General features: G+C 37.6%; 2 protein-coding genes and 1 long non-coding RNA gene across 7 annotated transcripts; 1 reads left to right on the top strand and 2 right to left on the bottom strand.

Annotated features, from left to right (window-relative positions):
* Window positions 1–1,125: 1,125 nt before the first annotated feature.
* On the bottom strand, window positions 1,126–6,443 carry LOC149916779 (uncharacterized). The gene is made up of 5 exons (XR_016468936.1): window positions 6,263–6,443; window positions 4,957–5,062; window positions 3,211–3,250; window positions 2,524–2,632; window positions 1,126–1,356 (listed from the first exon to the last, which is right to left on the bottom strand). It is a non-coding gene; the product is annotated as an uncharacterized LOC149916779 (long non-coding RNA).
* A 1,788-nt stretch (window positions 6,444–8,231) lies between these two features.
* On the bottom strand, window positions 8,232–10,508 carry LOC149916778 (uncharacterized). Of its 2 annotated transcripts, XR_016469062.1 has the most exons (4): window positions 10,380–10,508; window positions 9,510–10,093; window positions 9,024–9,327; window positions 8,232–8,258 (listed from the first exon to the last, which is right to left on the bottom strand). XR_016469062.1 is itself a non-coding variant. In XM_090145912.1 (3 exons), the coding sequence occupies exons 1-3, from the start codon at window positions 10,494–10,496 to the stop codon at window positions 9,180–9,182; spliced, it is 849 nt and encodes a 282-aa protein (XP_090002038.1). In that variant the 5' UTR covers window positions 10,497–10,508; the 3' UTR covers window positions 8,746–9,179. The 2 variants fall into 2 exon arrangements, 1 of the variants encoding a protein (XP_090002038.1); XM_090145912.1 differs by lacking the exon at window positions 8,232–8,258 and having other exon boundaries at window positions 8,746–9,327.
* Window positions 10,401–212,026, top strand: BRINP3 (BMP/retinoic acid inducible neural specific 3). 4 transcript variants are annotated; one of them, XM_090145908.1, is made up of 8 exons: window positions 10,401–10,534; window positions 26,683–26,968; window positions 125,220–125,410; window positions 134,547–134,737; window positions 153,105–153,210; window positions 157,490–157,726; window positions 174,926–175,148; window positions 210,710–212,026. In XM_090145908.1, the coding sequence occupies exons 2-8, from the start codon at window positions 26,733–26,735 to the stop codon at window positions 211,824–211,826; spliced, it is 2,301 nt and encodes a 766-aa protein (XP_090002034.1). In that variant the 5' UTR covers window positions 10,401–10,534; window positions 26,683–26,732; the 3' UTR covers window positions 211,827–212,026. The 4 variants fall into 4 exon arrangements, with proteins under 4 accessions (XP_090002034.1, XP_090002037.1, XP_090002035.1 ...); XM_090145911.1 differs by lacking the exon at window positions 10,401–10,534 and adding an exon at window positions 12,131–12,236; XM_090145909.1 differs by lacking the exon at window positions 10,401–10,534 and adding an exon at window positions 13,110–13,719.
* Window positions 212,027–243,793: the final 31,767 nt, after the last annotated feature.

Here is a 243,793-nt window from a genome sequence, read left to right as displayed (position 1 = left end):
AGATACGGAACAAAATTCGGAACTAGTAAGCTTACTTCAAAAATCTCTAAGACAGGATCCACCAACAAATCTGTGTCTTATGCGATTCGGAAAAAGTAGAACCTGAGTACCACTTACAACTAAAGCAATCTTCTGTCTGACCTACTAGCCACTTCTGCCATGCTAATTGCATTATTTAAAACCTTCAGTGTTTTGGGTTACTTCTAGTCTGAAAGGAATTTGGGAATGATTTAATAATTTTATTGTGTTGAGGACATGAAAAATGTATATTTCCATACTATCTCTTCCCCCCCCATTTGTGAGTACAAAATACAGTAAATAATTTCCAAGTTAGAAACAGTTAACATTGTAAGTACAATTATTGCTCTGTGGGAGCATTCCACAGATCAGCAGAATCCCCTCTCCTTCAGTTACGCCGTCATAATACTATGAGGTGGTATTAAAGCCCTACAGGGAACGTGTGCGCAAACACAAAATAAGCCAGAATTCTTTAACCAAAAAAATGTCCAGCCTCACTAGGATCAAAGCGTGACAAGTATAAGAGATAATAGCAGGCGACGGGAATGAAGGATTAAGGCAGCGATAAGATCCTTCAGTTATATTTATCAGCAGTGTACATAAGTGGATGATGGAGCCACAGACTATTTAAAACCAAAGCAGATTGGACACTGCTCAATCGCATCACATCACACAGAGCACACTGTGGGGTCCCGCTGGCTCTCACTAACAGGTGTTATAATCTTTTAGGTTTCCAAATAAATCCTCACCTGCATTCTATATAAGTCTTTAGCTCCACTTATGACAAATGCCAATAAATATTATTATCCACCTCCATTAGGGGTTCTACCTAACACCCGCAGGGTTCACTGATCCCATACATACCTTGAGGCATAATCGTAGAGCTAAATGAGGCCATCAGAACCTCTATGCTTTTTTGTGAAGAACTCGTTTTTGTGTGTGTTCACTCATGAGAAGCAGAAAAAGCAGAAACCAACCACGGAAAAATTACTCACAAAGCATGACGCTGATGGAAGGCTACCTAGAGAATGAAGCATGACACCAAAGGCAGCTTAACACTATTCATACTATTAGTATGAGAATGCACTCTCACTTTTTAAGCTTACATCTTTATTTGCTAATTTATTTTAGTACCTTCTTACATTTCCGAGGATCACAGGTAACACATATTTAACAGAATCTGAGATCAGTGAAATGGGAAAATTGGGAGGACCGTTCTCTGTTTCAAAAGTCCAACAATTGCTGAGGCATTGCATCTTACTTCTTCAGCCCCAGAAGTGGCTTTGGAGGGTGGCCCCAGCAGGCAGCTAGGACCGAGCCAGTCACTCACTCTGTCCCCTACAGTGGGATGGAGAAGAGGATCAGACCAAAAGTGAGAAAAATCATGGGTTGGTATAAAGACAATTTAATAAGTGAAACACAACAAAACAAATGGAAAACAAGTCGTGCAATCAGGTAATCAATTACTCACCACCTCCCAAGAGCAAACGTGTTCAACCAACCTATGAGCAATGGTTGAAAAACTTGCCTCCCCTGCCTTCATGGCTGAGCATGATGTGAAATGATATAGAATATCTTATCTCTCTGATCAGTTTTGGTCATCTATGTCCCTTCCGAACCTCCTGCCCACCAGCAAGGCCTCTAGCTTTCTTGCTGCAAGGGACAGCATGAGAAACAGAGGTCTTAAAGTTGCTCAAGCATTGCTCAGCAATAGATGTGTTATCAGCAATGTTTTAGTTGTTTAGCAATGTTTAGACAAATCTAAAACAGCACTGTATGAGTTGCTATAAAGAAAATTAACTCCATTCCAACCAGAACCAGTAAATAAGTTTACAGGAGACTGACTATTCTTAAGCAACAGGTATGAACATTCTATGAGAGTAAACTACATGTCAGGGTATTTTCCAATCACAACATCCATTATCAGGCCACTTTTTTAGAGAGTGGCTTGTTTTGAAGGTGTCGTAGTAGAGCTTTTTTTTTTTATCTTTCACAGCATTTTTTTTCCTATATGGAAAAAAAATCATGATTGAGAAATCTTTCTGATTTGGGAAACAAAACAAATTAAATACATTTGTCCTTTTTTTTTTTTTTAATTATACAGAGAAAATGATTTCTTCATGTACTCATAACTGGTGTTTTTTTTTTGCTATTTATGCAATTCTTTACATTAGAAAGTCAATAACGCTAACGACTCAGTTTGAAAAAAAAAATCATGCTACAGCTGTTTCTTAAGAGTAGACAATGATTAGACTATAACTGTAAGTGCATCTCTAAGGAGCAGATTGGTTAACTCCACATTGACCATATTCGTATTAACACCAGCTGTCAGCTACAGAATTTATTCAGTCTCTAACAGTGTTATTGTCTCAAAAAAAAAAAAAAGAAAAAGTAACTGACAAATACTTCCTACGACAACACCACATTGTCCAATAAATTCCAGTAGGTGGTAGAGAAGATCTACTGCTCCTAGATAGCCCAAACAATACTTAATGAGAACTTTACCTTAGAGTTGTTTTCATGTTTTGTTGTTTTATCTAGCCATGCAAGTGCACAACTGGGACACTGAGATTATCCTATGTGCATGTGCATGTTTTCTCAGTGCTGCCTTCACCTGAAACCACAAGGAAACAGATTCTCATCTCCTGGAGTTCATAATAGGAACATGACTTAATATTCTGTCGTGTAAGAGATTTCTGATATAAGGCAAAGTTATTTTAAAGGTTGAACAAAACCAAGACGGCCAACTCAAAACTGGATACGTAGCATTTTCTGAATGGGGTCCTAAGATTTGATTTGCTTTCTCTACAATCACATTTGAAGAAATGCAACTGCAATTATGCTACTATGGTAAAGGTGTTTGTACCACCTTACATATATGGATTGCTGCTGCCCTGTGATTTGGCAAAACTGAAGAACTAAAACATAATCTCATTCTTCTTTGCTGAAAGTTTTAAGCTCATGCTTCAAACCAAGCAGATTCCAGAGTGCTTCACAAAATACATTTGGGCTTTGTGCTCCGCTGCTTTGACAAATGGAGAACATAATCAAACAAATGAAGTAAGAGACATCTTTTTTACTGCTGTCTTTCCTTTGTGACTGAGAAAAGAACCTGAATTCTTTCCAGTATTTATCCTCTACAAGTGTGGAAGAATTCTACAAGGGTAATGTCTGCAGCTGACAAAAACATACCTATGGTGCTCTGCAACGCCCAAACTCTGCAAGTCAGGAACTGTTAAAAAAGAAAAAAGAAGTAAATTGAATTCATCCATCCAAATTCCTCATGCTTTTTCTGAATCATTAGCTTAATGGCCCAAACAAATGATAAATGCTTGTAATACTGCTATATTTTAAGTGTATGTTAAAAACTGAAAACACACTGTTTGAGAAACTGCATTGTTCTTGTTCACTGTCATTAGTGGCCCATGTATTTTGATTCTTATGAGGTAATGACATAATAACAAAGGTTATTTTCAAGTCTTACTACAGATCTTTTGCTCAGCTTATTTCTATGGGAGATAACTACATCTGCTGAGATAATGCACCAGATGTTATTCAGGGAATGACTATAAATTTGAAGTAATATCTGTAAAATAATCTATTTTCCAAATGCAAATTGCTTTCTCTGAATGCCCTTTTCTTCCCAGCATAACTACCCTGTAAAATTCCACTTTTCTAGTATGTAATTCCTTCACACTGCAAAGCACAAACAGAGAATTTCAGTGGTATCTGTCTGTTGTCCCCTTTTCAGTCCATGAAAAATTTCTTTAATACACCTTGGCAAATATATATTCCACTTCTGCAAACATTCATAAAGAAGAAGAACCCAGATTTTAATCAGTATCTCTTGCTGGTTGAAGACAGAATTGTTTTTGCTGTAGCTCATAGCGACCATCTTTCGTACAAGGGTTCAGATGTAACAGAACTTTCAATGACTCCATCACCCTTCCAAAACCTCATCTTGTCTGGAAGTGGTCTTTTATATGCACCACAGAAAATGCATGTAATGAAGAATGCAGAAAATGAAGAGTCTTATATTCATGTTAACACTTCTGTCTTCCTTTATTAATACCAGCCTATCTGTGATAGTGATTATTTTGTGTGTTAATACCTTGCCTAGTCCAAAAGGGACTCGATTCCAACCATGCAGAAGTAACATAACAACACCAACAAGATTTTATTTATGTCTGTGTGACCATACTAGGTTCAGGCAGGGAGAGGAGCTGAAGAGAAGATGCATAACTTCTACATTTAGATATAAAAAAGTTTAAAGTACACTCTGTTTCTTTGCAAATCTATTGAAGTGTTAGCCTAGTGATTCTCACAGTGCTTTTAAAGTCAGTGCTTGTGGTATGCTGTCCTCTATTTCATTTCTTTCCAACATATCAACTACTGGAAGTACATCTCATACAGTAGGACATTACTTCTGGTACTGAAGTGGGGACTAACAGTCACTGAGAAGAAATTTTCCACAAGAGAACAAGGCATTTGATGTATAAGACTCTTCACCACAGTGCTTCAATGGGATTTAAAACACAGCTCCACCTTTACTCTTTTCTCTATAGTACTTTTCATTTTCTTGAAAGTAACGCAGTTTTCAGTGGTTTCTTAAAGTCTACTATCAATAAAGAGTGACTACATTAATATATCAGGTTACTCAGAAATACCAACCTCATAAGGTTGCCTACAAAATCTTGGAAACAGACAAAACACACCTTAATTAAAATTTTCTATACAAAGAGAAAATTTGGTGGCATTCTATACAGCACAGATAATAGCAACTGTGAAGATGTGACAGAATAGACTTAAATTTTCCAAGAACAGGAGGTAGCTAGGCTGCTAATCCCTAGAAAAGCTCATGTTCCCACATCTGAAGTGCTGTTTACCCCTTCCAGATATGTATGCCTAGCTATGTCTAGTGAGTTCACATGAACTTACAGATAACTTGCAGATATTTTCTGAAAAGAGTGGAGAAACATCAGTGGTCTTTTCATCATTGGTCTTTCCCATCTCAGAAAACTGGTGTCTGAATGATACTTGTAACCTGAAAAAAAGACCAACAATTTTTGTCCTTTACTGCCAAATGACAGGGTAAATGTAAGACATAAGAAGTCTGTGGGCCCCAATGGGATTCATCCCAACGTACTGAAAGAACTGGCTCACGTCATCACAAAACCTCTCTCAATTGTTTTTCAGTGGTATTGGGAAACTGGAGAGATCCCCATTGACTGGAAGCTGTCAAACATCCCAGTTTTCAAGGAGGGCAAGAAAGAAGACCTTAGAAGTAACAGGCACTCTTCAGTGGCTGATAAAATGATGGAGAAGACTATTCTAGGGGGTACTAAAAAACACTTGAAGGCAATGTAGTCCCTGGTCATAGCCAACATGGGTTGATGAGGGGAAAGTACTGATTAACTAAATTTTTCCTTCTGTGACAATGTTATCCTTGTACTGGACAAAGGGAAGTCAGTTGTTGCAGACTTTTTGTATTTTAGCAAAACTTTGAACACTTTTGGGCCAAATGTCCAGCATACACCTAGATACACACATAAGCTAATGCATGAGCAATCAGTCAGGCTCAAGGGGTTACAGTAAGCGGGGTTACACCAGGTAGTAGCCACTACTAGGGCTCCATAGGACTGCATTTTAAGGCTAGTCCTCTTTGATATTTTAATACGTGATGTGAATGCAGGACTAGAACGCATACTAAATACATTTTTTGACAGTACTAAACTGAGAGGACCTGCAAACTCCCTTGAGGGTAGAGAGGACTTCCAGAGGGATCTTGATCAATTAGACTGCTGGACTGTCACCAACCATATGATATTTAACAAGAACATGTTGTGGATGCTGCACCTGGAATGAGGCAACCCTATGGAAACCAGGAGACAAGAAGCTGGAGAGCAGCCCTGCAGAAAGGGATCTGGGAGTTCAGATTGATTGTAAGTTGAATACGAATCAACAGTGCTTGCTGGCAGCCCAAAGGGCCAAGCACACCCTGGGGTGCACCAGGACCACTCTGCTCTGCCTGGTGTGGCCTCACCTGGAGCACCAGGTTGGGTACCAGATACAAAAAGAACATAAAGCTATTAGTGTCCGAAGGAGGGCTATGGAGATGGGGAAGGGTCTGAGGGCAAGGCGTGTGAGGAGGGGCTAAGGGGAGGCATCATGGAGGCTGCAGCTCCCACAGGGAATGGACAGGGACAACTCTACCAGACATATGGTTTAATTTTTAGATACTTACGTGTGAAGCCAGCAGTTGGACTCAGTGATCCTCGCAGATCCCTTCTACCTTAAGATATTCCATGATTCTAAGTGAGTACGCAGTCATTTCTCTGTATTTCTCTGATTTATTTTTCCCTCCAGAAATAAATTATAAAAGTTCCAGTTCATTCCCTTACAAGTGAAATGCTGGTAAATTCCAAAAATAACTCCTCTGCAAGAAAAGAAAAAGTCTCTGGCTGTAATTCCATTCAAGTGAATCATAACTCCATTTAAGTAAAAGCATATAGGTCAAAATATGTTTATGAAGCAAAATTCTAAACACAGCACATTTGTTTCTATACTGAGCAAACACACAACTTATTTAGATAAGTAGTTCAATTTGTGGATGCACTCAAATAGCAACAAAAAATAAAACCCAGGAATATGTCACACGTTGTTTTCAAAGCAAAATACAAACACTTGGACATAGGCAATTAAGCATTTGCTATGTTTTCTAGATGAATATGCAAATTTGACATTCAAATCAATGTCTAAAAATAATCTCACCCATTCAAAAAACACCAAGATCATAAGGAGTGCAAAGTGTGAGCCTTTTTGCTTTAATTACTTTGCCATAATATCAGCTAAGGGCAGGGCACTTCAGTGGATTATCATTTTGCTCCTCCCAACTGTTTCAAAGGTCAAGTAGAGTTTCCCTTGACAAAACATGTATAAAATGGAATTTTTAGATGGAGAATTTACAGGAGACCAGCATGCAGAGAATCCATTACAGCTAAGAGGAAGAAGCTACTGTAAGAGGGTGACAGCACTGTTTTCATAATAGTTTTTTCCTGTTGCAAATTAACAGTAACTGCTGAACTGGTTTAATAAACTGCATGCATTGTCAGTAGCTAAAAAGAAACACAGAGCCAGTTCTGGAAAAAAAAGAGAGTGAAAAATATGGGTAGATGAAGTAAGAAAGTGTTATGGGATATGCTATTAAGATGTGTATTTACCAATACACAGACACACCACTGCTTAATGTAGATTTACAAGAAAGAGGAATCTGATGACCTCTAATTCACTGCCACTTGGCAGAGGTAATGCACCTCCTCTATCTCACACGATGATGTGCAGCTCCTCAGGTGAAACTAGTTTGGATTTTGCACTGCCAGTTCATGGTTCTTGCCCCATTCAAGTACAGTTAGTGCCATGGTTCTACTGTTTGCAATTTCAACATTCTGACCTATGGTGAGATTTTGTAATATTTGATTACTATCACTGAACAAAAAGCAACAAAGTCCTCTACAAGAGGACTTCAAGTCTGCTTCAGCACCATTTCAAGGTCTAGAACAGAACTGTGGTGGCAATTAGATCTTGGAATGGACATCAGTGGAAGATTTATATTGTTCCTCCAAGATAGTATTCTTTTAGCTTTTAGGTATTTAACAAATATACACAAGTGAATAATATCAGAATATCCTTATTAGATTTAAAGCAGGAAAAGGGCCAGAAGAAGTGATATGAGTTAAGGAAACACAACTGTACAGCTCTAGATTAACGGGAAGGGAAATAATGCACATTGAAATATAGATCAGATTGTGTCCACTGTGCATCTAGGTGCTATGAAATGAAAGTTAAACTTAACTATGAATGGTCCGTGCCAAAGTCCAGCAAAGTCAATCTTCTCTTTTTTAGAGGGGACAGAGTTGGTAAGACTCAAAATCAAATTCTCCTTCTTTGATTTAAACTGCCTTTGGTGTGAAATGACTGCAGAACTAATTCAGTCTAGGACATCATTACAGCTAGAGTGAAAACTAGAGAGAGGAGCAGAAAAACACCAGCACATCAGCAAATCTCTTTATATATGTGTGTGTGTGTTTATGTATACATGCATGTAAATATATGAGGATCCACCAGATCTTACTAGCATTTGCAGTAACAAACACTGTCATGATGATACTGCTGCCTCCACACACCCCAGCATGTTGATCTATCCCTGTCTGTCTTCTGTTTTCTCTGTGATTTTATCAGTTCTAGAAAATGAACAGGACTATTACTGAGTACCTTGAATCCCAAGTCTACCTAATAGTCATTGCAGGCTTTGATGTACAGCAGACTGTGAAGAAACACTTATCTTTACATAAACAGGCTGACCTTTCTAACTGGCATTTTGTCAGTACTGGCTGAAGGTGGAAGGGGGAGAGAAGAGGAGGAGAGCAGTCTGTACTACTTGTTGCTGCAAGAGAAAGTGTATTCCAAGGCAACGAGGCAAGATGGTATGCTTTTCATTTTTATAACTGCCTAGTGAATCATGCACATGCCTACATATTTAACAGCTTCTACATTTGAAATGGGCACTTCTTTTTTCTACACTATCAATAACATCTTTTTCCTCTACTCCTATTTTCCCCTCCTCCCTGAAGAAAATAAGAAAGCAAAGCAGGGTAAGTCATTACTAAGAGAAAATGACTCTACAGTTCTTTAGTTTAAAAATGTCTTAAAGGTGCTGGTGGGGGGAGGCAAAACTATGTGATGCAATTGGGCTTCTGCCACATCTCACAAAAAGATTTTGGAAGCATAAAACTGCCAGGCTGACACATGCACACGAACATTTCACCCTAGTGCACAGCGAGATGAGTGAGAGAAGACAAAAGCCCTCTTCATCAAGAAGGTCAACAGAAATTACAGTCTTGTGAAGAGTGTATGTCACACTATGGGCAAGAGCTGCTGTCATACTGTCTGCCACCCCATCTTACCCAACGTATACATCACATGGTCTACGTGATCACTTTGCTTACTGATCTTGGGAGGCACAGTGCAAACGTGACCAGGTTACCCTGCTCTTGTGTTGGGATGCCAAAGCCCCTTGTTGATCTGCAGCCTGTTCCCTGTCAGGTTTCGATTTATTAATACCAAGCACTCAGGCTAATCGTACCTCTGGAAAGACGTGTTTATTAGCCATAAACACATCTGCTTACAGCACATATATGCAGGAGAGTGACAGAGCCAGAGAGGTTGCAAGGAGGATCATGCTCCACGAACGCTGACGCTGCCTCCCCTCCCATACATACCCCTTGAAATTCAGCACACATTCTGGAGCCACTATGTGAGGAAAAGGGAGATTTTTTCCACCAAGCCAGATCGTGATTTCCATACAGAGAGCCGAGAAGCGCCAAGAAAGGGGGGAGCGAATAGGGATGCTTCCCTTAGGCAGGGCAGGAGGAGTGGGGGGGGGGGGGGGAGGGGGAGCGCGAATGCTCAGCGGGAACGCTGCCCAGCCCTACCCTCCGCCACCGGACAACAGCTTTCTGCCGCGATGTCCGCCGCTCCGAGGCGCTCCGAGACGCCGCTCCGCCTCTCCCGGCTCCGCCAAAGGGCTGCGGGCTGCGGGCAGCAGAAGGGAGCCGGCGGGGAGAGGCGGCTGCGGGGGGACTGTTGCGTGAAGGAGGGAAAAAAAGCACAAACCCAACAAGCCAACACCGAAACCAAAGGGATCTGAGACAAAGGCTTCGCCCAGGACAGGGGAGAGGCGGAAGGCAGGGCTCCTCTTACCGCTCGGTACCGCCGCCGCGGCTCGCTGGATGGCGGCTGCGGGAGGAGGAGGAGGAGGAGCGGCCGCCGCGCCGCCCAGAAGCCGCCCCGGGGCTGCCCTCCGTCCGGCCCCGTCCCTACCGGCTGCCCGCATCCCACAGCGAGGGGCTCCGTGCGGCTGCCCGCCGCCTTTCCGCCCTCCCGGAGGGGATCGGTGACGCCGGCAGCCCCTCCGCCAGAGCCCCTTCCGCAGCCTCCCGTTGCCGGCTCGGTCTGGGCTCGGCGCAGCCCCTCCGTTCCAACCCGCTGTGCGCATCCCGTGGTTTGTTATTCTTTCCTTGAGGAGCACCGCCATCACCGCACACACACACATAAACACACACAAAAGGAAAAAAAAAAAAAAAAAAAAAAAAAAGAAAATAAAAAGAAAACCGACCCAACCAAATCCCCGCAAACAAACAGGGAACAAAATAAATCTTAACCCCTCCCTGCAACTCCTCATGCTATTCGGATTTCCTACCCTCTCTCCTCCTCCGCCCCTCCACTCCACCCCCCCACCAGTTTCTCTGGGCCCCGTGCCTCCCCCCGCACACACACACGCACGGTGTGGATGGGTGTTGTACTTGCTGCTGTGCCACACGGAACTGCTGATGGTTTCCAAAGTCCCACCACCACCATGCCCATCCCTCCTTTAGCCTGAAGCCGGAGATATGGACTGTACGTTTGGATTCGGGATGCATTTTGCTCACAGCCGCTTCGCTTCCTGAAATGTCACCCGGTGAGTAGGTTTTATTTCACATTTAGATTGCTTGTCTTCAGCAAACGGACACTTAAAAGAGAAAAAAAAAAAAAAAAAAAAAAAAAGGAAAGGAAAAAAAAAAAAAAAAGGAAAGAAAGAAAAGCAGCCTCTCCGTTGCCTCGCCTTGTCTCTCAGCCTCCCAACAGCGCGGCTCGCTCCGCTTCCCGAACTCGAAGGAATTGGAAGCACCAGCCCTGCCTGCACAGATCCGTTCCGTGCGTTAGTCTCAGCTCCCGGCTCTACATCGCACCGCTCCGCAGCCTCACACGCGCAGCCTTTATGCCATTCCGCCGCTTATTCATCACATTGTATTAATGTTTCCATCAGACGCTCTACCTGCTACATTCCCTAAGTTTAACTCCTGCAGGCACAGCTGATCGCGGGGGGCTGGGGGGGGGGAAGAGGGGGGGCGGGAGGAAGGGCTCGGAGGAAAAGTTCATTGCCCTCACTGAGCCCCGAAGGAGCTCGGATTGGACTGGGGGTGGGGAAGCGTGCTTCAGAAGGGATCGGAAGGGCACACGAGGAATCCCCAAACCCCACTCGCTCTGTCCTGTCGCTTGCGCTGGAGGGTGCCAGCGGCCGGGCTGCGCGCCGGGGGCGGCCGGGGGGGCTGCGGCTGCCCAGCACCGCCGGGTTCGGCACCGCCAGGTTGGGGGATGCTGTGAACCGCAGCACCGCCGGGTTCGGTACCCCCGGGCTAAGGATGCTGTGTTACAGCTTGCCTGGGGGTAGAGAACAGGCTCCGTCTGCACCAAACGTACATATATGTATATATACACGCGTCTACCTGCCGCTTTCCGAAGCGAAGGCTGTCCTTTGGATCAAGTAGGGACTTCTTTACTTCGAAATAAAAATTCAGAATAGGACCAAGGGGAATAAATAGTTGTTGTTAAAAAAAGGATGAGTGCCGTTATAGTGCTATTTGCGGCTGATGCTTCCAACGTTTCTGTGTCTCTAATTAAAGGCAGAGATCCACCCACGTTCAATAACAGAAGGTAGGGAGGGAACATGTTAGTTCTCACGAGGAGGTATTGACCGAGCTCCATTTAACTCTGTCATTTAGCGTGCGCGATGAGTGTGTGTGCGTGTGTGTGTGTGTGTGTGCGCGCAGTCATGTCTCCACAGCAGTACGTGCACAGATCGCAAGGACGGTGCTCAGGGCTTGCAAGCAGGTGGAGGTGCCAGTGAGAAAGACACGAGATCTGAATTTATTGCCTGGTGGCAAGCAGAGAACCGAAAAGATCAATGCCCTCTTCAATACCGTGCTCCCGAGACTTGCTTCCCTCCCCTCCTCCCCCCGCCTCCAAATTGCTGGCTGATGTCGGGAAGGGGGAAAAGGGAGTAGAAGAAAGCCTTCAGGCGTGGGATCCAAAATCCATCCTTCTTCCAGTTCCTCTCTTCTCCCGGCTGCTGGACAGCCCCCTCCCTCCCTCCCCCCTCCCCCCCCCAAACCGGCTCCATCCCTCCCCACAGTCTGTTCCCCCTCCGAGTCTCCCGTTGCCGTCAGTGCCTCCCTTGCCCCCCCCGCCCCGGTCCCTCGCACCAGGCTGGGGTCATTGAGCAAACCCCGGGCGCTTCTCCTGAATCTGCTGCTGCGGGGATCCTCCCGCACCATGCTCCTCAAGGAAAGTTTCTGTGCATTCAGACCTCCTTCCTTTCCTAGGTATAGAGGATTACCTAGGTAAGTGCATTTCCAAAGCTCTACCCAATTTGTCACCCTTCTTTTGGTTCTTTATTTTTCTCTCCGTATTAAGAACTAGCAGGAAGCCCTGGGGGTTAACTCTCTGTGGGAATAACCCGCCTGGTGAGCAGCACCTCGGCACTCCTGTTAAATGGTAACGCGCTGCAGAAGAGATTGATGTGCCCATCAGCAGAACGCTGCCCGCGGTTCGGAGCACTCCGCACTCCCCCTGTGCCGGCAGCGGTGGGAGATGGCAGGGCAGGGAATGCGGGCAGCGGAGTAGTTCAGATCGCGGTCACGGAGATGGATGGCAGCGGTGCCTGGGCAGTTCACGGACAGGGTGGTGGTTCGGCAGACGGGGAGGGGGGCAACAAACCCTTTGCGTATAAACATCGAATAAATCAATGCAATTAATGTAGTCTTAATGGGCGATAGTATGCGGCGAGCGTGAGGCATACTTAACAGGGAAGATTCCCATTAGCATCGGTGGTTCATTTCCAGCGTTCCGCGCTCCCAGACCAGAGGATCCCCGCTGCTCACACAGGGCTGGATGACTCGGAGAAAATGGGAATGCCAGGGAGCAGCCCGGCATTTTTGGCTTCGGTTCGGTTCATTCTTTTGCTTTTTGTACAAAGGAGGGGCAGCGGGTAAAAACCTCCCGAGCCTCACACCCCACTCCTGGAGGAATGGTCAGCAATAGCCTTCTTCCCTTCTTTCTCTCTGCTTGTTTGTGACTGGCCTCGCTGTCAGGGATTGCTGTCACCTCCTCTGTCACCTTCAGACTCTCTGAAGCTGTGAGGCTTCGGGACTCCTTCTCGGTCAGGAGCTAATTTTCCAATTCCAAATATTGGCAGTGGCAGGCTGACACCTGGGAGGGGGCTCGGAGGGAGGAAACTCCTTTAAAGACGCATGTCGGCAGCCAGCCTGCCCGGTCCTCTGCCTGGACGTAACCCCGCTCCGTCCCTCCGAATTGCTCTTACCCTTCTCGGGGGAGGAGGCAGCGGGGAAGGGGGGGTGGCACGCCAAATCCCGCAGCTGCAGGAGGAGCTCCGGACAGGGCGAGCTCCTGCAGCCGAGTGTCGGACCCAGGCTGCCGGGACCCCCCCTCGCCGTATCCTCCGCGGGAGAAGGAAGTTCCCTGCGCCCACCGCCCGCCCCTTCGGAAAGGAAGAGGAAAGCGAACCCCCCCGAGAACGGGGTTTGTGCCCCTCCCGGCTGGGAGGACTTGACAAGGGAGCCGGAGAGCTCAGGCGGAAAGAGTTAATCGGGGCTGCAGGGTGCTTCAGGCGTGAGTCCTGAGAGCACCTCATAGGCGCACCAGCCAATCCCAGGCACCAGGAGCATGAACCGTATGTAGCACAGTGTAAAAAGCGAGGTAAAGAAAATAGGGTGTAAACTGTCACCATATATCGGAAGGCAGGAGACCTGATTTTTGGGGGCTACGATTCCTGTGCTGCTTAGAGATCGGCATGCATGTACGAAGGTAAGGGCTTTGTTACCAGCAATCTGTATTGTGGCTCACTCCTGGATTCAAGTGCATTTTTCTGCATACATTTCATTAAGTGTTAAATCGTACAGTGCAGAGTGGGAAGAAGTGGAATATGCTGTGGTTTACTGTTTGAGATTATTAATATTATTATTATTATTATTATTATTTGAAAGACTACATTTGTTTCAAGTGGTAATAATTTCTTTTAGAGGTTAAGGAAGTGTATGTATGTGAAGCAGAGTAGATCCGTGACTGGCAAAAAATGTAATGCATGTGATAAGTGAAGAATGTTCTGTGATGGCTGCATCAAAAACAGTCATGGACCCATATCATATAAAGGCCAACGTGAGATAGACCTGATTTGGAAAAAAAAAAAAGAAATAAATAAAGGGGTAATTCGGAGACATGTATGTGACAAACAAGTCAGAGAGCAGAAACTAAAATAACTTATTTGCTGACATCTAACAATATTTAAATATGGCATCACAAAAGAATGCTATAAAAAGTGAAATCAAAACCTTACAGTGTGTATTTCCAGAGACAGGTGGCTCTGACACATTAAGTATAAGGAGATAAAGCTGGAGTGGCCCTACTTGCATTTACAAGGTGAAAGGAATAACTTCAGAGGAGCAACCCATTTAGCTCTCAGTTTACAGACTGCTGTCAGTGCCCAACAAGAGCAGAGCTTGCGGTTACTCATTTTACGTGTGCTCTATCAGCTTTACCTTAAAACCTGGCTTTGAGAACAGAAATGTTCCATGTGTACGTCCTCTCTGCATCTAAGCGTGGCAAAGAGCTGTAGCCTGAGACACTGTTGCTGTGCCAGTTATCAGAGTTATGTAAAGAAACTACCTTCAATGTCTTGCCTTCAACCATTTTTTCTCCATAAGTCACGTACATAATTTAAGCGAAGCAAAAAGAAAACCAAAGAAAAAGATGTGTTACATTTTCAATAAGCTGATCCACCTCTAGTGAGAGCTCACCTCCCCAGCAGATGCTGAGTTCACTGGAGTTGCTGTGTTTGGGGTGTTTGTTCACGAAATAATGAAGCACTGTGAGGGAAAACGTTAACTAGGAAATGTGAAAACAAGCAGCTGAACGTTTTACAGATCTTACTGCAGAAGGCAGCATTTGTTCAACAAGCCAACAAAACAACTTGAGGATCTTCAAGTGATGTAATCACCCTGCCTCATCTTTTCCCATTTTTTTTCTACTACTGTCTGAACACTGTTGTGAAGAATTAATTACAGGAACCTACTCATTGTTTACATCGATGTGTGCCTGAAAAGTTAGTTCTCTACTCACACAGATTGGTGTGATTTTGCTCCTCTCAGTCTCAGGCGGAGACAGTGATTTATGGGACTAAAATAGTTTTATTTCATTTGGATTAATTTGGAATTGAGTTATCACATCTGACTATGAGCAGTCTCGAAAACCTCCTCCTCGAGGTTTGAACAAAAAATGCAACACCTACTTAAAACTAAAGAACACTCTTTTTAGCAGCAAGCTTGACTCATGAGTGGTTTGTGAAAGTCTAAATAGCAAACTGGGAAAACAATTAATTTACATAAGATTTTGCTTAGGAGAAAAAGGGAGTGGTGCAAGACATTAGATGTACTTTCTGGAAACATTAAGTCTTTTCTAGATGTCACATGCAGCTCCTTATTCCTCTGAAGGGTTCATCCCTCACAAAATCAGAAGTAAAGATTGATTTTTGTTTTGTTTTGTTTTCTCTCCTGAAATATTAGCAATCTCATTTGGGAGTGAAATGACTAGAAATATTCTTTGACACAGGGAGCCAAAATACACTCTCAGATAGGCTGCATTAAAAACAAACTTGTCCTGATAGACTGCTGCAGGCAGTAACTTACAATAGTCACTTTATGAGAATTGGCTTACTCTTCCTCTTAATCTCATCCTATGTCCTCATAAGAGCAAGCAAGCATTTATTTATTTAATTCATTTTTAAATTGCAACCACATTCTTGTTGTGGTATTGCTTTCCTATTGTTCAATATGTCTGCTGTTCAGTGAGGGCCTGATCCTGCTCTCCTAAAGGAGATCAGAGCATTGCTATTAACTTCACTGAAAGCGAGATCAATTTCCAAGATAATAATTTGGAACCAAAATGAACTTCAGTTTTAGGAAAAAAAAAACCATCAAGTTTCATGATGCTACTTGCTGCATACAGAGTTGTACAAGGCATTGCATATCTTGACTCAGATATTATTGAAATAGTAAAGAACTGAAGATTTTTTAATGTGACCTCATGTTTCTTTACATCTTAGTATTCTGCCATCACTGATAAATCAACATTTTTCTGTATAAAGTTGAAGAACACAAAGAGTTCCATTTTCTGAAGGGTTCCACTGAGCTGCAGACATTCAGTACATCACGACTTAAGTCGTCCTGCTGCTGAAACTGTAATGGGGTTGTTTTGGCTTCCTAGCTCTGACATTAATAGCTTACATGTAGTATAGTAAGTGTGAATATATAGATAGTCTTTATGTACATGTACACAAGAGTACATAAATACGTATAACATGCACCAAACCTATCCATCCATTCATTTCTCCACACATATGATATGTGTAAGTGCTCTTTTGCCCTGGGTCGTACGTGTGATCAATTATTAGCACAGTCGTTTTCCCATCTCCCATTGAAAGTCTCCATTTGCTCTGTGTGCCACAAAATAACGAGCTGGCAAGAGGAAACAAGGACACCCTCTGTCATGTCAAAGCTTTACATATTTAATGAGCCTTTCACAAAAGCCACAGATTTTGTTCAGTCTTCAAAAGAAGATTGACCAGGCAATATGTACTGTTAGCTAAATTAATGCTATTAAGCTGTAGTGGTTTCTCTAATAACGAGGTGAGATCTCAAGGCTCATCAGTCAGGTACCTCTGCTGTAGCACTCACATTAATGGCGATTAAAAAATTCTACTCATTTGCAGTAACACTTTCACTTCCACATTTTCCAGCACATGATTAATGAGAAACGTGGCTTTTAGGATATTTATCATACACTGCAAGTAAAGGACTTAAATCTGGGGAATCAGAGCACTAGTCTATATCTTTAATCCCATATCATTCATGACTACTGAGAACTCTGCAGAGCTAATTTAGCTCTTTCAGTACTTACTAAGCCATTGGAAATAACAAAAATATCTGATTAACTGGGTGACTCTAAAGTTAAATGGGGTTATTAAAATCCATTATGCATTCCCTTCCCTTCCCTTCCCTTCCCTTCCCTTCCCTTCCCTTCCCTTCCCTTCCCTTCCCTTCCCTTCCCTTCCCTTCCCTTCCCTTCCCTTCCCTTCCCTTCCCTTCCCTTCCCTTCCCTTCCCTTCCCTTCCCTTCCCTTCCCTTCCCTTCCCTTCCCTTCCCTTCCCTTCCCTTCCCTTCCCTTCCCTTCCCTTCCCTTCCCTTCCCTTCCCTTCCCTTCCCCTTATTTTTTTCCTGTTTGAAACTCCATTCTATGTCTTACCTCCATCTTGAAATGTGGACAGGTATACATGGCAGAGATGACACCCATCTCTGTTCTTTAGGAATGTGTGGCTGCTCAGCGTTTACTGGATTAATTATTTTATTCCTCAGTTTTGTAACAACATTTCTAATGAAGATGCTTCTTAATGTAAAGCATGTTTATGCATGTTGAAACTCATCCTGCTGTCAGCCTCTGGAAATGAATTCATTTCACAGAGAGCCATTAGCTGGTGATGGCCATTAGTTGATGATGTTCTCTTTGTTTAATTACTGCTCCAGTGGGAGATTAATCTGACTTATTAGCTTAAAAAGTAAAAGCTTTAGTAACCTACTAAGTACATTTAAGCTATATGTTAACATATGTTTATCATGTTTATTTGCATTAGTTGGAGAAACAGCAGAGGCTCTTTTTTAAAGATATTCATAAACTATTTCCATGCAGGTCTATCTTGGCTAGGTAAAGTCTAGAACATTTTTTCAATCTTTCTGGAGGAGAAAAAAAAAAAAAAAAGGTGAGGATGTAATAAAGATATCTTATGTTCCTCGTATCTAGAGAGACTGCACTGATCTGTATTCTCTAATAAGAAATGTAGACAATGTGTCCCCTGCTCTGCACTGGAAAGATACTAGAGGAAAGTTTAAAGCTTTTCAACATTTGCTTAACATCCGTCTATTAAATCAGAATGTGCTTTTCTATCAACTGCAACAAGAAATAGTGATAATTTTGCAGCACCATGGTTTCAGACTATCACTTAGCTAAATTAAAACAGTTGGGAGATTGTAATTGGTGACGAGACTATAGCCCAGACTTTTTCTTCTTGTAACATGATGTTCACAAGAAGGGTATCTTTGAACAGATTTTTCCTTTTTTTTTTCTTTCTAATTTTATAATTTCTTCTAAATTTGTCCAAAAAGTGACATACAACTTTTATTTTCCCTAAACTAATGTCTCATAATCATGTTTAGGAAGAAGATTTATGAGGAAGCTTCACTGCTGTATTTATATGAGATTGCAGGCTGCCCAGTACACATGACATAATTATTACTTTTACAACCAAGCCTTGTATATTATCCATCCTGAGATGCAATTAGGTCCAGACTGACTTGCTGAAGCTCGAATCTTTGTTCAGTCAGCCATAAAGTCCCTCTCTCACTATAAAAAATTAATAGCTTTAACATGAACATTTAAGAGGATCTGGCTATTGCCCATATACTAGTTATAGGCTTAGAATGTTCAAGCAAAGGATCTTACACAAAGTCATGCAACAGTTTACAGAAGGATCAGACACAGAGCTCTGGGCTCCTGAATCCTCTGAGTTCTGTGTAGGCAGCATGCACAACAGGTTATGCATTTTTTTCCAGTAAGGCTTTGGTGGTATAAATCTTTTTTTTTTTTTTTTTTTTTTTTTTTTTGCTAGCGTAAATGAGCTGAAGCCTGGGAATCTGAAAGGTATTTTAACCGTCCATTTACAACAGCTGAAAATCAGCTCCACCATCTGTGAAATCAGCTGTAAAATACATTACGAGCTCTGGAGCACCTTTGTCTGAAGGACCTAATGGAAAAACAAAACAAAAACATTACCATTTTATTAGACATCAACAATAAGAAACAAAATACATAAAATCAACCTTTCTTATTGCAATGAATCCAGAGATGTTGTGAAAGACAAATGACGTTCTATTAGATTTTTATGGAGATTATTTCTAACTACTGATCTAAACTAATTTTCACATGGAAAATAAAATCAAGAAGAGTGCAAATTCTCCATCAGATGTTACTTAGCTAACGCTACAGAGCAATATCCCATACTTGAACTAAGGCACCTAAACTGACAAATTGGTTTCTAGAAACCCCAAACCCATGACTTTAGCTGTCAGAATTTGAAACAAGAATGGGATTATGAATTTGGTTAGATATCTGAGGGACTGGAAGAACACGAAATTTGGCTGTCAGCTGGATTTTGTCTGTATGTCCTTACTTCATTCAATTGCTTCTTTGTTCCTCTTTGCCCCATCTTAAGACCAGAGGATACCTGCACCTCATTATTTTGCCTCTTCATCATTTTACAAACAATATCAGAACGTCAGTAACTTTAAGGAAATTTCTATTTTGTCCAAGGCTGCCATTTCCTTTCCTGAGCATTTGTTACAGAATCTTCACAACCACATATTTTAAGTAGCTACAAAAGCAGTTGGCTACTCCATTAGTAGAATGAATGTTTTCTTTTTTACCTTATACCATTTTTGTCATCAAATTATTTGAAAGCACTCTATAGATACTGATTTTCAGATTTCACAACTCCCTTGGTTCCTGATCTTATCAGGAAAAGAGACACCAGTATGGAAACTGGATATTAACTGAATGTTAAGGGACTTGTCAATGTTTCTATGCTAAAATCAGAATTATAATGCAATACAACTTTGCTCCAAGAAGTGTTCCCTCTCTGAAATGCATTTTCTTTAGGTCAACAAATTGTTGGTGAGCAAAATTTCCATCTCCTTTTAGCTTTGTATGAGTCCTTTTACAGTCACCAGTGATTACTTATATTGAACCTGGTCCTTAGATTTGAAAATCTTAAACTAAAGCCTTAGTGTGCAGCATGTCTATAGATGCTTCCTCCCATTTTAGAAGGCATCTATAGACATACTTAAGCACCAGTAATGATATACATCCAAAAGGATTACTGTACAGGAGGATATTGAATATTTTAGGTTAAGCATTAAGTTTTTAAAATTCCGGTTAGCTGGAATACAAGTTTCTAAATATCTATTTCCCATTAGGATTTTTCTGTGAACAGAAATTCCTTTAGAATAAATTCTATTATTTTTTTTTTCCTAAGAGACCTTGTACTATTTCCATTCTTATTCTTTTCATTCTATCAGATGTATTCATTAAAAATTTTTGGATGTTTAGAAGAATACTTAGAGTAACGTGTGATGGAGCAGCAAGACTGAAATGTCATATACTGTACTACATGCAAATATTTTTGTACACAGGATAGCCCATATACACTTATGGAAACATAAAGACCTAAGAACTTTTATACAGTTGTTCAGCCTGGAGCAGCTTTGCAACTCTGAAAGCATCAGATTTTATTGTGGCTTCGTGGCATCCTTGGTGCCGATACCCAGGGGTCAGGCAGAGTCCTGCTCACATGTTCCAGAATTTAACATTGTTTTAGCTCCTTGTGTGGCTGTTGGATTTTATTTCCAAAGGACATAGAGAGGAATCTCAGATGAGAAGCTGACATGCCCTGAAGAGTGGGTGAATTTCTTTCTCTCTTTTTCATGTACCAACACAATTCATATGTTCAAGGCGCTCTCACGTTCTTCCATAAATCACTCACTACCTTTATGTGGTAGAGAAGAACTGCCACACTTGGTTTATGAGAACTGAGAGAGTGCTAAAAAGCCAGAGTATGCAGCCAGGGGCCAAGCTACGTCCAGGTGGGCACGGGCCTCAGTGGTCCCAGAAGCCAATGAGGGTGAACTGTGTGGGGTTGGTAGCCATGCAGGGGCCTGCCTGAGGCCTGGTCAGCCAGGCCTGAGGTCCAGCCGGTGAATCCAAGAGATGACACAGTGGCTGGGGATGGGACAGGCAAACCTGTCGGGCGGGGATGGAAGACTCAGAAGCCCCGAGCCCTGGCTTGGTGGAGGGAAGCCAGAGCCACTGAGGCCCACCCGTGGCCCCAGCAGTTCACTTCTTCCCCTCAGAATGCTCCCCAGAGGAGCAGCCTAACTCTTTAAGGTAGAAAACCTGAAATTGTAATCTGGGGATGCTGCCCTGTTTTGTCAGCTGAAACAGGAGGTTTGCAAAGGAGGATGAACTTGGGTTAACAGATTGAAGGTGTACCTAAGGGCAGCAAAAAAAAAAAAAAAAAAAAAAAAGGTCTTTTAGAAGTACCAGGCATGAAAACAATTACCTCAGCATACCTGACAGCTGTGGTGTACTTCAAGGACTAAGGAAACTGGCACTATCTGTTCAGGGATACAATAAAAATCATATGGGTACATCCAGTTACATGCTCACAGACACTGCAGGGGTGAATTGCTGCTCATACAGAGCAAACACCAATGCACTTTCCTTTGGCAGCCATGCAAACCATGACAATCAAAACTCACATTCCAAACAGAGCTAAAATCAGACATCCCATTAGTTCTTTGCTTTGGCTTTTGGGTATGTAATTACTGTAGTCTTATCCTTGTCTCACATAGAGAGTAGAGAAGAAAGCTGAAATTCAGCAGTGGGTGAAGCTGTGAACAAAGAAAATATGTTTCTAATAGGGTGCATGTAGTCAAAGCAAACATCAAGACCTGATATGAAGATCCTATGTATTTTTAAGTCTAGAATTCATTTAAGGATGTTAAGTGTAGAATTATTTTCTCCTTTCAGATTTGCCAACATACCTGCTTTTGAGCCTTCATTTGATGACAGTTCCTAGGCCTCACCTGAACAACAGAAAACAAGCTGATGCAAACTCCCCCCCCACAGAAAATCATCTGCTGACCATACATTCTACCTAGGTGCTTTCTACTTTTGAGTCCTGGCAGCAGCTGTATCTTGAACCTCATGTGTATCAGATCTGGTGGCACACAGAGCTATCCATCCTTTAATTCCCCAAACTCTATTCTGTTTTTTTGTTCTGCCAGATGTACATCCTGCCTTTCTTGTCACTGCACTGTCCTTTTGGTAGTTGAAAGCTAATGTGTGAAAGTTAACCATTGTCAAATGGCTGCTTAGGAGAGCAAGACAGAACTTTATTTCATGTGTCCTTTTGCTATCCTTTAGCAAGTTTAGCTTGGCAGAGTTTATTCTATGGATTTGGATGTATCTGTTTGAAGAACATGATACATGTAATGGGTGAGAGCAGAGCATAGCACATTCCCTGCTTTTTCTTCTCCTGTGTAGCCCACACCCATTCCAGCACTTTCTGCTCTTTTATTCCATGGCACATCATCAGCTTCTTGGCTCTTCTGTTTACACTGGACTGCGTGAGAATTTCAAGGACAAGCTCATCCCCAGATCTCATTCATTTAACACTGTTATTATGCCAAAAGTTGAGGACGAGATCATCTTCACAATTCTGATGAAGGAGTGAAAACGCAGGGTCATCAGCTGATAAGCCCATGATTTTACACCAATAAGAGTAATCTCTCACACTCAGAGTTGTTGTTGTTGCCCTTGTTCTTAAAGGGAAATGTATTTATCAATTATGACCTTGCTTAATTTAAAGAAAACTAGATTTATGATTTGCATTTGAAAACACAATCTGGGAGACATTAAATTTTCACTTGTGGAGAACATCTTTTTCATGATAAGCCCATTAGTTTACTTTAAAAGGACATATCTGAGAATTACAACCTAAACATTTTACCACAAAGTAAGTTTTTATCCAACAGAATCCTTCAAGCATAGAAGGACATCATGCTGCCATGGGAGAACTGGGTTGTTTCACTGTTTCCACAAAATTTAAGTTCTAATTCTAAACCAAAGGGCTTTGGCCTTTTACACCGTCAGGGGGAGATTACTGTAAGAAGCAAAAAGGGAGAATGATGGAGACAGTGCTGCATTCATTTCTCTGATGCTGACAGAGATTGTGCAAGCATTGTTCCATGTGTAACGCTGGAAAGGATATCTGAGGCTATGTCCATAGCACTGACTGTGTGTAGTTTAGTATACATGATTTATCAGTTCATGGTCTTTATGCAAGAGAGCTCAATGGAGAAATAAAGCAAACACTTAAAGTTTGAACTTTCAGGTGCAGCAGTTTAGTGGCCTTATAACCCACTCCTATGCAATCATATATCATTTCTAATGTTAGAAGAATTTTCCTGAAAAAAAAAAAAAAAGAAGATAAATTTGCTGTATTGTACCATAAAATAGAGAACAGAAAGGTTACAGATTTCCTGTAGTCTTGCTGCCAGGTGAAGCTTGGTGACATTTGGCTCAGTAGTCACAGTGTTTGTTTTGTGCTTGCCAGTACTACATTCTCAGCTGGAATTAATGCATGGGGTTTACCAATCTTCAGCACCCTTTACATGTTCATGAAACATAAAGCATAGCTTTCCCAGAAGTACTCCCAGAAGTTACTCAGTCAGGACCATTTTGCATTAATGAATGTGAGGACCGCAGATTTCTAACAGATTTCTAAAAAAATATGCTTCTTGAGCTTAATATAACCTCAAAATTTAGAAGGGGAAAGGATGAAGACTTATCAGCATTTGCAAGTAGTAGTTGGGTGAAACGCTGGGGATAGCAGAAAGTAATTCGGCTGTGCATCTATGCTTGGTAATTGTCCTCTAAGCTAGCACTTTAAAGAGGCAGCATGTTGATATGCCAGTTTCATTTGAAGCATCTTCTTTACAGAGTGTCTCTTCTGCTCTAAAATCCACCACCTCAGTTACTTGCCAGGCACTCGTTTATTTTCCAGTTCTCACAGCCCACCCTGAAGACAGCAGGTGCTCTCCTGCAAATTTAATTCACATCGTTCCTCCCTGGAGTTCTGTGGTGGCTGTTCTAAATGCGACCTCTGTATGTTCCACATACCTATATTTGAAAATTGTTTGCCAGGCTTTTGAATTTGTTAGTGAATTTGAGTATTAAAAAATCTTGAGAGATCTTTCACAATGTAACCTTAGGAAAATTCCTTAGGCTGAGATTTTCAAATCTGTCTTTTAACACAGAATACATATTTAAATCCCTCTGGCAGCTTGCAAAATCTTAACCTTGGTCTTTTCATGCTTCAGTTTCCTGTTTGTTAAACTGAGGTAAAAATTTCTCTCTCAAGGGTGTTCTGAGAATTCATGATATGCAGGCTGTTTCTGCAATGACTGGGCAATATGCACAAGTGGATAAGTATCAGTTAGAAGCACATGTGTTGTTTTGCATTCCCCAGTGACCAGCTGTATATTTAAACTCTTTTGGAAAAAGTCATTTATTTTTTATACAAGGAGATAATTTTCTTCTGTCACTACACAGGTTCTCTAAAGGTGCTTTGGTGGTGGTAAATTTATGACATAGCATGAAGTGTAGTGTCAAGGCTAATACAGAGGATAGCTTTTCACTGTTCCTTTGGATGTAGGAAGATGCTACCTATACATAACAATTCATTTTCCAGTCTCACTATTATCATTTTAAATTCAAAAGGAGCTCAATTAGTCATCATGACAGTATAATGCCCTAAAACACTTCATTGTTAATAAGGACCCAAAAGAGTAAACTCTTATCTCTTGTACATTAAACCATTATATGATTTTTTTTTTTTTTCAGTTGAAAAGTTAATTTAGAAAACATGGAACACTGTCTTAGCTCTCAATCTGATAACAACATTAGGTGTAAAAAATTACAATTCTCATTATGCCCTTTAGAACTGTAGATAATGTAAAGAAATCATGCCCAGAGTCTTTCTAGCCTGTTGAGAAGTTGAAAGAGGGAGATGGATTTGTTGTGTAATATATTTTTTCCTGATTATAGGCATGTAATGGTAGGAGGGAGAGGGTGCATGGCTTCTTCAGTCATTGTGAGCTAATTCTTATCAGGAAATGGCCATCAAATAACCACAGTGGCTTTTGTGGCCCAGGAGAGTCAGCTATTGCTTTTCTGTTTTGCTTCAGATCTGTGCACCCTTGTTCATGGGATGCCATGAAGTTTGCACAGTAGTGTAACCTCACACAAATAAAAACCAATCTGTGAAAGAAAGAAACACCAGTCTGGAGAGAAGACATGGGAGCTTCACCAGCATTCACAAATCTGCAGGGTTTTTTGCATGTAAATAATTGCTCGAGAGTACAAATAACAGTTAAGAGAGTTCTTTGCTGCAGAATCTCATTTCGAAAGGATTTACAAAATTAATGCAGTCTGTGTTTCATGATCATAAACTACCACGATTACAACTCAGTGCTCTGACATATGTTCAGTGTGAAATATATGAATAGCCTTTTCTCAGTGAGATTCATTATGCATTTAATGTTTGCAGGATCAGGTCAAAATCACATTTTACAAACATTTACATTTGTGCTAAGAAAACAACAAACTTTCTCTGGTTGAGATAACAGATAATTATTACTTTCTTAGGCTGTAAATTCCTGTTGGTCCAAATGAACTTCTCTTTTGGAGGCAGTTTGCATCCTGCAGCAGATATGTTTATAATCTATACCAAAGACTCTTTAGAATATTAATGGTGAGAAATTATGGAAAGAGCATGTTTATTCAGCTACAACATTTTCAGTATAATGGATGGGTGTTAAAGAGTGTGTATTTGCAGTACAGTTCTTTGGAAGCAACCTTTATTTGGGATATACTTGAAAATTAAATTACTGATGCAGACAAAAAAAGTTCCTGCCAAGAAAAAAAAATCATAATGGGGGCACAGTAAAAATGTCATAATGAATGCTGTTTTATTTGACCGTGAATTAAAAAATGTTTTTCATGAGCACATATTCACATCATTTCATCAACTAGAAAAATGAAAGCCCTCATATTAGCATATTCTGCTTAATTCTGTGTTGTTTTATCTTACACTGACAATCAAAATGGATTGTTTCTATATATTTCAGTATTTCTGGGAGTTCATGCTCTTGAATAGATATTTTCACAAAATATAAAGCAAGCAAGATAAAGAATCATTGTTCCATTTCACAATTATGAGACTGAAGTATAGGAAGAAACTGTGGCTTGTCTTCACTGAATAATTCTTAAACGGAGCTATGACTGATTATTGATTTTTAATTGGACACCCAAACCATTCTCTAGGCTCAACATCAATAGTATTTCCAGATCATGCCATTCAGTTGGAGTGAATTGGACTGCAGGTCAAGTGCTGCTGTTAGGGATACTTAAAATTGCAGCATCTGAAGCCTGTGTAGCTCATTGAACTCATCCCTCTGGGTAGCTCCAGTACAGCTGAACAACATCCTTACTCTTTGTCCAGCTATGCTATTTGGAACAGGACAACTTGATCCTATTAACTAAATATGTAGTGAAGGCAAGCCATTAAGTGACTTTTCTAAGGACAAAAAAAGGAAAGCAGGCTGGCTCTTCTGAATCTCGCCTGTTTTCTGTCTAGTAGGTGAACTGAAATCTTAATGCATAGACATTGCTGAACGCTTCTGAACTGATGCTAAAAGGCAATAATTCTTCTGTTGTATATTTTTCATTAACGATCGGTGTTATGGGGGAGGGAAAAATAAAGAAAAAAAGAAAAAAAAAACAACAATCCCTCCCATGACAATTTGTGAAGGTTTCCCTTCAACAGTAAATATTATCGCTGATGATGTTAATGAAGACATTAGTTTCACAGCGTTTGAAGTACTGAAACACTCCAATGTTAACTAGCCTAGTGGGGTTTATGCTAATGTAATATGTAATAAAGTAGAGGCCACTATCTCTTTAAGCTGAAAGAAAGGAAACTTGTTTCTGCTTCCAAGGGATGCCTAGTGTGTGCTTATCTAATTGACTGTGTATTTTGTCTAGGTGTTGAGGGAAAGCTAAGAGAATGAAGGCTCTAAGTCCCCAGTGGAAGCATGATATGGCGATGCAGTGCTGGTGCTGAATTGTTCTCTCTGATGGCTCTATGGGAGTGGATAGCACTGAGTCTTCATTGCTGGGTTTTAGCAGTTGCTGCTGTTTCGGATCAGCATGCCACAAGCCCCTTCGACTGGCTCCTCTCTGATAAGGGACCCTTCCATCGTTCACAGGAATACACAGATTTTGTGGACAGAAGTCGACAGGGATTTAGCACAAGATACAAGATTTACAGGTATGAAGCAAAGGGAAAGCAATTGCAGAGATACCATCCTTAGAAGTTGTAAATTACCAACAAGGGTTTCCTTAAGGGAAAGTTTCTCATGTGGGAATAAATCCGCAGACACAATTCATGGCTGAAATATATGCAAGGCCATATATGCACTGTGTACTATGGAAATGCCTTCTTGTGTTGTTTCTGTTTTGTATAAAGAAATGTTGGTAACTGACTGTGTTGCTTTGGAGAACGTTGGTGTTTATACCTGCCTCTAGTCTGCCCTAGTGACATACTGAAAAATGTCCTAAGGCATCCTGAGGCATTCAAACACTTTCTCTGGGGTTACTGTGGGACACTCTTGTTTGTGCAGAAAGATCCAGTTCAATTGCTTTTCAGTGCTGCGCATCAAGACGTAAGCTGAGACTTTAAGAATGAAATTGTTGCTTCACACTGGCAAAGCATTGGCTTCATTGTATAAAAAAGGGCATTTCAAATGTTACTCAAATGTTTTTTTTTTTTATACCAGTTTGTACCAGTGTTTTAGAAGTAGCTTTCTTATCCATGAAGGACTGAGCTTTAAGAGCCCTCCTCTTTTACTGGCAGCTGAAAGTATTTGTTCCATCAGGAACCTCAGCATTAGCATGGCCCAAGTCATATTGAATGAGGAAAGAAGGAAAAATGGGAAGACTTCTTCAAAAGTATAGGCCTACTTGAGAATTTATGCCTGGCTATAGAATTGCTTTCATGATACATTTGGAAGCTGTTGGTTTCTGGTCTTTGAGACAGCACTGATGAAATGTCTTCTTAATCATTTGCAAGAGGCATAACTTGGGAAAACCTCGGGTTTACCAAGGACATCAGAATGAAAAAGGGAATTCAGTTTAATGGTAGTGAGTGAATGGCAAATAGATAGGAGGAGAAAATAAGGTCTGAGAGATCAACTCTATTTTTTTTCACCTCTTATTGTCATAGATCCTTTCTGGAAGCAAAGAGAAAAAGGCCGTAGCGATGCAACGCAGGACAGATTGTTACCATCTTTAATAACTCTCCAGCCTATAAACACAGACCGTTTTTGGTGGAACAACACATGCTGATTTCATTTGAAACAATGAAACAGCCTGTGCAGTTTTTACACCTACTTTAAACTATTATTCCATAGAGGTATGCAGTTCTTTAAAGAAGGGAAGAGTGCTGTACACGTTCAGGTACATGCTGTTTTTTAGTTCAATGGCCAGTGCCCTGTGACAAATCTGCAGGATTCAATACATTAAGCTTTTATTGTTAAGGAACTTGCTTTGTGCTTCTTTGCTGAATGCATGCAGTAGAGGGCAGTCTGTTGCAGGTCAATTTTGCAATGGGCTCCTTTGCCACATGCAGAGAAATTAAACATATTTTGAAAAGAAAGTGTGATTTGGAAATATGCTTGATGAAGTGGCTTGTCTTAACAGAAAAGCATTGCCCAATATTTACTGCATTTTAAAAGCCAGCTGTCAGGACCGATAATGTAAAGCCAATAATGCAGAGACTGAGATAGCGCATTTTATTCCTATAATTCTGTATTAGTCAACAGCAAACCAAAATTATCTTGCTAAAAACAAGAAAGATGGAATAGTATTTCATTTCACTTCTTTCAATCACGTCTTTGAGGTTTTTTTTTTTCTCTTCTGAGTCATCATTACAGAAACACTGTTAGGTTTTATAGATCTGCAGTCATATCTCTGCTATTCATTTGGGTTTGTGCATAGGTTTTAATTGACTGTAATTTACATGAATCCACAAAAGAGTGTTGCTTGTGTTTATTTGCATCCTCTGCCTAGTCCCTTCAAGAAATGAGCTGGAAAGAGGCCATAAGCTACCTGAATCAAGGGAAAAACTACATTTTTGTTTTATTTTGTCCTCCAAATATGAACCTTACTGCAAAGTTTCCCTATAAAATACAGTTCCCTTAGCAAGTAATGCAGAACATGGTGACCTTGTTATGAATCACACAATGTAAATTTAATCCCTGTTGCTTGTCTGTGAGCTTTCATAGGCTGAAGAATCTGGAGTCTAATTGGTTTGTTCATTTCCTCACCTATCTTTTACCTTATGAAAATGATTCCTCAGGGACACAATCCTTATTAAAATGGAGAGGTAAGGAAGGAGAAGAAAGAGGGGGAACACAAGCCTGCATTGACTCAGCTGAATTATATGGCCAAGAAAAATGCTGTCCCTCCAATCAGTGCTGACAGAAAGGCCTCCTTTACCTTTGTTCTTCTCTCCATCCCTGAAAGCCTGTTTCTATCATACCAGTACTGTCATTTCCATGGCAGGAGGCAGACTACGCATGTATGGTTCTTACTTTCCAAAATGTTCAGCAGCCTTAATTATTTTCACTTCCTACATTGCAGAATAAGCTTGCATTTTAAACAGATAAACTCCAACTTCAAGACTAAAAAAACTGAATGCATATCGTTATATGTACTCCATGCTAGCATTGTTTTCATCTTGTTCATATGCCAATGAGTCCAAAAACTATTTATTTGTAGCCACGCTATAAACAACTGCTCATCTGAACATGATCCTGTTATAAAGGATGTCAAAGGTTGGTACTGAGAGAATGTACATATTAATTGAGCACGATTTCTTATGGAAGGCCTTAATTTAAGTATATGCAGTTCTGTCAAGATAAAATTAGACTTCACCTTCTCTTCCTATTAGGCTTTCTGACCATAAAACAATCATTTGAGAAAAACAACTGATGTATAAGTTATGGGAGAGTAGCAGTAAAAAAATCAACTCTCGGTGCATTAAAAGTCAGTTATGTCCATGGGCAAACAAGCTGGTCTTGTAAAGTTCTCCTCAAGGAGAGGAACTTTCAGTACTACAGGATACAGGTGAAAGAGACAAAAATATATGTAATAACATTTCAACCACATTTTGCAGTACTCTAAATAATTGCAGCCGATATCTCCAACATTGGTACAAGCTGGGAGAGGTAAGTTGATTATGCTGATTCTATGGCAGAGTAATATTCCTATAATTTTTCATAGGAAATGTCCTACTGCAGGAAACTTAATAATTATCACAGTTTATGGTGACATTCATTGCCAATATTATATGAAATGTCAGAGAAACACCTGGATAGCTGTTCAAAACATCTAAATTAGTGGAAGTGCTGTGTCTGTGGAAGGTGTTTATTTGATAGAAGCTGGTTTGTATAGTTAATAACAGCAAATAAGAGGGATGTTCCAAAGTAATGTCTTCTATTTTAGGATGCTGGCCCATGCCATCAGAGGCAGATGTTGGTGGTATGGCAGTAGAGGTTGAACCTTCCCACCAATGTCCCATTACATTTTCTTGCCTTATGACAGAAAGCAAACAGAATAGTGTCTGATGTGACAGTGTGTATAAGGCAAAGGTATGGTATGGAATTGAATTCCTTCTTCCAAAAAACGGCACCCATTGACATTCAGTGATGCTTGCTGCATGTTGGTGGAGACCAAATGGTGGATATGAGCACAGTGAGGTGATGGATGGTGCACTTCAGCAGTGATGACAGTGGCTCACTTCTGCTGGTGCAGATTTCGATGGGTGCAGCATGCAGGCTCTTGTTCATTGCTGACAAAAATGCATAACTAATGGTGGTGGCTGTGTTGAAAACTTAGGTTTTGTAGCTGAGAATTCACTCTACTGAATAGTGTTATTCCATTCTTTGTCCCATGGTAAGAAACGGGAGGCATTATTTTCAGATCAACCTATGTATTTTGGCAAGGAAACCTGATTTTGTAATTTGCTATTTAATACACAATAGGAATACTGTGCTACTTATGTAAATCAGCTATGCGGACAAAGGAGTTTAAATCCAAACAGAACAAGACAAGAGGTTACCAGGATGGAAAGACTGATTGTGAAATTATGCAAAGAATCTGCATTGTGTCAGAAGAAGTAATTTCTACAGATATACGGGAGTATTTATGCTATCAGATAGGGTCCTGAGGAAATTTTCTCAGGAAAATTGTGTGGTTTTGTTAAAGAAAAATGATTTAAAATCTGAAATAGATGTGAAAAGTCAGGAAAAAGAAGTGCCTCGGTTTTTGAGCTGAAAAAAATTTGCATATATGGGGGCTGGGAAAGGGAAGAGAGAGAGTGAGAGAGGGGAAGAGATGAAAGAGATTGCAGTTCCTATTAGTGTACATATCATAGAATGGTAAGAACTATTTCAACCAAAAGCTGTTAGAAAACCAGATTGATATAAACTTGCTACAGATAAATGTAGGCTGACAACTTAGCATAGGTTTCTAATCATCACAATAAAACAGTTTTGGGAAAAACTGCATTACAAAGACTGGTGGAAAAGGGGAAACGACACAGGGCTTCTGATGGTGGACTAGGTTTTAGTAACCATTGAAATCCATTTCAAGGAGCTATTCCTAAAACGTGTAGATTATCAGTCTTCAGAGGGAGAAAAAATGTGTCTTAAAGAACGGAGTAGCTCAATATATATATATATAAATACATAAAGAATTGTGGAGCACAGTGTATGTGGCTTCAGAAGAGTCTATTCTGAGGCTGTTTTAAAAGGGATTGTGTTTGTTCGTGAGCAACTCAAAATAAAGGACTAGAAAGTAATGCTATCTAATTAAACTTTATTTTTTTATAAAGACATATTGGTTTCCTCTCATATACTCTGAGTAATACTTCAATAATTGAACCTTCACAGTAAAGTGAGCAAGGCTGAAGCCTAACTGAATACTCATTAAAGTATTTTAACACTTGCATAAGAGGTTAAGTAGGATCAACATTAAAATCAGTTTTATTTTACTTCCCAATCAACATATTTTAGCCCACAGTTACCACTGGATTCCTTCACATCCAACTTCCTGACAGAAAGTGCTAATAAAGAGTTGCTGAGTTCAGTTGTGTGTGTGCACAGTGCATGGCCTGATTTGTACTTCTTTCCCTCGCCAGCAGTCTGGAATTAAATTTCCTTATATTCTTCCCGAGATTGCCTTCAGCTGTAAATTTAGGGACTGAGAGAATTAGCATTCGTCCTCAGTAATTTCTCTTGAGACAAATGTTCAGTAAAATGGCGGACTGAAAAGAGTTGGTTGCTGTCATCCATGTAAAAAGAAAGCAGTGGTATGGCACTTCTTGGTGCTGTTACTTCCTGTACACTTGATCATACTCTGGAAACCATTATCACTGACAATTTTTTGAAAGGGCCCATTTGGTCCTGGCAGTGTCAGAGGTGTTATCTTCTTCAGATAAGCCAGTTCCTTTGGAAACCTGATGAGGGCTCAGCCATGAGTCTCAGTTTCCTTAACACAGAACATACAAAACAGACAAAAGATGAGGGGGGTAGTAGCAGAAGAATAGCACAGGATATATCAAGAAAAGAAATGGGGCAAATGTGTGCAGCAGAAATTGAGGAAAGAACTGGCTGTAGTCAGCGACCTGTGACTCTAGCAAATGATAGTGCAAGGTAGCTTAGCAAACTGGGCAGCCATTGCCTTCAACTCTTCAGAGCCTTTGCTTCCCAGGGCATAGAAATGTATGCACAGTGTCGCTGCTGGGCCACTGAGAGCCAGGATTATAAATGTACCAAAGAGAAAACAAGTTTATCTTTCACAATTGCCATATCGGTTGGAAATAAATAGAAGGAAGAGTTCTTTTTGCCTTTTCCTGAAGTTCACTGTATCAGTAAATTGCTTCTGGCCTTCATCGTAATTGGTCAGCTTGCTTTGGGGGATTTTCCATTCAACCTGGTGGATGAAAGCTACAGTAATGAGATGTATCATCATTCTCAGAAGGTTTCAAAGCCCTAGTCTATGGAATGTACAAAGTCCTCTTTTTATATACAGGGGTTCATAGACTGGAAATAGAGAAGAGCAGCTCAAAGAGAATTTCTGTGATTGTGAGGATTTCTGCTGTAATAATAGTGCTTGTAGTCCAATACTGAGGCCTCATTATTGAAGCACTGTAGCCTGAACAAAAAGACATAAATTCCATTTCTGAGGAATCAAACATTTGTAGACTCTCACAGTGAAAAAAATAATTATGAAAAATGAAATAAAATTATAACTGTAGGATATTTCTTAAGAATGTCTGTATCTGAAAAATATCAGTTTCATTTCTGATTGCAGTGGTCCCGAATAGCCTCTATTAGTCTAGGTAGCTGGGGACAATAAAGACATGACAGGGACAATAAAGACGTGACATGGACAATAAAGGCATGACAAAATTGACTTTGCTGAAACTACTTTCACAAGTACATACTTGAGCAAAATAAAAGTTCGTAATGACTGTACTTCCAGGTCTAGAGATACCTAAACAATGTTCTGCAAAAGAATTTACCTTACAGGGCTTTGTTTCAAATGCAACTTTCCTTTTCATAGGAAAGCATTTGTGTTTTACCTCTAGATCCTAAACACCTACTAGCTAGTGTTGCTTTACAGCTAGCAATTGCTGTTATCAAAATTATGTACCTTTTATCCAAAGGATTCTCTGGAAGGTACACACTTGTAATGAGGTGAGAGAAACAAACAAACAGAAATCCAACAGATAATTTAAACTGGGAAGCTACACGTACCCGACAGGAAACTCTTAAAAATCTTCCAGATTAATTAAATCTTAAGGCCAATTGAGTTCACCAGTAATTTCAAGGGGTTGCTGATTACATCAACTAGACACTCTCAAACTCAGTCCTTCACTGATGTTCCTATAGCTACAACATATGGACTACCTCCAATAGCTCTGTGAGCCTAAGGAAACCGTCAGAGCGAGGTGCAGGAGATAAAGAAAGGACACATGTAAGTATGGCCCCAGTTATGAACGAGGCCTTCTTCAGTCAGGGATAACTCCAAAAGCAATAGTAAATGAATCTGAGTTCTTGTGGATGCTTGTGAGGGTGAGGGAGATGAGGATAAGGGAGCTGGAGGCAGGGAGGAAGAACAAATAGGAGGTAGTGAGATCTGATTTCTGGAATGTTCCTACCTTTCCAGTTTTTTTGTTTATGTGAGGCAATAATAGAGAGAACAGTAGAGAAGTCTTCTGTGCTAGGTAAAGAGCAAGCTGTTACTCACGAACACAGGAGGCATCAATCAGGCTCACATCTGACACCAATTCCTAACATTTGCCCTAAGTCAATCTTTGAAGGTCTATAGAAAAGCATGGCCAAATCCTGCTGAAAAAAACCTATATATTTAAGAGATACTGTTTTTCTCTGGAATCTTACAGAAATCTCAGAAAATAACAAGGCATGTTACAGTGAGCCTAATCACACAGCATTCAAATGCCTTTCCATTGTTCTGCCAATGACCAGAGCCAGGGTTTCTCCCTAAACCCTCACTCCATTTCCTTAGCTAAATACTGAAAAACTGAGTTTCAAAACAAGGGTAGAGTTTCTCTCGGTGAGTTAAACAAGTGCCAGCACTGGATAGGATGCTGGGGAATAGTGCTGGCTGAGCCAGCAGGATTAGGAAGGTTCTCAGGAGTCAGTTTGTTTGACAAGAATACAAGAGTGTTTTAGCTTGGCAACAAAAGAGAATATTGATGCCAAGATTGCCTCCTGTATTTTTTTTTTAATAATACACTGCAGGAGTCTGTGTTTTGACAATCTCTGTGCATTTCTTCTTATTTGTTTGGTGCATTTAGTCAAAGATCCTAAGGAAACTCAAATGGCAAGGAAGGGAGTGAATCTCAATTTTTGTGAACATTATCATAATCAATTTCCAGAATATACCTACTTTCAAAATCTAATATTTTAAAAATGATTACTGTATTAAGCCCCCTACTGACATTTTTCCCTAGAACAATGAACTTTTATTTAGACAACGTGGTTTATCATTATTTCATTCAGTAAGTTCATAAATCATTTAAGTCACTCTGAAAAAAACCTAAGATAATAGAGGCTGTAACTTAATGCTTTCAGGCAATCATTGAGGTAGTATAAAAGCTGTTTAACAGTGATAATAGATTAATTCTCCAGTCAGCAGGATGATCTGCCAAGATCTTGGTCGTGAAATCAGGTCATTATCATTAATTCTTTCAAGATTTTTAGTTAGTTGAGGCTTTTTTCTTTCATTTGCCTTTCATTTTCATTTTTGTTTGAATATCCTTGCTAGTCCTTTCACCAGTATTCAAGGTACAGAGGACGACTTTCATAAAAAAGAAAAAACAATTACTAATATTTATTTTGTTTAATTAAATAAAAGGCTTACATGAATCAATTTCTCTGTCCTTTTAAACTCTTTACTGGTATTTTTCATTATTGCTGCTAGGTCAGCAATCCTTTCCAAATAGAATAACTGAAGCTTTCAGGGATATTTGTTTGCTTGTTCGTTATTAGCATTTATCCACATTCTAAATGTGTGTGGGTGTCTTGTGTCTCACACAGAGAAAAGAACAGAATAACACAGAAACCTTTTCTGTATCGACAGCAGTATAGATTGGAAAGTATGGCTCTTTGTTTAGGAGAGATGTTTTCCACACCGACCAAGAACAAATGGCAACAAATATACTCACTTTGGAATTTTTTGTCATTTTCTTCTTATATCATTGACTTAAGGTCACAGTCAGTATCTCAGAATTTAAATCTTAGTTGTCTCCTTGCTCTGATTGATCCTATGTGTTTTACTTGTCATTCTGCTGGTTGTGAAATTTTACTGTGGAACTCCAGATTCATTCCAGTAGAGACACTTGCAAAGTAAAGCCATACTTCAACATAATGTCTTCTTGTTTGATTCTCACTGGAATCCCAATATGATATGGAAAAAACAGTGTTAAGGTCGATAATGGCTCCATATCCCAATTTATCTTCTGACACACTCACTTTCTACTTTAATTATACAGTTTGAAAAAATAAAGTGTTTTTACTGACCAGACAATTTAATGTACACAGAGAGAGTTCTGCAAACTACACATACAAAGCCCACTAGCAATTTATAAGTTGTGTATGCAGGTCTCACGTGCACTGAAGAGATACCATCTGGCTTTAAGCAATGAATATTAATTTCTCAAGGGAAAAACACATTTGCTGTTTTTGACTTATATGAGCAGCATAATTCAAAATCAAAAGCATATGCAATATTTTACCAAATATTCTGAAAGATCAGCAGAATCTGAAATATTACTGATCATTTAAATAAATATTGGTATTTGAAATAATTCTGAACTGTATCTTATAGTTCTTGAAGTTTAGCAAATAGGGCTTTTTAACCTATACCTTGAGTGATAGCAATAGAATTGGCTATTCTGTTAGAAACTCAAATGCCATGTCATCTTTGTCTACTGATATATATGATATATTTAAGTTTGAAATGGATATAATTAAGTTTGAAACAATTTTCTAAATTTTATTTAAATCACATCTTTAGCTATATATGTAAAACACTGGCTAAAGGTTATAAAAGTAAGAGTAAACTGTAAACATCACATGGCATAACCAATCTGATAAATTGCATTAACAAACAACATTAAGTCCTTTCTTTACATTTCACATATTTAATAATGCAAAATAAATGAAACGAAAACCATATTAATTTTAAAATGAATAAAATTGAAGAACCTCATGTAGTGAGGTCTCTTGTTATAAATAATTTTTTGTTCCCATTTGTCTTTTATGAAATATCGGTGATGTCTTTGATAGCACACTATGAAACTCAGATTATAGTAAGTAGAAAGCAGGAGGTCTGTGGTGCTTTTTTATTTAATAATTTCTAGAACCCCAATATTTTATGATGAGTAAATTGGTATGAGAGTGACTGCATGTATATATACATATATATACAATATATATATGCAAATATATATGTGCATGTCTATACAAATACTGAAAATGCATGAGTTTATTTCCTTATTTTTTTTTTCCAGTCAAATAGTGAGAAGAATACTGTTTATTATAAAGAAAAATATATGTCTCCTGCAGTCGAGTGTCTGAATAAGAGCTTTTGAATGTACATTATTTTACCATGGACATTTTCTGATGAATCAGAAGTTTAGAAATTCTCCCTAACACTGGCCTTTCCTCATTAGACTCTTGAATGAAAATGCCTTTATCAGAAGCATTCTTTCAGATCTTACTACATTTTCCCAGTGGTCAAGTCTAGATTATGACATACAATAAACTTAAGCTATGGCTACAGTAAAAGACATGTGAGAATCTCTAATAGAAATAGATTAACTCGAACCTTGCATTTAGTACAGAAGCTATTACGACTACTCTTTTTTTTCTTTTCTTTTCAGTATAATTCTGAGTATGGTTAATGAAATTAGACTTGAGAGGGTATAGCTTCTTTTTGTGCAACAAAAAAAAAAAAGTATATATGTATGTGGTGATAAAGACTTCTAATTTAAAACCTGTTTTCCATAGATTCCTTCTGTAATGCTATTTATGTGAAATGCCACAGAGTTTTCACCTGTGTCTTCACTTGTAGCTCCAAATGTGTGTTGAGAGTGAATTCTCCAATATCATCTATCAGTATTTCAATGCTTGAAAAGCATTTCAAGTTATGTATAATTGTTAATTTTAAAGGAATCTGAAAGAACTTTGGACTGAGCTCAGTGCCTAAGATATCTCCCCAAGTTTTGACAAATAGGATGTGAGTAACAAGCGAAAGCTGGATCATTTCTTTCATACGTCCCCTAAAAGGTTCAGTAATCTCTTTTTCATTGCTGATGTCATCAAGAACTTCTTTTCCTCTTAGACAGACTAAATAGTGACTGAAAGATATTTATATCTGTTTATGAAATTATATACCATTATATTATTCTACTATGTTGTATTATCCTGAAATTTGCTTTTCCACTCAGTAAATACATTTCTCATATGGTTGACTGCAATGATCCATCTGTTTATTTAGAATTTTCCCTGAAGAAGCAATGCTTACGTCTATTTTTACTATCATCTCCTTAGCCTGGATGAGTACAAGCAAATGTGTACTTGTTTCCTGGAGCTGGCACAGAGGTTCTGTGTGATGTGAGTATGAGTGACCCTGGTACCAAAACTATCAAGGTTTGTAGCAGTGTGATTTATTAAGTCCCTTGATATTTATCCTTGCTTTCCCCCGGCCTTCTCCCCTTTTCCACAACAATGAGATCAATAATTGAAAAAAGGAATTGTAACTGCAGGGATTTATTGGGATTTAAAGGCAATGTTAACAATTAAGCCTAACTTATTTGTTAACTGGGAAATTAGAATGAAACACAGTTATGCTTCTGCTTTTAAAACATGTTCATGTATGCTGTATTTACTGGGAGATGAAATTCTATGTAAGACAATCACATAGATTTCACTCCATTTCCCTTCTCAGTTAAAACATGAGATTTCAAAACCAAGTGTGACATTGCAAGTCTATATATCATTGTTGACAGCAGTAAAGCAGTTTAAATTTGGGGTTTCTGCTAAGATGAAGTGAGATTTTACAAGCTGCTATATGGAAAAAGGGTGAGGTCACTACACAGGAAAAATTGAATCACAGAGTCAAAGAATCACAGAATCATAGAATCACCAAGGTTGGAAAAGACCTCCAAGATTATCCAGTCCATCCATCCACCTACAATCATTATTTCCCCACTAAACCATGCCCCTTAGTACAATATCTACATGTTTCTGGTACACTTCCAGTGATGGTGATTCTACCACCTCCCTGGGCAGCCTGTTCCAGTGCCTGATCACTCCTTCAGTAAAGAAATTTTTCCTAATATCCAACCTTGAGGTCACATGATTTCTGTTTCTAGTTCTATTTGAATCTTTGGGAAGTCCCATATGCAATACTAACATTTCTTTGCAAGTACTGGTTCTGTCATGATGATTGGAATAAAAAGCTAATTAGCTATATCTATGAATTTAATTAGAGACCAGAACTTTTCAGAGAGCACAGGGAAAGAGGGAGAGGTGGGAGGTGGAATAGAGCAGTCAGTTTACACATCATCAAATGAATTTATCAGCAATAGTTGTGTCTGAAGGCAGTGTGTACTGGACCCACGGTGGTTTTATCCTTGAGAGATCTGTATTTCTGATCTGTGGTGAAAAAAAGGTTTGTGCTTTTGTTCTCTGCTTTGATGTGACATCATCCTGAAATGGGCTTACAAAACTGTAATTTCAGAAGTTACTAATTTGGTGAGTAACATCCCTTACAGACTGAAAACAAAGGAAAATGATGTTAACGACACGAGGTGTGGAAGGGCCACTTGAGTGACTGCCTCCTAATACTACTGACGAGCGCTGAGCAAGACGAATGCAGTCTGCTTTGAGCTTTACACCTACAGAGTAATTGGAGGGAATCAGCTCTTTTCTGAGTGCCGTACTGAGTATAGGTTGTTTTTCTTTGGCTTTTTATCTTCTCATAGCTGGCTGGTTCTCACTGGATCTTGTATTGCTGTCAGGGCATTTATAAGAGCGTCGCTCCTTTGTAGTCACTTTCAGCTCTATGGGGTTATCTGCAGGGGCACCTTTGTGGTCACAATATTTTATGTACTTCTGTTCATAAAATGTGAAAATAATCTTAAAGAGATTTGTAGTTGAACATTGCTCGAAATCAGTGAAATTTCAATAAGTTGGATTTGGATGAGATACAGTTGTGTGTGCAAATGACTTTAAGATCAACCTACATCTACTATCACTGTGCACTGCAGTTCTTAAGATACCAGGCTGAATCAAATGTAGAATCAGACTAAATGAAAAAGGCTGCATTCTCATGCTTCTGACTTGAAAATACTCCAGATTATGCAGCTGGGTTTTGACCTAGTAGTACAGGAACTTAGGCTTCAACTTGGAGGTGATACAGGGTGGCTCTCCATAGCTAGATTCATAACAGTAAACTCAGGACCATATTTCATCTCCATAGTCCCATTGCACTCTCTTTTCTTATGAAGAGAAACTGAACAACTGGAGGTAAGCAGGGCAGGGCACATTTCAAAGTGTTTTTAATCCACAGGTTATATGTGGATTTGTTTTGGAGTAAGGAAGGATGATGTCCATGGCTGCTACTTAAATGTTCCATCTTCCATGAGCTGGGACATTCATATTCCTGGCAAGTAAAGTCTTAGCAATATAGTGAACTGAAATTATTTGAATATACAGCTCTCACTTTTCTTTTTCTCCCCTCCCCCCATTTATATTTGTTTCTAATTAGAGTAATGGTACATGGATTTAATGCTTACTCATGATTTTTGCTCAGAGGACTACCTAATGATCTATGGTACACTGAGATTTCTAACAGCATTACAAGCACTTTGAAAAATTAGACCACATAATACATAGGACTTTGGTAACTGAGACAGTGACTGACTGAAAGTGGAGTTATGTACTTTTTTTTTGTTTTTTTTTGTTTTATTTTTTTAAGTCTTTTTTGGGATTATTGGACATTACATCTAAACTCTGTATTATATTTCAGTAATTTCTTATGGAAGGTTGTCACTAGAAGATGTTGCTACTGGGATGTATTACATTAATTGAATGTAATCAGTCAGTGTAAGAATGAATGTAATTTTCGCCATCCAAGCAATCAGGCAACACAAATAATTTTCCTTCTGTACCAACACTATTAATTATAGAATCGTAGAATCATGTTATAATTTGGGTTGGAAGGAACCTTTAAGATCACCTAGTTCCAACCCCCTGCTATGGGCAGGGCTAGACCAGGTTGCTCACAGCCCCATCCAGCTTGGCTTTAAATGTTTCCAGATAGGGGGCATAAACATACCCCCTCATAATGACATACCTCTTGTCAGTTTATAATTTCATGTGAAATATCACTGAGCATCTCACTGACTTGAATCCAATTCCTAGCAAAGTGTTCAGTGGAAGGTGGCTCAGAATTAAACCCAGGGGCTAGCATTTTTTTTTATTATTATTATTTTGCTGAAAAATAAATAAGTAAATAAATAAATTATTTTGCTGTGACTACAGTAGATAATACCTTTTAATCAATACTGACATACAATACTGGAGCAACATAAAAGATTCCACGTTCCTGATGCCCTAGGCAAATCCCCTCTAGTTATTTACCCTTTGGAAGTAACTCGGTCCTGAAAATCAGGGACCACATTAGCTCTGTTATGCAAAAATTGCAGTGAGCTGCCTGTCAGATAACCTTCTGGGACAAGAATCTCTCTATCTCAGATGAAGAAAATCGATTTGTAGTTAAAGGATCTGAACTGACTGGCTGCAGGAATTTCTGGGCTTAGACTGCCATGAAATGCTGTGCTGATCCTAATTGTAAGTAGACAGCTATACACAGAAGAAAATATGTAAAAGTATAAGCATGTCCACTGTGGACTTAATGCTGAGACTAATCCAGCAAAGGGATTAGGATTTTAGGTTTCTTTAACTCCTTTTTCACATAAAGAAATGTGCTTTTATCGCTGGTAACAAATGCTGGAATTTGTAACAGAGGTATTCAAATTTAATTCTCGTGCTCTGAAATGAGCACTGGTCACAGTCCTCACAGGCAGAAGCAAAAAGTGGTCTTCACAGCTAATGTGTTCAAGGATTACATGTTACTTTTCATGTACTAATGAATGCGGTGCATAAATTTGAGAACTATCCCTCTAGTTTCAGAGTGGTTGATACTTTTCCACCAAAATACTGTCTTAAAGACAAGCAATGTCCAATTAAATGAAAAATTAATATTTTGAAGGAGTTTCTGAAAGCTTAAATGCGGACTTTACAATAAGAATTTGTTTGTACAGCCAGGAAAACAGAGACTCTCAAGAACTGCTTCCTCACTTCTCACTTCTCCACAGATGCCTCTGATATCTAGTTTTGTTACACCATTTTTTTTTTTTCTTTTCCAAAGATAAACAAGATTCCTAATAATTATTATAAATAATAATAATAATAATAATAATAATAATTAATTTAAAATTAATAATAATTATTATTATATAATAATAATAATAATAAACAAGATTCCTAATGCCACTCCCAAAGTAAATCTGAATATACAAAGGCCCAATGATTTTTGATTTTGGTTACTGGATCTTCTGATTCTGCTGGTCAGTGTATTAGCCACAGAGCAGCGTGTTGCAGAATAGGAAGCTAAAATACTGGAAGGTGATTTGGTTATCAGAGGAGAAGTTTAGTCTCAATTACATTGGGCCAAAAATAGCATGAAATGCTAATGTCCTGACATAGTAAAACTATTCAATAATGGGGTTTTTTAATACATGACACTGGGCAGCTATTTTTTTTTAAATTATTTTGTTCTATTTCTCTAAAGGCTCTCTGAGTTACTTGAACAACTTTGTCATACCAAATAATATTCCAAATAATCAGTTTTGTTGAAGTCAATGATATAATTAACACTTTAATCAAAAGAAATAAAAATGTAGAGGATATGTGTGTGTGAGTGCAGATTTTGGAAGCCATTTTGATGCAAGCATTGTTAGACACATACACTTCCTAATAGTGTTTCTTCCTAAATAGTTTGTAGTAATTTCTGTTTCCAACCAGTTTTGTTAGGCTGATAAGCTAAAATTTCCATTGTTGAGAAAGAACATTGCTGCCTATCATAAACCTTCCTGATTTCCTGGTCTCCTGTAATGTGCTTCTGTCAATTCTGCTGTGCAAATCTTGTCAAGTAGCTGATATTTGCTAAAGGATTATATTAATTCTGTATGTCTCTCCGCTCTATAGCCAGAGCTTTTTGGTGATACAAAATTATTTTTTTGTCATTGAAAATCTGACCAAGGATAGAATAACACAGTTATTGCTATCCAACTCTACCCTGAAAATCAAATGGAGCTCACCTTTGCCATTTTACTTCCACTTTCTTCTGATTTTATTTTATTTTATTATTTTGTTTTATTATTTCACTTTTTTTTCCAGAGCTGTAGACATCATACAGAAGCACTGTGCACTGAGCTGCAGAATTAATGTCCTGGTTTTATCAGCTTTCCATGTCATGACATCATGCAGTTCATGATATGGAATAGTGATAAAACCAGGACAATTGGGTTCCCTCCACCAGCTCTGCTGCTATTGCTTTTTCTAAAAAATAAAGATATGTAGTCTGAAGGCCATGATGCTGTTGGAGCTGCAATGTTTTTTGGTTGGCAAGAGATCTCATGCTCATGCATTGATTCAACTGAGAAAAGTGATCCACTATTGTTTAAATGTAAATATCTTTTTCTGGTTTTACCAAACAGAAAAAGTTGATCAAATATGTAAAATGTATAGAGATAAAATTATAAGCATGCATTCTAGTTTTCCAGTTGTACATTTAACTGATTTTGTAGAGTAGCTGCTACTGAATTATGAAAACTTCTTTTATCTCACTTAAAGGATAAGGTATTTCACATTTTCACATCTTTTGCTCTGGTTTGTTTTCATGATAAAATATCTGTGAAGGTAGGAGAAAAAGGCTGACTCTGAATTTCATATTACCACTGATAAGTAGTGGTCATTTTTCTAAATACTAAATGATCTCTTGCTGTCAATACTGATCAGCAGCTGTAAAGCTCTTTAATTGCATACTTTTGTAACACATATGTCTAAGTAAGCATCTTCAAAATATAAAAAGCACAATTAAAATATATAATTCAACTATCTGGGCTCATTGATAAAAATATAGCCACATTTTAAATGAGTTTTAACAGCTCTGTGCTTCAAAGAAAAGTAGATTAACACATAGCCTGCAGGGAAAGATAAAGGTTCAGATCTCAGGAATCTGAAAAACTTTGCATTTCTATGGAATCTAATTCCAGGCTGCACAAATAAAGTTAAGAGGATGAGTAAACTTGCTGCATAGAATATTTTGTTATCTTAACCATTGTTGCACACTGAATTAAATTTGGTCATTCTGCTGAAGTTCCAATTTTATTTCATTCCTCATGGTATAGTTATGTTGTCTTTGATGTTCTCTAAATATCATCGAAGCTAATGCCATATCAATTAAATATGCTGTTAAAGTGCCATTTTTTTTTTTTTCTCACCAGTCTATCTTTGTTGAGATTTTGTATAAAGCTTAACATTAACATTCAGAACTGGTTTCTCAACAGCCTCATATTTTCTAAAGGCTTTAGTCTATAGTGCATTGTTTGTTTTAGGTACCTAGCAAGGGTAAGAGCTGTACTGAAGAAGATGGCCCATCAGTTTTTGAATTAATTGCTAGGATGTTTCCACTGCCATTAGTGATCTAATGGTCGTATTAAACTGCTGTTAGCAATTGATATGTTCAACAAGATTATGCCTGGTAGTTAGTAGTGTGTTCAGGTCCTTGTTGCAAACGTTTGGGATATAGAGTGATGGAGAAATAAAATAAACTTCCTATCTACTCTGATCTTCCCACTCTACTTTGCTGTTTTGAGACCTCACCTGCAGTACTGTGTTCAGTTCAGTGTAAGAAAGATGTGGAGTTGTAGGACTGGGTCCAGAGGATGGCCATGAAAATGCTCAGAGGGCTAAAGCATCTCTCCTATGAAGACAGGATGAGGGAGCTGGGCTTGTTCAGCCTGCAGAAGTCTCTGGGAAGACCTTAGAGCAGCTTTCCAGTACACAAAGGGGATCTACAGGATTGATGAGAAGGGACAGTTTATCAGGGAGTATCGTAATAGAACAACGGGGAACAGGTTTAAAGTAAAAAAGGGTTAATTTAGGTTAGATGTTAAAAAGAAATTTTTTACTCTGAGAGTGATGAGGTTCTGGCAAAGGTGCCCAGATAAGTTGTGGATGCCCCATCCCTGAAGGTGCTCAAGGCTGTGGATGGGACTTTGAGTAACCTGGTCTGGTGAGAGGTGTCTTTGCCCACAGAAAGGATTGGAACTAGATGATCTTTCAGGTCTCTTCCACCTGGAACTCATAGTTTGTGATGGTCTACATAAGTAATTACAACAAAAACAAACAAACAAACAAATAAAGATAACAACTGGGAAGAGAAACCAAAACAACTGAAAATTGCATTTACCAAGTCAGTGTTATGTGACTGTGTGAATTTTATGTTCATTGCCTGTTTGCTTTTCTCTTGCCCTCTTGCAAAGAAGTTAATACCATTGCAAGGCCTCGGGTGAGATGGATTCTGTCAAAGGGCATAGAGTGATCTGTTGAATATTTACCTCAGGAGCTGAGTGGTTGCCAGCACTTCACTCATCTTATAGATTGCCTCATACAGGGGCATAAGTATATATATAAAGATATAACAAAACTTGCACTCCCCTACACAGTCTATATCTCTTAAGTACAAGGTAGGTAATAAAAAAAGTTCTCTGCCAGTTTGCCAAGTCTTATTAACACACAAATCATTGGAGAAACCTTGGTTCATTGGGAGTGAGCGACATCCTAACCCTCTCTTTTTCTGCTCTATTCATGAACACAACACTGGGTATCCTGAACTGGTGTAAAACAGGAGAGTAGGCTGTGCCAAGAGATAAGTGGGTGTGGAAGAAGTAAAACCACAAAAAATATGCTACTTACTCATCAGTGTGGAATTTCTTTTTGTTTCCAGATTTGCTGTCTTATAGGTATGAGGTGGGTGCTGTGTCAGGCAGTAATCAAATCAAATAAAAACGCTGGTTGGTTCCATCAAACTTCACAAATTTAATTTACTTTTTTTGAGATAACACTACTTCATTGAGCATTGATAGCTTTCTGATTTTCCCTGCAAGAAGAATATGCACAGTGTACCACTCAGAATAGCTCATTTATGTGTTGAAATTCATTTGCTGTTTGAGTTTGAGTGTATACGTGTATGTACCTACATCATGCAATTTTTCATTGTTCTGCTATGCTAGGATGCTTTATGAGGGCTCTAAGGGCATCCTGACACTATATTAACAGTGTTGTTATGTAGCTGTTCTGGACTTCTCTGAAATTAGCTGTAAGCATGTAAGCACGTCCTGACATCACGTATTTGTGTGTGCAGATGAGTATGCAGGATACCTTGCATGAACTTAGACTAATAGGTTGATGGAAGTCATTAGGATCACATGAAAAATTCTTAGGCACTGTGAAGATAAACAGCAGAAGTGTGAACTTCCTGAGGGAAGTTACTGCTTTGGAAGTATTGCAGAAAATAGTGTTGACTCACACATTTTTTTTTTAAACAGACTTTAGAAGAATATGTCAGTAGTGTAAGACAGGAGTTCAGATGTCTGCCTTATTTAAAGAGTAAACTCTCAAACTGCAGGTTTTCTTGTTCTGGGCTAGTGTCAAACTCCAAAGCTATTTTGCAAGGCAGTCAGTCACTGGCCAGGCTAAGGAGCTCTTAAATTTTAATTGATAAATATCTTCAGCTACCACAAAACATTTCCTCCAACAACTGAAGACATTTATTCTGTGCCCATGTTGCAGCTTTGTTTGGCTGCTTTAGGTACTGTCAAGACTGGCATTTGCTTTGAAAATCTGAAGAGTGTAATCAGCTGACTGCCATCTCTGTCTTTATGGAAAAGACTCTGATGTTGGAAATCATCTAATTCAGAATGTCGAATGCTCAACGCTGATAATTCCAGCAGTTAAAGATCTTTCCTCCAGCATCCTTGTCTGATTTAGAAATAAAGTTTTATTGACGAAAATCTTACATAAATAGATTAACATTTCTTTTTAGTTAATAAGGATAACTTCAAGTAAGATATCGAGACAGATAATATGCAAACAGAAATAATTACAGAAGACCCCAAAGAAACCAAGATTATGCAAAATTGATTTATACCAAACTCTTCAAGATGATATATGCCAAATGCTGCATTACGCAATATTTTTACTTCTTCCCCAAAGGAAAGAGAATATCTACTAGATATCTCCAAATTTGGAAGGACTGCAGCCCTTTATCCTCCTCCACATCCCTAGATATGGATCCTTTCTGTAACCGTCTGCATGGAGCTTCCTGAAGTTTTCATAAAACATACTTTCACATAACAGTTGAATATAAGTATAGCATCTCCATGTCAGACTTGTGGGATAAGTGTCATTTCATGATGGCCCTTAGCATATGGTGCTTGGCACTGGGAGGAGGAAAACTGAAGTTGAAGCCAAGTTGTCAGGAAGACACCAGCATATCTGTAACATAAACTGTGCAGGATTTTTCCAGTACTTTGCGGCTCCTTTCTCACCTACTATTATTCTGGTATTTATATCTATATTTGACATTTTTGGAGCGGTCATGGGGTATCCTTGGAGAAAAAAACAATCCTTCAAAAACTCTAGTGTGCTGGCACATGTAATTTAAAAGCTGTTCAGAATGTGACTCCATTTAGTGAGTGCTTTCAGACTGCAAAGCTTGGATAAAAATAGAGTATATTGAGCAGAGGGACCCTTTCGAACAGAGCTGGTAGTTCTCCTTGCACAGCTGGCCTTTCCCAGTCACAGCTGCTGCAGATCTCACAAACCTTTTAGCAGCAACAGGCGAAAGGTCAGGTTAGACTCCAGACAGCCTTTGTTTTTTCATCTATCTCCTCTGCTAAAACAATCTCGTTTTCTGACTGCTTCTTTATCACTCTGGTTTCCTTACAAAAACCTTTAGCAGACAAAGCTAACGCAATGGTCTTTCTCAGAGCTGTAGCTACTCTAGCGAGGAGCTCACCAGGAATTACTGTGCTAAATCATTATATTTATCAGCATTTGTTAAGCAGCAGCATTTTGATGCAGCCTCTCACTATTCGTGTGGAAAGCTGCATTAATGAATGAAATTTCAGTTTCTTCTACATGTGGTGTAATGAAACACGCGACTTCCTCACGCTACAAGGTGCCCTATCCGCAGCTGCATAGTCATTACCCGTCTTTTTATTCCATTATTTTCACCTCTCCTGAAGATTAGGTTAGTACATGTGTGATGAACAGCCTGTAGAAATGCTGAGTTTTGAATATACCTCAGAAGAGATTGCAGCTGTGGCAATGTGAAATTTGCTAGTCTCATGCTATGACACAAAGCAACAGCTCTGATTCAGCAGTAACTGTGCACGAAGATGACATACTGCAGATTTTAGGCACTCTTGTTAATGATTCAGATTAGAAAGGTAAATAACAGTTCATCCACTGCAATGCAGAAGCTCAGTTCACATTCATGAGTTTTAATACTGAAGGCTCTTCATTCTTATATTCTTTTTTGGTATTCAGAATCATAGAATTGATCAGGTTGGAAAAGACCTTCAAGATCATCACATCAATCCATGACCTAATCATACTACCCTCACTCTAACAACCCACCACTAAATCATGTCCCTGAGCACCACATCCAAATGGATTTTAAACACATTCAGGGATGGTGACTCAACCACCTCCCTGGGCCTGTTCCAGTGCTTAACAACCTTTCTGTGAAGAAGTTTTTCCTTATATCCAACCTAAACTTACCCTGGTGCAGCTTGAGGCCATCCCCCCTCATCCTTTTAAATCAGTAGGTTATAGAGGACTAAATATTTTGCATGACTTAAAGATAAAACTCTCCTAAATACTCTTCTTTAACTTTTCTTTTCAGTTTTAAGAATTATCTATTTCATCAGGAAAACTTCTAAATATAAGGGTTGCTCCGAAAGTAATGCCTCCCATGTTATTTTGTTGATCCGCAATGTCAGAGGTCGAGGTGGTGGTGCAGCAGAAAAGGTTGAACCTTTCTGCCAATGTCCCATTACATATTGTTGCCATGTGGCAGATGGCAGCAGAGGGGCAGTCTGACAGAATGGCATCTAACATGGAAGTGTGGCTGAAGCAAAGTGTGTCATCAAATTCCTCTGTGGGAAAAATGACACACAGTGACGTGCATCAATACTTGCTGAATGTATATGGAGACCCAACAGCGGGTGTGAGCACATTGAGGGGTGGGTGGTTTATTTCTGCAGTGTGACAGTGACAATTGGTCACCTCTGCTGGTGTGGATTTTGATGAGGGGGGCATGCAGGCTGTTCTTTGTCGGTGCTGAAATTGCATGGTGGTGGCTGTATTGAAAGAGTGCTTTGAAGCAGAGAATTTGCTCTATCGAATAGTGTTATTGTGCTCTTTGTATGTGTTGTAGTCTCCTTGGCAATAAATAGGAGGTATCACTGTCGGTGATACCAATATACATGAGGTTAATATGGTGTAAAGACTTCCAGAAGTGAATAGGTGTATAAAGAATGTTTTATGACTGTAGAAATTGAGACTGAGGAATGTAGCCACAATTATGATCAAAAAGTAATTACAATCATAATGCTCCAGAGAGAACAATCATCACCCTGTTTGTTTTAGTGCAGATTTTCATTTTGTAAAACTCCTACAGCTTGATTTATGTTAGAACTAATTATCACACGCCACTCAAATTTTAATATCTAGACAGAAAAGGGGAAAATAACATCAAACCCCCTCCCTTTTCTTTCTAAAGTTTCATGTCAACACAATCTGAAAGAGATCTTGAATCTTAAATGCCGAAAGTTTTCTTTATTTTAAGACAGCATTTTGCAATTTATTCTTTGTAATGTTAAAATCTTAATATATTTTCACTGGCTGTCATTGCATGAGTCAATATTAACACTATTCAATGCTCTAATCTTGCCTGCTGTTTCTGGAAATGAGCTAATTATAATGATATATGGGAAGAAACAGAAAAAAAAAACCAAATACTGAGAAAACGATGGTTTTATATGAGCTGCACACTCATTTTCCTGTTATTTTGTATTCACCGTAACACTAATATGATATGTTGGAGTTAGTGTTTTGTGACTGCCTGTCAAATGGGCGTCTGATCAAATCTTTGGTTTAAGCCAGTTTTTGAGGTAGAGGCATTTTCTGCAAAATAATTATTAGTGCAAATTCTCAGCTCTTGGGAAAAAACAAAAACAAAAACAGAAGACTGTAACAGTGCTGAGCATCCCATTCTTATATTGGTATAGTTGTGCTGAAGTGAAGTAAATCATTATATGTATTTGGCAAATAGTTTCAGACAATAAAATCGGAAGATTTTCTGCGGCCCACCTCTTTCAAAGTGAAAAATATGTATTTCAGTGTCGTTATGATGTTTATAGGTACGTCAAGATAATCTCTCTTCTTTTTTCTTTGTACAAAAAGAAAAAGTCTGAGAAATGATAATATATCATAGAACGATGCCAAGCTTTTTATACGTTGAACAGATCCATGATGTCACTTTTTAAAGCTGCTGTTTCATAGTGCCTTTCTCCTCTCGTGTGCTCTTTCTTTTCCAGTGTGGGCATAGAGAAAGTGAGAAGGTGGATGGGTGAAGGAAAGGAGATAGCAGTTAATAGCAGAACAGAACACTTTAATATTAAAAATAAAACAAGTAAAAAACAGAAAATGAAGCAGTGGTATATGTATTTCAAACCAAAAGAAAAGCTCTTTTGGATTGCAAACCACAGTTCATTGCAAGGGAGTTGGACTAGATGACCTTCAGAGGTCCCTTCCAACTCTAAGGATTCTTCAGTTCTATGATTCTATGAAATCTTTTTTCATAGATTTCTATGAAATTTCTATCTATAGATAGAAATCTAATGAATAGAATAAGATAGAAATCTAATGAAATTTCTATGTATAGATAGATTTCTATCTCCTCAAGAATGGAAAATAGGAAAGTTTATTGCCTTTCAATAAATTCACAAATGAATAGAATTTGTGTCCAGAAGTCATGTCTGGGAAATGATTCTTAACTAGAGCAGTTCCTTAAGGTCATATAAAGATTTCTTCAACGTTGGTAAACAATGTCTAATTGTCCACATTTTTGAGCATGTTCTTAGACCAGCAGTCTTACAAGTTCTGCTTCTTTATCCTGTGCAATAGCTCCTAAGATATACACTCTATTATAACACTAAATTTCAGATATTCTTGGAGACAACTGTGTCTTAAAGAAATTTAAAGAAATGTGGTCTTGCCTAAAATAAGCTTCCATGCTATCACTTTGGCTAACATATGCAATCAAAGGCTTGGCAAACACACATATATTTCTGATTATTTTGTCTCCTGCTGGAAACTGAGAAGTATGCTGAACAATCTGGAAAAGAGGAATATTAATCTCAGTGTTAAAAAGGTCTTTGGCATTTTTTGCTCATTAGAAGAAACCAAGCATGTGGAGATGCTGCATAGGTTCCAAATTGTTGCTAAGGAATACCTCGAACCAAAACATCTTTGCTTATATTCTCATCAATTAACAAAGTGTGCAAATAGTGTCTGTCTGTATGGCTTCCCCTATTGCTACAGCTACTTGTTTTGTGCTACTTTTCCATAATATGCTGCTGTAACTTCCATAATTTATTTGTCCTTAGCCCTTAGTTTATAGCATTTCAGGATGCCTTTTCAATTTTCCTAGTATCTATTTTCCTGGGGGTTGTTGATCTGACTTGCTCTCTAGGGAGTTTTGCTGCTTGCCAGGATCTCAAATCTGGATTTTGTGGAGAGATGCTACTGCATCTGTGGCCCTCAGACTTACTGCTCATCCATATGGACATCAGTGTTACTGCCAGAGGACATTTTAGGTGTATCTAGGTGCTCTCTGCAGTTGAGCCTCTAGAGTTCTTCAGATAATAGACAATTGCCCCACTGAAAGGGAAGGGCTGAGGAATTAATTGAGGGACCCTACAGGTCAACACCTGATCAACAGCAGGTGTTTGTTGATGGCTGTGGGACATCCCAGTTGAGAAAATAAGGAAGAGACCTCCATTGCCAACAGACTGGTCACAGCACTGAGGGCAGCTTGAAATTATGAATAGTGGAGGACACGTATAATGAAAGTCAAATGTGGAGGTGGAGCATCTGGTTGGTACAAGCAGGGTGTGGTGTGATGGGCACAAGAGACAGCAGCAGTAACAGCAACAACAACAAAAAAGGCAAACACCTGAAGTATGTATACACAAAAGTATAGCTTGGAAAAAAAAACCCAACCAAATATGGAGTGAACTGGAGCTCAAAGACCAGTCACAGAGCTACAGCACTGTTGGAGTAACAGAGGCAGGGTGGGGAGCTCATACAGCTGCAGTGTTGCAATGATGGAGAAAAGCTGTTGTATATTAACCTTGACCAGGACCCATGCACCCACCCATCTGCTCTATCAATCTCCCTCCTCTACATGACAAGGGGAGACAACAGAATGATAAATGTTTGTGAGTCAAAATGAAGACAGGGAGATCACTTACCAATTACTATCACAGGCCAAACAGACTTGACTTGGGGAAAATTAATTCAATTTTTTACCTCTCTGTGAAGAAGCAGTTTGGATACAGGGAGCTCTGCTATGGGATGCAAAACAGGAGTGAGAGCTGGTAGGTTAGAATGATGGGCAAGGCCAGAGAGGCTAAAATTATAGTGGGAGTATTACAGGCCTCCTGGTCACAGCAGGGCAGTGGGTGAATCTCTCCTTAAGCAACACGAGGGTATCTCTAGGTCACAGACCCTGGTTCTTATGAGGAACTTATTTAACCCTGACAGTGTGGGCCGCATCATTCACAATGTTTCCAGATGCAAGATTCATCCTTCCTGGGAGCTGTGCCTGTTAGTACACTAGTAAGTGTGAATGGGAGGTTTGATGCTGATGCTTGTCACTGTCTCCCAGCTTATAGATCCTCCATCAGATAACCCTGCTGGCACTGAAACAAAATGAAGGAAGAGCAAGAAAAATAGTGACAATAAAACTCCCAGTCCTCAATTTTTGAAGACAGCCTTTCGTGAGAAAAGGAAAGAGGTGAAAAAGACAGGTTCTGTCCTTCTAACTGATCATAAGTATTTTCCCATTGAAAAGTGTTTAAATGCAGAAAAAAAAAAAAACAACCCCAAACCTTGGCAAGCTTCATTGTTCATTTCTTGCAGATAAAGGATGTTCAGTTGTATTTTCCTTCCTGACGGCTCAAAGCAATCTGCTTTATGAGCTGAGAAAAATGGACAATGATATGTGCATGTATCCTGGCAGATTTAGCCCTGTGGGTTTAATAGTATGCTCTGGGCATACTTCTTAAGTTCTAGAAGAGTTCTGATATATATATCTCATTAAGGGAATCAGGACTGACTGCTACCTGAGAAAATATGGATGACTAATATTACATCCTTCATGAGCGAAATAGAAAAGGGTTCAGGGTGGAAAACTTATTCCCATATCCCTTTTTCCTTAAAGGTTCTCAGCGTGACCATGCCAAATCTTTTAGTTTGCTCTTGCAACGGATAAGAGCATTTTCCTGCCTCACAGGAATCTGTCAGGATGGATTTATGTAAATGTGTCTAGGTACGATGGCAAGGGTAGGGGATGCAGGGATTAAGTGAGGGCTGCCTTTGCTGAATCTGAACCAGCTTGACCTTTGTCACTGAGACCATGTGTCTTTCTCAGCTGAGCTCTTTGAGTAGTAATACATCATCAAACCCCAAATCATTTTCTTGCTATTAATTATCTGTGAAATGATAATGTTTTCTAAAATTGTGACCTCATGATCATTAGCTAATTCTTTTCTTTAATCCTTCTAGGTATATGGGGATTGTTTCCTATGTGTATCTATGTACATCTGCTCAGCTGAGTCCTCTAGAAATGAAAAACTTGGTAGGAAGCAACGATAGTGATTATAAGTTCAATTTATTATTCATAGGCTTTGCTTCTGTTAGCAGAAAGGGAGGAACTATGACTTTTTAAATCATAACAAATTGCATTATTTCATATTTTAAGATCAATTTCTAATTCAGGTATAGAAGGAAAAAAAAAAAGATATGAGTGGAAGATATCAGGGCAAATTTTGCACTCCTTTCAGCCATGCTGAAGTAGGTTCTGATTTCTGTTTCATGGTGTTGTGAAGCAGTGCTGGTGAGAGGCGAGCAGTTGATTGGTAGCTCAGACTTAACACAGCTGCAGATGGTAAAGCATACGGTCACAGAAGAAATGCAAATATTGGAAATCTGATCACAGAGTTTTCCCTGGTCTAATCTGGTGAAATAGGAACATTTATTTTAGAAGATGGAATCTGAAAGAAACCAGCAATTACTGCAGATTATTCAATAAGCATTAGTTTCTAGAGTAACCTGGTAAAATAATACCTTTATAGATTTGCAAGCATTTAAAGGACTCTGTCACTGTCTTCCATAGATGCTAGAACTACGAGTAAAAATTAGATCCAAAGGGCTTAATTCATGAGTGGATGTGCTTCAGAGAGAGACGGCTGTTCAGCCACAGTTCCTGGGGCAGTATCATTCAGTTATGGGGGAAGGAGGAATCATTCTCTCTGACGGACAAATTACGAGGCAGAATTCACTGCCCTGCACTGCAGTAAGTCAGATCAGATAAACTCAGCATTCCCGTCTGGCCTTAAAGCACAGGAATATATGTCTCCGAGACAAGGCTGCATCTTGCCCACAGCTCCCTGCCATGCAGTGGTCTGCATAATAAGAACATCTGCTAGACCGTCCATGCTTTGTTTTACAGCACTTTGCATTCACATTCCCTGTACTACTTGCATGCATTGCTAGAAGAAATAGAGTACCATACAGGGATTATCCAATGTCTATTTTTTTTTGCTCTGCATCATTACCAAAATTTGTCTCTTTGGTGTACCTGTAAAACTAAGGTCAGTATTTTGCAGCACAGGAGACAGGCAGTGTAAGGGGAAAAAAATCCTTCATGCATCCTTTTCCTTGCGTTTACTAAGATTGAGTTACATGTAATATATATTGCAGCAGATGTAAATGTAAAAGAAAAACTAAAAAAAATGTTGCAAGACCAAAGAGTTTCTGTGTTTTTGACTTAGAATGTGGGTGACATGTAAGATGGCATAGTAGCATTTCCAGAGTGCGAAGAACTGGCAAGTGAGTTTTGTAAATGTCATCCAAGTTCAATTATTTATTCAGCAAAAGTAGAAGACGTGCAGAAATAGAAGTATGCAGGAATATATTCTCCTATATTAAAATAGAAATAGTTTTTAAATACTGGTCTGGAAAGTTAAAATATTAAAAAAAAAAAAAATGTGAACAAACAATCCAAGAAAGAATTATTATCAGTTCTGGTGAAGATGTTGATTCCACTTTAAAAATGTTAAATTTTGACTTTTTCACTTGATTACTCACCCCATTTTCCAGATGGTTTAGGAATGTTCTGAGCCACAGAAATCCATTTGGGATGAAATGATAATCTTCTCTCCTGTGCAAACTAGTAGTTTTTTTTTTCTGCCTTTATTTCCTGTCTTTTTGCAAGTTGTTAATCCACTCGAGGACTTTCTCTCTTGCCCAATTGTGTCACGGTTTCTTTATGAGAGGTTGGCTAGGAAAATTGTCTAAAGGCTTTTGGAAAGCTGAATGCTGTAAGATTAAAGTGAAGCTGCTTCCCTTTCGACAGGGGAAAGAACACTTTCGCTCCGGTAATCCCCTATAGAAGAGCCGTAATGGGACCATGCACAGATAGTGTAAAATCATCAAAGCCTGACTGTTTTTCTTTTCACACAGTAGTGGTACCCTGGGACTAATCCTGCCATAGGCATAACAAATACTTACGCCTCACCAGAGACATTATACCTTGTATCCACAGAATGCTCCCTCTTGCTGTTGATCAGATCCTCTGCCTGTTTCCCAGTAGCTTTCACAGCAGCTCACAAGCAGTATTTAACCTCGTTCGTTAGTCACCACCACCAGCACGACTGCAATTCCTGGTTTTATATCCTGAATCAAACGTTAAACATGCACCTTTATGACCTCCTATGATCACAGCCTTCTCATGCTGCTGGTATCTGTATAAGTTTAAAGTTGCAAATAAAGAGAAAAGTTTTGCTTAGTAGGTAATCCAGAGTGCTTGTAGGCTTACTAGCATATGTACAGTAAAATAAGTCTCTTAGTGCCATTTTGGTCTCATTTACTGGGCATAGAAATCCAACTGACCCTTGAAATACAGCAAGACAACTGTGATATCAACAGTAAAAAAGAAGAAATAGCAACAACAGAAAAACTTACTTGGAAGGTATATGGTCCTTTGGTATATTTCCAGTCCTGTATAATGTGATGAAACTAAACTTAACCACTAGATTAAGGCATATTTGAAACTCGAGTGTATTTTCATGGGTCTTTTGTTCTGGTTAAAAGGTGGTATATTTGGTGTGCATGACACTGGGAAAAAGAACACTGTGATGGTATGTACAGACAGTTCATAAAGACTGAATTATCCCTATATTTATATGCAGGAGTTTTTGAAAGCCTCCTTTAAAAATGAATCAACTAAAGCAGAGGTTTTGTGCCACATTAATCTTCTGGAAATCATGCTTTTTCTCCAAAGCAAAGGGCTTGCTGAAATTGTTATCAAAACGTGAGTCAGTATATTTTTCATGTTGTTATTAATTGTGTACAATGATCTCAATGCATATCAACAGTTTTAATCTCCACGGTTTGTAAACAAAAGATACAGATTTGCACAAAATATGCACTTTGCTGTCTCCAAGGAGATACTTCATAGCATCACACATGTAAGATCTTATAGCATCAGAGTAAAGACAAGGGAGAGGTAAAGCAAATGAGACTGGGGAATTTCTCTGTAACCCATCTGTGAACTGTCCACTCTACTAGAAATGAAGGCAAGGAAAAGAAAGCAATGGAACAATAGTCTGCTAATCCACTTCTATTTCTTGTATGCACTGAAACGTGTGACAGAAGAGCACATGAGGAGGAAAGTGTAAGTGATGTGGTAGGAGAATTATAAAGTCACCACAGAGATAGCCTCAAAATCCAACTGTGCTGAAATCCTATTTATCCAAGAGAAGCATATAGACAGGAATATATATCTGATTTTAAAACCTTTATTTTTTTTCTCTTTTTTTTTTCCTCTCCTACTATTAAGCTAATATATTTACTATTTTTATTTATTGTTATTATTATTATTATTATTATTATTATTATTTTTACTTTTTAAAGCTATTCCTGTTTATTTGGAGTTATTTGGAGCTCTTGAAAGGAACAGACTTTATTTAGAAAATCTCACAATTTATAAAATGCAAGCTCAGGAACACACTCAGGAGACTTTCTCTTATGAGTCTTGTTGCTGTGCTTCAGTGGTACTGATGAGGGAAGCGTTTGGGGGAACAGGAGAGAATACAAGAGCAGCAAGTGATTTGTGATTCAGAAAAGGCTTTTTGTGCTTGTAAGAAGCCAGAGGTAATTAAGGACTCTTGCTGAAGAATTGGAATTTGGAGGAGGGGCAAATGAAGAAGCAGAAAGCAGAAATGAATTTCTTCCTCAGTGCACCTTCATTTAAAATAGCACTCTGTGTGAGGTGAAGGTCACATTACAGTTGCAGCCCCACCAAAAGAGAAGCAAATAAAGTGCCTATCAGTCCCTAACTTTCAAGAGACCATTTGACAGATAAAGTATTTTCAGACTGAACATCAAGTGCCAACCTTATAAAAGTACCAAATTTCACTCATGCTGCTTTATGATGCAGTCACATCGTGTGTTGAAAGAGTCATTTGATCTTGAAGAAATTAATATTTGAGTACATTGTATGACTTTTTCACTATTGGTCATATTTTCTGGAGTTACTAGCTTCTCCAATTTATTCACTGTGTCAGTCTCTCTTTTCATTCTCTTTTCCTCTGATGCTTCAGAATTTGATGTCTGTCGTATTCTATTGGGAGGGAAAAAGAAAATATACAGTCTTTAAATGAGGAGAAGTGCTGTTTACAGACTTTAGATTTCCTTTGGTTTCCATGTTGTGCTGCATAAACTAACGAAGCTTACTGGAAATACAAAACACCATTTGCCTTGGACATCTCACCTCCATTTAAAATTGTTCTTCTACCTGGCAAAAAAAGCCATGATTAATATATATTCAAATTGGCTTTTACAGAATTCTGTCACAGCTAAGTAATAATTCTTTTCAGTCAAGCAAAGAAATTCATGTTTCTTTTTTTTTCAGTAGAAATTGAGTAATGGTACAGTAGGTTATTTTATTTAGTCTCTTTAAGGTTTGTAGCTCTTCACTGCTCTAAATAATTTGTTTTTCCATTATTTCTTCGTGCCATTTTTTGCACCCTGTGAGAATTATGCAATAAATTTGCACACCTGAGATTTTGTTGAATGCTTATAAGATATCAAATAGAGTTGCTGGTCTACCTTTCTATCTGGGAGGTCTGAAAGAGGAATTTTGGAAAACAGGTGTAGGAAAGCACTCTTTTATTTCACAGGATATGGTACAGAGAGCAAAAAGAGGACAGCTTCTGAACATTCTGATAAGATTTTCTGAGCGTGTCTATAACCAAACAGTCACACTGGTTTGGTGTGCTTAAGAGTACCATTGGGCTAGAGCACAGATTGCTCATCTTGCAGAAATGACCCCACAATGTGAAAGGAAATAAAGGGATGTAACATCTCCTTCCAAAAAAACGGGTCCCATAAGCAAAGGCAAGCATCTCATCAAATCTTTTTGAATGGCCGGACAGCCTTTGGACAACTATCAGTATTCTCCCATTTAAAAATGGAGAAATATGAACTGATAAATAAGGCTATATGTAGTAGAGGAATTTGAACATGTTTTCTATTTCTTATCTTAGCGTTGTAATTCTTTGATTTCCCAACACATTTTCTTTTGACTAGACTCCAGTAAACAAAATTATAACCCTGCAAAATATTCTTCCTTTCATCTTTTATGGGAGCGCATCCGTTGTTTGCAGCTCCACACATTTTCAAGTTAGTAAAAACAACACTTACTCTAATGTAATAATCTTAGAAATTGCATTTATTTAAGCAGTTAATGACTCTTGCTACAGTAAGTTTTTTATTAGCTTGTTTTTTTCGCTTCTCTCTATTTTTGAGTCTCCTCTATTGTGCAAGGAATAATGAAGTTCAGAGTCATTACAGAAGTTTTTTGCCTCATTTGCAAGCAGCATCAGTTCCCTAAGCCTCCAATTCTGTGATGACTTTTCACCATGCCTACTTTTTCATGATACTGTCCTAGACACATCCAACACACATACACACACACATGAAGTATAAGTTCATGCAAAAGCACCCAATTTGCAGTTCTCTGAGAAATGATTACAGCCTACACCGTTCAACAACTTTGCACAACCTTTGCCCCATACTTTTATCCCCATATTATTACACTGCAAATCCCTTCCCTTCCCTTCCCTTCCCTTCCCTTCCCTTCCCTTCCCTTCCCTTCCCTTCCCTTCCCTTCCCTTCCCTTCCCTTCCCTTCCCTTCCCTTCCCTTCCCTTCCCTTCCCTTCCCTTCCCTTCCCTTCCCTTCCCTTCCCTTCCCTTCCCTTCCCTTCCCTTCCCTTCCCTTCCCTTCCCTTCCCTTCCCTTCCCTTCCCTTCCCTTCCCTTCCCTTCCCTTCCCTTCCCTTCCCTTCCCTTCCCTTCCCTTCCCTTCCCTTCCCTCTATTTTAATACAGATCAATCTCCTAGTTCCCATCCCCTGGAAATGGAATGCAAACAGCTTTTCTCTACATGGTTAATAAAAGTCTCAGCAATAACATGACATAACTTTATACCTTCTGGGCAGGTATAGCTTTAATTGCACCTTTTCTGTATAAAATCTCACATACTTTAAAACATTCTGACAGTCCAGAATGGGTATTCTTCATGAAATCCTCCAAGCCATTTGGATTATCTGTCTTTCATGAATGTTTCTTCATTCCTCTGTGTCTTTGTGAGTCTAGGAAAAGCTGGGGTGGACTGCACAAGATAAACATGAAAATTTAGGTTTTTAGGGGGGTTTCTTTAGTTTCTGGATACAAGAGTGGGCATTCCTTTTTGAAATAGGTAAGGAACAGTAGGCATAATAAGAAATCAAAGTGATTTTTTGGTGACTATAGCTAGGAACTTTATAAATATATCTATTGTTGAAAAATATAATGTGGGATGCAGTGCAAGGTCACCCCCTTTAAACTATGCTGTATTTTCTTCTTATACAAAGAACAGGAAGGTTGTGAATCAGAAACAAAGCATTTCCTGAATTGACCTCACCGCTGGTGCCAGTAATAGAACTGTCTTTATTAAACCTCTAGTGTCATGACTCTTAACATACTCATCTGGGCCATGTCTTTCTAGGCACTTATGCCATTTGCATTGCAGAGGCTGGACATAAAAAAAAAAATCCTTTGACAATGCAGCCACCATTTCTTTAAAACTCTGCTACCCAAGTCCGCCTAAGAAGTTAAACAAAGTGTGTTTTAACAACCTCCCCCTGTGTTCAGATCAAACACTATAAGCTGATACGCTGGACTCAAATGCAAATGGTCCCTGAGTACCTGCTGTGATAGAAGCATCTGAAATGGAAGAGGAAAAGGAAGCATCTGACTGCCTGAGAAAAAGGCAGCTTTTACTGCTCCAAGGAATGGTGTACCAGCTGCACAGCCTGCTCCTTCCAAGTGCTGACAAGAAGGACCATCTCCTTGAAATACAGAGGAAATTGTTTCACTTGATGAGAGAAATACGTCTTTTTGGTGGATTATATACCCTGAGGAGAGCTGGTATTTGGGATATGAGGGGTTCACAACAAAGCAGTACAATCCAGTGCCTCAATCAGTGTGGACTGGTGAATAAAGCTATTGATAAGCCAAATTTCAACGGCTTGTTCGATACAAAGCATTAGTATTTAATTATTTATGTAGTAGTTGTGAACATTTCCATTATTCCTTCTTGGAGACACAGAGCAAATGTGTTTATACAGTCATGCAGTTAAAAAACAAAAACACAAATCCATCTACAGCTAATCAGAACTAACTGGGAGAGATATTGTCCATCCTGGTGCCATTAAAGTGTTGCTGTTAACCAAAATAATAACACATGAGAGAAATACATGTTTAAATTTCCCCTGGCATAGAAGAAGAAATTAGAATCTCCTGATATTTCAAATTTACAAAGCAGAATTTTTTTTTTTTTTTTAATTATTTTAAAGGCACTATACTGAAGGCTTTCTCTCACTTCCTCTTCTGCTCTAATTCCTTTTAATTCTCCCTCTCCCCATCTCTTTTAATGTCCATGTATGAGAAAATGTTCTTGTACTGCACAGTTTGAGCAATGTCACAAGACAGCCTGAGCAGGCAGGAGCAGGCAGGGCACCATTTCCTCCATTCCTGGTAGCAGCTAAAGCTTAATCAACCTAGCACACTGTGAAGCTTCACTTTGCTTTAGTGTGGGTTTCCATATATTCCTGCAATGACAACAAATACAGTGCTTAAATTTCTGTTTCTGGATGAACATTTGGGCTGGCTTCCTAGGTAATACAATCACGGAAGCTCATTCAGTAATTTATGAACAGAATCTATAGCTACTTCAGATACTTTCAGTGTCACCACATAATGGTATGTGTTTGACCAACTATGAAGATGAGTTTCAGTGCCTGGGATTAGGGAATTCACAAGGATGTTTTCAAATACCTGATTTTCAGTCAGCTACCTAACGAAATGCTCAGGAGTATTTTGTGTGATCCTACAATCTTTCAGATAACTTGAACTTTATTTATGGGAGAACAAGGTAATCTTGTCTTATTGGATATACTTTCAAACAGCTTGTTATTTTTCTAAATGAAAATTCAACTCGGTGCTTCTGAAATTCTTTTCTAGTACATTCTGTGTTGATATTGAGACAGCAGAGTTTCTATTGCTTGTTGACATTGATAGGTTTGTTTGTCCCTGAATCATCTTTCTTTAACACTCACTGCAACTATAGGCAGAATTTTTTCAGTATTTAGTCAAAATAAAACAACAGTGAAAGACTGAACTTAAAAAAAAAAACAAAAAACAAACAAAAAAAAACACATAAGATTTTATTAAAATAAAGGACAACCATAAGATCATACAATCATGGAATAACCAAGGTTGAAAAAGACCTCCAAGATCATCCAGTCCAACCGTCCACCTACAACCACTATTTCCCCACTAAACATGTGGTTCCTTAGTACCACATCTGAATGTTTCTTAAATACCTCCATGGATTGTGACTCAACCACCTCCATGGGCAGCCCATTTCAATGCCTGACCACACTATCAGAGAAGCAATTTTTCCTAATACCCAACCTGAACCTCCCTTGGTGCAACTTGGTTGCTCAGTTATTGGTCAATATTCGATCTGGTGGGGGGCAGCCAGCCCATGGCAGGAGGGGGGTGGTCTTCAAGGTCCCTTCCAGCCAAGCCATTCTGTGATTTTGAAACACTGTGTTCTGTTTTGGGACAAGTTACAACTGACAACACCATGCCCTTGCAAAGAGAACTCTTCACAAGAGTAGATTTCCATTTATTTATTTAGATAAAAGGAGTTAAAGGGGAAGATATTATGTACGGTTACAATACGTTATACAAAATGTATTCCTGGTACTATAGAGAAAGGAGTAGGCATTAGGGAACAATGGATAATAGGAAGGTAAGATACAAAAACACCGTTTCTTTTTCAATTAATGGCATTATATCTTTAATTTCTTCATCGTCTGTTAGATTTCAGTCATTTTTATGGTTTAATCTCTCTCCCTATAGTAAATAATAGATGATAGTATAGCATTAGGATATCTGAAAAAAAAAGCAGAAAACTCTTAGGCTTATTATTTAGAATGTGCTGATAAGAGAAAAACAACTTGTTTTTTGACAACACAAGTTGAAAGGCTTCGGCTTTTGGTATGTATGAGTATATAGATATTCTCACAGGGAAAGAGAATTAGCAGTTAAAAAACTGTTCAAACAAACCATCATGAGCTTATCATTAAATGCACTCTCCTCAGCAAGGTCATTTTTATTTTCAGAAAATAAATCATGTCCTTTGAAGAATACTCGTTAATATCCAATATTGGTAAAAGTGTTAAGCAAGTTTTGATGTGTTTGGAGCTACATGTTTGGATACAACACATGTCTTTCTACAGTTTGTATGACCTTAATATACTGATAAAGTTTAAAGAAATTCCAGAATCACTGTGGATGACTTTCATACATCATGTAGTTCATCCTGTAATTATCAGAGGATGAAAGATCACTCTTTGTTTTAGTATTGAGCACCTTTGTAAATTACACCTTTGAAACTGAAGAACCTGTGCTGGCCTTTTTGGCCTTTTCAGACTAATTATGGTGTTTTTCTTCCCCCCTTAGGATTTGAGGTATGACAGCATATGGTAAAAATGGAGATAGATTTGGAAATGCATTGGGGCTTCAAGGCAGATAACGGCTGGAAGAGCTGACACATCAAATCCTCTGATCACAGAAGTCTGAATCCTAGCATGTCCTTACTGATAAATAGGAATCTTGTTTGGTGTTCTGTCATAGAAGACTGTGAAAAAACCCACGGTGGTTCTCTATAGCAGCAAACCTCTCTTGTCACATGTAGCGTTGTAGCACTATGCATTAAAGTGGTATTAGACGAGCTCATTAGGACTGCATTCAACCACCAGAACCTGCAATACAGAAGCAGCTGAGTGTGCCAGTGTATGAGCATTGTGGTTGAGTGAATTACGCATGATTTTGCTGGGAATAAAATAAAGTCAGAAATGCTTCCATCAGTAAAACCTTCATCAACAAAAATTATCTCCTTCTGAAATACTGTACTTAGGCTAGGGAGACCCGATTCATTAATTTTGAAGGGTTTTCTTTCTTCTTGCCCATGGGCTGCTGTCTGAACTCAGAAACATGGTAACCAGCAAGCAGCACTCAGATATCTTTCTGCATATGCTCATCACTGTAGGTTCAAATTTTGCTCACTCGTGACAACATTAGGTTTAGTAGTGTTCTCATTAATACCAAAGTCTTTCTTCCCACCTTAGATATTCCATGAGCCAGAGATAGCTCATTTTTCATCCCATCTAAATTGATAAGACCTTATTTCTATTATTCATGGACGGACCTAATCAGCACCAATGTTTCTGGATTAATATATTTATATTGGGAAACAGAGGACTTTTCCATATATGTTTCAGCTTTAAAAGTCGATTACACATTCGCTTGCACTGCTTTTAGATTCCCAATGATATATTAAACATATTTTGGGTGTTTCATTGTGTAGATTAATTCTAAAGGTTTTTATTTTTGAGATCAATTTCAGTGTTTGCTTTTACTAGAGTCCACTAAGTTTTATTTTTAAGATCCGGAGTCCTTAAGGTTGCGTTGGTCATTCTCACCAAGAAAGTACATCTGTTGCTACTTCTAGAAAGAATATTGTTAGGTAAACTCACCAGTTCCTATTAGGATTTCATCTTAATATATGTGAACACTGTGTTGCATCTTAATTAGAATGACTTTTAGTCTCTTGATAAAAAACAACATAAGACCAAGCTCTGCTTAATAGATCATGATAATGGGGAATTATTCTCTTTTATTTTCATTCATTTTTTAAATAATTTGTAGTATGTTTTTTATAAAGGGAAAATATAAATTGACCCATTAGGGGTCAGAGACAAGAATGTTAGACAGAAGGAGCTTTTAGAAGGAGCAAACTAGAGAGTTACAATGGGAAACCAGAAGCATGAAAGAGGTAGTTGGGCTGTAGAAATGAAGGAAAACACTTGAAGGCCCTGGGAAATTCCTGAAGGGATGGGAGTGACTGCTTCAGTGTAGAAGTGATAGAATTTGGGACAAGAGTGGACAGATAGAAAGCAATGCAGGTACTCATTTTGAACATATATCTCACATTTTCCATTTTTGTTGACTTTTGCTTATTTTAAACAGAGGGCTTTTAAATTAATTTTAAAATATTTCTTCATGTATTTACTTATTCATTTATTAAATCTTTATCTGGCAAGTAGTAGGAAGACTTCTGGTCTTTTTGGATAGTTCATGTGAAAGAGAGATAAAAGCAGATACACTGTAAAGTCCTGTTCAGCTTGGGGTCTCATCACATTCAGCTAATGCCTTCTGAAGGGCTGCCTTTTCTCCATCTAGCCTGGGTACATGGCAACTCCTTTGTGGTATCTTTAAGTTTCAGAATGAATTTTAACATCGCAAGAATTCAGTTTTATTGTAAAGTGTGTCTATCATCACTTTCTGAATTTAAACAAAATCTTAGTATATATTGTGATATCTGGATTGATATGGCCTTCTTAATGCTGAAATAATAAATAGTGCAAATTCCTTTCATAGGAAAAGTAATTAAAAGATATATAAACACAGTTAAACTACCTCCAAGATTTTTGTCTTTAAAGTAGCACCAAGCTATTTTTCATAACACAACAAAAAGGGGAATTTTCAAGGACCTGACAGTAGTCTTGTTATTTAAATTCATCACATTTTATGCATATATGTCTCCTGGGCTCCAGAAAACAAACCAGATTTTCACCAAAAATATTGTTGGCAGCAAGATTTTATTTTGGTTTTACATTCTATACTAGCTCCTCATCACTTTCGAAGCTCAGTTTGTCTAATCAGTTGATAAATATTGGCTCTTAGGTAGCTAATTTTCATCCATTTGAGGAAGGTATTGAAAATAACTGCAGCTCAGAAAGCACGTACTAGAACAGTTTCCCCTTTTCTACACTCGTGTTACTTTCCAGTGCTTACTATGGAAAGCTTTATTGCTGGCCAGCAAGCTCTGTGAACACTTATTGCATTAAATAATTTTTAGAGAGCATCCCTATCCTTTTGCTCTCTGCCTGCATGAACTGTAAATATCCTTAGCAGAGCTGAAGCTCTCTGCATCCCCTGTTTTACCTAAGCGTTTATATTTTTACAGCAACTTGTCTGCTTTTACAACATACTTTTCATTTTTATAACTTCAGCTTCAAGCTATCTGGTTTCACAGACAATTCCCAGGGTTTTGCTGACCAGTCTTCATTGCAAATAATCATTCTTTTTCATGAACTCATTTGGAAAGAATTTCTTGCTGTCTACACATTTTTCCTTGGACATAATTTCAATTAATAAAGTAATGTCTCTGAATTTTTTGTAGACAGCCAGATTTGATACTCTGAAACACAGCGAATAGGACTTTGCTTCAGGTGCAGCCCACTGGGTTCTTTTGATTTATCCCATAACATTACATTCCTAAGGAACCTGCTTTAGCAGGCGGTTGGACTGGATGATCTCCAGAGGTCTCTTCCATCCCCTGTTTCTGTGATTACAGTCTGTCTGGAAAAAGGTTTGGGTTATTTTGTTTGCTTTGTGGGTTTGTTTTTTTTTTTTTTAATGTGTTTTTTTTTTTTTCTCCCTGTTATTTTTATGTTTGTTTCCTTTTCTTTTTTTTTCATAGCTGCATAATAATTCAAAGGAGAAAAGAAGATAAACCTGTTATCGTACCATGTGTAGGAAATGATGTAAAAGTTCTGCCCTGGAGGTTTGCTTATTTAATATCAAAAGTGTCTAAAGAGCCTGGGTTGAGAATTCCTACAAAGTCTTACAAAGTCTCTTCCCTTCTACTTTTCAAGAGATAAGGGAAATCAAACTGAACAAATGTCTGGTTAATATAGAATCAGATTGACCAGACAGTCTGTTCCATCTCCATCTTGGGTGGGTTTTACATCTTACCTAAAACACAGTGTCTTTGCATTAGTGATAAAGTAATAAAGAAAAAAAAAAAAAGAAAACAACAAAAACGAAACACTTCAGAGGCAGCATTTCTGTGTACCAGACTTTCATTTGTTTAGAAGCTTTGTCATCAGCAGATGCTTTGAAGTGCCTCTGTTTCTTGGTAGGCAATCTCTAAAGCTCAGATAAATCGATCAGGATTTCTTCCTTCGTAGTTAGTCCACTTAGGTGACAATGTGGTACAAGTATAAATTAGCTTTTGCTTTAGAAAATTAAGAAGCTTTGTACCACGGTTATTGAAGATTTTTTTCTTTTTTTAAAATAATGGAACTGCTTTTTAAAATACACTCGCTGTGTTTTGTGCTGTCCTTTCACATCTGCATTTCTGAGCATGCAGTCTCAAGGCTCTCTTGATTCTGAGTTCATGAATGGGTATTTAGGACCAGAGCACCTGTCAGCCATGTGGTGTTGTGGAGCCCTGCTGTTAGAACTGCTTTTGCCTCCTGCTTTGAAGTGTGTATCTTTTAGCATCACTGAGCACATACACTGTTTATCTTCACGACACTTGAAAGAAATTTACCATCTGAGAAACATACCTCCATTTCAAATTGTGAGACTCCTATTTCAGGATTATCATCAGAAGGAGACATAACTGGAAATAAAATAAAATAAAATAAAATAAAATAAAATAAAATAAAATAAAATAAAATAAAACAAGAAGCTTTTTCTAAATGCCTTCTACCATCTTAGATGCTCCAAGCATGGCCAATGTGCAATTTACAGTCATAAAGCAAGTTGTTCCAGAAGATAATTTGCTTCCCAGCGCCTGGCCACACTTACCATAGCTCTGTGTTTGAACATGCCTATTTTTCACAACTGGAATACAGAGCAAATTTGCAACTTAAAAAAAAAAATCTATCTAAAGAAAATGGAAAATGAGTTAAAATTCGAAAGGGCCTGAAATTGGAAAAAGTGACATGTTGTGTCCAACATCTTGGGATGTGACTGAGATTATGCTTATGGTCTCAAGCTTTTTCTGGTTGTTTTTTGTTATTGTGGCAAGGTTTCAGCAAGCAAGGCTTACAGTACAGTCAAACTTACACGGTGAGAAGGTACATTATGAGTATGTTTTCATAGATAACATATTATTTAAAGCATTTTGATTAAGTGCAATAGCATAAAAATTACAAATAACCACTCAGCATTGGTTACGTTGTATATGACCTGAAAAGATAGCATGGTATAGAGGCTGGTTGTACACACTTCAAGCATGCCTTGTCATTTCACATCTAAAGGGACATCTATACTGTCCAAAACTTTGTTCAAAATTAGGCAAGATTCAAAAGTCTAAAGCCATTTTCTTTTTTAAAATCACTGGTGTACTGTTTTAATGCACAACAAATTTCATTAAGGCATTCAAGTCTGATACAATGTTGGCATTTGAATGGATCTAGAGTTTAATAAGAATAAGGAATAACTAAGAGTAACTAAATCATTTTAAAAAATACAAATGTTTTTATTTTTAAGCCCTAATGAGTTGGCCATAACTAGTTTACAAAAAAATGCAAATTTTATAACATCATGGGTAAGATGTCATCTTATGAAATAGAATAATAACAGATAATAAAGGACAAATTAAAGACAGGCACATCCAAAGTAATGCTTGAGTGGGGTTTGAATCACAGCCTTCAGTGTAGCTGTCTGAAGAAACTCATCTCCCCATCAGAGACCAAACAGCAGTCAGTCCAATTTCACAAAAAAGCTGATGGTGCTGTTAACGAGAAATTCTATTTTCCCTGTTTACCACATGTCAAAAATAAAAACAGCACTATCGATTAACAGTCCTTCAGACTCAAATGCCCACACAAGTGTTGCTACTATCTTTTCACCTTTGATGATGAGCTGGGAAATCAATCTTGTCAGTGCTCCTTTGGTGGTATTGGTCACAGGAGTTACTATGATTTAAGGAATCAAGGCGAGCTACGCTTGCAAGAGCAACCTTTTCAAAACGTAAAACTACGGTATGTATAGTATAGATAAGTTTCTGTTAGATAATAAAGTGGACTAGGTTTTCATATAACAAAAATTACCAAATAAAGCTAACAAATATAAGTTATCAGTGCTGAAGCAGCAACCACGGAGAGGCTGGCTTGCAACTGCATAACCCAGGAGATTAGCATTGCAGGTTTTAGCTGATCTATGCATCTTATTCTGCTGCAAGTTGCCACAACAGATGCTTTCACCATCAGCCCTGATACATTAGGTAAGTAGTGTGAACTTCAGAACTTAAAAGGAAACTTTGTACCCGTATTTTACCAAAGCAGCAATGGCATATGCAGAATTTATTTCCTTCAATCTTACATACTTTCTGGTAGCCGAATATCTAATTTTAATGAGTTTGAGAATCTGTTATTATAAACATAGCAAATGGACAGAAAGAAATGAATTACCAGGACATAAATCTATAACATTCACACATGGTTAGTAATAACAGAAGAGTGGCAAGACTGATTTATTACTTGCTAGGGTATCTATTCCTGTACATGAGGGTTTTTTCTTTTTAAATTATAGTACATAGAAAAATTTAATTCAATTTATGAAAACGAGAAAACTATTTTCTGTTTTCTATTCTGCTAATACAAAAGTTTTTCATTTTCTCATAAATTTAGGAATGAGCATAACATTCATCAAAGTCCAAAGAACAATGTCAGACATATAGCTTATTTTAAATCTCATATTTCACCAACAGAAAGTATATTACGTGTTAGAGATGGCAAGAAGTCTGAGCTTTATTTAAAGAAATAATCTTATGTAAATATCCAAAATCTTCATGCTGACAAAATGTATTAAATCCACTTAGACGTTAAAATGATAGATATAATACTGCATAATGGGTTTCAGTTTTTCAGAGAAGTCTCCTTGAGGTAAATTGCTGAACTTTTATGTCAGTTGTCTTCTAAACTCTTCCAAAAAGCAAGAAAAACATCAGTGATGTTGCAATGCCATATTTAAGTAAACATATCTAAGAGGGAAGAGGAAACTTTTAAAAATGTAAGATTTTTATTCTAGTTGTTGTGCTATTGCATTGTTTTCTAGCTATGGCAACACATTGCTTGCCAGCTAAGAGCTAGAAAGTATAAGTATCATGAAAAAAAATTGCTAAGATTTGAGATTGTCCTTATTGAATAGCTGGAAATGGAACGGGCTGCCTAGAGAAGTGGTTGCATCACCTGGAGGTGTTCAAGAAACGTTTTGATGCGGTATTAAGGGATGTGGTTTAGTGGAGAAATACTGGTGGTAAGTGAATGGTTGGACTGGAGAATCTTGGAAGTCTTTTCCAAGCTTAACGATTCTATGATTCTGTGAAATCACTGTTGGGGCATCACCTCTGTTTTCCTGGGTAGAGTTGGGTCTTGATTCACTGTTCTGCTACAGGCTTTTGCAGGGTGTATGTACGTGTGCATAGCTACAGTATGTATAGCACGCTTTCAAATGGAAGTGGAGAAGCCGCAAACTGCGAAAACACAGATCTCTGAAGTTACCTGATAGTAATGCTTCAGCAGGGTTTGAGTCACTCTGGTATATGACCACACTTACTGTAGTGGTAGAGAACACGGGGCCAGAACGGACACAGTGAAATGTTGTGGTGCAAATGTTCAAAAGTTGCAGCATGTGGAAAAACAAATTAAAAAAATAATATGGCACTCCAGCATCTTCTTACCATCAATCAATCAATCAATCAAACATAAATCTTCCAACATGCAGAGTATTATTAACATTCTTTCTTTCAGTCTCAAGCCTTATTCTGATGTGGAGAAGGAAAAGACTTGCAAGGAAATATTTCTAATCCTACTGCAATCACTTTTCTATCAGACTACCCAAAAATATTTCAGAAGAAGGTTTCAGAAATGGATTTCTCCTTTCATAATGGGTTTTCATTCACTGACACTTTATTGATTTCAGGCCTTCCAGTAATTTGAATGATTTTTGCAATGGACCAATATGAAACCTCACTCCAAACAGCAATTTTATTTTACTCAGGAAAGAGAAGTCTAATTGGCAGTTAGATCAGCTTTCAAAGTCTAAAGTAAAGTAAGACCCGTTAAGGTTTAGGTTCTCAGAGAGCGCTCAGCTGTGATTTATTGTTCCATGCTAAACCACAACCCAGAGTTAGGTAATTTTGCTACTTCCAGAATTTGCAGCTTTACTTAGGTGTCAATGCTCTTGTTCTCACAGAAGGGATCTTTCTGCTGAGCCAAGGGCATAAATCAGACTTTAAATTCAGAGCATTCTCAGGGCTACCTGCGCTCCTAAAAAGATTTATTAGCTCTTAGCACCACTAGATAGTTAGCCAAACTGCTTTGGCAGAGTTACTTGAGGAAATGGAGCTCTGACGGACAGCTTGCATGGAAGAAAAATAATGGAACGTTTGATAAGTCTAGGTAGGCTAATTACATTTAACAGATGAAGCAACACCTTTACAAATGATGAGAAGGGTGTGTTAGCTCATATCTAGAGGGAATGCAATTTAGAAATTTCTGGGAAATGAGAGTTTCTGCAGTATCTATCCTATTGTGGCCAATAGGAGATAAGGCTGATTTCCTGAAAGAGCAGAAGATGGGAATTAGAATCCAGCCGGTAGTTTCCCTTGAATCCATTTATATATATGTGCTTATTTACTGTTACCTGTTCCCTTTAATTTAATCTCTTAAAATGTCATTTATCCTACACCAAAAAGTGCTAGTGAGTAAGGCTCTTAAGGGATCTTTTAATCTCAGGGAAAAAGACATTCTTCAGAGAGAGGTTGGAAAAAGGTTTGCATAGAGAGAAATGATGAACAATGGAAGAAAACCACGTGGGCTGCTAACTATGGAATCGATGTGGAAACAAGGAGAACAGTTTAATTGATCTATAGCATTTATTACTTGAACTGGTTAAGTTTTTGACCAAAGTACAGAGAGTACAACTCTGAGACCTGCATAAAAAAAAAATCCGTGTTTTGAGAAGGAGCATTTATCCTTAATCTGTATGAATATGAATGTGATATCTATGTACTAAAAATGATATTTTAGCCTGAGACAAATGGGTTAGCTAGCATGTTAGTCTAGTTTTCAGTGCAAGCAAACATCTCATAGATTTTCTACCAATCAAGCCCATTGGCATTTCTAGATTTTGATATCCTTTCGTTAAGGAAAAGCTCCTGTCTCTCAGTGAGAAGCTAGACCATTTATTTGCAAACAGAATCACAGAATCACAGAATTGCCAGGGTTGGAAGGGACCTCAAGGATCATGAATCTCCAACCCCCTGCCACATGCAGGGCCACCAACCTTCCCACCTAATGCTAGACCAGGCTGCCCAGGGCCCCATCCAATCTGGCCTTGAACACCTCCAGGGATGGACGGGGCATCCACAACCTCCCTGGGCAGCTGTTCCAGCACCTCACCACTCTCTCTGTAAAGAATTTCCCCCTGACGTCCAACCTAAATCTCCCCTCCTTCAACTTAAAACCATTTCCCCTTGTCCTGCTGTCACTCATCTTTTATCTTGAAGCAAGACGTCAAAAATAAAAGTGGATTCATATCCAGATTTCTATAGCTGTGCTGCTTTAGTCATGCTGCATCTTGTGCAGGACATTGCTGTCAGCATTTGCATCACTATAGAACCCATGCTTCCTACAGCAGAACAAACGCAGTCTTCAGCGTGCATAGTAGCTGAAAATGGCAATGGGGAAAGGGAGCTGGAAAAAGACTTATTTATTACTCCTGTTTATTAGATAGTTGCAGTGGAGCACAGAGGTATTTATCAAAGGTCATATAAAACGCCCCCATGTGGGCTAAAAAGCTTAGGTTGTGTAGGCCACGTGCCTCCTTTTCTTCAGTCCAACAAAGAAAATGAAAGCCTGTAAACTCATGGCAGAAACAGCTGGACAGAGGATCATCTCTAACCATCATGCATATTTTCATTGTAAATCGTTCATTACGGCTTGCATGCAATCCTCTGTGTTAAACCTGTTCATTTGAGGAGTGTGTAAGCAGCATATTTCTGTTTCTTAAACACTCCATAATTTTGCAAGCCATAAAAGCAGTTTCATTCCAAGGACAGGTTTGCATCATTGCTTACTAGGAATGTTTCTTATCTGAATATTTGGGTATTGTTTTGTCTCACTGGGTGTTTGAGAAAAAAGGGGTAGGGCAAGAGTAAATGGAAATAAATTTTTATGTGTAGGAATGCTGGCTAAGCCTGAATTCAATGAGAACTGCTGAATAAAAGTCAGATACTACAAACTCCATGCAACCGGTTCATTACCAACACAGAGATTAAACAATATCTTTTCATCACAATACGAGTTCAAAAGCAAACAGAAATCTGAGCTAAAGTAGCACTAAAATAAGCAGTTCAAGCCTTCAGGTAAGCAGCAGGAAAGAGGCATAACTTGATCAGCAAATAAAGTCAAGATAAAAGAGGGAAATCATTATTTTTCTGTCATTTCTGCTTCATCAAAAATGACAGTTCCCAAGGATAATGAGGGATAGACATGCTTTCCTAATAGTCCTGGATGATGCACCTGAAAAGGCCAGCAGAAAATGAGTCATGGTGCTTTGTCACATAGTTGGAGCTTACAGCATGAATCGACAAGGTCACAAAATAATTTGGGAAAACTGTTTATAAACAACATTTTGGGACACAATTTATCTTGAAAACACAAACATTGATGCAACTGATTTCCAAAACACTAATGACAACCTCAAAACTGACATGGAAAGGTGTTAATTTTCATAGAAAGCTTCTGAGAAGTAATAGATATCATTATTTCCATTTCAGCACCAATTTTAGACTAAGATTGGACCATTAAAGAACTGCAAGATATAAAACAGTTTAAAAAAAGCCTGTGTCTGTTTTAGCTTTCTGTTAGAGCTGGAGATCTGGGACAAAATCATTCAGGGATAAATCATGATGCTAGGCTAGGATGGCTTTAAAGTTACCTGTGCCATAGTATAAATATATATTTATGTGCTATAAGTAAATATTTGTAGATCCATAACTATAGATGGGTTTTCTTGTGCTAATGTATTTTATGACTAATCCTGATAATACAACACGCACAAAACCTGTTGTTGTGGGTTTTGTTTTCTTTCTTTGTTTATTTTTCTGTGTGCAATCCAATAAATGTTTGCTTTTTAGAGTTAGATTTTGGTATCTTAAAATAACAAATAATTACCTGGGCATTTCTCTGGTGCTATCTATAAATGTAGGTGGTATTTAAATCAAGACACTACAGAAACACTCCCACTCCTTGCTCAATCCTGTCCACCTCAGATGAAAAGATGGTCCAAAGCATCATCATTTGTAATGGTCTCTGAGAGCAGTAAGTGCACAGCTTCTTCTGGCCCTAGGAGAACAGTGCCACATGAATGGGACTGCCAAGAATACAGCTTCTGTCATTGAACAGGAGAAAAATGAAGTCTACATCAAAATGAGCCGGGACTTGAAATGGAAGTCAATTTGCCTTACTGTGGCTTGGAACAGAAGCAGAAGCAAATCAACAGAATTGATTCTTTTTAGAACTTTTTATGAACTGTAGACAAAAAGATTTTTCATTTGTACCAAAGTTCTCTGCCAGTTCTTCCATTTGTTCACAGCCTGTCCACGTGACAAAGAAATCTGTATTACTCATGGCAAAACTCTCTTTTTCTTTCTTTCCCCTTTTTTTTTTTTTTTGCTAAATTTAAAATAATACTGCTATCAAAAAATTTCTACAAAAGTAATAAAACAATAATGAAAACAATAAAAAATAGCAAATAATAACATTGGTTAAAGTGATGTTTCTCATAATCTGAAACATGCCATATTTTTTCATGGAGTGGAAAAAAAAACCTTACAGTGGTCAGTTAGCAGTGAAAAACTTGCCCCTTCCTGAAATGCATCTCATCTCCTTAACTGGATGCTTTATGAACCTAATTTAGACTCAGCTGTGAAATATATGTACTAGCATTTGTTTCTGCAGTAGACATGGATGCGTGTTGAATGGGATCACGATTGCATAAGACTTCATCAGAAGTGAGGAAGATCAGTGCATGTCTTTGTGATGGAAAATGATCCTGGTTTACACTGCAAACAAACTGAAATTATTGATATCATATAAAAAGCAAATAGATCACTAGTTGGAAACCTCTGCTTTTTTTTTTTTTTTTTTTTTTCCCCAATAACATATTTACTAATATCTGGAATGATTTAAAACCTGCTATTATAACACTTAAATGGAATTCTTTCCATGTGGAAGTAATTCATTGGCTTTAGAACATATCCCTTGGTATTTTAGGATTGGCTTTAATGTACTGGGCCCTTGAGGTTGCCAGCTGCTGCTGTGATGTTATACTACTGTGGATAGTGGAGTCAGCTGCAGAAGAAATATTTTCAGTGTTTATTTCCATTGTTATTCTCTTGACTGGGAAGGAAACAGTAACAAAATACTCCACTGAAATACTTGGAATTTGCTTGGTTCTCAGACGTGATTAACACTGAGCTGCTTATAATCTGTTCACAAATTCTGCATTTGGGAGGAAAGCAGCTGAGAGTGACTGCTCCAACTGAGGATGCTTGTGAATGGACTTACAGATATGTTTCTCCCACTCTCCATCTTTGCTTTCTAAACATGCACATGACTACACCATAATTATGCTCTCGTTATGTTCTAAGGCTGAGTAGTAAAACTTGGTTATGTTATATGTTTTTAGTACAGTCAAGCATGTTCTTTGCTTCAGACTAATGGATATTGCTGATAAATTGGAAGCACTTAGTCCTGCTTTGGGAAATCAATGCTGTGTCAACTGGAATCTGATTACTGACTGACCAAAGTGTTCCTTAGACAATGAGAAGTCTATGGACAAAATTTGATATATCTTCACAACTCTTGAGAATATCCTAAGTTTGGAGACCATCAGCATATTGAAAATACCAGTTAGACATGTTTTATGCCAGGTGGACCTTTCAGATTTGAGAAATAGCCAAAAGATAATGAATTGGAGGCAGAAGATTATCACTTCATTTACTCAAGGGACAAAGAATTGCTGATATGATGGAAGAGGATTATGTTTTATACAACAATTCTGTCTTGCCTTATCTGCTAGAGGAGACTTTCTGAAAGCTTGGGAAACAGATTAAGTGAAAGCTAAAGGAGTTTATTTTATTATACTTGCATTATTTTGTAGATTTGGAAACATTGATCTGATGTACCTTTATCTGATGACAATCCAGTAAAAATTCACTGTGCTGCAATTTCAGTGCTCAATTATTGTAATCAGTTTATGCTTGTTTATTGGTGAGGCCAATCCAGGTGCAACCAGCTTTGTTCATTGCATCACTCACTGGCTCAGCTACAGCCACTAGTGAGCTCTTTTCTGAGCCATCTGTAACTGGCTCTTATCTAACATGGGGCAACTTCTGACATCCTCATAGAGGCCACATATGTGGACTCCCTGCTACAAAAGCCTTGCCTAAAATGAAGTGTGTCTATTTCATCTTTCAGGTGAGAATTTAACCACAAATTCATTCAAAAAGCAATTAAAAAAAAATCCTTGAAAACCAAAAGTGTTTTCAAGAGTAGCAAATCTTTCTCCATTAAGCCATGTCAACTTTTATCTAAAATGTATTTCTGATTTTGTCACTTTCCATTTTTGTCCTAGTGTTACTGAATTAACCTTCTATACACATTATGATCTCAAAATCAAACAGCTCTTAAGACCTTGAAGGTGAAACTGAAAAATGGCATATGTCTTTAGAGAATGAGGTAATTGAATGAAGTGATTGCTTTTTTAAAGTTGGGCATAGCTGGCAACCGTGTCATTTTTACTGTGGAAACATCTATAGTGGAAAATAAATTGTTCCTTCATTGGTAAGTTCTCATGTTTAGGACATTCACCAATACTTAGAATTAACCTAGCAGCTGCTAATACTGTTTTTTTTTGTGTGTGTGTTTGTTTCGGTTTTTTTTTTTTTTTCTTTTTTTTTTTTTTGTGTCTTGTGCTTAAATTTTTGACTGAGTATAAAAATGGAAAATTAGTCCCTGATGTTTTGCCATATCTTCCAACATTCCCTCTGCAGCTACCATTTGCTACAACTGCCTCAAGGAATGACCATCTAAATCTCTTACAGATTTAAAAGCAAATGTTCTGTTTGTGATAGAAATTCAAAATGTGCCCATTACTGTTCTATCCCTGAGTCTTTAATGAAGTCATCTTCGTGTTACTTTGTCAATTAAGGTACTATTTGGAAGGCCTTATAAAGGAGCTGGCAATAGTTGACTGCCTGTACCTCACCCGATATAAATGAATATTGCTACAAACAAACAAAAAAAGAACTTCAGCCCTCAGCTAAAGACAGTTTGGGAAGATCAGTTGCTTTGTTTCATTTTTCTTTGTATCTGAAGTTTGGATAGCCATGAACTGCTGGAATTGGACCTGTATCAGTTTGATTTCTGTCATTTTTTTTTCATTCCCCTTTCTCTTCCACTCTGTAATTGGAGCTTGAAGCTCAACTTCAAGCAAACTTTTATTGGGGAATTTAGCTTATAACCATGAGAACAAAAGCATGTAACTTGGTGTCATAAGAAGTAAAATTTATCTGCTAGGTGGAAAAGCAAATGGACAGTGAATTCTGTTCTCAAATTTTGATTTTTTTACATGCATATATTTTACACTCATGCCTTCTATGGATTAGCTCCTCCAGTCCATCCAGATGGTCATTTTGGACCCAAGGGGATAGTCCAGGTACTCCAAACACCAAATACTGGGTGGTGGCTGGTTTGGCTTCTGGCTGCTGTGATGCCACCTTGGGCTGCACCTTCAACACAGTGTTGGATCTTCCTGTAAGGAGTTCCCCACAGGTAGACTATTGTTTCACTATTTACTGCTTTCTAAATTAGACTGTCATCATAAGTTGTTGATGGTCACGCTAAGTACCTGGGCCAGTCTCTGTTTTTCACAGTATTTAAAGCCAGAAAGTGACCTGCATAGTTCACTATCAGAACACAACGGTTTTTAGCAGAAAGAAAAAAGCCAGCAACAACAAAACCAGAAGCACTTAAGATAACATAAGCTAAGGATTACTAAACTGAAGCATTCTTTATAACATTTACCATGCATTTTGCCATCACAGTATGCTATAAATATCAAAGTTGCTGCTTGTGACTGTAATTTTTCAAGAACTTGGCATAGGCTATTAATCTTGTTCTATTAATGCTTTTAATGCTATTAAACTTAGTCTTATGCAGTATTTTATTGTCATGATGCACATACTTATGGAATCAAGTAGCTATTTCACTGTACAGTTACGTGTACTTTGATGTTATGTTAGTATTTGGGAGCACTTGCTATCAATCTGTATGAATAGGTAATACCTATTCATGCCTACAATACCTACAACAGGCCTCTCTGAGATCAGTCCACACTGGTTTAGCAGCTCATTAACAGAACTTTCATTCTTTTCTCCCTCAAGGATTTTGATATCATGGATGGAGGTAAGAGATCCCATGCTTTTATCAGTCAGTACAATTTCTAGTGCCCCTTGTGTTTGTAACCATTTGTTCAAGTGTGGAGCCCCCAGTACAAGAAAGACAGGGAGCTGTTGGAGAGGGTCCAGTGGAGGGCCACAAAGATGATCAGGGGACTGGAGCACCTCCCCTATGAGGACAGGCTGAGGGAGCTGGGCTTGTTCAGCCTGGAGAAAAGAAGGCTGCGGGGTGACCTCATTGCAGCCTTTCAGTACCTAAAGGGAGCCTACAAACAGGAGGGAAATCAACTCTTTGAAAGAGTGAGTGACAGCAGGACAAGGGGAAATGGTTTTAAGTTGAGGGAAGGGAGATTTAGGTTGGATGTCAGGGGGAAATTCTTTACAGAGAGAGTGGTGAGGTACTGGAACAGCTGCCCAGAGAGGTTGTGGATGCCCCATCCCTGGAGGTCTTCAAGGCCAGGTTGGATGGGGCCCTGGGCAGCCTGGTCTAGCATTAGGTGGGAAGGTTGGTGGCCCTGCATGTGGCAGGGGGGTTTGAGATTCATGATCCTTGAGGTCCCTTCCAACCCTGGCAATTCTGTGATTCTGTGATTCTTCCAGAATACAGATATTGTGTTTTATATGTCACGAATCATGCAAAATACCTATAGTCATTCAAAATATGCAATAACCTTTCTATGAGCTATTTAGTACAAGACTAAATTTTTAGTTATTTAAAAAACAGAAATGAAGTAAATTCTAATCATTTTTGCTCTTGTTATTTCAAGCTACTTGTGATTGTCATTTTGGGGCGCAAAATCCAGAAAAGCAAGCTGAGCATATATTATTCTAAAGTTACACTGGAAATATCATTTTTAATTTATATCTGCATTTAGTTATATGCTATTGAGTGCTTACTCAGAGGACAGGAAAAGCCAGACAGAAAGGCAGGATCATGGAAGGAGACAAGATTCACAGTTGCAACCATTTGCATTGGTGATGACCAAATAACAATCTAGTAACTGCCTGGCATAGGCTGCATAGGTTAATAATTTTAATGAGTACAGTTTAATAAGTTAAAAATTCTTCTAATGCCTCCTCTTTATTTCCATGCAAATTACAACAGATGCAAAGAGCACAATAACACTATTTGATAGAGCAACATAACCACTGCTATACATTTTCACCAACAATGAAAGAGAGCTTGCATGCAGTATCTGCACCAGTGGAGGTGACCCACTGTCACCTTGCCACTGCTGAAATGCACCAGCCACCACCACACTGTGCTCACATGCACTGTTTGGTCTCCATAAACATTCATCAAATGTTGATGTATGTCAGTGTGCCGTTTTTTCCACATGGAGGAATTCAGTGACACGTTTGCTTCATACACACTTCCATGTCAGATGCTGTTTTGTCATCATGACTGCTCCTCTGCTGCCATCTGTCACGTGGCAACAAAATTTAGTGGGATACTGGCAGGAATAACATACAGAATATGGCAGAATACTGCAATACCACCATCACTTGTCCCTAATGGTGTGGGCCAACATCATAAAATTGGAAGCATTACTTTTGGAGCAACCATTGTACTTCTTTCATAGCTTTCTTAAACAGCACAGATTGGAAAGCTTGTGCATAGCCAGTGTAATAAAGAACAGGTTATGAAGTGCATTTCTGTAAGTTGCCAGCTAAATTAAAATTTCTGCCTTCATGTGTGAACATGAAATTAATGAGTTAAGTATTATCAGAAGACATAGCAAGGTATATACAATACTATTAATTCTATTCAAACTAGATGGGTAGGCTCAGATTTCTCTAGGTATTCTGTGGTCAACCTAAGATTTGTGTCTTTATTTTTCTCCTCAGGGGAGACAACTAGCAGCTAATTCATGAGACAGGTAAATGGATGGACTCATCAAGCCTAGTAAATAAGACTAGCTGTTCTCTATAGCAGCTGAGGAGCCTTTTCTTAAAGGTAGCACAGAAACAGTGCCGTCTTTAAAAGGGTATTTAAATGCACAGTCTTGCTGTTGATGTTACACTATGATTTAATATTTTTAGCATGGCATTAAAAGAGATCTCAGGAGTACTATTCTGTCTTCTGGTAAATACAGGTCTTTGAAATGTGGGCTTTTTCAAAGATCTGTGGAACAAATTGGTTACAATATTAACCGTTATGTCTAAGATGAATGTTGGTAGGACTTTGAATCAGAAAGCAGGGGTTATGGGTTTTCATGCCCTGTGATGACAAGAGGTGGCACACACAGCAACAACGTCCTTTCTATCCCTGAATTCCTGCAGTGAGTCATTAGTGCTTACCACATCTTTTTCTCCATTCCAGCATTTGGTCAGTCTCCAAATACACGAAACTCATCTCATGAAGCAGAAGGTTACTTTTGTAAAAAATCAAAATCAATTTGTATCATTGAGATTCTAGACTTTATGGTAAAGATTGGGGGCAGGAGGAGGAAGAATCCAGTTTTAATACTCACATGGGCTGAAGAGTAGCCACACTCCTGAGCAGCTGTATCACGGTGTATTGGCTTGGACTGCAAATAAAAATCTGCAACACTGCAATAGGAAATTTCAGTACTCACCTTTGTGCACAGCAGCTCAACCTGAAGTATGGGTTTGGACCAGGGCCAGGGCACAGTATCTTCTATAGCTCCTTTGCCCATAGTTTCAGGAGCTGAAGTTGTGGGAGGGTCTTTGTGGAGGGGCTTCTTGCTGGATTGTGCTGTCTAAGGAAACACTATTTGCAGCTTTCTTCTGCTTCCTGCTGAAAGGGTGCAAAGGGTCCAAAATGTTGTGTTTTATTTAATTTTCTGATTAATTGAAAGAGGCAAACAACTTTATTCTGAACCCTCCCACCATCCATTTCCATTAATATGAAACATCCACCACCACCCCATCAACATCCAAATTCTCTTTCTAATTATTTGTAAATTGAATTGAAAGCTGATTGTACTTATCAGTGTATTTGTTAGAGTTTATGTAATTCAGAAGAAAAGCTGCTTTCACTTGCACAGGAACTGAACTAGCCTGTAATTTTTACAGAAAAATCTATTATATAGAAACACTACCATTGTAAATAATTGTGAAAGCCACAAATAAAAACTGCACAGTTCCAAAAGATTACAGTTTCAAAGTAAAAGTCACAAATCTATTTGGTCACATTTGGCTTAGGACTAAAGAAGACAGTGAAAAGAAATACAGCAGTGAAGCATTAATATCTTAGAATTTAAAAGTGAAAGCATGTTTTTACTAATGCTATCAAATATTTCTTTCCCTGCACAATGCAGCATTATTGGGCATGCATGTTCAAAATCCAAATGTCGTGAACGCAGGCCGGGTTGATGCTTTTGACAGGATAAAAGTGCTTCAGCCTATTTAAAATTGGTTACAGTGAGTATATGAGTGAGGAGACACAAATGTGTAGTTTGGAATACAAGCAGAAAGTGTTCCTCTAAAGGCGTAATCAGAGACTTATCCAGCTGGCTTAGCCAAGAATATCTTTCATCTCCTGATCACTGTGTACCATGTTTTATTCAGGTCACACTTGCACAGAACTTTCACGGTGTTCCCCTATTTTCTGAGATAATTTACTTTCATCTTGATCTCGAGTAACTGCCCAGAGCTGGTTTCGTTCATCTGTAAAACAGAAGATATTACATCAGTGCTAAAAGTGCTTATGCAATACGAACACAGTGGAAATACCATCAAAAAGCATACATGCATGGGAGTATTAATACATTAATTTCGAGCTGCTGAAGCAACCTATCTGAGCTTTGAGGTTTTTATAGCAAGGGTAAGTTCTGCTTACTTGCTAGAAAATTCTCATATGCATACAAATAAGACAGGGCTAAGCTATACTGCAGAAGATATATCATTATTTTACAGTTGCATTAAATTAAAGTGATAAGAGATGAGTGGTAAGACATATTTTTACGATGTCAAGTTTCTGCTACAGATTTTTTTCTGTTTTGCCTCTACTGGACTTGTTCATTCCTCTTTCCATCACCTTTCTTCCTCACTGCCCACATTCAAGCTTATTTTATTTCTCAGAAGAAAAAGTTGCTACTTCTCCTGTCTTTCTAATTTACATCTATTTTAGGCCTTATTAGTGGAGTCTTTACTTTCAGTGATTCTTCATAGATTGTGACTTTCTTTGGACTTAGATTTTCCCTTTATTTCTAAGAATGGAAGAGTTGGGGTTATAATCACAAATGTGGTCCTTGGGGGAGCTACCAAGGCTCCTGGCATTCATTAGGAGGAGAAAATGGAATCTCAGGTTTTTCACACACACAGTTTGCTACAGTTCTACATAACTCCTGAAATTCAAATGGGAAAAAGACCACCTGCAACTAATGTAAGAGAGTTTCATATTTAAAAGGACTTTCAGTGATATAATTTTAATAAGTTTTGTCATGTAAAAAAGGAGCTCTTGCTCATTTCCCCATAATTTTAGAATTTTTAGCAAGTTTTCACTTCATCACAAAAGTCTTGGAACAACATTATTCATAAGCAATATTTCCTTGGACGTATTTAAAAAGTATTCAGTTATAAGATAGCTAATTCCTCTTTAATGTAGAATAGTGAATTCATTTCCAGGAGTGCAAATAAATGCGCATTCAAACAAGCCCTGTATGACGCCATTGTAGCACATTAGGAACAAGTATTTCCCTAAGAACCCTTTCAGAAAAAAAGATCTTCTCACACATTGTTTTGTCTCAAGGGCAGTAAGAGATAACAACTTGGAAGTGAAAACAGAATCTTATAATAGCTGAAGAGATTCTGAGCAACAGATGGGCTGCTGTTCTACTGAATTACATATGCAAAATAAGCCTCAAATGAAAGAAAGTAATAACTATCACAGTAAGCTATTGAGTATTATTTTTTTAGTATCCCATGGAAAACTGTTGAGGGGGAAAGGCATGGGCAAGAGATGAGATATATATGTATATATCAATAATACATCCATATATATGTAGATTTGCAACTAATAAATGTAACATTTGTCTTTGAGTTAGCTGCATTCCCTGTCCTATTCCCGTGGATTAAACTGAAGTTTGAGGACATTGTTCTGATAATGGCACTGCTGAGTTTAGTAGCACTATTCTAATAGCAAACTTTGATTCACATATAAGTAAAGGAGCAGCAGCTGTATCCAATCCATTCTTTGTACCTTAGGAAAGTAATGACTGCAGGCTTGCAAGGAGAGAACTCGACTGCACTTTTCAATCACTCTGGAGTTTTCTTCTGATGATTTCAGAACAAAAACCTTCCACCTTTGTACACTAATTACACAAACCTCAGCCTCAGTCCAGCCTTACTTAGTGTTAGAAATTTTAATGGTTGAATTTGTGGCCTTCTACTGAGTTCATTACTACAGTTATATTCTAGAAGACATCACTCAAAGGAAACAGTGTCAGCCAGAATCTAATTCCCAAATATTTTTTAATATGTCTGAATTCAGTGTGTACCTTATTCATGTTATGCCTTACATTTTGATGTGGATTTGTCAAACCAGCATGCAGGCAGGCAAATTTATACACGTACTCTAATCAGACTTCCTACCCCTTCAGGAGCTTTGAAAAGATGTAGCCTTTTTATCCCATTTTTATTCATTGATCCATTCATCCTTGAAGCAAAAGACATATTATATTTCATATCTCCAGCCACAAGGACCTCCAGCCTCACTGAGGAATTTTCTAAACCACTGACTCTAATTTCCATATTCTGGGGAGAACAGTAGAATGCATTAGATTAATATCTGAACTTAGTAAAGCATTTGATACCATAGCTCACAAGAATTATTCATGGAAATAATCTATCTTGGCTTGGCTATGACCCTTTGGAGGAGTTTATACTTAAGCATGCTTAAATGTAAATGTCTATGAGGAAGCAGTTGATCGAGGGAGCAATCATGTCAACCCAGACCTCGAAAATAAAGTTAATGTCACTTATCCAACTCAAGGGATCAAGTACATAAGTTTAGAGGCAATATAGTGTTTGAAAAGTGCTTTGTTATAAATGCCTAGAAGATTCTGGCTGACATTCTGATTTTTAATAGTCACAGTTTTAGGCTTACTTGCATATAAATACAAGCTTGCTTAATTTCCCCCGGAGGACAGTAGGTGCATTTAATCAATTAAAAGAATAATTTATAAACCATTAAGAATGCTCTGCCAACAATTGGCAGCACTCAGTCAATTCCCAGAATGAAATTAATGCTGCCACGGTGCCACTAGCAAAAAGAAAATGCCATCCACACCTTTTTATAAAACTTTTCTCCTCCATTATAATTCCAGAGAAAGAAAAACCAGCAGACACTACAGCGATAGGTACAGTTGAAGTGCATAGATGAAGTACAAATGCCGTGGAATTGTAAAGGGGAGGAAGATTTGTGAGGAGTGACAATTTTTATGCAAACATGAGAACTTCATGTTACTAAGGATGAGCAGTTTACCATGTCTTGGCAGAAAATGGGACTCAATTCAAACTCAAATTCATTTAGACCTCAAGGTGACAGGTGGACGACTGGACTGGATGATCTTTAGGTCTTTTCCAACACTGGTTATTCTATGATTCTATGATTCTATGATTCTATGCTGGAAACAGCATATGGCATCACTTCAATTGAGAGAGAATCACCACGACTGTATCACTTTGACTACAGGTGAAAATACTCTCCCTTACACTCTAATGAGTCCTTGCAGAGGTCATTTGTGGCTACTATTTCTTACTGTTTCTTACTGTTTTTACTTCTGTGTTCCAAGCCAGTTCAGGGATAGACGCTCCTATCGTCTCCTGATGCGATATGAAAGAGTGGCAAGTTGTTTCATTCAGGGAGTTCATCTGGGAAATATTGTATGCCACACTGGAATAGCAGTCTTGGAGGCTGCCCGGTTGTCCAGTTGTTGTGCTTGGATATTTGGGTCATGGTTGGACACAGAAACACTTTCAGAACTCACCTACTGAGCAGAGGTATTACTGAGAATGAGGAAAACAGAAATGACAGAAATTAGTGGGTGTTGCTGTTATTGTTGTAGAGAGAGGCAAGGGTAAACTTCATTCCAACTCTCAATTAAAAAGATGAAATGATAAGCACTCGGGATGGATGCATTTATCTAATTTATATCTACTTGCTTATATTTAATTTACTTGTAGAAACAGGGATGGATAAACAGGCATTAATACCCATTAGTTTGGACGCTTTGAGGGGTTTCACGTTTCCAAAAATCTACACTAAATATCTCCTGTAATGCAGCAACTGACAACATAAGCTGGGAATCTTGAGGTTTCTTTAAGTGAAGTCAAAGCATAAATTTGCCTGGCAATGACAAAGTTTGATGCTTTCTAACATATATGTTTGAGCGTTTGACACAAATTTTGTTCCTTGAAAATGACTGCAGCTATCAATTTAATGGGAAGTTAAATTTTCTGTAGCCAAAGTGCTTTCCTCATTTTTTTTTTTAGTGTCTTGATCAAGTACAGTATCAGGGTCACTAAACTATATCTTTATAGTTTAATTACACATCCCCATATGCAGTTGACTAAAGCATTAATAATTTTGACCTCATAGGAAAAAAATAGCTTTAAAGAAATGATATATATCAGAGTTTGTTAGGTGCCTTATTCCCCTTGAAGAAAAACTTAGTGTGACCCTGACAGAGAAGACACAAGGTTAATGGAGATGCTGACATTTAATGTTAGTAGTAAAGATTTCAGCATATGGAAAGCCAACTATTTACAGCTTAAGCAATGAGAAATTGGGAAGCTTGGCTTTATACCTAGTGGCTTCTTGGATGATATTTTTATGGGTGACATACACACAATAAGCATTACTTACTGGTTACTGCAAACTCTATAGATATTATTGTGCTGAACCTTTGAAAGGCTAATATCTCACAGAACACAATAAAAAGTAGTTATTTTAAAAAACACTCAGAGCTATAATGCGTATATATTTTGTTTCCTTACTACACTTTTAAAATAACTTTCAGCTAAAAATACGGCTTTTATTTTCGAAGAGATCCTTATGTTTACCTGTAGGTATTTTCCTTTTTACCGACCTCCCCATAAAACCAGCCTACAAATTCATACATGAAAGATTGCTATTGCAAGTAGCAGCTCGGTGGAACAGAGGACCCCCTTGCACTTATCCAAAGGAGTGTTGTAGCATAATGCAAGCTTCTTAATCTTTTAAATAGAAAGTCTTTTTAGAAGCTTCAGTAGTTCTTTCTGCAAACAGCGTGTGATAGTATTTTGTGAGGCCTGCTGTGTTACACCATTTCACAACTGGGAAATCACATTCTTCCGTATTACAGGTTATTACTTCAGTAATACATTCTTCAATTTTGAATTTAAGTATCTTTTTTCTATACCATATGTCAGGAATTCAAGACATGGTTATTGCCAAACATGAATAAACTAAATGCATGGAGTGTTCTCTTAGTAATTATGAGAAACCCACCAGATGTATCGGGAGTCAAAATTATATTTTTGCTACTGCTAGAATTAAAGGAAGCATATAATCTTCCACTGTGCTTCCATCTACCCATGGTCATAGACTTATGATGTCGTAGAATCATAGAATCATAAAATCCTTAGACTTGGAAGGGACCTTTAAAGGTCACCTGCTCCAACTCCCCTGCAGTGCACAGGGACATGCCCAGCTCCATCAGATGCTCAGAGCTTGGTCCAGCCAAGTCTTCAAAGTATCCAGGGATGTGGCACCCACTGCATCTCTGGACAGTGTGACTTTCTTGTGCCTTTTTTGCTTGGATTTGAGGAATTTTTCATTTGGCACTGCATTTGTGAGAAGACACATCTAATATGAATTTTTGCACAGCGAGACATGCTGGAAGAAAAAGAGGGGCTGAAAACAAAATGTTTGTCAGGTTGAAGATAAAAAAAATTACCTATCCTATCTTCAAATCCTTTTATTCTCTGTTGAAGATTTTGGCAGCAAAAGCATCATTTGTCATGTTAGTGTGGAACCCTTGCTTTGATGCTGAGCTTTCTCCACTCTGTATTACACTGATATAAGCTGCCAAACTCAGAAATTTGTGAGCTTGCCTTTTCCCCCTCCACTACTATAGCTGTCTATACAATAGAGAGGACACAAAGGTTAAATGACAACAGAAAGTGCCAATAAAAAAAAATTGGATGAATGATGTAGCATGCTAGCAATATCTGAGAACTAGGCAACTCAGTAAAGGTCACTGAAATGCACTGCAAGAAATCATGAATTAAGAGTACTACCAACTAAATAGGAATGGAACGGCTGTGAGAGCAGAAACTGTTAGGCCAGGAAATTTGTGGTGATCTTAGACATGATGTTAAATTCTCACTATAGAATTTTGGGGACTTTTTGCGTTGACCTCAGCCAGCTGCCAGCTGCCCACCCGTCTCTTCTCTCACTCTCCCTCATCAGCAGGACAGGCAGGAAAAATAAGAGGAAGTAAAGCTCAGAGGCTGAGATAAGGATGGGGAATTCACACCTCAAAATGTGCAAAACAGACTCAACTTGTGGAAAATCCATTTCGTTTATCAGGAATTAATAATAGAGTAGGATGGTGAGAGAGAAATGCAAAACCTGAAACACTTTCCCCCCCCCCGACTCACCAAGCTCAGCACCACTCTTTCACTCCTGGCTTTTCTACCTCCTGTTCTGCCCTGAGCAGTGAAAGGATGGGGAACAGGGGCTGTGTTCAGCTCATAACAGCTCCTCTCTGCTGTTCCCTCCTCCTCACACTTTCCCCTGCTCCAGTGTCAATCTCTTTATGGGCTGCCCAGGAACCTCTGCGCTGGCACTGGGAGCATCTCCTCCTCGTCCTTCTTCCCTAACCCTGATGCAGAGTTGCTTCTCACATCTGTTTTCCCTCACTCCACGCTTATGTTCAATAGCATTTTTTGCTTTCTAAACTGTATTTCCACAGAGGTGCCACCAGCACTGCTGATGGGCTCAGATGTGGCTGTGGTAGTCCTGTTGTGGAGCCTGCAGGAGCAGGAACTTGCTGGCATTGGGATGTCCCTGGTCTCCTCTCATAGGTGACCCACTGATGCCAACACCTTGCCACATAAATCACCTGTGTGCATTGTGTGTCATGATCTTTCAAAGGAGACAGGACAAAATGTTTTTGTGAGACAAGCATCTGAGAACATTTCATTGTTTTGTTCAAAAATTTTAATCCATTCTTCTGTGCAGTTTGTTCCACTCCCTCTTTTTCTCCTATTTCTCACTATCCCTAAAATGTCCAAGAAGTTTCCTTCCAGCCCTCAAAAATTCTTGAGCTAGCAGCACTGGGGTGTAGCTGACATTTTTCTTTGGGGAAAATGGGAAATGGGTGATCACAGATAGCATTCCTCAGCTCCAGGCAAGACAAATCTGGGAATCTAGAGGAAAGCTGTGCTGCCCATTGCAGAACATACTCAGGTCCAGACTTCTCACAACTTCTCAACTGCTAACATCAGCCTTCAGGGAGAGTTTGGATGTATGAGGCAGACAATTAAGATGATGATATAATATAGACAAGATTGAGGCTTGATCCCACATAAAGATACTCTGAAAAAATTTGGTCCAGGTGCCTGAACCAATCTTGCAATTGGTTCTCTTACTCCTCAGAGAGTCACATTCTTCTTACTTTTTATTTGAAAAGACCTCCAAGACTGTCTACTCCAACTGTCCACCTGCCACCAATATTTCCCCACTAAGCCAATTCCCATAATACAAAATCTAAACATTGTTTTAATACCTCCAAGGATGGTGACTCAACCACCTCCCCAGGCAGCCTGTTTCAGCGCCTGACCATTCATTCAGAGAAGAATTTTTTTCTAATATCCAACTTTTTCATGTGATGTTATACATTTCTGATCTTCTTTCTTGTTTCTGGGATATGTTTTCTTTCTCTCAGTTTTTATTCATACAAGCTCCCATTGGATCCAGCTAAAAGATTCAGTTCTTCTTTTCCTCAAAAATTGTAGCTAAAGCCATTTCCATAGTCATATAGTTATGCATCTCCTTCATACTCCTGTCTTTTTTTTTGTGCTTATTCCTCTTCCTGATGTAACCTTGGTAACAGGAATTGTGAGACTTGAACCTAACAGCTTCTTTAATCAACAGTCTTAATACAGACCACAAAGTCTTAATTCGCATCCAGACTTTAGTCATAATTCACACTATTTGCAGACTGAGCTATATGTAAAATATGCCTTCCCAGGACTGTCTTCTGTTTGGGCTGTTCTATTTGTAGTGTGTCTGTAGCTAAGTATCTGAAGGAAAGCAAACATTCCATCCTATGTTTTGTACATCATGTGGCCGTAGTTAATTTTTCAGGTGGCTGTTGAAAATGCTAAGAAATTGAGAAAAATACTGGCACTGCCTCTGAGGTATGCCACATGCATCCTATGAAAGTCATCTTAAAAAAAAAATAAAAAAATCCAATCTGACCTACAGATTGCCTTTAATTTTCTTGTTGTCACGGGCACTTCATCCTAGAATCTTCTGTTCAGTTGGCTGAAAAAACAGAAGTACGCTTTCAGATAAATGAAGCTGCAATATCACACTTCATCCCTTCCTCTTCTCCTTGTTTTCTTTCAGGAAGAAGCTGATGTCTGATCTGTCAAGGTCACACACTGGAAAGTATATAGTGCAGATGCTGGAAGTTGTCTAGCAGCCTGAAAACATTTGTTTTTATCTCAAATAAATGGTTCAGTTAGTCCTCAGTCTGTTTAGATCTCTGGGTCCTGACATTTTCAAATGACAATAGGAAGAAAAAAGAAAGTGAAGTAGAGCTGTGGCTGTTTTATGTACTGCATGAGCAAAATTAATGAATCTGTTTCCTAGGGTATAAGGTTATGAAGAGAAAAAAAGGAGGGGAGGAATAGAAAAACAGCAACATGAAAATCATGCACTAAAATACAGTGAGAACAGGAACAGGGCTGCCCAGAGAGTTTGTGGAGTCTTCTATGGAGATATTCAAGACCCATCTGGATGCCTATCTTTGTGACCTATTGTAGGGAACTGCTTTAGCAGGGGGGTTGGACTCGATGATCTCTTGAGGTCCCTTCTGACTCCTGCAGTTCTGTGATTCTGTGATCTGTCCAGTTTAGAGATAAGAATGTGATGTGAGTCCCCATCAAAGGCCTTACACAAGTCCAGGTAGATGACATCAGTTGCCCTCCCTTTCTTTCTACCAATGCCATCATAGAAGGCCACCAGATTGGTCAGGCACAGTCTACTCTTGGTGAAGCTGTTCTGGCTGTCTTGGATCACCTCCTCATCTTGCATGTGCCTTAACATAAATTTCCAGAAGGATTTGTTCCATGGTCTTCCCAGGCTCACATGTAAAATAATATATTTGCAGTAAAATTTGTTAGGTTTTTTCAGTAAACATGCAGATTAGTCAGAGCTTGCATAGCCTCACCTTTTTATGTATAGAAGAAAAAGAAATGCCCCTACTGCTCAAATGACAGAAATGCTCAAAAAAGCTTTTTTCTAGCTATTTCTGATTGATGTTTCCCTTTAATCTCCCTAGATATTTATTTTTGTCTGTAAAACTTACAGCACTTTTCACTCAAGTGAATGAATAATTATTTGTACAGCTAAGCTCCTTTGAAGCCTTTAAAAAGAGTGAAGAATAACTATTTGCACACTCAGGGAAACAGAGTAGTAATCAGAGAAAAATTAACCTTATATTCCATCTGTTCAGGTCATAAGGGGATTTCAGGATTTTATTTAAAAATCAGAGAGAGCTTAATGATCTTTTCTAAATATGCTAAGGCATATGTTTTAGAGTTAGTTTCGGTAGGATGAATCACCACAAAAATATCAGAAGGCACCACTTTCCTGATGTTATTAATGTAAATGGCGCAAGAGGTTTCTGAAGGAGATTTTTGAAACTTTTTCGATGAAGTCACAGCCTGTGGAAATTCTGTTGAAGTTCTGCTTAGCCAAACCCATTGGGCTTCAGGATGCAGAGGTCTCCCTCTTCCTTCCCTGGCACAGCAGTTATGATTTGGGTTCACTCCTGGACCTGGGGAATAGCTCTCACTCCTCTCAGCCCCAGGCATGGGGGATGAGTGATGACTGCACATCCTCGTATCCACTTCCACCTGGCAGCAAGGCCAAACATGTGCTCCAGGGAGGAAGATCCAATTCATGCTGTGTTGTTTTTTTTTTTTTTTGTTAGATGCAGCATTATTTCATGTAATGACTGTTCATTTCCCAAGACTTGTTCAGTTACCCAAAACTCAGGACAGGGCTTGACGTTTGTATAACTTAGCATTACTCGTCCGATTCTCCAGACTGTTTTAATATCTCAATTTAAAAGACCCATAAAGATAGAAGAAAAATGGAGAATTAAAATGGTTATTAAATTTAAATCTATTTTCCCTTTATCACGTACTTCTGTACTTATCAGAAAATATTTTGACAAGTCTAATTTTTTTTTTTAAATCTTTGTTACAATATGGTTAAATCTTCCTGACTGTATGCCAGAAGTTTTAATGCCACTTTTTCCACTTTTTCCCTGTGTTTACCAACAAGAAGATGCTATTATCAGTGAATTTACCAGTACAACATACTGAAAGCAAAGGACTGCTTTTATTCAGACTCTAAATGTAATTCTTTTTATTTTCCTGTTCAAAAGTGTTTTCAAAGTCTATCTTCTTTACATGTTCTTTATCTTTTTTTTTTTTTTTTCTGTAACCCACTGTGAAGTACCTCTGGCTGTCTACAACAGTTTCTGTGATCCATTTCCCTGTATCTTGCATTCAACTTTCTCAGCTTTGCACTATGCCAAACTTCTATACAGACTGTTGTCAGAAGGGCAACAACTATGTGTCTCCCAAAGATATAAACCAAAAATTACTTTCTGTTGCTGAAGTATATCCATGAAACCATTGTATTATTGTTTACGATATGTCTAATTTCCATCAATAGCCGTATAACAGAAATGTATGACAAATTGACTTAAAACTGGAAGACAAGGACATGTGACCTATACACTAAATTACCTGACATTAATACTAAATACACGATTAGACAGTGAAGTCAAACATGTTACAATAAAGTCAAACATGCTACTGAAGTGATTCTACATCAAGAAGTCTTTGGTCACAACAGAAAAACTGGATAGACTACATCCCTAAACCTTGTTCTGTCATATCAATGCAGAAGATTTAGTGACCTCCAAGCACCCACATCTCTGATCTAAATGGCTCACACTTACAATTAGTAAAATCAGAGAATGTATGAAATACACTGACCATCAAGATCATCCCAGCTAGAGCACAGGCTTTGGGATTCTGAATACTGAATTTCCACAAGCACATCCTTGAATTAGAGAGTTTTTGGGGCTCGTGATTTGCTACCTTTCAGTTGCAGTTGTTGAAGCATTCACTTTCTAAAAGGTCTCCTATTATCTCAGCGATCTATAGATGATGTTCTTTTGGCATTATAGAAATGGGCATACTTATCATCTGATCAAGAATAGGTGCGAAGACAGGAACTTCATGCAGTCCTGTGCTGTCGCTCCAATCCAGCATATGGACAGCCTGAGTTGGAGACCTTCCAGAGGCCTTTACCTTGATGATGGTGCAGACAGCCAGGCGTACAGATTTACAGTGATATTTGTATTTACCTGACACGCTACGGATACCAGGTCCAGGAAGTTTTGTAGTGAGCTGAAGCTTATAAATAGTAACTTTGCAAATGCTTAGTGCTTGTATATGTGAACATTAGTGACGTTCAACTACCAGAGTTAAAGCAGCTTTTGCATTGAATTTTGCCCAGCAACCTAATGAAATTGGAAAAGTGGTGTCTTGGCAGTGTGCCTCCTTAGGCTATTGGATCAACAAGCGTGAACTTGTGTGGAACTGAACTGGCAAGTCCTTAGCTTTGGCTAAAATATGAAAGCAATGCTGATCCCTTTGTGGTGCCCAGTAACTTGGTGCAGAAATAGTGAGCCAAAACCTCACAAAGGCTGGTTTTGGCATTATTTCAGAAAGCAAAAGGTGTTGAACTAGAGACCATATAAAAGAGCTCCGGACCTTTGAAAAGCTCCCAGTGTGACTTTTGTTCACGTGTCTTGTGCTGGCTTCTACAATCAGCAAAAATGAAATGCTGAGCCCCAAACCAGAGAGACATGTATTTAACACATGAAAACTATCCAGATGGTTACTGTCTTTCTACCTGTGCTTTGGCCAATTTGTATCTTTGTGTACAGCTTTGACAGCTATTAAATCCTCTTATTTTTAACAACGTTTTTGGAATTAATTTCATTTTCATACTAAGAGAACCAAATTGCTGATGTGGGACGGAATCCAAAACTCACTGAACTCAGCAGAAAAAAAAAACATCACAGCCTGACTATATCTTGGAACAACTAATTGGTGCCTGAAGCTATTCTATAGCTGACATCATACTGTTTCACAAATGGAATTTAGTGCTGAGAGGAAAGGCACGTATAGAACTGCACAAAACTTAACAAGAGCAAGTCATGGATTCTGCACCTGGGATGAGGCGGCCCTGGCTATACAGACTGGGAGGTGAGACACTGGAGAGCATCTCTGCATAAAGGGATCTTGGGCATTCTGGTTGATGGCAGGTTTAATCTGAGCCAGCAGCGTGTCCTGGAGCCAAAGGCCTGGCCATACCGTGGGTGCAGCAGACCCTGCACTGCCAGGTGGGCGAGAGGAGGGCTTGTCCCACTCTGCTCTGCTCACCTCCACCACTGGGTGCAAGTTTGGGTGTCACAACATAAGAAAGACATAAAAGATTTAGAGAGCATCCTTCGAAGATGGGGAAGGGTCTAGAGGACAAGAAATATGAAGAGTGGCTGAGATCCCTTGGTTTGTTTGGCCCAGAGAAGAGGAGGCTGAGGGGACGCTTTATGGCAGCCTCACAGGGAGTGCAAGTGGCACAACACTCTTGGACGCAGGTTTTGGATTTTGGAAGTTCCTGCGTGGAGCCATGAATTGGACCTGATGATTCTCATGGATCCCCTTCTACAAGGGTATTCTTTGATTCTATGATACTGTGATTCTAACTTTATTTCTGCACTCAAGCTTTTTTCTCCATTGGCTTGACTTACTGGGAAGAAACATGGTTGAACATGGGGTGGAAGGCATTCTAGAATAGCCTGTTCCAGTCATATAATTACACCATGCAGTCTGATATCTTCGTATAGGGTAAATAAGTACCTTTGTAAATTGAATGCAATCACATGTAGTATTTTAGTTACTCCAGAGCCCCAGTTGGCATGTAGTCAAGAAATACACTGACTTACTCAACAGGGAGAAATTCATGCTGTGTAGCTATGCTGCTTCTCATACCTAAGTTAATGTTTTTTTTTAAAGGTGCCCACTACTGCAATATCTTAGTTTTCAGAGATCCAAGAGCTGACAGAAGCTGCTAACAGTCATTTATGGCTTTTTCTTTACCTATTAAAGTATTTTATTTTAATGTTCTTGTATAACATTTGTCTGTTCAAAGTATTTCCAAATCATGTTGAAGGCTAACAAGCAGGGCTCCCATGCTGTCTTGGCCAAATGGTGTGAAACATTTCTCCACATCACAGGGTTAGGTGTAACATGGAGAATTCTGGGTATCTGACAGACCAGGCTTAGTTTAGTTTTCTTTGTGAAATCCATTTCAATCAAAGGCCCTGCTGGCAATAACATCATTATTCAAGCTGGGAAGAACCATTCAGTGTTGATAGGATTTGATTTCTTTGAGACTGTATCCCCACAATGTAGCAATTTTGGAAAAAAAGAAAAAAAAAAAAGAAAAAAAAAAAGAAAAAAAAAAAAAGGTGATTTAATCCATTGTGGATATAGCAATTACAAATAGTGTTCACAAAACTGAACAGAATTCATAATTGGGCAGACATATTCTCCAGAGTGTCACACTGTCATTCAGTCACAGCACAGCTGGGAAAAAGGGAACTAAAGAAGCTAAGTAAAATAACTGATTTGGATGATTAAAATGAAAATGGTTTATTATTGCCACACAGAAGAGATTGCCAGCTTTCTCTCCCTTGGTTTTTACTGTGAAATGAAAACACAAAACTTCAAAATATTTAATTCTGACTACAGAGGCTTACCAGCTCAAAGTTGAGAAAATCTGTAAGTTGATATTGCTGCTGGTGCACCCTCTACAGCATGGAAGTCTGAATATGACAGGGAAGCTTGTGCAAAAGCTCGAAGGAATAGAGATGAAAAACTGATGGATTTGGCCCCTTGACTAAATCTTAGAGATGTCTGTGGCCATATTTGCTCAGAATTAATTTCACTGCTGATATTAAATCTTTTGGAGGATCTCTTCACAATCATTGCTACCCTTGCTAGTCAACTTAAGCGTGCACATGAAATATCCTCCCCATTTTTTAAGCAAAACAGAATCAAAATATGGTTTGAAGTAAAAAGTGAGAGTTCATTTTATTGTGTCTTATCTAGCTGATGCTTGTGACAGCAAAGAGGGACTTCATCCAGCTTATGGACTCTGCTATGCTAGCCGGCTTAGATTACAAGAGGCTTCCATCATAGTCTTCATTCAGTTACTATCTTTGTGTCTCATTTAAACCTCTTTCCTTTGTTTCTGAAAAGTATTCATGATCCTTGAGGTCCCTTCCAACCCTGGCTATTCTGTGATTCTGTGATTCTGTATTAATTATATTCTGCTTGTACCAGTATCATGAAAAGTAGTAAAATAATTCAGAAGATGTTGAAGAAGAAAAAATTTACCAGTCCATCACTGAGCAACTGAATATGAGATTATTTTTGTTTCTCACATTACCTTAGCTGGAAATGCAAACAGCCAGTAGAGAAAGTGGAAGGGCCAATCAGATGGGGAAGAATATTCATTATAGTCTAAGCGCTGAGTTTCTGTCACCCTTTAGTCTTCATTAATAAATTTTTCCTTCTCTTCTCCCTCTCACCATTTCAGAGTTTAAGCTTTATCAAAATAGCAGAGTCTATTTCAGCTCTGACTGATTAACAATAAACATAAGAATAGGTCATAAGCTAGAACATATCTGAAACATACACTTAACAAGCAACAACAATTATATTAAAAATATTAAATTTAAGAATCATAAGAAACTTTCTGTTTCTCTGGAGAGTTACAGAGGTTCCAGCTGTTATTACAAATGTTTCAGTATTTTCAAGAACTCTGATTGTAGGCATTCTTTTTACGCAGACTCATGTCAGTTGAGGTTGGAAGGGACCACTGGACATCATCTAATCCAACCTCTCTGCTTAAGCAGAATCATTCAGATCTTGTGGTCTCTGCTGTCAACTCTGTCCCCAGGCTTCACAATTCCTTTATTGTTTGTTAGCACAAGGTCCAGCAGCACACCTCTTGTTTTCTCCTCCACTACCTGTGTCAAAAACTTATAAGTGTTCTGAAGGAACCCCTTGAAGTGTGTGTCCCTGGCTGTGTTGTCTTTACAGCAGATATAAAGGTGGTTAAAGTCCCCATGAGGACCAAGGTGTAGTAACCTTTGAGGTTACTTCCAGCTGTCTGTAGAAGGCCTCATTGACATCCCTATGAACTAACCTATAGAAACTACTCACACTAGCGTCACTTGTGTTAGACTACCTTTTAATCCTTATGTGTAAGCTCTCGACTTGCTCTTTATCCACCTCCAGGCAAAGGCTGATACATTCCAGTTGGTCTCTCACACAAAGAGCAACTCCATCACCTTGCTTTCCTAGCCTGTCTTTCCTAAAAAGCACATAGCCGGTCATACAAACTATTCAACCATGTTCTTGTAATAAGATCACGGCCCTATGATCACATATTGATTTCTAATTCCTCCTGTTTATTCCCCACCCTGCGTGCATTGGTGTACAGGCATTTCAGAAGGGTAATTCAGCAGACAGGTTTCTTGGAAGAGGTACAAGAAGATCCTCTATGGCCATGTCCTGTATGTACGTCCCTAGCAGTATGGACCCACTGCAGGCATCCCAAATTGAGTTGTGTTTTGCTGACCACTCTGTCTCTGTAACTCTCCTCCCATCTTTCCTAGTTTTAAGCCCACTTTACCAGCCTAGTCAACCCTGTCAAGCAAAGAGATGTGTACCCTGCTTAATAAGGTGGATCTCACCTCTCCCTATCAGTCATACGTCTTCAAACATGGTCACTGAAGACAAAAGACTATTGCCAAGACCAGTGACACAAGAAATTGCTAACTTGTAAAATCCTTCTCTCATCTTTGTTCCCAAATGGCAGGCTTGAGGAGAAAATAGCCTGGGCTCTTAGACCCTTGACCACCATCCTGAGAGTTCTGAAATCCTTTATGATGGTTTCCACTTTGCCTTTGGTAACATCAGTTCTCACACAGAAGAGCAACAGAGGTTAACAGTCTGATGTGTGGACAAGGCTTTGTATTCTTCCCATGACATCTCATCTTTGAGCCTCCGGAAGGCAACAAACTGCTCTAAACAGGTCAGGTTAGCATATAGGTATCTCTGTCTCCTGCAGCAGGGACTCACCCGTGGTCAATCACTTTTATAGAGTAAAAAATTCTGGGATTATCTCTTCACTTTCTCAGAGCAATGTAGTTGTTATGACTGAGCATAACTTGCACACACACATGAACTACAGACTCCAGTGTGAGTGGACAGCAGCTTACATTGCCCTGTAGAAACAGCTCTAGAAGGCAGAATATCATGGTAATAAATCAATAAACATCAATCACATTTTACCATTTATCTGTGTGTCATCAGATATTGCATAAGCATTTTGGTAATTAAGGAAGATGCTAAAAGCAACAGTTACAGCTCTTGCTCATTTGATGTTTTCTTATTCCTGGTTTTGCTTCCCTATCATTTAATATAGACAGATCAATGACTGAGCTAGCTTATACGTTCTTTGAATTAAATGAATATGGAGCTAGTGAGGAAAACAGGTGCCTTGCTGGCCAGGTGCATGATATTGAAAATTTATACTGTGGGTGTCGCCTTTAAAATGAGGATCATGGTTCTCAGCTGCTTTGTAAACTGCTCTGAGATAAACTGACAACAGCGTGTCAGACGACAGATTATTTACTTTGTCTATGAATGAAATATCTTTAGCATGTTTTTGTACACTATTTTTTTTTTTTTTTTTTTAACTTTGAATGAATTTAAACTAGCTTCAGATCTTGTTAGGATTACTGTTGAATTTGATGAGGCTAGAAGCCAACTCCTGTGTCTAGTGAATACATACAGGACTGGGATCTGAGAGATTTCACTGTCTAGTTTGATCATGGTTTCCACAGTGAAGCCACGTTACTTACATTCAGTGACACAAACATCAGTTCAGTTTTTTCCCAGTGTGGAAATCTGAAAGTTAAAAGCCAAATAACACCACAACAACTCTCCTAACATGCAGAGCTTATTTACGCATTTTAAAGCTGGAGCACTTTTATGTACATTCTGTTGCTATTTTCAGTTGTTGAATCAATATCAGCACTGGTGATATTGATGCTCTTTCCAGATTTAGTGCTTTTAAGAAGAAGAAAAGAAAGAAAAAAAAGAGGTAAAAATCTCTTTTTGGAAAGAACTACCTCGTTGACTCTGTCCTCCATGAATATGTATGCATATATATAACATGCCAAGAATATACGTACATATATGTGTAAATAACAACAGAAAAAGCTGAATTAAAGTCTGTTGATATTTCTGCCTTCATGATTTAAACATTTTTGAGGCAAAAGTAAGGCTTAGTTAGGAGGGCATTGCAAACAGGTACTGGAGACCTGGTGCCATTTACATGTCTGCCAGTTGTTTCCTGAACAGCCGGATTATAATCTTGGAATAACTTGCATTTTACTCTTGAAAAGCATGTAAAATCACTGATGTAAATAATAAATTAAATCACAATTTAAAAAAAAAAAAAAAAAAAGGATGTGAAAGAAAAGTCAGGATTGAAATTCCTAGTCATGTTGAACAACAGTGTAGTCGTCTAATTTTATATACTTTCTGATTTGCCAAGTAACTGAACTTGGAAACACATTTCTCAGCATGTGGTGTAACATCTCCAAAAAGACATAAGTTAAACACGTTAGCATCTGCAAAAGGAGAGTGTCGTAGCTGTAAGAAGAAAATATGTACAAGAGACTATATTGCACCTGATTATCTTGAGTTTTTCAACTCTTGCTTATTTTCTGGTTATTTAATCCTACTTGATTTCAATGGTGCTAGCTTTCCTGCCTGCACTGTGTCAGCATTTTCATTGTAAACCTCATTTTAATGGTAATACTGTTCATTTGCAAAAAAGTGTGTTCTAAGCAGAAAATGGGCACATCCAGTATCAAATTCAAGCACAACTCAATTCAAAGGAGTATTAGTAATTTTAAAAAGAGGCACTCACTTCTTTTTAAAAACACGAGAATCGAGAATTTCAGCTTTAATTTTTTTTCCTAGCTACAAATGCAAATAGTAAAAAAAATTACATTTTTTGTGTGGAATATTTACTGCCAGGGGAAGGGATGGGTTCAGGGAAAGGATCTGTTTGACCTATTTGATGTTCTTAACAAAAATCAGGAAATAAATGACAGTTTGAAAAATAAGGATCTCAGAAAAAAATAACCTAGTAAAATGAATGAATAGAATTTGCTTTGATCTTCAGATAACATTCACTAGGAGTTTCCAAATGGGACCTGGAAGAAGTATGAAAAGAGGTCTTTGAAGAATATGCACACAGGAAATTTAAAGTTGGTATCAGGTCTGATTAGGCACTTGTCTGGAAATCATACCATCCTTAAATATCAAGTAATCCAAACAATACAGTAATAAAATACATTGGCAGTGTTTTTTAGTCTATCTCTATCTAGTCCCAAGCAGGATGAGGGGAGGAGATTACTTTGCTCTACTTCTGATGCACAATACTGTTAGACACTCTATGACTTGATTAATCATAGGATCATCTAATGATTTCCAGAGCTGAGATCACCTTGGAAGGAATGGACAGAATGAGCTTAACTCTATTTTTGATTGTTGGGGACATCATTTTGGTGGGCAAGGACAAGACAGAGCCAAGACAGCATCATGAGCTGCACCTCAGTGTCGCTGGATCTGTGTGGTGCTGACCTCTCTGGGCTTCATATCTGATCATCATGAAAGCCAAGAAACACCAGAATGTAAATGCATCAGATCACACCATGGCTTTGTTTCTCAAAACAAGCGTGTTCATGCATCAGTTGCAATATCTCCAAAATATTTTTTTTCCCTAGTTGCTGTTCTAAGAGCACAAAGGCCCAAAGAACAAGTGCTATGATTGCAAATCTAGTGGTTTCTTCAGCATGAACTTTTCTTGGAAATGTCCTTGTCAAGCAGCTTTCCTGTGATTTGTAGCAGCTGTTGTGTCACCATGCCAACTGATTGACAAAATGGGGGAAGGGCACACTCAAAGTCATTTCTGAGCTGTGCAATATCTTATGAAGAAAAGCTAGTGATTATAATGAGTAATTCCTTACCATGAAAGCTGACTGGGAACAAATGGAGGAAACTGAGACTTTCAGTGAAAGAAAACCTGAAAAAGATTATCACCGTACGTGGAAAAAGCTGAATTGCTCAGAGATAGGACCTTCCTCCTGCCCCCGGAGAGCAGGTCCTTGGAAGCTCTGCAAATTGGTTATTGTGAGACTCTTTGTGCCTGTGCTTGTGCAATGATAAAAGGTGTGAGGATTTATCAAGGAAAGAAATACACTTTAAATTGAAGCCTTTTACCTGTAGAGAGCAGTTGATTTTGTCAGAGGTGCGTATGCAATTGCTTAAATGCAGATGGCAAGTGAGGACTGAGGAAATAACACATAAGTCCTCTTGGGGAAAGAATCTCCTTGATACCCTAACCAAGGTACAAATACTTCAGAAGTGCAGTAATTGAAAGAGAAGTTATTTCCCAAACTAAAGCTATGGTGACAAGATACATCAAGAGAGGAAAACAGATCCAGAGGAGGACAAGCTAATATTGAAGCAATTATATAGTTGCTGCATATGCATCAATCTCAGTATATTCTCAGATATGTAGTGCTTGTTATCCCAGACAATTCCTTTAAGTATTTACTGCAATGCTATTTAACAGATAATAAAGAAATAACAGGAAAATACGCATGTGAGAAAACAGAAATATCTTGTGCTTCCTCATAGGGAAGCTATCAAGCCTAGAAATAGGGAAATGATAAACAGAGTGCTCAAAGGAAGGTGACTGCTATGAGCTACTTCTCCACTGTAAATTGGACACCTGGGAAAAGAAGGCAGAAGTTCCACTGAAGTGTAACAGAAGGTAATATTTGCCACCATGTGTCAACTGTGCATATACAAGGGAATAAAGAAGAATGAACTGCAAGAGGCACTAATGTTAGAAATTCTGCTTTCTAATGAAGAGAAAAATATCGTACATTGAAAATACCAATGAAAGTAAAGGACAATTCCTCTCTCATTTCAACTTCAGACAACCCCAGTTGCAATTACACTTGGCATCTTTGCCCTTCTGTACTGTCACTGTGCTAGGGCTGAAAAATTGTCTAAATCTAATGTTTAAATTTTTTATCTACTGATACACCACATCTCATTTACAATCCTTTGGCTTTAGCTTTTAGAGTGCAGTGTAATCTACTAGGATACACATAGTGTGCACTTACAAATTCAAATTAAAGAATAGACACAGGAGTAATCAGTCGTACCTGAGCTGTAGAAAGAAGTGCTCTCACCAATGAATTTTTACTTTTTATTAAGTTCATTCTAAATTTCTTGTTCACTTTCTAAGCTGAATTTACACAATAATAAAATGAATATACATACAGAACCTGGAGTTAACAAAACTAAGATATGAGGTAAACACTACTGGGTGGACTGCACTGTTGTCTAGAATTTGAATTATAAATCTGATCCTGATGTATATGACTGTGACTGTTCAATAAACATATAGGTATAGATGTACTAAGGGATGTGGGGAAATATTGGGGATAGGTGAATGGTTGTACTAGATGATCTTGGAGGTCTTTTCCAGTCCTGGTGATTCCATGATTTTATGATTCTATGCCTTATGTACTTGGTCGGTATTTATTTTAATGAAAATTTGAGTGTTCCCCCTCCACACTTCTACTGTTAAAATAGAATTGATTGCATTTTGTCTATTTACAAAAAATTTCAACTGCCTTTCTTTTACCATTCAGAAATTGTTGGCCAACTTTAACTCAAAAATTCCAAGAGAACAATGTCCTTTCCTGAAGATGAAAGTCTGTTGTGAGTGCTCTGTGTTAGAGTATATAATAATTCATCGTTCCATACAAAATGAAATTAGGTAAAGACTAATCTGTTTGTCTTTGCTAGCAAGCTTGCTCTCTGTCAGGGAGCTTCCAGAAGGGCATTGTGACAAAACTCCTGTCACTTTTATCTACTTACAATATTGCTTCAGAGGATGTGTGACTGGTATCAAGAAATACTTCTAACAAATTACAGATCAGATTGCAATGGAGAAACAAAGAGATTAACTGACAAGGACCTTTCTGAGACAGTACACATGCACTTTGAACTTCAAGCATTTTCAGTTCTGTCTTTTTCCCTTTGATTCTGACCTAGTACAGCTGAAAATAAATATAGATCTGTCAGTTAAAAACCTGTGATCACTGCGCTTCAGAAATGTCTTTCAACTGCGTTGTACGCTAATAATCACTAAATATTAGCAGTCTCAATGCCTTAGATTATGATATGGGCATTTTCATTTGGGCATATTTATTGTTAGCAGGCTTCTTCTTTTCTTTTCTTCAGACAATCTCCTTTCATTCACAAATATTGCAGATTCACACTGTATCATCACATAGAAGCGGTCCATTATTAAAGTAAGACAGATAGTTTATATTTACTTATCAGTTTACTGATAGAAGACTGCATGAATTTTAGTTGCACTACTCTGTGACATAAATTATTTAATGACCTTATTGGTAATGTACCTAAGGTGAGGCGGCACAACTAAAATAGTGGTAACAAATAATTGACAAAGGAGAACTGACCATATCCAAAACCTACGAGGCTGATAGATTCAGGCTGGAATTAAAAGATCATTAGTTATTCTGTTAAAGTCACCTTTGATTTTGATTGATTACATAAAAATTGAATATTTCTATTTTGAAAATTGTCAGACATTATTTTTGCCACAGAAAATCTGTTGGCTAAAATTTAAACTCTTATATATACTTTCAATAAAAAAGAACTTCTACTGTAATATCCTTTCACTGGAAAAGATGGAGTCACCTCTGTAATGAACGGGGTGCAATTTTGGCTGTTCTCCAGCTCTCCAGAAAATCACATTAAACTACAGGAATAGATAAGCGAGCCAAAACCGACGCAGCTAATTTTAGTTGGCTGAAGTCAACACCACCTGGATGCCTGGCCTTGGTAACTATATATTGATCCAGTTCTTTTAGAACGATCTGATATCAAATATGCAATCTAGTTTTTCACGTGCATAGTTTGTAATGGAATTGCCTCGTCCGAAGTGTTTCGCATAATTTTATTTTTTTGGATTTAATATTTCTGTACCCACCAAGTCCTTAAAAAAAATTAATAGCCATTGTATCGTTCAATCTTAAAAAAGAAATATTGAAATTTATGTGATTCTCTAAACAGAGCCACAGAAATACAATTTGAATTTTACAGAGAAACATATTTTCCTGTGATTTCAGCTCAGCTATACATCCACTTTCTTATCAATTATGCTAATCCAATCAGAGAAGATTCATGTTCTGATCAGAGCTTATTGGCACTCTGGTTAAAGTGTCAAATACACACAGTGAGTTATTTCCAGTACAAAATAGAAGGAAAATAGTCTCAGTACATTCAAATATCGAACAAACTACAAAAAGTAATCTGCTAAAGGAAATGTTGTGAACCAAGAGAATTCAAATTGATCAAACATACTTTCCTGTGAACAATCCACTAAAATGCAATTTTAATCAGTGTTGAGATAATAAGAGTAAAAATACTGTTTAAAAGTCTTCATGGCCTTTGTGACTTTTGAGATTTCTTGTGACTGTCTCTTCGTTTACTTTAGTGGGATTTGCATTGAGCTATAATGGAGTGAACTTACAGAGGACATCATTAAGCAGAAGGCTCATTTTATCATTTCCTTCTTTAATCTTATCATATGGTATGAAAAATTGTTTCTCTCTGCTAATGCTCTCTTTCCTCTGTTAAGTTCTATAAAGTCAATCAGATGATCTAAACTCATGGTGCTGTCAGCTCTTCTGACATGTTTTAGTTTTTAAGTTTGCTTAGAGTAAGATTTTCCTCAGAGATCACTAATGACATTATAATTTAAAATTAATTTAAGTATTTGAATGTGTGATTAGTTTATGCTTGCTATATATATAATTTAAATTCTGTATGGATATACACTACCTATCTTGTTTTTAAATATATATATATGTGCATATTCATACCTACTGCAAATTAAGCAACAGGCACTTATAATACTTGTAATTCACTTTTCTTTAGTTAATGGTGTCCTTTCAGTAGCAAAACTTTTCAGATACTGACATTTTTGCAACATTGGACAACATTGCCTTTGCATGGCATGGTGCGGAATCACAACCACATATAAAAATCTCACAGTCTTGAATCCTAAGGCTCAAAACAAGATCAAACAATATGAATGTGCTGAAGTATGTTTATTAGACAATGGATAAGACTGTAAAGACGACTGCCTTTGATGCTGAGAAAAAAAGCAACTTCTCTTTCATTATCGAGGACACCTCCCAGTGCTGAGAGGCCTCTAGTGGCTGATGGCAAATTTGCATACCTGCAGCAGGTGCAGTACAAACGGTATTCATTTCTAATTCCCTTGCCATATCTGACCTTCTTCACACTAATCTTTATTTACTTCATTAGTGGTGTTTCCAAATTTGTATTTAGAGGATTGCTGTCTTATTGGAGCTATTGAAAGTATTTTAATGCTTTCTCTTAGTAAAGATACCTCAGGGAAAAGTTAAATATTCAGAATTCTGGGTATAGATAAAAATGAAGATGGGTAGTTGCAATGTTTATACATATTTTTTTTTCATCTTCTTTAATCTATCTTTTCCAGGTGGGAGAAGGAGAGTAGAAAGAGAATTACACTTAGTGTGTCTGCTGCTTGCTGAAGCAGATACTAAGCTTAGCAGACCAGATTCTTCCTTACATTAAGATTACTTTAAATTTAATCATTAAATTTATCTCCTTTCAGACTTGAAATATCTAGTGTTTCCATCTTTGATTTTTGTATGGTTTGGAATACTTTAAATGTTTGGCATTTCTGAAGGACATTATTTATAGAGAGTAGTTCACTTATTTTAGTTATCTTGATTAAAGTAGGCTATTGGCAGATTATCATCCCCTTACAACATCCCCATAAAAATGAGTTTGTTGATTTACAAATTTTAATGCTCCATGCCATTCTAAACATTTTTACCACTACTAGTGTTTGTGTGTGCATTTTATAGAAAGATGAGCTTGAATTATGGCAAAAGCCTCTAAAAGTGATCTCCAGCAATTTTCTTCTTGTCGATAAATGTGTGTTGTCTCAGAGGGGTACCAGGTCAGGCTGTGAGTGTTTGGCTAACAAGCACAAAGCGTGACACAGCTATGCTTACTTAGACATGTATTGAGGAAAAGACCTGTTTCATTAAAGTCTAAACAGAAATCAAGAGAACTTCAGCATGCCAAAGGTAAAGCAGCCTTATTGTCTGTGTTTAGCATCGAGCCTGTGTGAAGGCTTTCTTTGTCTAAGTGAGGATTTCACTATGACAGATATGGCTTCAGTTCAACATGATGGCATACAATTGTGAAAATATAAAAAAAGTCAAGCACGCCCTCTAATCTCAGCTTTGCTGCTGTGAATGATATACATTTGCTGTTGTCACTAATATGACTGACAGCTTCATGGCAAAGATGTTAAAACCAACCAATCCATCTACCCATAAATATTTCCACATTCCTGGTAATATTCGAGGCTTGCATAAGTGATGTGGCCTATTTGACTATCAAAGTAATTATATTTGAATCTTGTCAGTTTTGACTATTGTCATGTTTCTGAAGTTATAAATATAGTACTTAGGTCATCTTATGATACCATGCTAATTTTCTGGCTTGCAGATCTATATTCCTTTCTCGTTAATTGATGAGCGTAGCTCATGGGCCTGTGTACATCTGTACTGAAATACAGATAATTGCAACTTGAGTGTCTCCAAGAGAACAAACAAACCATGGCTGTTAAAAGAAACAGTGATGGCCTAGAGCTAGTAAAGCCTCACTGCCAAATGCAAATGTAATGAAGCTCCTTAAAAATACAAAAGCAAGTGCAGAACCTACCTGCAAACTATTTTCAAAGTCAAAGATATCCCCAACCTCACTTAAAATTATTTCCGTAGAAAGACTGTGATGTTAAAGGAAACATTATCAATCCCTGCCTAAACATATTTTCTGTTTTTTTTTGTTTTTTTTTTTCTCTCTACATCCTTTTTGCTATATGGGACATATGTCATTCTCTGAAACACATGTACATTTAAAAATAGTTCTTCTTTAAACATTACCTTCCTGTTGCCTGGGGAATTTCCTAATTCCTCCAACCTGGTTCCAGCCACACTTCCATCAACAGAACAGCTCTCTGTGCAACTGTGGTTTTCCTCAGGGTAAAAGTGCTAGCTCTAATCTTGCTGGTCCCTAGACGTTGTGTTAGGCTCACTCAGCGCTTTTTTTTCCGTATGAGATGATAACGCATTTAGCAGTACAATTGGGATGGAGTACATATGGAATTTCTACCTGTGCATTATCTATGCACAGGTATAATCTATACTAAAGAATAACCATGACTAACTAAAAGAGGATAGCACTGCAAAACCCATTTTTGCTATCAAGAAAATGAGATATTTGCTGTTTTGAATAAAGAACAAAGGGAAGAAAACAATAGTGGGCAAGCAGATCCTCTGGAGGTGTTCCAGTTCTCATTTACCAGGTTATGTTCTTCCCGAGAAGCTTCTTATAAAATCCTACTCTTGTGCTGAACAAAGATATTACATATATGCCAGTGTAGACTTTCTTTTCTTTTTTCTATAGAGTGGCACAAAATTATGCTTTGAATAACATTTTACTAATAGATTTATTATATCTTTCATCTACGGCATAATAAGGTAAGGAATAAATGTCTTGATCCCTATCAATTTCCAGATGGTAAAACTGTGGCTCCAAGGCACTATTCTCTACGTTTTAAAAAGTGCAATTTACCATGATTACGTGACTAAGTTAAAACACATTTTGCTATCAGAGTCCCTAAAGCCCCTTCCTGAATATCATAAGGTTAAGGACAGACTGGATAATGATGTATTTTATATCTCAGAATTCTTCCAAGGAAAAAAAAAAAAAAAGTTCTCTATTTTGCAAAGGTATAAAGATACAATAAACTGTAAAACACATACTTAGTCATCAGGGAAAATGGGATGATCTCATTTTCAGTGCCAGGACCCGTCCACTGTTAGAGATCATCTGCATCCCGGCTGTTGGCCAGAAAAATATTGGAGAAGAATGTTCTGATAAATAATCCTAGGATTACTTAGGATAAAGAGAATCTTAAAATACATTTTCAGTTATACTTCAGCAACATATTATCATGTCATGAAAGTTCTAAAATAGAATGTTCCTGTAAACTTTAGCACATCAATGCCATTTTCACATTTAATCTTCTTCAGCTCGTGTGTAAGCTCCGTAAACGTTTAATGAAAGATCAATCCACTCTGTTTCCAATGCAATGGCAACCCTGTTAGGGGATCACAATTATCGCAGCTGACCTGAACAATCTGATACTGCTGTGCTAGTGAAAGCAAGGCAGTGGAAGGACTGTACCTTTCACTTGGCTTTTGCTGCTGTTTATCCATGCTTTCTTTTCTGTTCTCCTCTGGCAGCACATTTCAATTATGTCAACGTCTCAACTGGAAGAGCTATTTGTCACCTTATCTCCAGCTGTCAGTAGCTATCGTCTCTGAGTTATAGGCACATTTGAATTACTGACTGTGAGACTGAAAGGGCAGGATATCACCACAACTGTAGTTTATTAAAGACCCACAGCTGTTCCGTATAAAGTCTAGAAATTCAGTTTGCTAATAAATAATTGCTAGAGACATCTTTCTGTCTATTTTCCTTCCTAGTAAGGACATTGGCCTTTAAAGAATCTCGTGTTTTCAGAGTATTCACCCGAAATAATCCATATGCTGCTTAGAAAACTTTAGCTTTTTTAAGGATTTTCTGTGATTTGTATAATTGCAATTATCAGTCAGGGCAACACTGTAGCTTGTAACAAACATTGATGTACACAATATTAGCACTTGTATCAGTAAGGATTCTGACAGTTATTGAAGATTGTATTAGAAAAACGCAAAAAAAGTAACCCAAGAAAGAAATAAAGGAGAAAAATACTTTGTGTAAATTGTTTTCTATCCTGAAGTTTCCCTTAAATTACACAGGGACAGCTGATTGTTTTGGTAAGGTCAAGGTCTGAAATGCAACATGTCTACCTGCTGTCATAGGCAGGACCTACTTTTCCTCTCCCTGAAGTAAGAACAATTTCATGGTAAGAGAGTGGGATTTTTTCTCTCTGATTGTTCCTACTTGTTAAATTCATTTAATTTTTTTGCCCATAGTTGATGTAAAATGAAACCCACTGACTGCCTAGGCCTAGATTAATCTAGTAGGCCTAGATTCTAAATTAAAAAAAAAAAACAACAAACAAACCAAAACCAAAAACGTAAAATATATTCCCTTTTTTAATTACTATTGTTTTTAACCATGTAAGGGTATAATTATATTATATCATATTTAATTGATGTCTGAATGTCAAAATGAATCAGATTTGGAAAACTATTAGTCTCAAGAAAATGTTGGTCAACAGAAACTTGGCGTACTCTGAATATCACCAAAACAAACCATTTTATATATAAGTGCACTGAAAAACTAGAACAACTAGTAAAAAAAGGATGGCCAGCAGAGAGAGGGAGGTGATTGTCCCCCTCTACTCAGCTCTTGTGAGGCCCCATCTGCAGTACTACGTCCAGGCCTGGGGCCCCCAGTACAGGAAGGACGTGGAGCTCTTGGAGCGGGTCCAGAGGGGGGCACTGAGATGGTCAGAGGGCTGGAGCACCTCTCCTATGAGGAAAGGTTGAGGGAACTGGGTTTGTTTAGCTTGGAGAAGAGAAGGCTCCAGGGAGACCTCATTCTGGCCTTCAGTACTTGAAGGGAGCATATAAACAGGAGGGGGAATGGCTGTTTGTGATGGTGGATAGTGATAGGGCAAGGGGGAATGGTCTGAAACTAATACAGAACAGGTTTAGGTTAGATATTAGGAGGAAATTTTTCACCCAGAGGGTGGTGAGGCACTGGAACAGGTTGCCCAAGGAGGCTGTGGATGCCCCATCCATGGATGCATTCAAGGCCAGGCTGGATGTGGCTCTGGGCAGCCTGGTCTGCTGGTTGGGGGCCCTGCACATAGCAGGGGGTTGGAACTAGATGAGCACTGTGCTCCTTTGCAACCCAGGCCATTCCATGATTCTATGAACATAGTCACCACCATTAGCTGGTTCACACAGATATTCATATTGTTGTGTGACAGCTGTGCATGGCCATCTGAAATCTGGTTTTATTTCACATTGATGTCTCCAGTGCAGAGATGCACCACATACCACAGAATCACAGACAGAATCACAGAATCACAGAATCACAGAATCACCACACTGTGTTCACATTCACCTTTTGGTCTCCATAAATGTTCAACAAACATCAGTGAATGTCACTGTGTGTAATTTTTTCTATATGGAAAGATTCAGTTTCACACTTTTGGTTTATACATGCTTCCATGTCAGATGTCTGTTCTGTCAGATTGCCCCTCTGCTGCCATCTGTCACACAGCAACAATATGTAATAAAATACTGGTGGAAAGGTTCAAACTCTACTGCCATACCACCAACATCTGCTTCTGATGGCATGGACAACATAATAAAACATCAGGCATTACTTTTGGTGCAGCTGTTGTACTTCTTTCATAGCTTTCTTTACCAACACTGAATTTGAAAGCTCATGCACAGCCAGTGAAATAAAGAACAGATTATGAAACACATTGACCAAATCCTTACTCTACATAAAAGGTAATTCAATTCTATTATTTTGCTAACAGTTCTTTATTTTCCATCAATGTTAATTTTTCTACACTCTTTAGAGGAACTTTTGCAGACATAGCAGAATAATTGATGCTACTATTTCTGTGTGTACCAGGAGACTGTATAGTGTGCCAGTAGGCCAAGAGTCACTTATGCAGGACTGTAAATAGACATTTACTAAGAAAGTGCCCACAAAATACTCGCTAAGTAGGAAATAAGACATAGTGGGTAGATATTGCCAAAAGGGGAATACAGCAAGGAGCAGGGCTCCTGTTCTCCAGAAGCTTTCATTCTCTTAAAAAAATAAGTCTTTTTTTTTTTTTTCTAATAAGTTTCTTTTATTTTCTATTCTTCATGTTGTTTTCAAAATTATTTAAACAGAGGTTTTTTTTATTATTATTTTTCTCTAGGGGCACTATTTTTAATAAGATTTTATCAAAACTCTGGAAAGAGACAAATAATTTTTTATCATACATAAAATGTTCTTGTTTGCAAGAATTTGCCATACTTGCAGTGAAATTCCAAGGAGATTTAGTCTTTTTTTTTTTAATCTGCTCTTTTATTGCTGCATTTCTACTTGCTTAATTATTTTGTGTTTGTTTTCTTAAGCATTAAAAGCACCTTGCTTTTCATTACATTGCAACTTTTGAATCTCTAGCCATCTCTCTAGTGTCTCAACATGATTTCGAGTGCTTCTTTTCAGAAACACTTGTCATACCTCATGCCAAGCATATTTTATTAATATCATCCTACTCAGCATTAAAATAAAGTACTCTGTTCAGGACAATTTCTGTAGGTTCCCTCATATGAAAGCTTCTCAAGTAAATAATATGACACTAACAGCATACACTTTGAAATGGATTTAGGTCCTGCTCCTGCATTCATACAAACAACTGAAATCACTCTTCCTTTGGAAAGACACACAAAAAGTTCATAATTTATAGACACGTGTGCTAAACTACAGAGAGAATAAGTAGATTATATGTTTCTAGATGTGTGAAAACTCTACTTTCACCTTTTACACTTTCAACTTTTCATTGGTTCAATAAAGTAGCTTTAATATGATATAGGTGTAAAAACAAATAGGATATTTTCAGTAATTGTACTGAATTTTATGTGATGATGCAGCATTGCATAGGAACAACAGCTTACAATAGAATAGTTAAATATTTTATTTAAAAAAATGTTTGATTTTTGATTGTCTCACCTTTGTTTTTTCCTTAAAATAGAAAAAAGAGGAAATGTGATCTTTCCACTGCTTTCCTGCTTACTTTACTGCTTTACAGTATAGCATTCAGACAGTCTTCCATTTGGAAGTGAGTTTTGCAATTTCAATTTAGGTTAAACAGGTAAAGAACTTTATCCTGCATATTTAGCACTTAACAGGTCAAGTTTCTCCTGAAAGAATGCAGGATATGAAAGACTTATGAATATGTCAGAGCTATTAGATGCAAGAGTTCCTAATTCTTCATATTGAGGATATTCTTTGATCTTATCCATGGTCAGTCCAGAATGACCACACATTTTCTCTGTGCCATAATTTTCTTGATTGAAAAAAAGAAAGGAAAGGGAAAAGGGAAAAGGGAAAAGGGAAAAGGGAAAAGGGAAAAGGGAAAAGGGAAAAGGGAAAGGAGAAGGGGGAGGGTGAGGGTGAGGGTGAGGGGGAGGGGGAGGGGGAGGGGGAGGGGGAGGGGGAGGGGGAGGGAGGGGAGGGGAGGGGAGGGGAGGGGGGGGGAGGGGAGGGGAGGGGAGGGGAGGGGAGGGGAGGGAAGGGAAGGGAAGGGAAGGGAAGGGAAGGGAAGGGAAGGGAAGGGAAGGGAAGGGAAGGGAAGGGAAGGGAAGGGAAGGGAAGGGAAGGGAAGGGAAGGGAAGGGAAGGGAAGGGAAGGGAAGGGAAGGGAAGGGAAGGGAAGGGAAGGGAAGGGAAGGGAAGGGAAGGGAAGGGAAGGGAAGGGAAGGGAAGGGAAGGGAAATGCAAGTTAGAAATGACTTTTGGTCAGGTTCTATGTCAGGGTGCATTTCTCTGCATCTGAGTTATAGCAGGAGAGATGGCATCTCAGAGAGGATGTGTCATGATGACAGGATTGCTTAGGTTGTCCCCAAAGAGAGAACACTATGTGAACACATCTCTTCTGACTTCCAGGAGTATATCTGAGGAAACCCAGTACTCTTGTGGTAGCTTTGCATTATTTTTGAAATCCTGCTTTTCTCCTTTTTCTACCGATTCCAGTGGAGTGAAGCTACATTTACTTGAGACCATGCCTGGATATGGTTATCAGTGATTCCTGCAGGTCAGAAACAGCTATTCACCACAGTGAGGTGACCCCATGACAAGGAAAATTAAACCTCAGCCACACAGAACTGTCAGGTTCCAGATGAGCAAAAAAGAGTAACCAAGAAGATAATTCCATATGTCTGTGCATTTGTGTTGCTTCACTGATACAATGTTTATGCATTTGCCAGAAAGACAAAATGGGAATGTCAGCATCTCTCTCTTCCACCTTCATAGAGAAGTAACTGATCTGCAGTTACTGCAGGAAGGTTGTGTTCTTGTAGCTTTTTGTGTGAACAACTTCTTCAAATATGCGTAAAGCAAATAGTCTTGTGGAACATAAGCTTATGTTCTGTGCTGGTCAGCTATTTACTAAAGAATACCTCATTATCTACCCTTAATTTATTGTCATCTTTGACACACTTTCAGCCAGTCTCACGTTCAGGGGTTAAACAAGTTGTTCCACACGTGCGGCGCAGTAAGTCCCTCCAGCCTTTTCCAAGGTATATCAAGAGTTACTTCTCTTTGCACCACAGCAGGTCCTCTCAGAGAAGATGGATGCATTTATGGATTTGATTCAAGGGATGGAATGCCTGTTCATGGACACTTTCAGGGCTGAATCATGCCCTCGGCAACCTGGTCTACCTGTGCATGTCCCCATTCATTGAAGGGAGCTGGACTAGATGGCCTTCAGAGTCCCTTCCAGTGCTAACGATTCTATGATTCTATATTGATAGCAGTGTGAGCTTTATGCTAAAGCAGCAATTTGTGCTACAGAGCTGCCATGTATCAAGCCAGCTGAATGCACAGGCAGCATAAAGATTGCCTTTAGCTTGTGGGAAAGGTCTTCGACTGTCCTGATTTTTTCCACTTCCTACCTTTACTGAGGCAGTGAGACCAAACTCTAGTATTTTTCTGTTTGTTGCATTGCTTTCACTGATCAGCCTCCTTCTGTGATATGTTTGGGAACTGAATATACTTACCATAGGAACTGGAATTGGAGTTGTCTTCACATTGGCCACCAGATACCCATCAGATGGTAAAAATTCTTGTTCTGTTGCCACGTTGAATTGCATTCAAATCTGAAGGGGTGGGATGTTCAAGTAGCACTTGAACAGATTTGCAGTAATGCACTTTATTTATTCATAACCACAATACAGATTACTTCATTTATCCCTACGTGTCTTTCATTTTATGTAACATATTTTTCTTATTTATAAAATACTGGACTACTTTTAACACATTGTAATCTCTCAGTTCATGAGAAGCAGCAAATGCAATGGAGGCTTACTGATATTTTTTCATGGCAGCATTTCAAAGCTGGCATGTCCTACAATAGGATGAAAATCATTCTGTTTAAAGCATTAATAGCTAAGGTTATGTTTACTGTGGCCAAAACAGAATCCCCAATAATTGTCCAGCCTTGCTCCGTACACAAAGAAGCTGGACAAATATACCATCACATCTGTTGGGCATATGGCTTAACAAACAGTTAAGCTTGGATCTATGTCCAGATCTGCATAACCCTGTTGCATTCTGTTCCCTCCTAATGAATATTTCTAGGAAAATGCCACAACTTTAATGTAGATCCTCATTATTTCAAGCTTTGAGCAACCAGAAGAATGAGGTCCTAAATGCAGCTGCTATGATAAGTTTAATAATCACCTGAAGTTGACATACATCTAGAGAAAAGCAATAACCTTGTTGCTAATTTTAATTCAACATTTATTTCTCTTCTTTATTGCAGTTGGCTTGCATACGTTAGAGTACTTCCTATGCTTTATTTATTTATGTTATTAAACTTGGGTTTCACGAATACAATCAAAGAGAAAAGAAATGAAGGCTTTTGACTCCAGGGAAGCAGACCTGAATAAGTGGTACTGCTGAACTACATGGCACTTTGCTCACGCTTTCTAATGATGATGCTCAAGCACGGCGTTGACACCTTTGATGCAGATATGAGTGATTCAGAACAGTATTTTACTCAGCCATGTGAGTGTAAAGACAGAGTAGCTCTCAGCATAGCTAAATGTTTGTGTGTGTATGTCATGTATTGCTTCTCTTGTTTGTTAAATATGTCCCTCTTCCACAGCAAGAGCTTCCAGCCTCCACTGAATACATAAAACTCCACTCCTTCCAATCTGTGCCCGTATTCATGGTATTATAAATACAGCTTATGGAAGATATGATAATTATATGACATTCTAGGTAATATTTCATGTCCCATTGGTGCTATGAGAGTTAAATAAATGGATACAGACTCACATACATTATACTATGAGGCATGCTCACTAAATATCTTTTACAATATTTAAATCAAAGCAGAGCATTTTATCTCAAGCTCCTTAGAAATGCTTGTAAGGGGACACTGTAGAGGGATAATGGATTTTACTTAAAAATTTTAATGTAAAGAGAACATCAGAATAGATCTATTTGTCTCCAACGTACATATTATAAAGCGTATTACAAGCTGACATTTCGCAGTATCAAAACAACAGTTAGGCTTATGTCTATGAGATTTACACTTGTGTAAAACTGTACATAGTCCAGAGTCTTGGTAGAAATAAATGGGAGAAAAGAAGTCCTTATTTGAACAGATATGTTTGTCAATTTCATGCAAAATGAGCCAAATAATCCACATTACAGAGGATTATTTCAGTTTACGTGACATTCTTTTTGGAAAGAAAACAATTCTCGACATTGTGTATCGCCTGATAGATAAGGTTTTGAATCAATATTTGTTTCAGAATGTGATGCCTCTGCTATTCAGTTTCTGTTTGCCTCCAAGCCAGTCGCGTAAGTACCTTTTACCAATTCCAGGCAGGCAGACACACCAGCCTTTGGGATGAGCAAACAGGAATTTGGTCTCTCCATGGCACTGAGCTAAGCCAGTACTAAGCAGCAGCAAGGCTCCAGAAACAAATACACAAAAGCTTTTCAAAGGATTTAAAAGCTCACACTCAGGGCCATGCCTTGATCTGACTATGGGGAGGAAGAAGGTTATATCTGTTCACTGACTTTCTTCTTTATCTCCACAAGAAATCAAGTTCCATTATTTTTATTTTTATTTTAGTCAAGAGAAGAAGAGAAGGGAGAAATCTATGACTGTGTTGATTTTGAAGCAGCAATATGTACAGATAAATCCTTAAAGCTACTTCTCAACTGGGGAGCCCAGAGATGGCTTCTGACTCCCTTTTTCTTATGAAATTCCAAAATAAGTATACTTTTTTCATGCGCAATCAATTACAAGAACAGGACTGTGATATCTATTGGCTCTTAATATCAGACAAAAAGACATCTAATAAATACAACTTTCTTCTCTTTCTCAAACCTCTTTTCATCAGTGTATCATAAAGCATTTTCTTGAGATCTAAGCAAATGTGTCATTTTGGGAAACTTGTTGCACAGGTAATAAAGGTAGTCTATGGGCATACGTGAGCTAGGAAAACAATGATTCGAGCTTGCCAAGACTTTATAGAAGGGTTAGATTAGTTTGAGCAATGTGGATAAAAGATATTAGAAACTGTCCTGGTAATACGAAGGGAAGAATGAAGAGTCTTGTTATCCTTCTTGGATGTGTGCCAAACCATGAAATCAATCCTGAACTTCTTGCAAGGAAGAATAAACATATAAACCACTTATAATGAAAAGTGACCAGGAGTTTTTGTAATTAATTGGATGGACAATTGCTTGTTACTCCAAGAATGCCGTCAGCTTACCTGATAGATTGTAAATCCATATGTTTTTTGTCATTAATATAGGAAAGAATATCTACTGCTCTATATAATCAATCCCCAGAAACAGAAAAATGTTGAAAAATCTCCTTTCTGCCTACTCAGAATGTATAAAACCCAACACATCTGCAGGAAAGCAGCTCACAAGTAACTCAGTCATTCTCCATTTCAGTGTAGTATAGACAAGGATAGTTTTACTAGGAATTCTCTCTGTCCTCTCTGCTCGTAATAACTAATCATTATTATATGTACAGCTGATAAAGAATCTGCTTGGCATTTAATTCTTGTCTTAAAAGCGTGTTCAGCCAGCTCAGTTTTACAGGACATTGTACCAGTTCCTCACAATTAGTCAATCAGTTTATACAAATATTTTTCCATTTTCTACCTGTTCCTGCTGTTTATTTATTTATTTTTTTTCTAATTTGCAATGTATCACTAGTAAGTGCATTTCTTCATACTACTTACTATATACTGCATGGGTGTTAGACTTATTTCTGAGGCTGAATTTTAATAAGAGTAAGTCACAAAGAGCTCTTATGTTTGTCCAAATACCTTTTCAGCAATGGAGGTACAGCTAACTATGTAAACATGGGGACACTGACACAAGTGTGTTGGGAATTATATCACTAACTAGAGATGAAAAACAAACACAAAGCTACAAGACAAGATGAAGAGATAATTCATGTTCAGATTCCATGAAAGGAGGAATTTCTGGCTACAGATGTTACAGAGGCTGAATTTCTATAGGCAAGAACAAAAGAATATCTACTTCTCTTCCTCTATTGTTTCCACAACATTCATGGCATTTTTCAAATCAATTATGTCATAGCAGTTGGGAAAGTCATCTGAACGACTATGCATATAGAAACAAATACATTGTATTTCATTATAGGTTTATAAATACATATATTTGTTAAAATTTGTTCATGGATTTCTATGAGTTTCATATGATAAATTTCTCCCTTATATGGTTAATGAAAGAGAATAGGGAATCTGATTCAAACGAATTCTAGTTCTGGAAGAACTTTGAGTGCTATGAAGCTGATAAGACGAGGAAGAAATACAAAGGGAAAAGGTATTACTAGGATGTTTCAAAGTAGTGATATATTAAGATAAGAAGGAATCTTAATTGTTCTTATTCATCATAATGCCAAAATAAAAATTTAAGAAATGGTATGGAAAATATGCATGTATCTAACAAATATTTCTGCTTTGACTTTGAGAAAATGCCAGTCAATAATGAAGATACAGTTAATGAATAAATAGCATATTTTTCTCATTTCTCATTTCAGCAAAGAGAACTTCATTTGAAAGGAGTTGAAAATATCTTGATTTTTTTTCTTTTTAGTCACCAGATATGGATAAATGACAATTTTAAGAGACACAGATAAGGTGCATTCTATCCTAGCAGATTCAGCTTCTCCCAGAGAAAGGAAGCTGCTGTGTTTCTGTTGCACGTTTCAGCGTTTGTCCCTATTATCCTGCTCCTGTATAGGTAGATATTTTTGGAAAGCTCAGTCGGTATGTAATTCCTAACTCCTAAAATAGGAGAAAACAGCAGTAAGAAAAATTCAATGAAATTTGGGAACGTTCTCTACTACTGAACTGATTTAAATTAGCATGTGGCCTGTTCTGGCCACACATGGATAAATTTTCTGCTTACAATCTAATTTTTATGTTATGATACAGGATATTTTTCAAATTTGTATGTGACTGTTGTGGAATGGCTGGTAGGCAGTATCTGCAAAGTAATGGGATATTTGCTGCTACGGGATCATCTTTTATGAAATCTGTAGGAATGTGGTGTAGCTGTGTCCAGATGGGTTAACTACAACCCATTCAGAGTCTGTCTCCTGTATTGGAATTAAATTTTGTATGAGGTTCTACAACAGTTCCAACCCTACACAGCTTTTGCCTTGAATTGGACACAGGGAGTGTTACAAGCCCTATCAGAATAGGGCAGTTGTTTCACATCCCTGCAGTTTCCAGCTTATGTAAACTCTAGACACAGATAAGTGTATGATACAAGTTACAGCCATTATAACATTTCTTTGACCACTGAGTTTCAATGTAGTCATTTTGTTTTCTATCATCATGGAGTTTTTCATGTTATAACCTCAAGCATTAAGAAATCTTCAGGCTTTTAAAGAATGTAGGCGGAGAATAATGCCATATATTCTCCCAGTGATCTTTTCTGCCAGCAGATTAACTTGCAGCTGCTTGGGAAACATTGGCTTCAGAATTCTGATGTCATTCCAGCCCATTTGAAGCAGTCATCTTCTCACCAGCCAAAAGTGGATCTGTGTCATTTAGAAGACATTAAGAAAAGAGAAGGCAGAGCAGTGCTCTGTAATATTAAAAATGGTGTGATGTTTATTCTCCAAGCAGGCTTTTCAAACTGCAACACTGCTACTTATTGACATTTATACTTTCTGGCACTACTGCTGTTTTATGAAATACCAAAGTAAGTTATAATGAAAACTAACACTGCTGGTTTTATCTGGGCACCTCTTGGGTATGTCTGACTTAAGAAAATATGGCTGTGTGTAGGAATAAACCATCACACTCACTAGGAATCTCTTAGTTAATCATACAGAATAGCAGATATTATATTCCCATTTCAAATTCACACAGAATGCAGATTTAGAATACAATGGTATTTTTTTGTTTGTTTGTTTCCTTCAACTAGATGTTTTATGGAGAGATTTTCCTATATTTCCCCATAGCATATAGTTTAGAATATATTAAAATGAATGCAGTAGCAGAAAGAAATGGAGAATTTATATATGCATTTGAAAAAAAAGGAATCAATAATTTGAAATAGACATAGACAACCCTCCTTTGCCTGCTGCCCTAGTTCTTTTCAGATCCACGTGTAATTTTATGTTAAGATGAGCAAATCTCCATATTCACTTTACAAAGATGAATGTCATGTCAGAACATTACTTTCAGATACAGCATCTCTCTGAATGCTGTACAAATAAAAAAATAGTAGGAAATAATGAAAAAAAAAATAAAAAATATACATTTAGAACTGCATTTATTTATTTATTTATTTATTTATTTATTTATTTATTTATTTATTTATTTATTTATTTTACCCTGCCCTGACTGCATTGTTTCAACTTAATTTCTAAATGGAACAAATGGCAGAAGATCCCATTCAGCAAATAAGCTATGACTTGCCTGCAGTACAGCCTGTCAATATTGGCACTACTTGGCTTTAGAGCTCTTGCACGTGTGTTAACCAGCTAGCCAAGAAACAGATTTGGAGTAGGACATACAAATCAGTGAGTCAGGAAGATGGAGAGAATGCTGTTCACAGCCCTTGGCACTGCTTATGACAGTACTGCACTTCTATCACAGATTTCATCCTCAGAGATAGACTGACTTTCCTCTTTCCTGTATCAGCCCAGAAACTCAAAGCCATCATCCTTCTCAGCAACAGGCTTTGCCCTGAGCAATAAAAAGCTCTATCCAATGGTGAACATACTGCATATATCAGGCTGAAAATAGATGGGTAGCATAGTGGGTCCCAGCTGCTATTAAATCTTAGGTTCTTGATAAACACCATGACAGAAGCTAATCTTGGCTGTCACAAATTGGAAAAAATGGGAGAGAAGGAAAGAGTAAGCATCTAATAAGTCCACTGTTTGTATTTGAGCTATAATTAGTTTTCTTGACCAGCAGTCAGCACTGATGCTATGCTGTTCTGTGGGAGAAGTTTTTCCAGCATCCCAAGGTTCTGAAGGAGTGGTCAGATTGTCAAGCCACTCTCCATTGTATTTGAAAACTTATAGCTGTCAGGCAAAGGGACGGGAAAAAGGGAAACATCAGTCCCATTATTAAGAAAGGTGGAAAGAAAGGCCCAAAGTGGTTGAGCCTCAGGTGTGTGCCTGAGAAGATCATGGAACAGATCCACCCAGAAGCAATGTTAACATACATGAAAGACAAGGAGGTGACACAAGACAGTCAGTACAACTTCAACAAGGGCAAATCATGCTTGACCAATCTGGTGGTCTTCGACATTGGAGTGACAACATCGGTGGACAAAGGATGAACAATTGATGACATCTACCTGGACTTGTGTATGGTCTTTGACATAGTCCTCCACCACATCCTTGTCCCTAAATAGGAGAGATATGGATTTGAAGCCTGGACTAATTCCATGGATAAAGAATTGTGTGGATGGACACAGCCAGAGGAATGTGATCAGTGTCCAAGTGGAGGTGAATGGCAAGTGGAGTCCCCCAGGAGTCCACCTTAGGACCAGTGCTGTTCAGTGTCTTTATCACTGATGTAAATGATGTGATCGAGAGTGCCTTCAGCACCTTTGCAAACGACACCAATCTGAGTGGTGCAGTTGATAGAATAGAAGGAAGGGATGCCATCCAAAGGGATGTGGACAGGCTTTTTAAAAGGGGATTATACAAAGGAGGGGAATCGACTTTTAACTTGGGTAGATGGTGATAAGACAAGGGGGAATGGTTTTTCCCTCAAGGAAAAGATTGGATGTCAGGGGGAAGTTCTTCACAGAGAGAGTGGTGAGATGCTGGAACAGGCTGCCCAGAGAGGCTGGTTGTGTTCAGGACCAGGTTGTGTGGGGCCCTGGGTGATCTGCTCTAATGCCAGATCTGGAAGTTGTTGGCCCTGCCTGTGGCAAGGGGATTGGAACTTGATGACCCTGGGGATCCCTTCCAACCCAAGCCATTCTATGATTCTATGACTTCAGAAAGTAGAATTTTTTTTTCTCCTAAGATCAATGATTCTGTTAGTCCTGCTAGTCTGCAGTGGATGGAAATCTGATTTCCAAAAGAGAATTATGTACATTTAGTACAAAAATCATTTGAGGGCTGGAACTTGTATTTGACAGAATGACTGTAAGTGAAACAGGTAAAAAAATGTTGAGCTTTACCGTGTGATAATGAGGGGGGAAGGAAATAGGAGAAAATATGCTGCTGCTTGCAAGGTAAAATCAAGAAAAGAAACTGAACTTGTACATATAATATGTGTATAGATAAAAATATTTTTGTGTATGTTAGGGCTGCTTTGAAATTAATGCCTTCTATTTTTTTATGTTAGCCCATTCCATCAGAGGTTGATTTTGGTGGCATAGCAGTAGAGGTTAAACCTTCCCACCAATATTCCATTCCATTTGGTTGCTGTGTGACAAATGGCAGTGGAAGGGCAGTCTGACAAAAGGGGCATCTGACGTGGAAGTGCATAGGAAGCAAAAGAGTGGGAATGAATTCCTTGTTCAGAAAAAAATGGCACCCATTGATATTCATGTGTATAAACACCAAACAGTGGGTGTGAGCATAGTTAGGTAGTGGGTAATGTGTTTCAGCAGTGGAGACAGTGACAGTGGGTCACCTCCATTGGTGCAGATATGTTTCATGAGTGCAGCATGCAGACTCTTTTGTCCATCGCTGGCAAAAATGTACATCTAATGGTGGTGGCTATATTGAAAATCTGGTCTAGTGTTATTGTGCTCTTTGTCCCTGTTGTAGTTTCCACGGAAATAAATTGAAGGCATTCATTTTGGACCAACTGCATATTAAAAGAAATAGAAGAATATTAAAATTATCAAGCTATGCAACTTCTGCATAGCCTGGAAGTTACCAGATTTCCTCCATGTGAAAAAAATTGCACCCACTGACATTTGCTGAGTTTGTGTGTGGAGACCAAACAGTGGATGTGAGGACAGGGAAGTGTTGGGTGGTGCTTCTCTGCAGTTGAAATCTGGTGTGAAAGAAAAGCCATGTTCCAGATGGCCACGAACAGCTGTCACACCACAAAATGAAGAGCATCTCTATCAGTTCATCTGCAAAAATCAGTGGATGACTATCAGGAAAATGTGTATACAGCTGAATATTGGTCTCAGTGCAATGGGAACAGTGGTGGCAACATTGAAATATAGAAAAGATTGTGCTGGGTGTGTCCCACAGGAACAGAAGGACAAACTCATGCAAGTTTGTCAGGACCTACTAAACCAAAATGAGGCAGACATTTTTCTGGATTGTATCATTACCAGTGATGAGACATAGTGCCACCACTATGAGCTGACGTTAAAATGGCAGTTCATGGAGCAGTGAAATGTGAATTCCCCATTGATGAAAAAGTTCAAGATGCAGCCTGGATTTGGCTCCTTCTAACTTTCTTCTGTTCAAGCTGATGAAAGATGGACTGTGTGGGTAGTATTTTTCTAATGATAAAACAGTGGATCACCTCCACTGGTGCAGACATTTACGAGTGCAGTATGCAGACTTTTGTTCATCATTGGTGAAAATGAATAGCTAATGGCTATGTTTAAAAAGTGTTTTGTAGCTGAGAATTTGCTCTATCAAATAGCGTTATTGAATTCTTTGAAGCTGTTGTTTTTCAGAGAAATCTATGTATATATTTATTTATATGCCTATTTATATACAATGTAAAAGGAACATCATCATGCAAGTTTACTTGTAGTGATTTTTTTTTTTAATGAGAAAGTAATTCTATATTCAAAACAGCAGTTACTAGTGACTCTCACATATCCAGAAATGGCCTTCTCACTCAACATTCTTGAAAACAATATAGAGCAAATTTCTACCCTGAACTCCAGCCCTAGTTTCGTTCTTCTCACTTTTTACTCCCATCACTTATTTCGGAAGCCAATAATCTTTTCTCTTGTTTCCTGTTGGAGAAGCTGCTTGTGACTTCTTGCTTGTCCTCATCTATGTATCAGCTGTCATGAAGTCAGGCAGCTTATTTTTGTTGTCCTGTGTCCCTCTTATTTTCAGATAGGACATTTCCTCTCATCTCTCTCAGAGCATTTATACCTTCATCTATCAAGGTTTCAAAAGACATAATTTAAGAAAGACTTCAGGAAAAGGTGTAAGCTGGTTAGTAAGTGCTTTAAAAGCTTCACCTCAAATGAGTAAATTAGAATATCTGTTTTTTAAAAATGTCATCATCTCCTCAGTTTCTACAACAGTGAATTTGAAAGGATGACTACTTGCTGCACCAGTAATTATTTGCACTGATACACTCAAAATAAAAAGCAAAACATTAGCCTAGTTGCTCTCTCTGAAATAATGTAAGTTATGGCAAAACAATCTTTCTGCAGCAAAAACCGTGGAAGGGAGGTTCTCTAACTCAGGTCTGACTAATTAAGCCAAAAAAATTTTCTCATAGTACTAGAATAAATGAATCCCTAAATTCAGTAAACAGAAGGCTTTTAGTGGAGTGGGAGGACTTGAACTTAATACTTCTGAGTCTAATATGGGTGAGATCACCATTTTTCTAGTTTTTCTGTCTTTTGGAGGAGAGCTGTAGAACTATGTATCAACTAAAACCACCATTTGGAAAGAAACACAAAAGGTATCAGTTGACACAGTTAGTCCAAGGTTAAGAAATGATTCAGACAAGAGCTGTAATTAGTTGCACAGAACATGCCTAGCATTTAGAAGAGCCTTTAATCTACCAGACATGCATTAAAATCTCCAAGAATTGGAAACTCAAGTTGGCAGTGTTTATTCTGAAAAGAAAATGTTCTCTCTGAAAGTAGTCAAATCCTACAGCAGATTATTAAGAAATTCTGAGAAATCCTGAGAATCAGCTTTTAACTTAGAATTAGATATTTTTTCTTGGAAATTGGCTTCTTCTTCAGTCTCAGACTTACTGATGTATATAGCAAGAACCATTTAGTGACATTGTTCTGGCTGCATTAAGAGGGTCATACACATGGTCAGGGAAGGCAGGAAGGAAAGGAGAAGGAAGAAGGGAAGGTAGAAATAAATTATACCTCAAAAATATATCCAAAAGGACATATTTAAATAAAATTAAAAGAAAAATGTTTTCCTTATTTCTTTTTACTTTCAGCTGAAAAGCACATTTACAATTCAGGGTAGTGCACTGTATTTACTGCATTACTGTAGTCATTATGACCAACGGTTAGCCTTATATTTTAGAGGTAAAAATATTTCTGCTTTAGTTTTCTCAGCTATTCCTACTAATATGCTGTAGTTTCATAAAGGATGAAAAAAAGAGATTGTTAGATTTCTGGATTCTTACAATGAAAATAAATTTATGAGAACAAAGCATTAAAAAATTGTTTAAAAAATTATAAACAAAAGAAAACAACAACACACCACCACCACCAAACCAACAAAAAATACCTATGAAGTCGCTGCACCAAATTATCACCTATTATGTGTGTATGGCTACCCTGGTGAAAAGGCATTTTGGATCTACAAGAATAGAAGGTTACTATATATTAGGACTACACAAAACTGTATTAATTTGGTTCTCACTCACGCATGTGAATTTTAAAGAACTGAATACAGAAAAAAAAGTGTTTAGATATTACATAACTCATTTTATTCATTCAGTCCCATGCAATTGTTTTCTTTCAAATATCTCTGATTTATTTCCTAGCTGCAAACTTGATTTTTGTCTTTTGTGTTAATTGTGTAAATGAATATTGTACTATATTTAGCTGGGACCTTCAGTAGGATCTTTAAGCTCTCTAATCTATTTGCTTTTCTACAGTCTTATCTGAGGACAAATCTTAATTGACATGCTTTTCAAAGGACTTGACAAAGCAGTAGCTAAACTACAGTCCAAAGGTTGCTTTGGACTTAATTCTCACAGTATTCCAGTCTATAACCAAAAGAGACTATAGAGTACCTTGCAAAAGCAAGGGTAACACAGATGCTAAGTGTCTTAGCTAAGTTGAAAGCAATGAGCTCTTCTGCTAATAAGTATCTGGTAGCTTAATTGGAAGTAAATGAATAAAAGATGTGTTTATTACTGTGTAATTGACTTGTTTGTTTTCCCTGCTCTTACTGAAGTATCTTGAAGGGGAACATTTTTAAAATTCATTTGTATCCCTCTTACAACTGAAGTTATCTGTTTTCAGGGATCAGACGTGCAATCTGCATATTTACTCTGAATGGAGACCAATAGTACAGAAAACTTTTGGAAATGTATTGTCATAGTGTTTCTCTACATTGTTTGAAGTAGCCAACTCTGTACCTAAGTGCAAATCTGGTTGTTCTAGGGTTATATTCACACCAGGAAATAAACAGGAAAAATGGGAACAGTAGCACCCTCAAATTTTATTTTTTTATTTTTCCAAATGATGTTTTTTTTAACGGAGCACTTCTTTCCCTTCTAATAAATAACACTTGTTGCTTGTCCTATGCTTATAAAACATGACGGAGTGTCACTGTCAAGCCTTGCTGTAATACCCAGCCAGTTGCCTCCAGCTAGTCGACGAAGCAGAGTAGTTTGCAAATGAAGGCATTTGTCTGAATGACATATTTCTGAATGAGAATTACTTTCCTTTGCAGAGAGTTTGGCCGCTGGAAAGTAAACAATCTCGCTGTTGAAAGACGCAATTTTCTTGGCTCCCCTCTGCCTCTTGCCCCTGAGTTCTTCCGTAACATAAGGCTACTGGGACGCCGCCCAACGCTTCAGCAGATCACAGAGAACCTGATCAAGAAATATGGGACACACTTCCTACTATCAGCTACCTTGGGAGGTAGGGTTAACGCTTGACAAATATGGTGCATGCCTTTGGCTCAACTGAACTGAAAGTGTTGGCCAACTGAGCTTCTTGTAAAACTGTGGTGCTCTCTTTCTCAGCGGTCAAGCTGAGCTGCTGCCCTGGGGTAGATTTTGCAGCACGTGACTAAGTTTTGTCTTCAAGTCTTATGGGTCCTTTTTTTCTGCTGACGATGAACTTTGTTTTATTGATTCTGTGTAAACAGTTTCAGGGACAATAAGATAAGAATGCCCGTTGCTAAGGCTGAGGTACTTTACCTGAGATCCTGGTGTGCATGATCCTGGCCTTCTGGGGACACTACTCTGCACTGAGAAGTCACAAATGAGAGCACATTTTTCTATAAGAGTTCCCTACAATAATTTGTCAGATAACAAATAACAGTGGTGCCTCGCTGCATCACAGTACTCCAGAGATGAAACAACAAACCCAACAAACAGATTAATCTGGAAAGTGTATCCTGATGTGTAATTGGGATCCAGTAACAAAATGGATTGAAGAAATCCAGTGAAGAGGCATAATGTTCAAAAGAGAATGTAAATTGTTCTCAATGAAAGATAATTAGTGCCTGAGATGACCCATCTAAGCATCACAAAATGAACTGACATTTTAGAAATGCAGCTTTATCCCTTGGTGGCTGATTATATTAAAGATAATTCTAGTGATTGAGTATCCTTCCAGCAGGACAGTCTTGTCAAAATCCTTTATCCACCTGAGGAATTGTCCTCTTTAGCACATTTCATAACAGATATTTAACCACAGATTAAGGAAATTACTGCCTTCCCATTCTCTTTTGGCTGATATCTGTAACAACTGAAATGGCTCACAGTTGCTCTCTTTTGGAGAAGACCATTCTAGAAACAAGGTAAATTTCCATCTTACTGTATAGATATTAAAATTATAATAATTAATGAATTCCTATCATATTTTCAGAACTAGCATTTCTACAGTAAATCCATTAGCACTGTAAGAACAAATTACATGTGTGACCAGCAACATGGGATAAAATTCCCAGCCTTTCTTATAAGTACTCAATGTATTTATTTCATCCAAGAATCCTTTTGAGAAACAGACATATATTTTATTGTGCATATGGCACATCTGAACAGCAAAATTAACTGCAGAATAGAAAGAAAATGTTGGTCAAAATATGTAAGCACAATAATTAAATTTGGCTGCAGCAGGTATCCTAATAAAAAGATTATCCAGTGTTAAAGATTAGTTATTATTATTAGCTATTTGCCAATTATTAACATAAATTTTTGTATTAACAACTATATCATCAATTTCACAAGTTGGAATTGGATCTAACAATTAAAGAGAAACAGTCTAACCCAAGTATAACTGCTCTTTCACAAGTGCAAAGCAGCACATGCTGATCACAAAAGAGCTACAGACGGAATGCCTTTCGTAAAGCATAGACCCAAGTAAAAACTAAAACCTGAGGACAGTTCTTCTAAAGACAGTTGGCAATTCCATCTTTAAGCTGAATTAGACATGGTGCCCAAAGCCTTAAGATCTCCTGCAGAGAAACTGGGGTAGAGTATCCTTTTCTTGCTCCTTTTGATACCACTTCACAAAGGCCCTAAAATGCAGTAACTGCCACATACTTGCAAAAATTCACCACCGTGTTGACTTCTGGGTTCTGTCAAATCTTAATGAAGTCAAAGGGGTTTTTTATATTAACTTTGATGGGCTTTGATTTAGGTCTCTAGCCTCAATTTTAAGACATAATTTAAGGCACACCTGCTACCTTCCATTATCACTGTATGGGTGGTGAGTAATTTGAAAAATTGGCTGATTAAAATAATTATAGGAAATTAGTAATTTCTAAAAATGCTTTCATATAGTAGCTAATAACCCTATACTTTCCTGTAAGTGCTAGTTCTCATTTGGGAGTTAAATTGAATGGGGATTCCCAGAGATGCTTATCCATATTTTAACACTTAATTTGATTCTTTTCTTTCTATAATGTATTCATACTTTTTCTTTAATTATGGGTAGCTTTATTCTGAAAGCTTTGTTGCTTATGCAGCTTCTTGAAATCAGAAGACCAAACTGAGTGTACATATATTTTTATTTAATTAATCCCCAGTTGTTTGCATTCATGGCCACAAGGGAAAACTTGGCAAATCAAAGATCTTGCTGTAAGATTTGTGTGCCTCTGTGACCGTTTGGCTTTCATGAATATCCCTTTTTGACCATAAAGGGAACTCTCGCACATGGTTGTTTGTGATGCATTCCCAAGTCTTTGTTCACAAACACAGACAAACAATTCTCAAGGGCGTTCTAAAACGAGAATTTAGAGAAGTTATATTTTTCATGGTTCCACTAGATAATGTGGAAAATGACATTTCTCACTGCTTCTATTTCTTATGTAAATTTTATCTGTTTGTGACATAAGGAAAGTTAAATGTCCGTAATGAGCAACTTCAAGTTGCATGAGCACTCAAGTTGCAGGGGCACTTTGTAATCCAGTGATGCAGAGCAAAAGCCAAGCTTCAGCAGTAGATTCATGAATAAATTCTCATGCTTGTGCATCGGAGTAAACTCTTCTGCTTTTGCATTAGCTGTACACAAAATTGAACTTGTAGGAAAAGGAGAGATGATTTTCAATTTTGTATATAAATGGGAATATTGTATTGAGGTGGGCCATAACTGGTAGGTGAGGTAATTTTCCCTGCTCTTCTGGGATGACACATGTCCTGCAAGCTTTAGCAAAACTGCAAATTTATACAATCCAGCAAAAAATGTTGGCTGTCCAGAACAGCTTTAGAAGAAAGGTGAGAGAAGACTCTTATGGACAAATCCCTGAGTATCTTATCTAATGAGACTTGCTTTAAGCAAGGGATTGGACTCCATGACCACCACCTTCCAACGTAAATAATTTTCTGCTTCTGTGAAATGTATTTCTGAATTCTCTGTTAGCTTTCACCTAGCACTTCCAATAATCAAAGATTCTCCTTTGAGTGAGAAACAGCACACAATCTTTTTTTTTTTTTTTCCTACATTTGTTCGTTTCTCTTTTGCTTGCCTACAGTATGATGCAACAACAGTCCATAATGATAAAGTCCATAATATACAAAAGCATCAGCCACCATAAACGTGAATGGTTTACAACAAATAGGATAGAACAGTGAGCTGAATAAGTTATTATGAAACCTAGGGCACCACTGTGGAATAAGTGCAGGGTAAAAATGTCAGTGGATCCCACTTTAGATGCATTCATTTTAACACTGCCTTACATGCGGATGTCAAGGTTGCTTAACAAACTAACTGATTTGTGATGAGGAAATAAAAGATAACACACTTCAGTGATATGATACATCCTTATTCCTGCCATTCGGGGGACTTAAGTCTGAAGATGAAGACTAGGTTACCTTGGCATCTGGAAAAATTGTAACTGTTCCCAATAAACAAATTTGCGGTAGGTTGCCAAGGCTTGTTATGAAATTAGCGAATCAGAAGCCAATTGGCTGAATGGCAAATGGTAATTTCAAATGTTGCAGATTGAGATTTCTTCTCCTATTGTCAGTCATAATTGCTCAAAGTGCTCATTACCAGATCATCAATACATTCACCCGTCTGGGTCACTCAAAAAAAAAAAAAAAAAAAAAAAAAAGGTAATTGTTTTCTTTACTACAGACCATCTTAGCAGACATCAGCAAATCAGTTTAACCCCAACCTCTTATCATTCCCCTCTGCACTGATTAGAGTTCTGCAAACATGTTTGATATTCACACCTTTACTATCCTGAGTAAAAAGGACATTGCATTGTGTACAGAGATGGGAGATATTTTCTGGTGATGCAAATTGGTGAATTTTATGAATTCTAAAGGATTTGCGATCATTTGCACTAATTGCTGATATGAATTTTGCTTTCTGTGATGCTCATTCAGGGTAAGGAATAAATAATTGGCAAATAAAGGAGGGTGAGCCTTAAATGATTAATGTGAGAAAGAAGCTCAAAAATTTAGCATTGGACCTTCAAACCCTCCATGGGTCTGTAAATTTTTCAGCATTTAATATTATGAAAGTTAAGAGGGAATTAAAAAAAACCAATCTGTTCCCTTTCTTTTCTCTCCCTATGTGCTGAAGGAAGGAAATACTCAAATCCTTTCACAGAAAATATATATGTGGAATTAATGTGCATTGTATTCAGCCAAACCACACAAATTATGTCACATCTGGCCTAGCAGTGATTTAGATACTATTTGAAGCTGTGCACATCCATCAGCATCTGTCTGAGTTTGGGAAAATGACCTGATGAAATCCTCATGGCACACTGTTGTTTGTTGTTGTTTTTGTTTTAGTAAAATTGCATTATATGTCTTTATTGCTGTATTGCATTGCAACTATTGCAACTGACATATTATATTTAATCATAAACTTTTGATAAGCTTATAGGCCAAAACCTCCATATATTTTTATGATACATACACATGTATGAACACAGAGCTCTAAGAAAATAACCGTGGTTAATGCTCAAATATATCTACCTTTGAGTGTTATCCTTTCTTTATAATTTCCTCACTTTCTGGCAAACACTGTTGTGAGTTGCCTGGATCACATTTTCCTATCCCAACCCAGTCTACATATGAAAACATGAAACATCAAGGCATGTGATCCTTTCATCATTACAAAGCTGTGGTACAAGGAAACACTCTCTCAATAACTGAGGCAGAAAACAGCACTAAGCATTAAAATCACATGAATATGTTTTATTTTGTGTAACAAAATATATTTACTCCAGTAGACATTTCTATTTAGTTACAGTTGTTACTGCATAATTCTAATTGTAATGTGCCAATGATAGTTATTTGCATTTTTATTTAAATAATTTCTGAAGATTAATTGCTAATTTCTGAATGCCGTCTATAAATTATTGTTTAGAAGTCTTCTATCTTAACAGCCACAGATAGGTTATTTGTCTAGGTAAATTTCTTAATTTATTTCATTTTCTGAAAAATCAGCATGTAAAAATTTTTCTCAGCTTGGAAATTTAACTTACGAATACAAGTCCTTCAAAATTTGCTCATATAAACCTAGAAATAAATGAATAGAATATAAAAGCTAAGGTATACGCTTGTGAATTCCAGGGCTTACATGGACATTTGTATGTATTTTGCCAAGGTCAGCCTATAGTGTGAATGTCAGTTCCCAGCCCACAGATAAATATCTTCATTAGGGACAGGAGCTGTATGGAAGTAAAACAGCTGATTTCTCAAACCAGTTATTAGATTATATAGGACTGCTATATTAGAATGACCAAATGTCATTACACTATTTCTTTTAACCCCAAGAAAGTGAACTTAATTGACCCTTGGATTTTGTGAAATAGACAGAATACTGCTTCTAGAGATTACAGAAAGCATAGCTTTATTTTTTAGCTTATGTCTGGATGTCTTCTTAGCCTTTTCCATGGTGGCAGCCGATAGACAGAAAAAACCCACAAGATTCATCCACATTTTGAATGCGACAGGAACATTTCTTTTGTTATGGGTTTAATTTTGCCTAAATTAATGTAAAATTCAAATTATCTCCTGCTAATCGAATATGAACCAGTGATGTTCCTTCACAATTTTTCTGTGTGCAAACAGAACCCTGTTAGCACTATGCAGCAACATGGTGGAGCCCAAGTAACAACATATGGTGGAGTTCTCTGCTTGTTTCACCCGTCTTAATCCTTTCCCTAGCAAGTGCCAAATCAGCTGAAATACTTCTTGAATCAACCAGGTGCCTTTTGGACATCAAATATTTTTGAAATATACCTAGTTGCACCCATTATCACTGTAGTGCTTGAGAATATCAGCAATGACTTAGTTTGAGATGCCATCCAAGAACAACGCAGAGAGTTTAGAAGAGAAAGCTTCCTTTGTGTTTACACCAAAGGCCCCATCACTTGAGCCGCGTGCCTTCACTCAACCTTGGGAAATGTAATCTGATGTGATCTCTATTTGGTTACAGAGCACGGAGAATGGCACATTATCTGTTGTGGAGCAGGATCAGGACTACAGGGCTGGGGATGAGCAGAGTGCTGCTGGGGATCTGCCTGCCAAATCGTGCCTGCTGGCGGCTGCTGTGGCAGGCGTGGGTCAGTCAAGCGGGACCATGAGGACAGTATGATGTGATAGCTGTGAGGGGATTCAAAGGTTATTTTTCTTGACGTTTTCTGATCAAAACAAAACAAAGCAACACAGAGCGCTTCATTCTTGAGATACGTTTTGGAAATGGGAGCTTTTTCACTGCTGTGATCTTTGCCTTATGGAGAACAAGCATGTTTGATGGGAGAAAAATAAACAAACTCTGTTTTAATAATAATAAAGCCTATCAGGATTCTGTTGAAATATGAAATATGGATGGAAACGGTCCCACTATCTCTCTACTAATAACATAGCATAGATCAATCAAAAGGGCTCTGTGAGCACTGGGGAAGGCAGGGTGGCATGCCAGCTTATGAAACACAAAGAACATCTTTTTTCCTTTACTTTCCAGAGATTTCTTGCGTTTACCTTACAATTCATTATAAGCTATTTTCAGTGGAAATCTGATTGCAAAAGTCACTTTAATCTAAATACATTAGCCGAGACACCTGGAAAAGGGTGAAAAGTAAATTAGATCCCTTAATGAAATTCTGCAACTTTTCTGCGTTGCCGGAACTGATCACTGATTCAGTGCTTACCTCCTGTGAGCTGTGGCATTGTCTGCTCCTATATGGCTGTGTCTTCACAGTACCACATACAGCTGCACAAAGCCCACAGCCCCTGGCTCTGCTCTCAGCTCGCTCTCAGCTCTCCGTTTCAGAAATACTGACTAGCATTGCAGGGCAGGTTTTGAAAAGGCAGGCTTTTTCACAGGCATAAATGAACACCAGCAATGCTGGAACTCTGACCAGATTTTGTGGCACCAGCCATGAGATGCTACTGCTTTCCAGATCTCTGCTCAGTGCCACCAGAGTGGAAGCATCCTGGTGTGCATCATGGCCCACCTGGCCACAAGGCCTGCACTACCATTGTGTCAGGATGTTTTGTGTGGCAAAACATAGCACATGAGCCTGTGCTAATACAGTATGTGTAAGCCTCTCCTGCCAGCTGATCCCAGCCAGCTTTGCTGGAGGTTTTGATATTAAATGTGAATGCTTGTCTATTAATTACAGCAGAAAGCTTAGGTAGGTGGATGGGGAAACACTGTTATTTATGGCGGCTGCTTTAATTCCTGTTTCTGGGGAGTTCAAACAATTAATTCCCACTTTGATGGCTGCATGTGCAGAAAAAGAAATCTCCCATTAGGAAACTACAGGGAAGGAAGCATGAGCAGAGTGGCAAAAAAAAAAACTGATTCAGACTCCATATGGAATGGCCTGGGCAGCAGCTGTCCCTTCCAGGTCAAAGTGAACACAGTGGACAAGCCCAGCAGGCCTAGTTAGGTAACAGAATCCTGGATAACCACAGCTTTTGCCCATATAAACACTGGAGGGCCTGTCTGTCCTCTGACTTTGGGAGGCGTTGGGAAACGCCGTAAGACCCGCTGAATAACGTTGAACACACTTCTCTTTCTCCAAACAGAAATGGATTTTGCAAGAAGAAGTAGATGTGTATGATCAAGACATGTCAGCAGATGTGTTGTCCTGTGTGGAGGCATGCATTTTTCATTTAGCATTGCTCACCACCAAGATTATCTCTTTTTAAAGAAGATGTCATGTTTTCATCCTACATATTATCCCTCTACAGCTATATTTGTTGGCACATAAGCCTGCCTGAAATTGGCATCCCATCCTTTGAATGGGCAAAATGCCACTATGGCAGATGGGTGAGCAATGAAACTAGAGTGAGTGGCAAGTCAGAACATATCAGGGCAGTTTCCTGTCCAGGATCAAGGAAATAACATTCTGTGGAGCTGCTCAGCACCTGAAACACAGGTAGAATGATATTATCCCTTGATTCTTGAGCAGATTAACACTGAAGAGTGCTAGCTAGCAAACAAATGTTTGGAAACTGAGAAAAGTGTTTGGTGGTACTTAAGTTGCACAGAAGAAAATACTGAGTCAATAATTTACTTTTCTAATTCATTTTTCAAAGTAAAGAGTTTTGTTTAGACACATCACTAATTAATGAGTTTTTTTGCTTAGCCTGAAATGCAGGGGAAAAAAAAAAGATCTATGAAGTAAACAATTAGTTTGAGATATTCCTTAAAAATTCATCACCATTAGGTCTGTACTTAAACTGTTCTTAAGAGTGTACTTAGTAAATCAAATGAGATTTTGTTTTGCTTTTTTCTTAATTACCTTATGGGAGCTAAATTTTCTAAACTCTAGAATATTTTTCCATGTCTCATTAGAGAAAAAATTGAGAGAACCACAACATAAGATGCTTCTCTTTGCTTTTGGAAGATCGGCTGTGTTTTAGAAGTTTCCCTTCCTCCCCTCCCCTCCCCTCCCCTCCCCTCCCCTCCCCTCCCCTCCCCTCCCCTCCCCTCCCCTCCCCTCCCCTCCCCTCCCCTCCCCTCCCCTCCCCTCCTCTCCCTTCTCCTCTCCTCTCCTCTCCTCTCCTCTCCTCTCCTCTCCTCTCCTCTCCTCTCCTCTCCTCTCCTCTCCTCTCCTCTCCTCTCCTCTCCTCTTCTCCCCTTCCCCTTCCCCTTCCCCTTCCCCTTCCCCTTCCCCTTCCCCTTCCCCTTCCCCTTCCCCTTCCCTTCCTCTCTTTATTTATTTCTGGAGATACAGACAGAATTTCAAGTACAGAAACTAAATGTAGCATAGCTGCTCATTCACTTTTTCTTTATTTCTTTTTAAATAAACAGATTCCTTTTTTTTTTTTTTTTTTTTTTTTTTTCCCAGATAAACTTAAGAGCAAGGTTACATGCTGACAGTGGGCAGTGTATATTTTTAAAAACCATCTATATAACTTGTTGTCTGAAAATGGACATCTGAAAGCCTATTAAGCTCTGAGTCCATGGAAGCTCTTGTGCATGTGCTTAAGCACTGAAGTACCTCAATTTACCACCAGGGAGGTTTATCTAATAGCTATAGCAAGCATCAACTTGACACCTTATTTCTGGCAAAACAAGAGATGCAGAGGATGTCACTGATGGAGACTGTGATTTCTGTTTCTGTATGCAGGAGAGGAGTCGCTCACAATTTTTGTGGACAAAAGGAAGCTGAGCAAGAGGTCAGATGGAAGTGATCCCAACACCAACAGCTCTGTGGTGACTCTGGAGACCTTGCACCAGCTCGCAGCCTCCTACTTCATTGACAGGGACAGCACACTGCGCAGACTCCATCACATCCAGATAGCTTCCACTGCCATAAAGGTATGGGATTCTGCTGAGACAAAGCCATGGACATGTTTCTAGATTCATTAGCTGCTCTTTGGGAGAGATGTATTTCAAACTGTAAGCAAAGATTGACTAGGAAAATAACCATGTTTCTCCTAATCTTTTTTTTTTTTTTTAACATGAATCAAAGCATTAAATTTATAATAAAAAGAATAGTTTAGAAAAGGGTGTATCACACTGAAAATATTACTTTTGTTGAGTGATACATAATTTGAATGGCCCGTATAGTGTTACGTCACTGAGAAAATCTTCACGTGTGTTTTCAAAAATGTGTTTATAGACAAACCTGTATCTGTCTAGAGACACATCTGTCTAGAGACAAATCTGTCTAGAGACACATGCTGTTTACATACAGTTTATGTTTTCCTTCAAAAATTTTTTCGAAGTGTATCTTAGTGTACTCTTCTGATTGAATTACTTTTTACCAATCTTTCCCAAAAACAACAACAAAAGAATGAGCTCTTGGTCCTACAGTCCTATTTTCTATCCTGCTTACTGACTACAGCAGGTCATCCATAGCAATGGGAGATGCTTGGCTGAGATCAGAACCTCTGCAGATACTATATAAAGCAACAACTGTTCTCTTGCTCAAATCTTTACCATAATGTTCTTTATTGGATATAACCTCTCTCAGTACATTTCCAGAATTTAAGATAAAATCAAAATGTAATTTACAGTTGAATACACATTAATTCTGATATATTTTTTTTAATCATGTGATTTAAAAACCATTGCATTTATTTAATCTTCCCACTCTTAACTAAGGTCCTCATTTATGAGGGCAATATGCACTTGCTAGCCACCTTAGCTATTGCTCAAGTAAACATAAATCCACATCCTCAGCAGTGCTAGATCCTTTACAAATAAGGATACATGAAGAATTTGTGGCGTGGCAGCACATGCTTTGTTTGCCTGCCAGTATGTGAAGGATGTTCCTCCTGCCCCATTGATCTTGTTAGCAAATCCCAGCTCAGTGCTGGTCAGCTGCAGGGCAATGTTAGGGTCTTCAGGCAGCACAGATGAAAATACAGATGAACAAACACAAAGTCCAGTCAATCTCATCTAGGGACTGCCTCTTGGATCGTACAGTCTTGCTGCAGATTGTGGTGCTGCCTATTCCTCTGTTCTGACTTGTATCCCCAGTCTCACTGTTTATTATGCAGATCTGCAAAAATCTTTAAAACCAGTCTGCTTCCTTCAAAGCACAGACAATTTTTTTCCTTCTATATTAAGACAATTCATGGGAAGAAATAAGTGGTAACTAAAGTGCTCGACTACAAGGCTGTCTCTGAAGGTGATTTCTCCTATTTGCTGTATTTTTAAAGCAAATTTCTGCCACATTACAAAACTCAACTGTGCTTGCTAACAATTTAGTTAATGAATGTTCTGCATGCCCAAAGATTTTTTTACAAACACCACAGTGTTCTCTCCACAACCTCACTGTTCATGAAATGGATACAAATGCAAGCTGTAGTCCATAGGCAAATCTGATTGGGGTAATTGAGTGCAGCGGGTCTCTAGAAAATGGTTTTCACATCAGATGCAGCAGTGCTGATACATGAAACCTTCATTTTGTATATTTGCATTACAGATTTCTATTGTCAGAACACTTAACTGAACAAAAAAACCTGTTTCTGTCGAAGGCTAGGAACACAAAAGCAGCCAGGAAAGGCATTTTTTTGTTTTCTTCCCACACAGATTTTTGAAACAATGCAGTTTTTACATTGGAAAATCATCCAATAACATTTCAGACCCGTGCTGTAAATACAATTTTTCCAGATTATTTCTTAAAACATGTACTGATAACTGATAACAACAGGCTTTCCACAGATCTGCCTGAAGTCACGTTTAGCAGCAGTGATACCCTGAGGACCTGAGCACAGAGGTGACCATCAGCCCTCTCTGTGCCTTACCCTCCTGAGATACTCAGGGAGGAGAGGGATGACACCTTTTACAGAGTTTCCATGCCTGCCTTGCTCAGTATCTTCTTTTGCATGAGAGGTCAAATTAGGGATTTGCAAAAACAATCCAAGAAATGCTTCCTCAGTTTATCCTCCACCCTTTAGACAATTCCATTATGAAGGTACTGGAACAAGTGGGGATGTTTTCTGCTCATTTTATAAAACCCTGAAATTCTGAATCATAAGGTTTCCAAACAATACACAATCATTTTGTGATTGTTGTCCAGTTGAATCTATTTAGTATTTGATCTTGTCATTTATGATTCACACGCAGATACCAATTCTATGTCTTAACCATCATCTGCATGTACATGAAGTTTCAATGAATTGAAAAGAAAAAGACTAAAAAGATAGGGGTTCTTTGAATTGTTTGTTTTCCCTTCCTTTATTGTCAGTAAATTTCAGTTACATTCTGGATGGCTTTTAAATACGCAGTATTCTAGACTCTGCTGTAGTACTGAAGTTGTTTTCAGGAACAGAGAACTGAGAATAGAGATACAGCTTCTATTACTCATACCCTCGCTATGAGAAACTCAACTATCTTTTGGGGAATGCACATTTTAATTAAAAAAAAATGAAGAAACATTCTGAATGAATGAGATTTAAAACACAAATCAAAATGCATGGTTTGGGAGAGAATCATAGAATCATAGAATGGTTTGTGTTGGAAGGGGCCTTAAATATCATTCAGTTCCAACCACCCGCCATGGGTTGTTTGTGATCCACCAGATCAGGTTGCTCAGGGCCCCATCCAACCCGGCCTTGAATGCCTCCAAGGATGGAGCATATTCAGGTTATTGGGCAACATGTTCCAGTGTCTCACCAACCTCTGAGTAAATAATTTCTTCCTAACATCTAATCTAAATCTTTGCTCTTCTATGTCTGGGGGGCCCAGACCTGGGCATAGTACTGCAGATGGAGCTTCATGAGGGCAGAGTAGAAGGGGACAATCTCTTCCCTGTCCCTGCTGTTGATGCAGCCTGGGATAACATTGGCAGTCCATCCACACACCGCTGGCTCATGTCCACCTTTTTGTCCACCAGGAGCTCCAAGTCCTTCTGCGCAGGGCTGCTGTCCACGAGTTCTTCTCCCAGTCTGTACACGTATCTGGGATTGCCCCAATCCAAATGCAGCACCTTGCACTTGATGTTATTGAACCTCATGAGGTTCACATGGGCCTCACTTTTCAAGAGTGATGTTTTGGTTTTGGTTGCGTTGTAAATTTGTAATGTATCAGTAAGATTTAATGGATGTGAAGCGGTGAGAAAACAATTAAATATGCAGGTGTAGAGAGAGACTTTCAGTTGCTTATAAAGCACCACCAGAGATTAATTTGGCTCGGTCAGGTTGAAGATGAGCATTTAGCAAATCTGTAACAGTGCTCACTCAAGTATTAGGATAACAGTGAGTAACTCCTTCATTTGCAAACTCAATTTTCATGTTTGGACATTTAATTGCTATTTTTTCTAGTTTCTTCCTTTCATATTTCTTGAACAGAGTAAGGACAAAGTTCTTTGCAGATGGGATATGGATAGTGTGGCATTAAGTCTCTTAATTTACAGAGCAAAATCAACAATGGATCAAGTATTAGATGAGGATGCTCAAGCTCAGTCTTCTGTGAAAACGAAACAAAACAAAATAAAACACCTCTACTCATATATGTCTGTTTTCTTAAATATCGAGAACAAAAATGGCAAATACTCTTTGGAAAGCACATATAATGAAATGTTTTTGTCCCTTATGTGCTTAAGACAATTAATACTCAATAAATTATTGTACCCTTATATCAAATTAATTGAGATGTATGCTACCCAAATTTCTTTTCTTACAGGTTTTGATACATTAGTGTGTGGAATTGATCAGAAAAATAAGATTTTGATGAGTTTTCTATTTAAGGTTTTCTATTAAAAAGTTAATTTACATAGCACAAAATGGAAAGTATTAGGGAGAGGGAAGTCAGACTAACATTCGAGTTTTCATGTTTAATTCCTATTTATCTTATTCATACCAAAAACTGTTAGGAGCACAAGAGATGTACTTAATGAATCAAGTTTGTCAATCAATTTTTTTTGTAATCAAGTTTCATAGTTGTGGCATAATTATCCTCAAAAATAACATGAGCACAACTAATTAAAGCTTCACAATTTTCCATTGTTTTCATTGTTTATTCCACATAAAATGAGGAAAAATCACAAAATCACAATATTTTCCAACTGGAAATCAAATATTTATAGGAGCTATCCAGATCCTATACCAATATTTACCTTATTTAAAAGTCCCTGATACGTACATTCTTCCAATATTATTTTAATGCATGCATTTTACTGATAGTAGTTAGGCTCATATGCTAAATCAGCAGTTTGCAGCCTCGAGGGCATCACTGGAAACTCTCCAAGAGCCTCGGGGCTGCATATAATTTGCATATATATTTACATGAATGCATATCCTGTTGTATTTGAAATATTACAGACCCAACATTACTTCTCTTGTATGCTCAGTTTAGATGCTTTTTCCTATGAACATTTCTCTTCAGATGCACTGACAGCTGTTAAGTCTCCCTATTAACATGCATATTAGGATGACGGAGTGTGAGCTCCTCGTATTTGATAAAATCCTCTAAACTTATGGAAGCATAATACAAATAAAGCCAGCAAATGTTTTTCTTTCTATTTGTGTTACCTTTAACAAGCAATATTCCCAGCTCTTCCTACTCAGTGTTGTTCTTGCCTGTGTACAGCCATGCTAATTTGAATCTATTGAAGATCTAATCACAATCAGAGGTCCAGGGGAAGGTCAAATGACCTAAGACCCAGAACTACCCAGTGACTCTAATCAATATGACCAATCTCTTCCCTTCATCTGATTGATGGATGGTATAAACAAGACTTGAAGTTCACAACTTTGCTTAGCACGTTCTGTGATTCTAACAATGTGTTCCGTTGCTGCCCAGTGGCAGAATGACCTGTACTACTCTGAGGTCAAGCACTCATCCTCCTAGCACTCAGTTAGGAGTTTTTTCAGTGTTGGGTGGATTGGATAGGGCTATGCATAGTGTCCCAACTTTTTTCTGCTCTCTTAACAGTTGGGAGACACAGTAGTATAAGCTCCTACACAAGTGACCCTGAGTCCTGTTTGTCAGATGCCACTGTCAAACTACCACTGTCATCAATGAGAGTTAGCTCACACCACTGCCTGCCCTTGTCTAGGATTTGCAGCGCTGTGTTGAGAAGAGCATGGTGCTTTATAGGACCATAATTGTGAGGATGTGCTAATCGCTTTCTGAGTGAAGTTATGCAGAAAAGATAAGAAACACACTGACAGCATGGAAGATTAAATATTATTGAATAATATTGCTACATGTTGCAAAGGGATAAACACATTTATGTCAGGCAGTTATAACACTGATGCTTAATAAAATGAAGTGTTATACTAGCTGTGTTTTGGAGGATATCTTCTTACATCCCAGAAGAGATCTTATTTCTAGGGAAAATGTTTCAGAGAGTTGGGGAAGGTAAATAGTGTAGGTGTTAGCTTAGAGTCCAAGCAGCTGAAGGACAGCTACAGTGCATCAAAAGAACAGGAGGGAACAGAACAGATGCATAAATTGAATTTTCCAGCAGCTATTTACAGCCAAATTACAGCCCATTTTTTCCATCTGAGTGAGAATGAATAACCATCCGTGAGAATCTGCCCTCTCATTTCAATTAAATTTTATTGTGCAATTTGCTTTTTCTTTCCCCAACTCCCCCCCTTTTTTTTTAACTATTAGAAATTTAAGCACTTTGTTTTCTTGGAAAACTGTAGATTACAAATAGTGTATAACAGGGATCTATTGTAATGGTAAATATATCTGATTACCTATAATTAACCCATGAACAACTCATGGTAGGCTGCAAGAGAGGAAACTTAAATGTAATGAAATTAGCTTTTCACTCAAAACTCATGCTGAAATCCAGACCTTTTGTTTGTCTGCTTGCTTCTTTGTTTGGTCTGAAAAAGCTTGACTTCTTCTTTTTGTTTTCTTTCATATCTCCTATTTGAGTGTGCTTTCCTGTGGGCTCAACTAATTGCTGTAATCAAAAGTGGAAATGCTGAATTGCTATAAAGACTCATTCTCTTGTCAAATTCCTGAAGAATCCTAAACATTTTCACAATTTTTCTTTGTTGCTAAATTTCAAAGCTTTTGAAGTTTAGGTCTTGAACTTTTCTTGCTGAATTTTTTTCTTTTTAGTTTGTGGTAAGGATTTAAGACCCAAGCCTTGTAAGTGACCAGAATTTGGGAAGCTCAAAGATTCGTTCCCAGGAGGAGCTTTAACTTGTAAAATTACAGTTAGAAACATTGAACTGGAAATGCTTAATGTGTCAGTTTTCTGTTGACTCCATTGAAGAAGTTAAATAGTAAATGTGAGTTTAATTAAACACATTAGAAGACACTGTCCCTCTTCAGAAGTTTGTATCTTCTGCATCAGGTACTTATGGTGATATTAATTAATCATTTCAAAGAAAAGGCATGAATCTTTCATCTTGAGGTGGCAAACTCCCATGGAATTCAGTACTTCTGCAGGCTACTTTGAAAATCTCAGTTTTTTAGAAGCTTTGCAATTCAACTATGTATACGCATAGGTATAAATGTTTAGTTTTAAATTTGGGTTATTATCTTATCTTGCCAGCCCAACTGGGAACTGAATTTTGGTTTCTAATTTCCACTAAGTTTTGAGCATCACCTTCTTCCTAAGGGCCTTTTAGTAATATGAGCTTAGCTGATATTCTGTTCTTTGAGCCTGGCCAGACTGTGCCATGCTTCATGGCACAGAGGCTAGTACATACAGCTAGCATCAACAGAACTTGTATATTAACAAAAATGTGAAATATTGAACACGACATGACAGTAGTGCTGTAATACTGTGCTGAAACAATTACATTGCATTTCACAACAGAGTTTATTTGCTAAGGAGCAACCCTGAACTTCCCTTCCTTGTCTGAAGTTCAATCTCTGGTATCTCTGTCATCTTGGTACCACATGCTACTGCACAGCACTGAATTTGTGTTTGTTTCACTGCAAAATTAAACTATATAAGGCTTTGTATATTTATGTCTGGGAGATGCTGGAGATCTTTGGACCAAATTATCTGCAGATAATTATTATAGAAAATTATTATTAAATAATTCTAAGAATACACAAAATGTAAAGATCAAGGAATTATTGCCTTTTTTTGAGAGAGAGTTTAAAGCGATGAAATTAAAAATAACTTTAATTCACTTGGACAATACAGTTCTAATTAAATAGAAACTACACAACTGTTTTCCCTCAAAGGTAGTGTAGAGGTCAGTTCTTCATATGGTGTAAAAGAACACAATTACTTTGAATATCTGACCCTCACTATCCAAGTAAGAGAAATGGAGGGAGGGGGAGGAAGAACTAGCAAGTTAATGCAGTCACATTTTACTAAACACTCACAGAATGCATACTCAGCAACATAATTGGCACAGTGCATCACAGCAGCTGCAGCACGACGTACTTTAGCAGCCTCTAATACAGACCACATTGTCTCATTATATTTTCAATAAAGTGCATAGAAGAATGTGTGCAAGGAGCTATAACATTGCCACCTAGTTGGTCATACAGCGTGAAATATCTTCAAAGCAACAAAATGGCACATATAGCAGATGCTAGGACAGATCTTTCAGAAAGGCTTTAGATAATTATTCTATGGAGAAGAGAGATGAGGAGAGGGAAGGAGAGCGGAGGAGAGGAAAAGATAGGAGAGGAAAACTCCAATCTGAGACAGGCTACAAAACGACAAATGTAAGCAAGAGTCTTCAACAGCTTTCACACAGCTCTTGCCATCATTTAAAAAAGTTCTTCAGATTCTCCCTTCCCTTCCCTTCCCTTCCCTTCCCTTCCCTTCCCTTCCCTTCCCTTCCCTTCCCTTCCCTTCCCTTCCCTTCCCTTCCCTTCCCTTCCCTTCCCTTCCCTTCCCTTCCCTTCCCTTCCCTTCCCTTCCCTTCCCTTCCCTTCCCTTCCCTTCCCTTCCCTTCCCCTCCCTTCCCCTCCCTTCCCCTCCCTTCCCCTCCCTTCTGAAACCAAAGGAAAACAGCCAGAAAATTAAAGAAGGAAGGTTTTAACATTGCAAGATCAACAGTGAAAATACTGGTACATACATTAAGGGTGGAGCATTCCAGAATTAATTTTGAGGCAGTCAGATTTTCATGGATTTGGCCTTTGGTTGTGCAGTGGTTTCTGTGTTGGCTGAGAAATGTAGTTCAGAACTCCCTAATTGACAGCTGCTGCCTGAAAGCAGGTCAGAAAACATCAAGAAAGGGCTATAAAATTCGGAGAATCTTCCACTACCTCTGAACCCAAGGAAATAATGGATACCACACATCAACAGCATGTATGAACACAAGGTCAGATTAGGAAGAATATAATGGAGGATAATGGAGACTCAGATGACTCAGAAGCCATAAGCTTTCAGAAAATAAGATAATGAATAATGAAAGATTTCAGTGTATGTATTGTTTTTCAAATAGAATTTTTAAGATATTTTCATGTATTTTGCTGTTATGAGTTACAATTAAAACTGCTGTATCCCTCTTGAAACTGTTAATTTAATGGTACAAAACACCTCTGAAAATATACATCATGTTTATATCTTTTAGAGGCAGCTCATTATGAGAATTGCATCACTGCTTTCTTCTGCAACTCAGAATTATTTCTACCTTCAGGGCTTCACACAGCACATCAGCAGGATTTAAATTTCTACAGCATAACTATAATGAAAGCTCTAGAAACATAATGCTTATAATGTCAATATAGGCAGTGACAGAAGCTGGCTTTAAGAAAAAAATTCTTTACTCATTCAGAACATTTTCTGTGATTACTACATTTTATTTTCAGCTCTTTCATGTCTGAAATGATGGTATTTTCATCATTGTTTTATAGATTCTATTACTGAATTAAGAGTTCAAAATGAAAGTATTTTTAATTTTGAGTTGTGCAATTTTAACCTCATGCAATAAAGAAGTTCTACTGAAGTCAATGAAGTCAATAACGTTTCTCTATGCGCAGTTTGATATGGCTGAGATCAAGGTTTTCTCCATACAACCTCAACCACAATCTTCTTATCAAACTCTTTTTCATTTTCTTTCTATAGATTACCCAAATTAATACTGTTTTCCAGGAAATAGTTGCTGCATTTCAAATTGATGCAGTACTCCTCCATTGATATTTTCTTCCTGAAAAAATAAAATGAGAATGCCATAGCAGAGCTATACTGCTAGTTCAATTTGTTTTCCTAACAGTCCTAATAAACCTACTAAATAGAGGTCACAGTCTCCTATCTGGTAGATTTTTAAGAAAATATATCTTCCCCATGAAGAAATAGAGCTTTGAAAATGAAAATAATTCCTTCTTCTTCTTTGACTTTTCATGAAATCCTTAATGTGCAAAAAATAATTGGTGATAAAGTGGTGCAGAGAACAGATCGAAGATATACAGTAATAATTTTTCTGCCATCTAATTCCAGTCTCTTTTAGTAGACTTTATTCTTAATCTTGTTAAGCATTGAAATATGACATTCACAGCAATGCTGAGCCACATGTAATGTTGTAGGAAATAAATAATATATATATAAATAATATATATATTATATAATATATAATGTTATGTAATGCAAAGCAATTTATATCTTTGGTTAAAGTGCAATGATAAGATTTGTGGGTCTGCTTTTCTTTTTCTGTTTCAGAATAAACATGGGGAACTTTGCTCTTTTAATTTTTTATCTTTGCTGGAAAATGTTTATTTGGCCATGCTTTCCGTTTGCATTAAAAATATTATTGGATTTTTTATTTTTTTTTTATTATATACAATCAATTAATGATTACAGTATTTGGTTTATTATAGAGACTTTTACCTAGAACAGTGTGAATATTTATAACTTGATCAAATTTAGCCTCAGAGAAGAGAAAGGTTCAGTGTATTTACACCTGCCTGTTTAAACTCACCTCACGCTTTCAGAAAGTTGACCTAACATAGCGAGTTGATATCCCAAATAAAAAGCCTTATTTCCAGTCTTTCTTCCCTGGTTCTTCCTCAACTGCTCCATCTGTCTGAATCAATCCTGTCAACACTGGCACTGCTGCCTGAACAGTAGCATCTGGAACAGAAATAAGAAATCTGGGGAGATGTACCTATGAGTAACTTCCCTATGAAGATCAATTACAGTAAATGATAAGTGCCACTTTTCTGACCACTGGCATGTACACTGTCGTATTTATCCCCCATCCCCAACCCCATAAAGATTTTCTTAACACCCAAGCCTGTAGAAGTAGCTTGGATAGCATAGAGCCAAAATGCTATTGAGATTTACTATATCTTGTAAGAATCTCACCATTTAAGCTGTCACAACAACTTGGGTGATATATAAGCCATGGCTCAATTATGAAATTAAGCAGCAGCGCTCTCAGTCTTGCAGTGAGAAGAGAGTTCATGGCTGCTTACGTTTGCTTTGATTATGGTCACTGTTCCCTTACCTCACCTAAATGATCTAGAAAATACAAGGAAATGTCTACACTTCAAAACCGATTCAAGACTTAGTCCTATGTTTTATTATTCTTTAGCTAATTTGATATCGATTGGAGTTTCCAGTGCAATTATGATAAATATTTGCATATATTTTTTCCTTTACAAGTAGTATCTAACAAGGAATGTGTGCATTTAATTAAAAAAAAAAAAAAAAAAAGTGCAAGAGATTCGATTTCTGAATCTGAAGTCTCCTAAAAATTAAGTAGCAAAGAAGTTGGCAAGTCTTACTGGCCTACTTTGAATAAGAATCATATTACCTGTATCCGTGTACTATGTTTGTCATATAGATATGCTTACTGCACCAAAATTTGGATTCAGATTCCAACCTCAAACATTCTTCCTATGTTTTTTTCATGAATTTGTGAGTTTTAAAGACAAAAGATCACTTTTGCCACAGATTAAATTACATAATAGTCATGGAACAGTGTAACTAATCAGACTTACAGAGCAATTTAGCTGAACTATTCAGCTAACACTGGAGGAATTCACATTTTCATATTTGCATATTTCTACAACCAGTTTAGCTTTTAGTCAAGAGTTTCCCTTTAATTTGAAAAGCTGAGAGGTATTTAATGATTAAATTATACATTAGTTGTTATCGATAACTTGGGAGTTAGGCAGGAAAATGTATAATAAAGCGTATCATAAAACTGGTAATTTTGCAAAAACTATATATTGAGAATTGGCAGTACCAATGAGAGGGCAAAAGTGTTACAGCCATTTACCAGAGGGAATGAGTGAGTAGGAAGCAAGAAGGACAGAACCTAAAAATAAATCCCTGAAAACATACATATGACCCAGACGGAGAGCAAGCCAGCAGACATGCATATTATGGACAGTAATGTGATTTCTTTTGAGAGGTTGGAATGACAGCCCCATAAGGGGTGGTTTGACTGGAGCATGGTAAAATAAAGCGGACGTGTAAAATGTCCTGCTTCAGATGTCAAAGTATGTGGGGGGCAGTGTTAGGAACTGCAGTGCTACGGACATCAAGAATAAATCAGTAGCTTAGTTGCACTGCATTCAAGGAGAGGAAATAAAAACCCTGGGGATAGCTTAATTTAGCAAATTTTCAAGGATTGTACAAAAAAAAGCAACTAGGTTTTAAACTTACACGGAAATATTTAAACATGGATAGGATCTCTGTGTGAAGTCTGGATCTTATTTAAGCTGCCCTCACTCTGATTTTTGGGCTTCAATGCTTTAATTCTTTTTATTCTTTTTTATATTTCAAGTCCTAATGTAACCTTTAGCAAATATTTTTATAATTTAATAAAAAAATATTTTTTTCTTTAAATTTAACATATGTAATTTTAAAGCTGGCCACATTAAGGTGGTCCAAAAATTGTCTACAGATCATTTTTACAATGATCCTGACCTTTTTTTTCTTGTGGTTTCAAAATAGAAGATTTTGACTTTGTATTCTGATTCTGGAAGGAAGGACTTACATCATTTGGGTACATTTTTCCCAAATTAGGAAAATGATTTTCCATCCAACTGCAGTACAATTATTACTCATAATATCTGAGAGTCTTAGGAATTACAAAGTGGTTCTGTCTTTGTAAAAACGAATGGGGATGCAATAAAGAATCTAAAATACGCTCAACATGGTGCATAGAAACTGAGCCAATACTGTAAAGTTCTTGAGTGGGTTTGCAGTTGGGCAAAACAAACAGTCTCCCTTTACAGGAGGTGCCCCAGGATTCCTTTGGAGATGTTGTCTATTGTATAGTAATTGTAATGGGTTTGGAAGAGAGAGGACTCTGAAGTAGGTTCTGCTTCAGTACAGCTTTTTGCTTTTGTGTTTTGCAGATAATTTGTGATTTTTTTATGCATTAAATGCTGTTTTGATTTGTAGCCTGTTCTGCGCTCTTTGTTTCTAATTTTATCTTATAAGTAGAATATACAGATTTCATTTATTCTTTATTGCTCGGCTGTCTCCTTAACCAACAGAAGTTGTGAAAAAAATAATAGAAGCGTTCATACAAGTAAGACATAGGCAAGCAGCACTATCTAAGTGTAAGCTAAAACAAAATGTTCAGCTTTTATTGCATCTTTTCTAAGATGTACATTACTTTTCCAAAAGAGAACTGCACTCTCACATATTTCTAGTGAAAAAACTAGTTAGAACGAAAAATGAATGCCTATCATCTCTGTGTGAGGCTGAAAGTGCAGGTAATAAAGGCTCTTGCACTGGTCCCAGACAGCCTCTGTTTGTCAGGACTTCCCTGTTGCTGCAGATACAGATGCATAGGAATGTGGTGTCTGACACGCAGTGTAAATTAAACCACCCTTGAAAAGGGAAAATCGTGGCTCCAAGTGTCAGACATGTCAATGTTGCCAGTGATTTCAGTTGGGAGAATTCCTCGCTTTCGAGTTCCAGAGCAACAGAATTGTTGCGTGATTTGCAGAGTCAGAGTTATGGAACAGTATAATCATCTTTTCCTTCCTCCTCCATCCCTACTTTAATTATCTTTAGAAGGCTGTTTAACCTATGAACGTGTTCTGCTAGCTCAGAGCTGACACAGCCCTGGCAGGCTCAGTTTCTTCTCTATTTTTTTTCTGTGGCACAGCATAAATTCAGAGGCTTGTCCCGATGTTCTTATAGGTCCTCCTAGAATTAACAGATAATAAATTGTTCTCTGAAGTTGTGGAGAAGAGACTTGATAGATGATTGCTCCCTATCAGATGAAAGTAAACAGTTAGCCTTAAAAAAATCACCATCTTGTATAAAAACCTGCAAGTCCTTATCCCACTTTGCCTCGTTAATGAAATTTGTGCAATTTATTTCATTTGCTGGCAGATTAAGTTTACTGTCTCTGACAGAAAAAATAAGAGAGATTCCAGGTCATCTGAGTTAGTGGGCTCTTTGAATGAAAAAGTCAGACCTATACTAACAGTATGGACCATGCTAACAGAAAATGTATAGAAAATATTATATGCCTATCAGATACGGCTTTAGAATGTTGACAAATATAAAAATATAAATAAATAAATACTTCCCCTCCCAAAACGTTATTCCAAGTCCTGACATCGTGATTTCTGTTGGTTTATCTAAGCTTCTCTTAAATGTTCATCTAGCTGCTAGCATGACAAGCGTCAGTACCTGGAACATTCAGATGATTTGTGTTATTTCAATTACGCACTAATTAGTGGAAGCCCTACTATGCTCAATGACACACAAAGGGCAACAGAACAGTAACTATAGCAATTATTCTCTGCTAAAAGAAGGTGCTGAAAGAAAAGTGCTTTTGTGAAAATAAAAATAAAAATTGCAGAATCTAGGGAGAAAACAAAAAAAAGAAAAAAAAAAAAAGTTGTTTGAGATTACATAGCAGAAGTTTTCATCGTGGAGGAGATGGTAGAAGGTTCTCCATGCACAGAGCAGAAGCCCGTGGGCACCACGCAGAGCAGATCTCCTTTGCAGATGTGGAGCAGCCCATGGTGCAGCCGTAGATGTGGCCCGCAGGAGGCTGCAGCCATGGAGCCCCCGCAGAAGAAGCACCAGGCTGGAGCTGCAGCTGTGGAGAGGGGCTTGCAATGGGGCAGGAGGGCTGTGGGAGATAGACAGCATCTTGTGACCCTTCTATTCAATATCAAGGCCACATATATACTAGGTTTTGTAGCCCGGAGGTGTGATTCACCCTTTATAGACATCTGCCTACCATCATGAGGTGATCCATGCCCCTTGCGGCACTACTGGAAGATGTTGTGTCCCGGTTGACTCTTACATCTGATTAACGATAATGTGTAATTACTCTAGGGAGTTCTATTATTTGTGGAACTGCCAAATACTGTTACTATGCAATTAATCCCACTGAATGATTTATGGAGGAAAGGACTTAGTGTGAACGATAATGGCAGGATCTGGCTTTACCTAATGGTTCATTAGCTATATTGAATGAGAAGTTCAGTTTTTCCTCTTCCTCAGACGATCCTCCAAAATATCAAGCCACTCCAGTTTTGTATTTGCTTTGGATTTCTTCTCCCTGCACAACTTTATTCATCCTTCTATTGTACCAGTCATTCGAGAGAACTTCTTCCATCACTAAAGTCACATAAATGCAAGGAATTTCTTCTAAATCACTATTTTAATGTTTAAAGTTGGCAATATGAATACGAATGCAGCTTTCTGTTTTGATTTTCCTAGCATTGTCTCATTCTCCTTTATGCTGGCTTAGTTGTCTTCCTTAGAAGCCAAATACATTTTCAAAGAATCTTCATAAAGAGGACTGTCCTTTATGCAAGACAGTGCACTGCCTCTGCCTGGGCCTGTAGCTAGGAACATTAGCTATGTGCAATAGAAAGGACACACCAGGACCAAAATCTCTGCAGAAATGTGTTCCTTTTTTATTAGGAAAGCCTTCTATAGGCTTAATTATTGTGGACAAAAAAAAGTACAGTTTCCCAGGGAAATACTACCCACTGATATCACAAGAATTCAGCTCTGCTTAAGTGCTGGGAGGTATGTTCTCTGTGCACTTATAATCGGGTCATTATCACCATGGTTATGAGTTTTTAACTGACTGAAAACTGTAGGCATTTTCCTCATTAATACCAAATGTTACGGTTTATTTCTGGGAACTGAAAACCCTGCTGCCCAGGGAAACCTGTGCTGTGATAATTTTTGAAAACAATGCACTTGAGAATAGCCTGCTTGGTTTCTGTCAAATGGTTTTACACATATTTTGTTTACTGGTTCTTATGGGCTTTTGGTTGTTAAATAACTTTGGTCTATTGTATTTTGCTTTGTAAGTTAGTGTTCTTCGCAGGCTATGGGTCTAGTTCTTATGAAACAAGTGATTACAGTGCTCTTTGTTCATCTGCAATCACTTCTGGATTATGCTTGCATCTTAAAAAATTCTTTGCATTTACATTTTACCGTGCCCTCTCCTGTTTTTGCCTTATTTTGTATTGTACGCCTTCAGACAAAACACTTCAGCTGTGATCTTGAGGCTGAATATAGCCATACTTCTGTGTTTGGAAGATAATTAAAGAAGTGCCATTTCCTTTCCAGTGTTGCTTCTATCACTGCAGTTTTCTTTCTATCACAGACAAAACATGCAAAATTGTCAGTGATTTTATTAACAGCTGGATCAAGACAGAAGTAACTCTCTTGAGTGATTTTGTATGACTGGTCCTTAGAAAAAAATATAAATAAAAGTAGCTTAAGGATAAACTCTTTCCCATTCGGCTTCTGTGCACACCTACATACACCACATGCTGTCACTCCCCTAATCAAAACGACAGTCATCACTACCTGTGTCTTGTATCATCCAAGAGAAGAATAAACCTTTATGAACAAAATGGCACACCATAATTACACAGACACTAACCTTCTTTATTTTGTGATGCCAAGAGCCGGAAGAATAAAAGAATGAGTAAGAATTGTTTCTGTAGGTCTTCCATTTCATAAGGATTTATGAAGTTGGATTGCTTTATGGACAGATGGTTGAAAATTATAATAAAAGATTAAAAAAAAAAAAATGGATCTTTGTAAATAGAATTGCATGCATATATGCTGAGTATAATCTTTCAGAACTAGGACAAAATTCATAACAACCTTCATCCTTCTTTTTCTGTCTTCTGACTGTTTATCTTGTTTAATGTACATACTATCTTTGTTGTTATATGAACTAATTAGGATTTCTTATGTGAGGTGGGTGTGCAACAAAAAAAATCAGATTTTCTAAAGGGATTTTAGATCACTTTTGGGAGAAGGAGGGAACTGGAGGATCATGGGTAAATCAGAGTTGTCATTCTGCCCACTTCCCAGCCAAATCTGATAGCCATGCAAGAATCTTTACACCGATTCTGGATGATTAAGCAAAAAAACAAGGTAAATCTGGCCCCGGTATAAATACTGAAGACTGCCAAATGTGTGCAGGAAAGAGAGATCCTGAGTTGATCTCATTTCCTTACGCTGTTGGCATTCTGCTAAGAGATTTAGCTGAAGCCAGTTCTGTGTGTTCTCTCTGCAGGCTGCTGGCATTGCAAAGGATCTCATTTTCCATTGCCAGGAATACTTGTTCAAAGTGACAGAAAGGTGCCAGTGAATAGCCCAAGATTTCACATTACTTTCTGAAAAGGTTAGGACTTGAAAAATACGAAACAATGTGGAGACATCGTGATCCAGTTGCAGCCATTCACACTGGTGCTGGTGATCCTAAGCAACATAAACTTTCATGGATTTTTTTAGCAAATCTCCATATTGCTTTCAAACGAGATTATTGAAATAGGATTCCTTCTGTTCATACGAGTTATTAGATGTCTAATGCTCGGTGGAGGTTCATATTTTGGAAATGAGCTCTTTGACCTTGCAACTTAGGCTTATTCTCCAGGAGATTTGGCATAGAATATAATACTTGAAGTAACAGATGACAGAATCACCTTTATTCAGAGACAAATCAACAAATAGAGATAAATGTCAAAGACATCTAGGATGGCAAAGCAAAGAGAGAAGGGAAGTTCCAACACAGTAGCTGGGAGCAGCTTGTTGAGGTGGATGATGGAGGAATTGGTTGTATTTTGGCAGTAAAGGAAGGTGGGAAGATCTCCCATGGCCAACATTTTCTGCTACAGCTCTGCTTATGTTTCATTTCATTTTTACTGTCCTCTTTCTGCTTGGACTTGATACTAAGGAGAAAGAATCAAAAGCCATGAGTTTTCAACAGCGTCCAGTCCACTTAAAAAAAAAAAAAGAATAATAGTGAGATTATGGTATACCCACCTGTCTTCAGGATTTAGGATTTTATCTTGCTACCTATACAGGCTAAAATAATCACTGAGATACTGCCTTGCTGCCAGCCAGCCCTCTGGGCATCACAGCAATGCTTCAAAAGTGGCAGCACCTCATTGCTGAGAAACTGAACTAGGCCCTATTTTTTTTTCTTTTTTTTCATTTAAGGTAGCATGTAAAAATAAACTTGCTTTTGTAATTGTTTCATAGACAATTAAGAACCATCTATATAATCCATAAATTATGTGGACCACTTCTCTTTATTATTTTTGATGCTATTATTCTTAATAATGTATTTAAATGTTTAACAAACTACGTGTGCTAACAAGCACAATCCTTAGCTGTTAAAATAAAGCTCTATTTGTGGCAGTTATTGTTTTGATACAAATAGCTGTATTTTGATCCTGTGATTACACCCCATGATTACAACAGGCAGGATGTGACCTAACCTTATGTAGATCTTTCCTAGATGAAAAATGTTGTACCTCATCAAAAGTTTTTACTTCTAAATCTTGCTTTGCTACACAGAAAAAGTCCATTTTTTTACTGTGATTTCAACAAGGAATTGCCATGTGCAACTGGGCTGGTACCAGGTCTGGAATTTGGTGGCCCTGCCTGTGGCAAGGGAGCTGGAACTTGATGATTCCTGGGGTCCCTTCCAACACAAGGCATTCTGTGATTCTATGATTCCATGATTGATTCTATGATTCTGTGTGCACAATTTTCATCAGTGAAAATCTTAATCTGCATTTTTATGGACTGTATTTGTTAAATTCATTTTGATTTCCACAGTATGAAGAAATAAATCATCATCACATGTTGATTACCTAAAATATTGGTAGTGGTGCCCTGCTATCGAAATAGCACTCTCCCAAGTTTGTTGTACTGGTGAAACATTTGCAGTCTTATTTTTCTTGTATACAATAGTCTATTTCATCTTATTTAAGTCTGAAATATACAGACAGTTGAATTAAAGGGAAACTTTAGGAAACAAGCTTCTGAACTCTTCAGTCTGTTTTGAATAATGCAGCAAATGCTTTTCCATTCCCTTACCATCAGGTAACAGAAACGCGGACTGGTCCTCTTGGCTGCAGTAACTATGACAACCTAGATTCTGTCAGTTCTGTTCTGGTTCAGAGTCCTGAAAATAAGATTCAGTTGCAAGGTATGTAGGTGTAATTTCATTAATTTGTTTTGGAACAGGATGACATTCATCACGGCATTTGTTTTTCTTTTTTTCCTTCTCATAAAAGGTCATTATCTTTTCTTTTTGTGTGTGTGCAATAGTTACATTTTAGGCAAAGTGAAGGAAATGTCAATAACTCATGCTGCCATTCAAATTGAAAAAAATTTCTTTACCCATCAGAAAATAATCTGAATAATGCTGTTAACATTTTGCATCTCTACTTAGCAATGACTTGCTCACCTTTCAGAAAGCCCAAATTCCAATAGGTTCTACCAAGCAGGGAATGACATTTCCTGTGCTTAGCCTGCTTTGCACATTTTGAGTAATAACCCATCGTCCCACTGGAGTGGGATTCACCAGAGGAACAGGGCATAGATTTGCAAAGTCCTTGAGTAATGCAAAGTGCAGAGGCTCCTCTTGGACTTACAAGAAAACCCATAAGGTTACACATCTCACTTATTGGAAAAACGTGTAAAATGGTATCACTTCTGATTCATTTTTAATAAACTGCAGTAAGTGCATATCTGCATATTAGGCACCTAAGCATTGTTGAAAGTGAGCCTCTAGTAATTGTCTTAATTTTTATTTGTTCATTTTCAGTTACACAAATACAATGTGAACAACTTTCAATTACTGCTGTGAAAACAGACTAAATTCTCTATGATTTATATGTTTATGCCTAACTGTACATTCAAGGACAGAAGAGTATGGGTCTTAATTAAACAGTTATTTCAAGTTGTAAAAATTATTGATATTGGTTCATACATGAGTTGGACATATAGTTGACATATAGCATGAAGTTGTTGCTGATTATTAAGACTGGCTGCTCGGGAAAGATTACCTTGTTTTGTACATCCATGTCTCTTTTGCCTTTCCTCTCTCTTTCCATTAGGTGGGAAGGCTGCAAAAGGCATGATTTCACCAAAAATATACGTATTTTTCAAAAGAAATTGTCATTTTCACTGGAATGTAGTGAATAGAATGTATCCATAAATCATTCACTGTTTTTAAAGGTCTCCAGAATTTGCATGATGTTTGTCAGTTAAAATTTGGAAATTAATCTTTGCTTCAGTCAGAGAGCTGTTTGACACATGCCATTAGATTGTCATGAGAAATGTAGTAACAGAACTGCTAAAACTGTTTCATGCTTATCACATAGGAATTGAACAAGACAGGGCTGCTTATTTGGGCTTTCTTTTTCTGTCAGAATTATAAGTTTTTTTCAAAAATACATTTGTACATTGAAAAAGTATAATACAGTAGCAAGAGTTTTACACGTTTTGATATAAGGCAGAGAAAGGCACAAACAGACCAGCTTTTAATAATATTGTCATGCATCTATAATATGGCTTTCTACCTGGAAAGATTATAAAATTACTGTTACAGATATATTTTTATTTACCTAATATTTAGGAATAAATCTCTATGAAATTGTTCAAGTGCTTGTGTAAGAGAAGCATATCTCACAAATAACCAATGTACTGAGAAATAAGCTCCACTTTTTCCAGAGAGATTATATTTGTTTCAGAGTAATCACAACCAACAAATCAAAATTTACAGTGTATTTCACTGGTTGGTTTTGTTCATGGTTTTTTTTTTTTTTTCCTATTGCTTGACTGTTGTAGCCAAAGAACTAAGAGTTACAGGTAGTTAACAAAGTTTCTATATAAAATTACACATTCCCATCACTGAAATCATATTAAGAATGGTCAATTGTTTTCAGATGAATAAAGTTCTGGTCAAAAATATTCTAAAATTTTTATTCTGATACCTCAGTACAACATATGTTTTTGCAAGACCTCCACATGTCATGGCATGGTGAAGTGTGAAAATGCTTTGCAAAGGGATTTGAGACATAGCAGAAGAATTTTAATCAACCAACATCCTTCCCTTCTCTATGCTAAACCTGTCGTAGAAATGAATTCTTTGAATGAATGAATTCTTTTTCTCAGGATTTTGTATATTTACCAAGAATATCCAGCAGACTGTCTCTTAGCAATTTGAAATCCCTTAGGAGAGGAGGGATCTATTTGAAAACAGCTGGTTTTAGCTGGTTCTGAAGCATGCTGAAGCCAGAGGACTTTCTGTAGTGATTGATCAGGTCCATCCTGCAAGGTCTGCTTGAGGTACTGGCAGATGAAATAGGAGTAAACCACTTTATAAATCCATACACTCAAAAAATCAATAGCAAAACTGTTCTTTATTTGATTTTGCACAAAATGACATAGTTACACTTCATATGGAATCATTGCACACATTTTTCTAAAACACTTGGTTAAAAGGCTGTTGTATGTCAATGTGTAGAAATGAAATATATGGCTAATTTTATTTTCCTAAAATTCCTTCTAGCTCGATTTTCCAATTCTTCTTAGCCTGGGTCTACAGAAGCATGGAGAAATAACTAGAGTAATTTGAACATATCTGTATTTCAGGTATATCTACTTGTGTCAAAGCCAACATGGAAAATAAGTCCAGTGTTTACCTCCAGATCTTTTTTCTGCTTGTACAGCTTCCTTACTTCCACTGTTGCTGTCTTCAAAGCAGATTTCCCTTTAACACTCTCAAAATTTATATTAGCTTCTAGTATAAGGACTGTAATTTATCTGCAGGTTTCCATACTGAAAACTTCTTACAGCAGAGGCTCCTCATTCAGTCTCCTATCAAGGAGAAGTTGATGTAATCCACTATTTCTCTTTTTGACAATTCCCCCAGAAAGAAATACACTAGTATATGGTCTGAGGAATACAGGTTACTAGCTATTGGAATGAATGTTCCATACTAAGACAGAAGTGTAAGATAAATGAGGGGTGCTCCAAAAGTAATGCCTCCTATTTTATTATGTTGGCCCACAGTGTCAGAGGCTAATATTGGTGGTATAGCAATAGAGGCTTAACCTTCCCACCAACATTCGATTACGTTTTGTGGCTGTGAGACAGCTGGCAGCAGAGGAGTCTGACAGGGGTCAGACATGGAAGTGCATAGGAAGCCCAAGTGTGGAACTGAATTCCTCATGCAGAAAAAATGGCATCTGTTGACATTCATTGATATTTGCTGAGTGCTAATGGTGACCAAGCAGTGGATGTGAGCACAGTGAGGGGTGGGTGGTGGTGTTCAGCCATGGTGACAGCAAGAGCAGCCATGCTCTGAGCAGTAAAGCACAGCCGTCACACCACAAAATGGTGATTCATCAATCAACTCATCTGCATAACTTGGTGAATTATGTCCAGAAAACTTTGTACGAAGGTGAAGATTGGTTTCAATACATTGGAAACCATGGTGGCAACATTGGAATATCACAAAGTTTGCACCAGTTGGGTCCCAGAACTGAAAGAATGCCGTATGCAAGTTTGTCAGGACCTATTGAACCAATATGAGGCAGAAGGTGACATACTGCATCATTAGCAGTGATGAGACCTGGTGTCACCATTATTAGCTGAAAATAAAATGACAGTTCGTGGAGTGGTGACATGTGAGTTCCCCATTCAGTTACAAGTTCAAGACACAGCGCTCAGTGGGAAGTGATGTTTTTTGAGATAGGAAAGGAGTGATCATTCTGTATTCATCAGAACCCAGGGAAATCATTAACCCCGACTGCTACATTCTGATGCTGACTAAGCTGAAAACTGGAACTTCCAAGGTGAGGCCAGAGGAAAAGACATCTTTTTTCTTGCAACGTGATGTACGCAGGCCTTGTTTGAAGACTGTGGAGCACACTGCCAATCTTATCTGGATTGTCCAACCACACCCGTGGTATAATATGAATTTCACGCCTTCTTAATTCTGTCTCTTCAGGCTAATGAAAGGTGGACTGCCCGTACAACTGGTAGCAGCTGTGAAACAGTGAATCACGTCCACTAGTACAGATGCTACATTTTTTTATGAACGTAGCATGCAGGCTCTTGTTCATTGCTGGTGAAAATGAGTTGGTAATGTTGGTGACTGCTCAAAAAGTGTTTTGTAGCTGAGAATTTGCTCTATCAAATAGTGTTATTGTGCTTTTTGTTGCTGTTGTAGTTTCCATGGAAATAAAGGAGGCATTACTTTCAGAGCAACCTATGTATATCTTAAATTAATTCTTAGGCAAGTAAATTCATGACATAGTGCAAATGCTAGAAAGACATGTAAATTTTCCTGTATTTTTTCTTTTTGTAGCTTATTTAACTTAATTTTAGTTTTTATTTTTAACCATCTTATGTAGCTACAGGAATCTGTTTGACTTTTGAGTTTAATAACATAATATTTACTCTATTTCCTTAAGGTCTTCAGGTCATCCTGCCTGAGTACCTGCAAGAACATTTTGTCCAGGCAGCTCTGAGTTATATTGCCTGCAATTCAGAGGGAGAGTTCATCTGCAAGGACAATGATTGCTGGTGTCAGTGTGGTCCCAAATTCCCTGAGTGCAACTGTCCCTACATGGACATTCAAGCCATGGAAGAAAACCTGCTCCGCATAAGTGAAACTTGGAATGCATATAACAGTGAATTTGAAGAATCCGGTGAGATGTTTTATAAGATTTTTGTCTGTTTGACTGTATCTTATAAAACCTATTTATACAACAGACTACATCTGAAGTCTCCAGAATGGTTAATAGATCTAAAGCTAAACATATTCTTAAATACATCCCGGACCTCAGTCTTAATTATTAAAACATTCTGATAAGAATTGTTATCCTCACCTCGTGATGACCAGTCTGGGTAAGTACATCAGAGTCTAAGCAGGCTGTGCTTAAAATTCATGTGGTTTGCTTTGTGGAGTCCAGGGCTATAAGGACTCGCTCCCTTTTGGAGAGAGATTTCTACTAGAGGAGTCAGAAAGCAGAACAAACCAGAAACAAAGGCTGCACATTGTTTGAAAAGGTATTCTGAATTTTTAGTTTGTCATGCAGCTAAAGCAGCTGCTTCATTTCACATCCATTCCTCTGTTCTGGGTCGGTGTTTCTGTTGTACTTCTTTTCATCCCATCCCTCCAGAGATGGGATACGTTGGGCACAGCCTGCCCTTGATTTACCATCAAGTTAATAGTTCAACTGTAGTTGGTAACTTGTTTCTTTATATGTTTTCTGCTTCAACTGGGCCTACCCATGTTGCCTATACTGTGCCACATCAGTTTTCTCTAAACCACTGTGATTTGTTTCACGCATCATTTCACCTGTCCTGCTCATCAGAACTTTCTGTTCCATAGGGATCCTCAGGTAAGATCAGCTTCTGAACAACTGTTTTCATTCAGTAATATCAGTAACAGCTGTCTAACCAGATGGTGGGAAAAGTAAGGAGAGCTCAGCAGACGTTGGAAAAATAGTAAAGAAAAAAGAGAAATCGGTGAGAAAAAGTATAGAAAAAGCAGAAAATGCTATTTAAATTAAGTTGTATGGAAAACAGAGAATGAGTAAATGGCAGAGAGGGGGAAATGACTTCTCTGATTATGGGAAGAATACAGGTGAGAAGAAGAAATATCTGTGCAATACTTAACTGTGAACAGTACATTATCAGTGTACATTCATTTATTTACATTTGTGGTGCTGTTAAAGATTAATTTCTTAATTCAAGAATTTCAAAAGTCCCTATATCTGTTATGTTTTACAGTTACTTTAACTTCTATTGGAAGTGCTTTTGAAGATCTCAGGTCCTTTTCCAACTCTCAGTCTTACTCTTATATGACAATATGAAGATATCAGAATTTTCTCCTGGGAGAATATTTCTGCTTGGAGGATCACACGTTTCACTGATTATAAAAAAATTAAATTATATTTCACTTCTGTGAATATTAACCCAACATTTTTTCAATAACTATTTTAACACCTTCATGCATTTCTAGAGTAATGCTATCATTTACTGCTTTGCAAACTGAGAGAATTGTTGTCTAGGAATTAGAGTCAAAGTAAGAACAGGGTAATCCATTGCACTCACTACTGGCCCCCATAACCTACTACAAAGTGCAGTGGAATGAATGAACTCCATGCACTGAATCTTATGACCTCCAGATTCACAGAAAGTTAAACACACAAGTGTATTTACTTTCTAATCATCCTGCTATTCTAATCCTTCCTTACTTTAAATACAGCAAAATACTTATTTGAATATGGAGAAAAATTTTGTCCCCATATAAAAAGCTATACAACTTACTGAGTTCACTTGTCATCTTGCACATTATTTGACCACAGAATTTAGCCTGAGGAGGAAGTAAATATTCCATTTAAAATTGCTTGTTTATAGTCAGTGTTATCTTTACTTCCATCTGTTCAAGATAAAATAACAATAGGAACAGATTTTTAGAAGTGAGAAATGGTAGCTTTTTAATAGCTAAATCTCATTTAAAATTAAGAGGTGGCTACATTTAGTCTGTGTTTGAAAGGCTCCACTTGAACTGAAAGAAAGAAAGGATAGAAAAGAAAGGATAGAAAGAAAGAAGGAAAGAAAAGAAGAAGGAAGGAAGGGAGGAAGGAAGGGAGGAAAGAAGGAAGGAAGGAAGGAAGGAAGGAAGGAAGGAAGGAAGGAAGGAAGGAAGGAAGGAAGGAAGGAAGGAAGGAAGGAAGGAAGGAAGGAAGGAAGGAAGGAGGGAGGGAAGGAGGGAGGGAGGGAGGGAAGGAAGGGAGGGAGGGAGGGAGGGAGGGAGGGAGGAAGGAAGGAAGGAAGGAAGGAAGGAAGGAAGGAAGGAAGGAAGGAAGGAAGGAAGGAAGGAAGGAGGGAGGGAAGGAGGGAGGGAGGGAGGGAAGGAAGGGAGGGAGGGAGGGAGGGAGGGAGGGAGGAAGGAAGGAAGGAAGGAAGGAAGGAAGGAAGGAAGGAAGGAAGGAAGGAAGGAAGGAAGGAAGGAAGGAAGGAAGGAAGGGAGGGAGGGAGGGAGGGAGGGAGGGAGGGAGGAAGGGAGGAAGGGAGGAAGGAAGGGAGGGAGGGAGGGAGGAAGGGAGGAAGGAAGGGAGGGAGGGAGGGAGGGAGGGAGGAAGGGAGGAAGGGAGGAAGGGAGGGAGGAAAAGAAAGAAAAAAGAAAAGATGGAAGGAAAGAAAGAAAGAAAAGAAGGAAGAAGAGAAAGAAAAGAAGAATGAAGAAAGAGAGGAACAAAAACACAAAATCAATTTTTTCCAGGGTTTACTGCTCTCTTTCAAATACTACATTGCCTTTTAAATCGGGAGATAGAAAAGAAAATTGTGTCTAGTTAAAAGGTCAAAAACCCTATACACTACAGTTACAACTGAATAAAGGTAACAGATTAGTATGACATGTCTATATATACATAAGATTAATTCAAAATTGGTTGATAGGAAAGCATTATATGAAAATTACATGAAAGATTTCTTCCTGTTTTTCTTATATAATGACTCTGGTCTACAGTATGGATTTGCTGGTAATGATTATGAACAATAGAGATTAGATAACCAAACACAGTTCCTGTTCAGGATTGGTCATTGTTAAATGGAGATTTGCAGATTTTATTTCTTTTATTATTTCTTCTGGCATCTTTTAGCAACTGAAACCCCTTTTTAGAGAACTTAAAGCATTATGTTAGTTATCTTACCATAAATTTTGCTGGCTTTTTCACATCTCTACTTATCCTCCAGAAATACATACTTGATCACTATTACCTCATATAATTTTGTAATATTGAGGTATGCTTTAAGTTTTCTCAAGGAAATGACAAGAGCTACTTTAAACTGTTTACTCTGAGCCATCTGCTTATTCCTTATCGTATCTTCTGGCCTTCAGACTTAGGTACCACCTTTTCAAGATAAGCAGCTGTTTCCTTATTGAAAATCTATCCTAAAGCTGTTCAACATTTATTAACAGATTTCATTAGTTTCTCAAGGCCTTTGGCTGAATTAATGTGTTAACAAAGTACTCTGAAAACATTATTCCAAGAATCTGTGTTCTTACACCATCTCATCTCACACTTGACCATAAAAATATCAACTCTAATGGAATCAGAGTTTCTTTTATCCTCTATCTGCATGAAAGCAGCTTTTCACAGGAACTGGTAGACTAAAAGGACAGATAATATCCGCTTGACCTCTTGTCAGATATCAGTTTCAGTGAGATCCCAGAACATCAAGTCCAGTTACGTTAGTCAGGTTGAAGTCCTGCAATCCTCACTCATGCCTGAAGCCCCATTGCCCACCTCCCAATCCCTTTTCAATGTTGAAATTGCTCTTTTTACTTTGCCACTTGTCCTGTATCTCTATCTATTTTAGTCTTTGTATTAGGAGCAAGTACATGCCTAACTTCTTCTTCTACTCCACTTTCTCAGTAAATTTATCTTTCCCATTCAGGAAGAAAGTTTGACCCAAACACTCAAATCCTAATTAGTTTCACACGATAAAAAGTGTCAAAAGATTCCTTAGGGATTCTTTAGAATTAGAGAATTAGAAATTCTCAATTTCTTAAAGTATATAGGATAGGATAAGACTTAAACACTTGTGATTACACTGACGGTGGCGATTCCATCAGTGAACATGTTCTCTTGTATACTGCTGGTTTTGGAAGTTTTGGGGATCCTTTTGGCAAGGCTTAGCAATGTAAAAAAGCAAATTCTAACACATAACCCTGTCAACCTCTAACTAGAAACTAAGCATTTTGTAGAAATTATGACCCACTGCTCTAAATTGCCTGGAAGCATGAATACCCATGCACAGGGTCTGGATTCTGATAGCAAGGACACGATCATGCATTGTCTGTACCAAAATCCTGGTGTGGCTGGATGCTGAGTACCTTTGGAAATTTAGCCACTTCACTCAAACAATTTAAATTACAGTAATTTTTTTTAAGGTGATCTGCCAAAAGAAATCTGTAGTAGTCCAACTTCCTCTCATTGTATTTAAAGTAAAAAAAAAAAAAACCAACACCATTAATAAGACATGGACAATAGGAGTTGCTCAAGTCATAGAAGATGACCAAAGTTTATTTCGATAATTTCTTTTTTTTTTTTAAATCAGTAACTTTTATGAGAATTCCTGAAAAATACCTGAAGTAAAATCTTCATTCCAAGGATTCACATATCTCATATGAAATGATAGCTTTCTCCCTAGTTGTCATATATTTCCCAAGTGCTGACCAGTTAATTTTTTTTTTTTCCCTCAAAGGCAAGAAAATCATTTTTGGAATAATTCCTTGAAAGGCTTTGGATAAGGAGATGTGCAACAAATATTTTGAAGCATATTTTCAAAGTAATATGCTTCGAAGTTGAAAATTTATTCTTTCAAGCATTCAGTACAAACACAAAATACTGTGGAAGAAAATAGCATCCCTACAACACATTGGACAGAATCTTATTGTCATAGTTGGACTTTTACAGATTCAGGGAAGTACTGAAATATGTGCTTAATTTAATCAGTTGTAGTGCACTAACTTCATACATTTAATTTTGTACTTAAATGTTAGGCATCAGTTTAAACAGATCAGAAATAGAGCCATCTAGAGCCTTGAAAAACTTGGCCTACTGAACACAAAAATTCTTTATGCTACAAGCCATGTATCTTCACAGGCATAATTAAACATCAAAAGTTATACTGTAAATATTTTGGAATGTATCCTTCAACTAACCAACAACTTTAAAAAACAGACTTCTCAAAACAGATTTTCAAAATACAGAATTTTCTCAACCACTGTTCTGACAATATATCTGCCTTATAGATAAGTTAAAAGATATGTTTCGTTATCACAGAAAGTAATAGTATAATTGCAGTCAAGAGTAATTGATATTAACTTTAAAACTAATATATGCTGAAAATATTTTTTCATTATTTGTAACTTCTCCATCACTGCTTTGATTTCAAAGCACTCACTGATCTGAATTTATTTTGCATGTTGTTTCTTCTTAAATCATGGATTGACTGGATTTGGACTTCATACCCAGCGTATATCATAATTCCAAATTAACTTATGAGTGTCTTGCTATTGAGCGTTAGTTAACCTTTACATGTACTGATTTAATGCAATCTGAAAAATAAATCCACATTTTCCACCTATAAATAAAATCTAAATCCTTAGCTAATGTATAGCACTACCTTCAAAGTTATCAGTTTTGGTTTTTTTTTTTTTGCATCAGTATAGATTACTTTTGAGACTTTACACTCCTGTTTCCTCAGTTTTATTACAGTTTTCCTTTTATTTGAATTAATGTCATTCTCCACATCTCTTATATAATATAATTGGATTTAAATAGTTGAATAAAGTACATAGAGAAGGTGATAAGCTTATTACTGAATTAAAAGTCAGTAACACTGCAGAAGTTCAGACGTCTCATTCTTTTTTGGGGAAGCATTTTCATCTTATGTAATTACTTTTATACAAAATGTACATAAAATAATAGGATACATCATATACACCATGTTCTGCCATGAATTATCCATTTAAAAATGTCATTAATTTTTAATCTCCACTTTCAAAATTGCAAAATATCATAGAAATGCAAAATATCATAGCAACCGCCATAGTTTGATGCAATACTTTCAGAACTCTATTCTCATTCAGATCATTTTTTTTTTCCATAAGAAATCTAAACATACTGTAAATGTTAACTTTGAAAAAGGAAAGGCTTTCCTTTTTTTTCCCCACAGATCTGCAAATGTAATTTTATAAAACTCATCACCACATGGCCAATAAATTATATTTGAGAAAGTGAAGAGTTAGTCTCACTCTGATCTTAATCTAGAACTTAGTTAACTGAAAATCTATGCAAACTTGATCAACGTTTTTACAGTATACTACTAAAAGAGAGAATTTGAATTCATTCATTCAGTACCTTTCAATTCATGGACTGCATTTGAGATTGATGGTAGTCTTGCTCTGTAGGCATCTGAGTCAGTAGAGGTAAGACTTCTTAAGAGTTTGACTGGCCATTTGTGGCTGTGCTACACCTCTTTACAAAATAGCACTGTGTGCTGACTCCAGGCTTTGAAATTATTCTACTGCTTCTTGGGAAGAATAGAAGATGGAGTGAAGGTTTTCAACACCGAGTCTGTGAGGAATTGTAAAATACTATCATGTGGTAAAATCAAGGTGGAATTTACAGTTTGCATTGGTGTGGAAGTGCAGATGCTCAGAGGAGAAGTCAATTCACACTCAGTTATCCTTAAGAATTTTCCTCAATTTGCTGCATTGTTTTTATTTTATGATTGCTAACAAAGTCCGGGATTATGTATGAAAATCACACAGTAAATACATCCATAGCAAATAATCGTGACTGATCTCAAAATGTACACAGATATCTTACTGTTTCTCAAGGAAGTGAATTTCAGAGTCATTATTCTTGGACAGAGATACTCATAGATGTCATACACCTACTGAGTTTTTTACTTTCAGTCATTTTGAATAAAAACGTGAAAAATAGCTGAAGTAGTCAGAGCCATCAAAGTTAGTTAATGTGCTAAAAAATATATTTATATATATTGGAATAAAGCAGAGCATTTAAACAGTTTGAAATAAACAGCCAGTTAAAGAAAATATGAAGTTAAATCTGAGCATGTAGTGTTGAAGATGGAAATCTTAGACATCTGGTTGACAGAATGCATTATGATGAGGGCCAATGACAAATCCAAGTCTTCAGGAAAAGAAGGTAAATCCTACTATAAAACAAAGTAAATCTTGAGAAAATAAGTTTGCATTTTAATTTCTTTCCTTTTTTTTTTTTTTTCATAAAATGTTGTCAGCTGAAATTGTGAAATCATCTTAATTTTGAACTATACTATCATCTCCCAGTAGTGCATTAAGGAACACAACCAGTTTCAGTAATGTTCACTCTTCCATTTTCTCTCCATTGACAAGCACTTTAACTTTGATTGCAGTGTGTCAGATTCTTTCTGATGGATGATTCTAGAAAGTGTGAATTTAGACTGATGTTTAGCAATCTCCTTATTTAATCAGAAAATTCTAATATAATTTTGTTTGCCATCCCAGTAAGCCACTGTTTTTTGGTATTCTTGTGGCAAAAGTTCGTACTAAAACCCCTTTAGAAAAATGGGCATTCTGTGATTCCTTTTTGCTATCTTCAAATCAAAGTAATCTAGCTGGCAAGTAAAAAAGAGTAATTTTTCTCAGCTGCCAAGCCTGCAGTTTTTACTACATTGTGTATAGTTCAGCCTGGTTTCTGGTTATCTCTCTTATTACTAGTTCTAATAGCAGCCCTAAGATCCAAACAAAGCCCACAGTAACTCATGTGGAAGCTACCGTGATGATGCTTTAAGTTTGTTACAGACTACATATTAATCACTATGTAAATTCATCATGGTGGTAAATGCATTGTGGTTTACCATAATTGTTCTTTCAATTAAAAAAAAAAAAAAAAATTAGAAAAGAGAGAGAGAATCTGTGTTCTAAGATTAACATTTTAAAATATAACTGAGGTGCTAAGTGTCTCTTTTACACCTGTTCCAAATTACTAAATATGAGCACAAGGGAAGAAGAGAAATTTGAGTTTTATTTAGGTATGTCATGTCAGCCATAGAGGTTGCTATATATACATTCTGATCTGAAGAAACTTCTTGCTTTTATAATAGAAGAAAACTTCCAAGACTAGCTTTCAGGCTCTGTGTTGAGATTCCAGTTCACAAAGAATATTTCGAGCTGTGTAGGTTTGATTTTACGTTGCAGACAGACAGTAAATTTAGAATCTTTCACTGCTATTTGAAGACAATTTGCATTCAAAGTTCTCTCTTACTGTGGTCTGGCGATACATTACTGCTTTTCCAGTTTCTGTATTTTAGCTAATATGCATGTAGAATAAGCTACAAAAATTAAACCTGAAAATAAAACTGAATGCTGAATGGTTTCTTCTGTTTATAAAAGCAGCAGATTTAATGTTACTCAGAAACCTCTTTTTTTTTTTTTTTTTTTTTTTTTTGATTCAGAAAAGAGGATGTATCTATTGAGTGGACCTTGTAATTTTGTTTTTGAAGGCACATATAAGGTGTAATTGCACAGATCATGTGAGTAACATAGTCTGCCTCTCTGTTGACAAGAATAGACCAGCAGTGATACAAACTGAGTCTCATGTGAAATCTTAATTGAAAGATTCCTTGTGAAATGTCTGAAAAATCTCACTGGCAGGTGAAGGTGTTTTTTAATCACTGAGAATAAAGACTTCAATCAATATGGTTCAAACTATTTACCCCAGAGCAGTAGAGCAGTGTTGTTTTTTTTTTTAAATGGTGTTCATAGCTTCGGGCTCAAGGCCAAGAAAATTTAGCCTCCTGAGTTCTTAACATAATTATTGTTTTCTCTATTATCTAGCAAAGGTGTTAATTTGCTTCCCAGTAATTAACTTCCCTATGTGATTGTCAGGAAGTTTAATCGATAGTATGAACAGATAGACCAAGCTGTCGTTCCTTCTGTGACCAATACTTGTCACCTCACCCCTGTGGAGGTGTCACTGTTTTAATAAAATGAACAGATGTGATGTGCAGAATTTCTTCAGAGAGCTAGTATCTAAATTGTTCCTCTTTGATTCCAAACATGAAGGTGCAGCCAATCAAATCCTGGCGATATAATAGCCTCAGGATCAAACCTAAGAGCATTATCTGCCTCCTGCTAAAGCAGCACCTGACAAATCAATTTATTAAAGATTCACACCACATTGAATTCTCAGACACTTTAAACACTGTGATGATATTATAATAAAAGGAGGAGCAGAAGGCTTGATCTAATATAATTCTACTTATGTCCATTATGGACCGGACATAATGTAGTTCTCTTCAGAGCTGGTGACAGACTCATTCCTGGTGGAATTCCAATCTGCCTTGGCAGCTTTGGACTTTCTTTATTAAGAAGGATGTAACTCAATGGTCTCACTTTTCTTCCAGAGCAATGTTGTCTGTTCTGACTCGTGGATTCTTAAATCTTCTCTTGTGAAATCTTGACACTGGTTATTTACTTCAGTGTGCTTTACAAAAATATTTTCTGTTTCATTTATTTCTTTTCTTGAACTATTCTTCTGTGACATATTTAGTCTATTTGCTTTATTCAGTTTTTAAACTGTAGGAGTTATCAGTAAGACCAAGAACAATAAAATTAGCTTTTCAGGTGGCAGAGATTATGCCTAAATCTACACATGAGAATTATATCCTATACATTAAATGCATTTACAGTGCTACAGAATGATAATAATAGTAGCACTAGATAGAAAGTGGAATGCCCGTCCTTCAGAAATATTATTATATATAATATATATATATAATATATATATATATATAATAAATGATCAGAATGTTCATATAAATTCCAAAATAATCCATGATTCAAAATGGATAAATTCATTGAGATTTTTTTCTTGATTGCTTGCAATTAATTCCAAAGAATGCCAAGCTGAAGGACAGCGATACGAACATTTTGAAAGAAGAATCAGAATCACCCCTGAAAGAATAAGTAACGGGGTGAAGGAAATGACTTTGTTGGGATTTGCAGAGACAGCTATTGGAGTCTGGTTTGTTTATTTCTGAAAAGGTTTCATTTAGATTGAGAATAAGAAACAACTCACATCTTGTTATAAGAACTCGGCATCGCTTCTGTTTACTCTGTTCATGCTGCCATGTTTAACTCCACACAATTCTTTTTTATTTATGCACTAAGATGAGACTGTGAAAGGAGTATCTGGCCTTTCCTTTTTCCTAAGAAATTACATACTAACAAAGGATCAGAGGATCTCTGCTCGGCAGTCCCACCTTCAGCTGCATCGATATTTTGCCCAGTTCTTTCCTCCTTGAAAAGTTTACAGTTTAGAGGGACTGCGGCAGTTCTCACTTAAAAATAATAACAACAACAACAACAACAACAACAATAATAATAATAATAATAATAAAGCCAACAGGGAAAAAAAGGGAAAAAGAAAGGGCAATGGAAATGGAAACGGAAAGGGAGAAGGAAGAAGGAAAAGAAAAAACTTAGCCCACTATAAGAATCATGGAAATTTGCTTTCCTTGGCACTTGCAAAGCAGTTAGATTGTACCTGTTCAAACTGCCTCTCCAGTATTAAATGCTGACCTCCTCTCCTCCTTCATATGCAGTCTATATTTACAGAGAACATATCTTTTCTTCTCTTTGTCCTTCAGAAAGTTGAAAAGAGAGTTCATTTACTTTGGACAAGTGCTTTAATTATGGGGAGTGCAGAATGAATTATCTTGGATGGAAAAAATATATGTATAAGAAAGAAAAAAAAGTAAAGTTCACTTTTATTATATTTTCTATGAAGAAATAAGATGATTTTAAGCTGCAATCTTAGCTTTCCTTCAATTCTATTATTTTCAAAGATAGATTTCTTGAAACATAGCTGTTTGTTTTAGTACTTTGTTTTCTCCAGTCTTATGAATCACGGTGGTCTATTTTAAAAAGCATATATCTTTTATAAATCCCTTTAATAATATCTACACAATACTGAGGTAGCATTTCTTTGAACAGCAACCACATCCAGCAGTTTGAACTGTAGACCCTATTGCTTTTTATTCTTTCAAACTACCAGCTTTGTGGTTTGAAGTTTCAATTTACAGCTGACACTGGTATTTGACTTGCTGTAATATTTTATGCCCTGGTTACAATTAAAAGCATTATTATGGAAAGTAATGATATTACCATGGTCATACTGTTAGAGTCGATTTTTTTTTTTCACATATATTCCTGTTTTATAAAAAAATGTGATAGGCTGTTGGGACTTATGAGACTGTTCCTGTCAGATAAGTCTTGCTTTTCACACTAATTGCAGTTATAACTATGGACTCCAAGTAGGATGTAGTTGCCCGAACTACAAGAAAATTTGAGATTATTATTTGTATTACATGGCAACAATTAAATTTGCAGCCTACTGAGCAAAGTATTGCCCTATAAAGATATAATAAGAGACAGGCTCTTCTCTAAAAAACTGGCAATCTAAACAGAAAAGACAGTTGAGATACAGCGGAGATGAAGAGTTATCTACAAAGTGGTACAGAATATTGAGGAGAAATTGCTAAAGATCATTTGGCTCAGCTTAGATTGTTACTCTTTCATGTGGGCACCAACAGTGCTGCCACAAGTGACCTGGAGATATTAGAAGGGCCTACATGGCTGTGGGGGTTGAGGATGGGCCCAAGCCATGTCTTCCTCATCCTTCTGAGTTTGCACAGAAATGTATAATGCAGGGTTATTGTAAAAGAATAATAATTTTTTTAAAAAGGAGAAACATAATCCAGCAGTATGTCTTCTCAAGCGCACTCAACACATGATGTAAATAAAATAAATCTGAACTATGAACGAGGTCACAGAGATAAAACATTGTTAGAATAGCAGAGATAAGGAGGGACAGCTTCCCTCACTGCAGTGTTGTGAATCCACTGATCCTGTTGTTATGGTTCAAGAAGATAAATGGCTTCCCAAAGTAGCAGTGGTTTGTGAAGATTCGTGGTCTTTTACAAGTAGCTATCATCATAAATCAAAGCTACATAGAGCATGAATTCACTTCAGCAATTTTGTATGAATCGCTCTTATTTGAACTGGTGTATAAGACTAGATGCACCATCGCATGCATTTGTAAAGGACAACTAAATTTTTGACAATTTGCCATAAACCTATTATCACATTTTGTTAGTTGAAAAGTGTAGCAGCTTTTGGTTATGAAGTATTATACAATTCAAGGCTGTGATGGCAGAATTTTAATGCCTTTAGTACAAGTTAAGCTCTATAGAAAAAGAAGATACACATAAATGACAACTGCATAGATTTTACAGACAAGGCTTAAGTGCTGGAAATGCTGTCAATCAAGCTAATGAACACACAACATTTTATTCGCTATAAAGATTGTCAAAGACTTTTGTATTATTATTCTTGGATAAATAAGGAAGAAAATGTATCATTAAGGTGTCATTTGGAGAAATTATAAAATAGCCCATTTCAATTGCTATCTAGTGGTAAATTTTGACATAATGATATGATATACAAAGTGGTTTTCTCCTACAGATAGTCTTTTCCTGGGCTCTGATAAATGGAAAAAATGCTACAGTTGAAATTTTTATCCATAGGCCCATCTCAAGTAGTATGCCACTGAATAAGGAATTCTTAAACTGGCCAGACAAAACAATTTTTCAGGTATTTTCAGACTACTTTTCTTCAATAGTGTATTTGTTTTTTGCACATTTGAATGCTTATTTAGAAGAAAAAAGACCATTTAAGATTGGATTAGACTATACAATCAACAATTAAACAGGAATATATATTTTCTGAAACTTTATGTTGTAATTTGACTGAAAAGCCAACTGGCAGCAATGGTCCTGAGAATATGTGTTGAATATGAGTCATCAGTGTGCTCAAGTGGTCAAGAATGCCAACACCATCCCATCCTATATCAGAGAGAGCGTGGCCAGCAGGACTAGGGAAGTGAACATCCCTCTGTACCTGGCACTGGTGAGGCCTCACCTCAAATGCTGTGTTCAGTTTTGAGCCCCTCTCTACAGGACAGACATTGAAGCCCTGGAGTACGTCCAGAGAAGGGCAACAAAGTTTTGAAGGCTCTGGAGCACAAGTCCAATGGGAAGCGGCTGAGGGAACTGGGATTATTTAGACTAGAGAAAAAGAAGCTCAGAGGAGACCTCATTGCTCTCTGTAACTACCTGAAATGTAGCGAGGCAGGGGTCGTTCTCATCTCCCAACTAGAAGGCAATAGGACAAGAGGAAATGGCCTGACGTTGCACCAGAGGAGGAGCACAGCAAGGCATGCTGCACAAGGAGCATTCCTGAACCAGGGAGATACCAGGGTAGTAAGGAGGCCTGCAAGCAGGTCTCCATAAGAAGTTGGAATGAGCTATAGTTTTGCACCCTCCTATGAGTGCTATGCTCATAGCAGAAGCGAAGATCGTTCCCAGACTTTACACAGAGTGTGCCTTGGGCTGTGAGGAGAAAATTGTTGTGTTTCTAATCCCATATAGACTAGAGAGAATCACTTTTGTATCGATAGGGTAAACAGTAGCTCTTATTTAAATGAAAAAAATTAGGAACAATAATTGGATTTGTTCCATTTATGCAACAGAAGAAAGGGAGAAGAAAGTGCATTGATATTATGTGACATGTTATGGCAGCTTTACATTGCACAGTCAGATGTTTGCTTATGTTACTGCTATTAACCCAGTGTTTTGGATTCCCCAGCTGGGAAAATTGCATTGACTTCCAGGATGCTTCCAAAGATACTTCAAAAAGGATCTTAAGAAACACACTCGCACAGAACATTTTGATATTCTGGAATAGATCCAAAAAACCACTTGGCTTCAGTTGAAGCAAAAATAGAAGTGTGCTATGGTCTTGTATGCATGAATGGTCTTGTATAGGTTTTGTAATTCAAAATATCAGGGATATGCAAAATATTTAGAGCAAGAGACTCAAGGGTCCTGCTCTCCTCCAACACAGGGAGCAGGCACCTTTTTTTTTCCTTGTTACAGGGAATTGTCAGATCTTTTGATGAGACTCATTGCATTTTTCTGGTCTTTGCTGACTCTGTCTGCAGAATACTTATCAGTGTATTCAGCATTGTGCCCTGTTCCTATACTGAACAACACTGAGCATCCAAGTTACAAGCTAAGTAGTTCTAGGTATTTATTACAGCCTAAATATGTCTGATATGCATCTGACTCTAGCAGTAATGTTTACTTCCATTGTGATATTTTACATTTATTCTTTGCTGCTGAAATATGGTATGCCATTTCAATCTACTCACTACTAACACATGGAAGATAAAGCCTGCAGAAGGGGAAGGTGAAAAATAAACGTGACCATCTATAAATAGAAAGTTAAGTAAACTTGTTTGATCAATCACTGTATATTATATTTTTCTCAGTATTTGAAGTGAGTAGTAAGAAAAATTGTATTACATATGCACTTGATATCTACCAATGAAAAAATAAATTAGAAAGTACTGAAATCTCATCATATGTTGTATCAAGTATCATGTTTTAATATCATCACTTTCTATGTCTCCCAGCACTGTAGTACTAGCTGTTAATCTTCACGAATGGCTGGTATAATGTGTTGATTAGAGTGTAATAGTTTAATCATCTCTCAGTGGTAGGAGTTCATGTTGTAGTTTCACAGATCATGAAATGTGTCTGTTTAAGATATGAGCGCATTATCTTTCCTTTCCTTTTTTTTTTTTTTTTTTTCTTCTTTTTATTTTTTTCAGAAAGCACTATGTAACCACGCTCATTTTATCTCTGTCTCTCTTTTACCTGCAGTGTGGTGCTCATTAGCATGATCATTCAAGACACAGGGATAGTCAAGGATGATGTTTATTACAGGGAAAAAAAGAGCACTTTCTTATTGGAAATGCATTTGCATTGCAAGTTAAAGACTGTAAACCCTCCTTATCATGTCTGAACACTGCATCTGATTAGTTGTTAGGCTGTAAAGCCTGCAAAGGACAACAAATTGACAATGGTTCTTAAGTTATTACACAAATATGAAAATTGAAAAGGCACATTCTGAGTACATTCTCTCCTCTGGGATGTATATATTTTTTTGGCATCATGAACCCGAGTTTGAGTAAATAAATATACCAGTGTCTCTGAAGAACAGAAGAGAACGTAAAAGTTCGCAATTAAAACAGGTATTCAGGAATGCAACTTTTGGATCTGATCCTCCCTGCGTGCATTAGTACACTCTTCTGAAGTCAGCAAAGCTTGGATGATTTATACAACCTGCAGATCTGAGTTTTGCCAAAGGATGTACTTTGAAACACTTCACTTACCCCTATTTATCTTTCTTTTTTTTTTTTTAATTATTATTTTTAACACCAGTAAATAAATTTGAAAATGCACTCTTCAGGGTTGGAAGGCTTTACCAAGCCAGTGGACCTCCTTTAGACAAGTCAGGCTTGATCCCTTCTCACAGTAGCTGTGCAAGCCTTGAAGGAAAAGGAAGTTTGGGAATGTGCTTTGCAGGGAGATTAAGGTGTAATTTTCTCTTTCTTACTTGGGAATTGTTTTCCTAGAACTGCACCAAAAGACAAAACGCTGCTCATCTGGTATAGTAAAATTTACAAAATACTTCTATTGAATTTAATTTTTTTCAGAAGCAAAAACAAAAAGAAAAAACAACCAAAACCTGGGATTAGATGCTTAGTCTTTTTGGACATGGGATAAAATTAGGGAGGAGAAAAAAAAAACCCACAATGATTAAGAGTTAGGCACCAAATACTTCATGAAAGAAGCAAAAAAAGCTTAATTTCCCTTACTTTTCTCCCAGAGATAGGAGAGGGGCAGTGGTACTGATCTCAAGAAGAGAATAGCATAAGGCTAATATCCAAAGAGGAAGGCATGGCAAGAAAATGAATAACGCATTACCAAAGAGATTCCAGATGAATCATTAAAACCACTTTATTAAAAATTAAATCATCCTCTTTGCCCCTTCCCTTTCGTTTTGTTTCTTCCAGAAGGTCTTTCAATGCTATTTATCTTCCAGTGAATGGTAAACCGTCACAGAATATTCTATGCCAGAAAATATCTGTTTTATTTCATCCTGACCCCATGCCCCACTGAATATGGAGGTTGGCTGGACTAGCTCATTTAGGAAAGAAATTTCTTATTACCCTGTTAAAATATATATATATATATATATATACTTTTTTTTTTTTTTTTTTTCCGTATTAAAATATTCTGCCATAGAAAAAAGAGACTAAACTAAACCAAGCAGGCATACCTCTTGATTTGATTGTAGTAGAATATTCTTTAATATTAGCAGACATTTTCCCTAATCAACCCTCTCCCCAAAGAAACCTAAACTTACAGCAGCGTTAAATATTATGAGCAATTCTAGTTCTAAGCAGGAGGCTGCTTCAGCCTGTTGGATCATTGCATTCACAATATACTACCCAAAAGGTGCAACTGGAAGAGTGAAAGCAATAGGATAAGTGACTTTTATGCAGTAAAAAGCAGCAGGAGGGCAGACAGAATTAAAGTATTGGAATGTGGAAACAAGAAAGAACAGAATATATGTATATGCAAGAGTGGTATTTATTTCCTCTTCCTCTCCCCTTCACCTCATTCCCCAATGCTCCCAATTAGAGCCCTTTTTAGATGAAGTTTATTAAGATTCAAAACTTATAATTCAGCTTGTAAATTATCCTGCTCATGAAAATAGACTCACTGATTAATAAGATTCTGTTAATGAGATTCAATCTATATATCCTACATGGACTAAGCTAGCAGAACAAATCAAAAAGTGAGGGATATTCGCTGTGTGAATTCACAGTTAATATGTGGCTTAAGAACTCTTTCTTTTGAAAGTCTAACTTAAAATGGCTTATTGTAGTCTAAAAAAGAGTAGGCCTGTGACACCATATTTACTTGAATTTCCTAAGCTTTGGAATATACTCCATTTAAGATCATTTTCCATCTTCTCCATCTGGGTCAAAGTATACTGATCTTTAAATGTGCTTTTACTTTCAGGCCCTAGATTTGAAGGTGAGTAGCTCTGATTCTTAATTAATCTTTATGTTCTCCAGGTTGAGAAACAATGACAGTGCTTGAATTGCCTTCTAAGATCAGTTTAATATTTACGGCTTTAATTACTTTTTCTGTTTATAAACGAATATCACAAAAAATATGGTTAACTTTCTACTTTGAAAATTTCCGTTCTAAAATTGCAAAAGATCATTTGAATATATTAGAATTTCAAAAATAACCAAAGCATAAGTTCATTTTTACTCTAAAAATATCTACAAATACATAATTAAAACCTTATAAATGCTGTCTTTTTTTTTCAGATGAATTCAAATTATTTATGAAAAGGCTGCCCATGAATTATTTTCTGAACACATCTACTGTAATGCATTTGTGGACAATGGATTCTAATTTTCAACGTCGCTATGAGCAACTAGAAAACAGCATGAAGCAACTATTTCTCAAGGCACAGAAGATTGTTCACAAGCTCTTTGGCCTTAGTAAGAGATGTCATAAACAGCCACTCATCCGTATGCCAAAGCAGAGGTAAGAAAATTTGCCTATTAAAATCTGAAAAACTCAGTGTTGTTTCATGCTAGTATCTCCTTAATGGCATGGATGTTATAATGCATGACACACATTGTATATATGTACATATATGACATATATTGTATATACGTACAGAATATAGTCTTTGCATTTCTAGAACTTAAACAATGCCAACCTTCAATATTTTCCTGTCTGTGTTTTCCTAAATGTCATGGGAAAAATCATAATAAAACCTGATTTGTATACAACTTCAATATTAGAAGCAACTTCAAAATAGCATGAACATCCAGATTCACCCCCTTTGGTTTGCCCCTTTTTTACAGAATTGTGTTTTCAGTGGAATTTGGCCAATTGTAACAGTGCCAAATAATTGTATATAGAATACTGAATATCTATTCTGAAGCCAGCTTCACTATTTTAAGAACTTTCCAGGTCATTATACAGTATATACTACATACTATTGATTTCTTGTCTCATTTGTCAGATATAAATTAGATTTGAAAGGATGCCTAAGGAAAGAAAATGTGTTTTAGTTCTGCTTAGAAACTGAGAGATCCCAAAAGCTTGCTAGTCAAATCTGTATTAACATAAGTGGTTATTGTGAATTGCTGATCGAAAATGGCTTCATTGAAAGTAGTGGAAGGACAGTAGAGTAAATCTGAAATGAATGAGCTTTTAGGGAAATTATTCTTCTGAGCATCATGGGATTAGTCCAGTGACTCCTGAATTTAGCACATTTCTCCATCAGTTTTGAAGAAATCTAGTTTAGATTCAGTGTTCCAGAACTGCCAGGGGTACTTTGCTTTCAGCTCTGTTGAGGCTCCAATAATTTCTTTGGCTTTTGGTAGCACATAGCTATTCCATCCTCTTTTTCTTTCAGAAGGTGGTAGCCATTATGGCTCTCATGCTCTCTCTTTCTACACATTGTGCTCTGCTTTGTGATTTGCTGGTTGAAACAAAAATTTATAGTTTTCTCTTTAGGAGTAATTCCTTAAAATGCAAGAAACAGAATTCATCCTCACATTATTATTTTTTTCCCCACCAGAATTGAAAATAATCAAGCCCTTCAGCATAATTTTTTGGGCTATCTTCAATCAGGCATTGACCTTCGAGTGTGGATGAAATGAAGTGCAAAAAGCTAACATCAGTTGAAACTGATCACAGCACATCTGTCCCGTGTTTGTTATATGAAATTTAGTTTTTGTGTTGTTGCTGTTGTTTTTATTTTGTTTAAAAAAGGCGAAACGTGTGAGTTCACACTTTATTTGTTGATAACAAATGTAACCAGCAATGAATACTCTTGTTCTACAGGGAGTTGTACTAAGCTTCCAGGGCAGTTTCATTTTGCAATGCATTTCTAACATAGAAATATCAGAACTTCTAAAAAAATTATATCCTATTTTGGTGACCACCCAGATTTTTTTTGCAGTCCATACAGAATATGTTGTTGACATAGTGGTGAACAGAAATGGCTCAAGATCAATGCTAATAGCAGTTTTTGAAATACTTATCTAGAGGAATACATTTAGTAAAAATGAGAATTTTCCAAGGATGGATTCCATCTGATTATCTAGGAAAATTGCCTTCTGACACCAGGGGTTTTATGGCTGAAAGAAAGAGCTTTAAACTGAGAAATGTGAAGGAAAGGTCAAGCTAAACTGATTTAATTTCCAAACCTGGTTAAGAAAACAACAACAACAAAACCTCAGGCAGATAGTTGGAGATAGAGGAATGGATAAAGAATTCAATGATGGTAAGAGGAATAATAAGAAGAATGTAAACACAGATCTTGACACAATAATATTCAGGTGCTTCTAGAGGTAACAACATACTTAATTCAAACACAGTTCTGAATTTGCCCATAATTAACTGCTAACAGGTAAGTAGCAAATGAATAGGAAAATTGAGTAATGCAATGGAGAAACATTAAATATTGATCAGGCTATAAAGCTGCTGAGATATCTCAACAGAAAAGGAATAGAATGAAAAAGGAAAGCAAAACAAACCATTACCATTTATTGTGTTTTAGGGAAGACAGAAGAAAAAATCATAGCTTCATGTGCCAATGGTATTATAGATTCCAAGGAAACAGAAAGTGAGAATTTGAACAAAATAGAATATTTTCTGAAGGATGTGTTAACAGCTTGTTTGGATTAGTGTTTGAAACCTGGTAAGGGTGATTTTTATTATGGAAAGAGAGATTAGAAAGAGTTAATGGAGGTATAAATACGATTTAAAATTCTATTTTATGGGCACTTGTCTTTTCAGATACAGATTAAAGGGCCTTCTGTTTGTAGTAGAGATCACAAGGCTGGCAGTGGGTAAAAACAAAAGAACTGCGTTAATGTTTAATTTTACACTGTATTTTAAAAGTCAATAGGTGATACATATAGATTCTTGAAGTTGAAAGCTGGCTTTCTCTTTAGTGAAGCTGGGAGTCATGTCCTAAAAGTTTGATTTGATTAATGAAAACCTTCCTATAAAAGACTGGCTGTTATAGGGATTTATCTATGTTATCTGCCAGAAATCATTTTGTCACAGTTGCACTTCCACATATGGTGAAGGTTATAATTCATTACTAAAAATCCCAATCCGTCTGGCTGCAAAATATTAATACAGAACATGAAACAATTTGTTCAATTAAACAGTTAATCAGAATTGCTTGTAATTTTATATTTCCTAGTCATAGGACTAAATAATGCTTATATTTTAATTTTCTAATCCTTGAATGAAAATATTGTTGAACCCTTTCTTAGTTAAGGGTGGAAGAGAGCCGATGAACCTGCAAGTAAAAGAACCTACATTTGTATGTGACACAGTTTGCATTTTTCATTTTACAGTTATGTGTAAATACTTTTCTTTCAGTCTGCACTAACAATAGAGAAATCTCTTATTTACTGCAGCACTTCGGTACACACAGGGGATGGGAACATGATTACTATTTTTATTTTATTCTGCTCCCTGCAAATATTTTTGAACTCCAGATGTTCTTCTCAGTTTTTAAGCTTCCTGTCATTAACATGAAATGGATCATTATTCCTCTCCCTGAGAATCAAATAATGCTAAGATACACCAAAACTCTGTTCATTTTCATTATAAACTATTATGGGGCTGTTCAGTGTAACTTTTAAAATTAATCAATGCACTTTCCGTAATCAGGACTTGACACTCTGCTCATTCCAAATCTCCAGGTGATTATTGCTAACATACTCTCATTTCATTGACACATCAGCCTTAAAAATCTGAAATATCGTATGCTCATTCATTATGTTTGCTTGACCAGAGTCCACTGCATGCAGCAATTGTTATTCCACTAGATGGCCAGCTCTTGCTGCAGTTTTTATGCAGGAATGTTGTTGAAACACCACTAGTGGCACAATACATTCTACTTTGCAGAAAACAGTAGGTGGTGTAACGCGTATATAAGAGGGCTGTTGAAGCAGTGCTAACAACTCAATGCGTTTTGCTCTGTAGGAATCAAAGCGTGGTGTAAAACCACATTTCTGCACTGACGCCGTCGTGCATATTTCTGTACTAGGTGTAATGAGTAATTGTAAATCTTTGCAAGCAGACTGCGTATGGTATTTGTGCCATGCCATACTACGTGTGTAGTATATCTAGCCTGAGAAAAGGACAGATTTAGCCATTAAGTTGGACCAAGCTTCTAGCTTTAGCCATGTTTTTCTTCAATGCAGTGAGAAAGTGCTGCCCTGCTACAGATGACGAAGAACAGGCTTTGGATCCAATCCTATTTTTCATGGACAAAATAGATGTAGGAAATAAATACCAATTTTAGGTAATTGGTATCAGACATGTCACTGTTGTTCACATATGGCAAAGTAAATTGTGATTATAGGCTTGTGTGTACTTTGGGAAGCAAAAATTGTTTTTGTTTCTGTTTTGGTTAAGGTAGCAGTAAGGTTTCTTTTTAAAGGCAATGACTATGCACTGAGAAGTTGAAAATTACATTAATGGAAGATATGATTCTATCCACAAACTGTTATCAAGTGACAATTCTGACGTGAACCAGAGGGTAAGCAGGGACTTAACATGTCTAAATTTTGGAACTAAAATGGGAAACTGGGTAGATTTATGCTTAAGAGCATAACACAATAATAAACTATGTTGATGGAGAAAAAGGATTTTAACTTCCCAAAATATATTTCAACAAGAACAACAGTTATTTTCCATGATTGGAGTCAGTACCCAAACACCTCGTTCTGAAAGACACTGAAGAAAGGGAGCAGCTTACTTTTCTTCCCTGGCAAGTGCCAGTTCAGAGCTCATTTTCCTTCCTTTTCTGTGTTACTCAGATGATTTCCTTAGCTAATGTCATCCATTTGAGTGAATGCACCTTGCATGCTATTTTGCTATAAGTACAAACCTTACTTGTATGCATTTTAAATTACATAATAAGGAAAAAGCAACATTTGAGGACAAATTTAATCAGCCCCATTTGTGATGAAAAAAACCACACAATATAAAAATATTTTTAAAAAGAAATGTAAGGTAAATATATCAGTAAAACAGCAGAATAAATTACATCTTCCCTAGCATATGAACAGAACAGAAATCTGCTGCATCAAACTGCAACTGATGAATATGAGCAACTCAAGTAAATAAGAATTTTAGGTTTAAAAGATTTATGTAAAATATTTGCACTAAAAGCAATTGTTCTTGAATAAGTTGCCAATATTTTAATTTTTTAACAATACTGAATGTTTAATATTATCATATAATGTACAGTGAGGATCTTTGTTTTAACAACGTTCTAGACAAGTCATTATCAGAATGTAACTTTTTTTTTTTTTTTTTTTTTTTTGAGGTATCTGCTTCTGGTAGAGCAAGGTGAAGGCAAATTTAGACAAACTATTTAACTTGTAAAAAAGATTTTAATTAACATATCAGAATTCTTATGTCTAAAGGGGAAAGCTATTCTCAGTAGCCTTACATTTGAAGTACGTCCTTGTCTTCATAAAAGACTTTTTTTTTTAAAGAAACAATCTTTGAGAGCTAATGTAGACGTCATTCATGTAGAAGTCATTCATCACTGGAGGCAGTAGATGAATGCATCAAACAGAAGAGCTGCAGAAAGAATTCTGGTTTTTGAAAAGATAGATAATTCTGGAATTTTCAAAAGAAGGCACCACAGACGTCTACAAAAAAGAATGAGCCATGAATTTCCATTTTTCTATTTCTTTATGAATTTCACAGAGCAAAAATTTCACATGCCCTAAGAGTCCAACAGGGCCTGAATATTGTAAGAACACTTCAGAGGAGGGTCCTATATCTTTCACATCTCTTCAGTCCATATATGCACACACAAATACACACACACACAAATTCTAAGAAATCTGACTTCTATATAACAGAATCTAATTCCAGTCCTTAGGATACAGAGTTCTTGTAAAACGTTTTCTTCAGAACACTTCATAATGAAACACACAAAGAAAACATACTGTAGAATCATCCCACGCCATCAAGATGCTTCACGTTATTACTTACTTATCTCCCAAAGTTGATGATGAGCAACTTTAAATCGTTTTACTTGTGAAAGTATAATTGATTAATGTCCATAAAATTATTAAGGAATAAAATCTTCCACCAAGGAAGCCACAAAGTTCAATGTATAGATGTTTTGTAAAACATTAAGGAAATGTTTTTCTTTCCAAAGCTTATTTGTGGCACTGGATGTAAAGAAAAAATCTTACATCAGTTTGTGGACTGTTAGAATAAAAGTAAATAGTGAACTTAGATGTAAATTGCCTTACAGGAAGACAGTGTAAGACAGCAGAAACTTGGATGAATGGACTGGGCCTAAAATACAAGAGCTTCTGCAAAAGGAATGCCTTCTATTTGTTTCTGTAGAAACTACAACGCTTACAAAGAGTACAATAACATTGTTGGATAGAGCTAATTCTCAGCTACAAAACGCTGTTTTTCATCATAGTCACCACATTTTTGCCAGCTATGCACATGAGCCTGCATGCTGTGCTCATACAAATCTGCTCTAGCAGAGGTGACCCACTGTCACTGTTGCTGCCGCTGAAACGCACCACTCTCTGCCTCACTGTGCTCCCATCCACTGTTTGGTCTCCATAAATGTTCACAATATCAATGGGTGCTATTTTTTATTATTATTATTTTTTTTTTCTGCATGAAGGATTTCAGTGACACACCTTTTCTTCATATGCACTTCCATGTCAGACACCATTCTGCCGGACTGCCCTTCTGCTGCCATCTATCACACAGCAACTAAATGTAATGGGATATTGTCAGGAAGGTTCAACCTCTACTACCAGATTACCAACTTCGACCTCTGACATTGTAGGCCAACCCCATAAATTAGGAGGCATTAATTTTGGAGCAGCCCGTGTGCACAGGTATAGTCTGTTCTTAGAAGCTCTCTGCAGGAGTTTTGGTTTCTGATGTTGCATTTTAATATCTGCTCACAGGGCTTGTTCTTGTTATCTTTCTATATATTAATTTTTTTCACGCTTCCATTCAAATTAAAGACGGGCAAACTGCCCATACTTTCTGACATCAAAATGTTGGCAAGTGGAATGTGATTTCATTCCATGCATTTTTTGCATATTAAATAATAATGTTGAATATTCAGACAGCAGTCTCTTAGACAGTAGACAAAAGGTGAGAGTATTCAGAAGTATGATGGCAGAAAATGACTCAAGGAAATTCATAGAATCATAGAATGGTGTGGGTTGGAAGGGACCTTTAAGATCACCCACTTCCAACCCCCTGCCATGGGCAGGAACACCTCCCACTAGACCAGGTTGCTCACAGCCCCATCCAGCCTGGCTTTGAGTGCTTCCAGTAAGAAGGCATCCACAACCTCTCTGGGCAACCTGTTTCAGTGTCTCACCACCCTCACACTAAAGAATTTCTTCCTAATACCTCGTCTAAATCTTCCCTCTTCCAGTTTAAAACCATTTCTCCTTGTCATGTCACTAATGTTTCATTCAAGAAACATTAGATGGCTACTTTGGTGTCCATCCTTTGTAGGTTGCCTTCTAAGAATAGCTGGATAACAAGAACAGAAATGCCAAATTCCTTTCAAAGACAAACTTCCACTATATGGGCCCATTCGTAAATGTGAAATGTTGGGCCCCAATTTTCTTTTTCCGCTATTAACCTATTTCTATTTCAGATCCACTAACAGCTATTCCACTGCAAATTGACTCTGTCCATTCCAGCTCTGCCTGTTTCATGTCTCCTTTTTCATTTCTCTTTCAGGCAAATTTTGTATTGCAATTGGTGCTGTCAGCACCGGAGTTTGAAAATTTTAAGACAATAAAGTGCAATCAACTTAAAATTATGGTTTATTTTATAGAAATGTGATATTGAAAAAGAAAAGGATGTGTTAAAATAAAAGCTGCTACAGAATTTCCATTTCAGAGATAGAGTGTTCAGCACATTTGCTCCCCAGTGTAGATCCAGGACGCTGAGGCGCTTGTCTTTGGCTTTTTGATTTTGACTGTGACCTGACTGCTGTAAAAGACCTTCCCTCAAGCCAAATGTAAGGATTTCTTGATCACCTATCCCTGCAAATCGCTTGTAGAAATGGCATCAGAGCTACTGTGATGATGCAAGCCTGCAGTTTCAAATAATTATTTGAAAAGTTAATAGATCCTGGCACTTGGCTTGGCAGCTTCTGTTTGCTCTTGAGCTGATGTTTATCCATCTTTCCATGACAAATTACTTGATGGCCAGAATCTCTTCTAGATAGCTCCCTCTGACATAAGGGAACCTGATGACATCCACTGCAAATTAAGGCAGGGACACAAGAAAGACATACTGGATTTCAGAGCATCCTGAGCTTCAAGTTATTTACAAGTCTGAATAGTTCTACTATTTCCCATATTTCAGTTGCTGAATAAGATCATATTAGAGCAATGCTTTATTGAATCCAGGTGATAAAGTGATCTTTTATCATTTGTGAGTTATTAAGATGGGCAGCCTGATCTAGTGGTTGGCAATCCTACCCATGGCAGAGGGGCTGGAACTAGATGACTTTTGAAGTCCCTTCCAACCCAAGCCATTCTCTGATATAATTTGATGATTCTATGATGTGCAAGAAAAACAAGAAAAAGCAATCTTTGATATTCAGTCTCCAGCATCAGGCTTCCTTTGTGAAGTCACTGAAGTCCCTCAGCCTGTTTCCCTCTTACTGTAACATCGATGCCAGTAAGCTGCCAATATGGTCTTTCCCCTACCTTCTTTTGTCTGCTCTGTATCTATAGACTGAGGACTGCTCCTGCTATATATTTGTATGGCACATGTCACAGCTGGGCCCCAATCCCATCTAGGGCTGAAATGGATTGCCGCAATATAAATGTCTCCTCAGTGAGAAGTTAGCATCAATACAAAGCACACAGAAACTTTGATGTGACTGCAGAACAAAAGGGAAGATGAAGGTTGGATGTAAGGACAGAAAATGTGGATATCTTTCTATGCGTGTCCATATTTCAAGCAAAACCTTTCATTGCTCTGATGCCTCGCTGTGACAAAGAGGCCTCTAGTTGTCAGGTCATGTCTGTGAGTGCTCTGAAAGCAAGCTTTTTCAGACACTGAATCATGAACTATTTACAATTAAAGAATAAACTGGAATATAGAAGCGTTGACAAAGATATACACAAGTGTCTTGTATTTCTCACCTGTGTTAATTTCTTATGCAATGTATGCATTTATGCCACTCAGGGGAGAGATTAGCTCTTTAAGGAGATGTCAAATGCTAGATTTTAACCTTCAGGCTTGTGCTTCAGGTCATCTTAGCTGAAGATTTATTTTAGCTTTATCTTTGGATAAATGTGAAGATTAGAAAGACTCAGCCCTGCAGATGTTGAGCTTTGAGATTCCCTCTGACTTGTTCATATCATCTCACGTCTAGCCTTATTCAGAGTTTGGTATGGCTGCTGCATATTAACTTTTCCCTTATGCAACACTAAGCAAGAAATAACGAATGTTTCTGATTTCAAGACATTTTCAATCTAATTTAGGCTATGTATATGTGTGTATATATATGTGTGTGTGTATATATATATATTTATATATAAAAGCAAAAAAAACACCACCAAAAAACAACTTCACATTATTTTATGTGTGCTCTTGATGAGAACAAAGAAGAGAAAGGATCAAGCGTATACTAAAGTAGTGATAGAGGATAGAGAAACTGAACTGCTAGATAAGAATTCAGTTAGTGCATAGATACTATTTATGCTGTCAATGGAAATTTATGGATAGAAACTTCAGGAAAAATATATTTATGATAGTGGTTAATTCTTGGAAAGATAAACCAAGGAGAAAGGTAAAATTTTCAAATTATAAATTCAATACTGGCATCTTATGCATGTAGATCAATACAGGCTGTTAGAGCAATGTGCAGTTCATTTACCCCCAAGAATACCAAGTAGCAAGCTGAACACCTCCATAGGCAGCAGTAAGGAGACACGAGCTAGAAACTTTTTTCCCCTCCCCTTGTCTTCCTTTCTTCCTGCCCTTCCCAGTATCTAAATGGACTTAACATCAGAGGGATGTCAGGCAGACAGTTCAGAAGCATCTAGCTCTATTAAATGCTCCTGTCGAGATAAGATCAGCAGCAGACCTGGGCATGCAGTGCTTTGCCAATGTGTCTCCACTTTGACCAGGAGGCATCACTGCTGGAGGATGTGACAGCGAGTCTTACGTAAATAAATTATCCATTGTATTTTATGCCTTGGCTTCTTGGCTGAGAGCATCAGCAGTTTTGGTGATGATGTGTGTTTTGTGGACAGATGTCACCTAGGGAAAAAACTTTATCATTGGGGTATTCACTTATTGTTATTTTTTTTTATGTCAGAACATTTAAAGTCCTGATTGCATACAAACTTAATGTCACTAGAGGACTGCACTTGGAAACCACAGCTAACTCAAACCACAGAGTTTTCAATTCAGCTTATGGCTAGTACATGACAATATCTAGAGAAATACAATATTGTTTCCAGTTTAATTATATATAACTTGAATCTTTATAAACCTCAAAAGTAATATTAGAATGAGAATTAGAAATACATATTTACTGTTTGCTATAATATAGTTGTAGCTTCTGCCATCCTTGCTCAGGTTTACCATAGTGTTGGTGCCTGGAATAGGAGCATTTGCTTCTGAGAAAAGGAGGAGTTAAAAACAGAATGGAAAATACAGTAAGAGTGACACAAGTTGCCCATTAGACATAGTATTTTACTGTGCAATCATTAACTGTCCTGCATGTTTATGGTCTGGGAAGAACTTGCTACTTGCATATAGACATATGAACGTGGATCACGATATATATATATATATATATAAATATATAATATATATATTTTGGGAATTAAAATTGCATTCTCTGAACCAGTATGTTTTCTTCAGTTCTGTGGGGAAAATAAATTAGCTTTTCTACTGAAAATTTCAGTTTACTTTTTTTTAAAGAAAATGTTAGTGTACAAAAGGCATAAGCCTTTGTGCTTATGCACTATGCACTTTATTTGTGCATAGTTTCCAGATATTTCCAGGTATTTATATTCTTTTGGAAAAATGCAATGAAGGTATTACAGAGAGTGAATACAAAGCAGTGTGCTATCAGTAGTAGTCTTTAAAAATATTGATTTTGAAACTTTATTTTAGGCAGGAAATAGTAAAAATTTAGACTGAGAGAAGGCAAATGAAGATTTGCCTGAAGATCAATCAGTGAATAAACTGGGACCTTAAAACTACATCTGAAATGAAAACAAGATTTTCTACCCATCAGATCCTTTTCTTCACATTCATAACTTGAGCAGTATTTTGAAGTTAAGTAATTTTCTTAATGTCCTTAAACTATTATCTATTGATGAAACAGAGAAAGTCAAGTGTCCAAGATATTCTACCCACGTCTCACTGAAGGAGATGTCAGGATTTATTTTTTATTTTTTTTTCACAGGATGGTCTCAGAACTCATTAGACAAAGTAACATAGAAATTACATCCTGGTATCCCATTTTCTGTATGTGACTAATTCATAAAATATAAATTGCTTACCCATTTAGTGTATGCTTGTAGGATTCTAAAGCATATTAAAAAGACATATAATAGCACAGTTTAAAATTGATGACCAGAGATAATTAAAAAAAAATCCCTCAAATAGCAGACATTATGGAACAGTTGCAGAAGTCATTAATTGCAATTAATTTCTCAGGAAATTATCCCAGTCATCGTATTATCAGTTTTCTGAAAATCCTTATATGGGATTGAAGATGAGAAGGGTAAAGAAAAACCTCAAGGAATTGAAGTAATAATAACTGTTGGCACTACAGACAGTAGGTGACGCTTGTTAATTTTCTAGTATAGTTTTAATTAATTATCTCTAATGACTGACATTTCTAAATTGTCAAGATATTAAAGTAAAAAGATGACCCAAACCAAAACCACACCAAACTAAATTCCTTCTCTGCTTCAATCCTGTTCAGAATTTCTAAGCAGTCCAAACAATTTTCCCGCTGTTAAGCTTTCGTATCTATCATAATATTGATTTTCCATACTTTAGCAAAAATAATTAAAATAAAGAAATAAATATTTAAGTGTTTATTTTCTTCTGGTTATTTGTCTGCTTGGTCATTTGAATTCTTAGATAAATAGTTCCTTCCATACAACAGGAATAGCTTCAATGTGCACTCCAATAAGTCTCTCTTCATTACTTAAAAATGCATTAAATGTCAGGATTCATTCCATCAATTAAAATTTATACATCCTTATATTTATTAAGATATTCTGAAATAAATTAACTCTTCAAAATGCATGCTCTTACAGAAAACAGCAATTAAAAATCTCCCTTGACATTAATCATCATAGAAACGTAGAATCACAAAATACTCTGAGTTGGAAGGGACCCAAGAAACATCAAGTCCTACTCCTGGCTTTTTGCAGGACCATTCAAAATCCACTCTCTGTGCCTGAGAGCACTGGCCAAATGCCCCTTGAGCTCCAGAACTCGGGGCTGTGCCCACTGCCCTGGGTGCCTGTTCCATGCCCACCACCCCACAGAGCAGACCCCTTTCCCTACCTCTCCCCAACCCTCCCCTGACACAGCTCCATGCTGTTCCCTCAGGCCCTGTCACTGTTCCAGAGAGCAGAGCTCAGCGCTGTCCCCCCACTCCCCATGAGGAGCTGCAGCCATCAGCCCCCCTTTCAGCCTCCTCTGCTCAGGGCTGAGCAAACCAAGTGACCACACCAGCTCCTTGCCCCTTCCTCATCTCCACAGACCTTCATTGGACAGTCTCTAATAGTTTTCTGCCTTCTATTCTGGCACCCAAATCTGCACGCGATGCACAAGATGAATATGCACGAGCATGGAGTGGGAGAATCTCTTCCCTTGACCAGTTCCCTCAACAACCAGCACTGTTCCTTGACAATGCTGTGGTAGCACTGCTTAGACCCTGTTCATTGTAGTTCCTAAGCTCTCTTCCCCTGTGTAAAACAGAGACGTTTCCTGATATCAGGGGAATTATCTTAAACTTTTATACCTTACCTTTCTTTGTCTTGCCTTTCCTCTTTTCTTTTCCCCAAATTTAAGTATCTTCTCTTTGATGGTTAAGCAGAAATCCTAAAAGATTATTTAACCGACCTTAGAAGAAGCCACAGGCATCATGTCCTTGAAACAGTGTATATATTATTTCATGCATTTTTGGACAAACTGGCCTTCATTTTGGAAAAAATGTGGGGACAATAACTGATGATTTTTTTAATGTAAGTTGAAAGCTTACCATCTGTGTGGATTGCTTCATCAGTGTATTATCTGTAGAAAGCACTACTGGTTTCAATAATTCCTGGAGTGATGGCTAAGATACAGTATAAATATAAATGAGAGGGTTGGCAAATATGTCCAAGATATGACAAAGGTACTGTGAAATGGATAGTTAAGCTGCTGAATGTGTTGTCCCTAATGTTTCTCTACAGAACTTCAGTTAAATTATCTCTGAGTAGAGACCAATGTAGCAAATCCCAAGACAGCAGGCAGACTTTCAGTTTCATCAGTTTAGCCCTCAGTACACTGCAAAACACTTGAGTAGCATTTTCTGTCTTGCTGAGTCCAGTCCACAGTTTAATGAATCTTGCCACTGGCATGAGGTTGTTCAACATTAAGTGATTTTTGATTTTTTTTTTTTAATTTCTTTATCTAACCATCTGCTGCATATGCAGGCTGCTTATCTATGTATATGCACATTTGGATATATGTCAGCTGAATTGGAGAGGAAATAGTTTTCTTGTGGATTATGACATGAGCAAAAGTTGGTAAAAGGCAGACTCCTCAGTTAGAAATGTTATAAGCAGAGAAACAGGTTTCCACCATGAATATTTAAAAGGAAGTCTATACAAAATATCTACATCTGTGCTTCTGAGTGTTGCAGTGGTGCTGGATTAACTTCAAAGGCAAACATAGACCCTCTGTCTATGAAAGGCAAAATTTTTCTGTACTGAATAGAGATTAGTGTCCTGATAGAGAGAGGCATTATAAAGAAGTTTCCTACAGGAGACACCTGTGAATCTTGGCAAATAATGATTTCAGAGCCTGTTTCTTCTTCTTGCTGAATAGCAGACAGTCATCTGGTTATAGAACTGTACAGACAAATACAGATGAATAGAGCCATGCAGTTCTGAAACTGATGACATTGCAAGTCTCATAGTCTGTGGGATCACACATTTCACTCAATCTTAGAAATATATTTTACCGATTCAGTTTCGACTGTTTAATTTTCCAAAGTTATATCTGTAAGCAGACGTTAATGACATTTTTATTTCCTTATCAGCAGTATCATTTAGTCTGGCATGAATACATTCTTTTGAACTCCAAATAATCCTTATCTGTGAAATGATGTAAGTTAACAACTTACTGTTGTTTGTGCCTAGTATCCTGATGGAAAAACAAAGATGCTGAATAATGCTGAATAATTTCAGATAGTCAGCAAATAAAGAGAATCACTGAACTTATTTTTAATTTGATTAACACCTTCTGTTCAAGTATGGAAGCTGGCATATACGTGAGGTTTCATTTGCATGCCTAGACTTCTAGGCTGTTCTGAGTATGTTGTTGACATCAGAAAGTGCTGAATTAACATTTCCATTGGAATACAGGAAAAGATTGAGGGCTTAATTTCTTGTAGAAGATAGCTTTTAAAAAGCAGTTAAGGTGTGCAGCTTCTGGTATTAAGGCACTAGAATGGCAGAAACACTTTGCATACTGTTAAGATGTAAAGGAAAACTGAGTGTGATTAATGGGATAGCTTTGCACGTAACAGCACAGCTGGTGATTATGTTATTGTATATTCATCTTCCAAACTCCCATAAAAGTAGATTACTGTTGTATAGCACATCTGAATAGCTAAAATATCACTGGAGTCTTAACAGCTCCCATGTTCTAACAAGAACTATTTGACTCAGCCCTCCTCAGTCACATTCACCTTCAAGGAAGATAAGGAGTAAGAGTGTAAGAGTGTTCAGTAGACACTGATGTCATTATACAAATGCCAGAAGAGATGTAACTGTTTGGCTCTGCATGTGAGCACAAGAAAGGAATATTTTCTGGACTTCTCTGGCCCAAGTAGACTGAGGAGATGTTAGATGCATTACTGGGTCTGGGGGCAGCTGGATGCTGGGAACTGCTGTTCTGAGTGCCAGCAACTATACTTCATGGGGAAAGGATCCACTGCAAAGCCATGGCTATACTATGAAGAACGTGCCAATGTTCTTCCAAGGATCAAGTGACAAGGGGACACAGAGTGCTCCAGGTTATCACTGGCATGTAGGGCAGCCCTTATAGGACCTATGTCCTATGCACCCAAGTACCCTGAACAGCAACAGAGAGTTGAATAAACAACTGAATAAACAGGGCATTTGACTTTCCATTTTAATCCACTTTTAATTGCAAGAAATATGGTTACAACCGTCTAAATTCTGCTAAAACTCAACTGGAATTAGGATTGCTGCCGTGTGTCATTTGAAATCTTACTCACAAAGGAGATTCATTTAATGGGCTGCTGGCATCAGCTAGAAGATACCCACTGATTTCAAGAAATATTTTGTCTTGGTCTGTGCCTACTCCCTTGGTTTATGATTTCTATCTCTCAGCTACTCCAGGTATTCTTCCTTTGAATACTTTCTACTAATCAGAACTTTTGGAAAATCAATCACTATGAAATCATGATGTTCTCAAAACTGGAAGCATATTTATGATATTAACCATAGAATGTGAAATGCTTTGGAAATAACAAAGTGACTGACAATAACAACAAATAAAATATATCCAATTCATATCAACTTGCTGACAGCAGGAGACAGCAGGAGACAGACACTCACTTGTATAACAAGTGATTTTTTCCTTGATTAACAGTCTTTTTTTTTTTTTTTTCCCAAATATCTTATTTTTTACGACCAGTTGAGTGACAAGAAGATAAATGTGTTATTGCCCCAGGTTCTCACTCATTCCTTTTTTGTGTAATTTGTAAGGCAGTATAAGTTTACCTTTAACGAGATATAACATTTTCTTTTCAATTATTTCAAGAACAGCCTGCCAAGTATCAAAAAGATACAGGTCCAATGAAAGTGAATGATGGAATAAGTGACAATTTTCTAAAGTTCCTATACGCAAATAAAACTTTTTTAGCAGAATTTTTTTTTTCCAGTAAGAGGAAAAATAACATTTATTTATTACATGTACATTCCTGAACTGTATGCTTTTCAGTATGCTTGTCTCAGACACTACATTCCCTCAATCCTTTTTAATTTGTCATTGATATGTTGTTAGTGAACAAATATAAGAAATATATTAGGTATTGTAAAAACTGTAGTTTTCTATTAAATTAACTTTGTTTGTTTGTTCATATGCAATATAATATGATATCTGTATATTTTTAGCTACAAGCAATGACTGTGTGCTTGAACTGAAGTCACATACTGAAAATTGTTGTTAGCAGTTTCAATATATTACTGCAGTGTCACTTTTGTGCTCCCCAGGTACTTACAAAGATGGATCCTGCTAGGAGAAAATTAAGTCTAATAAGAAATATTTTCACAGGTCAGGAAAAACAGAAAAGAATAATAACAGGTGATGAATCCCTAACAGCCAAGGGTAATGCAAATGCACTAAGCTAGTCAACAACATCTTCACAATAAAAAAAAACAATAGGTAAGCAGATATTAATAAGGTCTATTTAGGGTTAAAAAATACTCTTGTTCCTTATCCTTTAGGTATTGCATTTAAATAATAGTTTTCATTCCACTTGCTCAAACCCTGAAATGCTGCTTTAAAGCTTTTAACTGAAAATATCTTTATCTTGTTCAGCTTAGCATATTGACTGTCGCTATGAATTTGACTGTCACTCTTCCTTGACATCCAGTGATGAGTTCTTAGGTTGCTTCAAAAAATAATGCCAACATCCACTTCTTAGGTTATAGGTCAAAATAATATAATAGGAGGCATCACTTTTCGGAGCAGCACTCATTGATGAGCATAGGGTGACGAGCATCAGAACTTTCTGAATGCTGATTATTCCGTATGGGAGAAGAAGCAAGTTATTGTTATGAGCAAGGAGCAGCATTTTCACGTGGTCCTTTTCAATCTGTAATAAATGCATTAAACTAGGAGAAGGATAGTATATCTCAATGACTTCAGAGAGACTTTTGGCTTTTGTCTGACTTCAGTGTTCACAGATGTGTTAAAGAAATTTAAAACAAACAAAAACATGCAAACAAAAAAATGACAGCAGCTGTATATCAGATTTTTCCTTATATTTTTTCTTCTTACTTTTCCTTCCCAGAAATCTGATAATTTTTTTAACTAGGTTTTTTTTATTATTATTATTTTTTATTTTTATTTTTTTTAAGTAGCCTAAAAGAAAAGATAGTAGAAAAGCAATCTAAATTCCTTAAGAGATTAAACTAGTGAGTCTCATTTCCCTAAAAATTAGACTCATGGTTGAATTCCCATGTGAATTGATTTAATATTAGGGCTCACTCTCACTCTGCAACTTAATAGAATCTGCAACTTAATAGAATCTCCACTGTGCTATTTCTTCATTTCATAAAACACAAAGAAATTCAACTTTTTTTCTTTTTTGTATTTCTGTTCTTTTGTCAAATATTGATATTAGCTCAACAATTCTAAAAGCTGTTGGCAACAGAGGAACAGAAGATAGAACTGATAGGCAATACTGCTGTATCAGTTTTGCTTTCTTCAGAAGCTGAGTGGGAAAACATGTAACGTGCAGATGAAACCAGACAAGATTGTTTCTGTCTGTATCCTAGGCCCACAGTGAGAAATCATAATCACTGGAAGCTCCAGAAACAGAAAATAATTGTGAAGATTCATCCTTACCATCTCATCTACTAACTCCTTTTGGGCAAATATATTTGAGAATTTCCCTGTGCCTATATATGACTATGTTTTTTTGTTGTTTTTTTTCCCGTCCTTTTAGGGTTATTTTGGCTATTATATTTTTATTCACAGTTATTCACTCTTTCTGCCTTCTCCTTTAAGCTTTCTGTTCATACTATCCTCTTAGAGAGACTTTCATATTACTTGTTTCAGCATTCAAAAAGCAGCAAGCAATTTCAAATATTCACGTGAAGATTTAGGAATAAAAGAAAACAGAAACAGCAAACATAACTCCACAAGAATCATAGTAACTGTAACAGTGCTTCAGCAAAGTGGTGACCAGCATACCCTTTTTTTTTTTGTTTTTCTTCTGTTTTGTTATTTGAAGGAATGGTTCTCTAATAAACATAGCAGGGAGTAGGAACTAGATGATCTCAAAGGCAACGCAAATCTTTTTCCAACGCAAACCTTTCTATGATTCTGTGGTTCTGTGTTCAGTTAATAGTGAATGCAATTGAACATTTTCAAGTTGAATAAAAAAAACAAGCTTTAGAAATGATAACATCTTAAAAGAAATAGATTGCTCTTTTCAGGAGACGAATGAAATTGGATTTTTTTTTTTTTTTTCCTAAGCAGCAAATCTCCTTAAAATGTAGGAGCAGATCTTCAGCTTTTTTTTTTTTTTAATCAAGTCATCAAATAGGGTTTACTAAGTAAAAAATAGAACAATCACTTTGCTTATCTATAGGAAGTTCTCTTAAAAAAAAAAAAAAAAACAGGAAAAAAAATCTACACATACATACTGATCTTGTAGAAAATTGCAAATTTAGCAACAGATGGCAGGAAATGGAATTTGTTATCTTATCAGGACAATAAGGGAGAAACAGTTGGGGTAAATTTGCTGCAAAGGAGAAAAAAATCTTGCAAAAGAAAATAGCACAGATATTCTAGTTCACATTTATAGATTCTATTAAAGACAATCTGTTTTTAATTGGGAAGGACTTCCTAAGCTTCTAAATGTAGTATGCATACTCCTCTAAAAAATTATTTGTAAGTTACTGTCGTTCTGAACACAACAGGTGCTGCTCGTGCATTAAAATAGATTCACTGCTCAGAGCCTGCTCAGCTCTGGTTGTAAAACAGGAGAATCATGAGAAGTGTCTGAAACAACCATTTCACAAATCACTTCTGTTGTAGTGGAACCTGATTAGAGGAGCTGCTTATTTCTAAAGATGAGCTCAAAGGCCATTGTATAAAAGATTCTGAAAGCTCGCTATATGGGTGACTAATATATCTAACATTACTCAGTGCAGACTGAAACAGTCTGAAATTTGAGCCATTCATGAGCCATTCAGTGCAAATGAAAGAACTGGCTGCAGGAAAAGGCAGATAAAAGGCAAAAACCCCAGTGCATTTATGCAATACAGGGAAATGCTTGGTTTAGGGGCATTTAAATTTTTTCATTTCTGAAGTCAGTTGCTTTTTTTCTTTTGTTGTTTTTGTAATGTTGGCAGTTGATAAGGAAAGGGAATGGGGTGAAAGCTATAATGAAGTGGTAGTCCTGACTTCATTCTAATGTGGCATCATGTGACACTTGGAGATATCTTTGGATCCATGGTAAAGTACACTTTGGAGGTAGAAAGCCTTATCCATCTATCATTTCCCATTGATAAAAATTTCTGATGGATTAAAATCCAACCCTTCCATCTGATGGATTAAAATCCAACCCTTCCATCTGAACCAAGGACAACATACTGTTTCCACCCTCCCTCCAGAAAAGAAAACTACTTCAGTTTTGCACTGGGTGTAGGGCTAGACTTAATGCAATGGAAGTGAAACATATTTCTCATATTTGCGGTGCTTCCCTGGAAGAAAAGCTTCTGGATGATCTTTTGTTGATTAGCAATGTTCAACTGATATTCAAAAAGAAGACCTCGTCACTGTTATGTTTAAGCGGGTCATAATTAATATAATTAACACATAAACCCTATATTTATATAACATATTGTAACTGTGTTTGAAAGAAATAGCATGTGAATGGCAAACAAACAGAAAAGATCAAGAAGAAAAAAGAGTGCTTACTGATATTGTAAATATAGTAATTTTCCACAGAACATTATGAAAGCTTATAAAAGATAATATTTCTTTTGGTACTACACTGTCAAGTCAAAGCTTTTGGAGAGGGTATTTTCCTTTTTTGTTCATCTGTCTTTCATCCTGACTCCATTTTGTCTGAAATTTGGTAGTTCTGTCCCTAAATTGTAGCTCCCTGTCTATAAATAATGATTCGTGCTTTAGTAAAGGGCATGGGGATCAGCTACCTAAAGCAGCCTGTCAGGAATCAATCAGCATTACTGGTTTTTGCCTTCTGTTCATGCACTTGAGAATCATACCTGGCTTTAGGATTACCTTAAGGATATGTACCTTGATTTGGGGTGGAGATGCATACTGAAGATTGCATAATGGCATTACATTACAGGCATTGCTTTTAAACTTGTTCAAGTGAGAATGCGCTCAAAGTGCTGAACAGCATTGTCTGAATACAAGCTGACTAACAAAGCATGGTCATTTTTTTCATGGTGCACATAGTGAATTGAAAAACAAAACAACAACACACCTATAAACCATACAAAAATGCTCAAAATTCAAAGTGTCTATAAAGCAGCCTGCTTGACAGCCACATTTAAGCTCAGTGGGACATTTTAAGTAGTATCAATAGGAAAAAAAATCAGTCTGCATAAAAAAAGAATAACTGTAAAGTAAGCAAGGCTTCTGCCCAAGGCAACTGAGATGCTGAAATGAACAGCCATTCCCTCTTCTCTCTATAGTGGTTATTTTTGCCCTAATATGGCCTTCATATGGAGGTTAGGACATTGTTGCAATCCTGAAAACTGCAGTTTATACCAAAATATGCTGGAGATTATGCATAGCTCTTTGAAATTTCAAGTTTTCCAACTCAGTCACCTGATCCTGAGAATTTAAATAGTCCTACAACACCCAATTCCTTTGTTTCTGGAGCAAGGGGTACAGATGTCTTATTTAAGAGTTCAAGCACCCATATGTGGACACATAGCAAAATGTCCTATGTGAAGAACAATTGAATTGGTTTCCATAGAAAATAAAAACAGTCAGTGGAAGCTGCTAGGTGGCATTATGACAATTCTGAAGAGTTACATTTGAATAAATATGGATCATTTGCAAGTACAGATAATGCTTCTAAGATTATATCACTTAGTTTCAGCCTCTAGTCAGGTTTGCAGTTTCTCACAGGGCTTTAAGCTAGTATTAAAAATTTGTAAGTCATTGATCACGAGTGCTCTGTAGGTAAAGGGAGCCTTTTTCCCAAAGCCATCATTTTCTGAGTGAGTCCACAGAGAGGTAAACAGATCAAGAAAGTAATATGCATTTAATAAGGTAATAGTAATACTTGACAACGACATTGCAGAAAGCAGCACTGATCATGGAACTCCTGCCAGATATAAATCTAATATTAATTTTCATTACTTTTACCATCTGCAGTTTGTCTTTCTATTACTGAGTGTTTGACTGCATAGAGTTAACATCAAAAAAGAGCCAAATAAGCATCCAAAATTTGAGCAGGGACAATTTTTCTTAAACTTCCTGGTAATATCAGCTCTAGCTGCAAGGAGCCTTGTGAAAATCACTGGATTATGTGTGGATTTGGGCTTCTCAATCCTTTTGTCAGCAGAGACTGATTGTGTTGCAGAGGCAATGTAATTACTCATCAAGTTGAGAGTGTTTCTGTTAGTGGCCTGCTTACTTTCCCAGTGGCAAGTCTGCTTGCCTTTGCTGTCAATCAAAAGCAGCATGGAATGGTAGCAGCTAGGAACATGGAAAAGGCATTAATGCATTGAATGGAAGTGCCATAGTAAGCAGTCTGAAAGAGATCCAAGCAAACCCTCTCTACAACTGTAAATGGTCCTTTAATATAAATGCTGTTGCCTTATCTACCAAAATGCAAATAAGGGAGACTTGGATGCGCGTGTAGACAGACTGTATTGGATAAACAGTAGAAGTAATGGGTGATATGTACAGGTAAGGACATTTGGGCTATTTTTTGTCTATTCCTTGCTATGCAGTGGTATTTACTGTGCAAAGTAAGAAGTCTTTGGCAAGATAGAAGGAATATTAAAGCTCCAGGTTTGCACTTCATGTGGTTCTGCAGTTATCCACCTTCGGTCCTCATCATTCTCTCACTACGTCTCTAAAAACTTTCTGAGTACATCCTACACCCCATTTATTTTTCTTTTAGTCTGCGTAGGTTGAAAACTCTTCAACACAAAGCCTCTTGAGGATGACAGACATTTTCTCTACTGATAGTGTATTTGTGGTGTTTTTTTTTTTTTTTTCTGTTGTCACTTTCATTATAAACAAAATAGAAGATAGAGAAACAATTATAGGGTGTTTGAGATATCTTGGTAGTGCTAGCATTCTACTAATCAAACATTTTAAAACTATCACCAGGAAATTATTTATTACACAAACTGATTTGCAATCTTAAAATTTAACAAACTTTCTTGAGCTTAATTAGTTAAAAGTGTAAGGGTCCTGAGCTGCAGGACTTGTCCAATTTTTTACAAGGTAAAAACCAGCTGTTTACTCTGCATGTAAGTTCCAAGATGTCATTCAAATGCATCAAGCAAGGGACAGCAGTTTGCCATAGGTAGCATTTCCTTCTGTAATAACTAAGAGCAGCACTGCATTTTTCCGCAGCTTGTGCATCAGTATCTGTGCAGGTAGCTCTCAAGAAATAAGAAAGCTGCTTGTATTTCAGTACAATTCTATATTCCAAACACCATTTAATGGCTACACATAAGCATGTAGTACATGTGGTTTCTCTGGAGTTCTGTGTCCCTTTAACTAGAAACATGTTAATTTTATCAAGCAGGAAATCAAAAGGCCCTAAAATGAATTGGACCATATTCGCTTGGATAAAAATTGCACGGTGTTAAGGAAGCTCTTCTGAATTGGGAAATTTTCTTTCTCCCCTTTGATATCATGGTAAATACAAACACATAATAATGAGTAGAGAACAACTCAACAGAATGAGGTTGAGTATCTAGAAACATTATACACAGTTTAGTAGAAGTAACACATTCTTCTTTCATCAAAAGTTGTCCCTTCAGATTATGATTTATGGTTGATTACTCTTCCTCTCAGGAGGAGGTTATAAACACAGTCCCACATCGATGATTTTCTTTGACAGCTAACATGTTGGTGCAGCAAATACAATGAACAAAAAAGATTGATCCACTTCTGTTTTGTAAAACAAAGAAAACCAAAGAATCACAGAAAAAATTGAGTTGGGAAGGACCTATGTGGAACATTAAGTTCGACTCCTGGTTCCATAAGGATGTTTCTTGAACACTAACAGGCTTAGGGCTCTGACCACTACCCAAACAATTTTTGATAGAGTTTCAAACTATTGCACAGGAGTTATAGTAGCATGTGCAACAAGTATATATAATGATTTTGTTCTGTCAGAATAAATTCTGAGGGGACAACAATTCATTCAGGACATAGCATTTCAGTATCCTTTTTAGTTTTTAATACAGACAAAGAAGGTTAATGTATAGTTACTTGAAATTTATTAATAATCATTATTAGATATTACTGTCTTCTATTTCATATTATATAATGTTTTATTGTATAATATACATTATATATGTAATACATAATTTCTATATTATATCTATAATACTACATGCAATGTATGGCCATTTACATTAATACAGCAGTGACATCTTTCTATAAGAATTATACATCATCGTATGAAATACATAAATAATTTGTTTAAAACCAGCGTGATACTACCTTTGTAGAGCATATAATGACAGAAAAAAACAACCTCTCTTCTTCTATAAAGTATTTTGTGCCTACATTAAAACTGAGGGTTTGCTTAAATAAATTTATTTTGTTTTCAATTATTATTAGAACGTGAGCGGGAAAAAAGCACACTAAACTCTGTTGTTTTTATTAATATATAATATATGAGGTATGGATACAGAATTGAGTTTTGTATTCTTTAATTAAAATCATTACTCTTCAGCAGGAAATTCTTGATTTGCTGTAATAACTCCAGTTCTACATGAGGGAAAAAAAGTGACAGATTATTGCTCTTTATATTACAGTAGCATCTACAGACACCCAAATTTATAATTCAAATAGGCAAAGAGTGCCAAAAAAATTAAGATCACCATCAAAGGAGAAGAGCAATATGTGTAGGCTATAGTCATGTTCATACAGAAAGGTGGTAAGCCAGTACCCAGACTCAGATTTTCTCTAAGCCTACCTCCATATTTATAGCTATAACTAGTTTTGCAGGAATGCAATGAGAATTTCTATTTATTTATTGATATTATTTTATTTTCAAGTATTTGTATCTGGGAATAAGAACACCGAAACTAGGAACAGAGTATGTAGTCAGTATAAGAACAGGGTACTGTAATTATCTTGTATTAGTTCTGCAGGTGTTATAATGGTCTTGTTTTCTGTTACTGTCTATTACTGTAGTCAGTTTTGCTTGTATTAAAGAGACTCAATTCCAGAAAGCCACTCAATAGAAGCAAGATGTTTCTGCCACTAAATCTCTTCTCATACTCAATTCTACCCCTCACCACTACTATAACTTTGGATGCTTTTGTCAATACAGGCTTTTTGTTTTACTTTAGTTTGGCCTTAGCGTGGTTTAGAGACACTTCATCGATTACCTTTTCACATTACTTTTATTTACCTCAGCAACTACCTGAAAACTTCCAGTTCCAAAATGATCTTCTATATCTGAACTTTCTGTTGTATTCATGTTTTGAATAAGGCTGCAAGAACATGGCTTCTGCTTCCTCTTATAATAAATACAGCATCAGGCCTTGGGATGCATGTTGATAAGAGAATCCAGTTCGTTTTAGCAGCCCCTACTTTCTCACTTCCATAAATTAGTATTTTATTAAATTAGATTTATGTCAGCATATTAAAATAATCTGGGGAACCCTTGTCCTCAAAATTATATTGCAATTATTTCATTGCTCTGTATAACTTCAGATCCAAAGTTCTCTCTAAATTAACTACTTTTCCTCTTTCAACTTACATTATTAGGTGGTATATCTTTAATTTCAAAATCTAACTTTTTCCTCCATTTTGTAAATCAGTGGTTCTTCCATTTAGTTTATTCATTTCTATATCTATCTTATAGACAGCTCAAAACAAAGCAAAGACCTGCCACTGCTTGAGCTGTGACGATGTGAAGCTGTAAGTAATGATGCAGAGCATCACTACTCATACTGTTATATCTAAGCATTCATCTATGCACAGGAATATTCCTTTTGCTGTCATCTCATTAGGTCAGTCTCATGCTAGTGCATGAGCCTCTACAACATGTACATTTCTAGACATGGAAGTATCAGGTTCTTATGTTCTTATTTCATTTTCTCTGTAAAGATAGTGGGGAGCCTATTAGCAGTTTGTCCAATTTTATTTATATTAATATCTTTGTTGTTCTCGACATGAGAAGATTGATTGTATTATAATAAACTCAATAGTTATTTTTATAGTGTTCTAAAGATGCCTATCAATCAGAAAAATCACTAAAACTTTCAGGTTAGTTTTCCTTTTTTAATTTATTTTAATAAATGCATCTGGTAAAGCCTGTTAAAGCCTAAGGAATTAATGGATAATCTGTGGCCTAAGATGAATTTTATAGCTACCTAACACTGCAGAAACAAGTACACATATACGTAGAAATGAGTGGCCTTAAGAAACAGGCATGATTCTGTACCTCTGTATTATTATAATTTTTGTAACATCTTTCTTCCTCCTGCATATTAAAAATGTTATTTTTTCTAGCACCTCTAATTCCTCTTTCATTCTGCATTTTGACACAATTGATTCATTTGACTGGTATTTCCTTTGTCCCTGCAGTACTATCAATCAGTATTTGTGGGCTATGGATCATCATTTAGTAAAAGCTTTCAAAGTTTGTCTCTGATTTGAAGCTTTTTTAATAAGTAGCTGGAACTACAAAGCAATTTGATTCTGATTCCACCTTATCTCAATGGTCATTACGATTATAGCCATGACAAAAAACAATGGATATGTTATCTTAAAATGATTTGTATGTGACTATTATTTGCTTGGAGGTGCTTCAGGTTAGAAATTTTTTGCTACGAGAGTAAAGGAGGTGCAGCATTATTGTAGTTAAATCTGCAAATTTTTGAGAATAAATACAAAACATGCTGGAAAGATCCTCTAAAAAATTAAGCGCAATACAGCGTTTATATCCAGAAAAAAATAAGCCCTAAATATTTTTTTAAAGTTAAATAGCTTAATGTATGCATTAACTCAGAGATCAAACTCCAATTTCTAGTTGTGTTGTCACAATCATCCTTTTACTTGAAACAAAAGAAAAAGCATTCAAAAGTCATTGCTAAAAGTTTTGCTTTGTAGAAGGAGAGTTTCAGGAATTTTAAGGTGATCATCAAATTGGATATGGCTTTGTTTAATCAATAAAACAATGACAGGAGTCTAATAAGATATTCATACGATGTTATGAGAGCTTAGCTAGCAGCTGCCTCTCCTCAGATGAAGGTCAATCAACTTAATCTAAATGATTAAAAGTATTTTTTCAATGTCAAAATATTTTATTGCATGGAATATCATGTAACTCATGGCAGTTTTGTTCTACAAGGTGTGAGAGTCTATGAATTTTTCTATTGGCACTTATTTCCTCCACATCTTATATTACAGACTATCTGGAATTCAGAATTGACTTGCATTATTGCTTTTAAAATATATTGTACCAGTCACTGCATCAGCAAAAGCTGCAGAATGGTGGCACAAGAGCTGGGGGATCTGCAAAAATTACTCTTAGATGTGATTAAGAATGGAGAAGATGGTATTTTACTTTAATAAATCAAAGTAGATTCAGTTGTTATTAATGCTAAATGCAGAATTATCCTCCTGGTACCTCAGATCTTTTCCCATAGAGTAGTTAATATACATAAGTCTCAAATGAAATTAAATTTTTTTAAATTCCCACATCCTCTTTTTGGAAACAAGTTTAGCATATGGTAAAAATATTTCTGTCAAATTTTCACATGTAATTAATACCCTTTCTGCACGGTACCGCGGAATTTTAGCAAAGGCTACTTTCTAATTAGAAACTATTCGTTATGCACATTCAGAAAAGTATCGTACTCCTTTTCCACCTCTCAGGATGCTCTGAGATAAATATTCAGTATTTAAAAACCTTGTTTTCACCATCGGCTATGTAGTTAGAGTGGACCTTTAGCAAAGCTATAAAACGTCTGGCTCAGGTGGAGCCAGCTATGAAATTGTAAGGTGTGAACTCAGAGCATCTGCACTGCTCCCATTTATGATCTTTTTGAGCCAGAGTTGCAGCTGTCACTGAGAGTCTCACTGACACATCTGTAACGTGAGCTGTAATCAAATAATTGCAGGCATGTTTATTGGAGCAGTGCTTATAGTACTGCTATTTTGTGAGGCTGAATAAGCTAAAAACACTCAGTCTTCTAATCAGTCATTCGCTGTCCTTCTGACAACTGTCAGGTCTGTAGTTTGACTCCCAGAAGAAAAGTACATTCACATAAAGACCATTAACAAATTTGGCGACAATTAATGTTCCTGTTATGAACCTCAGCAAACAAACTCAGTAATTTGATTCTTATTTGTCCTTCCCGAGAGGAGATCCCACAAGATCAAGAATAGGACATTTTAAAGAGGCTTGTAAGTGCTTTTGCATTTGATGTTCCTGTCTTACAGATTTATACTGGACTCAATCTCCAGAGAAGGGGAAAATAGGTAATGGGTATTTTAATGCCTATGCACTTCCTGTTAAATTGTCTTCACTTTTTTTTACATAGCATCTGCCTCACTGAGTACTCATCATCTGCTACTGAACCATCTGATGTACAACAGATGTTAAGCACTTAGTGAGGCAGAGAGGGAGGTAAAAGTGTCATATCATGATTAAGTACTTGCTATAGCTATTATATAAGATGACCATCCTGCTTTGTTCTTATGTTAAATGTTATTTTGTGTTGAATAAGAGTTATCATAAGTTTTTTATGTTAACTTCCAATTGCTAATGTTCCAAAAATCTTTTTTTTTTTTTTTTGAAAGGTAAAGTTATTGCATAGATGAAAAAAAATAGAAAATATTTTTTAGACACATTAGAATTAAGAATTAGAGAGCTGCTTCATAAAGAGGCAATGGAATGCAACTTTGGATAGCATTCCTTCATGTACAAAAACAATTAAGATTTCTATTTCTATTTCTTATCAGATAAGGATTCTCTAATAATCTGATTTAACATCAGTAGAATTAGATTATTTTTTACTGTGGTTGTGTAAATGTGAGATTGTATACCCTGTAAATATTTTAGCTTAAAGTATGGTAGCCAACTCTTTGCTGCATTCTATGCAACAGGAAGTTTACCACAAAAGATCTTGATTACCCAGCAACAGCCTGATTTTCTTCTTTAATCAAAAGGGTTAAATTTAAGAAAATGCAATTCACTCCTTCAATTGGCTGTGCCTGTTATTACATCACAATTAAATAGAAATCTCTTTCCCTGCAAATTGTTAAAATTGTGAAAGACTTCTGAAATATTGCCACACAAGATGGCATCTTTTCATATTGATGAATATGGTCAAAATAATTAAATAGTATTAGACAGATATGGTGGTTTAGGTGATCAGAAACTCTTTGTAGTCAGGGATGAAACTGAAAACCCTAGAATAATTATAACTGAAAGGTTTACAGTTGTTTGTGATTTTTATGAGTTATCTAGCTCAGTGCTATACTCTACATAAGTGGACGGTTGGTAGTCTATTTCATATTAAGTCAGTAATTAAGCTGGGAAGAAATCAGTAACATTTATGTTTACCTAGAAATTTCAGCCTCAATTTGTGAGTTTGCATTGTATTTTGAAAGGTTTATTTTCACAACTCTGTATTAATCAAGAAAAAAAGTTACAGAGAAATTCTAAGAAACTTTGATATCATATAATTTGATATACGGTATCCTGTACTATGACTGTTTTCTTTAAATTAAATATTTCTTCAATGCAACAATAGAATTATGATATCAAGTCTACTATTCACTAAAATAGCTTTTGATATTAGCTTATCACATAATATTGTATGATCATGAAAGCATGAATATTTTGGGCATCAGATTTTGATTTAAAGCTTATTGAAATAGGAATACTTTTATTGTTTCATTCTGTTTGAAACTGCAAAGTTCTACAGCTCACTGTTTGAAAAACAAGCACATCAGGCCAGTAAATTTAATTTCTCAAATCAAATAATATTGTTTACTGTCTCGCTAAAAGGATAATTGGTGAGCCCTTTCAATCCTCCCCCAGATACTCATTGTATTCATTTATTTATTAGTCTATGTATGCAAGTAGCAACTGCTAAGATAAGTAGCTTCTTAGATTTCTAATTAGTCCTTCATTAACACAATGAGACTATAACTGATTAAATAGAACAAATTAAAGGTAAAAAGACATGGACTGTCTACAGAATTGGAGTAATGTACTAAGAACTTAATAAACGTGAAGAGAAAAACTAAAAGTACACTAAATTTTGAGCAAAGCCTATTATTGTCATTAATACAGATTTGAGAAGGTTCAAGTCAGAGACTCATATCCTACCTTATATGAAGAGGATCTTTTCCTAGTGACTACTGTAGACCAGAGATATCAATCCAACCTCAAAAAAATGGAAGAGTGGAAAGGTGCATTGAAGAGTTATGACAGACTCAATAAGCATATTTCTTACTTTCCGGTGACAGACTAAGCAGTGGATTTTGAATATGGCAAAAAATGACAGGCATGAATTAGGAGCAATAAACTCAAATCTGCATAGAGTAGCTAAACAATCAAGCACTAGTTGAGTCATCTAATATAGAAAATTAAAGAATAATTAGACTTGATGTAGTAGAAAAGGGAAGTCTCATGAAATAATGATGTAGAAGACAGTGAGATTTTGTTTGTCTAATGCTAGGTGCACCAAGATTCAAAAACTATTCCCACGTGCTACTGTTCTCTAGAGGCCATGGTAAGTTTGAAGAGAAAAAAAAAAACAACAGAATTCTGTTAAATTCCAAAAAGATATCTGGTATGTTTTCATATATGTTCCTTGAGCATTTTCTTATTTTAACTATGTTTTCAAAACTATGTGGTGTAGTATAGATGTCATTATTGACCTGTAGTCGATTATCTGTTTGAAGTTTTCAGTCAAACTTGTCGAGGATATTAAGCAGCTCAGTGTATCTCAAATTCTGGTGTTAGCATAGATTGGACTAGAAAAAGTAGCCAGATCTTCTGGTGGGACAGAAAGACTCAATGGTTTATACATCACTCAGGAAGTTTGTCTTCTTTTTAGGTATTAGAGACTCAATTTGCTTCTGCTGGCTATAGGTATTGAGGAAGGGCAGAACCATAAATCATGAAGCTGTAGAAGTCATGATACTTAAAAGTAATAGAATGATTTGGGTTGTAAAGGACTTTTCAACTTCATCTAGTCCAACCACCTACCATGGGCAGAGACACCTCAGATTGCTCAAAAGCCTTGAATATTTCCAGGGAAGGAACATCTACAACTTCTCTGAGCAACGTGTTGCACTGCCTCGCCAATTTTTTAGGAGATACTTGCTTCCTTATATTTAATAAAAATCTACCCTCTTTCAGTTTAAAGTTGTTTTCTGTTTTCTTCTTATTATTCTTCTAGTTAAGCCTGAGTGTCTCACATAAAGTAGGTATATTCTTTTTTTTGTTGTTTATTTTCACTTAATTTTCTTAATTTACTTGAGAAAAAGCAATACCTTTAGAAAGTGCAGTAGTATTTCTTTTTGACAAATTAAAAACAAAACAATACAAAACAAATAATGATCAAATAAAGCAATTTCAATTGTTTTAAAAAAAAGAATTTCTGCTTGTAAACTGATCAGAAAAAAATGCAATTAGAACTTCTTGAAATTTGTCTGTTAAAACAAGGTAAAAAAAATCAAAATAAAGTGAACGTATTAGAAGGTTGTTGTTTTGAATTTTAGTTAGGAAAAAAAGGTCTCTCCCTCTTAACATTCTTTTTTCTCTTGAGCAAAGATAAAGTTGTTTTAAAAACTACATTTTAAGTTACAAATTTGCAGCTAAAGATTCATTCACCTGTGTAATTTTATGAAGACTTTTAGACTGCTCAGTCTATCCCTTAGTAGAAAAAGGAGAGTAGGCTCATTAAATGTTAAAAGAACAAAAGTGTCTTTTTTTTTTTTTTTTTGTCATAATAACAGAACATAATAACAATAATAACATTTTGCTATGATAGGTCATGATAGCAGAAGCAGTAGATTAGATCTTTAATAAGGAAAAACGTTCTAAAAACTGTGTGCCTAGGGATAGGATTTACTCAAGTCCAATCAACATTTACCTGTACATTAATTTTGTTGATTTCAAAAAACTTATTCCAGCAATTTAAAATCCTCCTCTTCCAACAATATAATCTTCCTCACTAGGTTTCCCTCTTTCCCTCTCCTCTGTGGACTAAAACAATTTATTTCCTGCTCTCCCAGCTCTTCATCAGTCCCTCTCTTTATCAGTCTGCAATCATTCTGCGAACTCAGTTCTCTTTCTGTCTGGCTCCCTCTGTGTGTTCAGAGCACACTTGTCCAATCTAACCATTCTCAGGCATATCCACAGGAGGAATCATCCTCCTTTATTCCATGCAAAATGGGGGCTGAACAGCCAAGATAAGGCAAGCTGGATACCTTTCACACACACATTTTTCCTGACCCAACCTCACTCCTTCTCTCCCAACTTATCTACTTCCTCCTGCCTCAGGCAGTACAGAAGGATGGGGAGCAGGTGGCTGCAATCTGTCCTTACCTCTGTGCCACTCTTTTTTCCTCACACAGGGCAGCATCTGATCACCAAGGACCCTCCTCCACTGCTAAAACGTATCCATTGACAAATATATACCTCAACAAAGTACTGTCCACAAATCTATCAGGAAATATCTAAAATCAGACGCCAAAAATCATAGCGACTGTGTAGGTGAAAGATATCTCTGCCTGGGCTCCAAGCCAGCAAGAATGCAGAAATTTCTTGTCCATACTAACACAATGCAAAATCCAAGTTTCTCTGCTGAGAAACTGATGCAATTGCATGACTTTATTCAGCTTTGCATCTCAGGTACAGTGAGCATTCATCTGACTAGAATGCAAATGTAATGCAGAATGCAGGAGTATCCTTAGGTTCTACGAACTACATAGCATGGCTGATGTTTTTTGTGAGTGATCCAAGCAAATTTAGTCTCTCTGGTCATGCTCTGTCATAAGTAAAAAATCTTTAGATTATCTTCAGACGTTTATCCTCTACTGGTCTGAATTCAAATTTATAACTGTACACTCACAGCTGGTCTTTGTTAAGTATTTTTAAAATATATTTTTGGAAATGTACTACTGATGTATAACATAACTTTTCAAAGACATTGCACTTTTGCTAAAATTCACTCTTATAAATCTGAGCAATATGAGCTGTTAGACATATGAGCACTTGTATCGCCTTGATACAGTAGTCACGTGGTATGAACTAGTCTTAAACCATGGACATTGTTAACATCCAGTTAGCAAGCTGAAAACCTGGAGATGAAAGAGCAAGTAAAAAACATCTTTGAAATCTGAAGGAGCTGGCTGAGGTGGTTGCCAAGCCGCTCTCCATCATATTTGAAAAGTCGTGGCTGTAAGGTCCTGGATGACTGGAGGAAGGGTCACATCACTCCCATTTACAAGAAGGGGAGCAAGGAGGACCCCGGGAACTACAGGCCAGTGAGTCTCACCTCTGTGCCTGGGAAGATCATGGAACAGATCCTCCTGGATGACATGCTTGATCACATGAGGAAAGGACGTGTGATCCGTGACAGCCAGCATGGCTTCACCAGAGGAAGGTCATGCTTGACCAATCTGGTGGCCTTTTATGATGGAGTGACGGCATCGGTGGACAAGGGAAAGGCGACCGATGTCATTTACCTGGACTTGAGCAAGGCCTTTGACATGGTCCCCCACCACATCCTTCTCTCCAAAATGGAGAGATGTGGATTTGATGGGTGGACCACTCGATGGATAAGAAACTGGTTGAAAGGCCGCAGACAGAGGGTGGTCATCAATGGCTCTATGTCCAGGTGGAGGCCGGTAACGAGCGGCGTCCCCCAGGGATCTGTCTTGGGACCGGTGCTCTTCTACATCTTTATCAATGACATCCATGATGGAATCGATTGCACCCTCAGCAAGTTTGCTGACACCAAGCTGAGTGGTGTGGTCAACATGGTGGAAGGAAGGGATGCCATTCAGAGGGACCTCAAGAGGCTAGAAAGGTGGGCCCGGGTGACCCTGATGAGGTTCAACACGCCAAAGTGCAGAGTTTTGCACTTGGGCTGGAGGAATCCCAGGCATCCCTACAGACTGGAAGGAGAGGTCCTTGAGAGCAGCCCTGTGGAGAAGGACGTGGGGGTCTTGATAGATGAAAAACTTAATATGAGCCAGCAGTGTGCCCTTGCGGCTCGGAAGGCAAGTGGTATCCTGGGCTCCATCAAAAGAGGGGTGGCCAGCAGGGACAGGGAGGTGATTGTTCCCCTCTGCTCTGCTCTTGTGAGGCCCCATCTGGAATACTGTGTCCAAGTGTGGAGCCCCCAGTACAAAAAAGACAGGGAGCTGTTGGAGAGGATCCAGAGGAGGGCCACAAAGATGATCAGGGGACTGGAGCACCTCCCCTACTAAGACAAGTTGAGGGAACTGGGCTTGTTCAGCCTGGAGAAAAGAAGGCTGCGGGGTGACCTCATTGCATCCTTTCACTACCTAAAGGGAGCCTACAAACAGGAGGGGAATCAACTCTTTGAAAGGGTAGATAACAGCAGGACGAGGTGAAATGGTTTTAAGTTGAGGGAGGGAAGATTTAGGTTGGACATCAGGGGGAAATTCTTTACAGAGAGAGTGGTGAGGTGCTGGAACAGCTACCCAGAGAGGTTGTGGATGCCCCGTCCATCCCTGGAGGTCTTCAAGGCCAGATTGGATGGGGCCCTGGGTAGCCTGGTCTAGCATTAAATGAGGAGGTTGATGGCCCTGCATGTGGCAGGGGGGTTGGAGCTTCATGATCCTTGATGTCCCTTCCAACACTGGCCATTCTGTGATTCTGTGATCTGTCCAGTTATCTGTCCAAGAGAACAAATGAAAGTAAGGTAAAATCTTAAAGAAGTGTACTGTGAAGTAACTGGCATAACACAAAGATCTAAAGGATTTTTTTTGTTTTGTTTTGTTTTGTTTTCTTCAAAAAAGCATTTTTCTATATTCATCTAACATCTTTTGGAATCTGAGTAAGTATCAGTTACTACATAGGTACTTGGACCTATAAGGTGTTGGGTGTCCATATTTGAGCAAGAGTGTTTGATCAGATGTCTCCAGTGATCTCTTCTAACCTCTGCCATTCTGTGATTCTGAGTTAGGATAAAGCTATAAGAGGAAACCTTTGGAAGGATATTTTCAATCCTTCAGACAGCAGTCTTCTCTGTTTTGACTGCTGTCATCATTTTAGGCCTAACAGTAATATGACAGACCATGGGAGACGTAGGCTGGCTGCCATGTTCAACACATAAGAGGAATTGAGATCATAACATACCCAAACTGCACTTCCTATGAGCTACCAGAGCAAACTTGGTGGGCGTAGATTACTGTCAAAATGAGCCAGACACAGTACCTGGGAACTTTGATTCTACCTTGGAAATCTATTTGTTTAAAATTCTACTCAGTTTTGGAGTAACACTTGTGTTGTGACATTGCATTTGTTTGTAGAATGGATGCACTGTTTTATTCAGGAAAGGAGTAAACTTTTCAGGCTTTTTTTCTTCATTTTAACTTTCAACTAAGCACATAGAAGCAAATTGTTTAGGCATTCAAGTCATATATCTTATTCTATATACTTCCAAAAAAGTACTAATGGGCAATATGTACTAAAGAAAAATAAAAGGGGTTGGGGATAGCATAGAAACAACCAAAAGGAAGAATCTCCAAAGCCCAAAACCAGAAAACAGAGTCACCGGAGTCTAAAATGATTGCACTGGTTTTTATTTTCACTTTTTTTTTTTTTTTTTTTTTTTTTCCACGTTGGCAACAGTAGAACAGATTGCAGCAAAAACAATTTGTTTAAGCTCTGTACTGTGAGAATTGCTAAAAAGGAATGAAAAGTACAGACGAGAAAGGAGATAACACTTGTCTATGTCCATGTAACTGTGTTTCTTACATTGCTTTTCTGCTAGCAATTGTACCTCATCAGACTAAATTACTGGTTTCAGTATGTTCTCACACTGTCTATTGTTTCTTGTAAAACTAAAATAAGTTGACAAGAAAAATATTAAAACAATCATTTAATTTCATCTCAGAAGAGGAAAAGTAAACACAGAATGGTCATCACCAGCTTCCCATAGGGATATGGGAACCGTGCCCATGGCAGTGGTAGGAACTACATGATCTTCAAGATTCCTTCTAACCCAAGCCTTTATGTGATTCTATGATTTTGTTATTGTGTCAGAATTAATTTGAAGAATTAAGACTGAATCTGTTTTAGGGAGGCCCTACTTGCTATTCCAGGTAAGCATTTTGGTCACTCCATTCCTCAGTAGCTATAAATCAAAGCAGTTACAACTAGAAACAAGAAGGCTTTCAGGCTTACAAGAATCTTCATAACAAAACAGCTTGATGATACAAAGTCATACACCTTCCTGAGCGAATAGTCTGAGGAAAAGAAATCTAAACTGTATAGCATTTCAAGATGTTAATCTGAAGACAGGTACAGAAAAAATGACTCTGACAGGTTTTCTTGACAGAGGCGCAGAGAAAATACATGATCCAAATGTTCCTATTGTGCAAATTTATAAGGAAAGTTCTTTTTTGTGGTTTTGCATTGCTAAAAGGCAATTTATATGTGTATTTATTTGACAGCAGATGCTGTCATTTGACTTTAGTTATGTTCATACTGCCTTAATCTGTTACTAAAAACACTTTCATCTTTCTCTTTCTGGTAAAAAAATTGCAAGGTTGTATTTATTGTTTTCAGGTCTCTCTTTGTGCTAAAATATAGTATTTTAAAATTGCAGATCCTCCAACTATTGGCTCAATCGCATCCAATCCTTTCTCTACTGCAATGAAAATGGCCTTCTGGGAAGCTTTTCGGAAGAGACCCACACATGCACCTGCCCTAATGACCAGGTTGCCTGCCATGGGTTCCTTCCCTGCACAGTTGGAGATGGCTCTGCTTGTCTGAGCTGCGCTCCTGACAATCGTACCCGCTGTGGGAGCTGTAATGCTGGATACATGCTAAGCCAGGGAATTTGCAAGCCTGAAGTGGCAGAATCAACAGAGCACTACATTGGGTTTGAGACTGACCTTCAGGACCTGGAAATGAAGTATTTACTGCAGAAGACAGATCGAAGAATTGAGGTGCATGCAATTTTCATCAGCAATGACATGCGCCTCAACAACTGGTTTGATCCTTCTTGGCGCAAGCGGATGCTCCTTACTCTTAAGAGTAACAAGTACAAGTCTAGCCTGGTCCATATGATACTAGGCCTCTCTCTTCAAATCTGCCTAACTAAAAACAGCACCTTAGAGCCTGTTCTTGCTGTTTATGTCAACCCTTTTGGGGGCAGCCACTCTGAGAGCTGGTTTATGCCTGTGAATGAAAATAATTTCCCAGACTGGGAGCGGACTAAGTTGGACTTACCCCTTCAGTGTTATAATTGGACACTGACTCTGGGCAACAAGTGGAAGACATTTTTTGAAACAGTACACATCTATTTGAGGAGTCGAATAAAGTCAAACGGTCCAAATGGCAATGAAAGCATCTACTATGAACCCCTGGAATTTATTGATCCCTCAAGAAATCTGGGCTACATGAAAATCAATAACATCCAAGTGTTTGGCTACAGCATGCACTTTGACCCAGAAGCAATTCGAGACTTGATTTTGCAGCTGGACTACCCCTATACTCAGGGATCACAGGACTCCGCACTTTTGCAGCTGTTAGAGATACGCGATCGTGTAAATAAACTCTCTCCACCTGGTCAACGTCGTCTAGACCTCTTCTCTTGCTTGCTCCGTCATAGACTCAAACTGTCTACCAGTGAAGTGGTGAGAATTCAATCTGCTTTGCAGGCATTTAATGCCAAATTGCCAAACACAGTGGATTATGACACAACCAAATTATGTAGTTAACCATAAATGTGAAGCACAACACAAAACCTTGAAGGAGTTTTTACAGTGCTTTTGTGGAACAGTTTATGTTTGGAAGAGTAAATTTAAATTGTCTTTTCAATATCTGTCTTATATCAGTCAATACTGTTGGATGGCAATTTACACACATGAACTTGCTGACAATGAATATATTATACCTGCAGTTTTGGTTTATGAATGAAATAAATACTGACACCAGTCTAGAAGACATTCTACTTTTTACAATAAATTTCATTTGTAATTTTATATGTTCCGTGGCAATGCTTTTGTGCATTACATCCTCTAGAGGGAACATAGAAGGATACCAATAAAATTTTGTAGCTGAACAGTTATTAAAAAGAAATGCTGTGGGATTCTTTCTTCTTACACAAAAGCAGTAATCTTGATATACTTTTGTGTGTGTTGAACACACATTGCAGGTAAATAAAATACAGTGACTCATGGTTTTAACAGAAAACACAGAAAAGTCTAAACCGTGGAATATTTTCTTCTTAGGAATTAGATCTAAATGTTTATTCTGAGCAGAAGTGACAACAGCAGCAATGCTTTATTTGCTACACTTCTGAGACTTGAAAAGGCATGCCCTTTTCAAGCTTCTTAACATGTCATACAGACTCCCAGAGTTGCAATATTGAGTGTTGTAAGATGGACAGTGTGAGGTGCACAGTAATGAAAGGTTGCATTCTCTCAGCAGCAGACAGGTGAAAGGCTATCTATGCAACTGATCTTACTCACTTTACAAAAGAGAAAACCATCTCCACAAAAGTTTTCAGAAGTCTCCATAATTCTTAACTGTGCCTGAATATTTTGTGTGTTTATAGAAAGAATAAATATTAAAGCACATGCATATTATTGTCCAAGGACACACTCTGAAATGTTCACCCTGAAATACCTATTTTCAACTACTTACCTAAGCATCATCCATGCTGTCAAGATTCAAATTCAGTATAAAATATTCTCTAAAAATTAAACAGTTTAATCTATTAATCTATTAGTGAGATGAAATAAATGTGCCTACCCGTTGAATCAGAATTAGGTTCTTTGATAGTTTATACATTCTGGCATAAGACATATATCTGGGATGGCAGAATGTGGCAACTCCAAGAAAGTTCTGCTACATAATGCCAGAGGAGATAATGCAAATGTTTTTGCTGTCTGTAGTCTGTTAGTAAGTAGAGAATAAAGTGAGAGAAATTTATACAAATTCTTTTTGTGGCACCGTGTTACGTGAAATCTGAATTTGTGCCCATGATGTAAAGGTCAACTTGTTTTTGTTTGATTGTTTTTGTTTTGATTTTGTTTTCAATGGGAAAGAATTTACATATAAAACTAGTACATTATGTGCAAGCACAGAGAGATTAAAAAAATAATAATTCACTTAGAACTGAAGTTTTAGAATTCAATCGTAGAATTAAACTTCATTTAATTTCAATTAAAATAAATTTGGTAAACATTGAGTTAGTTCCTTTACAATTTAATTCTGAGTCACAGCCTAATCTGAAGTTAGGCTTTGTTTCTATGTAGCCCACAGTAGCACAAGAAATGCTATGATTCGTAATTACTAGTGAGCAAAATAAAACAGAAGCTCAGAAACGCTTAAAAAATTCTACAACCAAGAAGGACCTTCTTTTCTTTAGTGACTCTTCTCCTGCCTGATTTCACAATGTATTTGTAAGGATTACTCTTTCACCAACACATTCAGAAAATTTCTCTTTCTTACTGTACTAGGAAGCTCAGTAGGGCTAAAGTTAGCATATTTTTCCATAAATCAGCTTCTAAATGAATTCCTATTTGGTTTCCAATCACAGCTTTCTTTTACTGATAAATAATGTATCTCAGACTCTTTCTCGGTGTCAAAATTCTGGCTTGCTATTGCACTGATATGATGAACCAGGCCAAACAGTGACATATGACCTTCTTGGTTATGATTCCTACTTCTGTTCTTATCATCAGATCTCTCCTTTGGTATATATTCAGCAACTATAATAAAACATAGAAATAGACAATTTGGTTTTACTAATCATTACATCTTGCAGCCTTTATAAATGATAGAAAGACTATGGTGTAACAAGTTGAATAAAAAGCAAGAAGTCCTACTTTGCTCACAGAATGTAAAAATTAGAATATAAATATGAGGCAGTGGTAAATAAAGCACTCAGACATATTATTCCTTCACTAAGAAAAAATATTGCTATGTTGTATTAAATCACCTGAGATATTTTCTCCCTCTTACTAATTCCTTTCTAAAATACTTCATCAATGACTATTTACTCTTTCTGTTTTTAAATATCTTTCTTTGCTTGAGACAGAAAGTTCTTCTTGAGACCTAAATATGTGCACAGAAACAAGAATAAGCCAAAACAGTCTCCAGACAGGCATTTAATTATTATACAATCCATCTGGATGTATAATAATCATGTAATTAAATTAAAATATTATATAAAAATACAATAATTAAATAATAACCCAGAAAGGCATACCTGGGGGAAAAGAAAAAAAAAATTCTTATTGTATTTCTTGTGCCAAATTAAAAGTATGAAACAAATTTTTAGCCTACTAGTGATCAACTAGTTGGAACCAGGGGGTTCTGGGAATACTGAAGATGTTCAGTTTACCAAAACTCCATAAACACTGAAACAAAAACAAACAAAAAAACAAACAAAAAGAAAACTGTAAGTGAAAGTGAAAAAAAAAAAAAAAGCAGGATTTATCAGATTTTCAAGCTACAAGCGGGTGCCAACAGTATTTCTTTTTTCATACTTTTCTAACTGAAGCATTTCTGAAGATAATTTGTTTGTGCATAACAAAGAACAAAAAATTCTGGGCAAGTGAAAACAGTAAAGAACTTAATCAACAAGAAAAACTCTGCATTAAGGTATGAATGTATTTGTGGAGAAGGAACACATACATACAGTCATTTCCATCCAGACACTGCATATGATTATTCCCTGCTTACTATATTCTACAGTTCCATTTGCATTCACCACTGCTGTTATTACCTACTGTCATAAACTGAAATAAAGACAGGCAAATGATAGAATATATGCAGTGACATAATGGCAGCTTGTAAAAGTACTCAGAAATATCTTCAATGGCTGTAGGTATAATAACCAGATAGATATTGATAGAGATTATTAGCTTATGTAAAATAAATAAAATTTTATAAAAATATATATTTTACTAGATTATATAAAATATTAATTATTAGCTTGCTGAGTTTATTAGCTTTAAACTAGATTTGATAGGGGAAGGGGATGTACTGCTGAATTGTTACTTCCTTTGCCACAAGACAATTCTATTTTTACAAATATTTGGAGAAAAAGCCTTTATTTCCTAAAGTATTCATTAAATGACTGCATTTATTGTCAAATTGCTTACTCAGCAGATGCTTCATCTGAGAAGAGGCAAAAGCTGGGTTTTTCCCAAGCTGAGTAGGCAGCTTGTGCAGAAGAGTGTACATAGATATGAAGGAGTGTACTCTGAGTATCAGAAGGTTATTTCCTTGAAAACTCAGTGCATAGTTTAAGTACAAATAAAAAAAACAATAGAATACAAAGTAAGAAAAGTGATAAACACCTATCTCACTATACTACAGAGTTACATCTAAACTTTGAGTCCTGCATGACCGTAGAGGTATGACAGAAGCAATTAATGTGATATGATAACGGATCCATATTTTACAATCCACTAGCTATTGTTTCTTTGACAGATAAATGGCGGAATCTGAAGGACCATTTTTTTTTGCACAGTCACCTTTATGAATGGGAGATGCTCTAGATGGTCCATCACAGTTATTTTTTTACATTTGAACCTGTAAAGCTAAGAAGTGGATCAAGCTGCTAAGCACTTTAAAGCGCTGAGTTGCCAACACAAAACAAGAAATGGAAATTCTTAGTTAAAAGTTTAACTGGACCAGAGACTAGAGACCTCAAAACTTTAGCCAGTCAGGCTGTACTCTAGTCAATCAGACTGTAGTTAAAAACTCAGGAAATTATGAAGCATTTGTTTTCATGCTCAATTTTTCAGCTTTTACAGTTTAAGAAGGCAAAATAAACAAAAACTATTAAATTAGAGTGAAAGTACCATTTGCTATTTTCGATAAATCCTTGTGTAAATGGAATCTATCAATCACAGATGTTTTTCCTTCATCAGGAAAAGGTAACAGAAATGAAATTCTTGTCAAATTCTGTGATTAGCTTGAACTGGAGTGATTCTATCACTTCAGTTTCATCCCAGATTTATCTTAAAATTATTATGTGATTATTTATTAAAATAGCTGGATTTTACACACATGTACACATGAACACACAGATATCCATTGAACTTGCCTAGTTACTTTTTTCTTCAAAAGGCAATCTGTAATCTCTTGGACAAAATTAGTAAAAGCTATTACATGAAGAGCTGAGATACACTATTTGGTAAGCCCTCTATGAGCGAGGGCATTTGACTTTGAGTCATTTCCACCTAAGTACTCTTGGAACAAGCAATTCATGAGAGGTAGAAGTGGCTTTTTAAGCAAGCTTTTTGACATTCTGATACAAGATAATGCATATTTCAGATCTCTGAAATCACGCATACATAAAAAGAAGCATTAATAACTTTAAGCATATTTGCATTTTTTTTTTTTTAATAGAAGCATAGGCTTCTTCTATTTACAACATAGTTCTGAAGAGAACTTCAGGCATCTCAATAGCCTACACCTACCTATAGTTTACTCAGAGACCCTATGCTTCTAGCTTCAATTACACATACTATTCCAGTCATGCATGAAAATGAGAGGAAGTTCCAAGGCTGTTATTCATGTCAACTTTGTTGTGCCATAGGAAACAAACAAACAAAAAAAAAAAACAATATAAATAAGAAACTAAGGAAACAAACTGTTAAAAACAAACAAATAATTAAAAAAAAAAACAACCTAGCTGAACTTTATGAGATATTGCCTGTGTAAGAAATCATTAAGGGCTACATTTAGCCCTTATCTATAGGGCTATATATAGTATAATCATGTAGAAGTTTACCGAGTCACTGCACTAGACCAGCAAAGAGTAAAGCAGCTTAATTTGAAAACTACTGTAGAATCAGGCCTTAAGGAAACATTTTTAAAACTTTAGGACAAAATGAAATATGATGTTTTGATTTATAATTGATTTTTGCTTGGTAAGTTCTGGGAAATTTCCCTAAATCAAATTAAACTCAAGGAGCCCAGCCCACATCATAAATCCTGTACTGGAACAAGGCATGCTTCAGATGATGCATGTCCTAGTCACGAAGCATAAGGGTGAATCTGATGACATGAAATGAGCCTGTTACACCAGGATAAAACTGTAAATATGAAAACTTTATACCTTTGCTAGATGACTGCAAATGAGGCCCGTTTTTGTAAAATATGTGATCAAGTGTCTGTATGTGCAAACTGTATTGCCACATCCCACTTGATCTTATTCAAAGCTAATTATATATTAACAATAGTGGAAACTTTTCTGCTGAAGAAAATTTTCAGGGCAGTCTAAAATTTGAGTCTGACAGTGCCCCCTGAAGTATCAAGTCCTGGGTATCTGCTCACCTGTTGCTTGTACAAGCTGGCAGAAAACAACTAGAGAAGAGTCAAAATGCTGTGAATGAAAACTATTCAGCATAAGGAGTGTATCTCTACAGTAAGAGTCAGATCTTTCCTTTCCTTGAAAAATTATCACAGTTTCACGAGGTGAAGTTACACAGTATGACTATGCAAGAATTAAATACAATGAACGAAAGGCTTCTGACGTAGTCTGGATAGACTTCAGCAAAGCCTTTGACACTGCCTCCCACAGCATTCTCCTGGAGAAGCTGGCAGCCTATGGCTTGGACAGGTGCACTCTTTGCTGGGTCAAGAACTGTCTGGAGGGCCAGGTGAATGGACTGAAATCCAACTGGCAACTGGTCATGAGTGGTGTTCCTGAGGCGCTGGTACTGGGGCCTGATCTGTGCAATATCTTTATTGATGATTAGGATGAGGGCACTGAGTGCACCCTCAGTTTGCAGATGACACCAAGCTGGTAGGAAGAGTTGATCTACCTAGGGGTAGGAAGGTCCTACAGAGGGATCTGGACAGGCTGGATTGCTGGGCTGAGACCAATGGGATGAGGTTCAACAAGACCAAGGGTAGAGTCCTGGACTTTGTCCACAAAAACCCCAGGCAACACTACAGGCTTGGGGCAGAGTGGCTGGAAGACTGTTTGGAAGAAAAAGACCTGGGGTCATTGGTCTACACTCAGCTGAACATAAGCCAGCAGTGTGCCCAGGTGGCCAAGAAGGCCAATGACATCCTGGCTTGTATCAGAATTAGTTTTGGCAGCTGAAGCAGAGAGGGGATTGTCCCTCTGTACTCATCCCTGGTGAGGCAGCACCTCACATACTGTGTTCAGTTTTGGGCCCCTCCCTACAGGAAAGACACTGAGGCCCTGGAGCACATCCAGAGAAGGGCAAAGAAGCCATGAGGGGTCTGGAGTACAAGTCTCATGAGGAGTGGCTGAGGGAACTGGGATTGTTCAGTCTGGAGAAGAGGAGCTCAGAGGAGACCTTACTGGTCTCTATAACTACCAGAAAAGAAGTTGTAGTGAGCTGGGAGTCAGCCTCTTCTCCCATGTAACCAGTGATAGAATGAGAAGGAACAGAAAGGACCTACCGACAAGATCGTCTAGTCCAACTGTCTTCCTATAACCTTTACTACCCACTAAGCTACTAAATGATGTCTCGTAGCACCTCATACAGATGCCTCTTGAAAACCACCAGGGACAGTAACTCCACCACTTCCTAACTGACCACTCTCTGAGAGAAAAAGTTTTTCCTTGTGTCTAATCTGAACCTCCTCTGGCACAGCTTGTGGCCATTTACTCAGGTCCTGTGTGTTGCCTGGGAGAAGAGGCCAAACCCCTCCTCATCACACATCCCTATTGCTACTGTAGAGTGCAATAAGGTCTCCCCTTCTCCAGACTAAACAATCCCAGCTCCCTCAGCCGCTCCTCACAGAACTTGTGCTCCAAGTCCCCTCACCAGTTTCGTTGCCCTTCTCTGGACACGCTCCAGGGCCTCAACGTCTTTCCTGTAGTGAGGGGCCCAAAACTGAACACAGTACTCGAGGTGCAACCTCACCAGTGCTGAGTACAGGGGGATGATTACCTCCCTGCTCCTGCTGCCCACACTATTTCTAATGCAGGCCAGGATGGCACTGGCCTTCTTAGTCACCTGGGCACAGTCAGCTCATGTTCAGCCAAGCATCAACCAACACCTCCAGGTCCCTTTCCTCTTCACAGTCCTCCAGCCACTCATCCCCAAGCCTGTAGAGCTGCATGGGGTTGTTGTGGCCAAAGTGAAGGACCCGGCACTTGGCCTTTTTGAACCTCATCCCATTCACCTCAGCCCAGCGATCCAGCTTATACAGATCCCTTGGAGGGGCCTCCCTACCCTCAGGCAGATCAACACCACCTCCCAGCTTGGTGTCATCTGCACACTTACTGAGGGTACACTCATCTAGGTCATCAGTAAAGATACTAAACAAGATGGGCCCCAGTACCGACCCCTGGGGGACACCACTTGAAACGGGTCTTGGATGGACTTCACTCCATTAACCACCACCCGTTGGGCATGGCCCTCCAGCCAGTTCCTTACCCAAAGAAGGGTATATCTGTCCAGGCCACGGGCAGCCGGTTTCCCCAGAAGAATACTGTGAGAGACCATGTCAAAGGCTTTGCTGAAGTCTAGGTAAACTACATCAACAACCTTTTCCTTGTCTATCTGCCTGGGCACCCGTTGTAGAAGATGATGAAGTTCGTCAAGCACAACCTGCCTTTCATGAACCCGTACTGACTGATCCCCTGGACACCACGATCACGTGCCATGATCTGACCCAAGATGATTTGTTCCATAACTTTCCCTGGTACCAAGGTTAGGCTGTAGTTCCCTGGATCCTCCTTACAGCCCTTCTTGTAGATGGGAGTCCCATCAGCAAGCCTCCAATCCTCTGGTACCTCTCCAGATAACCAAAAGCGTAGATGGCCAAGAGTGGCTCAGCAATCACCCCCATCAGCTCCCTCAGCACCCTAGGATGGAGCCCATCTGATCCCATGGACTTGTGACAGATGGAGGAGGAGCTCTCTGTCTCCACCTGAATCACCTGGAGGTGTATTCTGTGTAGCATCCCAGACTTCCAGATGAGGGCATAAAGTGCCCTGAGGTTAACTGATCTGCATATTAAAGGCAGATGTAAAGAAGGCGTTGAGAACCTCAGCCATCTTATCCTCAGTGGTGGCATTCCCTGCTGCATCAAGTAAAGGATGGAAATTCTCCTTGCTTCTTCTCTTACTGTTAATATTTTTGTAAAAGGATTTCTTGTTCTCAAAGCCTGTACACCTTATTCATTCTTTGCCTGTGTGAAGGGTGATATTATATCTGAGTTCACTATATATGGTACATTTTAAATAGCTTAGTTATCTGTGTTTTGTTTTCTTTGCTTCTAAACTAATTTTGTGCAACTTCAAGTCTTCATTTATTTATTTTTCAGCTGACATTGCAGCCAAAGTTGTGCCCCATCTATTGTTATCCTGTGCTGTGCTCCTCTACAACACAGCCTATGTCCCCACCCATCAAAGGCTTCTGCTTTCATACTGAGTCTGTAAACCTCCATGCTCCATCACTGTGTTCAAGTAATGTTCTGTTTTCCAAAATAACTGCTTCTTGCAATTATTTATATAAAAAACTGAAAGATAAGAAAAAACAAAATGACTTAGTCTCAGCCATCTAATTGTTCAAAGTAGTTATTGCTAAAGCTAAACTGTTTAAAAACAGATCTGCTTCAGGAAAGTCAAGAAAAGTTTAGAGAAAAAGTGATAGAGCTCAGTGCTAACATCTTCCAAATGCAGTACAAATTTTATGACCTTTTACTAGCAACTGCAATATCTTTTTGCAGAGTTACATTTTCTCCTTGCATAGAAAGCCTCTAGGAATACACGACTGGGACCTATATAAGACTGAAGCTTTCAGAGATGCTAATGTATACATAAAAATACATTAAGAAATAAAAAAGATGAAAGGACAAGCTAGCTGTAAAAGAATCAGGATATCCATCTTATAGCAACAGGCTATCCTTTATTTCTCTAATACACACTCTTTGCATCATCTTCAGAACCATCTGACACAGGACACTGCCAATGGTAAGAAAATGACCTAGGCAGACAGTACTTACATGGAACCAGTTCAGCATTTATATATGTGATATTTTTATTTACTCTAACTGGATTTTCTATGATACTCAGATCTACCTCTTGAAAACTCACTGGCTAATCCCCAAAATCATAATAAAATATTAGCATTGTTTCAGATATTTTGGTGATACCAGTAAGATGGTCTGGTTTCCACTCGGGGAGATTGGCTTTTCTTTTTTTTAATTTCCCAAGTGCTTCATTAAGTTTATAAATATTTCACTAAGTTTTATTAAATGCATTTAACTGAGAATTGGGAGCTGCACTTTGCACACTGGGTGAAATGCACTTCATGGGAAAAGCTTATTGTCAGGAGTGATTAAGAGTGTTCTATGAATGCTTTGGTTGTTTTGTGCTTTGTGGAGGGCACTTTATGCTTACTGGTTATTTAAAGGAATGAATTAATGTCTTGCCAAGCAGATCATACAAATAAAATATTTCACCATTTTCAGTAGCTATTTTCTCTTGATTTTCTTTGAATGTTCCTGTAGCAAACATATTCTCCTCTTAGCTGGTGAGCTGAACTGAATCATTTTCAAAGTGCTGATGTTTTGCTAACTCAGGGATTTTATTGTAAGTCTGATATCTCATTTATGGTCTAAAGCTTAGGTCTTGGAGCTGTCATAATGTGAGTTTTCACTACATGCACTAAGATGTCAAATTTCTAGTCCTTGTGTCTGGGCAGAAATAATTGCTGAGGTACTGGGAAATAACTTTCCAGATGGCATGTTCCAAACTAGCCTTAAGCTAAAAGAAAAACATGAAATTTCCCAGGCTGTCAGAACCACCCAAGTTTCTGTTATGCAACATCTCCCATTTCTGTGGCATGGAACATCTTCTCTCTGTCCTTACCTACCTCAGTGCCACTGTTAGGTGCAGCTATGCAGAAAATGTCTGTTGTGAAAGATCAAAAGTAAAACACGAAAAAGAAGTTTGGGTCCTCAAATAAACAATGCAGTCTCATGTTTTTTTATGTCTGATTTAGGGTATCATCTAATTGGTATTTTTGTTATTATGCTAATCATAGTAATTTATGCTAATATCTCTCTCTGATTACTGGCTTAGTTGTTGCTTTTTTTATCACTAGAAAACTCACAAATGATCAATTAATCATTATTTCTGTGGTCTGTGCAGCTTTAAATTTTATATTCAACTATGTTTACACTCTGTAGTGTTCCTAGTTCCTTGGGATGAGGATACTGTTTGGGCAAAATGTAAAATTGTAATACAACATTTTTATCTTGGTTCATATATACGTAGTGATAACTGGGACCAAACCTTAAGGAGAACTGGAATGGAATGGAATGGAATGGAATGGAATGAAATGGAGTACAATAGTTCAGCTGAAAGGGTCCTTCAAAATCATCTAGTCCAACCATCTTCATACTTCAAGGATAGGAATGTCATATCAAACCTCCATACAGAACAAGTATTTCCAATGGTAAGGAAACTCTACCATATTATGGTTTTGAAAATTATCTGAGACAAATAAAATCACTCTGTGAATGTTGGTTATAAACAATTTTATCAGATGTATTTAGCAAGATTTTAGTAGAAGGGGGGCTGAGGAATAGCCTCTGTGAGAGACTGTGGCTGTCCCATGTCAGACACAGTCAGCTAGCTGATTTTGGTCAGCCCTGCAACTATCCCACTGCAGCCATAGCTGAGACCATCAGTGATGTTGGTGGTGATCTAGTAAGACAGATTTAAGAAAGTATGAAATATTGCACAGTAGCTGTGTAAGAGAGGACTGAGGAAAAAGAAATGTGAAAGAAACAGCCTAGCAAGACCTGGTGGAGGAAGAAGGGTAGAGAGGATGTGCTCCATGAGCCAGAGAAGAGGTTCTCCTGTGGAAATGACCATATCAGAGAGGATATTGACAATGCAGCCCATGGAAGATCATATGCCAGAGAATGTTTATCCTGAAGGAGCCCTGTGGAGAGGACCCACACTAGAGCAGGTGAAACTCAGAAAGAAGGAATAGCAGGAAGGAGCTGTGATGAAGTAACCACAGCCATCATTCCCATTCTCCTTGTGCCTACTGGGGTGCAGGGTAGTAGAGCAGCTGGAAGTGAAGTGTAGCCAAGCTTGGGAAGAAGTTAGGGGGAGGGTGTTGTTTTAATTTGTCTTCATTTCTCACTAGTCAGTACTTACTTTGAGTTGGTAATAAATTAAAAAATAATTTTCAACAAATGATCTAAAATTGGGAAATATGTGATCTATCTTCAACACAGGGAATAAAGAACTGGTATTATCTGCTATTCTTAAATCATAATTCACTCTTTGGTCACTTTGCCAGAAAACTCATCCAAGTCATCATTCCTTAGATCATACTGTCAAGCCCCACACATCCTACAGACAGTGCAGGCTATTATTTACTGTAATGTATTACAATTCAATGTCAAAACATTTCTCAATGGAAGAGCCGTGTCTGAGCAAAGTAAAGGGTCAATCATGTGAAATACTGTAGGTCATGCAGAAATTCTTCATGAGACATACTTTTTATTTTCCTGACTGATAGCTCTTCAGAGAATCTAACAGACAGGACATCCCTGAGCACTACTACTAACTAGTAGGAGAATTATGGTTAATATAGCTGTAGCATTACAAGAGCTAAGAATGTGGGAAGAGCTCAGCTTTTATCTCCCCAGACACCAGTGGGACAATGTTTGAACCGCTTATTGGATACAAAGATTTGTGTATCAAGGTCAGTGTTGTAAAACATACTTCTCTTTTGCTTTCTATATTGTTATAAGTTGCACAATCCTTATGTTGAAAGGATCAGTGTTATTACTGTAAAAAAGATTTTTATTGTCTTTTGTATTGTATTTACAAATATATACAAATATATATTTGTGTATATATATTGTATTTACAAATATATACAAATATATAAATATTCCCACAGCATGACAGATTATTTGGCCATAAGCTACGATCTTACATAGTATACCTCCATCTAAAATTTAAGAGAACTGCGTAATTTGAAGATTACATAAGATAGAAGATAAAAGGTACGTAGAAGATACATGAAATATCCGCATCATAATTTATATCTTAAATCTTACATTTTATTATCCATCCATGCATCTTATTATTAGTAAAATATATTCCTCCAGACTGTTGGCATGGAAGACTATTGGCTAAATGGAAGGTATTAAATTAATACTTTTCAATTGTTGTCTAGATCAAATTTTTCTCAGCCACCATATAGTTAGACTGCATATGATCTTACTACAAAGTTTCTAAATAAAAGAGGAATGAGCCAAAAAGTTGAGAGTTCCCTTCAGGATCTAAATTACCCCCAGGTACAAAGGCTTATTAGAGAATAAGAATGTATTTGGTTCACATCCAGTAATTGTGAATATTCTTGTCTTTAAAGCATCCTCCAATCTGAGTAAATACACAGAGTCTCTTCTTCATTGCTGCTGAAGGCTGCGTAGACCATTGCTGTCAGACTTTCACAGGGAGTAAATTCACATTCAGAGTTTCTCTCTTTCACTTTCCACTTCCTTTATGAATCACTAAGTACCGTCTGAGCCTGCAAGTCTTGCTTGAAAGAATCTGCATTAATTACTACTCATCAGCATTAAACATAGTGACAGCTCCTGTTAGCAGCACTGTTTATTCTGTGACCACCTTTTCTGATCCGCTGAGATTTTTTTTCAGTGCTCCTGAGAAAACAAGCTTTATCAGTGACCAACTGGTGAGGGAACAAAACTCCTATCCGTTCCCTTTCTAGTTCTGAATTTGCCATCCTTATTTTCTTGCCAATTAAATTACATCCCTATATATGGGGACCAGTTTGAAATTACATATATATTTTTAGGCTGCTCAAAAGATAAAGATACGTACTGCACCTCAGCAGATTAGAGAGAAATAGTGATTTTGCTGAAATAAAACCGTTTGAAGATCCATAAGAAAAGCTAAACTTCCACATCAATAGTTGATTTGATTTACAATTATTCACATTAAATATATTCAGTGCTCATGATAATAGGAACATTTTACTTATCTTTTAAAATGTCTGTATGTTTTAAACCTCGTTTAATGAAAAGAGCTTAAATCTCCATTGAGTTCTTGGTGAATGTGCTCAAGCTTGTGACCAACACTAAGCTGTGTGGTGCAGCTGATGCATCAGAAAGAGGAGATGCTATCCAGAGGGACAGGCTTGAAAATGACCCCACCCTAATGAAATTCAACAAGTGGAAGGTACTGCAGGTGGGCTGGACCAATCCCAGATATGAAGGCAGACTGGGAGAAGAACTCACTGAGATCAGCTCTGTGGAGGACTTGGGAGTTCTGATGGACAAAAAGCTGAACACGATCCATCAGCATGTGCTTTTAGGCAAGAAGGCCAACTGGAAAGATGTGGAGCTGTTGGAGCACTTAAGTGGGGGCACTTAAAGAGGACATACGAAAAAGATGGAAACCAGCATTCTACTCTGTCTGATAGTGTTAGGGCAAGGCAAATGGGTAAGACTTAGCTTACATTTTAGGAGGAAATTCTTTACTCAGAGAGTGGTGAAGCACTGGAACATTCTGCCTTGAGAAGCTGTGGGTGCCATATCCCTGAAGTCTCAAGGTTCAAGGCCAGTTTGGATGGGATCCTGGGCATCCTGAACTGGAGGAGGCAACCTGCCCAAGATAGAGGGTTGGAACTAGAGGATTTTTAAGGTTCCTTCCAACTCAAACCATTCTATGATTCTGTGATACTGGAAATTTCTTTGGATTATTTCCTTGCACAGGACACTCCTAGTACTTAAAAGATAGTACCTGATGCAACAAGACAAAAATGGCAGAAGTTTGTAACAACTGCAATTGGACAAAACTGGTAGTTCACCAGGGAAGAAAACAGTCACTTGTACAGCTGCTGTTCCTATTATATCTCCTTTTTCCTTTTGTGAGATCCAACGAAGGTCTTCATCCTAAATATAACAGAGATTCGTTACTGTCTGGGGAAAAAAATAAAATAAAATAAACATACAAAAAATCCCCAAATGAGATACCTGTGAATGAGGAGAAAAGATTAGTGAGTTACAAGGTTTTAGAGATTAATCAGCAGAATTTGCAACAATAATCACAGTTTCTAATAAGTCTTTTCATTTATGCAATATAAAGACTCACAAATGAGAAAAGACTATGATATCTCTTGGATATGCTCCAGAGGGGAACACAGGGAGGAAAGGGAAAAAACAGAAAAATCAGAGAAATGTCTTTTAAAGTAAAGCAGAGTTAGTTGTTAATTATTTGTTTTTGTACTCGGATGTTTGGGAAAGGTGATAGATGGTTCAAAGTAACACCATTGTTCCTTCCATTTGAAACCTTAGGCATATTTTATTTAAACCTGGTAGACGTTTGGTTGTCTTAAAATATTTTATTCATCATATTTAAGTTAGTAAACAGTGGTGCAGAGTGTCAGAGTTGTAGGCCAGTCAATCTGTCGGAAACAATCTGGATGAAAAGGATGCTTGTTTGAGATCAGCTAGCTTCTCATGCCAACACACCAATTTTTTAAATACAGATTGCCTATAAAAAGAAAAAAAGAAAAAGAAAAAAACTGATTAAAATGTATTTGTACTGTGAAAGATCCTTCAAGAATGTAAAACTGAATGGAACTACTGAAGATTAATGTTTTAAGCTGAAAAAGATACTTTTTGTATTTTGTATTAAACAAAGGTTTCATAACATAAATAATGAAGATAAAAAATAAAATAGGCATTTCTAGATCTGTTTCATGCTCGCTACAAAGCATGAGTTACCAGGACTTCCAAGTCCTGAAAGTATTAAGTAGTTCTTGGCTGCCAGGATTTTGTCCTAATGGATGACAATAGAGTATTTTCTATGTTTCATTATAGCAGTCATAAGGCTTTAAAAAGCTTTTCTTTCAGTAGCAAAAAGTATATGGTAAGGCTGTAGATGGCAAATTCTACTAATCCTACTAATCCATTGCAGTGAGCAGGGAACAGACTGAGCACAGGGCGTTCTCAATACACAGTGAAATTTGGAACACTTAAACATATAAGGATATACAAAATCCTTGGTGGTAGTAGTTTAGCTATAATTAATATTTTGTTTTGTATAAGAGGAGGAAGAGAGAAATACTGAGATTTACATATGTTTGCTTTTCTGTTTGCTTGTTTTTCTCTGTTTGTTTAGTATGTATTGCTCTGTTCCACTCACTTAAACAGATAAATTACTACATATTTTTTATCAGTATTAATGTACAGCATAAACACAAGTCTGGTATGAGCACAATTAGTTCAGCTGAGCCTTTTCACAGCACTATGAATATGGTACAAACCAAGTTGTATCATCCTAGTCTATGATATGGTTGTTTTTAATTTATTCTACACAACAATAAATTCTGAGATTTCTATAGAATTATTAAGGGCAGCTGTATATCAAATGTAATTATGTAATAGGTTTTGATGAGTGATTTGTTACAAATGATTGTATATTATATTTATACAAAGATTCTTAGTAATAATTGGAAGATAACAGTTTTCAAATTATATTTTGTACTTAGAATATCTATTTCTATTTTTTTTTCACACTGTTTTTGGCTTCTGAACACACAATTGTTCTGTCTTCTTGACTTGTACTCTAAAAAATACGTGATGACACACCTGAGACAGAATAGTAAACTTGCTTTATTTTAGGAGATCTTGATTGGTTGATATTATAAATGTATTGATACTCAAAACAGTTGAAGAATAATAAGGCTTTATTACTAGACTTGAATTCATTCAATTTCATATGTTTCAATGAATATATCTTCCATGACGGGAGAAGAACTTACGCATTTGGCATTTGCTACATTCAATAGAGAAGTATTAACTTTGCAGTTAGAAAGTATCACTGCTCATAAGGCCACAGATCCTATTCTTAAGTTAGTGCCTGATCTAGATTTTGTGGGGAAGATACAAAATTAGCCACTTTTAGAAAAGGTTAAGAATGGATCTTTGATTTTCTGTCTACTCTAAGCGAGACTCTAAATTAAAAGAGAGAAAATATAGCATTCATGTACAGAAATCTGTAATTAAGTAGACTTTGTATCAAAAATCATAATTTTGAAATCTAAGAAATATTACAAAAACAAAATCTAGGGTTTTCTTTTTTGTTTTGGTGATCTTTTTTGTTGCATTTTTTCTTTTTCTTTTTTTTGGTGATTTTGTAGTTCTCTTTTTATCTATGACTTCAGGGAGCTTGAGTAAAGTATTTGACACCTTCTATATTGAAGCTTCCTTTCATTTTGTACGCCTACTCCATATTTTCAGTAACTCAGAATTCCATCTTTTTTCTTTGTCCTTGGAGAAATTCCAGTTAGCAGTATGAACAGGAAAAACAACAGCAACAACTCCTCACTCTGGCATTTAAACATACAAACAAAAAAGAAAAGAAAATCAACATGAGTAGTAGTACACCAAGCTGCATGAGGCAGCCTTATTCTGAAATAGTTTAGTTTTAATGTGTTTTTGCAATGAGAACTGAAAATTTAATTTGGTCGTTACCACAATGCTGCATCATTTACTTCCAAACACCTCCAGAGCTTTTGCATTTTCTTCACTACAGTGCTACATTTTTAAATCTTGAATTAAACTGCATTAGCCTTTAGTTCAGGTGCAGTACTTACCTCAGGCTTAAGCATCTGTTCTAGAATAGAATCATAGAATCGCTGAATGGTTTGGGTTGGAAAGGACCTTAAGACTTTATCTAATCTAACCTCTGAGCTATGGGCAGGGACACCTCCCATGAGATCACGAATCTGCACATTGCTGGATCACGTTCTGTTTTTCACCCCCCAGACCCTTCTCTGTAGCACTACTCTCAATATATTCAGTCTGTATTGATGTTTGAGATTGCCCCAACCCAGGTATAGCACCTTGCATTTGGCCATATTGAAGATAATGAGATTCACATGTGCTCACCTCTCAAGACTGTCCAGATCACACTGGATGGCATCACTCCCTTCTGTTGTACCAACTACACCAGCTTGGTGTCATCCACAAACAGCTCCCTGACTACTCCTTCTGCTCTAAACAGAGATTAGAGTTCAGACTACCTCATCTTGTGTGTTTCTGTGGTCTTTCTCCTCAAGGTTGAAAGTTCGCTTGGCTTCAGCCCCTGGCAGAAACTCAAGGCAGAGCTGTCAGTTGCCCATATCAGTGCATGATACCATGCATCAGTCTCTTTCTGACTGCTGGATGCTTCTCAGCCTGGTGATTTCCTCTCACATCCTGGCCACCTGCACATAAAGTTCATCAAGCTGGGCACGCTTGTACCCATGACACCCCAAACTTACCTCAGGCCCTTGGGGACTTCCAAAGATCTGGACAGCTCTGTTCCTCCTCTGGAGGTCCATCTGTGTGAATGTGTCAGCCCAGAACAGTTATGGCTCCCCATTCTGGGTTGCTGCATTAGCCTGATCATCACAGCAAATGCTAAACATTTCTGTTTCAATGGAGTGGTGCACCCTTCTCTTCCCCCATGAGAAGAAAGCAGTTCACCTTTCACTCTCCTGCACAAACAGCTATGCAGACTACCACACTACACCCTGCTTGCCAGTCCTCTTTGCTCCTCTTTGTTCTCCTAGCTACCTGCATCCTTTTTATGTGTGGTGGTCTCTCACCCCTGCTCCCCATCCTGCTCATGCCTTCTCAGCTGTTCTTGCAAGAACTGGTGGCTCCTGGTGGCTCCTGGCAGTTCTCTCCTTGTCTTCAGGTATCCCCAGCATCAGGATCCCCCTCCCACAACTTGTTCACTCACTCCATCACAGAGTGCACCTGCTGCAGTGCTGATCACATCAGAAAAAGGTGATTTATATGTGTTTGTTTTCATCAGGTAGTCTAAAACTCACCGTTCACTTACAGTGGGAGGAACTTCATTCCTTGGTCTGGAGCTTTAGGGACACGAGAGACCTCAGTGGTGTGGGAAGAGTGATGGCCAGAGAAGGGTAAGGCAGAAACATTGTTGAGTGCCTCAGCCTCTTCCATGTCTGTTGTCACCTGTCCTCCCATCTTGTTTATCAGTGCAGATACACTCTCATTAGTCTTCCCTTTCTGGCTCATGTACCTGTAGAATCCCTTATTATTCTTTCCATCTCTTGCCAATTTCAACTCCAGCTGTGCCTGGGCTTTCTTGTTCTCATTGCTACATATACAGGCAGTGACCCTATAATCTCTCCTGGCATCAAGTTCCTGATTCTACTTCCCTGCTTGTTTTCTTACACCATGAAAAGTATTCTTAATGAGCTACCAGTTCTAATCCATTCCTTCCTCCTTAAGGACAACTCTCTGGGGGATACGATCCATTAATTCTGTAAATATCTGTCAGTTTGCTTTCCAAAAGTTCAGGGTCCTATGTGATTCTTATGCCAGGCCTATATTCCTCAAGATCAAAACCTCATCATGGCATGATAATTGCAGCCCATACTGTCTCCAGTCTTGAATGCTTTAATTAATTCATTTGTGCTTGTGATCAGTAATGCTTCTCTCCTGGTTGGGAGTTCTCCAGTTCTACATGTCTTCCTTTATATAAATGCTCTATTTCTCCTCTTTGCTTTCTTACATTTTCTTCTTTCTTATACTTTCAGATAGAATAATCTACATTAGTTCTTACTTCTAAGAAGAGTTTACAAAGGAATGCAGGAAAATCTTGTTCAGCAGCTATGTGAATAAGATGGCTGTAGACCAGATATTTTACATGTTTAAAATTCTTTTTACATTCAATTTCAAACTTTAATTTATTTATTTTTTAATACAGTTTTGAAAAAAAAAATAAATCTAGCTATTGCTCATAGAGATCTGGTTTTCATTTCATCTTCTCAACTTTGGAACTTTTCACTGAGAAAAGCTATCCAAATAGACACTGCACTGAGTTATTTAGCGTTCAATTAAATACATTTTTCTTCTGAAAAACTTTCTGAACAGCTTTGGTGAATGATAACAACTCTGACACTTCTCTTGTAGGAGAAATCTTGTGGGAAGATTTAAGGGGCTGTATGTGTTGTATGTCTTCCTCTCAGTAACTATTTGTTTTTGTAGAAAAAAGATCTTATTCTCTCAACACCTTTGGCAAGGCAGTATCAATGCCAAAAGCAAATCAGTAAAGAGCTGAAGTACCTGTAACAGTGCCAGAAGTAATATTTCAATTAATCATCCTAAATTAATGTCTGCTTTATTTCCAGGAAGTCCAGAAAGATATGATGGACCTGTTTTGCACTATTAAACTACTGAGAGACAAAAAAAAAAAAAAAAAAAAAAAAGGGGGGTTGTGATTTGGATTAAGTGCTTGCAGGAGGAATTGATTAAAACTAGCTTGAATTACTCTGATTCTGGGAACATACAAAGAAAAGTGCAGTACCATTTTATTCTCTTCTTGCAGCCAGGTGGACAAGTAGACGAACGTGGTTCCTGTACTGACGTACAATCAGAAGCACAAAAACTATCTATCAATTCAGACTAAAAGCAATCCAAAAAAAAAAAAAATCCTTTAGAAGCTAGTACAGATGTGACATTGCAAAGGAACTTCTCCAGCCAAGCTCTTCTTTAAGTTCTACAATATTTAAAATGGGCACGTAGCATCAAAATCAGTGAATGTTAAAGCTGGTGGACATGAGCAAGTTTAGGATGGCTATTGCAAGAGCCTGCAAGACCTCAAAATTCACAGGCACCTCAGGGAAAATGAACAGCTTATGCTTTTTTCTGCTGTCTTCCTCTTTTTCATAATAGGCTATGATAATCTGGCTGTGTATAATAATAATGAAGTTTTCTAACAGCACTGCTGATAATGCTGTTATTACGCAGTAATTTCTTCCATTGTGAACAAGGAATGCAGTGATTGTTTCCCTGATGCTTGATTGTGATTCTGTCAACACAGAATTCTCAATTGCCAACAACCAAGAAAGTATCTGATTAACTCTTTTATTCTATACCATCAAAAATATTCACGTCTCTGCTCTCCTGCTAGGCAAACTAGTCAGAGGGCTCTTCATTACTTCATTCATTGTTTAGTAACAAAACAGCTGTAAGGGTTCAAATGAATGGCTGAATAGCAGAAGCACTTCTGTATCGTTTCAGCACAGCACCTTTTGTATCTTCTTATAGCAAAATATATGTGTATGCTGCATGTTAGTAGCTGGCTATGATTGCCATTGTGTAATTCAGCTTTGTCGACTGTCAGAGCTCAGCGGTTCAAAACAACTCATTGTGAAGTTGCCAAAAAAGAGAGGCAAACACATTTGAAATGTAAGAACTCCACTGGAATTTCTTGTTGAGTCATAATGAAAACTATCCATTAGTATCCAAAAAGTGGGCATTTCTTTAAATATTTAAAGCTTCTTTCTATAAAGCCGTGTATGCTTCCAGAGGGGTCACAAGGAATTTAAGTTTTAGAGACATATCTTAGAATCTCAAAGCATCTCATTGCTTGGGGCATAAAAAACCCAAGCAAGAACTAGCACAAAATGACTCCCTTCTCAGCTGTTTGCATATTTTTTGTTACAAATGAATAAGTATATAGGAAAGAAATTATTTGATACTGTATGAGAAGGTACTAAAGTATTACCTTTAGAAGCTGAAGGAATGTTTACAGAAGCCGAATGTCTTCAAAATTAATTTCAGTGATAAAGCTGCATGGAAAAATGCTAAAGCCTGTCTGGCTGCTGGGGGGAGCTTGCAGAATGCACGCAGGCATTTATTAAGATAATTGTTTTGTGTGAAGCACTTCCAAGAATGCTAAAAGCTTCATCACAAACCAGTTCTATACAAAGGTTTCTTTTCAAGACTATGTACTTAGGAACAACACTGGACTGTTTCATTTTCTACCCGATAGTCAGATGTAAGCAAATGTATGGTAAGTGAAGCCAATCTTGAAGAATAATTGAAATAAAAGTAGACAAAAGCTGATTTTTGTTTGTAATATCTGATTTTTGTTTTAAATATCTGAAGAGCTTCAGTGGTAGTTTTTCTAGACTCTTTGCAAACATGAACACCTTCTGTTCAAAGCACTGACATTCATGAACACTGCAAATGAACTACAGTGAAGTTCAGACATACTCTAAACAGAAGTGTGAACAGGGTTAGAAATAGACCTTGATATCTGCTTATTAAGAAAAAATAATACTTAAAATGTGGAAAAATTACTCTCAAACAGATTGAGCATTCTGTGTAATGCCAGGATTGTCTTTATTTTTTTCCTTTATCTTACAGAAAATTGGCAAACTATACATAAATAGAAGAATGTTTGGAGTGGCAATGTTAGTTTCCCTTTGCTTTAACCAAAGTGCCCTGAAATCCTAACTCAGATCAGTAGAAAAATAAAGCAGACAATGGAGGGCTGTGTTCAGAAACATGTTTACAACTTGCCAGTACACTAAATAGACAACCAGAAAATTTCTGTCTCTACAGGGCACAGATTTTGCATCTCTTTTTGTATACACAGGTGATACACATATCTAACAAGTAATTCACTGAAAATCACCTGTGACATGTAGAAGATCTGAAAATTAAACTATCAGTTGGCATCTGAAACTCATATTATTAAGCATCTGATAAAGAGGGAAAAAATAGTCTGTGTGCTCCTCACTGAAAGACAACTGTATGCAAAACTTAAGCTGAAATTTAGCTCACACTAAAGCCTTCTTCACACTAAGAATCAGCATGAGCCTGTTAAAGACAGTGGCATTTCTTCACATTTATGATGGTGCCATTCATACCAGAACCTGAAAGTTTCTCATGCTACATTAAACCAAAAAAAGATGGGACACCTTCTCCATCCCCCTTAGTTCTTTATCCCCTCTAAAAAGTTATGGAGACTTTTCTTGCTGAGTGCAAGACTCCAAAAATCAGAATAAGAACCTACATAATCTCTTCCACTGAGTCTGCAATTGCAAATAGGGCATATCTCTGTTCTAATGAAATGCACCAATGGATAAATCATTATTTTTAGCCTCTTATTTCTATTCTGTAAAGATTTATCTCTTTGCTTCTATGTTTCTGTGCACTGTGCAATTTTACAAAAAAATATTATTACACTCAGAATCACAGAAGATGGGGCTGGCTGGAAAACTTTGCAAATGCAGCTCCTGATAGGTGGTGGTCTACTTTGTTCTCTAAGAACTTCAGTAACAGAACATCCCCAGCCCTCACGTAAAATTTATTCCTGTGCTTCACAACTTTTAAATTAGCTATCGTAATATGTTTTTAATATCAAAATCTAGCAGAGAAGGTTAAGGTTTAAGCCATATGCTTCTATTTCTTCGCAATTGCCAGAAAAAGTGGTTGATTTCTTTTCTCTTCAGTTTGGTAAAAAGGCCATTGTTTTCTTTCCAGAGTAAATGTTCAGAAGAAAGTGACAGAGAATTAATGATCTCACAGTCCCTCTAAGGACTTTGAAGTAAGCTAGGTAGCTCTCAGTAAATTAATTATTGAACTTTCTCTAATTAAAAAAATGTTCATAAGCAATGCTTCCTAACAATACAAGAGAAGTTTGTCATGTCTGGTGAAAAACTGTCTCTCTGCACCTTCAGGATTTGATTGCCAAAGTAAAATAAGATGAGCATTTAAAAGACAAAGCAAAGTTTCTCTGCAGATATAATACACTTATTTATTACATTTATTAATTCCAGTGATTACAAAACAGATTTCCTTATGTGGTGGTGAAAAAGACAATTTTCTGCTCACTGCAAGTCCTGCAAATGATTTGCATCTACTGTGCCATTTCCCATTTAATTTGTCACCTTCTTTTTCATTCACTGTACTACCAGACTTTTTTTTTCTTTCTCAAAATTAGAGTCTCTACCAAATGTGTAGCAAATAAACTTTAAATCAAATTTCTCTTACGGGAAAAAAAACAAGAAATAATAGTTACATATATGCTTGCCAGGAGAACTGTTCAACAGTGACAGCAGTTTACTTAATATATATGGACAACTGCATCTTCTAATGCAGCACCAGGCAAATATTGATCTTCACTGCAAACAAATGCAATGCAATTTTTATTGAACATAAGACATACAAACTAAGAAACTCTCTAACTATATTAGAACCCTTTTAAGAAAAAAAGAGATTAAATCATCCATAATGGTTGCAATAGCAGCCATTTCCAGATTCTGTCTGTAAAGAACTTTTAACCTTTTGGATGCTGCATATGAGTGCTTTAATCACTAGAGTCAACATTATAGATGACTAACCTTGCTACCTTAGTTCATTTTCTACTCCTCTTAGGACTTCAAAAATATGTCTTGACTATATCATATTGCAACACTCAATGACATACTTCTACATAATATGGCATCATATCACTTCTGTGAAAAAAACCTAATTTTTAATTTTATTTTTTTTTTTCATTTTATGTGTCCCATTGCCTGAATCAGCCTGAGCTCATGGCGTACCCACTCACCTTCACATGAGCTCACCTTTGATTTGAAGTTGAATACAGCTTCCCATTTCATACTGCTTAATTAATCATTACTGATTTGACAGGTGTCTTGGGGATGAAGCTTCTGGTTCAGAGCAGGCTGTCTGAAATCCGTATGTATTTTTTTTCCAGGTAGTCAGAGTGTAACAAACCAAGCCTACAGCTAATACTGGCAAAGGTGTACTGAGGTGGCCAGGAAATCCAAGACAGTCCTTTGCAAATGCTTTACTACTTGTGCAAATGCAATCCTTTCACTTTTTAGAATGAAAAACAAGCATCAAGTTGAATTCATCATCAAAAAAAAAAAAAAAAAAAAAATCACAAAATGGCTTGTGTTGGAAGGGACCTCAAGAATCATGAAGCTCCAACCCCCCACCACAGGCAGGGCCACCAACTTCCACGTTTCATAGCAGCCCAGGCTGCCCAGGGCCCCATCCAATCTGGCCTTGAACACTTCCAGGGATGGACAGGGCATCCACAGCCTCTCTGGGCAGCTGTTCCAGCACCTCACCACTCTCTCTGTAAAGAACTTCCCCCTGACATCCAACCTAAATCTCCCCTCCCTCAACTTAAAACTATTTCCCCTTGTCCTGCAGTTATCTACCCTTTCAAGAGTTGACTCCCCTCCTGTTTGTAGGCTCTCTTTAGTTAGTGAAAGGCTGCAATGAGGTCACCCCGCAGCCTTCTTTTCTCCAGGCTGAACAAGCCCAGCTCCCTCAACCTGTCTTAGTAGGGGAGGTGCTCCAGTCCCCTGATCATCTTTGTGGCCCTCCTCTGGACCCTCTCCAACAGCTCCCTGTCTTTCTTGTACTGGGGGCTCCAGACCTGGAGACAGCACTGCAGGTGGGGCCTCACAAGAGCAGAGCAGAGAGGGACAATCACCTCCCTGTCCCTGCTGGCCACCCCTCTTCTGATGGAGCCCAGAATACCATTTGCTTTCTGAGCTGCAAGAGCACACTGCTGGCTCATGTTAAGTTTTTCATCCATCAGGTCCTCCAGGTCCTTCTCTGCAGGGCTGCTCTCAAGGACAGCTCCTTCCAGTCTGCATAAATGACTGTGATACCTCTGGCCCAAGCACAAAACCTTGCCCTTTGTTGTGTTGAACCTCATTAGGTTCACCCGGGTCCCCCTTTCATGTCTGTTGAGGTCCCTCTGAATGGCATCCCTTCCTTCCACCATGTTAGCTGTAACACTCAGCTTGGTGTCGTCAGCAAACTTGCTGAGGGTGCACTGAATTCCATCATCAATGTCCATCCAAATGTTCTCTTCCTAAAGAAAGGAAAACACTGAAAACACCACAACCAACATGAACAAAAAACAACGCCGCAATATAAAAGCAATCAAGCAAAGAAACCCACATGAGCAAGAAACCAGTTAGGAGAGCTGAGAAGATATGTAGACACGTACATTTATCTTTATTAAAGAGTGGTTGTTGACTATTAACAATTCAATAATTTTTCAATTCTTTACTCACACTCCTATTTTCTAACAGAAGTGGTATTTGACAGAGAAATGTTTTTTTTCTTGTTTGACATTCTTATGTTGGCAAAATCACCAGTCATTAAGCAGACCAAAAAGTACTGGAGAACAGGCCCTGACCAAGGCATAACTTAAAAAAAAATTAATAATCCTTCTGTAGTTATATTCATCAGAGGGCAACAATTAATTTTTTTTCATTGGAGCAGCTAAAGGTGTGATTGAATGTTTTTTTTTTCTACTTAAGAATATTTAAAATAGCCAATATATTTGTTGTTTTGTAGAAGTCAGCATAAGCAGCTCACTGCATTTGAAGGAAAATTTCATGTGCACTGACACAAACTGAAATTCCCTTACAGCTTAGCCCTATGGTTCCAGTTCAAAGTATCAATTGACTCAAAAGGCACATAAGAAATACTCTCACCCCTACATTCAGTAGGAGGAGCAGCATTTTACAAGGTCTATAAAAGTAGCTTCTAGTTTCTTCTGCAACATTCCTGACATGTTATTTTAATATGTTGCTTCTGCTTGCATTCTAACCCTTCAACCAGCCATGAAAACTGAAAAATGACTTTATGAAACTGAAATGGCAAATACAGATCCAAACTATGAGCCTTCAGCAAGAGTCAGTAGTCATAAATTCCACATTTCCATTGTTTTCTTGAAAAACATATGATATAGTTTGGTTTACTTTTTAAAGGTATACTGAATATACATTGTCAGCAGAAGGGTTCCACAACTGTATAAACAATAACATCTTTTCTTTATCTTGAAGATTTGTCCCAGTGGTAAGGTTTGCAGCAACTTATTGCTTTATTTAGGATCTCTATTTTTATTTTCTTTTTGCTATTTACGGTTTCTTTTGTACTGTAAAGAAATGTGCTTCAAGAAGATGCTGCTACACCATTACCATGTTGTTCAAAACAGTCTGGAAGTTTAAAATTGTCTATATCCTAAAATCTTTACTATATAAAGATAATCACAGAATCACAGAATCGTAGGGGTTGGAAGGGACCTCCAGAGATCATCGAGTCCAACCCCCCTGCCAAAGCAGGATCCCTACACCAGGTCACACAAGTAGGCATCCAGGCGGGTCTTGAATATCTCCAGAGAAGGAGACTCCACCACCTCCCTGGGCAGCCTGTTCCTGTTCTCCATCACTCTCACCGTAAAGAAGTTCTTGCTCACATTTGTGCAGAACTTCCTATGCTGCAGTTTCTGGCCGTTTCCCCTTGTCCTGTCTCCACATACCGCTGAAAAGAGTCTGGCCTCGCCACTCTGCCCTCCACACCTTAGATATTTATAGACCTGGATGAATAGAGAAATAGAGATGAAAATAAGATAGGAAAGGTTTGCCTCTGATGGAGTACAAAATCAGTCAACCAAAATCCACAGACATGACTACTCATAGATTTAGTTTTCCATCTTTCTGACGTTATATTCATAATAAATTGGAATCAAATCTCTTAGCGTATTCAAGCTTTGGTTCTCTGTGTATAAAATGCGAATAATAGATTTGCCCTCTCTTCCAACTGCAGATTTGTGGTAGAAAGCTTCAAGGGTTTTAATTTTCTTTAATTATTCTTTACTAACACTTCCTTTTCAGTGACACAGGTAGCTCACACATTCCCCCTGCCTCTTCTAATATGACATGAGACAAGAGGAAGCTAGAAAAATGTGCATGATACTCAAAACCAGAGATATGTTCTTTCTCCATCAGTAGAGTTTGATTTGATGATCTTTCTGGGTCCCTTCTGATTGGACTGTTCTAATTCTAAACATTTTTAATGACACAGTGGGTTTGAATTCACCCTCAGCAAGTTTGTGGAAGTCCCTGAGGCTTCTGGGAGGAAGCCAGTACTTCTGCTTGAATGTAGGGGTAGTGCATCAGTCACTTCATATCTCTCCTTCATTCTATCTCACTGAGTCCTTTTCACAGGAGAGGTGCTTGAGCTCTCTGATCATTTTCATGGCCCTCCTCTGGACTCACACCGAAAGGTCCGTATCTTTCTAATGCTGCTGTGGGTCCCAGAGCTGAACGCAGTACTTCAGATAAGCTATCACAAGAGTGGAGTAGGTGGTAGAATCACCTCATTCAACCTGCTGTCTACGCTTCTTTTGATACAGCTGAAGTCATGGTTGTCTTTCTGGGCTGAAAACACATGTTGTTAGTTCATGTCAAGCTTTTCATCTACAAATACTTCCCAGTCCTTCTCCTCAGGGCTGCTTTCTATCTACTCATCACCCAACCTGTATGCATGCTTGGGATCACCCTTACCTGGGTACAAGACCTTTCACTTGGACTTGTTGAACTGCATGCTGTTTGCACAGGCCCACTTCTCAGCCTGCGAGGACCTTCGAGATGTCATTCCTTCCCTGCAGCATGACATGGACTATCCATGTTGCCAATAGATATGTGAAACAGTGCCTGTCTCAATTCAGACCCCTGAGGAGCTCAATTCATCACCAGTTTCCACTTGGATATTGAACTATTCTAAGTGCTGTGGGGACGGATGGCTGGTAAAATTGTAATCCAATAATAGCTGTAAGTGATTCATCCCATTTGATAATTAGCAGAGTGATACTATTGTGAATAGTATGCAGAATCAGTAATCAGTAATTGCAAAAGTGATGTTTTCATTAGTTAACTTTGTTACTGACTATAAGTCATTTTACTAGTTTTTAGTAATGATTTCTCTAATCAATAAATATTTTAATATTCTAAATAAGCTATGTCTAATGTCTGCAGTCTAAAGAGGAAGAGATGGACCTGGATAGTAACAAGATGTGAAGATTTTTTGTGTAAAAAAATGAAACTATAAAAATTCAATTCATGCAAAATCATGAAGTTGTTCCTCACAATATTTATCCATAGTCTCAGTTCACTTAACATTATCATATCTTTTGTATTCAGATCTTAAGATACCTTCCAAGTTCTGTATTTTAAAAGTTTGAAATGTGTTTTCTTCTATCTATGAAAAATGAAGATTTTATCATGTTACCATACACAAATGGTAACAGTCATAAAATGAATGTTTCCCAGTGAACTGAAAGGAACCTTTAAGAAGAATGCTTTAAACTTGTCTAAAGCTTGAACAGATTCAATTGTATCCATCTCCCAAAAGCAGTGACATATATTGCTTAAGTCTTGCAGGTGATTTGGATGGGCCCATGGAGTGGAGAAAAATTATTGTTCTGAAAATAGTAAGTAGAGAGTAGCTGGTGAGTGTTGTTTTTGCTGTGAACTCCACAATTCTGTTCAACTTATATAATTTGAAAGGAATATTTAAAAGGAGAGGAGGATCAGTGACAAGGTAAGATAATGGTCTTATGCAGCAGCAAGAAATAAAATATGAAACACTGGAGTGGAGGGGACTGTACAAGTAGCAAAAAAGACATCAGAGAATACGTAACTTGAAATCAAAGTTTGAACAGAAAGTGCAGAATCATTAATCTGAAAATATACATAGATCTGTCCTGGAACTGAATTGACTGATCTAGTCAAAAGGATTTGCAGACTGATGCTTATTCCACTTTCAGGAACTAGTACTGGTACTAGAGCAATTTTCTAGTTCCTAAATACCTTACTTTAAGTTCTTGCCTAATTTTTTATTGTATGAAAAAAAAACGTGTTCTTAGGTGATTTCCAGAAAATAGGCATTCTACTTAATTGTCATTCTGCCACATGCATGCACATTATTATTGTTCACTTGTGACTTTTGACATAGAGATATATAGTATACACCTTACAAAAGAAAGAGAGAAAGAGAGAAGAAAAAGAAAGCAAGAGAGAAAAAAAAGAAAAAAAAAAAAGAGTGAGAGAGAGAGAAAGAAAACAAGAAAGAGAAAATGAAGCCACAGTTCCAGAAAATTCTTCTGAATATAAGAACTTGATCATTGAAACTGTTACACAGATAGAATTCCTTATTGTCACTGTCATATAGGTCTCATATCAGTATTCCAAAGCAGTTCTGTGGTTTGTCTGAGCTAAAGGATCAATACTCAATTATCCTTTATAAGGAAAAAATCAACTTATTTCTCTTCATAGGATTCTAGTACCAAGTATGCAGACAAAGCCAGAAAATTGTCCTGAGTGTTTCTAATCTAACAGTTTGAACTATTTTTCAAATATTTACCCAGATAGTCAAAGAGTTCCAGACAATTCTATTAATTCAATCGTTGGTTGTTTTTTTTTTTTTCCAATTATTTCTTCCTTCTTTAGATCTGAAGCTATCCTTGATTTTGTGACATACCACTTGAATCAGTTATGACTGTCAGTGTAATTGGATTCACTCACATAAACTTTTCAAAAACAGGAATCCTCAATTCATTTAAATATAATACGATGTACACCTAGAGAGATCAAGGTTATAATTTTAGAAGCTATTTGTCATCCAACACTTACAGACATCTTCCATTGCTGTACTGTAAGGGCTCCTGAAACTGCTATCCTAGTGAATTTGTGTTTTCATACAGTCCAACTCAGCTGCCATACGTAGATGAGAAGCAGTCATGATGTTCAATGTTTTAAATGAGAAGACCCATTTCATATAAAATATGTTTGTACACATATGGTGGAGCTCAAAATAATCCACTTATTAAGTTATTTCTGTGAATTCTGTGAATATTTCCATGAAACTGATTTGAAGACATAATGTTAGTGGAAGGATTTTAGGGGTTGTTTCTGTAACTCTCCCAACCAAGATTTCTCTTGCTGACACTACATCTTTAGGCACAGATAAGACATCCAAACTTGTCTAACTTTAAACCTAGCAGACTTGATAATCTTATCCTCTATTCACAGTTTACTTGTATACAGCAGCTGCTGAAAAATTGTAGGCTGCTGATAATTTGAGAGAGTGGGAGGATAAGAATATGTTGATGCACTATAACTGAGAAAAAAATGATTATCTCATTCTCTTGTTTTAAATACAAAAGGAGGCAAAGAAAAACTGATATGTGGCACTTGCTGACCTTGCCGTATGCTCACTTCTCACATGAGCATTGCCTTTATCAGTGTCTTTGCTCCTTTAGTTGCTTAGTGATAACAATTTAGGCAGAATGAGTCAGTGCCAATATTGCTGTAGCAGTCATTCTCTTGCTGTTTAGTTTATGAGGGAAGAGTAAAGTACTGGAAGTTTTTGATATTTTAATTCTTCTCTCTTCTTTTTTTTATTATTATTTGTTTGTTTGTTTTTTGTTACTGCTTGTCTTGGTTTCATATGGGATTATTTTTTCTTCAGAGTGCCTGGTATGACTCTAAGGTTTCGTTCTAGAAAAAAAACCAATGTGGATAACACACCAATGTTTATAGCTGCTGCTAAGCAGTGCTGCACAGAGCCAAGGCCATTCACATCAAAGAACCCAAGGATCTGAGAGGGAACAGAGAGAGGACAGCTGACTTACACTGGCCAAGGGGATATTCCATGCCATATGACATCATGAAGAAGGAGGTTTGAAAGGAGTGGGAGTACATCTCACTCTCTTCCACTGCTTGCAGGTTAGCTGGTCATTGGTTGGGGGGATGGTGAGCAATTGCTTGTGCATCACTTGTTGTATGTATTCATATCTATACATACATATCTTAACTATTATCCTTTCTCTCTGTCTTAGTAAATATTTTTATCTCAACCCACAGGTTTACAGGCTAAATGATTTAATTATTTAATGGAATTGTCAATCAAAAATTATGCATATGTATATACTTCAGCTAGCTAGTTTATACTGTCAGATAGCAGTAAACATCACATTTTACATGATCTTTCAATCCTTCCTCTAACTTTTGTATACACTTACTTAAAGAATCTGTATTTTCATATCTTGAAGAGATGCTCCTTAAGAACAGTTGCCCCAGGGAATGCTTACATGTGTACACATTTTAATGACGTTCACTGGCATGTAGAAGTAGATAGGCTCAGATTTTTCTGAGTTTAGTGCAACTAACTCCATCTTGCAGTTAGTGTGCAATAACCAAAGAAATACTGTATTATAAAGAGCATTTATGTAAGTGCTTGCTAGGTCATAGCTCTATTTATCTACATAAAGACAAAACAAACTAGAGCATTTGGAAAGTGAGCAATCAGAGCAAAAGCTGGCTATGTAAAATAGTGATGGTGTTTGATATCAAACCCATGGAGCACATTCTAATTAGATATCACAACTAAAATCAGTAACCTTCAAACGGTTTGAGAGTTGCATACTCACAGCTGCTTGGAGGAGTGCACAGATGGACACACAGACTGTTGTCCAGCTAGGCTGTGAGAATAGCTGCAAATTAAGCATTTGGTTATGGTTTCCAAATACGGAATATGCCTGTCAACATTCAAAATATATGGATCTGCATGTCAAAATCTCACTGATATTTATGAGCAGAGATGGGCTGAGGCCAAGCTGGGATGTTAGTCTATGGGAAGGGGTCAGGATCTGGCCCAATGAGAGTCACCAAGGTCAGACACTGCCCTGGGATGGCTGGGCATGGTGGAACAGGAACAGGATGTCAAGTTCTAGGTGAGGCCCAGCTCAGCAGGACCCATGGCTGAGGGGAGCAGTGGCAGCACCACCACTGACATCCGATGACATCACTGGGAGCCCTTCAGTGAGGGATGAAATGGTGTTCTTGTCCAGGAGGGGGCCTGGAGGAGGCCAGAGGTGTAGCTGATCAGGATACTGAGGACTATTAGTGCTCTCAAGTCTCTGACTGTGGTCTTTCAAAGCACCATTCTACTAATTTCAGTAATTGGAGGAAACAGAAAAAAAGTCAAAAATCTCTGAATAGGACAATCATCCCTCCAAAACAGAAGTATCCCTCTGCAATGG

Source organism: Phasianus colchicus, chromosome 9 (genome assembly GCF_987193195.1).
Source record: "Phasianus colchicus chromosome 9, bPhaCol1.hap1.1, whole genome shotgun sequence".
In the NCBI taxonomy this organism is placed as follows: domain Eukaryota; kingdom Metazoa; phylum Chordata; class Aves; order Galliformes; family Phasianidae; genus Phasianus; species Phasianus colchicus.
Note: the sequence above shows the minus strand (reverse complement) of the source record. Positions and strands in the feature narration are given on the sequence as shown.

What these genes read in the sequence shown, in the direction of transcription:
- BRINP3 (XM_090145908.1), top strand. Translation starts at nt 26,733, where the DNA reads ATGATATGGCGATGCAGTGCTGGTGCTGAATTGTTCTCTCTGATGGCT. An exon ending in TAGCTTCCACTGCCATAAAG is followed by an intron (nt 134,738 to 153,104) that starts GTATGGGATTCT and finishes CCTTACCATCAG; the next exon opens with GTAACAGAAACGCGGACTGG. An exon ending in ATCCGTATGCCAAAGCAGAG is followed by an intron (nt 175,149 to 210,709) that starts GTAAGAAAATTT and finishes TTAAAATTGCAG; the next exon opens with ATCCTCCAACTATTGGCTCA.
- LOC149916778 (XM_090145912.1), bottom strand. Translation starts at nt 10,496, where the DNA reads ATGCATCCCGAATCCAAACGTACAGTCCATATCTCCGGCTTCAGGCTA. An exon ending in TCCGTGTGGCACAGCAGCAA is followed by an intron (nt 10,094 to 10,379) that starts GTACAACACCCA and finishes GTGCTCCTCAAG; the next exon opens with GAAAGAATAACAAACCACGG. An exon ending in CTGTTGTCCGGTGGCGGAGG is followed by an intron (nt 9,328 to 9,509) that starts GTAGGGCTGGGC and finishes TTCCTCACATAG; the next exon opens with TGGCTCCAGAATGTGTGCTG.